This window comes from Liolophura sinensis, chromosome 10 (assembly GCF_032854445.1).
Source record: "Liolophura sinensis isolate JHLJ2023 chromosome 10, CUHK_Ljap_v2, whole genome shotgun sequence".
NCBI lineage: Eukaryota > Metazoa > Mollusca > Polyplacophora > Chitonida > Chitonidae > Liolophura > Liolophura sinensis.
The window spans coordinates 23,146,277-23,434,634 of NC_088304.1; the positions used below are offsets into that span (position 1 = coordinate 23,146,277).

General features: G+C 40.7%; 10 protein-coding genes across 14 annotated transcripts in view; 3 read left to right on the top strand and 7 right to left on the bottom strand.

Moving 5' to 3' along the window:
• Positions 1 to 47,916: 47,916 nt before the first annotated feature.
• LOC135477251 (FACT complex subunit SSRP1-like) lies at positions 47,917 to 62,979 on the bottom strand. Of its 2 annotated transcripts, none has more exons than XM_064757436.1 (17): positions 62,835 to 62,979; positions 62,351 to 62,536; positions 62,033 to 62,138; positions 61,466 to 61,659; positions 61,069 to 61,163; positions 60,669 to 60,804; positions 59,935 to 60,038; positions 58,919 to 59,047; positions 58,325 to 58,546; positions 57,982 to 58,060; positions 57,095 to 57,230; positions 55,932 to 55,977; positions 54,848 to 54,977; positions 53,931 to 54,125; positions 52,492 to 52,595; positions 50,241 to 50,454; positions 47,917 to 49,802 (listed from the first exon to the last, which is right to left on the bottom strand). In XM_064757436.1, exons 1-17 carry the CDS (start codon positions 62,886 to 62,888, stop codon positions 49,737 to 49,739), a joined length of 2,196 nt encoding a protein of 731 aa, XP_064613506.1. In that variant the 5' UTR covers positions 62,889 to 62,979; the 3' UTR covers positions 47,917 to 49,736. The 2 variants fall into 2 exon arrangements, with proteins under 2 accessions (XP_064613506.1, XP_064613505.1); XM_064757435.1 differs by having other exon boundaries at positions 50,241 to 50,457.
• A 535-nt stretch (positions 62,980 to 63,514) lies between these two features.
• LOC135477250 (uncharacterized) lies at positions 63,515 to 101,838 on the top strand. 2 transcript variants are annotated; one of them, XM_064757432.1, is made up of 18 exons: positions 63,515 to 63,550; positions 68,799 to 69,761; positions 79,794 to 79,877; positions 82,819 to 82,923; positions 83,523 to 83,600; positions 84,861 to 85,010; positions 89,041 to 89,184; positions 90,012 to 90,185; positions 90,860 to 90,916; positions 92,309 to 92,453; positions 93,454 to 93,662; positions 95,415 to 95,856; positions 96,160 to 96,541; positions 97,524 to 97,546; positions 98,420 to 98,568; positions 99,120 to 99,216; positions 100,373 to 100,453; positions 101,749 to 101,838. In XM_064757432.1, the coding sequence occupies exons 2-18, from the start codon at positions 69,342 to 69,344 to the stop codon at positions 101,772 to 101,774; spliced, it is 2,766 nt and encodes a 921-aa protein (XP_064613502.1). In that variant the 5' UTR covers positions 63,515 to 63,550; positions 68,799 to 69,341; the 3' UTR covers positions 101,775 to 101,838. The 2 variants fall into 2 exon arrangements, with proteins under 2 accessions (XP_064613502.1, XP_064613503.1); XM_064757433.1 differs by having other exon boundaries at positions 100,376 to 100,453.
• An 8,244-nt stretch (positions 101,839 to 110,082) lies between these two features.
• LOC135476636 (cytochrome P450 2U1-like) lies at positions 110,083 to 125,051 on the bottom strand. 2 transcript variants are annotated; one of them, XM_064756727.1, is made up of 7 exons: positions 124,765 to 125,051; positions 119,404 to 119,614; positions 116,628 to 116,840; positions 115,725 to 115,863; positions 114,148 to 114,413; positions 111,519 to 111,646; positions 110,083 to 110,868 (listed from the first exon to the last, which is right to left on the bottom strand). In XM_064756727.1, the coding sequence occupies exons 1-7, from the start codon at positions 124,794 to 124,796 to the stop codon at positions 110,658 to 110,660; spliced, it is 1,200 nt and encodes a 399-aa protein (XP_064612797.1). In that variant the 5' UTR covers positions 124,797 to 125,051; the 3' UTR covers positions 110,083 to 110,657. The 2 variants fall into 2 exon arrangements, with proteins under 2 accessions (XP_064612797.1, XP_064612796.1); XM_064756726.1 differs by lacking the exon at positions 124,765 to 125,051 and having other exon boundaries at positions 119,404 to 120,138.
• A 2,428-nt stretch (positions 125,052 to 127,479) lies between these two features.
• Positions 127,480 to 135,661, bottom strand: LOC135477209 (uncharacterized). 2 transcript variants are annotated; one of them, XM_064757367.1, is made up of 4 exons: positions 135,272 to 135,661; positions 134,574 to 134,688; positions 132,521 to 132,625; positions 127,480 to 127,666 (listed from the first exon to the last, which is right to left on the bottom strand). In XM_064757367.1, the coding sequence occupies exons 1-4, from the start codon at positions 135,446 to 135,448 to the stop codon at positions 127,488 to 127,490; spliced, it is 576 nt and encodes a 191-aa protein (XP_064613437.1). In that variant the 5' UTR covers positions 135,449 to 135,661; the 3' UTR covers positions 127,480 to 127,487. The 2 variants fall into 2 exon arrangements, with proteins under 2 accessions (XP_064613437.1, XP_064613436.1); XM_064757366.1 differs by having other exon boundaries at positions 135,260 to 135,661.
• Positions 135,662 to 137,560: 1,899 nt separating this feature from the next.
• Positions 137,561 to 168,139, bottom strand: LOC135476221 (piwi-like protein 1). The gene is made up of 19 exons (XM_064756164.1): positions 168,039 to 168,139; positions 165,734 to 165,868; positions 162,839 to 162,864; positions 160,478 to 160,691; positions 159,370 to 159,605; positions 154,581 to 154,705; positions 153,332 to 153,412; positions 152,592 to 152,786; positions 151,038 to 151,149; positions 150,224 to 150,465; positions 147,542 to 147,656; positions 146,553 to 146,740; positions 145,522 to 145,673; positions 144,885 to 145,009; positions 143,438 to 143,612; positions 142,794 to 142,947; positions 141,946 to 142,071; positions 139,950 to 140,097; positions 137,561 to 138,781 (listed from the first exon to the last, which is right to left on the bottom strand). The coding sequence occupies exons 2-19, from the start codon at positions 165,840 to 165,842 to the stop codon at positions 138,665 to 138,667; spliced, it is 2,640 nt and encodes an 879-aa protein (XP_064612234.1). The 5' UTR covers positions 165,843 to 165,868; positions 168,039 to 168,139; the 3' UTR covers positions 137,561 to 138,664.
• On the top strand, positions 163,185 to 164,384 carry LOC135476220 (uncharacterized protein C17orf113-like; the record flags this gene model as incomplete). Its single annotated transcript, XM_064756163.1, has 1 exon — positions 163,185 to 164,384. A coding segment is annotated over one exon (936 nt), but the record flags the coding sequence as incomplete, so codon positions are not given.
• A 9,913-nt stretch (positions 168,140 to 178,052) lies between the features above and the next one.
• On the bottom strand, positions 178,053 to 183,427 carry LOC135476697 (CD2 antigen cytoplasmic tail-binding protein 2 homolog). The gene is made up of 4 exons (XM_064756810.1): positions 183,171 to 183,427; positions 182,199 to 182,320; positions 179,740 to 180,316; positions 178,053 to 178,337 (listed from the first exon to the last, which is right to left on the bottom strand). The coding sequence occupies exons 1-4, from the start codon at positions 183,358 to 183,360 to the stop codon at positions 178,132 to 178,134; spliced, it is 1,095 nt and encodes a 364-aa protein (XP_064612880.1). The 5' UTR covers positions 183,361 to 183,427; the 3' UTR covers positions 178,053 to 178,131.
• Positions 183,428 to 189,505: 6,078 nt separating this feature from the next.
• On the top strand, positions 189,506 to 210,322 carry LOC135476504 (SANT and BTB domain regulator of class switch recombination-like). Its single transcript, XM_064756540.1, has 19 exons — positions 189,506 to 189,533; positions 190,715 to 190,749; positions 191,189 to 191,223; positions 192,356 to 192,396; positions 193,330 to 193,521; positions 194,575 to 194,633; positions 195,906 to 196,000; positions 197,242 to 197,307; positions 199,714 to 199,800; positions 201,679 to 201,744; positions 202,281 to 202,602; positions 202,945 to 203,105; positions 204,668 to 204,806; positions 205,233 to 205,356; positions 206,913 to 206,988; positions 207,803 to 207,873; positions 208,344 to 208,429; positions 209,121 to 209,203; positions 209,795 to 210,322. The coding sequence occupies exons 2-19, from the start codon at positions 190,741 to 190,743 to the stop codon at positions 209,829 to 209,831; spliced, it is 1,749 nt and encodes a 582-aa protein (XP_064612610.1). The 5' UTR covers positions 189,506 to 189,533; positions 190,715 to 190,740; the 3' UTR covers positions 209,832 to 210,322.
• An 8,192-nt stretch (positions 210,323 to 218,514) lies between these two features.
• LOC135477001 (uncharacterized) lies at positions 218,515 to 222,686 on the bottom strand. The gene is made up of 5 exons (XM_064757148.1): positions 222,609 to 222,686; positions 221,976 to 222,086; positions 220,992 to 221,091; positions 219,460 to 219,583; positions 218,515 to 218,923 (listed from the first exon to the last, which is right to left on the bottom strand). The coding sequence occupies exons 1-5, from the start codon at positions 222,684 to 222,686 to the stop codon at positions 218,515 to 218,517; spliced, it is 822 nt and encodes a 273-aa protein (XP_064613218.1).
• Positions 222,687 to 228,598: 5,912 nt separating this feature from the next.
• The window catches only part of LOC135477002 (DNA excision repair protein ERCC-6-like), a 123,698-nt gene continuing 63,938 nt past the window's right edge, over positions 228,599 to 288,358 (bottom strand). Inside the window, exons 14-20 of the mRNA XM_064757150.1 lie at positions 239,948 to 240,096; positions 238,241 to 238,338; positions 236,075 to 236,222; positions 234,089 to 234,219; positions 231,261 to 233,148; positions 229,783 to 229,927; positions 228,599 to 229,425 (exon numbers count right to left, since the gene is read on the bottom strand). Of these exons, the coding sequence (XP_064613220.1) occupies positions 229,302 to 229,425; positions 229,783 to 229,927; positions 231,261 to 233,148; positions 234,089 to 234,219; positions 236,075 to 236,222; positions 238,241 to 238,338; positions 239,948 to 240,096 (2,683 nt within the window). The 3' untranslated portion in view covers positions 228,599 to 229,301. The remainder of the gene's footprint in view (positions 229,426 to 229,782; positions 229,928 to 231,260; positions 233,149 to 234,088; positions 234,220 to 236,074; positions 236,223 to 238,240; positions 238,339 to 239,947; positions 240,097 to 288,358) is intronic.

Consider the following 288,358-nt stretch of genomic DNA (forward strand, 5'->3'; position numbering starts at 1 on the left):
AGATGATCTGTAAGTGATCTCGCATTAAGCGATGTTAGCGATTTTAGCGATGTTATCGATGTGAGGCTTGAGAGTGGACGGTTATAGGCATATTATCACCTTTGTTCTTGATCCAGGATTTTTCCATAGAAAATGTGTAACTGGGATAAAATGACGTCACGGTCGTATGTGTCAATCTAGACGAAATAAAAGGAAAACGCTCTGCTCCAGCAGAATAAATTAAGTTATATATTAATCTGCCTTTTGGCTCGGCCCTGTGTCAGTGATAGACATGCCTGGGCATTGTGACACATTAAAAATTTGCTGCCTAAATATAGATTCTCTATAGTAATAGGTCTAGACACGTCGCGAAGCATCAGACAATGTACAGGTCAGCTTAAGTTCGGGAGAAATGAAGAAACACAATGGACAATATTCTGAGTTGTCATTCTGCAAACAGGTTATCTGTCCTGAAGTTATAGTTATCCTTGAAACACAAAGGTTTTTGTAATGAGTTTTTGACAAAGAACGGTGTAAGGGTGACGAAGGGTAGTCTTTCCTTCATTAAAGATGAATTTATTAATCTGTCACAGAGAGTATGTATAAGATTTATTTATTCATTTAATTGGTGTTTTACGCCGTACCCATAAATATTTATGAGTGCGACCAGCATTATGGTGGGAGGAAACCGGGCAGAGAAACCCGGGAGAAACATGTGCAGTATTGTTAGCTTAGAATATGAAAAATTTGTTAAATAAAACGGGATTTGTAAAAAAAAAAAAAAAAACAGATTTGTAAAAAAACGGGATTGGTAAAAATCCTTGTACATGTGTTATATGGTCCCAATCTTTAGGAGACATGTCATAGAAGTGGACTATGTAGGAGAAACTAATGAGGAACTCCTTCTTCCAGTCTGCATCGAGAGGGCAGAACTAATTTGGTCTTTTCCTTCGTTACGTCACAATTATCGGTGTATGTGCTCATATATGAAACACACACGCACTGCAACATCGCAGAAGAAAACGATGTGTTCGACTGTTATTTGGACAGTCTGTGTAGCTCGTCCTCGAGTCTCCCATTGAACCCTGAACGTGTACTTTAACGACACACTTCAATTAAGCGGGTTAAAATGTAGAGCAAATTCATCAGAGAAGGGACAAATTAAAGATTAATGGGTTGAATCTGGATTGAAAGTAATATAGTTTAAAATTGCTTGTGTATGCAAGGTTTAAAACAATACATGATCAAATTAGCCACAATTCATGTCGGTACTTTCAATGTGCACCAGACACTACTGCGTTAATGCAATACACTTGTTTTAGGCCAACAGAAATGAAAATGTTCACTAGTCTCACATATTTTTTATCCTACAATAAGCAGAGAGATAATTTATGGGTGCTAATTTTATGACAAAATATACAAATGGTAGCTAATTTTAAGATAAAAAAGATTTATTGAAACATTTTCACTTCTGTGAGCCTCGTTCATTGTCCGCATAACATGCGGTTGAAATGTTGGTGTCTAAGACAGCCTGACAGTCTGTCTGTCTGAGTGACTGACTGAGTCACTGTTTTTCTGTCTACTTGTCTGTCTGCATGTGTGCCTGTCTGTCTGGTTGTCTACCTGTTAATCTATCTGCCTGTCAGTCTGCCTGTATGTCGGTCTGCTTGTCTGTCTGTCTGTCTGGTTGTCTGCCTATCTACTTATCTGCCTGTCAGTCTGCCTGTATGTCCGTCTGCCCGTCCCTCCGTTGGTCTGCTTGTCTATCTGTCTAGTAATTATGATCTTTATTATTCCACTATAATAATGTCATATAAACACAAAATTACTTTAAGATCACGGGAAACTTAGAGTTTTAACACTTTGGGGACAACGCAGGTGGCAGGATTGAGTTCCATGTTAATGAATGTAACGATTCATAGCGACTAATGTAGAAGCTAATGTGGACGAACATGATTAACCGATGTCAGAGCTATTGGCAAGTGTGCAAGTAATGTTGCGACAGTGGCAGTGCGTGATTAAAATCATAACGTATATTATATTACGACTGTTTACGGTCATCTTGCTGCCGACTGCGACTGACAAGTATGCTGCCATGTATGTTTTTCGCGGTACTTCTTTTGCCGAGAGTGGCGAAAAGTATATGGCTGAAGTAAAAGCGGGATTTGTAAAAATCCTTGTACATGTGTTATATAGTTCCAAACTTTAGGAGACATGTCATAGAAGTGGACTATGTAGGAGAAACTAATGAGGAACTCGTAAAACTTCTTCCAGTCTGCATCGAGAGGGCAGAACTAATTTGGTCTTTTCCTTCGTTACGTCACAATTATCGGTGTATGTGCTCATATATGATATACACACGCACTGCAACATCGCAGAAGAAAACGATGTGTTTGACTGTTATTTGGACCGTCTGTGTAGCTCGTCCTCGAATCTCCCATTGAACCCTGAACGTGTACTTTAACGACACGCTTCAATTAAGCGGGCTAAAATGTAGAGCAAATTCATCAGAGAAAGTACAAATTAAAGATTAATGGGTTGAATCTGTATTGAAAGTAATATAGTTTAAAATTTACTGTGGTTATTTATAACTACCGTTGTGTAGTGTAAAGTTCAGAAATATCCCGATAAGACAGTATGCATGCAGTGTAACACTGTGCGGGTCGTCATCAACATGGCGAAGTCATGATTTATTTCCTGTTCAGCACAACAACCGTACGGACACCAAGCAAAAGATCGGCAAGCGGTGTGTGTGTGCGTGACATGACTCGACATTCAAAAAAGAAAAATATCATGAAGTACTTGTATGACATAACACAAATTACCCATACAGCATATAACACATGTAGCCGTAGGTTACAAATATATAGTTTGTAATATATGTCACACATTCGTCATATTGTGAATTTAGACTGGAAAGCCTTCGGTGGATTCCCTTTTAATTTCGGCTAGTCATCGCTGTACGCGGACAGCTATATAAGTTACATGTAGGACCGCTTAACTTTTCCGACTCCTGAATGTCGAATGACTTTTTTGTCTTTTTTTTTTGTTTTTTTTTTTTTGTTTTGTGTTTCTTTTTTTGTTTTTTTTTTTTTTTTTCAATCTTCATGCTCTACATAACAGGGGTATAAAAGCTGTACACACGTCGCACAGATCACACAGGTCGCATAGGTCACACAGGTTGCATACGTCATACAGGTCGCATAGGTCACACAGGTAGCATACGTCACACAGGTCGCATAGGTCACACAAGACGTCCCCGCTTACCATGACAGTAGAGGACTTCACTGGTTCAAACTGCCTCAGATCACTAACCCACGCATGAGTCATCCGTTCAGCGGAAGTTCGAATCCAGATTCTGCTGGTAACACTGCGGACTGATAATTCTTTCCATTTTGGGGGGAGCAACGTTGACTTTCAATATTTCAATATTTATTTATTTATTTAAATGGAGTTTTACGCTGCACCCAAGACTACTTCACTTACACGACAGTGTCCAGCATCAACCAGGCACGCTCCCGAGGGGAAACCGACGATCATCGGATGGTTGCTGAAAGACCTTCCTACGTTCCACCGGAAAGGAAGCAGGAGCTGAACTTGAACTCGCAGCGATCGCATTTAACATAATTTAGTTAATTTTTTAAGTTAAGTTCAGCGCGTCTCCTTGTAACATGTCTCTGTCTGTATGCAGACATATGTATAGTTAGTGCTGCATCACTGAAACACGATACCAAAGACTATAGTCTATATGATAACTGATATCGTACCAAAGATAATAGTCTAAATGATAACCGACACCATACCAAAGACTATTGTCTATATGATAACTGACAGCATAGACTATAGTCTAATCAAATAACTGACACAATACCAAAGCCTACGGTCTGTATAATAACTGAGACCATACCAAAGACTATAGTCTATATGATAATTGATACCATATCAAAGACTATAGTCTATATGATACCTGACACCATACCAAAGACTACTGTCTATCTGATAGCTGACACCATACCAAAGACTATAGTCAATTAGATAGCTGACACCAGACCAACCGATGCTCAAGACTTGACCAGCTGTTATGCTCTCCATTTACGCTGACCGACAGACGAATGACTGAGTGCAAAAATTTTCAGTTTTGAGCATAATGTGAGACTATGTATTGATCCTCAACTGTTGAGCGGCCGTACGTGGGAAGGTCTGCCAGCAACTTGCGGATTGTCGTGGGTTTCCCCCTGGCTCTGTCCGGTATCCTCCCACCGTATTGCTGGCCGCCGTCGTTTATGATAAATATTCTTGAGTACGGCGTAAAACAACAATCAAATAAATAAAATAAATCAACTGTTGAATGCCGAAATACTAAATATAGTGAAAAATCATAGTGAAAAGACCAGACATGACACGCCACCCAGCCACTCACAGTATACTGACACCAGACATGACACGCCACCCAGCCACTCACAGTATACTGACCCCAGACATGACACGCTACCCAGCCACTCACAGTATACTGACACCAGACATGACACGCCACCCAGCCACTCACAGTATACTGACACCAGACATGACACGCCACCCAGCCACTCGCAGTATACTGACACCAGACATGACACGCCACCCAGCCACTCACAGTATACTGACACCGGGCATGACACGCCACCCTGCCACTCACAGTATACTGACACCAGGCATGACACGCCACCCCGCCACTCGCAGTATACTGACACCAGGCATGTCATGCCACCCAATCACATGCAGAATGCTGATAACAGATATGGCACGCTCCTATCCACATAATGACACCAGGCATGCCACACTACCCATGCAGCTATGATACAACACCCCACTCAGTCACAGTATACAAACACTAGGCATGACACCCCACCTATCGATTAACTGACACCAGGTATGAAAATCTCACTCAGTTATACAGATCAGTTATTACAATTTGCTATCTCACTTTGCCATCATATCGATTTCTTAACATTCGTATGTACATATACATGTACACGTATTCATACGTGTACATGTTTAACTCTTTTGTTCACACTTGAGCTTATAGTACATGTATTTAGGGAAACTGAGGTAAAGTGGGACGCTTTGCAGCTTTTCTAAAATGCGAATGCCATCTTTGACGAGAGTTTTGTAAAAAATATGGCGGTATTAACACTTGCCAGGTGAACTATTATATCAAACCAAAAACATGGTGTGAATATCAAATACAGTTTTGGATATTAAACCCATTTTTGTTTTTATAAAATCGCCCCAGTTTACCCCATTGTCAAGGTAAAGTGGGACAGCCATTTAGGGCTAACTGGTGTTCAACCATAAGCACCTCATACAGAATATCAAGGGATAATTTCTTCAGAAACAGCATTCGCTTCAACAGCAACTCTGAAAATTAAAAAAAAAAATCAGCAACTGAAAAAATTATCCATAGTTCAAACAGTCAAGATCGGCCCCGATGGCTCAGTGGTCGAATAAACATCTTCTGGCTGGTGGACCAATGTTCCACTGTGAGTTAAGCTACGCAAAAGAATAAGAAAGTGTTCCTTCCTGTTTCTGTGCTTGGAAGTGCTGAAAACAGTAAGACAGCAGATAAATTGAAGAATAAAGAGCAATTAATTAATTCTAAAATTCTAAAACAGTTACGATTTTATACTACACGATAGTATCCGATACAGCATAGTATCAAATAAAACCAAAGCCTTCAAACTACTGTGTCAGCAATAACGGATGGACTCAGAGGTATTAAATTTGTTCGATATCTATCACATCCACATCAGCAATATCTTCATTTATCTGGGAAACAAATATTCAGCAAGTATTGCCTGCAACACGTGCACCCTACACCAGTTTGAGCCGTCGAAGACGTATGTCAGTGTTCAAATAAAAGTACAAAAACGGTCATAATTTGGTTTCAAATAGAGGAGACAGTTCCAGATTTGAACTTGGTATTTGTTTTGTGCGAACTAAATTCAGTACGGCAACAATTTAGTTCGATTCCGAATAACCAAAAGGTAGAAAAAAACAGTTTGTCGAATATGGACAACTAGAAGTTCAACTCGAGTGTGATCTGTAACTTGTAATGGTTATGCTACAAGATGTAGTAAATTTCATTTCAATATAATGAACGAATTCGAAAGAAAAGGGCCTGGAAAACTGATGTTTGAGGAGCAGACAGACCGATGGACTGACAGACGAGGTTATAACATATGGTCCCCTCTGGTACTGGCATATGAGAGAACATGCTGTGATTTGGTCAGTTTTCCTTAGTAAGGAGGCCTACACAAAAATTTGATTTAGATTATATAATGTGTATGCATCCTCTTTGACCCCTTAAACTGTTACACTGCACAACATAAATAAAAAATAAATACTGTCCCACTTTGCCCCGCCCATGGTGTCTCACTTTGCCCCGCCCATGGTGTCCCACATTGCCCCGCCCATGGTGTTCCACTTTGCCCCGCCCATGGTGAGACTTTACATTGTAATTGTACATTTAGGTTGTATTTTCCACAATACACGCTTTACAGAGTTGCCATACACATGCTGTCATAATCCACATCAATCCTACGGCAAGTAAATGTATCCGGGTCCAGTGGGATTTTATCTACATACAGAAGACACAGAAAAAAAAAATACCGCATATGCAAAATTTTCCGCTCACCTCTCCAAAACAGTTTATTTTCTGAATTTCCTTTAAAGTCATACTAGTTATCTGCGTTACACATAACCAACATCGGTCAGAGGCTGGGAATACCCAATGAACAGCATTCTGGATTCCAGCTTAAGTTGTACCCTGGAAACCGTTCGTAGCACTTCGCCCCGTGTCCCACTTTGCTCCAGTTTATTGACACCGAGAGGCATTGCAATGTATGTGTGTAAATCATATACGTTGTGCCTGTTAGCCATTGCCTGACATACACAGAAGTTTTAACCACCTTCAGTACAGCGCCAACATCAATCAACCATGTATGGCTGTCTCCAGAATCCAGGTCAATTTTAAGAACAAATGTAGATCATAGTCGCGCGTCGATAATTGGAGTTTGTACCGTCTGGAGCCTCCTCGCAGATACAGCCGTTGATAAATAAATACACCAGCGCGGACCACATGGGGCCATACGTAAAATCTATTTCCACTCCTTAGGTCGAGGTGTTCGTTCAATTGGGGTGATCAAAGTTTTAACGCCGTGGTCTGACTTTTATATCACACCCACAGATCTTCGACAGGACAGAGACCTGATAGTAACGGGCAGAGGTGATATTTCCCAGTCTCTCCCTCGATCTGTATAGGCCCTCGATTCCAGCTGTCCGGCAGGGCCTCCTTTTTGAACTCGGATGGCCTAGAAAGCCGTATGCCTCTCTCTGACTCGACGAGCTGATGTACGATATACGTGTGTGTTCAACAATCGCTCGCTGACGGAAGCCTGTCCGTTTTGTTCACGGTCGTCATCATCGTCTCTTCGTCCCATCTCCCCCACCGTCCCTCCGGCTACCCGCACCGTCATAGGACGAACGCCATGGTGACTTCTCCCTAGGCAGGGGGACGTACGGGTGTCTGACGTCCGGACAAGCTGTTACATTCATGCACGGTGAGGCCAGCAGTTACAGTTTCTAACACACTCGCCATGTGGTGACTTAAGCTGCCCTCTCAACCACTGACTGAAACCCGTAATTAACGTGTACATTATGAAAGGGCTGAAAACGCTGGAGGGTGTCTGGATTTTAGTCCGAAGTGAAAACGTCGAGGAACTATTGGTGGAATTAGGTAAGCTTTTTTTAACTCATTTCTTATATATTTATTTGATTGATATTTTACACCGTACTAAAGAGTAATTCCCTTATACGACGGCGGTCAGCATTATGGTGGGAGGAAAACGGGCAGAGCCCATGGGGAAACCCACGACCATCCTGAAGTTGCCATTTCTTATTTAGCTCTTACACCTGTTAAAATTCGACCCTTTTGTCTCTATGCGTTTCTTATGGTAGACCCTCTCTAAGCGGACACCACCCCTTGTTAATCAAAGCTATATATCGTTTCACTATCGTTATCACAAGAACTGATCTTTAACATGACACACCCAAGCTGTGTTGTAATTCTTTCTTAAGATGGACTGGTTAACAGGTTTCTGATAACACACACATGTTGTGCATGGCGGTTATATGTACATGTGTCATTAGATACTTGCTATAGATATACATGTACAAATTAAACAACGGTTCTACTTCCTTGTTAACTTGTCACGAATCTCAAAACACTTCCTGTGTTCCTCAGTGTATCAGAAACTGTGTATACGTTACACATATATGTATGTATTATATGTACTTCGTAGACTTACTGCTGTTGCGCACGTGGGAAGGCTTGCAGCAACCTGCGGGCGTTCTTTGGATGCCTGTGCGGGCACTGCCAGATTGCCTCCCCCCACAATGCTTGCCGCCGTCGCGGAAGTGAAATATTCATGAGTAATACACCAATCAACTAAATAAATGAATATATACTGTTGTCGAAGCGCATAGAACATATATGTGTTTTATTGATGATATATACATATATATATACATATAAACTCAGAGAGGCTATTTTTGGCAATAAATCTATGTTCGATAATCAAATCAAAATATTGCATTTCAGTAAATATCAGACTTGTAAATACTTTTACTGTTTATAGCGTTGAAATGGCTGCAGTCGTAAAAGTGAAATATTCTTGAGTATACTGCCTGAAACACCAGTCAAATAAAAAAAATAATAAATATAAGTGTATAAGTAGATTACATGTATCAAATTACGCCTTTTTGAGGTTTAATTAGTCGCGACAGAGACCGGAAATGTTTTTATGAACGACACTGATATGACTAAATTACGCTCCTTCGGATATATTTTGAAGTCTGGCTTCAGTAGACACCGTCACCAGTCATACTGTTATGTAATGATGTATAGTTTCTCATAAATAACACAATCTTTTGTATACAGGGTATACACAGTAGGCTGTGTAGGCTATGGCTATATAATGTATCTTTCCCTCCTTTGCTGACCACACATTGGAGACCACATTCCGGCTTTGCAGCATAGCATATACCGCTGGTGCACTGATAGTTGGAAGAGCTATCCAGCCGTATATATAGGAACACGTGGGCAGTCGGTGGGTTACGTGGTCATATTGTTCCCTGATGTTATCGGTGCGTGGGTTGCATAGAGTCCCTGTGGAAAGGGACAGGCTGGCTCTCTGAGCTAATATCTATTTACATGTATTGTGCACTCTACATACCGTGACAAACAATAACTCCTAGCCAATACAGCGTGTTGTATGCCGTCTTACACGTCCTCTGTATATCGCGTATAGGCCAATATCCAGGCTAGTCCCTGCTGTTTAGTGTTACCTTCTGTAACAAAGAAGTAGGTTAGAGAAGGAAAAAAGTAGTTCGGATTATACCCGAGAAAGATCAGGTGTCGGCTGACCCAATTACTGGGGGTTTTGTGGGCTGTAAGACGAAGGGTGTGTGCGTGCGCCTGTTTGTACATGTATATATGTACATACATATATATGAAATGAAGTGCATATATCCAAGTGCAATGAATCGTCGTGACATGAAGGCATATTAGTATGTCACAATTTATTCTCATGTAACGCTCTTTTTTTGATATAATATCGTCCGAATATGCCTACTGTAAAATGTGAAAAATGCTCCACCAAATACCATCTGTAACAATAACTATATATCAAAGAATCGCCTGTCCCCTACGGACAAGAATTATATGCCTAGTATTTTAATATTTATACACTTAAATCTGGCTCATTATAATCTCATCCCTCAAGCGTGCATCTCCCCAGCCCTATAGTCCCTGAGGTATGAGTCAGTAGAACATATTTCCCCACTTCCTAGTCCCTGACTGTTTGGGGTTATAAGTCAGTAGCACAGATCTCCCCATCCCGCTAGCCCCTGACTGTTTGGGGCTATAAGTCAGTAGGACAGATCTCCCCCTCCCCCTAGCCCCTGCCTGTTTGGGGTTATAAGTGAGTAGGACAGATCTCCCCTTCCCCCTAGTCCCTGACTGTTTGGGGTTATAAGTCAGTAGGACAGATCTCCCCACCTCTAGCCCCTGCCTGTTTGGAGTAATAAGTCAGTAGCACAGATCTCCCCATCCCCCAGCCCCTGACTGTTTGGGGTTATACATCGGTAGGACATATCTTTCCACCCCTAGCCCTTGATCTTCCCACCCCCAGTCCCTGCCTGTTTGAGGTTATAAGTCAGTAGCTCAGATCTCCCCACCCCTACCCCTTGACTGTTTTCGGTTATAAGTCAGTAGGACAGATCTCCCCAAATCTAGCCCCTAACTGTTTGGGGTTATAAGTCAGTAGCACAGATCTCCCCACCCCTAGCCCTTGACTGTTTGGGGTTATAAGTCAGTAGGACAGATCTCCCCATCCCCCTAGCCCTTGACTGTTTGGGGTTATAAGTCAGTAGGACAGATCTCCCCATCCCCCTAGCCCCTGACTGTTTGGGGTTATCAGTCAGTAACGCAGATCTCCCCATCCCCCTTGTCCCTGACTGTTTGGAGTTATAAGTCAGTAGGACAGATCTCCCCTCCCCTAGCCCTTGACTTTTTGGGGTTATGATTCAGTAGCACAGATCTCCCCACCCCTAGCCCCTGACTGTTTGGGGTTATAAGTCAGTAGCACAGATCTCCCCACCCCCTAGCCCCTGACTGTTTGGAGTTGTAAGTCAGTAGCACAGATCTCCCCATCCCTAGCCCTAGACTGTTTAGGGTTATAAGTCAGTAGGACAGATCTCCCCACCCCTAGCCCTCGACTGTTTGGGGTTATAAGTCAGTAGGACAGATCTCCCCACCGCATAGTCCCTGACTATTTAGGGTTATAAGTCAGTAGGACAGATCTCCCCATCCCCCTAGCCCCTGACTGTTTGGGGTTATAAGTCAGTAGGACAGATCTCCCCAACCCTAGCCCCTGACTGTTTGGGGTTATCAGTCAGTAACGCAGATCTCCCCATCCCCCTTGTCCCTGACTGTTTGGAGTTATAAGTCAGTAGGACAGATCTCCCCTCCCCTAGCCCTTGACTTTTTGGGGTTATGATTCAGTAGCACAGATCTCCCCACCCCTAGCCCCTGACTGTTTGGGGTTATAAGTCAGTAGCACAGATCTCCCCACCCCCTAGCCCCTGACTATTTGGAGTTGTAAGTCAGTAGCACAGATCTCCCCACCGCCTAGTCCCTGACTGTTTGGGGTTATAAGTGAGTAGGACAGATCTCCCCATCCCTAGCCCTAGACTGTTTAGGGTTATAAGTCAGTAGGACAGATCTCCCCACCCCTAGCCCTCGACTGTTTGGGGTTATAAGTCAGTTGGACAGATCTCCCCACCGCCTAGTCCCTGACTATTTAGGGTTATAAGTCAGTAGGACAGATCTCCCCACCCCTAGCCCTAGACTGTTTGGGGTTATAAATGAGTAGGAATCGGTAGTGTTTAGTGGCCTCTCGACTGTGAAGGCTTAAATGTAAGCTGATGACATATCAGAATGCTGTTTACCATAGCAGGGTATTTTTGGCTGACCAACTAATACGAATTACGACATACAGCCCCTATAGTGTTAACACTGAAGGGCTTTATAAACATAACGTCGGGTATAGTGAGGCTGTGTAGTATACAGATAAGACTGCATAGTAAAGCTCTGTAGTAGCCCAATTCTTCTAATTTTTGGTACACCTGGTCTGCTCTTTTTTCAGCCAATATGCATGTAACTGTAGGAGGAATATTTACTTTGCTTTTTTCACATGCTTCTGTGCTTTCAGCGCTCCTAATTTCTGTCTTAAAGAAGTAGAAGAATTAGGGTATTAAAATAACACCGCGCAATAAAACTATGTAGTATACAAATTACACTGCATAAGGAAGTGGTGTTTCTATGAGATTTCACAACAAAATTGGAGATGTGGAGGTCGAGTTTCTGTGAGATTTCAGAACAAAATATTAGATGTGGAGGTCAAGTTTATGTGAGACTTCACAACAAAATGGGAAATGTGGAGGCCAAGTTTATGTGAGACTTTACAACAAAATGGGAAATGTGGAGGCCAAGTTTCTGTGAGATTTCACAACATTATAGGAGATGTGGAGGCCAAGTTTCTATGAGATGTCACAACAAAATAGGAGATGTGGAGGTCAAGTTTATGTGAGACTTCACAACAAAATGGGAAATGTGGAGGCCAAGTTTCTGTGAGATTTCACAACAAAATGGGAGATATGGAGGCCAAGTTTCTGTAAGATTTCACAACAAAATAGGAGATGTGGAGGCCAATTTTCTGTAAGATTTCACAACATTATAGGAGATGTGGAGGCCAAGTTTCTGAGAGATTTCACAACAAAATAGGAGATGTGGAGGCCAAATTTCTGAGAGATTTCACAACAAAATAGGAGATATGGAGGCCAAGTTTCTGTGAGATTTCAGAACAAAATAAGAGATGTGGAGGTCAAGTTTTGTGAGATTTCACAACAAGGTAGGAGATGTGGAGGCCAAGTTTCTGAGAGATTTCACAACAAAATAGGAGATGTGGAGGCCAAGTTTCTGTGAGATTTCACAACAAAATAGGAGATGTGGAGGTCAAGTTTTGTGAGATTTCACAACAAGGTAGGAGATGTGGGCGTGAAGTTTCTGAGAGATTTCACAACAAGGTAGGAGATATAGGCATAGAGTGTGCGTGAGAAATAGAGGATAGGGACAAAATTTCGTAGAATTATCTCAGGGAAACAGGAGATACAGAAGGTAGGGTACCAGTAATTCTGAACATCATCTGATAATGCCAGACCTGTGTTATATATATTAGTTATAACCACACAGGGGCTACTCAGATGGTACACGGGATTTGGCGTAATCAGTCAATGTCATTTGTCAGTAATGACATGTAAGTCAACTTACCTACAACTTGTATAATACTTGGCTGTTACTCACTAACGCAGTAAAGAGGTAAATAAAAAATATTGGTATTTTGTCAGTCAAGAACTGCTTTTAGTAACAGAACTATTATGCGGTAGACCAGTCACGTCTAATAAACTACAACTGAAATGAAAGCATTTTTTACCTTATTGTGCCTAAGTCATGGCTCTAGGGGGCGTGTCCATTACTACTTTTTAAGCATATACATGAGCAATTGGAATAAAACCCTAACTGAGTTAAATTGACAAGTGGCTAGATTTCTATGGTAAATATGGATGACCATTTGCAAAACTGTATGTATTACACTGTCGCCAGCGCTCTGGGTTACTCTTTATGCTGTACGTCTATCACACTGTTGCCAGCGCGCTGGTTTTCCTCTCTATGCAGTACGTTTGTCGCATTGTCGCCAGCGCTCTGGTTTTACTCTTTGTGCTATACGTCTATCACACTGTCACCAGCGCGCTGATTTTGCTCTCTATACTGTACGTCTGTCACACTGCCGTCTCTGCTTTGGTTTTACTCTCTATGCTGTACGTCTGTGACACGGTCGCCAGCGCTCTGGTTTAACTCTCCGTGCTGTATGTCTGTCACATTGTCGCCAGTGCTCTGGTTTTACTCTCTATGCTCTACGTCTGTCAAACTCTTGCCCGCGTTCTGGTTTTACTCCCTATGCTGTACGTCTGTCACATTGTCGCCAGCGGTCTGGTTTTACTCTTTATGCTGTACGTCTGTCACACTGTCGCCAACGCTCTGGTTTTACTCTCTATACTGTACGTCCGTCACTCTGTCGCCCGCGCTCTGGCTTTACTCTCTATGCTGTACGTTTGTCACACTGTCGCCACCGCTCTGGTTTCACTCTCTATGCTGTACGTCTGTCGCACTGTCGCACTGTCGCCAGCGCTCTGGTTTTACTCTCTATGCTGTACGTCTATCACACTGTCGACAGCGCGCTGGTTTTGCTCTCTATGCTGTACGTCTGTCACGCTGTCGGCTCTGCTTTGGTTTTACTCTCTATGCTATACGTCTGTTAGACTGTCGCCAGCGCTCTGGTTTAACTCTCTATGCTGTACGTCTGTCACATTGTCGCCAGCGCTCTGGTTTTACTCTCTATGCTATACGTCTATCAAACTGTCGCTAGCGTTCTGGTTTTACTCTCTATGCTGTACGTCTTACACACTGTCGCCAGCGCTCTGGTTTTACTCTCTATGCTGTACATCTGTCACTCTGTCGCCAGCGCTCTGGTTTAACTCTCTATGCTGTACGTCTGTCACACTGTCGCCAGAGCTCTGGTTTTACTCTCTATACTGTACGTCTGTCACACTGTCGCCCGCGCTCTGGTTTTGTTCTCTATAGTGTACGTCTGTCAAACTGTCGCCACCGCTCTGGTTTTGCTCGCCATGGTGTACGTCTGTCGCACTGTCGCCACCGCTTTGGTTTTTCTCTCTACGCTGTACGTCTGTCACGCTGTCGCCACCGCTCTGGTTTTACCCTTTATGTTGCACGTCTGTCACACTGTCGCCAACGCTCTGTTTTTTTTTTTTTTTTTTTTTTTATTCTCTATGCTGTAATTTTTATATTTTTCACAGCTTGCATTGTAGTTGTTTATCGTATCATCCATAACGCTATATGAAGGGTATATCTTTCAAAATTTCAGCCATGTTGTGTTTACTCGATGGGGGTTACATAACGTTTTATGTTTGTTACTCTGAGCAGGAAATTCAATTCTCACCTTGATATCAGTTTGATGCAAAACACTTAGGCCTACATGTATCTCTGAAAGGAGAGATTATTCAACTTTTTAAAGTACATCATTTCACGGCCAACGGGTAAAACGTTCTGTGACGTCTATTTCAATAGGTATTGACCTGCATTTCAAGCATATAAAGTTATGTATGTAATCTATACAGCTCAAAAAAGAATGCGTGGAGCTCTATGCAAATCATCTAAATTTATGCCAATATTTAGATTAGGTTAATCTATAAATATGTATAAGGAGTGCGAACCTACGTGTAAACGTCTGGTTTTATATTTGTATGTTTCAATGAGGAATTGATCCGTAGGATTCAAATATCTATCAATATATCGTATATAATTTGTGTTTAGACACCTATATGTGTCAGTATGCGTCTGTTTCGACAGGTGTTCATCGGTCCAACGGACTGTATTCACTTGCTAGGCATATTTGTTCTCGAATTTGATCAGTTGAGCTGTTTGATTTTAGTGAGTTCTCCGCGACTGTTTTGCCTTAACACGTGATCGCCATATTAAAGTTCTAACTTTGATGGTATCAGGTGGTTAGGAGATTGTGGATCGATCAGTTGACCTTGCGCGTGGCGGTCATGTGCGAGTTATTGCCTGCGTTGGAAAAAAAAAACGAGCAGAAGACTTATTTTGCTTGGTGATGTTAAACTTATATAAGCAGATGACCTGTATATATTTCTAATTATTTCCATTTTATCACAAAGGATCTAAATCATGTCAGTTGTATTCATAGAAAATTAAGTTCATTTTATTCCAGTTGAGATCAAAATTTCAAATATATATTTAGTGAAATCAAAATACTTCCACATCGGTGCCTTGAACATGAAATGAATAACGATTAAGAATGATATGGAAAATGTCAAGTGTAGAGTTTCCAAAACATTATCGGTTATGTACACTGCGAAAAATTTTTGTTCTAGAAAGAAATGTGATTGCCACGCCGAGAAAGTTTTGTTGTGCATGTGTCTGAAAAGTCCAGGTGTACGTGGGAAGGCCTGTAGCAACCTGCGATTGGTCATAGGTTTTCCTCAGGCTCTGCTCGGTTTCCTCCCACCATAATGCTGGCCGTAGTCGTATAAGTGAAATATTCTTGTGTACGGCGTAAAACACCAATCAAATAAATAAATACACAAAAGTCCAGATAACTTATAGCAAATGTATCCACTTATACTAAGACGGCTTATTGAATACTTCAGGTTGACTTAACGATTGATTGGTTCGTATCTTTTAACACTGGTATACTCAGAACCATATTTGCCAACTATAAAGGTGATGGATCAGGGTGAGTTAAGATGTTCTGTCTTCACTATTTATGGCCACATCGCCTGAATTGTCAACCCTTGGTACGCAGCGTTAACGTAAACAGAAATACACGGTCTTGCAAATATTACCTTTAAGAAATCTATTAATTATTACCACATATGCCTTAGATACGCCTGTACAAGGACGGTGTTAATGTAAATAACGCTGTTATGACAGATGTAAATATATCACATAATTCTGACGTTATTGTATGACGTGGCACATGACGTGTTACCCTGTGAAACGCGATCTACGTCCTTGGACGTCGATCTCTAGAATATAAATCTATATGCACTGCTGTATGTTTTTAATTCTCAGATCAGGGTTGATAACAACCATGTTTCTAAAAACCCATGTTTATCATATGTTCGTTGGTTTGGTGCATTGACCGCTCCAGTTATTGTCCGAGTTTGATAACATTTCATGCTTAGGGTCATTTTATGTAAACCTAGATCTAGATGTAGTTCAAAAACGTGGATTCTCCCCAGAAAAGTCTGTTACATTTAAAAGAAAAAGTGGTGCTAGAATGTATTCTGTTATTGCAGCAGATTGCTCTGTTAAGCAATAGCTCACAAATTCAATTCGACACAAAAATTGTATCGCACTAACAGGATATTATGTTGAATGTGACAAAGTGTTATGTTTGAATAACAGAAATACATTCGACATCTAACATCTTTCAGACAACAGACTTTCTCTTAAAATAAAAGGATTATTTTTTGTTCAGTATAAGTTTTACATACATGTAAGGATTTCCATAATCTCGATCTGGTCCTTTGACCTCTCGATCTTGTCAGCAGCCTACAGGAAAGTATTCACAAGCCAGATAGGCGTTGACCCAGGTTTTAACCCGGGTCAACACCAGATTTGATATTCGACTATAGATAACATGTCCGTACACTTCCCTGGTGGTCAAAGTCCAAATCCATACGCTGGCCGACAGTGCTAGGCATTTCCCGGTCCGACAACGGCAGTGTTTTGGGTACACACATATCGATTCACATAATAATTAACCCGGAGTTTCAAAGTTTGATACCAAAATATCGGTCACAGTGATCTTTGATCATAAGGATGTTAGACGTTGTAGACGCCCATATGCCGACCCGCAGGGCTTGGTATTCTCCGGCTTGACAACGATAGTGTATTTTCATGTATCGTGGACACAAATATCGATTTAAATAACGATACTGAGTTTCAAAGTTTGATACCAAAATCGGTGTGGGTCATTGTGAGCTTTGGGCATGTGGATGTTTGCTTGTAACAAATGTCACTGCGCTTAGTACGGGCAAACATTCTGTTTGAATAAATATTTACGTAGCTGAAGTTGAGTTTCATATAGTTATCATAATTTCAAGGAAATTTGTACTTTTTAGGAATCTTACGCCTGTTGAGTGGTTTTGAATTGTGGACTTTGAACTTGCTTCGTGCTTCCTGCCATACACGCTGTTGGATTTCATCCCAGCCTGTTCTATGTCACCCTAGCTTGTTGAATCTCACACCTAGTCTGCTGCATGTCAACATAGCCTGTTGTGTGTCACCCTGGCCTGTGGTATCTCACCCAAGCTTGTTGTATCTCACCCTGGCCTGTGGTATCTCACCCAAGCTTCTTGCATGCAACCCTATAGCCTCTTGCATGTCATCCAAGCCTCTTTGCCTATCAGCCTAGCCTGTTGTATAATTAAAACAATTTAATTCTGGAATTAAAGCATAATAATATACAATACGGTGTTAAATTATCCAGAGCGCTGATTTTTTTTTTCTTTCTTCCTTTATTTTTTGGGGGGGGGGGGGCGCATGGAAACACTCATGTTCGTGTTCCTCCGCCATCTTTGATTTTATACATTTCTTTTCTAAACCCAGTGCTTGTTTGACGTAGACTTCCGCCGGGCGTGTGAACGTGACCCTGTCTAGGCTTTAGCGTGAAACACCAATCAAATAAATAAATAAATGAATAAACACGGCAGTGTTTCGTCATTGCGGGTGGACAAAACGGAAAGCGGAGAATAACGGTAAATATTATGACTAACGTACAGTTTAGGTGCCAGGGAGTTACGACAAACTTATGACATACATGTCCCGAATAACTCTATGTAATATCTCATGTCACAATGACGTGGATATATACAGTATTACATTAAAGTACGAGCGTGTGAATTATAAAACTGGATGAACTCCACGAATTATAAATCCCACGTATCTTGTCATCACTGAGATCCTGGACGATATTTGCTAAACGTTGAAATCAAAATTCAAACACAGCTACAAATAAAATTTGTACGCTGATTTTTTACAGCAATGTACCAACCACTATTTGAGTTTTTTTCCTGTTCTGAGTTTTGCTTTTTACACAAATGCAATTTATGACTTTAGTTTTACAGTAAGTTGCTTAATAAATATGAGCCAAGGGACCGAATCCACAACGCCATTTCTGACTTAAGTCAAAATTTAAAACCTCTTTAGAATGCTTAGTTTTTGATTCTGAAAGTACACCTTTTGACACTTTTGTCTTTAGCTTATACTGATGAGGTTTGCAAAATTTTAATCTCCAAAGCCCGAAAAATATTAAACTTTATCATCGTATTTCAGTTTTTGACTTAAGTCCGAAATGGCTGTGGAATCGGCCTCTGGTGTTCTAATCCAACATGTTGCCAGTATTCACTGTTACTGATACTTCCGCTTCTAATGCCGCTTGTCTTGTACAAATTTCTGCTATGACCCCTTGCTTAAAATCATCCGTCCTATTACGCGTGTAGACAGGTGCAAGTGAGGAAACCGGGCAGAGCCGGTGTGGGGGGGGGGGGGGGGCGCTCGACCATCCGCAGGTTGCTGGAAGACCTTCCCACGTACGTCTATGCAATTACTTGTGTAGACAGGTGCAATATTTCCATGGAATGAAAGTGCTGAGGTTTTCTTAGTAGTATACAGATATACAGTAGAACTAATCCGTGGAACGCATTTATATATAATATCATTATTATGCATGCAAATATTCAACCAAAATGTCCACCGTCCATGTATGATGATAACGCACTGCAAAGGGTAGTTTTTACCTGTCCATTTTTGCTTTTATTTGCATTCAAATTGTAAAAGTACAGACTTGTACAGGTGATAATCTTGTACCATAGACTGTGACCCACAAAACAGTGTAGGCTTATGTTGATGGGGTGCATGCAGGGGGTGAAGTTCACAGGGTGTTGCCAGTAAGCAAAACTGAAAGATATGGTTGCCTTCGAGGTGTCGTCAGTGATTTGAAACATTAGGTCGTAAATCTAATGTAATCTAACCGTCTGTATACCTTTTCTTCTGCCCCAGTTGTCCTTGACCGAGGTGTGGGATTTTTTCTATTAATAAAGAAGAACTCCCAGTCACAAAGGTTTGTATGAGCCTAAAGAGAAAAACAAAACAAGCCTTAGGTGATCAAAACTGGTTTCCGGCGGCGATATGAACTATTTTTGACTTTTGTCTCCTTTTTATGGCTCTAACAACAAAAGTGAAGTGCGGATGACTACATATGTTCAGAGTGTATGGTAAGGGATGGACACAAGTGTGGCAAATGCCTTATAGTGGGTACTTAACAGTCCAGGATGTACCAATAGGAAATGACATAAAAAAAACCTCTGCCGCTCGGTGAAGCGTGCTTCTTTTTTTCACCAACATCAGGTCCGTAGCAGCCGACGTTGTACTGTGAGAATACGTGACGTCACGAGAGCCAATGAGATACTCCTTCGTTTGACGTGGTCCGCTACTCCTGTTGTGTTCGAGGTCTATATAGACCTTTGTAGTGAGGTTAAACTAGTGTAAACTTAGAACGAGGCGATCGTTAACCTACTTAAACCAAGACTTCAGCTGTCCTACACTTAAACAGTACCATGACCTGATATAAAGTGGAAATATATCTTTGTGGAATAGGGAATGATTGGGGTAGTGGAGGAGTGGAAAAGTGTTGGGTGGTGACGCCACTACAAATTTTTGTGACGTTTGACGCCGTCACTCGTTCTAAAAAATCAGTCAGTCAGTCATTAGAATTGTGGTAGGGCAATTAACAGTTGTGAATCAATGTGCTGTTCGCCGTCATAATACCATAGCTCATCAACCCGGATCTAACGATAACGTGCAGAACGTAAAAGAGGTGTTTGAAAAAGGTTTTCTTCCTCTTTCAAAAAGACGTGTGAGGACATTTTCTGTCGGAAATGCGCAAACGGACGTGTAATGGCATTGTATCACATTTTATGTGTTGTGAACGTGAACACAACTTGAATAACACGAGTATTTGCAGCTAATGAGAAAATAACCAGGCGTTAAATACTGTTATGGATACAAAATGTGTGTGTAAGGTGGGAAGGCTGAATCATTTTTGGGAATATTGTCTGTAATTTGAGAATTCTGGATCTGTCTTTTGAAAATATTGTCTGTAATTTGCGAGTACTGGATTGTTGTTTTCAGAATATTGTCTATAATTTGGGAATTCAGGATCTGTGTTTTGAGAATATTGTCTGTAATTTGAGAGTGCTGGATCTGTGTTTTGAGAATATTGTCTGAAATTTAGGAACAATGGATCTGTGTTTTGAGAATATTTGGGAACCGTGGATGTGTATTTAAGAAAAAAAAGTGTAATTTGTGAACGTAACACCAGGATGTTTTGTGATAAGTCTTTTTAACGGTTTGTAAAGGAATTCCAGGTAATGTATTGTACGTCTTATTTCACCTAACCAGGTATATATCAGCACAGTCTACTCGTCGTATTAAATCACAGGTTGAATACGTGCATTAATGTCAGCAGAGATAGTCAAGCCTTCCTAACTGTACTGGGCTTGCAACTCAACTATTGCAAGAACCGGAAAAGAAAAATAGCAGGCTTCTTTGAAAGGCCGTTATAATAGACGTCTTATTTTACTACACCCTACTTTTAGCATTCTCCGTATTCGTGTCTTGGGCTGGCAGGGTGCCAACCGGACACGATCAACTGCCGGTATCATTTCAGCGAATTTTGAAGTAATCTAGACATATGAACGCCCCGAAGCGGATACACATTTCACGTGTTGTTGACATAGTTACCGAACTGTTTATGAGCATAATCTTCCCTTTAACCCAGTCACATAGTGCGCCTAATTTTAAGTCGAGGAAATGACGAGCTGTTTTGATGACCAACAGCATTCCAGGTTATATAGTGTGATGCTTACCACCATGTAAAGTAAAAACAGATGTCCCACGTTCTAGTATATACGCACACATAGAGCGATACACGTTACAACCACTGATCCCTACGCCGTTCAGCTGGGCTGGGAAGAAAACACTCCTGTAGTTGTTTCTTTTTGTTATGACGAACACTAAGCTCAGAGGCGATGTTGTTGTTGGGAATGAGTGTTCATCATAGAAACTAAGAACTTCACACATAACTACGTGTACTACCTTGATCCATAGAGGTAGATTCTACATCGATTTTTGCTCCAACTGGCAGAAACACCCGGTCTACAAGACGTGGTAGGTGATGGATATTAAAAAGTATCCAAGCATCCAATCAAACAGTAGCCTAGTAACAGTGTAACAATGACGCACAGTAAAGGCGAAACAACAGTAGTTATCCATACGTTGTCCACATTCACGACCAATGGTACGTAATTCAACACACGTCATAAACGTGATGTCAAAATACTTCCGGGAGCGTTCGATCGCTCCATCAGGATGATGGGAAATGTATTTTCAGGGTTTTCACTACACCGTGCATTTGATTGGCAGGTATAAAGTTTTCGGTTTGCATAAATGCTTTGCCAACTTGAGCAGGCAAGAATCTAATTGGGCAACGATTACGCTCAACTCAGTTCCGGTAAACTGTTTTCGCGTAGCCGTGGGTACCAGACAGTGAACGGAGTGATATAAAAGCATTTAGGGCTATTCGTAGTTTATAGACTGATTTAATGAATATGTTTGAGATGCTGCTCTTGTTCCTTATAACAGAGTGCATTTTTAAAATGCGCATGATTCGCAACACGTGAACGCTTATCGGTCATCTTGTCCGTATTTACATCAGACAACAAATCTTAAACAACTATAAGTTTTATTTATTTATCTATTTTTCCATATCGTTTTTATAGCTGATCATTGTCGCTCAAGATTTTTTCGCTCATTAGACGGAAGTCAGTGTCTGGTATGCCTGGAGGTAAGTGCAGTGCCTAGAATAAACCACTGCCCTTTTGGCCAGCTTCTGATGAACTTTTCCACCTGTGTGATACAGATAATAGCTAATATTAGCTAACGGTGTTCCACAAACATGAGGACATAATGAACACCTTATGGTGACCTGATCTGGCGCGCCTACTTGTGACTTTAAGATATATAAGGGTACCATGTTATTAATCGTGCAGGACACCTATATAGGGCTTGTGAACTTGAAACGTTTGAGTGAGAAGTGACGCAGATTACAGTGATAACGCCACGCACTGCGGAATACACTTTTGCCTTGAGGGAATAAATATTCACGTGGCTTAAAAACTGCGACTTCAGGGTCTCGCTATTTCCAGAAAATTACTCTGTTTATTAACGTAATGCGTAAGCGCCTTTGTCTTGTTGTTTGCATAATTTATTTTTGTTGTTGTTTTGGTTTCCGTCATGACATACGGTTTCAGATTGATGCACAAACACAACACAACGAATACCTGTGCAGATTTTGTGATTGTAAGAAGAATATGGGGGGACGGGTGATCCTGGTTTGGTTTCGCTTTGACACACAAAAACATAAGACACATGCAGACTGCCCAGGACCACTGTAAATAAGTATGCGTATAAATACAAACGATATGTGCTAGAACACGCAGAGTTCAGAGGTCAGAAAGGAGAGCGCTTGCTCAGCTGTGACCCGTCGTGACAATGAGATCACGTGACAGGTGCTGGTTTCCTGGGTTATGATAGAAAACAAGTTAAGGGGTGCTGCAAAAGTAACCAGAGCAGCTATTTTAAAGCATTGTTTGCCTAAAATATAGACCTGGGTTTTAACTGCAAGTTATTTTAAAATGGTTTATATGACTGGATGCGTTTAACAAGACAGAAGCTGTAGTCGTTCTGGTTAAAACTAGCACTGCGGCTAAGTTGTGGAGTTAAAGTGAGAGTTTGACATCTGCGGTACCATCGCCAGGTGTATAAATATACAGGTGTGTTCAAAAAATACAATATGGGCAAGCCGTTTACCTGGAAGCCATGTGTGTTTTAGAATAAACGGTTGATAAAACGGTTTATAACCATGGTTGTCGTTTTTAAGCGCGATAGTAAAGACATATGCTTCAAAAAAATTTGATGCGTGTGTTCTACAAATGTTCTACAAATGTAACAGCCGAGGAGGAGTAGTCAGAGCCTCTGCCTCGGTCCTTTTGCGTTGTTTTAATGTTCTCGAATGTTAAATGTGATGACAACACAGCATTTTGAGTAAGTCTATACCACTGACGTTAAATAAATTGCAATTAACACCAATGCATTTTTTTTACCTAATTCTGCGTAAGCCGTGGTTTTAGGGGGCATATAATTTGCTACCGTTTAAGCATTTACATGAACAGTTGGAATAAAAACACTTACTGAGGTGAATTGACAAGAGGTCTTATTTCAACGGTTATACGTGTGACCAATTGCCAATTATCACACTGTCGCTGCTCTGGTTTTTCTCTCTATTCTGTACGTATTAATTATACTCTAGACCGTTGTTCAAGCCCGAATCTGGTCAAACGTAAGAACTTCAAATGCTTTGTATTTCGGACAAAAGTACTTTATAGGTGTTGTGTATCCTACAGTCCCTTGACGTGATTATATACCTGATGTCATGAAGGCATTATGTTCCATTCGGCAGAACGAAAAATATTTTTCCGTCGACATTTAGGTTAGCTAGACCCTCATAACAATATCTGTTCCCTGAATCATTACGGATTGGTTTTTCGTCGATATAACTAATTAATCTGACCCAAATAAATATGTTATCACTGATATTATGACTGTATCATAATGGTTTTTAAATCAATACTACTTCGAAAATGGTTTCTGTTCGTCGTGTTCCAAAGTGTTCCAGTTTGTAATTATCAAATGCATATTGTGTTATCTCTGATTACCAAATGCCTCTTTTGTTGCCCCTAATTGCCCAAATTCCTCTTTTGAAGGCTTATAATTACCGAATGTCGATTTTGTTGCCTCTATTTACTGAATGCTTCTTCTATTGCTTCTAATTACCGAATGCCTCTTTTGTTGCCTATAATAACCGAACGACTCTTTTTCTTGCCTGTAAGGTTGCCAATGTTTCTTGTGTTGATTCAAATTACTCAATGCCCTTTGTGTTGCCTCTAATTACCCAATGTGTCTTTCGTTGGGTCTAATTATCCAGTGACTCTTTTGTTGCCTCTGGTTACCCAATGCCCCCTTTTTGTTGCCAGGCATATCCTTTATCCTCCGACAGCTGGTCAACTGTTTCCAAATGTTGCCAAGACATCACGGTGCGAGGCAACGAAGTTGACATAATATACGATGTGGGATTCTGCGTCAACAAAATGACCATTAAGATTGGCGAAACAGTGGAGATAAATCGCCTCAACGTTAAACACAAGGTAATTTAACTGCAGGGTGGAATTTTTCTCACAAATGTTACAACAGCTATACATTATTCCCGGGCTATTGATTCTCATGAAACAAAACAGTCTGTTCCAACAAAAGGTGTACTTTTTTTTTTCTTGTACGTGAAGCAGTATTTTCTGGTCCCTTTTCGCTTTGTTTTTCTTTTTTTTTAATGGAATTTGTTCGTCTCTAATTGAAATTTGTCATTAGAATTCCTTCATTACAACCATGTTCAGGTTTTCTCACCCATTATGTATACATGTACATGAAATTATTTGAAGGTTCTGCCAGTAACATGCGGATGGTCGTGGGTTTCCCCAGGGCTCTGCCCGGTTTCCTCCCACCATAATGCTGGCCGCCGTGGCATAAGTGAAATATTCTTGAGTACGGCGTAGATCACCAATCAAATAAATAAGTAAATAAATGAAAGTACTTGATGCGCACATAGTCGCTGAACGAAATTGCCTCTGCATACACACAGTGCACTAAAAATTAACGGCATATTTTTTGGTTCGTTCATTTACATATTAACAAAAAACACGCTGTGCTTATTGTCATTAATCCCTCTGAAAGTCAGTTTACTGTTTGTCACACATAGTCACGCAGCTGGCTTCTTGACTGTCTGCTCCAATATTTCTACACTGAAGAATGTTTCTTATCCCGTCTTGTAGTGTTACGCAAAGTTTGAGGACGGAAAGTTAATCGTGACTCAGACCCCGGTGAACTCTGAGGTCAAAGAGCAGGTCATCCACCGAGAGGTCATTGACGACCAGCTGGTCATGGTGAGTTCCGGTTCCGGTCCCGTTTCGATGGATCACACTCGTGCTTTGTACTTTGTATTGAAAATAATTTAACACGAAGTAAATCCAGCAGCAAGAGAGAATCTCCATGTGTTAGATGCGTGACGTGAACGTTGTTTTGTGAAAGTTTTTTTTCTAGCGATAAATCTTAATAACTAATGTGTAGCCCTTCCGGTATAGGTGCTTACATAGTTTCAAAACTCCTGAATGCTGCGCTCTGGTACTGGTAAGATATTGGCAAGAGCTTTGATGAGAAACTCAGCTCCTGTTATTTTGTCGTGGTGTTCTCAGTTGAAAGTTGTCAATGATTTTTTGCTTTTTGCTTTCTTTTGGAGGGCAGTATTCTTGGCCAAACACAACACTCATGTGGAATTAACTATATTGATTTGATTGGCGTTAATCCTTAAATAAAATACTAAGAGTAATTAGGTATTAGGTTAAGTCTGAAGCCACGTTCACATAAAAGGTTTTGTCATTTCGACACGTTGTTCGGTACGATGCGTCGAAATCTATCAATCGTATGATGTAGCGATTGACCAAATTTTATTTCACGAGTCAATGCGAAAATGACATGTGGCTTTTAACAATTCAGTGGATTCTTGTGCCTAACTTACTTTTGTCTGTAATAACTTAAAGCAATGTCTTTCTCTCTCTCTGTCTTTTTCACAGACCGTCTACGTAGGCAGTGTAGTGTGTAAGAGGATTTTCAGAAGAAAAACCGAAAGTGACGAACTTCCAATTTATAAGAAGTCAATTAACTGTGATACATTGTACAACTTGTTATCAAGTGATAAAAACTGAGATCTCCGACCGGATCTGTAAACTTTGTGATACAAGGCTAGCAATTTTTAAACCATGATCTCCCGGTTGATTCCACCCTACTCCAGGCCAAATCTTCACCCGATCTTCATCCTTTAGATTAACACTCGCACTGTGCCGAAATTGACGAAAATTTCCGATCGGCCTTCGTAATGCCATAGGACATGCTGCACGAAAGGTTACGAAGATTCGCGATCGGATTTCGATTACTCTGCACGGAAGCTGACTGTCGATTACCGTCGATTTTGTCGTCCTGCATGGAAGTTAACGAAGATGTCCGATTGCTATCAGTTTTGCTACACGGAAGTTAACGAAGATGTCCGATTGCTATCAGTTTGGCTACACGGAAGGTGACGAAGATGTCCGATTGCTATCAGTTTGGCTACACGGAAGGTGACGAAGATGTTCAAACGCTGGCAGTTAAGCCATAAGTTTGGCTTCTATCAGCAGGACTCCGTGTGATTTGAAGGACTCTCAGCTGCAGTCCTTGTCAGTCAGCGAAACTGCAGGTAAACAACGATGTCCGACTAAAGTCCGGATGTTGGGAACCTAGGTCTAATGCTGTTAGATGAAAATCTTCATGCAGTTGTCCGTTTTGTTGTTGGAGATCACAGCTTTTACTGACAAGAATTTTGGAGTGTTCTGATATTGGTATTATTGCTGCGCGCTTAGGTAACGATAGCACAAGATGAAGTATCCTTCTTCCCGCAGTTATAACCCTGATTCACAATGTGATCCTCCACTGGATTCGCATAAGTATCGATATCCCAAGTTACACTAAAAAAAATTAATCTGTTAATGTTATCTTAGTGATGCTGGAATGTTTTCTTTTATTGCAGAAGATTATTCTGTTAAATATAACACACATATACTATTAATTTAACATAAAGACTATTAGACTAACGGGGTGTTATGTTGTGATATCACCGAATATGATGTTAAAATAACAGAATGCATTCCAGCATCACTCAAACAACAGACTTTCTGTTAAAATTAACAGATTGAATTTTGGAGTAGACAAATGATGAAAAGTTGAAAGGTTACAATTGCATTGCTGTCATATCAAGCTGATGATTGTAGGGTTTTACTGCGAAAAATTTTCAATTTTCAGTGAAATATTATATATGGTTGATGAGGGTTCTTCTTTGATTGGTACTACTCGCAAATCAGTATATTCTCACGTGGCTGAACATGCATTAACTCTGGTGCCGCACTTACCTGGATGCGTACTCTTGCACCATGGTGTGCCACATTCAGTCGAATATGCACTCACTGTGGTGCTACACCTACCTGAATGTACCATGGTGCCACATTCAGTTGAATATGCACTCAAAGTGATACCACACTTGACAAAATATGGACTTCCGTAGTCTGTTTCTTTTAGAAAGTTCGCCTATTTTCAGCTGTCTGTAAAATCAGTCATACTCTTTTCCAAAATTGCCTTTAGTCAGTTACAGGTAACAACACATGCCGTACACATTTTTATGGTTGAAGTTCACATTATTGTAAGGAAAATGAGGTTGAGCACTTTTCCTAATTCATGATGTTGAAGTCCATAAGCTTGGTTTCACCGACAAAAACCTGTTGCCTCGAGTGACGTCATAATTATTAAAAAACCAATGGCATGCTGGATATTGGGTGGTGTTCAACATGTTTTGACGGAGGGCGACACCAGTTACCTAAACTGCTATCGATTTTACTGTAAGCCTTGTTTCCGACACTCCCATATTTGAAATTGTTTACACGTTTTAGTGTAATATAACCTCAATAAACGAATTTAATTTTATCTGTTGTAGTATATGATCTCACGGCAGTGTGGTTTTAAAACTGGATATTAGGAAATTTTGTTATAAAAAAAAACAAAGTAGTCTATGTGTTACTACGTGGAGGGTGTTCCCAATGCATGTTAGTGCACCTGTTGTAAAACAAATTACTCTCCACGCCCATTCCCCAGCATGCCACTTGTTTTTGAATAATTATGACGTCACACGAGGCAGTGAGTTCTTGGCGTCGAAACTGAGCTTATGTAGTTTAACATTATGAATTAGAGGAAGTGTTCTAACTTGATTTTCTTTGGAAGAATATGGACTTCCAGCATATCCATGTGTAGAGCTTGTGTTGTTATTTATCACTGACTAAAAGCAATTTTGGTGGCGAGTATGACTGATTTTACAGACAACTGGATATAGGCGACTTTCTAAAAGAAATAGGTTGTAGTACAGTGCTGAATTCAGCTGAAAATGCACTCGCTGTGGTACCACATTCAGTTACATATGCATCGATACCGGTTTTTTGTTTCCCTTAAGCAGCTTCAATTTAATATAGAAAAGGATAAAAAAAAAATCACGTTTATTTCATGTATGAAAGGACATATTTTCGTATTTATTAAGTACATTTACTGTAAATATTCAATAAGCTGGATTTGTCGTCATTTACCCGACTCATTGGGCATATTGGCAGGATTAGGCATGGAAGGGTACACAGAGAGATCTTCGGCTTGTTAAGTTTGATCTTGCCAAGCATCTAAGGGGCTATTTATTATTATTATGCAATTCCAGAAAGTTGTCGCAAGGATTTGAAATAAACTTTTGAGAAATACTGACAATTTTAGAGAATATAGTTATTATGATTCATTCATTTATTTATTTATTTGATTGGTGTTTCACGTCGTTTTCAAGAGTAATTCACTTATACGACAGCGGGGAGCATTATGGTGGGAGGAAACCCACGACCATTACTGTGTGGGGAAACACACGACCATCCGCACGCTGCTAGCAGATCTTCCCACGCATTGCCTGAAAGGAAGCCCGCATGAGCTGGACTTTGGCTCACAGAGGCCGCATAGGCGAGAGGCTCCTGGGTCATTGCGCCGCGCTGGCACGCTAACCACTCGGCCACTAAGGCTTCTGTATTTACTATAAGGAATTGGTTTAAACTTGGAGCTGCCTGTGGCTGAGTTATTAAGGTGCTCGCCATTCAATTGCTGTATGTCAGCTCGGACTTGGGTTCTATCCCATCTTCTGCCAGATGGTCGTGGGTTTCCCCCGGGCTGTACCGGGTTTCCTCCCACAATAATGCTGGCCGCCGTCGTATAAGTGAAATATTCTTGAGTACGGCGTAAAACACCAACTAAAGAAATAAACAAATAAATCTTTCCCATCTTTAGACAGGGTTTTGTTTTTCAACATCCCCTCGGCTGTACCATTGTTCTCGTTGCCTCGCTGACATTAAGCAGTCGATGTCTATGTCTTGTGTAATCGTATAGTCCGTTATAGGTCATTCACTCTTCACCAATATTGTGTATGTCACACATGAGAACGTTCGTCAGAGACATTTGTGCCTGACATTCCTGTACTTCAACCCATAAAACTGGCCGCTTACACCGAGTATGTCAACTAGCGCAAGTTTGGAATTGCTGCAATATCCGGGGAAAAACTCACTTCTCAAGAGAATGGCCCGTGTGGACCGATAAGATATTAATAATTTGACCGACTAACTAATTGACCGACCAACCGAGAGACAGGCAGAGAGACCAGCCAACAGACAGACAGACAGAGAGACGAGCCGATCGACCGACAGGCAGCAAGACCAGCCGACCGACAGACAGGCAGAGAGACCAGCTGATCGACGGGCAGAAGATCAGCTGACCGACAGACAGGCAGAGAGACCAGTCGACAGACAAACAGACAGAGAGACCAGCCGACAGACAGACAGTCAAAGAGACCAGCCGATCGACAGACAGGCAGAGAGACCAGTCGACAGACAGAGAGACCAGCCGACAGACAGACAGGTAGAGAGGTAGAGAGGTATGAAATAAATAGATGAATACATAAACTGAAGAGAATACTTGCTGACTGTGTAATCGTATGGATTCTCCAGAACGATTATTGCTCCATAACCGATGAGATCGCGTGTTCAAATCCCACACCCGCGTTCTGGGCTGCGGCGTTATGTCAGGAAATTTGCGAGGTACCTGGCGAGGAGAGCTGATTTTCTCTGAACGTAAGCTCGGTCTATGTGAGTGAAATAATCATAAGTAACACCAAGTTTGCGCATGCAATATAAAGTACGTGAAAATGGTGTGCAGTATGTACGTTACGTGCGGGAAAGTTTGTCAGTGGCGTTATGCCATAATTATTCATTCATTCATTCGTCAGTTAGTGGTTTTCTCCTTCCACAAAATTGACCTTCAGTTTTTTTTCAGTCTTGTTATAAGCAACAATGAGATGAATAAATGGCACTGAGTTCGCATCCAACTCGGGTTACTCGGATTTCCTCCACCGATTAAACTGACAGCCATCGTGCAGGTGAACAATTCTTTGAGTATGGCATTAAGCAACAATCGAATAAATAAATAAACAAATAAATAAATAAATATCATTGACTAAGGGTCTTTCACCAATGAGTTCTCATCTTTGCATCCACTCATAATCCCGACCGCCACCATAAAGTGACAAAATTATGGATACCAATTAAGTAAATGAATAAAATTAAATAAATAAATAAACTGAGTTGCGGTAATATTCGAGTAAATAAACAGGATTTCCATAGTGACAATTTGAACCGCTCGTGTTTGAAAATGTGTGTAGTATAAATTAGTAATAGCGATGAAATGATTGCATTTGCCTGTTCCTAGGCCGGGTGTTTGATAAGTAATCATGTAAGCCTCGACGAATGATCAAACCAATCATCCTCTTTGAGAAAGCATCACCAGTAAACACTGATTCTATCACTACGTGACTCCGGAGGACGGAATCTATGTAATATTGTTAAAATGACTCACCGCGTCCTAGATTAGCTCGTGCCATAAGAGCATATCGAGTGCGTAACTCACTGATTTGTCATATTGAAGTAGAGCAACTTTTCCGTGGTGAGTAAAACCTCGTCTCTGCATCACTGCATGAATGTTAAGGGTATATTTGAGATTAAATTTTGTTCAAACGAAGTACATGCATTTGCTTTTAATAAGGTATCCTGCGTGGTAAACGAGCCAGCAAACTGGATTTGATCCACACCAGCTGGCATAGTTCACACACAAAGCGATAGATTTGATAATCTAAGATAATCAAATTTTATAACAGAGAATCTGTTGTCTCAGTAATGTGATAAAATATATTCTGTTGTTATTACATATGTTGTGTTAGTCTAATACCATTTTTGTGTTGATTTAGCAGAATATTTATGCTATATTTAACAGAATAATCGGATGCAATAACAGAATACATCTAGCATCACTGAGATAACTGTTGGACAATATGCCAAAACGTTTTCTTCCTTTACCTCAGGGGGCCTCAGTGACTCAGTCGGTTAGCGCGCTAGCGCAGCGTAATGACCCAGGATCCTCTCACCAATGCGGTCGCTGTGATTTCAAGTCCAGCTCAGGCTGGCTTCCTCTCCGGCCGCAAGTGGGAAGGTCTGTCAGCAACCTGCGGATGGTCGTGGGTTTCCCCCGGGCTCTGCCCGTTTTCCACCCACCATAATGCTGGTCGCCGTATAAGTGAAATATTCTTGAGTACGGCGTAAAACACCAATCAAAAGAAAAGAAAAAAGAAAAGAATCCTTTACCTCAAGCCTGACAATGCAACTTTTGCCATTAATTTGGTAACTGTCCACACAAATGTAAAGACTGACACCCATACAGACTCTGTCCACATTGTTTGATTGACCGGTTTGATCCTCCCACTAAAACTGTCTCCACAATCTGACATCCCTCCGAATATAAACATAATGCGCCGTCTGCACTTTCTGACGTTGTGCAACCGTGATTGACCGCGCAGACTCTTCCAAATAAAAAACCACTTGATCATTGTTGCGGACAGTCCTAAGCATGTCTTACAATCGCGCGGCATCGACAAAAAAGGCTATTCCTTAACGTTTTCCACACTCTAACTGCGCATACGTTGCTCTCAACTCTTCACTTTACATAACTTCCATCTATAGAAGATTTTGTACAGAAATCTTGAACAGAGCCGAGATCACTGATCATGGTGATGATGCAGGAAGTAATGTTAGAAGACACAAACAAGCCGTCTCAGCCTTTGTGTCTTTATAATACTTTATACACATGCAGTCTCTTTATTTAGCGTATGTACAACATGATTCTAACCAACACCTAAAACAATTTTATTGATGAATGCTGATTAAATAGTTCCGCGTGAGGAGACAAGTGATGATGATAAGCCTAAACGTATGTTTCACAAGTTCCAAAGGTCAAACTTGTCTATTGGTGGCAGGGATGTAAAGCGGAAGATAGAGAGCGACGCATGCGATGTGAGGAGTGTGAACCTTTTCGCTGGATTCAGTCATTCTCGACTTTCAGAACTTCTCAGCAAGGTCAAGGTAGATCGTCATCCGTAGTTTCGTCTCTTCTTTGCCTTGCCATTCTCACTCTCATGGGTTCATTGACCAGCTCTATGTTTTAGGCCAATGAACTCATTAAATTCACCACATTCCACCCAGCGCCTCATAGCGGACAACAGGTACGTTTTGAATTGTCATGGATGGGTTTAGGAAAGTCGTCAGGTAAGAAGGGATGGCTATCCCGTTTAAGCCAACATAAGGATTACTATGCAGCTCTGAGCAGACTGTAAGTCTAACGAATAGGTTAAGGAACAGAACTGCCAAACCTTTTTCAGGATTTCGTGCTACTAAAATACACGTGAAGGATTCTTCGTCAATCTCGCCAGCATTACACCATCTGCAAGGCTCCCAGACTCAACATGCATAAGAAGGGAGTTGATAAATCCAACACACCCAGATTAGACCCACGTGCAAATCTTCATGGACCCCCATCTGGGCATCTCAGATGAACCCCATATCAATGTTCATGTGGGAACCATACGGGCCACATGTTGGATTGCTGTCATGGAAGACTTGCTGGTCCCGGAAGATGGCGATCCATATACAAGCCACAGGCCTATGAATTGTGGCTTGTCCGACTGCAGCTGTAAATCAGGCGGGGGACAAGCCACAATTCATAGGCCACATTGGCTGTGGCCTATAATGGGTCACCATCTTCCGGGACCAGGAAGTCTTCCATGACAGCAATCCAACATGGGGCCCATATGGTTCCCATATGAACACTGATATGGGGTTCATCTGAGATGCTTAGATGGGGTCCATAAAGATTTGCACTTGGGTCCAATCTGGGTGTATTGGATTGATAAACTCCGATGCCTTGAGGTTGTCAGGCATCTGACGAAGTGAAGTGTTTCGTCTCGAATACCTCTAGCCATAAACTAGCTCGCCTTTGTGTAGATTGACAATGCTTGTGTTTAATTTTAAACTAAAAACAATACTGACCTTTGTGGATTAAGGTATCAAGATGACGTCCTTGGATACCGAATTTCCAAGTTCCCCGGCTTTCACTCTTTGTGTGGTCTTTGATGATAATTGGTTGGTCGACGACGTGCGTGTGTAAGTGACCGTTGGCGCAGTCTAACACTTGTCTTCCAGTGATATAGTGTGCATATCTGTTGACGTCACCAGTAGGAAAGCTCTTTGGTAACTTGCCAAAGGTCAGCTGTTTACCCATGGCCATCAGGTTGTCTCCACTTATGCTCATATAAGCTAAAACATTGCACAAGTGAAACAGCCTTGCGTAAGGCGGTAATAACAAAGTATAAATAAGTGATAAAGAACAAGACATGCATTGTACAGTGTCTACAAAAAGTGTATATATATATATATATATATATATATATATATATATATATATATATATATATATATATATATATATATCATTGTAGACTGTCCACAACAAATGAAGCATACAGCCTAACATTGACGCATAGTGGAGGTAAATTCCATCATTTAAGTGCTTTAAAAATAAATCACTCATCCATGCTGTGGATGACAACGGATGCGTGTACATGTACGTGTCATCTCCATACACTAGAACAGTCCGCTGGACTCGACAGCGCTTGATACGTCGTCGGAAGACTCGAGTTCGACCTCCATCCGGGTTATGCACATGTTTCTGCCACACTTCTCAGGAAGCACACGGTATATAAGTCGCTTATACTGTGACTGAGTGTCATCGGTATGACGCTCCAGTGAGGCAACAACCTTAAAACAAAGAGACATTTCGTTACATGAGATGGTTATAACTATGCTGAGAAATTAAGAAACCACCGGCAATCGTTTGTGACGTTTTGCTTGCACATGTGTTTCTTTGTCTTTATAAACACCATCAAGAGCTGAATCATAAGAGACTTCTTCTCTTAGCTCTCTGTATCCGCGGGATAAATATCTAAATATCAAAATTTGCAATATTATATATTTTCTAAATAAATTTCTTGTTTGCGGCGGGCGTCATAACTCGTCCATTTTGCTCTTATCGGCGAGTCATTTGCTCGAGATTGTATAAAAACATAAGCCTGTGTCACAAGTCGAAGAAGTTACGCCTGCCAGAGAAATTTAAGACGTGCCTAGAGAAACCGGCGCAGTGAAGTAAAGTTAGCCCATCACAAATACACTACGCCGTCGTAAAGATAAGACATTTTTAAGAAACAGAACCCAGGTTTAGATCTAATTACTATCCTAAGGCCACTTGTATATATATAATTAACGTTTGTTTTAATAACAACCCATGCGTATTGCAGGATATGAGCCAAGAAGGAGAAAGAAAGAAGAAAAAATAAAAGTAAAAAACTTACCCTTCGTAAACATCATATTCTAGGTTTATCTCAGACCATCTTTAAATATATGTTTTCCTCAGCTTTCCTACCCTACTTTTGCTTCATTTTGACTCCCCACCCAGTCACAGTATACTGATACCCCACCCAGTCACTGATTACTGACACCCCACCCAGTGATATCTACAGTATACTGCCACTCCACCCAGTAACATTATACTGGCATCTCGTCCAGTCACATTATACTGACACCCCCGCCCCAACCACAGTGTACTGGCACTAAACCGAGTAACATTATACTGACGCCACACCCAGCCACATTATACTGAAACTCCAACCAGTCACATTATACTGAAACTACACCCAGTCACATTATACTGACACCCCACCCATGAACAGTACACTGCCACACCACCCAGCCACATTATAATGAAACCACCCAGTCACATTATACTGACACCCCACCCATGAACAGTACACTACCACTCCACCTAGCAACATTATACTGAAACCTCAAAAGTCAGAGTCCACTGACACCCCACCCAGTCATATTATACTGACATCCCAACCGGTCACATTATACTCACACCCCACCCAGCCGCATTATACACACATCCCATCCAGCCACATTGTACTAACACCCTATTCAGTCACACTTAACTGACACCCCAGTCGGTCACATTATACTCACACCCAAGCCAGCCGCATTATGCTCACACCCCACCCAGCCGCATTATACCGAAACCACATCCAACCACATTATACTGAAAGTCCACCCAGTTACATTATACTGACACCCCACCCATGAACAGTACATTGCCACCCCACCCAGCCACATTATACTGAAACCTCACCAAGTCACATTATACTCACACCCCACCCAGTCACATTATACTCACACCCCACCCAGCCGCATTATACTCACACCCCACCCAGCCGCATTATACTCACACCCCACCCAGCCGCATTATACTCACACCCCACCCAGCCGCATTATACTCAAACCCAACCCAGTCATATTATACTGACACCCCACCCAGTCACATTGTACTGATACCCTATTCAGTCAAATTTTACTGACACCGCAACTGGTCACGTTATACTCACACCCAAACCAGCTGCATTATACTCACACCCCACCCAGCTGCATTATACTCACACCCCACCCAGTCACATTATACTGACACTGCAACCAGCCACATTACACTGAAACCTCACCAAGTCAAAGTATACTGACACCCCACCCAGCCATATTATACTAACATCCCAACCGGTCACATTATACTCACACTCCGCCCAGCCGCATTATACTCACACCACATCCAGCCACATTATACCGACACCCCTTCAGCCACATTGTACTGGCACCCTATTCAGCCACATTTTACTGACACCCCAGCCGGTCACATTATGCTCACACCTCACCCAGCCGTATTATGCTCACACCCCACCCAGTCATATTATACTGACATTACAACCGGTCACATTATACTCACATCCCACTCAGCCGCATTATACTCACATCCCATCCAGCCACATTGTACTAACACCCTATTCAGTCACACTTAACTGACACCCCAGTCGGTCACATTATAGTCACACCCCACCCAGCTGCATTATGCTCACACCCCACCCAGCCGCATTATACTGACGCCACATCCAGCCACATTATACTGAAAGTCCACCCACTCACATTATACTGACACCCCACCCATGAACAGTACACTGCCACTCCACCCAGTCACATTATACTGAAACCTCACCAAGTCAAAGTGCACTGACACCCTACCCAGTCACATTATACTCACACCCCACCCAGCCGCATTATACTCACACCCCACCCAGCCGCATTATACTCACACCCCACCCAGCCGCATTATACTCTCACCCCACCCAGCCGCATTATACTCTCACCCAACCCAGTCATATTATACTGACAGCACACCCAGTCACATTATACTGACATCCCACCCAGTCACATTATAGTGACACCCCATCCCGTCTCATTGTACTGACACCCTATTCAGTCAAATTTTACTGACTCCACAACCGGTCACATTATACTCACACCCCATCCAGCTGCATTATACTCACACCCCACCCAGCCACATTATACTTACGCCACATCCAGCCGCATTATACTGAAAGTCCACCCAGCCACATTATACTGACACCCCACCCATGAACAGTACACTGCCACTCCACCCGGCCACATTATACTGACACCTCACAAAGTCAAAGTACACTGACAACCCAACCAGTCACATTATACTGACACCACATCCCGTCCCATTGCACTGACACCCTTTTCAGTCAAATTTTACTGACACCACAACTGGTCACATTATACTCACACCCCATCCAGCTGCATTATACTCACACCCCACCCAGCCGCATTATACTCACACCCCACACAGCCGCATTATACTCACACCCCACCCAGTCACATTATACTCACACCCCAACCGGTCACATTACACTTAAACCTCACCAAGTCAAAGTACACTGACACCACCCCCAGTCACATTTTACTGACATCCAAACCAGTCACATTATACTCACACCCCACCCAGCCACATTATACTCACACCCCACCCAGCCGCATTATACTCACGCCCAACTCAGTCACATTATACTGACATACCACCCAGCCGCATTATACTCACACCCCACTCAGCCGTATTATAATTACACCCCACTCAGTCACATTACACTGACATCCCACCCAGTCACATTGTACTGACAATGTACTTGTGAGTATAATTCAGTCAAATTTTACTGACACCACAACCGGTCACATTATACTCACACCCGACCCAGTCACGTTATACTGACAGCCCACCCAGTCACATTATACTGACCCCCCACCCAGTCACATTGTAACAGGTTATGTAACTCGTGTCAAGAAACACGTCCGATGTTTCTGAACAGCTGATGTGGTTATAAGTGAATATGGTTATTACACGTACGACACTTCACGGTTTTTCAATGGGAAAAAGCTTTCTACGTTTAAGGGTTGTTTTTCTGGTTCAAGAATCTAGCGCCATCTAAAGGTATTCAAACCGTTCCGCACTTTGCGGTAATTATTCACTCCCACTGTTAAGGAAGGCGGGAAAAAATTTTGGGGGGTAATCGAAAGACCCGTGTGCTGAGAGTTGAAAAAAAAAATACATAGATATTTAATGCAGATTGGTAATTTTTTTATGCATAACTTTGACAACGGCGTGGAATTTCATGACGTAGCCAGCTTGTTTTGGATTAGAAGGGGGTTCCCCTCCTTGTTACCTGGTAAACAAACATCGTCTTCTGACATCCCGTGTTTTTAATGCTCGTGAATTTTAAAGTTTATGAATCTGGAGTTTTAGTAATTTTGAAAATAAAACCTAAATTAGGACTGCTTGTTTTTGGACTCGTCCATCTTTAAATAATCTCTTGGTTAGCAAAGCGGTAAATGTGAAAAGAAACACAGTCTCTCCTGACTGTAAAGGAACTCCGCTCTCCGGAGAAAACTAGAAAACTAGTCTAGTTTTCATTCCCAGCTTTGTCATGACGTTTCGTAGACAAACTGGTAACGTAATTCATATGCCTGTGTAACAGAACAATCAATTCTGCTTGGACTTGAATCGCCATTGAGCGGGATAAAGTAACCCATTGTTTGCACAGATATGTGTCGCTTCCCTATAGAAATGTGATCTGCGAGGACCCTGGCCCATTACTTTACACACAATGGGGCATATCGTATCCCCATCCCCTATATATAACAAATTACAGTCAGTAACAAGCGATGCAGTGTCACGAAATAGAGGCATGTGCTTTTTTTCGGCTCTTAGCCGTTGCACTTTGGGGTCAGCATGTGTACAGTTTTCCTTTGTGCTTTGTTAGTGAGAGAAAACCAAACCGCTCGTTTCAGTGTGACGAGAGACTTAGACACTGTAAACAATTTAACTGATATACAGAGACCTGCGCATTAAGGTTCAAAGTTCTGCAGGCTGCCGTTCATTTCTACCTGTGTGATGACGTTTTGTTGGCAAACTGGAAATGTATTACTCATGCAGCGCAAGAGAACAATGGATTGCTCAGCTTGGACCCGAATCGCCATTGAACAGAAAAAGGCAGCCCATTGACTGCAGTGCCATGTCGGTTGAATAGGCAGACACATCATGCAAAGTACCTATTTAACTTGTCATGAGTATATTTGGACGAACACCACAATCAAGACTTAAATTCCAGCCGAGTACACAGAGACCTCAATTAAGATGCCTATCCATTCGAGTGATTGAACACCCCAGTCAAGACATTTACTTCACCTGAGTAGATAGGTATATGAATAAAGACTTCGTCTGTCCCATCTGAGAAGACGGACACCTCAAGGCAAGACGTCTATTTCACCTGAGTAGACGGACACCCCAAGCAAGACGTCTATTTCACCTGAGTAGACGAACACATTTATGAAGACGTCTATTCCGCCTGAGTAGACGGACACATCCAGCAACATGTCTATTTAACCTGAGTAGACGGACACCTCAATCAACATGTCTATTTCACCTGAGTAGACGGACCCCTCAAGCAAGACGTCTGTTTTACCTGGGCTCTTTCACGTGGGGTCAATCAGCCAGCACGACCAGCTGGTTTCAAAACGACAGCTTTCCGACTGACAAGACATTTGAATGAAATACCACATACTGAAAGTTTGAGGTGTCGGAAGATAGGTTGGTCGGTCCATTACATGGACGGCTTAATAATTGATTGATTCATTGATTGTTGTATTAGTTGACTATATTGTTGACTGGTTGGTATACTAGTTGACAGGTTCACTACATTGTTGACTGGTTGGTATACTAGTTGACAGGTTCACTACATTGTTGACTGGTTAGTATATTAGTTGACTGCTTCACTACATTGTTGACTGGTTGGTATACTAGTTGACCGGTTCACTGCATTGTTGACTGGTTGGTATACTAGTTGACTGCTTCACTACATTGTTGACTGGTTGGTATACTAGTTGACTGCTTCACTACATTGTTGACTGGCTGGTATATTAGTTGACTGCTTCACTACATTGTTGACTGGTTGGTATACTAGTTGACTGATTCACTACATTGTTGACTGGTTGGTATACTAGTTGACTGCTTCACTACATTGTTGACTGCTTGGTATATTAGTTGACTGGTTCACTACATTGTTGACTGGTTGGTATATTAGTTGACTGGTTCACTACATTGTTGACTGCTTAGTATACTAGTTGACTGGTTCACTACATTGTTGACTGCTTGGTATACTAGTTGACTGGTTTACTACATTGTTGATTGGTTAGTTGAATTAATTGCTGCATATTGATGACTGGTATCACAATCCGCTATCGAAGAAACTTTCTTTACATTTTTTTTTAAACACAGATTAGTTTTATCTGTAGGCCAACATAACCGAGTGATGATATATACAGCTAGAATAATTTGTGCTCCAGTTTTTCACCTCCTAGACGTGCCACACGTACACAAAAATTCCTTCCGTGTTTAAATGACCTTTTTTTAGACACTTGTATTGATTTATGTTTGATATATACTATATACTGACATCAGTGACCACAGTAATGGGGTGGTTATACTTACTTTTCATTCCATGAATCATCCGTCTATGTTGATTATTCAGTGTGGGTTACACTGGCATGTTTGCTTACTGATGCAAAAATATATAATCAGCAGTAAACATTAAGAACAACTGACATTTGACGTGCGTTCACGTCATACTTATTTTCCACCCGAGGTCAAATGGAGGTCAGTAGACCGGAGGCAACAGACCAACAACAACGCGGCATGTGGACGAGTCGGAAAGCACGCGTCTAGTGTGATATACGGCGATATACTGATTTATAATACACCGGTATATAAAACAGCATAAAGAGTAAAACCAAGGCAGCGACAACAGTGTGATAATTGGCTAATGGTCACAACTTTTACCGATGAAATCAGGACAGTTTATATCTCTGTCAGGGTGAAAACTGAAAGTAGCAACTTATCCAGACACACCCTTAGAAAGTTGCAACCTATACATACACACCCTTAGAAAGTAGCGACCTACACATACACACCTTAGAAAGTAGCAACTTACACATACACGCCCTTAGAAAGTAGCAACTTACACATACAAGCCCTTAGAAAGTAGCAACTTACAAATACACACCCTTAGAAAGTAGCAACTTACACATACACACCTTTAGAAAGTAACAACCTACACATACACACCTTATAAAGTAGCAACTTACAAATACACACCCTTAGAAAGTAGCAACTTACACATACACACCTTTAGAAAGTAGCAACCTACACATACAAACCTTTATAAAGTAGCAACTTACACAGACACACCCTTAGAAAGTAGCAACTTACACATACACACCCTTAGAAAGTAGCAACTTACATATACAAACCTTTTGAAAGTAGCAACCTACACATACACACCTTAGAAAGTAGCAACTTACACATACACGCCCTTAGAAAGTAGCAACTTACACATACACACCCTTAGAAAGTAGCAACCCACACATACACACCTTATAAAGTAGCAACTTACACACACACACGCCCTTAGAAAGTAGCAACTTACACATACACACCCATAGAAAGTAGCAACTTACACATACACACCCTTAGAAAGTAGCAACCCACACATACACACCTTATAAAGTAGCAGCTTACACACACACGCCCTTAGAAAGTAGCAACTTACACATACACACCCATAGAAAGTAGCAACTTACACATAAACACTCTTAAAAAGTAGTAACTTACACATACACACCCTTGGAAAATAGCAACTTACACATACACACCCTACAAACGCTAATCTTTTCAACCATAACTTTATTTTATAACCAGAATCTCTTTTCATCTCACACACAAGGAAGCTTACTTTGTAAATATTAATAGCCTCAACAGAATTGTGAATCATGCATTTTTGGCGGCAATTTTATTGATGTTGTAATCCGGAAAGATGATAGAACAATTAAACGTACGGTATAAGATAGGGCGTATAATATCCTCATTTATAATGAACAGCTAATCTTTCATCCGCGACTTGATTTTCACGGCCTACTTAAGAATATTTCACTTATGCGACGCGGATCAGCATTATGGTGGGAGGAAACCGGGAAGCTAATATGTGGAACTACCCTATTTTATCATTTAAAGGAGAAGAAAACTTAAATTACAAACAAATACCACTGAAAAGAGTATGCATTTCCTCGCAGGTGCATACCATAAAAACATTCTAATATGTACCTCAAGATGATAAATTATGAATAAAGTCAACGCCAAAATCCGCTGTGGGCGACTCCATTTTGCCTAAGAACTAGTCCTGAAGTGTTCTGTGTAAGGAGGAGAATTTTTTAAGGAGTAGAACTCTTCTTCCCAGAAGGTAGCGAATTGTACAGTTAGTTTTCCGCTTGACGATCGGGAAACAGGAATGTTGGACGTAGGTTCCGAGTTTACACGAACAAGCTGGCAGTTTTAACGACTCTCATTGGCTGAACGGCATTACACGACCAGCACAAACTACAGGGTGTTAAAGATAGAGGACGAGATGGACTTAGCGATTTATTTCAGCTTTGTCGTTTTCAGACTTTACGTGTATGGCGAGGAAAAATGGCAAAATTATGCAGCAGGCACTACCAGATAGAAAAATAATGTGCTCTTTATAGCACATAGTGTCATGTTTTTAAGTTTTCTTCTCCTTTAACTCTTTGGAATACGTCTTGATTTATAGTAATACGATAATAATAAGGTTAGTAGTGGTGGGGCAATAAAAAAAACGGAACAATGGCGCCAATCACTAAGCCCAACAAATCTTGTTAATTTTGATGAACCATTTCGACGGTCAAGAGAAAAACTTACGTCTTATGTAAGCTTAGTTCTATGTACGTCAGTCAATCAAATTTGTGAAATATATCGTAAACAAATCCTAGATAGATTATCCTACAGTCAAAACACGTGAAACTCGTGCATAATTTTATTCGTCCTGTAGAAATGCATTAAAAGCTGTCAGCAGAGCCTGTCATGCAGGTACATGTAAATGTATACCTATAACGCAAACAAAGCGAGTAACAAAATGATGCGGTTTATTTCGCGGATGAATAAGTGTGTTCGCACTATTGAGACACTTTACCATACACGACCTCACTGATGAAAATGAGTACACATGAACTAGAATAAAACAATATGAAAGGGTATTGGCAACAGCTCAGAGGTTTGACCCGTTTCGTACCCGGTTTCTTGTAAAATTTGGGACACCTGGTCTGCTCTTTTTAGCAAATATCTCGGGTGGGTGGGCCGTACATTGCTCCATTATCCTTTGTCCAAAACCAGTTTTCACGGTCATAGCTTCAGTAGGCTGTACACAGGGTTAAAATGAAAACATAGCCTCAAAAACGCATGTTTCAGTGACCCACATTACATCACCTGTCAGGTGTCATTAGAGCGCGCGCTGCGCCTGTGTGACACGCGTCAATCAAGTGTCGTCTGGAAAAGTTGTCTGGCTCTAGTGTCAGAGAAACCCTTCTACCAGATAGGCACAAGTTTTGCTGAATCAAGACTGTTTTCTCTGCGGCGAAAAAAGGAATTGATCACCTTTTTAAGTAAAACAAGGCAGAACATCATTTTGAAATGTTCGGAACACGCGTTTTTTACTCTATTTTGATTCTGGTCCCATGAACAGAAATCTTAAAGCATGGAATTGAAATATGGTGTGTATACTTAGGACATAATGGCTTGTGAGTGTGTAAATTTTTTGAAGGTCACGTAAGAGGGTTTCGGAGATATTGAGTGTCAAAGTACGCCCCATTTTTTATACCCACCCGATATATGTAATTCAAGCAGGAATATCGAATTTCTTTTTGTTTTTCTTTTCTCGCATGGTCAGACCATCTAATGAAGAACATACTCATATCTTACTTTTCCAAAAGGCTGGTAAAGAAATGTAGTATTTTACTCTCTAAACAGTTAATATCTGTGCCTAATTATAGAAGAATTATACGGGCCTCTGTGGTTCAGTTGGTTAACGCGGTAGCGCAGCGTAATGACCCAGGACCCTCACCAATGCGGTCGCTGTGAGTTCAAGTCCAGCTCAAGCTGGCTTCCTCTCCGGCCGTACGTTGAAAGGTCATCCAGCAATCTGCGGATGGTCGTGGGTTTCCCCCGGGCTCTGCCCGGTTTCCCCCTCCCACCATAATGTTGGCTGCCGTCGTATAAGTGAAATATTCTTGAGTAAAACACCAATCAAATAAATAAATAAATTCATGCGGGAAGGACTGACCCAAATATGTCCAGACGAAAAAACGCCGTACTCAAGAATATTTCACTTATACGACGGCGGCTAAATAAATAGAAGAGTTAGGATAACAAGCACAAATTGGATATAACTGACATTCGACAAATAGTTCGTTTTGTCTCGTCTTAAGTTATGTGAATTTCCAGAGTAAGAAGATAGGGGGTTTGAAATTTCACGGATCGACGGACAGGCAGACTGAAAGACTAATACAGCCACCACAGTCGCAGATAAAACACACCTGTTCGGCGTTGGTGGGCTTATTTCTTTACGTATTTGTTTATTTAGTGATTTTTTTGATTGATGTTTCACGCCACACTCAAGAATACTTCACATATACAACGACGGCCAGCATATTGGTGGGAGAAAACCAGACAGAGCCACGAGTGAATCAAATTAGACAGCCCGGCCAACAAGCAAACTAGTATAATTGCTCGTCGCTACAATACATCTATAAGGTGTTTGTGCACATTTAGTTATTGGTGTTTTACGGCGTAGTCCATAACATTTCACTTACATGACAGAAACTATCATTAAGGTGGGTGGAACGAAAGCACCTGAAAGCACAATTAACTGAGTGTGATCAGAAAAGAAGCATCCATAAATGAGCGTGAACAGAACGGAAACACCCATTCACGAGTGTGCCCAGAACGGAAGCATCAATAGATGAGTGTGTCCAGAATGGAAGCATCCCATATAGATAAGTGTGAACAGAATGCACTCATCCATACATGAGTGTGAACAGAATGTAAGCATCCGTAGATGGGTGTGAACAAAACGGAAGCATTCATAGATGAATGTGACCTGAACGAAAACACCCATAAATGAATGTGAACATGACCAAAACACCCATAAATGAGTGTGGTCAGAATGGAAGCATCCTTAGATAAGTGCAACCTGAACGAATACAGCCATAGATGAATGTGAACAGAACGAAAACACCCATGAATTAGTGTGATCAGACTGGAAGCATCCTTACATTAAGTGCAACCTGAACGAAAACAGCCATAGATGAGTGTGAACAGAACGGAAACACCCATACATGAGTGTGTCCAGAGCGCAAGGATCCCATAGATGAGTGTGAACAGAACGGAAACACCCATGCATGAGTGTGCCCAGAGCGCAAGGATCCCATAGATGAGTGTGAACAGAACGGAAACACCCATACATGAGTGTGTCCAGAGCGCAAGGATCCCATAGATGAGTGTGAACAGAACGGAAACACCCATGCATGAGTGTGCCCAGAGCGCAAGGATCCCATAGATGAGTGTGAACAGAACGGAAACACCCATACATGAGTGTGTCCAGAGCGCAAGGATCCCATAGATGAGTGTGAACAGACAAAACGGAAACACCTATTGATGAGGGTGTACACAACGTAAGCAAGATTAACACCGAACTTACAACAGTTGGAAGAAGCCATGCAGGCTCTCTGTTCCACAAGAATAATTCTCTAGGTATACCTGTACTACGTAGTTAAAACAACATAAAACAGATCAGCTTTCTGTTAAAAGTGTCTGTAGAACATCCCAAACCCTAGTTATGTATGAATCTAGAGCAGGCAGACAACGTGCGTGGTATCAAGCACGTGTATGTGCCAAATACGTGCTTACTCAATCTTATCAGTTCCGCTTGTCTTCCGTTTTTGTTTGCGCAACAAGAGTACTTCATTTTGTAACTCTAGCACATGTACATTCGATTCAGGAAGTCGTAAACAATCAAATTTAAAGAGAAGCAGCTAGTTTCGAACGTCATTAGAATAATAGCTCACACAAGTAAACAGCATACTACTGACACAAAGAGTAGACCAAAACTGGACAGTCAAGAATTGTCAAGTTTGTTACAGAAAACCGAACATAATCGAGTGGCATCTTTAGTTTGTTACAGAAAACCGAACATAATCGAGTGGCATTTATAGTTTGTTACAGAAAACCGAACATACTCGAGTGGCATCTAAAGTCTGTTACAGAAAACCGAACATACTCCAGTGACATCTATAGTTCGTTACAATAACCAAAGCATTCTCGTATGGCTAAAGTGGGCACGGCAACATTCTGTGATGATTATTATTTACATTCTGTTGGGAACCTTTCTCCCCACGACCCGATAGCTGAAATTGCTCGTAAAAATGTACCTCATTCCCAATACCCTTGGTTTTCTTCACTGAAAAACCCTCCATGCTCAGACTAATTAATCCGTATACGAGGTCATGAATACAAATTCATCCAATAGGGTACAGCACATACGTGGCACAAATTTCTTTCTTGTCAAACAGATTATTCAATCGCTTCCGTTTCCCATAGTGTAAATGTACCAGTGCGCCACTCATAACGGCATGCAACCGAGCTTCGGATTCAGTTGCTGTCACGCCGTCAGTATTTTAGCGACTGACGGCATTCGTCAGCCAGCTGACAAGCCCACTGTCTTCCACTAGCGCGTTCTTTACTCACCTCATGCAGAGGCCCAAACTCTGCTGAAAGAGCTCTGATACAAACGCCCTAATTAACATAATCCAAAATAACCAATAGGAACGATGGTAACATCGTAAGCCGTAACTCTTGCTGTTGTGAAGTCACTGTCGACGAACGGAGCGGGAGAGTGAATTCGTTAAGATGGCCTGGAAGTCAGAAATCACCTGATCGCCCAGAGTGGCGAAAATAAAACGGCCAACCCGTGTTGAAACATAAGGAAAAAGGGCTATGTTTGCCACTCCTTCAACGACCAGTACGGCCTGGTTATACAAAAAGAAAAGAAAAATAAAGCTCTATAGAAGCACTCAGATTATCTGGAAAGCTGAAAATAACAAAAATCCCATGAATACACTATCGCTGACAGCTACTTAAAAATAGGCATTTTCCCATGCTATTAGGTTGAGAGGACATTTTTTTTTCACCTACGACGTCTGTTACAAAGTAGATCACGTGATTCTCTAGCTTCCAGGCCACCTTACAGACTACTGGCCAAATTTTACGAAATTTGTTGACAGAGGTCAGATTTTCAGCATAGTGGCCCACTTGTGGGCGATCGGCGACACCAGGTACTGCTGAAGTACATGTAGATTTGTTGGAAACCTGTCTCTGTGTGATTTATATCAATATGAACACAGACATCTCCACAACACCTAATGAAAATTACCACTCGTTTACCACTTGTGGGATTTTTCTCGTACGGAGTGTTTTCATTGGCTAACACAGATTACGTCACGTCGTTACGGATTCACTCGTTTAAAAAAAATCATGTTTCTTTGGACTGGTCATCGGGTCGACAGATTCAAATGGTCTGTCATGGAAAGAGTCGGCCCTATACGTCCTTGAGCACGCCTAAAATTGACCGCCAGCGTAAATACGGAAAAGTTTAAAATATGTGAAAATATGTAAAAATATAGCGTTCAATTACAACGCAATAAATATACAGAAACATCACACTGTACCGATGTAAGTACGATTTAATATATTTATTCGATGGTTAATAATGCCTTAGAACTAAGAAGATTGCAAGATATTTACAATGAATATGAACATAATGCGCAGGTAAAGTAACAATGAGAGAGGAATTCCTTCAAAAAGAGGACAAATCTCATGCCTGGTGTGTGTAGAGCATATTTAGAAGTCCAAGATCATTTATTTATGCTTCTGAAATTTGCCTTTTTCCATGTGGATATCATTTTACCTTCCAAACACACCTCAAAACACCCTTCTATGATCAATAAAACTCTCAGACTCCGGTAAGGCCCAGCAACTTTGTCACAGACGAACATTTTTACTTTCTTTTTTCAATATTTCTATATTTCAAGCACCAATCTACACGAGCTCAGCATTCATAAAGGTTTAATAACTGAAGATATTTCAATCACAAATTCAAGCTGTTGTGAAATGGTCAGAAATTCTATTCCACAAAATCCGAAATATACTGAATACTGCATCAACGGGGAACTCGTTAAAGTCCTTCACGTCTTTATCAAGACAGTTGAAAGCTGTGACCTCATCTGTTCTTTCCTCTATTGGGTCACAATTACACTGTACGTTTGCTCATAAAACATATATGAAGTACACATGCACTGCAACGTCACAAAAGAAAAAGTCTACTGTCATCTGGTCCTTCTTTGTAACTGGTCCTCGAGTCTCCCATTAGTGCAGGATGGGTAATTCCCTATTCATACATTTATTTATTTATTTGATTGGTATTTTATGCCGTACTCAAGAATATTTCACTTATACGACGGCGGACAGCACTATGGTGGGTGGAAACTGGAGAGAGCTCGGGGGAAACCCACGACCATCTGCAGGTTCCTGCCAGACCTTCCCACGTACGGCCAGAGAGGAAGACAGCAGGAGCTGGACTTGAACTCAAAGGGACTGCATTGATGAGAGACTCCTGGGGTCATTACGCTGCGCTAGCGCGCTAACCAACTGAGCCAGGGAGGCCCCCACTATTCATAGAAAACAGGGTAATTATTAATTTTGTCAATTCCAAGACAAAACTCTGTAACCAGTCTCAAAATGCCATTAGTACACTACGTATATGTATTTATGAAGTTTCTAAAGTACGTCTTTATACAATCAGTCTGTTCCCTGTTCCATTTCCGTATTCGTTAGTTCAGTGATACTAAATTCCTCAATTACACCATACTCCTTACAGACCATGTATTACTCTGTATGTTCACTTTATACCACAGCCTCTACTTGCAAATTTTGTACCGAAATCTTAAGCGCCGAAGTCACTATGATGAATCTATGCGTCGAAACAGACATTCCCATACCCTCCCTCAACCCAATAAGGAGACGAGAAGTGATGTCAGAAAACAATGTCTCCGTCCTTGGTTTCTAATCATTCTTTAAAGTCATGCATTCTCTTTTAAAGTATGCATGCTACGATTTTAACCAACACATGAAACAAATTTATTGACGAATGCTGATTAAATAGTTTCACAGGAGGACACCGCCAGTGAGGCTAAGCCTAAACAAGCTTACAAGTGTCAGACGGGCACCAAAGGTCAAGCTTATGGTAGCAGAGATGCAAAGCAAAGCGTAAAGAGCAGCACGCACGCTGTGAGGAGTATGACACTACACAACTCCATTCCTCTGTGGCAGGATGCCGCTGCCTTACTGTGGGACAATATGAACTATAACAGAATGTATTCCTGGGTATACTAAAATTATTCACTTAAATGGTTCTGTTGATGTAAGTTAATACTTCACAACACTGAAAGCTTAGACCCACAAATGAATGTTCTTGCAATTTCACAACAAATTAGGCGTTTGTTTATTCTAAACACAGCAATAGCCAAAATTTGTTTGAATATTTAGCTTGCTAACTAGTATCACAGCTGATGATCAAGAATTTCTTGAATAATTGAGTCAGCAAATACTGGTGATTCATTGTGTCATAATTCGGGTTTTATCGTAGGCCTATATTCTGGGATACAGACATGTCTTTTGAAATAAGTGCTCGCTTCATGGGAAGGGGACAACAGATTTGAAAGAGTTAGCTCCCATTTATTACATGAGTTGAGAGTGACCTCCCTTCCATGACAATGTCCATCAGAGTGACCTCCCTTTAAAATGGCTGCTGCATAAAGGGAGTCCAGGTGAATCATTCGTCAGATCCTGATTCTGAGGACGCTGGTGGAGAACTAAGAATTTCTTCCTCATCAGGTAACTGCGAACAGAAAGGCAAAACAAATATTGTCAAGGTAAACAATCATAAGGTAAAGAACAAAAACCAATAAAATCTGGCATGGTCTTCTCCATAAAGTCCATTCTTTCAGTAATATTTGGAACTGATGTCATGCCATGTTCAATAATGTTAAGGATACTTGTACAAAACTTGATATCATACATTCATAAATCCCACTCCAACAAAGTTTGATGCATATCACCTCTCAAATTTCACGAGAGGCCACTCTCCCAAGCAGAACTTTTGTTAACTGCTTGTGATTCTGAACGTAACCTCTATCACTCTTTTGTGTACAGACCCAACAATTCTCACTGGCAGAGCCGTCACTAGAACACAAACAAAAATGAAGGATCTGATCCCAAATTTTAAAGGTGACATCAGGACAGAGCCTAAATCTGTAAAACTCTCCACCCATCTCACCTCTCCGACTTCGCTCTCTTCTCCACTTTCTTCCTCCTTCTTGGCACTCTTCTTCTCGGATTTCTCGTCTTTCTTGGTCTTTTTCTTGAGTGGTTTGTCCTCAGAGGAACTAGAGTCAGAACTGATGAATTCTTTACTCTTGTAATCCTGGCCAGACCCTGCCTTACTCTCCTTCTTGGGGCTGCCCGCCTTCTTTTTAGGACTCTTCTTCCCACTGCTGAAAACAGCAACAAATTTTTTATTTAGTCTGGTTGAAACAATTTAAAATTCCTGGTACAGACATACAGACACAAATTTTAACATATACTGGCAGCAAGCAGACAATGCTGGATTTTTACACTGAAATGGACCTCTAGAAGTTTAGCTAGCCGTCAATTTGCCATTTACTAAAGGCTCCATGAAGTTCACAAGTGACCTCTGTTCCTGATTGGAACTTTATGCAAGATGCCATGCCTGTTAAAACTGGTTACTACTGTCCATCAGTTGCCTGGTTTCTTAAAGAAACATCCTCAGCCTGGCCTCCCTCAGTCCCATTTGCTGGTCTCTCTCAGCCCCATTTCCTGGGGTTCCTCAGCCCCATTCCCTGGGGCTCTCAGCCTCGTTCCCTTGCCTCCCTTAGCTCCGTTCCCTGGCCTCCCTCCGCCCCATTCCCTAGCCCTGTTGTCTGGCCTTCCTCAGCCCCCTTCCCAGCCTCTCTTTGTCCCATTCTCTGGTCTCTCTCAGCTCCGTTCCGTGGCCTCCCTTAGCTCCGTTCCCTGGCCTCCCTTAGCTCCGTTCCATGGCCTCCCTCAGCCCTGTTGTCTGGCCCCCCTCACTCCCATTCCTGGCCTCCCTCAGCCCTGTTCCCTAGCCCTGTTGTCTGGCCCCCCTCAGTCCCATTCCTGACCTCCCTCAGCCTCATTACCTGGCCTCCCTCAGCCTCATTACCTGGCCTCCCTCAGCCTCATTACCTGGTCTAACTCAGCCCCATTCCCCGGACTCCCTCGGCCCCGTTCCCTAGCCCTGCGGTCTGGCCTCCCTCAGCCCCATTCCTGGCCTCCTTCAGCCTCATTACCTGGTCTCCCTCAGCCTCATTACCTGGTCTAACTCAACCCCATTCCCCGGACTCCCTCAACCGTATGCTCTGGCCTCCCTCAGCCCCATTCTCTGGCCTCCCTCAGCCCTATTCCCCGGCCTCTCTCAGCCCCATTCTCTGGCCTCCCTCAGCCCTATTCCCCGGCCTCCCTCAGCCCCATTCTCTGGCCTCTCTCAGCCCTATTCCCCAGCCTCCCTCAGCCCCATTCCCTGGCCATCAGAACAATTCCCCGGCCTCTCTCAGCCCCATTCTCTGGCCTCCCTCAGCCCAATTCCCCGGCGTCTCTCAGCCCCATTCTCTGGCCTCCCTCAGCCCTATTCCCCGGCCTCCCTCAGCCCTATTCCCCGGCCTCCCTCAACCCCATTCTCTGGCCTCTCTCAGCCCTATTCCCCGGCCTCCCTCAGCCCCATTCCCCGGCCATCAGAACAATTCCCCGGCCTCTCTCAGCCCCATTCTCTGGCCTCCCTCAGCCCTGTTCCCCGGCCTCTCCCAGCCCCATTCCCCGGCCTCTCTCAGCCCAATTCCCCGGCCCTCCCTCAGCCCCATTCCCCGACCTCTCTCAGCCCCATTCTCTGGCCTCCCTCAGCCCCATTCCCCGGCCCTCCCTCAGCCCCATTCCCCGGCCTCTCTCAGCCCCATTCTCTGGCCTCCCTCAGCCCCATTCTCTGGCCTCCCTCAGCCCTATTCCCCGGCCTCCCTCAGCCCCATTCCCCGGCCTCTCTCAGCCCAATTCCCCGGCCTCCCTCAGCCCAATTCCTCAGCCTCCCTCAGCCCCATTCCCCGGCCATCAGAACAATTCCCCGGCCATCAGAACAATTCCCCGGCCTCTCTCAGCCCAATTCCTCAGCCTCCCTCAGCCCCATTCCCCGGCCATCAGAACAATTCCCCGGCCTCCCTCAGCCCAATTCCTCAGCCTCCCTCAGCCCCATTCCCCGGCCATCAGAACAATTCCCCGGCCTCTCTCAGCCCAATTCCTCAGCCTCCCTCAGCCTAATTTCCCGGCCTCTCTCAGCCCAATTCCTCAGCCTCCCTCAGCCCAATTCCCCGGCCTCCCTCAGCCCAATTCCCTGGGCTCCCTCAGCCCAATTCCCCGGCCTCCCTCAGCCCAAGTCCTCAGCCTCTCTCAGCCCTATTCCCCGGCCTCCCTCAGCCCAATTCCCCGCCATTCTATCTTACCTGGCTTCCTCTGCATCGCTGCCCTCCTCAGCTTTCCTCTGATTGTACTCCTCCATGGCCACCTTATACTCTTCCTTTGCCACCTCAGCCAACTTCTCCCATTTCTAAAACAGAGACAAATCTAACGTTGTAAATTCAAAATCAATTAAACAACCAACCACTTGAGATTGTTAACTCCTCCTTCAAAGAGGACGCCACTCCTGCTGGCTTATTCATATAAAGTCAAGCTTTTTTGGCACTTTCCTGAATCCAGACGGGATCAGTTCAGCAAAGCCTGGAGGTTTCTTCTGTTATTTATTTATTTATTTGACTGGTGTTTTACGCTGTACTCAAGAATATTTCACTTATACGACGACAGCCAGCATTACGGTGGGTCGAAACCGAGCAGAGCCCGGGGGAAAGCCACAGCCATCTGCAGGTTACTGGCAGACCTTCCCACATATGGCTGGAGAGGAAGCCAGCATGAGCTGGACTTGAGCTCACAGCAACCGCATTGGTGACAGGCTTCTGGGTCATTACGCTGTGCTAGCATGCTAACCAACTGAGCCAGACGCCCCGCTCCTTCTGCTAAAGGCTGTTGCTTTTTGAATGAGACAAATGAATATGTTTACTTATTTATCTGATTGGTGTTTTACGCCGTACTCAAGAATATTTCACTTCTACAGCTGCGGTGAGCATTATGGTGGGAGGAAACCGGGCAGAAACTGGTGGAAACACACGACAATCGGCAGGTTGTTGTCACATCTTCTCACATACCAGAGATGCTGGCCAGAGAGGAAGCCAGCATCAGGTGGACATGAACTCACCGCATCAGCACTGGTGAGAGGTTCCTAGTCACTGCGCCGTGCTGACATGCTAACCCCCTTGGCCACCGAGACCACATGTTGGTACGGAAATCAGTTGCACGTTTATTTACATGTAAGTAGTCGGAGGGCACGGCTGTTTTATAAGTTACAAAATTTGCCTCCTTTTGTATAAGGCTGGAGAACCCCATTCTGGAGTTTTCCAAAAATTTCAACCAGATGGAACGGAATGATGGAATACATGGAACAGAATGATGGAATACATGGAACAGAATGATGGAAAGCATGGAACAGAATGATGATGAAATACATGGAACAGAATGATAGAAAGCATGGAATAGAATGATGGAAAGCATGGAACAGAATGAGGGAAAGCATGGAACAGAATGAGGGAAAGCATGGAACAGAATGATGGAAAGCATGAAACAGAATGATGGAAAGCATGGAACAGTATGATGGAATACATGGAACAGAATGATGGAAAGCATGGAACAGAATGAGGGAAAGCATGGAACAGAATGATGGAAAGCATGGAACAGAATGATGGAAAGCATGGAACAGAATGATGGAATACATGGAACAGAATGATGGAAAGCATGGACTACACAACCTGCTGTTTTGTTTATTAATACTTACAGTTTTATCAGTAATTTCTTTCCACATTTCCCCTGCTTTCTTGGAGATCTCTGTGATGGTAATGCCGGGGTTTTCTTTCTTGATTTTCTCTCGGTTTTCATTCAGCCAAAGGAAGTATGCAGACTGCGGCCTCTTGGGACGATTCGGATCCTTGTCACCTTTGTTCTTCTTAGCTCTTTTCTTCCTGCCTTCAGGCTGTAACAGAAGGCAACAATATTTAGTTACATGACAGTTGCTTAGATGCTATAAAAGTCTGTCCTTTGGTTACAAGAAAAAAAAGAGTGCCCAGAACAAACCATCAACCTTTGTTAAGTTTCTGATAAACTTTTCACAGATGTCAGATACAAACTTTTGTGTTAAAAAAGTGGAAGAGAGCTAGTCTTTAAGAAATATCAGACAGTGGAAAGTACCCTCAAGGCACTTGTATATCTCACGACCAAAGTTGTCCGCCACTGAGTCACATCCCTAGATGCGAGCCAGACCTCAATACAGAAGCTTCCCAAGGGACTTTTTGTCCCAAAGTTTGCTTGTTTGACCATGTTTAACATCCCAACTGTGTCACATATTAGCAGACCAGTCCCAACTCAATCATGTCCATGGAGCTGCCTCATTGCAACACCATGCAAAAGACAGCAGCGTATCCTAAGACACGTTACCAGAAGAGGGAGCGTCCAGATTCACAAACTCGGACTAACACAGCCTCAGGGCTGAACCCGGCATATCTCGTCTAGAAAGACAGAGAGTAAGACTATAACACAGAGCACTCTGGGAAGAAAACAACATTCATGTTGCGCAAAACTGTTAGATTTAGAATGTTTCCTCCCAATTCTACATCCCAACCCCCTTATAAGTCAGTACACTTCAAAACAACACTTTAAACCCAGCATGGATTATCCACTCCCTGGAATGTTACTCACCACTGTTTTGGCACTTCTAGATTTCTTCTTTTCTTTCTTTTCCTTCTTCTCTTTTTTCTTTTCTCCTTCTTCCGATCCTTCGTCGCTTTCATCGTCCGATTCACTGGTTGTGGATGGATTACTGTCGTACCTGAATGACACCACAAAAGCTGTCAGCATCCTTGTACGCATTGGACTAGCTCATCTTATTACTGTAATTCTTCAACCTTTCGCATGTTTGCAAGGTATTTATTCAAGCTTATCTTGAAGGTATTATTCTGCGTAGACTGATGAAATTAATTTATGAAGCCCTAAAAATGGTCAATATAACCATTGTAGTTTCGTCTCCAAAATCAAATTATAGAATGTATAAACTGCTCTGGAAGTTGCTCTTTCATATGCGAAAAGGTTGAGGAATTAGGGTTTTAAAAATACTTCGATCAGATCATGACTGAGGTAATTTGGCTAATTAAACAGTTATAAAAATTGTGTTACCATTATCTTCTACAGTAGACAGTTCTCCGCTTCTAAAGTGCCATGGATATATTCATTTACTGGCTATTGTTTTACGCTGTACTCAAGAGTATCTCACTTATATGATGACAGCTTGCATTGTGGTGAGAGGAAACCAGTCAGGACCTAGGGGAAACCAGCGACCATCAGCAGGTTGCTGCGAGACCTTCCCATGTATGAGACCGGGGGAAACACACACAACTATACGCTGGTCCTGGTTATCTGTACACTTTAAACAAAATTATGATAGGGGCTGTGCTTTGTCATCCAGGCCAGGGGGCACTTTCGCAGAACTTGCATAATTCAAATAAATTTCTAGCAATGTCTTTTTTTTTTCTTCTTGCATATGATATGGTTTGCCTCACAGCCTCAGAGTTACCAAAAAATAAAACAAAAACATCTGCATGTACAATGCTTTGTGAATGTAGGCCACAATCTCAGCTACGATGATGTGATACGCTACAACGTACAAAATTCCAGCACAGACTCCATGTCACAGCCACACATATCACTTAAAGCTGGCTCCAGGCTTGCAAAGGCTATTATGCACACACAGAACAACAACAACAACACAGAAAACAACAGGACTTACTCTTCTGGAACTTCACTGCCACTCTCTCCTGGGTTGAAGGATTCATCTGAGAAAGACAGAAGACAAATCAGTTCATCCCGATATATTATTATCAAAAGACTACAAACTGCCAAGGTGTATGAAACACCATGAAGAAAAATACATTAATAACCAACTTTGTGTCTCCGCTTAGTTTATTTCTTTTTTAATGTCAATGATGTTTTATGCCGAATATTTTATTTAATTGACAGTGGCCAGCATTATGGTGGGAGGAAACTAGACCCAGCCCAAGGAAAACCCACGACCATCCGCAGGTTGCTGGCAGACAGATGTATAGCAAATGAAAAAAGTAAACAAGAAGATACTGCTGACAGAAGAAACAAAACCAAAATTATAAATACCTGGTGTATTATTGCCTCCCCCTCCCAGTTCCTTGATCTTCTTTTGTGAGAATACATCAGAATTATAGTAACAGGTTTAATGTAATCAATATACTAAAACCACAAGCGGTTTCCAATGAAATTTAAGACTCCTCAAGGGGACCCACACGGGTCATCTACTGCTTACTGTCACGAACACTGCTGTCCTCACTTACCTGAGCTATCACTGTCTTCATCATCATCTCCACCATCGTCTTCCCTCTCCCTTCCCTCTCTCTTCATCCTCTCCAGATAAACACTGCTGTCCTCACTCACCTGAGCTATCACTGTCTTCATCATCATTTAGACCATCGTCTTCCCTCTCTCTTCATCCTCTCCAGATAAACACTGCTGTCCTCACTCACCTGAGCTATCACTGTCTTCATCATCATCTCCACCATCGTCTTCCCTCTCCCTTCCCTCTCCCTTCATCCTCTCCAGATAAATACTGCTGTCCTCACTCACCTGAGCTATCACTGTCTTCATCATCATCTCCGCCATCGTCTTCCCTCTCCCTTCCCTCTCTCTTCATCCTCTCCAGATAAATACTGCTGTCCTCACTCACCTGAGCTATCACTGTCTTCATCATCATCTCCACCATCATCTTCCCTCTCCCTTCCCTCTCTCTTCATCCTCTCCAGATAAACACTGCTGTCCTCACTCACCTGAGCTATCACTGTCTTCATCATCATCTCCACCATCGTCTTCCCTCTCCCTTCCCTCTCTCTTCATCCTCTCCAGATAAACACTGCTGTCCTCACTCACCTGAGCTATCACTGTCTTCATCATCATCTCCACCATCGTCTTCCCTCTCCCTTCCCTCTCTCTTCATCCTCTCCAGATAAGCATCATGTTCATCTTCCACATCACTGCCCTGCATGTCATCATCATCAACCTGCTTCTGCTCAAGGCAATACAAAACAGACCGATGAAACGAAAAGAAAACAATACAATACACCTATACACTTCGCTTAAAATTTCCCAAGAAAGTGCATTTTTTGCAGGGCAGTTGCAGGGATAGTCTGTACAGCGCATGTGCCACTCTCTACTTCAAGGTCCCCCAATGGCACGACACTAAGGTCACAGTGATGAGACAGGAAGTGATGTCAGAAAACACAAAAACTGTCTATTATACTTATACACATGCATTCTCTTTATCCAAAGTATGAAAAACATGATCCTAGCGAACCTGAAACAATTTTACTGACACCTGCTGATTATAGGTCCGTGGAAGGACATCAGGCATGAGGCTAACCCTAAACAAGCTCACAGGCGTTACACAGGTCCTGTGGTTGAGCTTGTCTAGAGGTATCAATGAGGTAAAAAGCGTACACGCTAATAAAGGTTATTAAATATTACTTTTGGTCTTGAAACTTATATTTTCCAGTACAATATTATCAAACCTTCCGAAACGCCTTTATGGGTTAAATAGAACTCTTATAAGCCGGCAACATGAGTACATTAATCATAGAAATATTTTTCGTATTACATAATAGTTAAAATAGTTTTGTGCTTTGCAGTGCCAAATAAACAGGTAAATCCAATGGGCAATGACCCGCATGCTCAAAAACATGAAACAGCCAACTTTAACGAATGACTGAAACTGGAAGTAAGTTTCAAGGTCTGGGGGTTTCACAACATTAATGACTTACCTTTGAACTCATACCTCCGATATTCTTGACCCGAAGCTTCTTCTGGGATACGAAGTCATACAGTTTACCGTACTCATCTCTGAAAACCAACACATTTACCACTGAGTATGGTCAGAAATCTAGTTTGTCACAAACATTTACAAAGATAATTTCATATCACACTTGATTTTAAGCCATGGTAGAATTTCCTGTAAGGAAGAAACCAATTCTGATCACTGTAATACCAACATGAGAATTTCGAGTTACACCATTAGGACATTATGTCCCTTTGTCATGTGACGTCGTTGATTTAACACACAGTGGGTCAAAGCTCTGTATCACAATGAATAATCCAAATACTTACTTTTCAATTCCCACAAAGGTGTACACTGTCCCTGATTTGGTTTCCACGTCGAAATCAAATGATCTTGTGCTGCCTGCACTTCTGGCAAAGTTGACAGCAGCTATCTCGTCAAATCGGATGTGCATGGGTGGCTTGTGTACAAAAATAAACCCTCTCTCCAGAGGGTACAGCAGACCTGTGGCTGCTTTGTAGGAACAGTTGATACACTGGTGACCTTGATGGCTGGGAACAAAGGTCAAGGTCAACTAGAGGTCAAAATCAATTAGAGATGAACTCCAAGTAGAGGTCAAGGTTAATTGTACACTTACCTAAACATCACACATAAATATCTAACCAGTGAAATGAAACATTGGTCTAAATATTTTTTTTAAAATTACAAATATATATCATGTCAATATACTAAATATTTAAACTTCACCTTTTTCTGTGATCTCCTTTGCAAAAACTTATCAAACAGGGAGGATAAGATAATGCGAAGATTAGAGCAGCACACTAGTATTTCAGCCGAAACTGATAATCTGCTGTGTCTGGTTTTTGTTTTTTTTTTTAGTTACTTATTAAATGTACCTAGAGAACTAATGTTTAACTACTCACCTGGTAAAGCCACCTGGTACGGTAATTTTGCGATTAACGACTGCTTTGAACACGCGACTAATGACTTCATACTCCAGACCAGACATCTCCTGTGTCAATTTACCATCATACTTTTCCTTCAACTCCTCCCTGCAATTTGAAGAGTAAATCCTCACAAAAATTACAAATTCTCACAATATAAAATCAGTGTTTCATATTAATCAGACTGTAGTTATGCTGAAATACAGTTGTATTTTCCCATTGTTTTATCCGCTAAATTCCAATTTCATATGCGAGTCACATATATATATATATATATATATATATAGCAAAAATTTTTTCTGAGAAATTGCAGAAGTTTTTTTCTCCTACTCTTGCTAAAACAAATATTAAGTTTTTGTTTACAGGCAAAATGAAACATTTTTCAATGTCGTCATAGGGTATAAAAACAAAAATCAAAACAGAAAAATTCTTGAATCTGAGGGAACATGGACTGTCCCAGCTACTGATCTTCTTGAAGACATATTTATGTGATCAAAAATAAAATAAGACAAAATAAAATAAGACAAAATAAAACGGCGAATTTTCAATTTTTATGATCTTTTTAGATTTTTTAGCGCCCTGTCCCCTGCAAAGCACAAAATAAAATTGGTATCACCTGGGTAATTAAAAATTTTTTGGAACTTTTTGAGTACAAACAACTGCTACAAGGAGCAAAATTGTTCATGGTTTACACAGAGAGATCCACACAGCAGTTCCACAGACACCTTGTGGTGTAATTGTCAAGAGTCTGGAACTATGACACACTTTGCTCTATGCCTGAAAACATAATATATTCTAGCCTAGGACAGCTTTCTAACTGATGCCATATGATCGAATTTGGTGTGAACCCAAACCCACAAAGGCACATAGTAATAACAAAAAAATATCAGGCGCTGAAGACACAATTAAACCCTAACCATCAGATGGGTGTAAAAACAAAAATTAGGTAGGCAAAAAAAAAAAAAGAAACATCAGGTGATCAAAAAAACACTCACTCTGACAATCCCAGTTCTATCGTCATCTCATCCTCTTTATTGAACAAACTAATCAAGAAATGATAACGCGTCTGGCCCTGTTTGATTGGTGGATCTAAACTCATCTGAAAACCAATCAAAATGGTGTGATCAACAGTTTAAACCTGAACAGATTTTAATGTACCACATACAGATGATTATGGATTGGTCTGTATCTTAATTAATTTATTTTATAGTTGTTCAATATCATACTCAATAACTGAAAACTTTTTTACTTATACAATGGCAGTCAGTTTTATGGGTGTGGGAATTTCAAGTGGCCTGCAACTGTTTTAAACCTGCGCACGATGTATCCTAGCCAGTGATATATAACCACCTTCATCTACTAGACCACAGACTGGACTTTAATGACAATTTTAAATAGGAAGACATCATAAATACATTATATATACCACCTTTTAAAAAGCATAATATTATACTTTTAGAACTTTATCGATCTGTGGACTACTAAAGTGGTTTTTAAAATTCCGAAATGATAATAAATAAACAGTTATTAATCAAAATAATTTAAAATATCTTAAACATTTTAAAACTGTTAACATTAATGTCTATCTGGCTTTCAGCTTCTAAAATGGACAAATCCTTCAATTCCAATAAGTCACAATAAATTTAAGCAAGTCTCATTAATTGTTAGTAACACTGATAAATGAACACAAGCAGAATAATAACACAACAGACTGAGGGAGACAACTCACCACAAAAAACATCTGCCGGCCATCTTTATGTGGCAAAAGGAAGAGACGCAGCACTGTCGTATATGGGATTTTGTAGTCAAAGGTTTTGCCATGAAGCTGTAGGAATGTTGGATATATCTTGATATCGTAACGGCCTCTGCAAAACACAGACAAAACAGTGAATGATGGTTTGAGTAATCTGAATCTCGGATTATTTATTTCATTGGTGAGTGCTAGTGAGTGCTTGGGGTTTAATGTTGTACTTGTAATTGGTCACCATTGTTTTGGGTTAGAGTTAAGTTCAATTGAAATAAAACTTGCTCTGCAAACTGAAAAATTTTCTTTCTGTCTTTTAACCTTTTTATCACAGATCTATCGAATCCGTCTGATCGTGGGGTGTTACCCAAAAAGCAGCACAAACCTTGGAGTGAGACACTGGACTTCACTGAAGGCAGCAATGGACTCTCCCGTGGCCTGGATGATGTCTGCTTTAGCTATCACATTGTTGTAAAATTCCTGTTAACACACCATGCAGGTCCATTTACAAAAAATCCTCAAAAATGAGTCATATAGCGTTATTGCTTCTTTTAATTTCTATATAAATTTCTTTTTTAAGAAGATGTTCTCCTAGGCTTTAAACGTATATGTACAGGTATAAGAATAAAACAAAGAAGATGATGACACAGATTTTTCAAATCATTATAGTTTGTTTTTCTTCAGGCTTTTAGTTGATTTCAAAATTATTTCGATCATACTGCGTGGCAACACTTGACTGACCAAAGACAAGCATCACCACAGAGACAGGTCAACTTTCTCACCTGCACTGTGTCTTTGTCAGGTTGGGTGCTGTCTGTAGGGATAAAGAAGCGCATCTCCATCAGGGACACGGCAGCATCATCGTTCTGATGGAACTCCAGGGTCACCTCGTTCTTGGCTGTCGTACTGTGAGAGACGTTGCCAAGAGGAACCTCGAAAGCAGTCTTCTTGTCAACATTGAACGACAGGGAGTTTCCTAAAATATGGTAGAAAAACAAAACTTTATAACTGATACACTAATGAAAATTTATTATCTTCAAACGGCAAAGTAATTCATATTTTAACAGAAATTAGGAATGATTTGCAAATCCTTTACAACAGCCTAAAAATTCTGCCCAAAGTTTTGCCATCAAGTTTCATCAGAAAACTTTCACAACCAGAAAAACCAAACTTTAATCCGGAATTTTGTTATAGAATTTAAACCATTTTTTGACTTGGAGCCATCAGGATTTTGAATTTTTCACTGCTATTTTTACAAGTGAGCACCATATATTTCTTAAAGAAAACTACAGCAGCTTAATGCAATAGCAGTGTTGCATTGTTCTCCCTGAAAGACAGAAACTACCTACCCTTAAAATCTGCCACGCCCCAATTCCATCCCTTGACTGAGAGGTCTTTTTTTTCTAGTGTTGTGTTGTAGTATTTAGACACAAATTGTGACAGCTTTTCATATTCCTGCAACAGAAGACAGAAATCAAACATGTGCACAATTATGACAATTGTGACAATTATCAAACCAGAGTAATATATAAATATGTAATCATTAACCGGCCATCTGAAATGCAAAAGTGGCATACTGGGCGCTCATGGATCTTTGATCATAAAATATCAGGTTATCTGGCTTACTGTCTACATCTATGTGTATGTACTTAAAGTCAAGGCCTTACCCCTTCTTTGAGACCATCGTAACGATGAATTGTGCCATTCTCTAACATCACTTTGAGGCAATAACCCCGAGCCCTCTTCATCCATGTCACGGACTCAATGTCATTGGGATTATATTGATCAACTTTCCCCGTTTTGATGTTCTTAAATATCACTAGATTGCTCTGCAATTTCAGCCTTCCTGGATTCTGTGAAGAAAAAAACATCATCTCTGTACTCCACAAATAGATGATATATCGTTTTATTTACATAACCAAACTTTCCACAATGTTTTCAAAATCGATCAGTCTCGAAAAGGTAAAACATCTGGTGCAGCTTGCCCCACACGTTCTGTCTACTTTCCTGTAGTGTAGGGTGTGATACAACCACATGTTGTTGTTGTAATTTTCATTCATTTATCACACAGGCATAAAATTAGAGGGACATTGGCCGACACAGTCGTTTGTTGTCACAAACTTTGCCTATGTTTCAGATGAATGGGCTTACCAACGCTCCCCTGATTTCCTGGACTAGATCTGAATATTCCAGGAAGTCGCCCATCGCTGTAACCCACCAAGATCTCCTCTTCAAAATGTTCTATCCTCGTTGTAGTTGTAGTACACTTTTCCGAGTCCTGCGTCTTCCGCTCCTTTCGAGCGCCGCAAAGTCACCTGTCTAATATCAATTTCCTACACGATGAATTGGCATACAGAAAAGATGTTCCCATTTCAAGATTGTTTCCCTCTTGAAATAGCATCTATACCATAAGTAATTATTGGAAATCAAGATTTGTGATAATATATTACATCATATAATCCGACATACGTTCACACACTATCGTCAGCTTTCAATGAGTCCTGACGGTTCTCATGTGGCGGTAAACAAAAATATGGCGGGAAATCCCACATGTTCTGATCCACGTTTTTACGCTTTCGTTTCCCAAGTTTGCATGAGAACTGGGAAGGCCAACCCATCGATAATTCACCACAACACAACATATAACCACGTAGAAATCGCCAGTCTTTCGCACTAATCAAATTAAATGAAATTTTATTCGCAGTCTGTCTTTTTTTTGTGCGTGTGTTACCTGGCAAGGTATGAGCTCCCGTCTGTCTGACCTTGACCCCGGCGTGTTGACATGACGTCATCGCTGTAACCCACCTGCCGAGCTCCATTTGCGGTTGTCACTCATCGAGGGGAGGCATTTTGACAGTACCTGTAAGGTAAGGATCAAAGACAGCGCATTTTCTTTCGACTTTTAAGTCCACTGACAGACTTAATAACCCCTCCACGCGTAGTTGATTGTTTTTCTGTGACGGTCTAAATAAACGATTGGCTCGGGACGATTGGGAAGTTCTTCCAGTCTACGTGCACTATATACAGTATGGATTCCGGTCACGCTTGAGTCACATTTTTATCTAGGGCTAAGGTTACAATAATATTTATACAAATTTTACATATAACAGTGAATAACTGCCCGTTCCATGAGATAGTTATGAAAACAGTTACATTCCTTTTAATTTGGTTTATTTTTTAGTGCCATATAGACCAACTCACTACCAGGTATTTATCCAGTCTAGATGAATAATGAAGTCTGTCAGTGTCATATACATACACTTCTTAGAAGAGAAGCAAGCCATGTCAAGTGTTGCAATAAACCTGGTTTGTCTTAGGTTGCGTACGTGTTAAGTCGCACGTGCTTGTGCATACTTTCGTTTGAATATTTAATTATCTGATATTAATGACCGCCATGACTTAATGAACCACACCTATACCCAGTTGTGTCACAAACTTACTGATATAAAACTAAATCTGTTCATATACAGAGCCTGTCAAAACTCTGAACCTCATGATTTGACAAGGAGATGTCATTGAAGAAGGGTTTATGTAGCTGAAATATTTAAGTGTTAGTTAAGACAGGGTAAAATTACAGTGTTCAGTAATCAATATAGACTACGTCAGGTATGTGGGTAGATTCCACTTCCTATGCTAATTAATGAGCAAGCAAGCAAGAGGACTTGATATATTTTTTTATTGATTTGATTGGTGTTTTACGCCGTAGTCAAGAATATTTGACCTATACGACGTCAATCAGCACGATGGTGGGAAGAAACCAGGCAGTGCATGGGGGAGATATATTTTCATGTCAAACTAAACTTCAAGCCTTTGTAGCTAGGACTGGTGTAAAATACTGTTAATTTCATTCATCTTAAAACAAAACGGAATAATCTTTTGAGGTCAGTATGCTAGAAGTGTGATAGACTTCATTTTTAGCTTGCCTGTATATAGTATGTCTGAGTGTCGGCATGCAATAGTGGAGAAAGTGATGTTAAACAAAATGTTAGAGGTGGTATCTTAAAAATTACTTCAGGTATTGAGCTCAGGGTTTAATGCACACATGTAGAGCTGAAAAGCAAGAGGTGGATATCCCATTGTTGATTGGATGTGTGCATATTAAGTACTGTAAATTACTGAATTGTTGACTTAGTGTATTGTGTGTAAGAATCCATGTTAAACAAAGTGTTAGGGGTGGTATCTCCAAAAAATTATGCATGTATTGAGCTCAGGGCTTGCACACATGTGGAGCACAAGGGTGATACTCCATCGTTGATTGAGTGTGTGCATATTAAATACCATAAGGTACTGAATTCCTGACTTAGTAAATTGTGTGTAAGAATCATTGTTAAACAAAATCTTAGGGTTGGTGTCTTGAAAAGTATTGTATGTGTTGACCTGAAGTTTTACATGGTGGTAAAGCATGATGACGCAAAGGGGATGTCCCATTGCTGATGCTCTGTGAGCGTGATATTAGTTACCCTAAATTACCAAATTTAACGATTTCTGTTCTTTATGCATTGAGCTGAAGTTTTCCTGTTTTCATGCATTCATGTGTCTCATGCAGGCAAGCTCTTTGGTAGCCTTGCTACCAATTCTAAATTAAATGAATGTGATATGCCTGCTTCTGTAACATTATCAAAAATGATATGGAGTATAAAAAGAAGTTTGAAAAGAAAGAATACCAAGGGGCAAACAATTTCATATGTTGCGTAAATAAGTTATTAGGATTGTTTGAATGAATGAATACTCTCTTATCTTTTCTAACATACACTGCACTGAGAATTAATATTTTTTAATCAGGCTGAGTTATTATTTGACATCCATTGAAAGTGATAACTGTTATTATGCCTGACCTTTCAGTGTAACTTTGTGACTATGTTTCTAACCAATATCCATGACTAGAGCATAATCGGTGTGCACAATTGATTCTTGATCAGTTCACTTACCTGGAGTGATCAAACATACAGCTTCTGGTGCACATCCAATTAAATGGCTCAGTGATCACGAAAGACGCTTGATAATTAATCTAATTTCAGTTTTTGTTCTATTAATTTCTTTTTATGTCTTCACACAATAAATGAAGCGTGTCCAATCCCTGAGGTATTTAATTGCCCTCAGTGATGCATGCATAATGATAATACAATAAAAAGGAAGGTAATGCTACATGGTTGATTTTAACCCAATGCACAGCTCAACACCTACACATAGTCGGTGAGTATTTTATTAAACAATCATTGTTATGAATTTGCACATTCTGAAAGCAATAAATTTTATTGTCACTTGTATTCTTTGTTTCTAGTTACATTGCAGTAGATGTGTTTATAGTATGGCCACACCTGTTAAAATCGACAGCAAACTCTCAATAACTGCACCATATTGCTAAAAGTTGATGTCGTCTTGCACTCAGGACCCATGTTAAGTGGATGGTAATATATCAGATAATTGGCAAGACTGACCCATGTTTAATGAAAGATAGGATGTCAAAAATGTTCATAATTTCAGAAAAATAAATGATTTTGCTGTATTTGTTGTGTTTTATCTACTTCCATGTTGTTTTGCAATCATATAAATGAAATCTGATACATTTAACGTCTTTAAGCCATATTTGAAGACTTGTGTTTTTTACAAGCAGATAAATTCACTCTGTAATAATGTCAGGCCAGTCAAGGTCAAATACAATGGCATTTTGATATCTCTTAGAGGCTCTCGAATTATAGCGTATTCTAAAAAAAAAGCCAAAACTATGGGGAATCCTGGATGATAATTTTAGTTTTTTAAAAGCTCTGAACAATTCCTTATTTTTATGTTAACTGAATGTACAAAAAGTCATAAGTAATATGGACAATAATATATTATATAAATTATAAGATATTAAGCTAAGGCTTCTTTATGTCTAAAAATACATGTATTTTAGCCCAAATTAAAGTACTAAATGGATGCCCAAGTTGAAAAACTCTGTTTGATGTATGCATACGGGTGAACATGTACTTAGAAACTGACCTGGAGACTTCATTACACAGTGGTTGATCACACATGTAGGCACATGAATGATGGCTACATAGGTAGAACTTCATCGGTTACGCTCCGCTGGTCATTTCTGTATCTAGTTACACATTCACGTATTAAATGCATCAAGTACTAATAAGTGATTTCATGTTTTATGGAATTTGTATCAAATTAGGTTTTTTACACTTATAGCTGGATCAGCCTTGTGGTATTTCATACATAGCCACAAGTTAATCTCTATAATTTGATTGCAGTGGTCTGAATTCTGAGCTGGCTGCATCTCTCAATTGGGAGACAAGAGTTCTATCCCCTGTCCGGGTGTGGTAAAGAATTCAAAATTGGCCACCTTGGCCAATAGTCTGTCAGTGTTTAAGATATGTGCCGTAATTGGGACCGGGTGGAGTGCTGTTGGGTGTTGAGTGTATGAAATGCACAATTATAGTAAATGTATGATCAGTTTTATATATCAATGTTTATGTACTGTAATTCTTTAACCTTTTTGCATGTTGGCAAGGTGTTTATTTAAGCATATTCTGAAGGCATTATTCTGTGTTGACTCTGAAACTGGAGAATCCAAGCAATGTTGTTTTGTCTCTAAAATAAAATTAAAAATGTGCACAAACTGCACTGAAAGTTGCTCTTTTATTTGTGAAAAAGTTGAGAAATAAGGTATTTCCAATACAAATGCATCTTTTTGTGTTGAAAGTGGCTTAAATTAATCAAACCAGAAATTTTCAAATCTAGCACCTATAGTTGTATATATATATATATATATATATATATATTGGAAAGACAAAAACACCAGTCAAAAGATAATTTATAACAAAGATTGATACTTTGAAGACATTTCTTTTCATTTCATTTGTGCACTCTTATTACACTCCACAGTTATTATTCCTGTGGTTGGTTAATCTGACATATGTATGTAAATGACCTTAAAATTTCACCATCAAAATTGCCTTTGTAGATGAAAATAAATGTCATTATATTTTGTTTTTGGTGCTGAAACTTCAGTTTTTCCAGTGTGGTATCATTTTACCTTCCAAGCAAATATAAAAAAAATTTCTTTCTAACATCACTGGAACTCTCTGTCTCAGAATCAGGCAAAATGTTAAACTTCTGTAGTCCTGTACTAAATTTTAGGCCATTTGCCATAGTACTGACGGCTGGCTCCTCTTATTCAGGTGTGTAGATGTTTGTCCCCATTAACCTTCCACACCTGTCATTCCTAGCTTACCCTATTAGTATACACTATTAGTAACCATGACAATGGATTTTGTTGTCATTCTGCTGGTGTCACTCAATTGAGTAGATCATTTTCATTTTTGATATGATTTGTTATTAGTCTTCTTTGTCTTATAATTGTGTGGCAAATATTTTATTGAAAAGCATTTAGAAAATTCTGTGATATATAATTAATTATAATATATATTATGATATTATTATATTCAGTACGTAATTGTATGGATTTCTTGAACAAAGTCACATCCATTCCTTTGCTATACATGTACGGTGCCTAATCCCTTGACCTTTTTGCATGTGAAGACCCGCTAAATTTCAGTGCAATTTATGCACATTTTTAATTTGATTTAAGAGACAGTACTAGATTGGCTGGATTGGCCACTTTAAGGGTTTCACAAAAAGTGTAATTTTATCAGTCAACACAGAATAATGCCTTCAGAATACGCTTGAATAGACGTCTTGCCAGCATGCAAAAAGGTTGAAGAATTACATTAGGCATTAAGCTGAACTTACATAGGTTTATCACCAGAATTAAATTATTAAGATGTGCAAAATTCCTTCCGAGTTTCCCTTTTACATGGAAAAGTAAAGTGAGGAATTAGTAGGGTGTACCTAAGCCGTCTTTAACTTGACAGGTCCATGATAGGGACTAAATATGGGGGGGGGGGGGGGAGGTGGGGGAGACAAGGGAGAGAAAAAAGGTACACAAAATGGCCATGGTAGTAAAACCTGGGTATTAATAGGTCAGTGACTATACCCTGTATATTTGCACATGTCCTGCTAGGGGAGGTGTTTTCGCCCAGCTTTTATGTGATAACATTGTTTTCTTTGTGTGATTGAGGAAAACTGTGTCATTCTGTGCTCTCTCTCTATATATATTGACAGCGGGTACTGCCTAGACAGAGAGGACAGAGTTGGCAGAAGAGAGAGAGAAGGATGATGTTTTCTTGAAGCTGTCCCCAGGCTTGACTTTACTCCTGTCCTACTTGACTTCCCTGGCCAGCTTTGTTGTGTGGAGGATACAAGCAAGCGCTGACAGCCAGCCAGCCCTGGGGAACAGCTTTTGTACCCACGGCCCATCTGTCCCCACTCAAGAGACTAGTCTTAGGAGCTGATCAAGTCCCAAGTCCCCAGGCAATAAGCAGTGTAGCTGTCTTTGTGTGTTTGTTTGTTTGAGATTTTCATTCTGGTTTTTTTTTTTTTGGATTTTTTTTAACAATCAGTGCCTACTCAATGGTGCCTTATTAATGTTGTGATGCAGACGGATTAACCACAAAGTGACTTAATTTCATCATTTATGTGTGAATCGTCTCAACCGAGAGTTTGCTGTGTGTTAAGCCAACATTAACCTACCTCACAGTTAGAAGTTAATCCTGCAGCAAACTCTGCATTGAGTTGCAGAGCCTTTTCTAGCGGGCTTATTTAACCATGGATTCGGGCTCGGATAACCTGTTTGCGCGAAGTAGCTCTACAAATGGAACCAATACTCAAAATACAACGACCAATGCTCAGAAAACAAACTGGTTCTCAGGAGATTCGTTCGGGGAGACCGACACTGATGACCTGTTCGCCTCTCTGGCCAGTAGACACTCTATCACCACCACAGCTGACCAGCATGCCATGGAGTTCGACCCTTTCGCAGACAGCTCCACCAGCTCTAAGGGGGATAAACTGGATCCATTTAACACTAGCCCTTTTACAACAACGACGACAATGGCTGTTAACGATTCTAAGGGAACAGATTCGTTCGAAAGAAATAGCAGCAATGATTTTGATGACCTGTTGAATTTTGATCCCCTATGTGCACCCACAACGGCTGACGCAAAAAAATCTGAGGCTGACCAGAAGGTAAGATTGTCCACAAATTAAATTTTAAATTTCTTTGCGGCTTCCTTGGCTTGAAAAGCTTGTCTGTGGTATGTACTATCTCCAAGCAAAAGTAAAAACCTGTGCACCGCACTTGGTGCAATGCAAACCTCTCCAGGGCCATATCTAGAAAAAATTTGAAGGTTCTGACCCCAAACTTTAAAGGTGTCATATTGTGACAGCGTGCGTGAAGAAACTTTCTGAAACAAAAAGGCGCTTTCTGAGAGCTTCTGAATCTGTAAATGAAAGAAATTTGTATGTAAACTTAACTTTTTATCGGTAAAACCATCATATTTACCTGTACCTGTTATTTTTAATGCAGCTTGATTACATGTAGTTTGGGCGCCCAACAGTTTGGGAGAGTCCTCCAGAGCTAAAATGGCTTTTTTTTTTGTTTTATGGACAGAACCTCAGATCATGTTTGAAACCCATTCTGACCCATCCATATGATTTTCATATATACATTTTCTGAATTGGCTTGTTTGATATCATTGGATGGAGGTTGTAATATTTCACTTAAGTTGCAGGTTGCACTGCTACTAACTTTAATAACCATGTTGAAACAAGCAAATCTTTGGCATGTTATTTTCTGTCTGTAATAACTGCATTGTTGTCAATGTACGTTACTCTTAAAATGTAAATAAGTTCCTTATTTTTTTTTCTACTAAATGTTTTAGTTTCACTGGTTCAGGGTGAAATATATGTATTATATCTTACATATACATGTAACGAGATCATTGAATTCAGTAAGGGAGGGGCCTCCATGGCTCAGTTGGTTAGTGTGCTAGCGCAGCATAATGACCCAGGGGACTCTCCCCAGTGCGGTCGTTGTGAGTTGAAGTCCAGCGCAGGCTGGCTTCCTCTCCGGCCGCATGTGGGAAGGTCTCCCAACAACCTGCAGATGGTCATGGGTTTCCCCTGGGCTCTGCCCAATTTCCTCCCACAATAATGCTGGCCGCCGTCATATAAGCGAAATATTCTTGAGTATGGTGTAAAACACCAATCAAATAAATAAATAAATTCAGTAAGGTAAGAGATTCAACACTGGGTTATTTCTGTACAAATTGATACATGCACTTATAGTATGTGTACAGTAACCTACCAAGCACTAATGTTCCAGACTTTTTTTTTTCTTTTCTTTTGTCTACGGAATAAATAAATACAATATTGCGAGCTTTAGTTAGCTTGTAAATGGCTCATGTAGGCCAGCTTTGGCTGTATACATACATGTGCACTGTGGGGTGCTCAGTGGTACAGTGCAGCAACAGGTGTTTTCATAAAGCAGGGCGTAGGTCGACATGCAATCGTAAGTAACTGGGTATAACTCAACACAGTCGTAGGGCTTATGTCGAAAAGTTTGACAAAACATTATGATCATGAGCATCTGTCGGTGTCTGATCAGATTCAGTTTTGGTCGACTACGACTGGCAGCAACTGTGAGCAGATACTTAGCAACAGGGCTGTCATGTGACCTGTTCATGATGGCTGGGGGCCTTGTACACGATGTGTGGATGTAATTGATGTAATGTCTAATATACCATTTCTTTTGAAATTTAAGGTTTCATGGAAAATTTTCTCGTCCTTTAGGATTAGTAATAAATTAATAAATTTAATTATTAAATATAGGACAGACAAATTTAATAATTTGTTCTAATTATAAACCTCTCCCTCTTTACACTCCCTGCCTGTGCCTAGCAAGAGGCGTTATACAAGCATGGGCTAAGCCTCCCCATGTCGATGAGCTATTTTCCTCTTCATTGGTCCAATCTGTGTTCGCCATTTTCATGTAACTCATCGCGTGATGCATCACTGGGAGCAACTGTGACCAACTAGACACCTAGATTGACAGATCTGGGTACAACTGGATATTTCCAGTCGCAGAAAAATAGAACGTGTACAACTCCAAGCGACTGCTATGCTTAGATCAACTAAAACGGGTGTCTGATCATATGCTGACAATTACTACCAGGTGTTCCTAGTAGCTTAGAGTCACCAAAAACCCAGATGCTCTCAATCGCAAGGTTGATCTACGCCCGGCTTAACAATAATGAATATCAAATATATTCTGAGCTCACTGATGAGAGAGCCGGATGATGGATTACACAAGTACTCTAAATCATCTAAATTTTCGACCAAAAAATTACATTTTTCCAATCAAGCCAGTAGGATGTCATCCTACCAACCAAACAAACCTTGAAACACTTTTCTAACATCAGTAGAATTCACGGAATTCCAATCCAAATAAACAACTCTGCCAGGAATTAAATTTTAAGGACATTTAAGGTAGTTAGGGAGGCAGTGTTTTATATCAGTGTACCTATTACTGGTTTCTCACTAGGCAGCAGAGGGGCTTCTGTGGCTCAGTTGGTTAGCACGCTAGTGCAGCGTAGTGACCCAGGAACCAATGCGGTCGGTGTGAGTTCAAGACCAACCTATGCTGGCTTCCTCTCCGGCCGTACGTGGGAAGGTCTGCCAGCAACCTGCGGATGGTCGTGGGTTTCCCCCGGGTTCTGCCCTGTTTCCACCCACCATAATGCTGACCGCCGTCATATAAGTGAAATATTCTTGAGTACGGCATAAAACAACAATCAAAAAAATAAACAAAAAAAAAACTAGGCAGCAGAAGGCAGGAATGATAGTGGTACAAGCAGTGGGTGCACCTGCATGCAGACTGGAAATAAGCACATACTGGTGGACACTTGGTCATGGTATAGACCAGTATACCATTGCATGCTGGCTTCCTCTCCGGCCGAAGTGGGAAGGTCTACCAGCAACCTGAGGATGGTCGTGGGTTTCCCCCGGGCTCTGCCCGGTTTCCTCCCACCATAATGCTGGCCGCCGTCATATAAGTGAAATATTCTTGAGTACGGCGTAAAACACCAATCAAATAAATAAATAAATAAATATACCATTCAGAGGATATACTGGAATCACCCTGTTTGTCTCTAGACACGATTTTGTACATGCATTTCCTCGCAAATTACAGCACCGATTTTGATGAAACTTCCCATAAGTCTTGCCTACTGTTAAGTTTAATGGCAATCAGGTAATTATTTTCCTACTGGAGCTTACTTCACACCTCCTCTGTCTCCATTGCTATCAGAGCTTTGGTGGCCATAACATTCAGTAGCAAACAGTGGCACTTTTTATGTCATCTTACATGATGCTTGATCACTAGCCTTACACCAGTATGAGATAGCTCTACATAATCTGTGTGTCATGAGAACACCTGTAGTTCCTCTGCTCTTGCATGCAAAAGGCTGGCAGGAACCTCTATGGCTGATGTGTTCATGTGCTAGCCCACAATGACCCAGGAGCCTCTCATCCGTGTGGGTCTGCCAGCAATCTGCTGATAGTTGTGGGTTTCCCTTGAGCTCTGCATGTTTTCCTACCACCCTATTTGCTGGCTGCTATTGTTTAAGTGAAATATTTTTGAGTACTGTGTTAAACCGCAATAAAATAAATAAATAAAAGGCTGATGGTTTACTCAGGGCATTCCTGTTTCCTTCATGTATAAAAATGACCACCATCATGTCACAGGTAATTCTTCCTGTAATGCAGGTATTCTTGAATACAATGTTGAACCCCAGTCCAAGAAAAAAAAAATAATAAAAAACTTGGTAGTTCATATGTATATGTCATATATGTGCTACTGCGCTAGTCAAACATATAATAAAAGCTTTTATACGCATTTATACATGCACCTGGAATAGACCCAGATATAGATTTATTCTCCCAGTATCCATGCAGGTATGAAGAACATACCTGTATATACCCGAGTGTATAGATTTCTTCATTGATTGGTGCAGCTTTCTGTGATACTCAGGTGAAGTTGGACGTTTATGATAGGTCATTTGGAGTATGGTGCATAGCATGTAGTGGTAAACAACAGTCCATGTCAGACACATTCGTTTTAAATGAATCTTCTATTTACTATATATCATCAAAGTTTGTAGCATGATCATCATTTACCTCTCTGGTCGTACATGTACTTGCATGTGGGAAGGTCTCTCAGCATCAAGATGATCATCGGTTTCCTGGAGCTCTGCCTGGTTTCCTTCCACCATTTACCTCTCTGGTCGTACATGTACTTGTGTGTGGGAAGGTCTCTCAGCATCCGGATGATCATTGGTTTCCTGGAGCTCTGCATGGTTTCCTTCCAACAATTACCTCTCTAGTCGTACATGTACTTGTGTGTGGGAAGGTCTCTCAGCATCCGGATGATCGTTGGTTTCCTGGAGCTCTGCCTGGTTTCCTTCCACCATAATGCTTGCTGCCATTGTATACATGGAAGTGAAATATTCTTGAGTAAGGTGTAAAACTCCAGTGAAAGAAATGAATAAGTAAATTTGCATGTCTGTATACATGTACATAAAGGATTGAGAATTTGGGGTATATAAATTTACCTGCATGATAAAGTCATTGCTGTTTAAGCTCTCAACATTTTTTTTTTGTTCAACATTGCAACAGTTGATGTGTTGTACATCTGTAGCTCTTGATCCACTTCATAAAACAAAACATCAGTCAATCTGATAAACTGTTAATTATCAGTTGTTCGAAAGTATATTAGAAGTTAAGCCCAGCAAGCAACCTTAGTCATGTTTGAATAAATTTATTAATTTATTTATTTGATTGGTGTTTTACGCCGTACTCAAGAATTTTTCACTTATACGACGGCGACCAGCATTATGGTGGGCGGAAACCGGGCAGAGCCCGGTTGAAACCCACGACCATCCGCAGGTTGCTGACAGACTTTCCTACTTACGGTCAGAGAGGAAGCCAGCATGAGGTGGACTTGAATTCACAGCGACTGCATTGGTGAGAGGCACTTGGGCCATTGCGCAGCGCTAATGTCCTAACCCCTTTTGGCTTGGAGGCTCCCAAATAAGACTTTAATCAACGTGTACACATGCTTGTATGTAGGCATGGCGCTATAAACGTTCAGTATATGGTCGTAATTGAAATTATTGCACATACCCGAGCTATAAATTCTTATAAGAACAACATAATTACATAAAGTAACATGAACGTCTGTTTCTTGTACATGTATGCTTATGCCAGTGTCTACATGTATTACAGTTTTAATAAAACTGTGCACCTGTTTTAAATGCTTATACAGGTAATAATTAAATAATTGATAATAAATGCTGAATGTTACATTGTAATACTGACATTCCAGCACATACATTGTATAGTGGCAAAGCTTTGAGAGTTTGGTTTCTCAGCATGATAGCTTTAGTATGTGTATGTCTGCATCAAATATATACCTGTACCTGATAACTACAAGGACAATTTGCCCCGGATCAGAGTTGAACACCTTGCCTGCTGACAACAGGCGCCTGCTTGACATGTTTAACCCTGGCACATGAGCGTGAACAGTGGCTTGTGTGTTAAGCAGGCTCGTACATGCGTGTCCCCTTCGTTTGACACAATCGTAAACTCGTTAGGTTTCACGGGGGTAATTATTAGCCATTCACATCAAATAATTGATTTTTTTTTAATCAGTAAATCTATTTGATTTCACACCTGTGTCAATAAGACTCTACAATGTTAGGATCAATGGTGCCTGCTTAAATATTATTTTATTTCACCTGAATGCGTTCCAAGTCAAACTGCTGCCAAAGTTTTGTCACTCACAGGTGTGCACGCCAAGTTTACACATTTAACATGTCTTTTAGACCTAGTTTCTACCACACATTATAGACATACCTGCCAATATATTCACCAGCTCCTTCAAGAATCATGGAATAATGTAAGTCTTTCAGTTTTAAGTTACCATGGTTACAGTGTGATCAGGTGTGAGCTCTAATGTATAATTATAACTCAAATTTATATTTTCATATTTTGAAAACTTGAAAAATTGAATGAACTACATGTGCTCAGACATTGTACATACACTACTCGAACTCACAGTACGTGGCAGAACAGGTATAAGTTGTCTTCTTTGTATATTAAGGATGTATAAATTTATAGTAGTTATTATGGTGTTTTGGCAAGGCAGTAAAATTCAGTATGTTCTTGTTTTTTGGGGGGTTTTGTGGGTTTTTTTTTTTTTTTTTTTAATTTTAGCTTTTTATCAACCACTGTTGAAGCTTTTTATGTTTTTGTATTCACATATGACTGCGAGTATCTAAATTCATCATACGTAAATGTGAAAATAATAGTTAATAACTTTAATAGCTATATCAGACATGCCTGGTGGCAGTTAAACCACTCAGTTACCTCCACTGATGACATATTTAAACTTCTCCCTTCATTTCTGGTGAAGATACTCGACATTCATGTATAATGATGCATATGCATCTGAGAAAATTAAAAACTGCAAATTTGTTTCTATGTGTAAATCATTATTTTTATTGTCTGGCTACAGTACATTGCTCATACACAATAGAATAAATTATGTAGTTTTGGTATCAAGAAATTTATCTGGGATATCGCGTAGCTCAGGAATGTCAAGGTTGTTTCTCATGTCCGCTTTAATTTTCTTATCTGATAGTCTAAATGGGGCCCTCAGTGGCTCAGCTGGTTAGCGTGCTAGTGCAGCCTAATGACTGAGGAGCTTTCAACAATGTGGTCGCTGTGAGTTCAAGCCCAGCTCATGCTGGTTTCCTCTCTGGCCGTACGTGGGAAGGTCTGCCGTCAATCTGTGGCTGGTTGTGGGTTTCCACCGGGCTCGGCCCGGTTTCCTCCCACCATAATGCTGGCTGTCGTCGTATCAGTGAAATTTTCTTCAGTGCAGCGTAAAACACCAATCAAATAAATAAATAAATAAATCACAGTCTAATTTGTGTAAAAGGATACAAAATTGACACTGATCAGCTGAATAGCAGAGCTAGATTTCAGCAGTATTTTTGTGATTATAAGATAACAGCAAAGCGCAAAACAGTTGCGTGAGCGTACATGTGCATATGTCCATTTATCTATTTATTTGGTGTTTTATGCCGTAGTCAAGAATATTTAACTTTAATGACGGCAACCAGGATTATGGTGAAAGGAAAAGAGGCAGAGCCTGGGGGAAACCCACGACCATCCGCAGGTTGCAGGCAGACCTGCCCAAATACTGCCAGCATGATCTGGACTTGAACTAACAGCGACCACGTTGGTGAGAGGCTCGTGGGTCATTACGCCACGCTAGCGCGCTAACCAACTGAGCCACAGAGGCCCCCTTTTTCTATATACATACATGTACTAGTTCATTGTGAGTAACTGTACTGTGTCTCACCTTAAGTTTGGATTTAAAAAATGCACTTTCAGAAACACATCTAGGCCTTGAAATGATATTTTTGATGCCAACACTTGGGTTTTTCTGATAAGAAATCAATCAAACAATCAAAAAAAACTTGTATATGTCCCTGTAAAGTAGATGGATCAATCAGAGTGAAACAAAATGTTTCACTTGAAAAATGCATTACTTTAGGTGAAATGCAGTACTTTGATTTCAGTGTACATGTTTTATCTGCTTTTTTCATAGTTAACACTAACAGCAACCCCTGCCACCAAGTAAGCTCATTTAATTTATTCACAATGTAGCTCAGTTTCCTCCCCCCCTCAAAATTGCAACAAACAGAAAAGCAGCCTACTCACATGTACATACTCTGTGTACAAGTATTTAGTGGAGGTAACATATTTAGCCGATTTTGAGGAGTTTCCAAACAAACTTGTGTATTGTGTACATGTACACAATACATAAACATGTTGTACACAGTGCATAATCATGTTGTATGTGTACACTGTATATAAACGTACATGTACACAATACATAAACATGTTGTACATGTACACAATACATAAACATGCTGTACATGTACACAATACATAAACATGTTGTATGTGTACACTATATATAAACATGTACATGTACACAATACATGAACATGTTGTACGTGCACACAATACATGAACATGCTGTATATGTACACAATACATGAACATGTTTAGGGTTTTTCCATATCAGTACCTCAATTCAACTCATTTTCCAGCACTTCAGGCACATAGACATCTGTATGATGTCCAGAATTGAATGGAGAAGTAAATCCATGGATCTGTTCACATGTACTCTGTACAAATAGCCACGCATGTTTAACATTGACCTATATACACTGTACATGTAGTGTGTACAAATAGACCTACATCTCCTGTACATTGATTTCACCTCAATTTGTTTTCAAATGCAGTCATGACATGGTGTTTGTTGTACTCTCCACCGTAGGCTGTAGAGCATTTAAAGTGGAAGATGTGGAAACTGGTTTCGTGACATGTTTAAATTGTCACATCTCTTCAGTGCGTTTATTTGTTTATTTACTTGATCGGTGATTTACACCATTCTCAAGAATATTTCATATATACGAATGTAGACGAGCATTATGGTGGGAGACTAAGCCTGTTTACAAACAACCAGACATATGTTCCCATTTAGTTGCTAGGTCAGATACACTTCTTCGTAATGTGAGACAAATGTGAACAATACATGATATTGTTCTGTAGAAAAAATTCGCAGATAAGAATATTACATGCATGTGTTCATCGGTGTAAAATCTCATTGTGTTGCTCGCGAGTTTTTATAATCAGACATTTAATTTCATTTCTGCTGTTTGATAATTTTTATTGTACAAACTCCAGCATCTGCTAGTGCAATCTGTATACGGGAATGTATTATTGTTGTCAGATAGAGCGTGTGAATATGTATATTCTTGCATTTCACCTGAAGTTTAGTATACGTAAAAATGAACTTTGCACTTAAATGTCTGTAATAATATGATTCTTTGTATTCCATCACTTAAGTGTTACATCACTTAAGTGTTCCATCACTTAAGTGTTTCCACCAACAAAAAGTTGATCAAAAAAACTCTCGAAGATCTTTCTCAGTTGGAAGAATTAATCAGTATCAAGCAAAATGCGTAACTTGAAAGAAGGTTAAAGGTGGAGAAAAACTAAAAATGACAAAGTTCAGATGAAAGAGTGCTAAAAGTTGTTCTTAAATGTGATCTTCAATATTTTTTCAGATTTTTGCTAAAGTAGAAAAAGACACTTGATAATAATTTTTGTATGGTGGGTATTGGGCACCACCTTTTGGTGTTTATTGTCTTTGTTTAATAATGTCAAAAGTGAGGATGTAACACAGGTTTAATAAATATTTTTGCTCTAGAATTTGTTTTGTTTAGCTAACAAATGTATTAAACCTCAATTTGGATCATATTTATTTATATGAATAAATGCTTGTCTAATACATTTATTAGACAAGCATCACATCCTTATTTGGAACATCGCTATGCAACAACGCTAAATACCAAAATTTGGTCCCAAATACCCATCATACCAAAATATTTTTACTCTTTTCTCATGAAAAAAAAAAATCCCAAAAAATATTAAAGATCATATTGCAAATATGTTTTGACGCTCTTTCATCTGATTTTGGCATCATTATTATGTTTTCTTTTCCTTTAACTTCAAGGGAAATACAGTACATGTACATGCCACTGTTATCACATTTGACTTCTACATTGTAGTGAAAGCTGTTGGCTAGAGGTTAGTTTATGTTTGTACCCTTACAAGGAGTGAGTGAGTGAGTGATTGGGACCCTTACCAGGAGTGCTTGCATGCACATGTACATGTGTTATGTAGAATACAGTCAGTTAAACTATTAAGGAAATTTGAAAATTTATACAGTGCATTTGATTACATTACATGTAGATGATGTAGATATGATTTTCAATATATACACTGATAAATCGTAGATATGATTTTCAACATACACACTGATAAATCGTAGATATGATTTTCTAGATAAATCCTGATAAATCCATACCAGCAAAAATCACATTCAACCCGTCTTGTGCATGCATTCCCTCGCCTTGCAGCATGTTTTTTTGTGTTTGTTTTTTTTTTTTTGAGAAAATTATATATTTATGCTTTATAATTAAAACATGGCACTGCCTGACAGATGTGAGCTGTTTGACACTGCCTGGTATTCCAAGCATGATACTAACATCTTGTTATGCCCCTCTGTTTGGACAGAGCTCAGGAACCTCCGGTGACAGTTTGTTTGCGGACCTGGATCCATTGTTTTCCACAACAACTTCTGTCACATTGACTCATCAGGTAAATATTGGTTTTTTATTTTTTTTTTTTTTTAATTTTATTGGATATATTGGGATTTATGGGTGTTCAAGTACATAATGTTTGCCTTAATTATCCCCCTTTTTGTATATCATATGTCCAAAATGTATGTATAAAATGTACATATAAACTGTACAGAATTGTGTTTTTAACAAAGGTGTAAAGTTGAGAAAAAATGTTTGTTGACATCTGGCAGATTAATTATTAATGGTGCCAATTTGAAAATGTATTTCAATTTGCTTTGTCGTTGAAAGGTGCATGTACATGTACACATGTGAATTTGTATTTATTTATGTATTTGATTGGTGTTTTACGTGGTGTGAATTTATAGAGTAGTACCAGTATGTCTGATATGGAAAACATGCATCTTGTATTGGAGATCATGGACAGCTGGACACTGGCCATGCCTGCTCATACATGTGCCTATAGACCTTTACCTGGACAGAGAGTGTAAAAAATATGTTAGCGTGGAACTTAACACATAACTTAACACAGTAGTTCTGTTCTGTGTATCTTGGGGTTGAAGCGTTGATCCGTGTCAATAGGCCTGCTCTGAATTACCTCCCTTGTTGCACAACAGTGACTGTGACTTAACGCGAGATAAGTTTTTGAGGCGTGAAACTGCGAGAAGCAGGACCTCGCCTATGAAAGCATGCTCGATGTAGGTTGTGTCACGACAAGCACAGATATTTTCCGGACAACAAAATGTGAAAAAAAAAAAAGCATGATATGTCTTTGAGAGTTGTCTTAATGTAGAGAGATCTCAAATGAAGTTTGTATTTTTCAGCTTAAAGGAAGAATATATAACATTTTGCTAAAGCTGTCTGTTGTATTTTATTAGGGTCAGGATTTTTGGATTATCTCCGTATGGATTAAAAAAAAGGCATAATGTTTATCCTGGAGTTCCAAACATGTTTACAGAATTGAAAGCTGTCTTATAGCAAGGTCTTCAGCTGGCTTATGCCGCTTTAACTTCGATACTAACCACTGACCATTTTCAGAGGTTCCATCTAACCACAGCTTACTTGTACGCAAACACCTCGTAAATTGGAGAGATACCTCAAGGGAGGTAATTGGGTGCTGCACTATTCCAATACCATGTTAACATGTGCATGGAAATAAAAATTTGCATGTACCCTAAATTACTTAAAATTTCACCGACAAAGGTGCATTTTTAGAGGCAAATAAATGTCACAAAATATTATTTTTGGTGATGAAACGTTCAATTTTCTATTAAAATATCCATCGATGTCCCAAGCAAACCCCAAAACACCTTTCTAAAAACCTTTTCTAGAACTCTCAGAATTGTGGGAAAATGGGCAGTTTAGTCATGAACGAAATTTGTGGTCATTTAGGGTGTATGTACTTGAGTGTAAAATCTGGGTTATTGGTAAATCAAATCTTGCGTGTACTTTATGTACATGTACATGAATTTATTAATCTGAGTGATAACTTGTACATACATGTGTAGTAACTAATGTTACCTGTTAGTTTCTGTGAGTCATCTACTGACTGCAATGTTGATCTAATTCTTTAACCTTTTTGCATGTTTGCAAGGTGTTTATTCAAGCATATTCTACAGGCATTATTCTGTTTGACTGATAAAATCATATATTTCTTGGGAAGTCCTGAAATTGGCCAATCCAACTAATGTTGTATTGTCTCCAAAATCAAATTAAGAATGTGCATAAATTGCACTGAAAGTTGATCTTTCATGTGCGAAGAGGTTGAGAAGTAGGGCTCTTCTAGCTGCCTGTATGATACTTTTTAGCGTTAATTCGTTGACTGTGTGCTTGCTTATATACACATATACACATGCCCTGGCTAATCATGTACACATCTGTGTTTGTGTAAAGTCAGCTTAGTACTGTTGTGTGGTTCATGCTACTGCATGTACTCACTGCAGCATACAGTATGTATATAAATATCTAGATATACATGTACATGTAATGTCTGCATGTATCTGACCTAATTCTGTCAGGAAGTTTTAGAGCCACTTCCATTTCCGTGAGGAACAATATGACCCTGTCCTTTTTACTGTGTGTCCAGACATGACATTATTACAGTTATGTCCTTGAGAAGTTTTATTCCACAAAGTTCTTGCTGTTCATGCTGTCACTGATGGTTAGCTGGATACATTGTACTGGTGCATCTACCTGGATAAAAGCAATTGAATAGAATTTACTCCCAGATTATCTGATATGCTAGTGGAAATTTCATGAGCACAGCATTTAATACCAATCAAATGAATATATAAATAAACTGAGTAATCAGTCTAGCAACAGTCAAATTACATGTAAATGTGATAAATAATCTGCCCAATAATTAAATAATATAATTTAACCCAGAGTGTTAGGGCATATATTAATGGTATATTATCTCATCTTGCATACATGGAATTTAAAGGTCCCAGAATTAAATAAAGTTAAATTCAATTTTTAAAACTACCTTTATAATCAATATTTTGAAACATTCTGAGAGATTGTTGTCATGGCAGCAAACATACATCTCTATTTACATGTACAATATATGTAAAGGAATACCAAAAAAAAATCCGACCTCAAAAGAGCATTTTTGGAGGAAAATAAATGTCATGAGATATTACTTCTGGTGATAAAATTTACATTTTTCCAGTAGGATGTCATCCTACCTTCCAAACACCTCTCAAATCACCTTTCTAAAATCAAGAGAGCTCTCAGAATCTGGAAAAATGAGCAACTTAGTCATGGGCAAAATTTTATGTTATTCAGGGTATTTTGCAGGTTATTCCGAAACAACAAGTATATTCACTTTTACAACCAGGTACATGTACACTTCATATCATCACCTTGATAGATTCTGACTGTTGTAGGTTTGTAAAATTTGTGGTATTAATCTGATTGAAGTGAAAATAAGGCTTTACTGTATCTTGTATTTTCTGCAGACAAAGACAGTCCCAGAGGTGTTCAAGAGTAAGAAGGTTGAATCTGAACGGTCTGAAACTGAGGATCTGTTTGCTGTCAGCCCTCCCAAAGATAACTCTCTAAAGGTAGGAACACAAATCTTTTTTCACCAAGTTTTGTGAGCTGGCTCACAAGTATTTTCTGCTGTCTGCAGTTTTCCTCACAAATACACATGCACAACATTTTACTTATTTTTCTTCATTTTTACTACATATTTTACTTATTTATTTGATTGGAGTTTTACTCCGTACTCGCTGTCTGAAGAATATTTCACTTTAATATGCAATGGCAGACAGCATGATGGTGAGAAGAAACCAGGCAGAACCTGGGAAATCCACAATCATCCGCAGGTTGCTGGAAGACCTTCCCAGGTATAGCTGGAAAGGAAGCCAACATTGGCTGGGCTTCGACTCACAGTGTCACAATGGTGAGAAACCCTTGGGTCATTTTACCAGCACGCTAACCACTAAGCCACAGAGGCCTCTACAACATATCAAATATTTTAGAAAGTTTATATTAGTGCAGCTATGTGTATTACTTTCAATATTCCATGAAAAGATGGGATTTTTATATGTTCATATTTCCTTCTTTAATTAGAAGTGATAGTATAATTCATGTTCTGTGTTTTTCCATGATTTGTTTAAAAGTCTGAGCAGTGTTACACCTGTATTAACACCTGTTTCAGGCTACACTTTGTGAGGCTGAGGACGATCCATTTGAAGTCAGTCTACCCGCTGCCGTCAGTGATCAGAAAACTGTACAGGTGAGCCATTAATCCGTTATAATCTCTCAGTAATAGTTGCAACATTTTTATCATGGTTCAACTCTATTAGGGTTTGAATTTTTTACTTTCAGGAATGTATTTATTTTATTTATATTACATGATTGGTGTTTTATGTTATACTAAAGAGTATTTCACTTATTTGACATCCGCCAGCATTGTGAGGGAAGAAACCAAGTCCATGGGAAACCCACAACCATACGCAGGTTGTTGGCAGACCTTCCCACATACATGTACAACCAGAGAGGAAGTCAGCACGAGCTGGACTTGAACTCATAGTCACCGCATTGTTGAGAGGCTCCAGGGTTATTGTGCTGCCCTAGCACACTAGCCCCTTGGCCGTGGAAGCACCTTCTTGAATGTAGAATGTGCCTCTGCCAATAGACAAAATTTTGCAAGGTTGTTCCAGCTGTGATCACTAGTATCTAACTTTTTTGTCAGACTGCCTTTACTAGCATTTGTGGAGCTACATGGAGAAGAAGACTGTTGATTTCCTTTGCATGACTACATATAGTGTCAGCTGATATGGGTTTTAAGTATCATGCTGTGAAAACTTTTGACTCTGCGTGGCCCTTCAGTATGTCAGCAGTGAGAACTTTTTGTCTTGGATGGTTATTCAACATATCAACAATGAGAATGTATTTATCAATAAGCTAGAATACCTTATCTTGACTTTTTAACACCTTAGTTTGAAGTTGAGTAGGCCTTTGGTCGGGTGTATTTGGCATGATGCCACAAGAAAACTGTGTATGTACATACACCTAATGACTCCTTGTCGCTGTAAAAGAATTTTAATCGTTAAAACTCAGGCATACATACATAAATGCAGTTATGAGTCATGTATTTGTAGGTACGTCTCAATACATGTTTTTCCAGGCAGAGCCTTAATATATTATCAAGGCCCTCACCAGCTTAGATTGCTTAAGGTGCTGCGGTAACTGCAGCCATCCGTCTGTAGATTTGTCAGGTAACTTGTGGAGGACGGTGGTTTTACTCCGGGAGTTGCGGTTTCCTCCGACAATAAACTTGACTGCAATCATTTATGTGTAAAATGTATGAAATATGAATAATTTGTTACTTTATATTTATTAATTTAAATGTTTGAACCAAAAAGTATACTAAGAGAACATTAGTAGTTTCTGAATGTGAAATCCCTGATAAATGTACATGAACGTGCAATACATCAAAACTAAGGGAAGTTCTGTAAGTCCCGAAATAAAGGAATGTAATCATTGTTTTCAGGAGGATATTTTCGAGTCCATGAAGGCAGACAGTTCAGACCCCTTCTCCACAGACCCTTTCTCCTCAGACCCTTTCATAACAACAACAACAACATCCGCATCTGTGACCAATCCTCCATCAGACGCACATTCCAGTGTAGAGAAGAAATCGGCAAGTTCACATAACCTGAACATTAAGATCTTTGAGCTACACAATATTCACTGGATGTGAATTGTTGCAGTTGTGAAAAGACAAAGAAATAATGAAATTGTCAGTACATTATTACTGTGAAGTACTTAATTTTCACCTGGAACTAATTATCGCGGATTTCGGGGTCAATAATATACCGTGAAAAATTATTCCGGCGAAAAATATCCAATATTGAATCAAAATAAAATAAAGTGGGAGTTCATTTGTCTTTAGTTTGGTTAGTGTTCACTATGCCGGTAAGTGAAAGAAAAGTAGATACCAGCACGTGCTGGCTTCTAATGAATGTTGCTCTGATACACGCTCTCCCATTGGCTGTCTCTCTCCTGTGGTCCAGTGAGTGAGCTTCTAACAAACTGTGATCTTGTATCTACTTTTCTTTCACTTTCCTGGCATACCAAAGAATGATCAAACTAAATACAAATGGACTCCCACTTTGTTTTATACCAACTAAGCCTTATCGCCATAGTTTAAATATATTTATTTATTTCATTGGTGTATTACGCCGTACTCAAGAATATTTCACTGATACAACGGTGGGCAGCATTATGGTGGGAGGAAACCCACTTACTGCCGAATACGAAGCCAGCATGAGCTGCACTTGAACTCACAGCAACCACATTGGTGTGAATGTATTCAAACCTTAATTTTATTCAAATACACACATGTCCACTCCGGCTTGTCAAACATGCAGCAGTTGTCGAGTGAAGTCTACAGCTCATCGCTACACGTATATTTTCAAAAGCAATTCAGTTTTTATTCAAAAATTCGAGTATTTGTACCAGAAAAACACACAATTGAGGGGTTTTTTTATTTTCAGTTTTTAACGGAACTTTACCACCGAATACCGGGGACTAAAATCGATGTGTATGAATCCCTGGACTTAAATACCATGAACTGCATCACTTCATACGTCCAGCTAGTTATTAATATAGTAAAAATAGGAGTAAATCTCAGATGATAACAGTCAAGGGCACTTTGACCTTACATATCACTCACTGCTATTGATTTTTTCATATTGATTTAAGACTGCAGATTGCTTCAACACCTGTTACCAAAATCAAGCACGCGTTTCACTTTGAATGACCTTACCCTTAAAATGTCTGCTTCATACAGGACTTATCCCAATAGTATACATGTTTTTCTGTCTAGATGAATACCTTACATGGGAAGGTCTGTCAGCAACCTGCAGATGATAGTGGGTTTCCCCTGGGATCTGCCCGGTTTCCTCCCACCATAATGCTGGCCGTTGTCGTATAACTGAAATATTCTTGAGTATGGCGTAAAACACCAGTCAAATAAATCAAATAAATAAATCTAGATGAATACAAATGTAACACCCAAAAATGTTGAAGTTGGAATATTAAAGTAAAGGTTTGATTTACCTTCAGGTGGACACTTTTTTTTCCTGATATTAGATGTGTTTATCACTTCATGATAAATGTACTTTTCAAACATCATCACAAACATCATTTCTGTCCTATCACAAAACCACAGTCGTGTATATCATTGATGTGATGACAAATTCGATTTAATATTCAAATTCCGTGTGTTGAATTCTTGCAAGCTCGTTGAAACTGCGGCCGCACACTAAAACTGAATCCACATCAGCCCGTATTCATTCAATAGCCTATTTATTATGAATTAAGCAATCAAGTCAATTCAACTATCGTCGTCATATGACTGAAAAATTGTTGAGTACGACGTTAAACCCCAAGCACTCACTCACTCACTCACTCAATTCAACTAGGGAGCTAAATTTTAGTCACTGTAAATGAAAATTTGACACGATGTAGAATAGTAGCCAGCCATTAATCTGTCTGGTTTACCTGAGCAATCGGGAATGATTATCAAAGACAGAAATGGTGTTGGAATTGGCTGGTCAGCAAATTCTCCAAACACATGTGTTAGCTGTATGCCCTAAGGAATGCGACAAGCTTGATAAAGGTGCACTAGTGAGTTGATGGTATTGTAAAAGCTTGTTAAAGGTGTGCTAGTGGTGAGGTAGTGGAATGCTTAAAGCTTGCTAAAGATGTGCTCTATTTAATATTCAGATTCCATGTGCCGAATTTTTGCAAGCTCGTTGACGCTGCGGCCACACACAGAAAACAGAACGGGTCCACATTTAGAATAGTAGCCAGGCATTAGCCTGCCTGTGGTGTCCCTGTTGAACAGTGTTGAATTATTATCATACGCAGAAATAATGTTGGAATTGGTTGATTGGCATATCCTCCGACCACAGCTGTTGTAGTAGTATACTCCCTAAGTAGATGAAGCTACTTGTCATTAAATTTTACATGTAGTGGAATGTTAAAAGCTAGCAAGTGGTGAGCTAGTGGTTTTGCTAAAATATTGATAAAGGAGTGCTAATGGTGAGCTGATGGAATCGTAAAAGCATGTTAAAGGTGTGCTAGTGGTGAGGTAGTGGAATGCTAAAAGCTTGTTAAAGGTGTGCTAGTGGTGAACTGATGGAATGGTAAAAACTTGTTATAAAGGTGTGCTTAGTGGTGAGCTTGTGACTTGCCAGAGAGAACATTTCATCCTCTAGGTGATATACAGGTACACGTAGTCTACAAATTCCGCACCAGCCTTGCATTGCCCAGTAACCCAACAATACATAGGTACATGTAGGTGATGAATTCAAGGTCTAGACAAAAGAAAACAAAAGTGAGGCCCTAAAACCAGAACCATGAAAGTTTTTACCTGTGTGCTCCTTTGCATTCTTCAGACTCACTTCAGTCAGACCAGTACTCAAAATAACACTTTATCTCACCTGTACATCTTTACACCTGTCTTTATCTTGTTAGCATCAGCTAGCAGGCATGTCCTTCACTGCTCTGTTGTCTGCTGGGTTGTTGAGCGCTTGTACACTTAGATCTGTGTCTTTGCCAGGTTTTATTATCGGTGTAGCTATTTTATCTCAGTATACATCGACTACCAGTTTGCTCATAGTTTGACATGTGATATGCATCCACATGTAGAAGGACATTGATGACATCAGTGTCTGTACAGACAATATGTACTTGTAGAGATGCAGATCTAGACAGCCTTTGTTATTTGGGATGGCCTAAAATTGTCACTTTTTGCTGCAGAACTTCCATGCATTTACAAGCCATGCTCATAAGTAACAATGCCATTCTGCTGTGATAGCGAAAAGCTGCATTGTTAGGGAACAAGAAAACTGCTAGCTTTTCAGTTTGAAAAGAAAAAAAATCACTCACAGTATATATATATATATATATATATATATATATATATATATATATATATATATACACACATGAATTGAATGTAGATATTTCAATACAAAAGAATAAAAAAATGAAAGAAAAATATCATTTCTTATCAAGGGGATAAACTTTTTTTGTATGATTGTTTTTTTTTTCTCTTACAGTTTAAACATGTGACAAAGTCACAATTAATTTTCCCTTTCCCTGACATGCACAATTTGTGTGTTTGACGTTATTAAATTTCTTAATAGTTTTATATTCTGACTGTGCTTGAATTCTAAAGCAGCTATCTGTAGCCATAGAATTATAATAAAGTACATTTCCTTATTAATGAAAGACTGAAACACAAACATATTTAAGATGTAAAATATAAACAGCAAGCTAAATCATCCACTGCAAACAGAAATCATTTAAGTAAGACCAAATTACATCTCAAGAGATTCTGATAAAAAGATTGCCAAGGAAAAGGTTGCCTCAGTATGTATAAATGTTTCCATAAATAATGTGTTCTAGTTTGTTCCAAGTGTGCAGTACTGTGGTTTTTCTATTCTGAATCAAAGGTTTCATATCTTATCACAGTGAATTGTCTTTAAACCACTCATGTCATCAAGTTTTATTGGTAAAATTGTGTGCGATGAATGGTTTGCATCAAACAAATTCACATTATGGCTAATTTTGTGATATCAATGTCAAACAACATCAGTATTGTCAAGTGAAGAATCCATATTTTCTGACTTCCCTATGGTTTGATTATCTAATTACAGGATGGAGCAGCCTGGCTTGAAACAGTGACTGTGACACTTACCAAGGATGAGTCAGAGGCTGATAGGTCAGAGGTCGTAGGGGAAGGGTCAGAGTTCACAATGGAGGAGGAATCCCCTGTGGTTATGAGAAGACCCAAACAAAAGGTACTCCACTGGTGAAAGTTAAACTCTGTAAATCCTGTTGTTAAGATGCATGTTTTAGGATCAAAGCAGAGCGTGGCTGCACAATGATGGGTTCTGTCTGGCTAAAGCTGTGTTAGTTTCTCTCTGGCTAAACCCCTATTGGGTTCTCTCTGGCTAAACCCCTTACACATGTCGGTTCTCTCTGGCTGCACTTTTAAATGGGTTCTCTGTGGCTAAACCCCTTGCATAAGTAGGTTTTCTCTGTCTGCACCTTTTGATTGATCCTCTCCAGCTAAACACCTAATTTGTTCTCTCGTGCTAATGGATTCTGTCTTGCTTAACCCATCATTTGGTTCTCATTCTGGTTTCTGTCTGACTGGTTACAACCCTCGTGGGTTTTCAATAGATAGGGTCTCAAGAGCTACAACACGTTCTGTTTGGCCAAACCATTCATGGGTAAAAACCTGGTTTCACTGACTGCATCACACAGAGGCTCTCTTTGGCTAAACCCCTGATTTTGGGTTCTTTCTGATAAAACCTCTGAGCTCTATCTTGCTGGCTTAACCATGATATGTATCAGTATTCCACTTATGGGTTCTCTCTGGCTTAACCCCCAATGGGTTCTCTCTGGCTTAACCCCTTATGGGTTCTCTCTGACTATCCCTTAATGAGTTCTTTCTGTCCTATCCCCTAAAGAGTTCTCTCTGACCTGTCTGCTAATGGGCTCTTTCTGGTTTATCCCCTGATAAATTTTCTCTGGCTTATCCTATTATGGGTACTCTCTGGCTTACAACTTACTGATTTAAATTGGCTAAAAGTCTTATGGGCTCTCGTTGGGTCATTTACAGGATGAAACTGCCTGGCTGGAAACAGTGACCATAACTGTTACAAAGGATGAGTCGGAGACTGATAGGTCGGAGGTTGATAGGTCAGAGGACGATAGGTCAGAGGGCATAGGAGAAGGATCAGAATTCAAGGTGGATGAGGAATCCCCTGTGGTCATGAGAAGACCCAAACAAAAGGTACTCTAGCTCTAAACCCACTCATGAAAGTTTAACTTCGTAATTGAATTGCTAAGAATTGCAGTACAAAATTAGATTTCAACCTAATTGATGTATTCTCTCTTACTGGCCTCCTGATGGGTCCTCAATAGCTGAAGCTCTTATAGTTTCTCAGTAGATGAAACCCTGATGAGTTCTATATGACTGCACACCAGAGGGGTTCTTAATGGCTGAAGCGCTGATGAATTCAATATCGCTGCATACCTGAGGGGTACTTAATGGCTGAAGCTCTGATGAGTTCTATATGGCTGCATACCTGAGGGGTTCTTAATGGCTGAAGCCCTGATGAGTTCTATATGGCTGCATACCTGAGGGGTTCTTAATGGTGAGCCCTGATGAGTTCTATATGGTTGTATACCTGAGGAGTTCTTAATGGCTGAAGCCCTGATGGGCTGTTGTAGGCTTCCTATGGATGTGCTCTCCCTGGCTGGATTGCAGATAGGTTCTTCCTGTCTGCTTTCCAAATAGGTTCTTTTTGCTACACCATACTTAAAACATAAAAAACATAATAATTAAAAAGCTAATATAATAATTAAGAAACAAAATTCATGCATGAATTCTTAATTTGGGATTAGATTACAAAAGGCTTACCTTCACAGACAACTATACATAGAAGGTGTTTTGTTGTGTTGTAGGAAGACCCTGTGGATGGAGAGGAACCAAATGAGAGTCTGGACCTGTCAGCCATACAGGTAGGTAGTCGTGTCAGAGGTGCAGACAAACCCGCCGGATCTGTCAGCCATACAGGTAGGTAGTCGTGTCAGAGGTGCAGACATTCCCGCCAGACCTGTCAGCCATACAGGTAGGTAGTCACGTCAGAGGTGCAGACATTCCCGCCGGACCTGTCAGCCATACAGGTAGGTAGTCGTGTCAGAGGTGCAGACATTCCCGCCGGACCTGTCATCCATACAGGTAGGTAGTCGTGTCAGAGGTGCAGACATTCCCGCCGGACCTGTCAGCCATACAGGTAGGTAGTCGCGTCAGAGGTGCAGACATTCCCGCCGGACCTGTCAGCCATACAGGTAGGTAGTCGCGTCAGAGGTGCAGACATTCCCGCCGGACCTGTAAGCCATACAGGTAGGTAGTCGCGTCAGAGGTGCAGACATTCCCGCCGGACCTGTCAGCCATACAGGTAGGTAGTCGTGTCAGAGGTGCAGACATTCCCGCCGGACCTGTCAGCCATACAGGTAGGTAGTCGTGTAAGAGGTGCAGACATTCCCGCCGGACCTGTCAGCCATACAGGTAGGTAGTCGTGTCAGAGGTGCAGACATACCCGCCGGACCTGTCAGCCATACAGGTAGGTAGTCGTGTCAGAGGTGCAGACATTCCCGCTGGGCCTGTCAGCCATACAGGTAGGTAGTCGTGTCAGAGGTGCACAGTTACATGTATTTGCAGGATGCTCGTTTACTCAAGTGGTTTTTCGAGATCAAATTTCTGGTTGAGAGTCACTGTTCGTGTTACTTGGAGATAATAAATGGTCAACGACACCCATGTGGCCATTTTGTACAGACTGTTGTGTCTGGTGTCTGGTGAAGATGATGTTTTTACAGTCAATATGATGGGCATATCTGTACATCACTTGTGGGAAAGTTGATCAGTAATATGCCAGTGTTTTGTGGTTTATGACAGGCTCTCTCGGTTTCCTCCACCTTTGCTCTGACTGCCGTCATACAAGCGGACAATTCTTGAGCATGGCAAATAAATAAATAAATTCTGATGTAAATATTTTTGTACTTGATTTAGTGGTGTTTTATGCCATACTCAAGAATATTCCACTTATACAAGTGTGGCCAGCAGTGTGGTGGGAGGAAACTGGGCAGAGCCCCGAGAGAAACCCATGAACTTCCGCAGGTTGATGGAAGGCCTTCCCACGTACGGCTGGAGAGGAAGCCAGCATGAGCTGGAATTGAACTCACAGCAACCGCATTGGTGAGAGGTTCCTGGGTCATTGGGCCACTCTGAAGTGCTAACCACTTCAGCCACGGAGGCCCTTCATATTTCCTTATAAGTTTCAGCTGATATAATTGGTTTTTGTGTCTGTTGATACGTCTTCACTTGGTACATTACTGTATTTATGACTCTAGGGAACGGAGCATCTCGACATCGATGCATTGAAGCAGAAGAGCTCACTTAGGAAGAAAGGTTCCTTAGCTCTGCGACGAAAACCATCACGGAAAAGTGTCCGCAGTTCATTGCTATCAGTTGTGGACAAATACCAGGATTCCACAGGTGAGACCTTGTATGCACTAAAATCCATCACAGACCTTTACAATGCAGCTTATCTTTCAATCCTGGCATATATTTATTGATTTGCTTGGTGTACACCGTACTCAAGAAAATTTCACTTATACAACGGCGGCCAGCATTATGGTTGGGGGAAACTTGACAGGGCCCAGGGGAAACCCACGTTCCCTTCTGTCAGACCTTCCCACTTACAGCCAGAGAGTAAGCCAGCATGAGCTGGACTGGAACCCACAGCGACCACGTTGGTGAGAGGCTCCTGGGTCATTACGCTGCTTTAGTGCGCTAACTGAGCCACAGAGGCCCCCTCAATCCTCTGAGGTGGTGCTAGTGTGTAGAAGGGCCTTGCACCAATTTTAGGTCAAGTGTTTATCGTAGTGCAATGATACATTGTATTAGTTTCTACTGGAACATAATTGTCTTCAATGTGATGTCAAAATGATAAGCTGCTAAAGGCGGTTTAACTATAAAACCTTAAAACTATAAAATCTGTAAAATGACGTCAGTGGAACGTGCAGATGGTGGTGGGTTTCCCTGGGCCCCATTTCCTCCCACGATAATGCCGCCTGCCGTCATATGAGTGAAATATTCCAGAGTGCAGCGTAAAACACCAATCAAATTATTAAATACATAGCATCAGCATCCTGCTGGCAGGTGTTTGACAGGTCCTCATTGGCTTGCAACGAGTTGAAACTTTCTGACATACATGGACACAACATTCGTCATGGGTGGGACCCATGCTGGACTATCAGCACATACATAGTAAAAATTATTTATGTGGTGATTAAACGTCGTCATTAAGTGGTCTATTGTACAAAACTTCAGTGAACTTTGTCTGGAGTCTAATGCACAGTAGGAGATTAATACTCCAAGTACCAGTTCTGTTTATGTGTTTGAGTGGACGGTAGCACATGATCTTAAACCCCAAGAAATCGAAACAAACCCCAATAGTAATAATAACCCGTTTTCACTCCTCCTCATTTCTCAGAACCAAAGGAGAGCTCTCCTGCTGACAGAGACGGTTCAAAGGAGGTGTCCTCGGGAGTTCAGGAAAAGCACGATGAGGAAAAACCGGAGAATGTGAACAAGCTCAAACCTTCCCAGGACCGTCCCAGTATCCTGCCGAGGGGTGCCTCTAGAGCTCCGATGGGGGGACAAATGATCATACCAGGGCTGGGGGACATCACCAAAGTGAAGGTACATGTATTAAATGTCTGGAAACATAGAGTTCCATTATTATACCCTTTCTTTTCTTTCTTATTATGCTGTACCCACCTCAAAAATAGGAGACCCAGACTGAAACTGTATTTAGGTATTGTCCAACACTACAAAATTGACAAGTCTAAAAACTTGGGAACAAATGTGGATCAGGTCATACCTAAAAAAAAATGGGACTGGTTGCTGCCTTGCTTGGCAATCTACACTGAGAGGTTAAAGGAAGGGAATAGGTCTGGTTGGCCCTGTGTCTGTATAATGTGACTGAGCGGGGTGTCATGTCTGCTGTCTTTGGCACGATAATCCAGTGCGGGCAGCTCTTTGGCGGTGTGGGCTCACCCTTTCATTAGAAGACACAGTATATACACACACACCAAATGGCTCCTCTTTGTCATGTGACGGAACAATTGTTAGGAAGGACATAAAAACACAAGCATGCATACATAGTCACGTGCATAAGTGTACGTACTAGATAGACTATTATGGTATTTCCCTGGCTGCACGGTCATGATAAATCGATAGGCTAAGCACTAGTCAGACTTGTCAGTCATTAATGTGACAGGTCATCTTTATCAGGTGTCTTCATTTGGACATTATGTAAAGGCAGCATCATAAATATGTTGGCATTAAGACTTACCCACAGCACTATTCCCTCCCCACAACACTATTCCTTCCCCAACCTCCCCACTATATAAAACTACTGATCTTTCATTTTTTGGTCCAACAATGTGGAACACCCTGCCATGCAACAACACAAAACCATCTGTTTCAAATTTCAAAAGACAGACCAAAAAAATACATCCGGCACAGATAGAAGAAAACAGCAATTCTATTTAAATATATTTTTGTGTGGTCTCCATTTTTCCCTTTTACAGTAGGACACATGACCCAAGAGGATTTTTTTTTTTTTTATTCTTGGCATCAAAGAGTTCAGTCCTAAAACTCCCCTATTTTAAGGCTTTGTGTTGCTAATACAGGTACAGGGATTTCATTTAGAATTATCAAAGAAGGTCAAATTTCAAAAGTAGGCAGCTAAATTGAATGTATTTATGCCACAATTACTACTGATTTAAATGGTAAGAATATTTAAAGTAGGGGGCTACAGTGACGGCAGTAAACAGCTGTCTGCAGCCTGCTACAGGGACGGCAGTAGACAGCTGTCTGCAGCCTGCTACAGGGACGGCAGTAGACAGCCGTCTGCAGCCTGCTACAGGAACGGCAGTAGACAGCCATCTGCAGCCTGCTACAGGGCCGGCAGTAGACAGCCATCTGCAGCCTGCTACAGGGACGGCAGTAGACAGCTTTCTGCAGCCTGCTACAGGGCCGGCAGTAGACAGCCGTCTGCAGCCTGTTACAGGGCCGGCAGTAGACAGCCGTCTGCAGCCTGCTACGGGGCCGACAGTAGACAGCCGTCTGCAGCCTGCTACGGGGATGGCAGCAGGCAGCTGTCTGCAGCCTGCTACGGGGCCGGCAGCAGGCAGCTGTCTGCAGCCTGCTACGGGGCCGGCAGTAGACAGCTGTCTGCAGCCTGCTATGGGGCCGGCAGTAGACAGCTGTCTGCAGCCTGCTACGGGGCCGGCAGTAGACAGCTGTCTGCAGCCTGCTACTTGCCTTTTTTTTTGAACTCCTTACACATTTAACAGTTAATGACCATTTCTTACAGTAACAGCATAAAGTACTGATTGCCATGAAAGTTAAATGTGACTATAAGGATCATTGTCTTCACCTATTTAGCTGCGAACCAGCCCCGTGAAGCCAGTCAGTGGAGGCCTGTCCTCAGGAGAGGGCAAAGCCCACTCCACAGGGCTCACCCAGCCAGTCGCTGTACCCAGGGTGCAGCTTCGGAGTTCCTCGAGGTCCTCGCTCATCCTGCCTAGACCAGAGAAAAGTGCTACCACGACACCAAACAGGGCCAGCTACAACCCATTTCCCTCCAAACCTCTGATACAGACGAAACCAAGGTTGAAGACAGATGATGCTGCGGCGCCAGCAGCAGGACGGCGCGAGGTAAAGCCATGGCAGGCATCATGGTTACGTGAGGCGAAACAGCCAAAGCTGACAGCAGGTGGAGAGGAGCAGGGAGAGAAACACCTGCATGACCAGGAGCCAGAGAAACCCGCCTGGATGAAGGCGTCCATTGAGAAGAGACAGAAGGAGGAAGAGGCCAGCGAGAAAGGTAAGCAGACAATGTGAGAAGCAGTTTGTGCAGTTGCATCTTAGTGACATGAGCTGTTTGATTGCCCTATCTATGCTGAAGGGTAGTATACATGTAGATTGAATCCTCATCAGTTCATCTATCCATCAATCAGTCATAAATCCGTTTTCTTTTCAGAACGGTTAATAGCATTGAACTGAAGATTGGTACATGGTTTTACCATGACAACTTCCAGATAAATTTTCGGCCATTTTTGAAAGTGAAAATTTGTGTTTTCAGTTCACAAAAATGCGTTATCAGCATTGTCTTTGAATACATTTGCAGAATCGACAAGCCTTAGGAACAAAGAAAATAACCTACTATCAACCTCACCCAGGCTCTCCTACTCCAGCGACCAAGAGATGGATCTCAGGAGTGAGCAAAGCAGCACAGACGAAAACAATCCTGAGAGCAGACTGAATGAGCTTAACTACCTTCACAACCAGAAGAGTTCTCCAGCCAGCACTCAACCCAGTCCAGTTTCAGGCCAGGGAGAACTGTTCATTGAGAGCTCCCTGACAAAGACAGCACGCAGCCGACTTAGCGTCTCAGACCTGTCCCTGAATAAGAGCAGAGAGCTGGAGACTCTCAGTAAGAATGGTCACACGAATGATAGCTTCACAAGCAGCACTACATCCATTCAGCTTCAAGACCCTGTTATTATGAGGTAAACAAGTAATCTCTCACTATGCCTTTTTCCCTTATCCTTGTATACTCCTTGGACTTTTTTCTTGGGACGAGGGGGGAGGAATCTATTGGGGCATGAAGGAGGATGTACTGTCGGGTACTTAATTTTCACGTATAACTAATTTTCGCAGATTTCGCGATCAATAATTTACTGCGAAAAATAATTCCGGTGAAAAAAATATCCAATATTGAATCATATACTACAGGTTGTAGTAATAATGAAGTGAAATCTTTGCCAGGGTGACGGGAGTTGCATTAAGAAATTTTTTAACAGGAGGGAAGGGAAATCATGGTTTAGATATATACAAACTCTGGTGCTAAGGCTTGGTGGGTATAAAACAAAGTAGGAGTTTATTCGTCTTTAGTTTGATCAATCTTCGCTATGCCTGTAAAGTAAAAGAAAAAGTAGATACCAGTATGTGCTAACTTCTAATGAATGTCGCTCTGATACACGCTCTCCTGTTGGCTGTGTCTCTCCAGTGGTCCAGTGAGTGAGCTAACAAACTGTGAAGTGTTGGAAAATTTTAAGATTTTAAGATTTGTTTTTCATTATTCTCTTAAATACATGAAAATTAATTCCCGCGAACACATTGTTGGAGTAAATCCGCAAAAATAAATTCCAGTGAATAATAAGTACTTTACAGTGTTGGGATGAGCGTAAAACACCAGTCAAGTAAATAAATAAATAGACAGTTCATGAGATAGAACAGGATGTGACTATGACACAACTACACTGATGCCTGACAATTGTACGGCAGGATAAGTTACATTTCCTTGTTCTAATTACAAGATAATTATTAATTATTAATTGGTTTACTACAGATACATGCTCACAGCCTAAAACTTTGTAAGCATATTAACTGAAAAAATATTAGACTTGAATGAAAGACTTATACAATATAAATATTAACACATTCTGCATGCTTTAACACTTAAACAATTCTATTATTTCTATGTTCCAGACCAAAAATACTTTCTAAGCAAGGTACGTATGATTGACTGAAGGATACATTTTATATACGGTAATAGTGCATGTTACAATGCTGTAATATTTCTGTATTAAAGATTTCTAATATGTATGATAGGCGATGATCCCATATCTGATATTAATATTTTGAGTTGCAGATAAACTGACAAGAATAAAACCTCAAAGGGCTGGTTGTTTTCCGGTTTCATGTGAAATTTCGAACAATATGATTGACTAAAACTTATGAGGTTTAGGTAAAATGCGATAAATTTACATGCCTTCTCCATGACAAGTTACTGGTCAAATCCGAGTTTTGTACCATTGTGTCCATTTTCAACACCAGTTTGAAATGGCCAATTTTGCCCTGTTTGGAATTGACAATTTTACAGGTTATTTTCAAAACTTTTATTTTGAACATGGCACATGGCCAACAAGAATCAGTACAGTGTAATAGACCTAGATCAAGTTTTGTGTCTTTGTATATATGTTCAACAAAATTATGGCCCTTTTGTGACCGTTTTGGACTTTGACATAGCTTGCAGCGACAAAGATCACATTGGTTCTCACAGTCACGTTGTTTCAATGTACAACAAAATTATGGCCCTTTTTTAACCGTTTTGGACTTTGACATAGCTTGCAGCGACAAAGATCACATTGGTTCTCACAGTCACGTTGTTTCTATGTACAACAAAATTATGGCCCTTTTTTAACCGTTTTGGACTTTGACATAACTTGCAGCGACAAAGATCACATTGGTTCTCACAGTCACGTTGTTTCAATGTACAACAAAATTATGACCCTTTTTTAACCGTTTTGGACTTTGACATAACTTGCAGCGACAAAGATCACAGTGGTTCTCACAGTCACGTTGTTGTGCTACTTTGTTATCAGATTATCAGCCGAGCTGGTCCCGAGACAGCAGCAATCGTGTTCTGCCAGGGAGCAAGGATGAGGCTAACAACCAGTCCAGCACGGACCTGCCCAAGTGGAAGAGAGACTTGCTGGAAAAACGGCGATCAAAACCTGCTGGATCAACCGTGGTAAGTTGATTGTGTCCAGTGAGGACAATAATTATAGTAGTACATGCGTGAAGAGGATCATACAGTCAACACTTCAATTTGTCTGGATTTAATGATGATCCGAAATCATTTATTTGGTTGATCGGTGTTCTGCACCATACTGATGAATATTTCATTTATGCAGCGTCAGCCAGCATTGTGGTGGCAGGAAACATATGACCATCCACAAGTTGCCTGCAGGCAGGATGGAAGAGGAAGCCAGCATGAGCTGGACTTTACCTCGCGGCCACTGCACTACTGCTTTAGCACTCGATCACCTCGATCACCTTGATCACTATGCTGAGTTTGATATAAGTGAGTTCAAGGTCAAAGAAGGTGGACCTCATTTTCTTTAAAATGCTTGATCGAGTTGAAATTCGGAAGCTGTTTCAAACATGTTCCTTATAAATGTGTTAACGTACTGTACCAGTATGTATAGAAAATCACATGACATGGGAGTGTGCAGTGTGAAAACATTTAGAGTGACTTTTAAAAGCAGTGTTCATCCACAATTTTTTGCTCTCTTTTTACAGATACCAGCTCCTAAAGAAGCTCCATCTTCTGACAGCAACAACCCTCCATGGCAGAAAGAGTTGCAGAATAAACGGCGGTCTTCATTAAAACTCAGAGGTAAGCACTAAGTCAGTGGTTCAGTTCTGAGGGGTAGTACTGTGCAATAGTGAGAGAGCACTAAGTCAGTGCTTCACTTCTCAGGGGTAGTACTTTGTTATAGTGAGGGAGCACTAAGTCAGTGGTTCAGTTCTGAGGGGGTAGTACTGTGTTATAGTGAGGGAGCACTAAGTCAGTGCTTCACTTCTCAGGTGTAGTACTGTGTTATAGTGAGGGGGCACTAAGTCAGTAGTTTAGTTCTCAGGGGTAGTACTGTGTTATAGTGAGGGAGCACTAAGTCAGTGCTTCACTTCTCAGGTGTAGTACTGTGTTATAGTGAGGGAGCACTAAGTTAGTGGTTCACTTCTCAGGGGTAGTACTGTGTTATAGTGAGGGAGCACTAAGTCGGTGCTTCACTTCTCAGGGGTAGTACTGTGTTATAGTGAGGGAGCACTAAGTCAGTGGTTCACTTCTCAGGGGTAGTACTGTGTTATAGTGAGGGAGCACTAAGTCAGTGGTTCACTTCTCAGGGGTAGTACTGTGTTATAGTGAGAGAGCACTAAGTCAGGGGTTCACTTCTCAGGGGTAGTACTGTGTTATAGTGAGGGAGCACTAAGTCAGTGCTTCACTTCTCAGGGGTGGTACTGTGTTATAGTGAGGGAGCACTAAGTGGTTCACTTCTCAGGGGTGGTACTGTGTTATAGTGAGGGAGCACTAAGTCGGTGCTTCACTTCTCAGGGGTAGTACTGTGTTATAGTGAGGGAGCACTAAGTCGGTGCTTCACTTCTCAGGGGTAGTACTGTGTTATGATGAGGGAAACAACTTTTGGTGTCTTTTTTACTGGAAACATTTTGTCCCGGTTTCTAGAAAATAATGGTTTGCTTATATGCAAAAACATATTAACAGTGTTCTGTTTCACATGAAGTGTTTGCACTGCTTGCTATCTCACAAATACAACAATTTGAGATTCAGTTAATGAATAATTTTAGAATGTTTCTAGAATTGAGAAGAGTTAACTTTTTATACTTTGTTACCTCATTGACTTTATTTTTTTTTTTTAAGAAGGTTAATTTTGAACACTATATCATATTGATGACTTATCAAGTTTTAGTACTACAGTGTTTCATTTTGTACACTTGGTCACATCATTGGTGTTATTTTCTGTATGCATGTGTAGCAGATCCAGTAACAGAGCCCAAACAGCCGGCTGAACCGGAGTGGATGAGAAAAGCAGAGGAAAGACGATCACGCCTCGCCAGTAAGTGAGGAGGGAGAGAGGGAGATAACTCTGTTGGATGGCTATGGCTGAGTAGTCTTAGCTTGGTACAGGACTATTTGTCTCGGTATCAGTATAATGTGACTGGGCAGGGCGTCATGTCTGGTGTCTTCAGCATGCTACTTTATTGGCAGCAACACTGTGGCAGCATGGACTTAGCGTGCCACACAAAAAGGCACGGTATATCATGGCTCCTCATATCTTAGGATGTGATTGATAAATTGTCATATATGATACACGTCCTCAGCTTTTGGATAAAGTGCAAAAACTGCTGTCCATGATCAGTGTTTTGTGATTGAGTGGGTGTCTTGCCTGGCATCCCCAGCACTTAACAGTGTAGATTTAATTGGCCATTAAGCCTGATTCATTCAAAATAAGTTGTGGTAAAAAAAACAGACAAAAGTTTTGAAAGAAAAACAGACAGAAGTTTTCAATGAAAAGCAGACAGGAGTTTTGAAACAAAAGCAGACAAAAGTTTTCAAAGAAAAACAGACAGAAGTTTTGAAACAAAAGTAGACAAAAGTTTTCAAAGAAAAGCAGACAGAAGATTTCAAAGAAAAGGAGGCAGAAGTTTTCAAAGAAAAGCAGACAGAAGTTTTCAGAGAAAAGCAGACAGAAGGACAAAGAGGATACAGAGTCAAGGCTGACATCTGACAGTGGAGATAATATTTCCATCATTAAAGCCTGCAATCTGTCATATTTGAATAAATGTGCCATTAAAAACTTCAGCTGAGCCAAGGGTTTACCTGGGATTTACCTAGTATTTACCTGGGATTTACCTGATATTTACCTGGGATTTACCTGGGATTTGTTACAGTAGATCAGAGAGGATTCTGTATTCTGTTAATAAAGCAGTCATGAGTTCAGCTCAAAACATCAGTTCCTCCGAACCATTGTTAATGTATTACAATCTTCACATCCTTCTTCATAACCCACTGATACATGCGTTCATTCTTTTGAACTCTCTTAAATGATCTGTTCCTCTCCAGCCGTAAGTGGGAAGGTCTTCCAGCAACCTGTGAATGGTTGTACGTTTCCCTGGGCTCTGCCCGGTCTCCTCCCACCATAATGCTGGGCACCGTCGTGTAAGTGAAATATTTTTGAGTACGGCATAAAACACCAATCCAATAAATAAAATAAATAAATATTCTTTAGAACGTCATAATCATAATCAAATCAAATAAATCGAATAAATAAATGATCTGTTAACATTTCATCCACACCTTCTTAGCTTTCATATCATAATCATGATCTTGTTTTTGCCCTCTTACCTTCAGAGTCTGGATTGATAGAGAAGAAGTAAATAGAGGAGGGAAGTGGTCTATCTGCTGGGGAGGAAACCATAGGGAGTCTCATGACAGTAGCTTGACAATGACAATGCCAGTTATTTTTGTCAGGGGGAGGAAACAAAAGGAAACCACTAGGACTCTCACAAGGGTAATTTTCCTCATGGGGAGGAAACCACAAGGACTCTCACAAGGGCAATTTTCCTCATGGAAAGGAAACACGAGGAAACCACAAGGACTCTCACAAGGGTAATTTTCCTCATGGAAAGGAAACCACAGGGGCTCTCAGAACAGTGATTTTCAACATGGGGAGGAAACATAGGAAACCACAAGGCCTCTTGCAACAGTAGCTCATTGACAGTGGGTTTTCCATGTTTGGAAGGTAGCATGAAACATAGGATTTTTAATACTTACGCTCCACATCCATGGCAAATCATATCAATCTCAGCGACCAGCAACTGATCTCTACCCAGCAACAACATACCATCCACACATCTAAAGACCAATGTCTCAGAAGTCATGGATTTGTTAAAGGTTAAAAACAGAGTTTTGGATGAAATCAAGAGGCTTGTGTTGGCACTTTTTTACCAAACATTTGGCCCATGTCAAAATACTGTTTGGTGCCGAACATTGGCTTTGTCTTGCTATTGACTTCCAGGCCTACATCCTTGACCATTTCTTGTGTTTATATTATCTAGTTAATATTATCTAATCTGCATGTCCAGCAATTCTTCTGCTAGGTCAGTATCCATGTTAAAGCTCTGTCAAAGGGAAACTTTCATGCATTTTATACTTGTTTTTAAAACTGCAACTCAAGGATAGTTTTAAGTCAAAAAATATATCTAGAACTGCGCTAAATTCTGGGTTGTCCCCGAAGTCCTCTACATTGTACCGTCAGCATAGATGGTTAACTGGTTTTGTGTGTCCCCTGTATGACCTGTTCTGCTCTTGCTCACTGATGCACCACTCAAAACAGCTACAAAGGCCCTGTCTTTACAAAGCTGTCACATTGCTACATTTACGTCAAGAATATTTTAATACCGTGGTGATGTTTCTCTTCACTCTTTGCTGCCATAACAGCAGGTGCATGTTACCACAGCTTCATAAGAAACATGAAGCAATTTTGTATTGTTTTCTCTCAGTATTAAATAACTTAACAATTAAGGTAAGTATTCATTATCAATTGTGGCTTCTATTTCCACCAGATTGTCACATTTTAGGGCAATAAACCAGGAGCAAACAGTTCACGCTCTGAGTGATGGACACACTCAGTACTGTGAGCTGTGAACTGTGATTGCTGTTAACACATGATTTAATACTGGGAGAAAACAGTGTAAAATTACTTCGTGGTGTATATTTTTGTTGAGTATACGCCCGTTGATTATAAATTTCCCAAGTATCTAGCTCACTTTTACCAGTGCCATATGAAATTAATATAATACTGTGACTTACATGTTCACATCTGTGATGTTTTGAAATGAGATTCCAGAAGTATGTTTTCTCCCTGTAGTAGTATTATGAGATTTTCATATTTGTGCTGGGACCAGATAATGTTACACATCATATATTTGATGCATTCATTTATTTTCTTTTTTCTTTTTTGGCATGGTTGGTATTTTGTCAACAAAGATCACAAAGATGTATTATCTCTGTTGCATGTATCTATCTATGGCTATATTGTATATTTATCATCACAATTCACATCTCTGGGTATTTGTAATTTAATTTTTGATTTTAATTACTCTTTGATTAGGGCAACTAATCTGCAAAAGTCTCAATATGTATGTTTTCACTTCAAAGTATGCACACATGTGTGAAGTATTTTATTAATCTCTGGCATATGTATAGACAGGGATTACACTGGAGCCTGTATAGACAAAGGGTTTATACTTGTAGGTTATGTAAAGACAATGGTAAGTCTTGTGTATAGACATTGGTTAGGTTATGTTTAGTCTTGAGTCTTATGGTAAGATACTGGTTAGGTTATGTAAAGATAGTGGTTAACTAATGCACAAAAAAAGTTGGCTTACATATACACAATCTTAAGGCTAAGTAAAGACAATGATATGTCTTATGTATAGATGATGGTTTGTATCTGTAAAGACGCTGGTTAATTTGTGTACAAAAGTGGTTAGCTCACATATACATAATGCGTTGGCCATGTAATGACAATGGTATATGCAAACAGAGGTTGGCTTATGTATAGACAGTGTTTTATATGTCTCTACATGCAGCATTGATCCACTAACCCTTGCTACAAGCCTTTTTGGGGCAGTTATAGAGGTGATTTTGCAGTTGATAATCTCTGACTAGATGAAAAATCAGGCAATGTGAGATTAACACTTGACAAATACCTCACAGATATACGATTGTAAGCCTGTATATACTTTTAAAAGCTGCTGTAGTAAGTCCAGAGTTCTGTCGACTGAGGCTGTTTCTTTGATCTTTCTCTGGTCCTCTGTGACTCTGCAACTCGCCTGCTGTGATCAAGCTCACTGCCAATCGGTGGGTCACATGACCATTAAGGTGTTTCGTTCGGCCGAAGATCATCATAGAATATGGCCCATGCATTCTGATACACAAATGGAAAGCTTTGATCACGAGAACTTTGAGTGCTGCCCACAGGGTTGATGCAGGGGGAGATAACCAAGAACTGTACAGTTAAGCCCAGTTCAGTGAAATGAGGGTAGGTTATCAGCTGTTAGGATTTCTGAGAACATCTCAGCTGTAACATAAAGAAACGTCAAATTACATGTCGGAAAAGCCCGTAAGACATGCAGTTTGATTACTGTTAGGTGGGTGTAACTGTGCATTAATGTGAAAGTACTCATAGGCCTAGCTTTCCGGTGTGCCTTGTAGAGAACAACAATTATTCATGTATATTTGCAGAGAGGTGACATTTTTACATTTATCATTCCAGTAGAGATATTTTGGTATATACTTGTATTGAATATACAAGAGAAAGATTTCGGTGGTTTTACCATCATAATTCTCGTTTTCAACCCGATTTTTTTTTTTCTTTTTTCACGCAGAAAATGTACACGTTATATGAGTATCGAAGAAGTCCATCCATGTTCCTTAGAACTGACAAGGAAATTTGCATAATTTTTTCCAAAAGTGCTTTAATTGTGAGAAATTTACAACTGATTATACAATTTGATGTAAATGTTATTTTTGATGCACAGTTTTTCCTCTTACCAAGGTACTTTTTACAGGCATGGAATGGCCTTTATAAATGATACTGTCTCGGAAATATTGACATGTACTCAATTAAAGGATAAAATTTACCATTGTCTCAGATTCTTTGTAGAAATACTCATCACAGAGGCTCACTCACCTGAAGCACAAACTTGAGTCTTAAGGAGACTTATACTTTGAAGGCATTATTGACTCGGAAAACAATATTTAGGACTTTGATGTTATGTTTTGTGCTATAGTAGTGGAAATTCAAATTATGAAGGATTAGTCTTTAGGTAGCTACACTTAGATATTAATTATTATCCCAAGTTTGAAAATTATGCATGTAAATAAAATTTCAAAGTTTGAAGTAATTTAAACCTGCCATAAAGACCTAAGATAGAGTCTTAGCAGTGCTCGGGAGTTTGGTTTATATGTCTTTTTCATGAAACAGTTGCCTAATATGCTTGAAGTAGCTATAATGCAAGTGGCAGTTTCATAGCTGTGTTGTTCGCATAACAACTACAAAGCATCGTTAAACTTTAAGTTACCTTTATAAAAGTTTAAACAAAATATATTAAACTAGTGAGAAAGTCTGAATTATAAAAAAGTTTTGAGTTAAAACTGGCATTAAAATCTAAAATACACCTTGGGTAAATAGACAATAATGAACCAGAGTCCAAACATCGTGGGGCAGGGTGTTAGCACAAAATTTTAAGTATTTGTAAAGTATGAAAAATAATGTCAACACCAGTCTGCCTTCATTTATACATGTGTATCTATCTGCACTATATTTGTGAATCGTATGCATATATTTGTAGTGTTAGCGTAAATATGGTGTATGCCAGGTATTTTTACCTGTAATTGGCCAGGTTCATTTATTCATCTGCGTCTCGTGAGTCAGTTGGGTTGAATTACAGAGGCCTTCTGTGCTCTTTATACATGTATATTCTGATCAATTTTAATAGAGCAAAAATTATGATTATTTTTTTTAATCTTATTTGTTGGTTTGTTTGTTTGTTTGTTTGATTTTCAACATAAATCTGGAGATCTTAACATGTACTTTATGATATAGGACCAATCATTCTTGGAGTCATTCCTGTGTTTCTGAAGCGAATATTTAATGATTATGTTAATTATTTTGTTTATGAAATCTGAATGATATTGATGTGTGTATGTTTATTATAGCAACAAAATGGGACCAGTTCAATCCAGTTTGCTGTATAAATCTAGTGTTATAATTTTTTTGTAATTATACCTTGTGGGCTGAATTTTTCCTGTAAAATGTAATACGAGATTTAGTATGCACAATGTTTATGATGATTTATGATGTTTATTTATGATACACTGAAGCTATTTTCTTTAATATATTGAAAAATCAGACTGCTATTTACTGTCGGCAACAATGCTGTGCTTATCTCCCTTTGTGCAATTTGGCTGTAGTACTCAACCCTACTGAGGGGGATATGGTTAGATATGTATATCCATGTATATATATATATATATATATATATATATATATATATATATATATATATATATATAGGCCTATACGCTGAATGACCTAAAATTTCACGGTTAACTAAGCTGCATATTTTACCTGATTCTGAGAGTTCTGTGGGTCTTATTAGAAAGATGTTTTAAGGTTTATTACGCAGGTAAGGTGATTCACTACAGGTGTTGGAAAAATGTAAGTTTCCGCACAAGTAATATTGTATGGTATTTATTTGTGGGGGGCAAAATTTTAGGCCATTTACGGTAGGTCAGTAGTAATTTTAGTTTGACTAAATAAATAGGATGGTAAAAAATGGGTGATTCTTTATTTTGCCCAACGTGTAAGGATTGCCATACACGAATGTCAGCCATTGTTTAAGGTCCTAGAATCGTTATGACAGCTTAACTAAAATAAAAATAGAACCCTTATGTTACTATTAATTTTGAAATTCTACATGTCAGAAATGCTCAAGATACTTTCCAGTATAGTTCAATAGTATTTCTGTTTCTAAGAGATTTGTTTCTTTTTTTGCGTACATGTTACGTGTTTCCCTTATAGATGTTCATTTGTAAGAAATGAATAAAGCTTGTACAAATCTGGAAGACAGCATTCTGAGCATTTTCTTTGATTATGTTCAAATAGGGTAAATCCATATCTATTCCCAGGTTATATGGGAATGTTCCCACGTGTTTTTGTTACTTTTTGATTCTTTAAGAGAAATGGAAACTATGGCTTAGTGCAATCCCTCATTCTCGCTGCTTTTTGGGCCTTGGCCACAATAAGCGGTTATTTATTTGATTGGTGTTTTACGCCGTACTCAAGAATATTTCACTTATACGACGGCGGCCAGCATTATGGTGGGAGGAAACCGGGCACAGCCCGGGGGAAACCTACGACTACAATAAGCGGTGGACTCTGCTCGTGTGGTTCTTTCCGCAGACTAAGGTTCGGTGAAGACCACTTGTCATCCACCAATATGGTATGCATATCTGGCATGTGGAAAAGTTCGTCAGTAACATTCCAAAGGTCGGTGGTTTATGCGTGGCACTCCAGTTTCCTGCGGTTTCCTGCACATATAAAAATGACTTATGATGTGAGTGAAAAACTCGTGGATAACAATCGCTTACATGCACAAATATTATACACACTTTCTGGACGCCTTATGACGTTAAACTCCACGCATTAATTCATTCATTCATACACACTTTCTGGCCGTCTTATGACGTTATACTCCACACATTCATTCATTTATTCATACACACTTTCTGGCCGTCTTATGACGTGAAACTCCGCGCATTCATTCGTACACACTTTCTCGCCGTCTTATGACGTGAAACTCCGCGCATTCATTCGTACACACTTTCTCGCCGTCTTATGGCGTGAAACTCCACGCATTCATTCGTACACACTTGCTCGCCGTCTTATGACGTTAAACTCCACGCATTCATTCGTACACACTTGCTCGCCGTCTTATGACGTTAAACTCCACGCATTCATTCATTCATTCATACACACTTTCTGGGAAGCCACCTGGAGTACCCAACAGATGTAAAGTACATTTGTGCCGGCAGAAATTATTGCCCTAAAATAGAATTACAACGTTTGGAAAGGTCAACTAATGCCCTTTGACTCCTTATTTTTTTTTCACCAGGAAATAATGACATTGTCGATTACTTGCTGACATTCTGAGAAATGCTGATGTCTGCGGTAAACCTTGTCAAGATACTTCGGGAAATGCTCATCTTTGTTGGCACACTATTGATAATGGTGAGGGGAAATGCCGAAACTTTGTCCACGCTCTTTTTAAGATGCGCTTATTAGCGACAAACTTTGTCAATATCCTTTGATCAATTGATGTTGCTCATCTCCCTGAACACAAAATTCAGTGAGTGAGTGCTTGGGGTTAAGGTCGCACTTAAAAATTTTCAGTTATATGACAATGAAGGAGTCCGTATAATGCATGTAATGTGCCTCCTTGCCGCAGGACGGATTTCCATCGCTCTTTTATCTAGTGCTGCTTCACTAAAACAACTTACCGAAGGCAATTAAGCTGCCCCACCCGATGCATTATACTGATACGGGTCAACCAGTCCTTGCACTATCCCCTTAATGCTGGAAACGCCAAGCAACGATTGTAGAACGTGTAATCGCAATATGCTATGAATGCCGACGGCTGAAGACAACTTCAAGACAAACCAACTAAGCTGCGCTAGCGCGCTAATCAACTGAGCCACGGAGCCCCCCCACCCCCACCTCCCAGCCCAGACTTAAGTCATAAATTACAAGTGCTTCCGTATTTATCGAAAAACTCAAAATTTAAGTCATAAATTACAAGTGCTTCCGTATTTATCGAAAAACTCAAGACTTAAATCATAAATTATAAGTGCTTGCGTATTTATCAAGAAACTCAAGACTTTAGTCATAAATTACAAGTGTTTGCATATTTACCACGAAACTCAAAACTTTAAATTACAAGTGATTCCGTATTTATTAAGAAACCCAAGATTTAAGTCATGAATTAATAGTGCTTAAAAAGGCTGAACCTGAAAAAAAATCCAATTGTGGTTAACACACTCTCTATGGTGAGGAATCAGAGAGTGAATTTTAAACTTCCTGGAGCAAAATATTGTATTGTATTGTAGCTGTTTTTGAATTTTGACTTAGGTCTTAAGTAGATTCTTTACTGCAAAACATTGTACCAGCCACAGTTTGACTTCTTTGCTGTTCTGAGTTTGGCTTTTAAGCACTTGCAATTTTTTTACTTAACTGCTAAGATGCTTGAACACCCACCCACCCAACCCCACCCCAACCCCCCTATCCAACCCCCCGATCCCAGCTTTGACTACAGGAGAGGAGGCATTCCAGGAAAATCAAACCAAGCTACCCTGCACAGAAAAGGTAACTGGTAATTGCAAAGAGGGCTGCAGGCGAGTTAATTCATGGTAAACGGTCAATAACTGCCCAGTGGTATGGCCAGAGCATGAGACAGGCACTCCACAAGACGAGGGTTCGAGTACCATCCCACCTTTCTCGGACGAACAGAGGTTTACCTTCCGGAATGGGAGAGCGAGGTTTTATAGGAAAACTCGTCGCATCAGGACACACATGCTACAGTCTTTAAAGCATACGTGAAACACTTGATTTTTTCTTCTTAATATGGAGGATAGAATGTGGCCCTACATATTCATGTACAACAAAGGCTCTCAGCTTTCTTATTTGGGGATAAATCACAGTTTTCCTTAGGCCAAAGGCGTTCAGTGCACAAATTTTTAGCCACTGGTGATGACGTAAACGGTGTCAAAACAACTTTGTTGGCGGGAAAGCTCTAATTACGCTAATCTGGTCCCGTGTTCCCAGTATGTTCATCGATGACGTCATTTCCGAATATTCCCGACCACTGGAGGAAAATATGCATAAACAGAGCGGTTATTAGGGAATAAGAACATAGGCTTCAAAAACGATTTTTTCCCCTCTTATTTTAGGCGTATCTTTTTTCCTCTTCCATTAAAACCATACTCTTCGATTTATTGTACCTTTTCACGTATCCTTTAAAAATACTCTGGTATGAACAGCTACCATCGGCACGAATACCTATGTATAAGGACTGGCATTTGGCCTCCACATGGGCTAACAGCAAAATCGAGTCAATGAGATTTTGTTTGTTTGAGAAAGCACATGTATATGTACTTAGTACCGTTCACATTAAAGTACACCAGTGGATCAAATACAAGACGTGTAGACATTTGATAGCATGAAACATTGAAAATACAAGCTTAAGTACGGTATACTGTATACTGTATACCAATAAAAAATGAAGAATTCCAAAATGAAAAAGATCAGAAATGAAAAGTTTCCACGGCTGGGGAGCATAGTGATCTCAAGAAAATAGTTAATAAAACCAACACCAAAAAAGTAATCATTTACTACGACCACTCTTACGGTACAGCCAGGAATGCGGGCCTACTGATGGCAATAAGTGCGTCAGCATACTACCATTACTCTGATTAACACTAGTTATAATAATAGTTGTACTCCGAACAATAATAATACTGATGGTGTAGAACTAGAGTTCCTTTACTGTCCTGATATACCGACTGTCAGCTCAAGGGCATCAAAAAACCATTTTACACATTTCTTTATCCCCAAAATAACGGTGGACAAAGTTAGTTCCTACATTTGGTTTAATTTATTGCCTTATTTATGGGCTATTAAATTTATCCCTGGTTGTCTAGACACGTGGCTCTATCCGCACGTAATAGTCATCGGGCCACATTACGGCGGAGAATCGGAACGTTCTGGGGTCACATGGCGGCAGAGGTCTCTCGGGATCTCGAGAGAAGTTGAATCTCTGAAGTAAGGTGACAATGAAAACAAACATCCGAGATCTTGCGAACGTTTCTCCGACACAGAACCTACGGCCAATTCCAAACGGGATTAAGCTGAAACACAACAAAAGAGAATTATGATTTAAGAAATACGGGAATAGTAATAAAATACTTACACTGTAAATAAATACAATTTTATTCAGAGGTGGCCCTGTAACTACAGCTGGTCGTACAACCACAGCTGGTCGTTTAAACACATCTGCTCACGTAACCATAATTTGCCTTGTAACAAAATCTGGCCTTGTAATAACAGCTGGCCTAATAACCAGTGTTGGCCGTGTAATTACAGTTGATCTTGTAATCATAGCTTCTCGTACAACCATAGCTGGCCCTGTAATTGCAGATGGCCTAATAAGCAGTGCTGGCCGCGTAACCAAAACTGATCTTGTAACCAATGTTGACCTTGTAACAATAGCTGATTTTGTGATCACAGCTGGCCGCTTATCACAACTGGTCTTGTAACCACAGTTGGTAGTGTAACCACAACTCGTCGCGGTACGTGCAGATGTAAAATCGTCATTAACACCTTGCAGAAACTCTTTCAAAATTTAATCATTAAAAAGTCTCAAAAAAATAGTCAACAGTCATTATATAACTGGGTACAGAGTTAAATTGGGAAAAAATAAAGTTCATCGACGTAAACAGCCAAAACGATAAAGTTTTTACCGGCAAGAAAAAATTCTTGGAATACATCTATCACTTACTTTTTCCTGTTTGGGTGGTCAGTAGGCAGAAGCTTCATGTTTTCGTCCAGAAACCGCTCAGGTTTGTATTCCCAGGGATCCGGCCAGACCTTCTCGTCGTGATGACAGCCCCACAAGTTTGGCAACACCTAGTAAATGATCACAGTGAGACTATTTTTTTAAGTCTTCTTCTCTTCGAGGAACGCAAGATCTAACAAAGCGTTGTATGGAAAATACAATTGTTTTATAAATTTTCTTCTCTTCGAAGGGAAAACATATCGAAAATAGTTTTACAAGTTTACTTATCTTCGGTAAAAACGGTCACACCTAACAATCGATCAAAGCGGAAGTAGTGTTACAAGTTTTTATCTCGTCGAAGAAAGGGCAATACCCAACAGACCCTCATATCAAAAGTAGTTTTACTGTTGTTCTTTTCTTCGAAAAAAAGGCAACACTTCACCAACCGTCAGAACAAAAGTAATTTTTCAAATGTTCTTCTGTTCTAAAATAATAGCAACACTTAACCAACCGTCTTAGCAAAAGCAGTTTTACAAATTTTCTTCTCTTCGAAAGAAAAAGGAAACACTTAACCAACGGTCATAGCAAAGGGAGTTTGACAATTGTTCTTCTGTTCAAAAATAATGTCAACAATTAACCAATCATCACAGTCATCTTCGAAGAATCCACAAACGAACTTACTTAATGTTTCCCCGGTTCTTCGCAAGAAACACAGGAAAACGTACTAGCTACTATTGGCACATTTCGCACAACATTTCGACATATTTATTGGACTGGGCTTTAACGCCGTATGAATTCAAGACACAATTTTTTACTTCAACGGCCGAGGTAATTTTCCTGGAGGGAGTGGACATAGGGCAATACCCAGAATAAACCTCCCACCTCTGAAAAGTATACATATACATCATTTCCATGTCTAACACAGGGCCAGCTTTGTGTACGGCGTATTGGGGGCAGGCAAGTCAGCTCTAACATAGTTGTTGTTATACCACATAAGCGGCACAGTTCTTGTTATACCACATAAGCGGCGCAGTTCTTGTTATACTACATAAGCCTCGCAGTTCTTGTTATACCACATAAGCAGCACAATAGTGTGGACATTGGTCGGCATTGGAGTCTGGGACCGAACCAACACATCATGTGCCTGGGACCGAACCAACACATCACGAGTCTGGGACTGAGCCAAGATATCATGAGTCTGGGACTGAACCACAACACCATGAGTCTGGGACTGAACCAACATATTACCTGCCTTAGCCACCTCGGAAATCCCCTTCCCGAGGAAACAACACATCATGTGCCTTAGCCATCTCGGAAATCCCGTTCCCGAGAAACCAACACATCATGTGCATGTGCCTAAGCCTCCTCGGAAATCCCTTCCGAGAAACCAACATATCATGTGCCTTAGCCACCTCGGAATCCCCTTCCCGAGGAACCAACACACCATGTGTCTTAGCCACCTCGGAAATCCCCTTCCCGAGAAACCAACACATCTTGTGTCAGTCAACTCGGAAATCCCCTTCCCGAGAAACCAACACGTCATGTGTCTTATCCACCTCGGAATCCCCTTCCCGAGGAAACAACACACCATGTGCCTAAGCCTCCTCGGAATTCCCCTTCCCGAGGAAACAACACATCATGTGTCAGTCACCTCGGAAATCCCCTCCCTGAGAAACCAACACATCATGTGTCTTAGCAACCTCGGAATTCCCCTTCCCGAGGAACCAACACATCATGTGTCTTATCCACCTCGGAAATCCCCTTCCCGAGGAAACAACACATCATGTGCCTAAGCCTCCTCGGAAATCCCTTCCCGAGGAAACAACACATCATGTGTCTTAGCCACCTCGGAAGTCCCCTTTCCGAGAAACCAACATATCATGTGCCTAAGCCTCCTCGGAAATCCCCTTTCCGAGGAAACAACACATCATGTGTCTCAGCCACCTTGGAAATCCCCTTCCCGAGAAACCAACACATCATGTGCCTAAGCCTCCTCGGAAATCCCCTTCCCGAGAAACCAACACATCATGTGTCTCAGCCACCTCGGAAATCCCCTTCCCGAGAAACCAACATATCATGTGCCTTGGTCATCTCGGAAATCCCCTTCCCGAGGAAACAACACATCATTTGCCTAAGCCTCCTCGGAAATCCCTTCCCGAGAAACCAACACATCATGTGCCTTAGCCACCTCGGAAATCTCCATTCCAAGAAACCAACACATCATGTGCCTTAGCCATCTCGGAAATCCCCTTTCCGAGAAACCAACATATCATGTGCCTTAGCCACCTCGGAATCCCCTTTCCGACGAACCATAACATCATGTGTCAGCCATCTCGGAAATCCCCTTCCCGAGAAACCAACACATCATGTGCCTTACCCATCTTGGAAATCCTCTTCCCGACAAAACAACACATCGTGTGTCTCAGCCACCTCGGAAATCCCCTTCCCGCGGAACCAACACGTCACGTGCCTAACCCTCCTCGGAAATCCCCTTCCAGACGAAACAAACGTTACAAAATGTCTTAGAAATTAAAAATAATTGCAAAAAAAAATAGAATACCCCAACTGCGGGGAACCTACACCGATCAGTATCTTGTGCAAAAAAGTAAAGCATATGGCATTATAAACTCACCGGTGTTCTCTTTGGAATGGAGTACCCTTTGAATGTGACGTCTTCAGTGGTCACGTGCGGAACCGCAAGCGGCACGTGAGAAGTGTACCTCAGCAATTCAAAGATGGTGGCCACAGTGTAAGGCATGTTTGCTCGGTCATCAATCTTCACCAGTCGGCCTGGACCAATTACTTCGTCGATCTCCTCTTGGATGCGTTTGGCAACTTCCGGTTTGTAAACCATGATGAGAAAAAATTCGTACAGTGCTCCCCTCGTAGTTGATGAACCTACATAATGAAACGTGTTGATCACAAATGTTATACTTTTTATACAATATTTATAATTTCATAGAACTGAAAGTGCTATTATGCATTTACTTTTGCTAAAACAAATTCATGTTGAGTGTATCACGGTATGCGTTACTGATGTAGAGTAACTCCAAATGCTGTGATTTGTTTATTTTTCTTTTCTTTTTCTTTTACTTACTTTTTATTTATTTGATTGGTATTTACCGCCGTACATAAGTATTTCACTTATGCGACGGCGGCCAGCACTATGGTGGGAGAAAACTTGGAGTTCAAGTCTAGCCCCTGCTGGCTTCCTCTCCGGTCGCACGTGGGAAGGTCAGCCAGCAACCTGCGGACGGTCGTGGGTTTCCCCCGGGGTTCTGCCCGGTTTTCTCCCACCATAATGCTGACCGCAGTCGTATAAGTGAAATATTCTTGAGGACGGCGTAAAACACCAATTAAATAAATAAATGAATAAATTTTTTTATTTATTTGATTGGTGCTTAACGACGTACCCAAGAATATTTCACTAAATGACCTCGGCCAGCATTATGGTGGGAGAAAACCGGTAGACTAAATGCTGTGATTTGTTTATTTATTTATTTATTTGATTGGTGTTTAATGAGGAGTCAACAACAATATACGACGGCGGCCAGCATTAAGGTGGAAAGAAAAAAACTTAAATAAATACATGCGTATTTACTATTATTCATTAGGGTAGACTTAATATAGAAAAAAGTCCACCGTTGTAATGATGAACTCTTTGAATTTGGATTAACGTGCCAGATTGGTTTTTCTCGGCCAGACAGACCACGTGACTCGAAAATTCCCGTTTACAGCAATGCACTTATATTACAAATCTCGCGTGATAATGCGTGAAAAACAGAGAGTTCTTCCTTTTCCATTAAAAGGTTTACCCAAAATATCCTAGAAGTTTATCCAAAATTGCTTTGTGAGGATTTCCGAAAAACTGTTCTTCTGATTAAAATATAGCAGCAAATTGCACTGCTCATTAATATGAGAACAATTCTTCCACTCTCACTTTTTATGAGACCTTGATAACAATATCGTAAGTAGATGACGGCCATCAAAGTTCCTTTAACATAGTTCCTTGAATACAACTTGTTTCGACCAATATGGCGCAGGTACATATTATTGTTCGCCATCAACCTGCAAAAAGTCGGTGATTTACGCCCAGAACTCCGGCGTGCCGTGCCTATAAAACTGACGGCCGTCGTACAAGTGAAATATGGCCTAAAACAAGAACCAATTATAGTACCAGAAGATACGTAAAAAGTTGTGCTCTGTTACCCGCATCGACCATTTCTAGGACAATGGCCTTGACATCTTCGTCGCTCAGCCACGACTCCCCATTTTGAGCACGCTCCTCCTCCTGTTGGCGCAGCAAGTAGTCAATCATCCCACGGGTCACCTCGGGGTCATAGGTCGCCTTACAGTACACAAGATTGTGAATAAACATTGGCGTATTCTGTTACAAATATGAGCATCAATAGCGCATTCGATCATAAATTTGAGAAAAAAACTCAAACATGAGGTACAGCATATGTCGGCTGAAAGACTATTAAACACGTTTAAGGAAAGTAGGTCCAAACACTTTTGTAAAAATCTTTTTGAACCTAGTGTCAATACCATTTGAATCAGGCGTCACATCAGGTTTTTGCCATTTAACACACATACAGACTGCTAGAATTCATCATTCAAAATGTATACAAGCTGCATAGCGAACTATAACTGTATTTGCCCAGTCGGCCATGAGTGCATAGAGAAATGTAACTGTATCTGACCAGTCGACCATGAGAACATAGAGAACTATGACTGTATTTGCCCAGTCGACCATGAGAGCATAGAGAAATGTAACTGTATCTGACCAGTCGACCGTGAGAACATAGAGAACTATGACTGTATTTGCCCAGTCGACCATGAGAACATAGAGAACTATAACTGTATTTGCCCAGTTGACCATGGGAACATAGAGAACTATAACTGTGTTTGCCCAATTGACCATGAAGCGAACTGTTTCAAGCCAAAAATATGGACGTAAGGTCACTGATACCCTGTGGAAATCAACAGGCCATGGTAGAGTCGGAAATTTGGAAACTATTTCAGGGTATATAAATTGTATATTGTCCAGCGATAAGTACAAAATAAATAAAGAAATAACCAAGATTCAGCGGTTTAAAACATTTAGCCTACCTTAGTTTCTTCATAGACGTCTTTCAGGAACTGCTCGGCGGCTTGACAGGTTTTCATGGTGTATTTTCCGGGTCCTATGGGTATGTACCGGAGAAAAGGAAATTTTGATAGTAGAAGGTTGTTGACAGGGGAGAAGGAGAGATTCCCTGCGTCTACGAACACACGGATATTTGCCAAGACTTTTGAATCGTAGTCGTACCGTTTACCTACGAGCTGAAAAAAATAGAATAAGAATGCCTAGGAACGCACGAATAGTGGTCAGGAATTTTTAATTGTTGTCAAATCATTTACCTTTTGGCTGGAAAGGAATAAAAATGTATGTCAACGCATGAATATAATTGACACGACCTAATTATGAATATTCTCACCTTTGACCTTTTGGCTGAGAAGAAATCGACGTGAAACAATAAAAATTCAATAATAATGTATATTCGCCAAGACCTATGACCAAAATCCGAGGCCGTAACTTACAGCAGAAATCAAACCGGAGTAACCAAAAATGGGCATTGGATGAGAAGAAAAACCGGTTCTTTGGATGTATGGCTTTTTAAAAAACATCATATTTCAGAATGTGTTTTCACCAGATTTATTTTACGCTATTGCGATTTGAGGACCATCTTTTAATAACTTTTGTTTATATTTATTAGTCTGTTTTGTGTTTTGTTAACTTTATCCGTGTTAATTTCGCGATCGATGAAACAGCAGCTACAGCCCAAGAGTAACACAGCTTTGGGCCTTCGTTGAAGCAGAGTGGAAATCGTCATGGTGCGTATGATGAGAGTGCTGGCGTCAACACAAAGTACTTCTCTCGAGCGCCACGTTTTTGGTGAATGTGTATGTATGCTTGGAGTTTTACGTAAAACTTTTGTTGACCTCACAATTTTATGACCGGCCCGGATAGCACAGTTGGTAGAGCGTCCGCTTCGGGACCGGTAGATCCAGGATCAATCCTTGATCGAGTCACACCTAAGACTTTAAAAGAGGAAGTTGTAACTTCCTCGCTTGGCGTTCAGCATGAAGGGGATAGTGCAACGACTGGTTGACCCGTATCAGTATAATGGCTCGGGCGGGGCGCCTTACTTGCCTTCGGTAAGTCGTCTCAGTGAAGCAGCACTAAATAAAAGAGCAGTGGAAATCCGTCCTGCAACAAGGAGGCACATTACACGTACATGCACCCTAATGATTCCTTCGTCGTCATATGACTGAAAAATTGTTGAGTACGACGTTAAACCCCAAGCACTCACTCACTCACTCACAATTTTATGACGACCACGAGTCATTCTAGGTGTACATATACTGTGTCTTCTTGGGGCGGGGCGAAAGTGTTGCCGCAACTAAAGTATCCAGCCGAATACTACAGAGATGACACCCCACTCAGTCATATTATACTGACAACGGACCAACCAGCCCTGTTTCAGAGCTGTGCGCCAAGCAAGTCAGCAATAAGGACACCCCACTCAGTCACATTATACTGACAACGGGCCAACCAGCCTTGTTTCAGAGCTGTGCGCCAAGCAAGTCAGCAATGAGTACTCAAAAATTGTATCTGTTAATTTTAACCGAAAGTGTGTTGTCTGAGCGATGCAAGAATGTATTCTGTTATTTTAACACAATATTCTGTGATATTCAACATAACATTCTGTTAGTCTTATAGAACCTTCCTGCTAAATTAATAGAATATGTGTGTTATATTTAACAGCATAATCTGGTGCAATAATAGAATACATTCTAGAATCACTCAAACAACAGAATTTCTGTTAAAATTAACTCATTTTTTTAGTGTACCAATTTTGTTTTGTATGACCCAACTCGGGTTTGATCCCGGGTTTCTCCCCACTTGTTTTTTTGACCTATAATTCTGTCATGATGTTGTGAGGCGTGTACAATTTACCTGTTTTTTACCCGTGCCCTGCAATCACCAATGACGTCTAATAAATTGTAGTTAACTTCACTTCGTCTTTCTCTGCCTAATTCTGCCATGATGTTATGGGGTGTGTACAATTTACACATTTACATGAACAGTTAGAATGAAACGCTAAATTAACCCTCGCGCACACGGTAGTTTACATCGTCTAACAAAGTGTGTTTAACATCACCGCTTTTGCCTTGTCTAATTCTGATAAGGACATCGTTCTGGGTGGGAGTGGGGGGGGGGGGAGGCATCTAAGTTACTACTTTCTAATTCTTAACAGTTAGAACAAAACCGTAACTAAGGTAAACTGCTTACATCACACTCTGGTCGCTGCCCTGGTTTTACTCTCCAAGCTGGAATCTCGAATGTTGCTAAATTATTTCCTTATGTGAGTATACCCGAGTGAGCTGCCAGGCTTCTGCAGGACGTCTGGATATGTTTGCACATTCCAATCCAACTCCCCCTGTTGAGACAGCTTTTGTCAGGTAACTGACGGGGTGGGGTGGTTTTTGACCTTTTGTATCCACCAATAAATCTAACCCCCACATAAATATAAGTGAGGTACATGCAGACCAAATTTACGCGTTCAAACAGATATTTCTACATAGGTCAACAACCATAATTGATCTTACCTAATCGCAATACCAATTTTCAAAACAACAATGCAACCTCCGGATGGTCGTGGGTTTCCTCCGGGCTCTTCTCAGCTTCCTATTGCCATAATGCTGGCCGACGTCGTATGAGTGAAACATTCGTGAGTTTGGTATAAAGATCCAATCAAATAAATAAATAATAAATGAAACAAGGTTCAAGGCATAAGCATCAACCAAATAAATTGAATATAGTTATAAGAGGCTTGCTCACCAGCATGGCGAGAATGTTGGAGAGTGAGGGATAAATCACGTGGTCCAGATTCACTAACCCCTTATGACTCTCTAACCACTGTACCACATGGGACAATTCATCATGAATCACACTCTCCATCTCATGAACCCCCTCCCCGTACATGTTCAGGATCTTGTGGATCAGCTTCCTCTTTTTGGACCAGACCGGAGTCGGTTCAGCGAACATGGTACTGTGATCATAGTTAGAACTGATAGAGAGCGCCTGCTGCCTGCCGGAGAAAATTAACCCTGTGGCTTGAGAAGCGAATGCCTCCCTCATCGCTTCGGCAGAGTTCAGGCCGATGTTTCGATCCCCAAGCATGTTGATAGACACGACATCCCCGAACTTACGCGACAACTCCGACAGTAAAACGTGCGTGTCTCTGAAGAGGAGCCACGGGCTTCCGATGACTGGAAGACCCCAGGGTCCTGGTGGAAAGTTCGGAGGCGTCTTCGAGGATCTGATCTTGCCCCAAAGATACAAACAAGAGATAAAGAGAACGCCTAAGAGCAGCCAAGACATGAGCTCCATGGTTGTATCCTCAGTCGCCTTCCTTCTTCACTGGAGAGACGAAGTGATCTATATATTGCGTTTCAAAGCCAACACCGAATTCACTATGTACTACCTCTCTCTCCCTAGCCCTGAATATTCAGTCCTGCTACATGTATACGCGTATCTTAATGTATGTCACTGCCCAGTTATTACGCATAATATCAACCCTCAGATTCGCTATAGACATCAAGCTGTGACCTAGATATAGCTGTACTGAGAGAGACGAAAAAGCTGTTGTAGTTTCCGCCAATTTAGTATATAATTTTTTTCCTCTTGACCATGCCTGACCATGCGCAGATCTGTTCGCCGGTATAGTGACATTTTACAATTGCAATGTCGTGTTATCAAATAGAACAAACACTACAGAACGACGATATTCTACATACAAATATGGCGGTGCTCCCAACTTTAATGTCATAAGAAGAAATTTGTAGATATCAGACATCAGGAGATATTTAAGACGTTGTTTCCACAACAGGGCTCGGTTTCACGAAGCACTCTTAACTTTATGTTCACTTAACTACCACGGCAACCAGTACGTTAGGCAGTACGTCGTCTTAGCAGTTGCTAACTAGTAACGCGAAGAGAACTTCGTGAAACGGGGCCGTGATCTGGTTAAAACAAGGCGTGAACTCAGCAGATGTTTGATAAGATTCATCGAACGGATGATATGGATAAACACTAAGTTATACTGTTATGCGACGATTACGACCATGTGATGTCTGGTTGCAGGCGGGGGACATAGGTATTGTAAGCTTTATTTGAAGAAGGTGATATCTGTACAGAACATTTTCTCTTTATTTGTTCTGTTTATTTAATTCATGTTTTGTAAATTACTGAAGAATATTTCACTTATACGACGGCGGCCATGCAGCATTATGGTGGAAGGAAACTGGACACAACCCCGAGGAGGGCTACCACCACCTCATCTGGTTGCTGGCAGGTCTTATCACGTACGACCGGAAAGGAAGCAAGCATGAGCTGGACTTGAACTGACAGCGATCGAATTTGTGAGAGCATACTAACCACTAGGCTACTCTTAAAAGAGGTCTACTCAAATCGAGGGATTTACCTCGAATGGGAAGGTAGTTTTGAAAGCTACTGGAAATTCGCTTCAAATGGTGGAAATTTAGGTGGCTGAACATGTGAGCGTAGAGTATAAGTGCATGAGTTGCATTCTAGAAAGTTATCAGTGGAAAATATGACACTTTTGTCATTTGGAAGTAGGATTAAGTGAATAGAATTTGATTGGTGTTTTACGCCGTACTCAAGAATATTTCACTTATACGATGGCGTCCATCATTGTGGTGGGAGGAAACCGGGCACAGCCCGGGGGAAACCCACTGCCATCCGCAGGTTGCTAGTTACCATTCCACGTACGGCTGGAGTGAGTGCGTGCTTGGGGTTTAACGTCGTACTTAACAATTTTTCAGTCATATGACGGCGAAGGAATCCTTAGAGTGCATTTAATGTACCTCCTTGTTGAGGACGGATTTCCACCGCTCTTTTAACTAGTGCTGCTTCACGGAGATGCATTACCGAAGGCAAGTAAGCTGCATCGCCCGAGCCATTATACTGATACGGGTCAACCAGTCGTTGCACTATCCCCTTCATGCTGAACGCCAAACAAGGAAGTTACAACTTCCTCTTTTAAAGTCTCAGGTGTGACTCGACCCGGAGCTGACCCTGGATCTACTGCTCCCACAGCGGACGCTGTCCCAACTGTGCTATCGGGGCCAGTCGGCCGGAGAGCAAGGCAGCATGAACTGGACTTGAACTCAGCGACCGTCTGAGCGTCTCAGATACATTTTTAGATATAGACACTTTATATACTAGCATGGTACACGCTTCTCATACTGCTTTCACTCATTCGCCTAGAACATTCCTTTCAATGAGTATTTCCAACTTCATTTGAGTTCTTAGTTCTTTAGTACCAATGGTTGTGTTAAACGTCGTTTTGCGAATTGACCTTTCGATCACTGACCTTGAAGATCTAAAATACTTTCATATATCTTTTCAGATTTTTTAACCTGTGTTGAAAGGCATCCAAATATTTGAATACTGTGGTTGGCTTTATGAGCCATACTGTCGTATTATAGGAAATCTGACATCACCTTTTTCCCTGATGTTGACCAGAAGGAAGGAATTTTTGGGAAGTTGAGTGTTGAATAACCTTTCTGTGACGTCAGAGTTCCTAAAATCTGATTATATGGTCCACCTTAGAAAAATCCTTCACAAAAATCTCTAAAAAATTAGTGAAAGTATATGCATGCATAAGTTGTCTATTTAGTGATGCTTACTATTTCCTTTAACATCAATGAGCAACGTACTGATTTTTGCAAACCATTATTTGTCTGCCATTTGACCCACTACCAGTAATTAAAGGACTGCATCACACACCGCTTATGAATTGGCCAGAGAGTAGCCACTCTTTATTTTCTTCTGGCGACAGCTCATCCTGGCTTCCTCTCCGATCGTATATGGGAAGGCCTGCTAACAACCTGCGGATGGTCGTGGGTTTCCCCTCAGGCTCCTCCGATTTTTAATGCTGGCCACAGTCGTATAACTGAAATCCTCTTAAGTACGACGTAAAACACCAATACAAAAAATAATAAATTTTTTTTCTGGCGACCGCTATCCGTGTATATCCTGCTATAATAGTCCAAATGCCTGACCAGATTGACACGGTATGTTGTCAGGACAGGGGTGGTAACAAGGGTCGAGAGACTAGACTACTTCTATACGAACTAGACCGGCCTCGATGGCTCAGCTGGTAGAGCGTCCGCTTCGGGAGCGGTAGATTCAGGGTCAATCCTGGGTCGGGTCATATCTACTTACGACCCTTAAAGGGGACGACGCAACGACTTGTTGTCCTGTGTCAGTATGATGGCTCGGGTGGGCAGCTTACATTTGTCTTAGGGAAGTCGTCTCTGTGAAGCAGCACGAGATAAAAGGGCGGTGAAAATCCGTTCTGCAACAAGGAGGCATCATTACACGTAATTGCACTCTAAGAACTCGTCGTCATATGACTGGAAAATTGGTAAGTACGACGTTAACCTCACTCAATCACTCTATACTTAAGAAATAATGTTCGCGTCAGGGTAGTCTAACGGTAGTTTTACATCAAATCGATGGGGAAGAGCTTATATTTTAGGTCGAAGGCGGTGGTGGTGTCTAAACTTCATCCACATTCAGCGCGTTTAGATCTTAACGATTACAGGTGTTCGTACAGGCTGCCTTGGCTAACGACCTTGCATGTTTGTACAGGATACATAATTACTCTGTACAATTGTCTGTATTTACTCAGGTAGGCATAAAGGGGGTCATATGACTCAAGACATTACAGGCTAGTTGTAAATCCTGCTTCCTGCAGCTCCTGCGTTCGGGCAAGCGCGAAGCACTATATGCCACTTATTACCACATGTAGCCCCGCACTGGATAAATAGTTTTGACGGGGCAGCCCCCGCTCTGACCTTAAGCTATATTTCGCCCACAGCTCTAGTCTGGGACGGCTTAACCTAGACATTTTGAATAGCATGGCAGCTGCGACATATATTAAGACCTGAGTTAAACGGAATATCCAGGGTCTAGTCAGCCAGCAAGAGCAGCTACACTCGTACGCGTTTGTTTTAAAACAGAAAATCTAGACCTCCTCGCGCCTGGGGCTTCCGTAGCTCAGTTGGTTAGCGCGCTAGCGCAGCGTAATCACTCAGGAGCCTCTCACCAATGTGGTCGCTGTGAGTTAAAGTGCTGGCTTCCTCTCCGGCCAGTAAGTCGGAAGGTTTTCCCGCAACCTGCAGATGGTCGTGGGTTTCCCCCGGGCTCTACCCGGTTTCCTCCCACCACCACGCTAGCCGCCATCGTATAAGTGAAATTTTCTTGAGTACGGCGTAAAACATCAATCAAAAAAATAAATCTCCTCGTAACTTCAGCAAAGAAGGGAGGCGGCTGAAGATACAAGCATGGAGCTGATGTCACGGGTGCTTTTAGGCCTTCTCTTCCTCTCATTGGGACAAGATCAGGTCCTCGGAGACGCCTCCGAACTTTCCACCAAGACCTTGGGGTCTTCCCCTTATCGGAAGCCCGTGGCTTCTCTTCAGAGACACGCACGTCCCGCTGGCAGAGTTGTCGCGTAAGTTCGGGGATGGCGTGTCTGTCAATATGCTTGGGGATTGAACCATCGGCCTGAACTCTGCCAAAGTGATCAGGAAGGCATTCGCTTCCAAGGCCACAGGGTTAATGCTCACTCGTAGAATTCTCCGTGTATCAGATACGCCATTATCTTTGCTTTCACAAAAACCCACATGCTCTTTATTCTCCCTCATACCAGTATGACCGTGGGAAACGAGAAGTAAGCCAAATGTATGACTTCGCAAAATAAAGAGTTCTTCACCTTGGCATCAAGATATTTGTTATCACCATGCTTGGTTTTGCGTGGTGGAAATTGAAATTTTGACGCAATTGTCTTAAGACAGCATTGATAAGGTGGTCACAATTTTAATTTGCAGGGTTCAAAATTAAGCTCTAAAACCATATTTCAAAGATTGACCGACGTCAGAACTGGCTCTGTGGAATCGACCCAAGGACTGCTTAATTGTCTAGCTCTTATTCCTAGTCTGGTGTTTAATATACTGGAATACCTTATTTTCTTCAGCTAAAACGTCTTCTAAGGTCTTGACCAATATTCGTGTGTTCGTATACATTTTCCTTCCACCTTCTTTCACCTAAAAGGTCATCGTTACGACTACAACTCTTGTTCTTATTCTTGTGTTTAATATATACATTCACCTTCCTGCTTTCACGTAAAAGGCCATGGCCATACAAAGGTCTTGGCCACTATTCACAGATTCTGGTAACAAGTCGTCCTTCACAGTCAACAACCTTCTGCTGCCCAAGTTTCCTTTCCTGCAGTATGTCTCCACAAAACCCAGAATACATGAATCACAAATGCCAAGCTGTTAATCAGTTTATGAAAGACTTCTTTGAAGAATCAAAAGTAAATCTAGTGGCACACTTGAATATACAATGTATATATCCATCGATAATGTATCCCATAGGAAGTTTAAAAAGTTTTTTTTTTTTGGGACCATATTTGAAGTCAATATTTTGATTTTGAAGTCAACTTGTCACCAAAAGAGTCACGTCCTGGGCCCGGTTGTTCAAAACTGGTTCAAAAAACTTAATACCAGATATAACTTTAAGCCAAATCTTCAAGTTTGAACAGTCTGAACAAAATTGTGCACCAGTATAGTAAATGATGTACTTTGACTTTGGCTGATGAGTTTGGCTAAAATTTTACATAAAATATGACTGAATTCCAGTATTAGCTAATACACATTAAAACAACTGAGCCCTTTAGCATCAAGAAAGCTGACAGTGCAAGTCTACAAACCAGCCTGAACTCAATTTTTGCTCCACTTTTATCAGATACGCCATTGCCTTTGCTTTCACAAAAGCCCATATGCTGTTTATTCTCCAACATACCAGTATGATCGTGGGAAACGCCAAGTAAGCCAAATGTATGTAAATGGCTCAAAAATCAGCTCTAAAATCATATTTCAATTTTGACCGACGTCAGAACGGGCTCTGTGGAAACCAAGCAGTGCTCCATTGTTTTGTCGTGTTCAATTTATTATGCTGCGTTTTTCAGAAGCCCTTTGGGTAAGATCATGTTGCAATCTCTGTAATTAGGCGAAGTACCTAAATCAGGACACAAATCGTTAAAGACCATTGTTTCTTTTATGAATTTTATAAACATGCTTGGTTTCTTTTTAACTACTGTATATTAAGAGTTAGAACAAGAAAACACGCTGGTACTGTAATGTTGAACTTGTACTTACAAAGTTGTGTACTGTCAGGGGACCTATAATCACCATCATCTGTTGGTTGCTATCAGATCTTCCCAGGTACGACCGGAGAGGAAGCTGCATGAGCTGGACATGGAGATGAACTTTCCCAGGTATAACGAAAAGCGTTACGAGCCACTTTAGTGGATGAAAAGTGTTCTTCAGTGATCATGAGACTACCTTACCTGTACGCCGCATGTTGTCACCAAGGCTAAACGTACAAATGGAGAGAGCATATCTACAATACCCTTGCCCAAGGCTGGATTTGAACCCGCACCTTGTTGTGGTTAGGAGTCGTTCACAGTACCACGTAGTCACGTCTTGTTCGCCTGGCTTATTACAGACAGTGCTGTATCCACTCTGTAGCCAGTGGTCAGGTGTTGGCATATTGTCTCGTTTTAACAAAAGAGCAAGATACGTAGGCCTCATATCAACAAACAGTTTTAAATTCTAGAAAAAAACCCCTTGGCTTGTGTTTGAGCCAATTTCTTATCGTTGTAAACGTACTTCATGAGTTTGTAGTAAAAATTTTCATGAAATGGCTGCGGTGAAACTTTGAAAATGGAAGAGAGAATTCCGGTGGAATAAAAACTGTCATTGTTTTCACATAAATATATTGTAAGTATGAGTGTAATTGGCAGTCATCACACCTGATTATTAAATGCGTACGACAGGTGTTTTTGACCTATATGTACTTATGGAGGACATTGTGAAAAACCTCTTTTTAACCTTAGATCTTCCTTCGCAATGTCTTCTTTAACCGCCCGGGGACCGTCTGTTGTCTCACTGCAAACAAACTGACGCTTTACCTGCAATGATTTTGACGTTAAACTCCGCTAGCTTGACTGTGTCTTTACATCTAGATATTTCTCAGGTACATATACTTGGTGAGGTGCGTTGAGGTGCAATGTTTCCTCCCCCAACCCTCACTCCACAACCCCAGGCACTTTTCGGTTTCCTGCGCCAGCAAACCGATCAACGCCAAATACTTTTGTTTCTTTAATTGTTGATTGATGTAAGTAACTCAGGATTTTTTTTTATTTGAAGCCAGTCATTTTTATGGGTGGAAGGAAACCCGTGTGCTTGAGATAAACCACCAACCTTTGGCAAGTTACTGACAAACTTTCTGTATCACGTCGGATATAATCGCTATCTACCTCCCGGCTGGACGGAATTTTCCTTTGTCCTAGTGGTAGAATCTTGGACTTAAGACAGTTGATTCCAGTCTCAAGCTGGTTGGCCAGGTCACATTTGCCAAGTATGACAACAGAACTTCCACGCCATATTGGTGAAAGGCATGCAAGTCTTCAAAGAATGTAAATCTGCGCCGTCAGCGTTTACAGTGAAGAACTAAAGCCCGGGGATCAAGCGGTTGTCAGAATACCCATCTAAAGCGTTACCTAATTCTGCTTAAGTCATGGTTCTAGAGGCGTGTAATTTGCTACAATTTATGCATTTACAAGAACAATTAGAATAATACGTCAACTGAGGTAACTGAGGTAACAAGAGGCCGTATTTCACCAGATACGTGTGACCGTTTGCCCACTATTGCACTGTCATCGCTATTTAGGTTTCCTACTCTATGGTACAAGTCTTTCATTATATTATACAATTAAAATACAATACACAAAAATATGTCTAAAAAAGTTTTCCCTGAAATTCACATCAAGATGGCTTTTCTCTCCTCAGCCGTTCAGAGAGAAGGCGTCCCCAGACCGCGCTGAATGGGTGGGCATAAATAGTCGGTTGGTTGTTATAGTCCACCATAGGTCGTCCCTCATTGGCCCACTTGAACAGGCTGCCCTCTAAGTTATATACCTCTACTGCTGGCTTGTCAACATTCCCTGTGAACAGAAAACACCACAAATTGGCAGATTTTACTCGAATTACACAGCTCCTGCTTATCTACTGCTAGCCTGTCACCTCTCCTTGTATACAGAAAACACCACAGAATGGCAGATTTTGTTCTAATTACACCACTCATGCTTCTCTACTGCTAGCCTGTCACCACTCCTTGTGTACATATAGCACCACACAATGGCAGACTTTGCTCCAATTACACCACACATGCTTCTCTGCTGCTAGCCTGTCACCACTCCTGGTCTACAGATAACACCACAGATTGGCAGTTTGCTCTAATTACACCACGCATGCTTCTCTGCTGCTAGCCTGTCACCACTCCTGGTGTACAGAAAACACCACAGACTTGCAGATTTTGCTCTAATTACACCACTCATGCTTCTCTACTGCTAGCCTGCCACCAGTCATCGTGTACAGAAAACACCACAGAATGGCAGATTTTGCTCTAATTACACCACACACGCTTCTCTACTGCTAGCCTGTCACCACTCCTTGTGTACAGATAACACCACAGACTTGCAGATTTTGCTCTAATTACACCGCACACACTTCTCTATTGCTAGCCTGTCACCACTCCTGGTGTACAGAAAACACCACAGAATGGCAGATTTTGCTCTAATTACACCACTCATGCTTCTCTACTGCTAGCCTGCCACCAGTCATCGTGTACAGATAACACCACAGAATGGCAGATTTTGCTCTAATTACACCACACACGCTTCTCTACTGCTAGCCTGTCACCACTCCTTGTGTACAGATAACACCACAGAATAGCAGATTTTCTTCTAATTACACCGCACACACTCCTCTACTGCTAGCCTGTCACCACTCCTCGTGTACAGAAAACACCACAGATTGACAGATTTTGCTCTAATTACACCGCACACACTTCTCTGCTGCTAGCCTGTCACCAGTCCTTGTGTACAGAAAACACCACAGAATGGCACATTTTGCCCTAATTACACCACCCAAGCTTCTCTACTGCTAGCCTGTCACCACTCCTTGTGTACAGAAAACACCACAGAATGGCGCATTTTGCCCTAATTACACCACCCAAGCTTCTCTACTGCTAGCCTGTCACCACTCCTTGTGTACAGAAAACACCACAGAATGGCGCATTTTGCCCTAATTACACCACCCAAGCTTCTCTACTGCTAGCCTGTCACCACTCCTTGTGTACAGAAAACACCACAGAATGGCAAATTTTGCCCTAATTACACCACGCATGCTTCTCTACTGCTAGCCTGTCACCATTCCTTGTGTACAGAAAACACCACAGAATGGCAGATTTTGCCCTAATTACACCACGCATGCTTCTCTACTGCTAGCCTGTCACCACTCCGTGTATACAGATAACACCACAGAATGGCAGATTTTGCCCTAATTACACCACCCAAGCTTCTCTACTGCTAGCCTGTCACCACTCCTGGTGTACAGATAACACCACAGAATGGCGCATTTTGCTCCAATTACACCACCCAAGCTTCTCTACTGCTAGCCTGTCACCACTCCTGGTGTACAGAAAACACCACACAATGGCAAATTTTGCCCTAATTACACCACGCATGCTTCTCTACTGCTAGCCTGTCACCATTCCTTGTGTACAGAAAACACCACAGAATGGCAGATTTTGCCCTAATTACACCACGCATGCTTCTCTACTGCTAGCCTGTCACCACTCCTTGTGTACAGATAACACCACAGAATGGCAGATTTTGCCCTAATTACACCACCCAAGCTTCTCTACTGCTAGCCTGTCACCACTCCTGGTGTACAGATAACACCACAGAATGGCGCATTTTGCTCCAATTACACCACCCAAGCTTCTCTACTGCTAGCCTGTCACCACTCCTGGTGTACAGATAACACCACAGAATGGCGCACTTTGCTCCAATTACACCACCCAAGCTTCTCTACTGCTAGCCTGTCACCACTCCTGGTGTACAGAAAACACCACAGAATGGCAGATTTTGCTCTAATTACACTGCACACACTTCTCTACTGCTAGCCTGTCACCACTCCTGGTGTACAGAAAACACCACAGACTGGCAGATTTTGCCGTAATTACACCGCACACACATCTCTACTGCTAGCCTGTCACCACTGCTGGTGTACAGATAACACCACAGACTGGCAGATTTTGCCGTAATTACACCGCACACACATCTCTACTGCTAGCCTGTCACCACTGCTGGTGTACAGATAACACCACAGACTGGCAGATTTTGCCGTAATTACACCGCACACACTTCTCTGCTGCTAGCCTGTCACCACTCCTTGTGTACAGATAACACCACAGACTGGCAGATTTTGCCGTAATTACACCGCACACGCTTCTGTGCTGCTAGCCTGTCACCACTGCTGGTGTACAGATAACACCACAGACTTGCAGATTTTGCTGTAATTACACCGCACACGCTTCTCTGCTGCTAGCCTGTCACCACTGCTGGTGTACAGATAACACCACAGAATGGCAGATTTTGCTCTAATTACACCGCACACACTTCTCTACTGCTAGCCTGTCACCACTCCTTGTGTACAGATAACACCACAGAATGGCGCATTTTGCCCTAATTACACCACCCAAGCTTCTCTACTGCTAGCCTGTCACCACTCCTGGTGTACAGAAAACACCACAGACTGGCAGATTTTGCTCTAATTACACCGCACACGCTTCTCTACTGCTAGCCTGTCACCAATCCTTGTGTACAGATAACACCACAGAATGGCAGATTTTGCCCTAATTACACCACCCAAGCTTCTCTACTGCTAGCCTGTCACCACTCCTTGTGTACAGAAAACACCACAAAATGGCGCATTTTGCTCCAATTACACCACCCAAGCTTCTCTACTGCTAGCCTGTCACCACTCCTGGTGTACAGATAACACCACAGAATGGCGCATTTTGCCCTAATTACACCACACATGCTTCTCTGCTGCTAGCCTGTCACCACTCCTGGTGTACAGAAAACACCACAGAATGGCAGATTTTGCCCTAATTACACCACCCAAGCTTCTCTACTGCTAGCCTGTCACCACTCCTGGTGTACAGAAAACACCACAGACTGGCAGATTTTGCTCTAATTACACCACACACACTCCTCTACTGCTAGCCTGTCACCACTCCTGGTGTACAGAAAACACCACAGACTGGCAGATTTTGCTCTAATTACACCACACACACTCCTCTACTGCTAGCCTGTCACCACTCCTGGTGTACAGATAACACCACAGACTGACAGATTTTGCCGTAATTACACCGCACACACATCTCTACTGCTAGCCTGTCACCACTCCTGGTGTACAGAAAACACCACAGACTGGCAGATTTTGCCGTAATTACACCGCACACACATCTCTACTGCTAGCCTGTCACCACTCCTTGTGTACAGAAAACACCACAGAATGGCAGATTTTGCTCTAATTACACTGCACACACTTCTCTATTGCTAGCCTGTCACCACTCCTGGTGTACAAAAAACACCACAGACTGGCAGATTTTGCCGTAATTACACCGCACACACATCTCTACTGCTAGCCTGTCACCACTCCTGGTGTACAGAAAACACCACAGACTGGCAGATTTTGCTCTAATTACACCACACACACTCCTCTACTGCTAGCCTGTCACCACTCCTGGTGTACAGAAAACACCACAGACTGGCAGATTTTGCTCTAATTACACCACACACACTACTCTACTGCTAGCCTGTCACCACTCCTGGTGTACAGAAAACACCACAGACTGACAGATTTTGCCGTAATTACACCGCACACACATCTCTACTGCTAGCCTGTCACCACTGCTGGTGTACAGAAAACACCACAGAATGTCAGTCAGTTTTTCAGTTACCCCACATATGCTTAGTAATTTGCTTGTAATTCATTTGCTGAGCACAAGGTACATGTATTTAGCAACAAATAAAGCAATAAGCAACATGAAACAATATTAATATATACAATATACTACAATGAAATTGTCACCGTATCATAGATGAAAATACAGTATGAATGCGTGTTCAGCTCAGCAGCCAGTCGTGGATGAGATAATCCTAGATGTTAGAACATGTATAAAAAAAAAAATAATAAAATGAAAAAAAAAAATGGTGAAGAAATTGTCTATTACTTGCAATTTTGTGTGTAATTTTGAACCTGATCAAATTGATCTGCAATCTTTTCAACCACCAAAGCAATTTTATCAGAGGAATTTGTGCATAGAACTATTACGAAAATGATGCTAAAAATAATTTGTTTTTATCAATACAGATGCAAGCTTAATAAAACTGTGCAAACTATTTCTCTACACCCGATAGTCCTCTCAGAATGTTTCAAAACACTGGTTGCAGATGCGCCTGAAAAGGTCAAAGAATCAGTGTATGTTTCAGAAGATTTCAGCAACTTGAAGCTCAGCACTCCCCTGTTTGGGTATATGTGGTTATTTATGCCACTTAAATGCAGACTTCTATACGTATGTATTTATGTATGCTTGGGGTTTAACGTTGTACTTAACAATTTTTCAGTCATATGACGACATGGAGTCATTATTTGCCTGTACCATATATTGTGTCTGCCACCAATGATACCAGACAGGACACCCCACCCAGTGACATTATACAGACACTAATCTGTCATGTTTCCTAGCTCTAACCTCTCACTGCAGAGCGCCACGCCAGGCAGCAGCAGCAGCAAGTACCATTTTCAAAGTCTTTGGTATGACCCGACCAGGCTTTGATCCCGGGCTCTTTCGACTCTGATGTTGGCACTCTAATGATCAGGCAGACTTCTGTAATGGAGTCTCATGATTTATTGAGTGAGGTTCACACGAAACAATGGTTTACCTGAGTTAGTGGCCAGGTAGTCTTGTAGTCTCTCCACCATCCTGGATGACCTGTAGCCCAGTGAGCAATAACATACTACGGTTATCCTTCGAGCATTGTCCGAATCTGACAAAAGAATCAGAGATCACCCTTGAAAAGACTAGACTCAACTGCCAACTTCTTGATTCATTCATTTATTTTATGCTATACTGGTATTCAATAATATTTCTCTTGCACAGCGGCAACCAGCATTATGATAGGAGGAAACCGAACAGAGCCCAGGGGAAACCCTCCAACCATCAGCAGGTTGCTGACAGACCTTACCAAGTACAAACAATAAAGGAAGCAAGCATGAGCTGGACTTGAACTCACAACAACTGCACTGGTGACAGTGTTCCCGCATAGAAGCAGTTCCAGTACAGTGTCAAGTTACATACTCAAAAAATTCAAATTCATATCTAACCATCCTGCATTTGATTGGTCAGATTCCAGTGACAATGATGGCTTAGACAATAAAATGAAATCTCTGATTTTTTTTCTTTTATCGCTGATTTTGTCTCTTTGTGCAGCATAAAAACTGAAGTGTTTATGAATTTCATGCCCACAAATTAAGAGATACACTAACTATACAGGTTTACAGGTAAGAGCAATCAAAAAGATGTGAATAATGGTCACCAAAATGGCCACCAAAACAGGACAAGAAAAGCTATAACCAGTCATGTAAGTCACATGTCCTTCACATCCTGGTCAACTCTCTCTCTACCTCAACTTATCTGTGTCACGGTGTGACCAGGTGTGTGACAGAATGGACATGTCCTTCAGATCCGGGGTCAACTCTCTCTACCTCAGCTTACCTGTGTCACAACGTGACTCAGCTTACCTGTCTCACATGGTGACAGGTGTGTGATAGACTGGACATGACCTTCACATCCTGGTCAACTCTCTCTCTACCTCAGCTTACCTGTGTCACAACGTGACTCAGCTTACCTGTGTCACATGGTGACACGTGTGTGACAGACTGGACATGTCCTTCACATCTGGGTCAACTCTCTCTACCTCAGATTACGTATGTCACAGTGTGGCCAGGTGTGTGACAGACTGGACATGTCCTTCACATCCTGGTCAACTCTCTCTGTACCTCAACTTACCTGTGTCACGGTGTGGCCAGGTGTGTGACAGACAGGACATGTCCTTCATATCCGGGGTCAACTCTCTCTACCTCAGCTTACCTGTGTCACGACGTGACTCAGTTTACCTGTGTCACATGGTGACAGGTGTGTGATAGACTGGACATGACCTTCACATCCTGGTCAACTCTCTGTACTTCAGCTTACCTGTGTCACATGATGACCAGGTGTGTGACAGACAGGACATGTCCTTCATATCCAGGTCAACTCTCTCTATCTCAGCTTACCTGTGTCAAGAAGTGACTCAGCTTACCTGTGTCACATGGTGACAAGTGTGTGATAGACTGGACATGACCTTCACATCCTGGTCAACTCTCTCTACCTCAGCCTACCTGTGTCACATGATGACCAGGTGTGTGACAGACAGGACATGTCCTTCATATCCGGGTCAACTCTCTCTACCTCAGCCTACCTGTGTCACATGATGACCAGGCATGTGACAGACAGGACATGCCCTTCATATCCAGGTCAACTCTCTCTACCTCAGCTTACCTGTGTCACGACGTGACTCAGCTTACCTGTGTCACGACGTGACTCAGCTTACCTGTGTCACATGGTGACAGGTGTGTGATAGACAGGACATGTCATTCATATCCAGGTCAACTCTCTCTATCTCAGCTTACCTGTGTCACATGGTGACAGGTGTGTGATAGACTGGACATGACCTTCACATCCTGGTCAACTCTCTCTCTACCTCAGCCTACCTGTGTCACATGATGACCAGGTGTGTGACAGACAGGACATGTCCTTCATATCCGGGTCAACTCTCTCTACCTCAGCTTATCTGTGTCACGACGTGACTGCTTACCTGTGTCACATGGTGACAGGTGTGTGATAGACTGGACATGTCGTTCACATCCTGGTCAACTCTCTCTACCTCAGCTTACCTGTGTCACGGTGTGACCAGGTGTGTGACACACTGGAGATGTCCTTAACATCTGGGTCAATTCTCACAGCTTCAGGTAAATGGCTGACCTCATACTCTTCCACTGGCCGTGTGTCCTGTTTGAATACCAAACCATTAAGATTTCTAAAACAGCTGTTTAAAAGTTAGGTCATATACAAACTGAAATTACAAACTGGGCACGGAAATAAGATATTAAGATGGATTAAGAATGACTGGTGTTTTACGCCCTACTCAAACATATTTCACTCATGCCACTGCGACCAGCATTTTGGAGAGGAAGCCAGGATGAGCCGGACTTGAACTCACAACCGCAGTGGTGAAAAGCTCTGGAGTCATTGTGCTGCGCAGGTACGCGAACCACCTCAATTATCGAAGCCTCAGTTACAAATATGTATGTCCATTAATTGTGCATACATTATGCTATGATGACTTTACTGACTGTAGTTTTTAATTTCTGACAAAACTGTAAAAACTTGTGTTAAAATATTGCTGTTAATATATTGCTAATAAAATGATTGTTATTCCAATTTACGACCATGCGTGTAAATTGTCTTCAGTTCCTAGGAAAGAACCATTTTTTCTGTTTTGTGACCCTTACTTGTTTTGGGGTTACACACACTAAGACGCTCTCACAACCACTCCACTTTCTGACCAATACCCTCGTACCAGTAAAACAACCTCTCTCTTCTCTGCTGACGATCTCTCTCCGGCGTTCTCTCCCCTTGGTTCCTTCATCCACTGGGCTAACTTGTCGGTGGAGAGCTGACGGACATTTCTAAACCTGTGACGCACAGTTGACAACACCATCTTCATACTCAAACTAGGCTCACTATGTCCTGGTTGACCTTCAGCCATGGTCCATTTGGTCGTAGAATTTATTAGCTGGTGTAAACACAAATGGAAGTTTTCGTGTTTGTACCGGAACGTGAAAATTTATCACCTGTCCAGGACACCAGAAGAAATGTACATAAAACCTCCATAAGTGTCGATTTTTATTAAACAAATGCTAGATAATGAGGAAATCGATGACGAGGTACCTGTGTCGTATCGGTACATCGGTCGAATGAAAAAAAGAATCGAACTGATCAAATAACCCTTCCTGGCTTCCCCCTTACGCCCACGCCAGTGCTAACTTGTTGTGGCGAGCATTGTCTTTGTAGTGTCGCGAGCAAGGGGGAATAATTCATGTAATATAGCCTTTTCAGAGAAGTCTTCTGAAAGTCATTATTATTCAGCGCGGGAACACACTGGAAAAACATATATAATCGTATATCACGTCCGTCATGTTGGGGCCCATTCCTGGCTAAACAAAATTTTGCCGAATCCAACGTCTGAGCAGTCTATGACTAGATTTTAGGGCCTTGATACCATTTAAAAAGCCCTAGGAGCCTAGTTGTGGAAAATATCCACTCATAATACGCGGTAACTCTTTCCTGCAAATATGGTCGATTGTTTCAATCACATTTAACGCCATACTCGTGTTCTGCACTTACACCTGTACAATGGCTGTCAGTTTCGTGCATTTAGGAAACCAGGAGTAAAACACCCACCATTGACAAGCTACTGACAAACCTTCCAACATGTGAGATAGGCCTACAGGTATCCATACTTTAACAAGCGTTACACTGCTCAAACGGCCATCCAGTCATCTTCAACCTCTTCTTATTATCAACGCCCCACATACAGTGAGTGCGGAAGTACCAACAACCCTGGGGAAAACCACCGCCCTTTGGCAAGTTACTGACAGACTTTCCCACATCTGACTTAAGCCTACAGATATGCATACTACAACAAATATTAAGCTGCGTACACAGCCATCTTGGAATTACGCGTGAATTCCCTGCAGAAGGCTGGGATGAACCCTCGCCTTGTGCGTTCTAGTAATTTATAATATGATTGAGAGTTTAAAGCCGTAGTCAAGAATACTTCACTTGTACAACTGCAGCTGGTTGGTCTAACGCCCATACTCAGCCTAGCATTTGGCATACATACAATCCGTAAAAACATGAAAACCAAGTGATGTGAATGATCCAAGTCGAAACAGAATCGCAATGTGAAAAAGCTTTTTGTCGCATTACCACGATTTCTCAGGCACAAATGGGACAGACCCAAGGCCGACGTATTCAGTGTAGCTTTGCAGTAAAATCACACCAAAGACATCAGGCAGGACTCCCAACCATGTCATATACGGACACCACACTGGAAAGCCTACAGTGGAATCCCAGCCACCAGGATTGACCTTTGCTGTCTATTACTGTAATTCTTCAACCTTTTTTCATGTTTGAAAGGTGTTTATTCAAGCATATTCTGAAGGCATCATTCAGCATTTACTGATAAAACTATACTTTTTATGTAGCCCTGACACTGGGCAATCCAACAAATGTAATTTTCTTTTCCAAACAAAAAAAAAACACCCCAAAAATGGGCATAAATTGCACCGAAAGTTGCTCTTTCATATGCGAGAAGCTTGAAACATTAGGGTAATACATTTACAGCGGTGCCATGCAACCAGTCTGCCCACAAATCATCACCACCAAGGAAGAAAGGCAGAATTTACTACACAACTTTGGACTGTACTTTAGCCCAGAAAGAATTCCCACTGAAAGACTAACATAGTAACTGCTCACTTCTTACCAGCTTCTCTACAGAGCAAGCCAATAACAAACAATGATTTATTTGTTTATATATTTGTGTTTTACGCTGTACTTATGAATATTTCTCTTATGCGACAGCAGCCAGCATTATGGTGGGAGACCCACACCCATCTGTAGGTTGCTGGCAGACCTTCCCACATACGGCCGGAAAGGAAGCCAACATGAGCTGAACTTGAACTCACAGCAACCACACTAGTGAGAAGTTGTTTCACTGAGCCATTGAGCCATGCTCGCATGCTAACCCTTTTGGCCTCGGAGGCCCCCAACAAATCATGACATTAAAAACCAAAGAAAAAAGTCAAAATGAAATCATTTTTCATTTTTTTTTTTTTGAAGTTTCATAATATGAATATGAACAGTTTGCATGAATGACATGACTCCCAGTTGAGCAACGCCCCTTAACTTGCCATAAAGGATTTTCAACTGGTTCGATCTTTAACACAGCACCAAAACTATGATCAAATCTGGATCAATATGATGAAATGAAGATCATGAGATGTGTGAAACTTCCAAGAAAACTATCTTGGGAGACAAGTTAGCCTTGTTAACCTTAGCTAGGTTTGAGCAACTTAGAGGTCAGATTATTTCATACAATATTTGCATCTCGCAAAGTTGGCTTCCATCAATGTTAAGTCGCATAAAAAAAAGAAATAAAAGACGCATTTAGCATCAAATACATCAAGGTAATAAAATGTTTTAACTAATGTAGGACATGACTGTCCAACCAGGAATGCCAGCTTGTGTGCATACTGACATGGGGCAGGAACACAGACGGTGCCCTGAAAACACACAAGACAAAGTAAAGAAAATAAGTAACAATCAAGGATTGAATCAATGTTCATTCCCTCTAATCCTGTTTTTGATAATCATGCAAGACATCCTGCATGCATATCCAAAGTATGCTTCCACCAATGTTAACTGTCACATAAAAAAAAAAAAAAAAAAAATCGCATTTAGCATCAAATACATCAATGATTAAGGTATAAAAAAGTTCCAAACAATATTGGATATGACTTCTTTTTAAAAACAGACTTATTTTTTTAAGAATGAACAGTAAAAGTTATTTCCTTAACATGGAGTCTCTTCCTTCCTATAAAAACCATAAAACTAAAGACTTCAATCTAAAACAATTTTCAAACTGCAATAAATTTAACAAATGGATCAATTCGATTTATGCATATGCATAATCAACAATATAAGTCAAAGATGCTTCATGATCTTTTTTTGGGTGGGGGGGTGGGGGGCAAACTGAAAAATAATACCCCTGCTGACCTAAAGCAGCTCATATTCCTGCTCACTCCACCGTCAATGCAGAAATAATGACCAGAATGCAATGAGTAAAAAACATAAATTTAATATTGTTCGGGATGGCGCAGAAGCTGTGACGAGTTTTGCTCTTTCCTCTGTTGTTACCGTCTCAGAGGAAGAACAATCTGTCAGACAGGGACAGGTCCGGCTCTCTGTGGATGCTCTGTCCAACCAGAAATGCCAGCTTATGTGCATACTGACATGGGGCAGGAACACGAATGGTGCCCTGAAAACACACAAGACAAAGAAAAGAATGAAATAAAAAATAATAATAAAAAAAAAAGAACCTGCATGCAATCTTCTATCAAAATCAAACATGATGCAGTTCTTGTTGAACTCCAATCAGAATTAAAGAAATAACTGAAAATGCAAAACTTATGCATGGATCCTCATCTAAACTTACATAAAATAAAAAAGCATACACAATTTTATAAAAATTTCACAATATTTGAAGCAAATATTACAAAAACATCCACCACAAATGACTAACTTCTGAAAAAGTTTTCCAACTTGATTTGAACTCTCACACTCACTTACATCCCCGTCTTTTCAAGTGGAGGTTATGATAAAATGTTATTAAAGGACATACTTCCAAAAGATGACTTTTTTTTTAAAAACAATTCAGTTAAATACAAAACGACTAACGTCTGTATTTGACGCCTAACAGCTTACTGAGCCTATATTGCGCCCCATGCCCCCAAAACACAAAAATCTCAAGAGTATTACAAATGGAAATTTGTCACTAGTCTGTCGGCTAAACAAAATAATACGCAAATGAGGCAATACAGATTCCTTGCTTGAGGAGGATGATGCACACATGTAAACAATAAAGACTGTCACACACTGGGCATCAAAAAGCAGAAAATGGGGTTGACAGCATCCAGGAATTTGGGTCATGTTGCACTTTCTTGTCATTAGTACCGGTATGCTCATTTATGCATATTTTCCAGCAGTACTTGGAAATGGCTCAACGCCATGTCAAGTTTGAATCAACCGGCTTACACCCCCTCCACTGTTCTCCCCTTGATTTATTTATTTATTTATTTGATTGGTGTTTTACGCCGTACTCAAGAATATTTCACTTATACGACGGAGGCCAGCACTCACAGCGACCGCATTGTTGAGAGGCTTTCACCTAGCATTCACCTAATAAACTTGGTCGCTGGTTTAGCTCATTAACCCTTCATCTGACCGAGAAAAGAGCTGCCACAACAATTTTGGCACTTCAGAAGGGCTAAGTTTGCTACAGCAAAAACCATGAACTAAATGAAGGTGACAAGAGGCCTTACATTTCATAAATCCTTCACTAAAGGTTAGTTAGATCATCAAATCTGATCAAATGCAAAAGCCAGAATTTTAACATTATCTTCCTAAAAAATGTTGTCTGTGCTTACCGGCCAGTTGTAGTAGAGATGACACATCTTGTACGTGAGCCGCTGCATGTGGTCAGGCTTCAGACCGGATTTGTCCCAGATCACGTTATAATTGCACGGAGTTACCGTCCCTTGACGAACGGACTGTGACACCAGGAAGAAGTCATAGCTGCAGAAACACACATTTTTATAGTTAAGTTTTTTTTTTTTTTAAGATAATACAAATACATTGTGATATACAAATAGTTCAGATCACCAATTCTTCTGGGCCATTGATGTCTTCCCACTGCATGTAAAAGGGACTAAACACAAACACAGGCTAGTGGAATGCCTTTTTATAAAGCAATTACATGTACATACTTTGTGTTGTAAATTTTATTTTAAAGATTTCATCAATGTATCAGCCATTTCACCTCAGAAAGAAATTCTTCGGAACTTTCTGAGAGCAAAGTTATATCTGGCACATACAGCGTAGCCTCGCTATAACGCACTGCTTTGGGGACAGGTTCCCGAGTGTGTTATAGGCAACCTCGCACTACAATGAAATGACCTTTGGATCCAGTATACAGGGCTACAGTCTCTCTTACAGGTCATGATTTTGACACTGAACGAAGTTTTATCGAAGCAAAATGTGTTTTGTCAAATGTTTTCTTATTGTTAGTTTACTATAAGCGCAGGACATTTTTTGCTACCTAAGAATTCAAGCATTCCAGCACCGTCCTACGACAAAGCTAGCTTCGTACTGAGTAATCACAATCCTGTGCTGATCTACAGATCTACTAATCTCCTGTGCATGTTAAACATTTCCACAAGCTGAATCCAAGTAACTTTGAATAAAAAAAATGTTACATCTCATTTGGTATCAAATTTGTCCATGTCTGATCGTATCAGGAGTACCTCCTGGAACTTAAACGCCTCAGATTCAAAATGGCTGACTGCAGACGACTGTCAACCCAATCACGCGACCGCGTTATAGCTACTGAACAAAAAATAATAATAATAATAATGTTCACAGTTTAAATGTATATCATGCTAAAACAATGTATTAAATGTTGGAAAGAGTAAAAAAAAAGGAATTAACACATATCAGTAAGCCACGTCTCACTCCCTGCAATTTCCCGCCTGGATTTATAGCCATCCAATAGTCTGATTAAAGTTATCAGTATTTACTGAAAGTGTACAAACATTAATCCCTTCATGAGATATGCATGTCACGGTGAGCAAAATGTGTCCTCCATTACTGACGAAGCCACACATACACAGAAGTAATGCTGCCACAACAACCACGGCATTTGGAATCAACTCACTTGCAAATAAAATACAACCAGCTACAACCTCTTCCATTATTCATAGAAAAATTCATTTCTTTTTGCTTATACTCGCATAGTATTCAAAAGTTTAAGCCTAAAATATCAAATAACACTGAGGAAATGAAGCAAATGATGAATTATTTACACATATTTCTTGCTAAAAAAATCTTGATCCGTTTGCAGTTTTGGCTGTTCTCACATGGCAGTACACCAAAATTTAAAGTTTCGGCGGTCAAGATTTGGGCTTGTGATATCCGATTGCACGCTATATTGAGGCATCTTAAAACGAGGCTACACTGTATACCTGTTTATCTCAACATTATTTTTTTTTAATTTTACACCATACTTAAGAATATTTCACTTGTACGATGGTGGGCAGTATTATGGTGTGAGGAAACCGTGTAGAGCCCATGGGAAACCCACGACCATTCTCAGGTTGCTGGCAGACTTTCACACGTAGGGCAGGAGAGGAAGCCAGCATGAACTGGACTTGAACTCACAGTGACCGCATTGGTAGGATGCTCCTGACTCATTGCGCCGTTCTGTTTTTGAACATTAAATACTGTGTCTGGGGATACAGTTTTAAGTGGTCTTTGAACTGATGCTTAGCTCACATTTTGTTTCCTTTTCTCACGACCTTTGACTACACCACTTCCCCCCCCCCCCCCTCCTTCCTCTTATTTGTTAAAAATGTTGCTGAATCTTACGCCCTGGGGTTGGTGACTTCCGTGTCAACAACTGTGCCAGGTGGAGGGTTAGACAGTCCTTGATTCCCCAGAGCAAACAGACGTGTGTTGATTCTCTTCTTCACAACGATAACTGCCACCTTAGGTCTGAAATTAGAAGAAACATGCTAATGTATATCCCACATTAAGTAGGCAAAAACTTGGTTTTCAAACTCGATTCCAACACCACAGCAAAAAATCTAAAACTTTTATCAAGACCAGACGACACACAAAGTTGCAGATAGACCCAAAGTAACATCCCTTTCACTGGAAGGTGGGATGAAAATGTGTCCTTCGGAATGTAGAGCAACCAGCAACAACATCTGAAGTTGTCACAGGTCATTTGACTCGGCTTACAGGCTAAAATAGGGAATGTATTGGATTCCAAACTGGAATGAAAAGTAAAAAAAAATCTTACGGTTGAAACCGGAAGCAGTACCTATATTTTCAACATTCCTGGTCACAAAAGCAGTTTTGCTGTCAAAAAAACGTGGATCAAATCCAAGGTAGCCCACATCGTGCCTCTAAACTGGTGTACCACTGTCAAGTCCTGTATATTTGGCACACTAGCGCCATTCAAGGGCCAACAAGCAATGTTGAGTTTTTTTTTCTCAGAATTTTTGGTGTTAATTACATTTTTAATTTCTACAAGTAAAACAACTCACCAAATGCATTTTTTTTCCCATATTTTTTCCCCCTCATATCACAGGTATAACATTCAGGTAGGTAAAGTGAGAATTAACCTAAGACAGTTCACCTTTAAGAAACATTCAAAGCGCCCCAAATCTGTTTGGAATGACCCCGGGCATGAGGACAACTATTCCACTTACCGATAGTCTTGCCCCAAGGTCTGGAAGCACTTCTCTATCTGAGGTACTTCATGTTCCAGTACTGCAGGCACCTGTCCATCACCCACACCATCACGGTAGATCACAATCCTATCCGGCAGGGAGCCATTAATCTCATTGTATTTCTTAAGCGAAGCTGCCAGTGAAGAAATGAACCAAGTCTAGGGCATATATATAGGCACTGAATATTTCATAAGGAACGACTTTCTTACAGCTTTTATCCTAATTCCGCAACATTTTCGCATATAAAAGAGCAACTTTCAGTGCAATTTATGCACATTTTTGATCTGATTTTGGAGATAGAACTACATAGGTTGGATTGGCCAGTTTCAGGGCTTCACAAGCTTGCTGGGAGTTATTCATGGATCACACGTTTTTTTTTTTTTTTTTTTTCCTTTTCAGTAGTTTGTGCATAAGTGAACTCGGCAAAAAAACTCCTTCAAAGAACTAAACACTGAAATATGTATCTTCAAGTATGTCTTACAATATGTCATTTTTCACTTCTAAGCCAAATCCAAAACTGTTTTTTTACTTTCACTTATAGAGTTCAATTTTTCATGAAAATGCCTCCTAATAGTGTGCACTTGAAGCTGCAGCTGTAATTCCTGCTTATTGCCAATACCCACCTGTGACACACACTTTCAGCCCATCGATCAGCTCCTGCATCTGGTGCTGAAATGTGCAGCGTGAGTAGAAGCGTGTCAGCGTCTGGTTTGTGCTGGCAATTACCCCGGCCACTGAGCGACCTTTGGAGGCAGAGTCATGGTAACAGTCAATGCCCATGACCATTAACCCTTTCAACTGTAAAAAGATCCCAGATAACAGTGTCATACAATGCATACAAGACTCCGGACTTCGATTCAATGAACCAAGGCTACAGCCTTAGGTAATGTTTCATGTTTGTTTATTAGGGGTCCACACCCGTATCCTTGCAGGACACCTCTGGAAATCATTTGGATTATTATTATTATTATTCTTAGGCAACTTGCAAAATTGCAATATCTCGAAAACTAGTAAAGGTCACAAAACCCAACTCTGGATTCTTAATGAAGAACATATGAAGCAACTTTTGACGGTCTGTGTTGTTTTACCAGTCACATGATTTAGCTGTCATTCTGAATTTTACTGGTAAGCTAAAAGAATCTTCTCAAAAACTGCTAAACCTCTAACTTTTTGCTTACAGTTTTCAGGTGGATTGCCCTATGCATATTGTAAAAAGACAATTAGTTTGGTATGCAAATAAGGCCAAAACTGACCAATGAGCTCAAAAGTAGGTCAATTTTTAAAGCTGCATAAAATCATTAAAAGAATTATTTTTGCACTTCGTATTGTTATGTTATGACCAAACACCAACAAAAAATTTGACAAAACCGTCCTATATGTATAATACTGGAGCTTCATGCTACACTGCACGAAACCCTTCAGTGCAGTTTACTGTGGGAACGAGCATCAGCTCTGCAACAATGTCCTTGGCTATCAGCAGAAGACCAAAGCCGCTTAATCTCTACACCAGTCTTCAATACTTGGCCAACTGTAAGTGAAGCCTAGCAGTCTAGGGTTCAAATCCAGTACATTCCTTCCCCCCCCCCCCCCCCCATTATCATGAACTATATAGACACTAGAATACCAGAAGTGGTAAAAGACTAGAGGTGTGGATCCCGGCAAAGGTGTTGAATAACAGATTCTATTGATTAGATCGGCATCTTATGCTATACTCAAGAATATTTAACTTATACGACAGCAGCCAGAATAAAGGTGGGAGGAAACCTGACAGAGACCGGGGGAATGTAATGTTTCACTTGTGAAAAGGGTCTTCGCTGGCTCATTTATCCAGTGTCTCACTCCAGCCAATAGGACTGCTCTGAATTACCTCCCTTGTTACATGACAGTGACTGACACAACACAAGGTAACTTTTCAACCACAAGAAGCGGGATCTCGCCCAATTACCCCCACTGGATGCTTTAACGTTTTATTTTCATTTTTATTCTCTCCAACGACATTAGAAAAAGATTCATTTTCCCCCTAAAAACAACAATTTAAATTTGTGTGTCTATTTAATGCAAGTTATATACCGGAATTTCACAGGCCCAGGCCTCTCCTCCCAGCTTACAGTTGAGCTGAATAGCAATCTTAGTGGAGACGCTCATCAACATCTGCTTCTTTGAAATGGTCCTGGCTACCACAACCTGGCTGGGCACTTTCAGAAGTAAGAACAAGCATGTCTTTTCAACAATAATTCTAACCAATCGACATGCAGGTGATCATAAATATGACACGCATCTCATCCACATGAAAAGATTCTTTATTACACACGATACCTGAAAAAGCCTCTAATAAGTGACTTTTCTACGGAATTGTGGCTTAAAATGAGATATAAATGTTATCAAGGTTAACTTGTCCATTCAAGCCTGTCTGCAATTTTAATTCCTGCAAGCAACATGCTGAAATAGTCTTTTAATACTAGAAATTTTGCTGAATTAAACACCTTGAAACAAGAGAAAGTTTCAAAACATGAAAGGAGGTTTTAAAATCAGTTATATTGAGCGTTCAGAAACAGTTGTGTTACGGATCTGTATTTTTGTGGGATTTCTGTGTCTAATCTAAGGATTTTCAGCGCTCTTCTAACTTGGGCGTCATGTATGAAAAATTGAATGATGAAATATTCTGCTGTTGTATTTACACACTAATGTAATGCAGTATAGTAAGTACCTGGAACTTCACAACAGCACAGTTTCTTGATGGCATCGTATCTGTCCTTCCTGTTGGTGGGCAGTACACAGAGAGCTAGTTGTGTAGTGGGCGTCACTTGTTCCCGTAGACATCGCGTGTACGTCTCATTGCGATCATCAGGAAGCTGCAATCTAAAAATCAAACACATTTTGAATTATTTGTTTATTTGGTAATTTTAACTTATACAAGGGCAGTCTGAACATAAGCGAGGAAACGGGAGAATCATGGACCTTGGGCAAGTTACTGGCAAACTTCACCCCTTGCGATGTACAGATATACACAGCATATTGGTGGAGGGCAAGTTGTGTTGCTTCAACAGTCACACAAGTGTTGGATAGTATCAACCATTTCATGTCACCAAGGCCTCATAATAAGTGACAATGGAGGAATCTACACATACATGATAATATTGAATACACACCTTATATGTCCCCGTGGATGAAAGGCAAGCACTTTTAACCACAAGACCAAAACCCACCTGTTTGGTCACACCTCAAACATAGTTTTTTGTATTTATATTAGTTTTCAGGGAAAAACATGATAACTGTTGGCATGGTGGATGAGTTATCTTAAAGGTGCAAGAATATTGGTATTGGTCTAGAGGGAAGGGGCTTTCTTATGCTATGGGGACATCTTAAATTTGTTACTGGTCATCTATGTGTCTGACAACTGCGCTAATCAGCTCTGCTTCTGTACCCGTCAAATTAGACTGCAGAGTAGTACAGGAGCTAAAGAGATCTGCTGCCATTGTAGTTTGGTTTAATATTATTCCCGTGACAGGCGTTTAACAAAGTCAGAGCTCAAATAGGTTTATGGGAAGAGAAAACTCAAATGCAGATTTTGATTTGGTACCCCGACCTCCTTCCTGACTTAAAAGTCAGCAGGAGATCATTTAGAGTATGCTGCCTCACTGGTGCAGGGCCTGATAGTCACAGCAAGTCAGCACGTAATTATAAAATCAACTCCACCTATGATCACTCTTGTGGCTTGGCTGTTATCACAAAACTTACTTTATTGGTGTCTTCACATTAACCCCCATTGGTCCAGACACCCTCTGCAATGTGCTTATGAAGTCGTTGACGATTCCCTCGTCCCGTCGGGTGCATAAGACAATCCAGTTGTCGAGGTGGACCACTGACTGCAGTTTTAGGCCCCGCATGCCACGGGACCAGTCAGCCTCAACAGCCTTGTAAGGTATCTGAAACAATGACCGGGGGGTGACCAAAAGGATTTATTTGAATGGAGTTTCACTCCTTACTAAAGGTAGAGAAAACCTAGAAATGTCAAAGTTCAGATGAAAGAGTGTGAAAAGTTATTCCTAAATGTGGTCTTATAATAATATTTTTTCCGATTTTTCCTTAAGGAGAAAAGAGAAAATTTATTAGACAAGCATCCCATCCTTTAATATTTAGAACATTATTATGCAATGATAAATATCAAAAGTTGGTCCCAAATACCCACCTTACAAAAATATTTTCAAATACCCTTTTCTCTTGGAAAAAAATATTAAACCCAAAACAATATTACAGATCATATTTGCAAACAAGTTTTGACGCTCTTTCATCTGATTTTGGCATGTTTTCTTCTCCTTTAAGAATACTTCAGTTATATGACGGCAACCAGCCCTATGGTGGGAGGCATTTGGTGGATCAGGCCGAGACTGCATAGACAGTATATCAAATAGAATGGACACTCCAGTTTTTTCCCCCATTGTTGCAGATTTCTCTCAAAATAATGCCTTGACCATCACATTACACTGCCACTGGACCAACCAGCACCTGTTCTATACCTTATAAGGTGAGTGCCAAAGGAGGTTGTGCCAAAGGAGGTGGTGCCAAAGGAGGTTTCGCCAAACGAGGTGGTGCCAAAGGAGGTTGTGCCAAACGAGGTGGTGCCAGGAATACCAATGTTTAATTCGTTTAGGAAGGTATGACGCGATCTGAGTTTGACCCTCAGATCTACCGGTAACGACCCAGACACCACCACAGCCCGTACTTACATCCTTTTCTCTCTGATGAATCTTCTCCGCAGGCAACACTCGTCCGGTGAGCTTGAGTAAATCGCTGCTGAACTCCAGGTTCCAGCCCCGCATTTCTTTCTGCACCTCGGGGTTACTGAAAGAAAACACAATCACAATCCAAATTAGGCTTCGTACACTTTTCCCTTCCCTTTCCAAGGGCTTGAGCAGATATTTTACCTGAATTTTCAAGGACTTTTTAACTTCAAGGCCTCAGTAGTAACTTCCCCAATACAACCAGCTAAAACGATAAGACTTATTCCTGGGTCATCTACATCTCCCTGGTTAGGAAGTTGGATAATACTTTCCACTAAATATGTATTCCATATTTCTAAAACACAAAACTGAAAAATTTCTTTAAATGAGAAATTAATTTTAATGATGAAAAGCAGATTTCCAATGAGCTGAAAATATGAAAAAAAATTATACTGCAGATTCTACCATAGTACTACAAGTACAAGGAAGCAATATTAGGGAAATATGCTGTCAGAATTCTTGCTTTTTTTTTTTTTACGTAATTTTCAAGGACCTGGCTAATTTTTCAAAATTTTCCAGGACCAGGAAGTTTTATTTTTACTGAAAGCATTTAGAAATCCTCTCTCAAAAACAGACACACTCTAAAAACATCCCGTTGCATAAAAATTTCTCCAATATAGATATGGCATTAATATTTGACAAAAGTATTTCACGGGCATTTTAAAGGAAGTCCACAGAGTATGTCAAGAATTTACTTATTTGACGCCATTGCCAAAAAGTTTTAATTATGGTAACCTTTTATTTATGTCACTAAAACAAAGGAATTCCCAAAAAAGAGGGAAACAAGAGACACGTTTAGTGTGTTAGTTTGGGTCATTGACAGTATGTTTATTATGCTGTGAAGAAGAAAAAATTGCAGATTTTTCAACAAATATCACATATATTCACAAACAAATATCACACATCACAATATTCGTGACACAAGCAATCTTGAACTGATTGAGTACGACAGCTGTTCCAGGGGACCTATACTCATCATATGATGATGTGGATTTTCCAGTTGTGATGCCATAATTCTGTGAATTACGGGATGATTGTTCAAAAATTTCTCACTGTAAATGAATTTGTGCTTTTATGTTCGCTTTCTTTGTGCACATTACAGCCAGGCATTTAATCGTCAGGCATTTTGCTGGAAAAAGCGTGCTCAACAACAAGGGTTGACATAATAAACGGGTCACCATTTGGAAACCCTTTACGCGCTACATTTAAGGTATATTAATCGCAAGTTAAGGGTTTCCTACAAAATCCTCGCTGTGAAGGCCAACCTAGTGGATCTGATACTAAAAACAGACTTTTATTATAAAAATAAAAAGTGAATCAGACTTTTGAATCTTTTCTCTTTCGTGTTTGGCGCCTAAGCGTATTTTATACTTCTTTGGTGTACGGTAGTATTTTCAACATGTTTGGCGTACAGCATATGACAAAATCATACAAGTAGGCAGGTTTGCTTATACCACGACTGTCAGCATTATGACAGAGCCCTAGCTAGCATTTTATCGAGTGGCGCTCCGCTATGCCTCTCGGAAACCGCAGTACCAAGCGCTATGCTTAAATATGGCCTTTGTGCAGTATTTTTAATTTTCTGTCGAATAAAACAACGCTATGCACTATAATTCCATCGGCATATGATCTCGTACATACGTGTAGTTAATTTTCGCCTCCAATTCCCACAAGTTACTTTCAAATCGAAAACCTGTTAGTTAAGACATCTTGAGTGCCTGAGGCATGGTTGCCGAAGTTCCGGAGTCTGCTGGCAGCGCAAATGTCTGCGCATACACTCAAATTTTGTGACCTTGCCAAGCCAGTGCTTATTAACTCATTCGCTACCACATACAGCCCTTGCTACTGCAACCGTGATCACCGCTTGGTCCCCAGCAGGCAACAGCAGAAATACAATTTTGCACTAAAAAATGAAAAAGTTTTTGTTTTATGATTTTTGGATAATTCCACCATCAGATGGCATTTCGGTATTTCTGCTCGGTGAAGCGTGTAAACATAAAATTAATCACTGTTAGATGTAAATTTACCCTTTCGACACGACGAAAGCATTTCCGGCAATGTAAGTTTTCCAGCAGACGGGGGCCACAGGGCCCCGAACGCCCGGCTCATTTGGCTGGGAGGCCCTTCCCCCATGCCTTCACCAAATCCTAGCTAGGGGTCTGTATGATGAGTGAAAACCGGGCACTGCGCAGGGGAACCCACAACGATCCACGGGTTGCTGACAGAGTCTACCACATACGACTGAAGAGGAAGCTGGCACGTGCTGGTTCCTGGGTCATTGCGCTGCATTACCATCAGGGGGTAAGCCAGAAAGGTGAAAAAGGGTGTCCAAACATCCCTTTTTGGAGCCATATTGTTATAGCAAGGTGTCCAGATTTAATTTTCTATTATCTCTCCAATGTGCACCAAAAGTGCACCAATTTTCTATTTCACCTGTCCAAGTGGCTAACCCTATGGCTGGTATGCTAACCACCTTGGCCAGGTGTTCAAAATGAAGTTGTTTATCTACACAATAAATTTCTATTGAACGCCATTCGATAAGAACAGTTGCTGGAGGATAACTTTTACGTCACTGAACATCCTGTACAACCTGCCAGCTTTGTTTAACGATCCATGATCCACACTCACTTGTTAATAGTATTGATGAATCCCTGCAGAGTCCTCTGTCGGCCCTCAGGTGGGATGCGCGTGTGAACAGCAACATCTCGCATCACTGAGAAATCTGCCCTCACATCATCGGAGAGCCCAGTCAGCGTGCAGAGCTCGGGCAGAAGATAGAGAACTTCTGTCCGACCCACCTTGATGTCACGCTTGCTTGGACGGCTAACTAGAAGAGGCTGATCCATATCCTGGACTTTTATCTCGTGGGCCTGTTATCCAATCAGAATATCTCATTCAGGCTTTAATTTATACGTTTAATATACAGCAATGTGATAGAGGTATTTACTTTGTACAATCTGATCTCACTTGGGGCTACTTAAGTGATAAGTTTACTGATATGATGAACCTTATTTAAAACATGTTAATTCTCAGCGTCAAAGCACAGAAGTATGAGTCTCATAACCTCTTTAACATTGCTTTATGTTATTGATACTCGTTTTATTATTTCTTATTGACACTTTGCTTCGCTGTTGCATTTTACTACACCTCTGGCATTATACATGCACAAGGTACACAGACAATCAACCTACATTATCCTTCTCTAGGATTCTGACTAAATTATTCATATGAAAAAGTAAACACTTTAAATCTAATTTAAAAGACTGATTATCAAAGAAAATGTGGATAAGTCATCAATAGTTCAGTTACTGCTAGGTGTAAATAAATGGCTGAACGCAAACACCATGATGGAAGGAATTCCTTGATTCTTTTTTTTTTTTTTTAAGCTTTCTACAATTCACTCTCAATTTGAGATTTAGTAGTTCATTTTTTTTTTATATACCTTTTGGTAGTAGTCCACGTAGGTAATATCGGTTCCATCTCTCATCTTGAAGGTGTCCGTGGGGTGCTTTTCCCACTCTATGTCGTCCACACGGTACGTCTTATTGTTGTACCTACACAAGAACATACATTATCAAGAAAGTTCCAATGACATAAAAACTGTTGCCATACAACATGTACCAAAAATGTTCTCTAAAGACTTTTCTCTTAATTTGCACAATTCAAATTTCATACCCAACCTCGCTTTAGGATTAAATCACCTTTTTATAGGGTAATGACTGTGAGCTACAGCTGTATGCAAGACAACAGTCCAGACCATTACACTGAGCAGAATCGTTGCCAAAACAATTTCACAGGGAAACAATGTTCAATCCTGTAGCTCTTATTCCAGTAAACATACAGATAGAACAGTCTCTAATGTCTTCACCCAACGACCCAGCTTAACTATAAAACGTCAATGGTCCATAGCACCACTTTCCTTCCAGATCTAAGGGCCCTTCAGCTGAACAACGGGAAACGTGATCAAATTGTTCTATTTATTTATTTATCTATTTATTTATTTATTTATTTGATTGGTGTTTTACGCCATACTCAAGAATATTTCACTTATACGACGGCGGCCAGCATTATGGTGGGTGAAAACAGAGCAGAGCCCCACAACCATCTGCAGGTGGCTGACAGACCTTCCCACTTTTGGCCGGAGAGGAAGCCAGCATGAGCTGGACTTGAACACAGCGACTGCATTGGCGAGAGACTCCTGGGTCATTACGCTGCGCTAGCGCGCTAACCACTTGAGCCACAAAGGCCCCTCAAATTGTTCTAAGATTTACTTTCATCAAAATGTGTAGCATTTAGCAGAAGGCATATTTCTAGAGGATTTTATGTGTAAGTATAAACATAGGCGTGGTCAATGCTAACTTTTCTCTCTATTCACACGTCTTAGCTTGGGGAGTGTCACATGATCTGACAAAATTAAGATGGGAGAGAAAAAGGAAAATAGGAGAAAAATTGGAAATGATTGATTTGATTGTGTTTTACGCCATACTCAAGAATATTTCACTTATACAACAGTGGCCGCATTGGTGAGAGGCTCCTGTGTCATTACGCTGCGCTAGCAATGAGACATCAAATTCTTCCTAAATCTATGATCAGGCCCCAGTGCATGTTTAAGTCACCTTGCCAAGCAAAAGTTACACTGGCCTCAAAACATACCTGTGCAAATGTCAGGGTTGTGACAGAAAATGTTTTACAGCAACTTAAAAGGGCCTAATTTCCTACATTTTCCAGCATATCCAAGTACCATTCAGTTTAGGTACTTTCATGTCTATACCAATGAATACTATTTCCATAGCTTATTTATCAATCAGTTTCAAACATTAATGCAACATTGATATTCAACACTGAAAAATCAAATACATGTACATTTATGCATTTATCCAAAAATAAACAGGTCTTTTAAGGTCTTGAAATCTTTTGATCAAAATTCTAGAGCTTTCAAGAATTTTAAGAACCAGTGGGTAACCGATCATTTGGAGCTGCGCTACTTCGCACAAACCTTGTGAGTATGATCTCTCCAATGAACTTCTTTGCGCAGACGTTTTCGAAGTCGCGCTGCTGCCGGTTCCAAATCTCATACATCATGTCCAGCACAGTGTCACTTCTTAGGATCTTGTGAGCAATGTCTGCACACAGCATCACTCGTGACTCGTACTGCAAGATGGAGGTGATGAACCCAGGCATCACCTGTAATCTGCGGACAAATGCAAACCATCACAGCCATGCTGATTCTTTGACCGTCTATCACCTGTCCGTCTGTATATCTGTCTGCCTGTCTATAAGTCCATACAGTGATGTTAGTTTGCTTTGTTTTAGGTTTAACATTGCTTTCAACATCATACAATGCTGTTGTGTCCTTGTAACATGCTGGACACAATGCAGACATATTTATGGTGCTACCTTACATAAATGCCATGCTAAAAACACTAGACATGCCATCCCACCAAGTGACATCACGATGACACCAGGTAAAGGATGAAGGTGAGTGTTATAATGTTGAAAAGTGGAGCAAGGATTACAAAAATAACTTATAAATCAAACTTTAATTCCACTATATAATTTACAGGAATGCTTATAAGCACTTTATCATACAAACTTTTGAGATACACCTGAAGATGACATTCATTAAACATTGCTGTTTTAAGTGGGATGTTTTTAAATTAAATTGGAACCAAATCAGGCAGCATACAAGCGCACATCATCTAAAAAATTTGTTGCAATAATTACAAATGTACTTACTTGTGCTGAGGAATGGCAACACTCCTCTCGATGTTGTAATAGTGGCGTCCAATCTGCTTCATGTTGATGGCATTCAGAATCCTGGAATCAATGAGTGAGTGAGCAAGTGAGCGCTTGGAGTGTAATGTCATACTTTACAATTTTTCAGTCGTAGGACTACAAAGGAATCCTTAAGAGTGTGTGTAATGTGCCTCCTTGTTGCAGGACAGATTTCCACCCCTCTCTTATCTAGTGCTGCTTCATTGAGACGACTTACCAGAGGCAAAAAGCCGCCCCGCCCGAGCCATTATACTCATACGGGTCAATCAGTTGTTGCAGTATATCCTCCATGTAGAACACCAAGTGAGGAAATTACAACTACCTCTTTTAAGATCTTAGGCATGACCTGATCCAGGATTGACCCTTGATCTATCGCTCCCGGAGCGGACGCCCTACTAATGGAGCTATTGGGGCTGGTCAATCCATGCTTGAATCATAGGACAAATCTTCACTTCACGATCTTAATTTTACACAGGATTAAAATGAAAAAACAGCTTCATTTATATGATTGTTGTTAAACGCCATACACAAGAATTTTTGACTTATAAAACGGCAGTCTGTATTAAGGATGGAGGAAACTAAAGTGCCTGGCATAAACCACTATCCTTTGGTAAGTTATTGACAAAGTTTCCCATGGGTGACATACAGATATGCACACCATACTGGTGGAATAGATGTGGTCTTCCACAAACATTAGACTGTGCAAACAACCACTTATTGTCACGAAGGCCCTGGAAATAGTGAGAGCCGGGAAATGCATAAGTTCCCATTTTCAAGGTCAAGGATGAACCTGTACCTCCTATGTCCCTGTGAATGACAGACATGCACCTTTAACCCCTCAGCCACAACCCACTCCCCTCCTGAAAATCTGATCTAACACTCCCTAGCAGAATCAGGTTCAGATAATTATTGGGTCTACATGCAGGTGCGCATAGTCTTCAGAGAGGAGGTGTGATATCTCCACAACTGCCCAAAAACCGACATATGAAAAAAACAAAACAAAGCATATCCAGTCTGTTCTCACCAACCTTCAGAATATAAAAGCTTTTAATAATCTCTTGGCTTCAATTTCCTAGTTCCAAATGCTTCACTTCACTACAAGCAACGTTTTGATGACCACCTTGGTAATGGGCAAATCTTGAATTTTCTAACATATAAAAAGATCGCACTATCAGTTTACAAAAGGAGATTTGACAGAACAGTGACAAACCTATGGAAGATGATGTTGAAGACGTGTATGCACTGTGGAGACTTTGGTGGCAGTTCATTTGTCAGGGTAACAGTGATCCGAACCTTAACACCATCAGACTTCCGCTCACTGTACAGTTCCGTCACCTAAAACAAAGGTATAAAGACAGGAGTGATAGTCTAGTGTTAAATGTATTCAAATAACATTACACTTAATGAACACGGTCTTGGTTGGTGGAAACCAGAGAGCCCAGAGACACCGCCTGTCCTTCAATGTACATGTGATGATTGCAAAATTGTTCTCCAACACATTTCATGTACGGCCAACTAAACGCACCTGCAAGTTACCTCGATTACCTTCATGCCATCACGAAGGCCCTAAGAAAAAGTAGATTATTTATATTTTATTCCTTTGATTGAAATTTTACGTCATATTTCGCTACCTCAGTGCAGAAAGGTTGTAACTTACATTTCCCAGAAATTGATTTCTATCAACATTCGGATACCTTGAATGACAACAAATAAACTGGAAAAAGGTTGTAAGTGAATACAGTATTTTATGTCGTTAATGCACATAATAAAATAGTTGTAAGTGGAAAAGTTCTGGTACGCTGAGTGTAGAATGATTGTAAGTGTAGCACTGTCAGGAGTGAAAGGTTGTAACTGGAAACTCTTCAAGAAAGGAGGCGTGAAAAGGTGCCACGGATTTCCAGATTTCTGGAACCATTAGACATCATGGCTAATGCTAGACCAAAACGAGATAGAAAGCAGGTCTATAACCTGTCTGATGTGCTGTCACAGTTGGACGAAGATTCATCTGGCAGCGAATATAAGGCTGACGAGGGTGAATCGGATACAGAAAGCGTCAGTGAAGGTGGGTTATGAACTCTTCTTCTGTTGGTGACGGAAACTATGCACTCAGTAATCCAGTGTTGCATGCAGATTTACATCCAATTGTTCACTTTCCACTTTATGACACAGAAAAAGTTAAGTTTGGGGAGAAATTGACGCGTCCGTGTATGCGGGGGTAGGAGAGGCGGGATTTTTGCCAAGAATATCATGTTTTAAATAAATGTAACATAATGGTTTTGACTTTTCTTACAATAAACTATCGGGCTCAGGCAGGAGATAATGAAGGGGAAGTGTGCTATGACAGGATGATTTTCTGTTACTGATACACACCCTATTTTACTTTATAAGCAGATGAGGAGAGCTTGATTGGCGAAGTGAATAACCTGGAGGGTGACACAGAGACTCAGAGTGTACATCTTTCCGATGGAAAAACACAAGGGATGACGTCAGAGACCTCTGCTCAACCAAATCCACTTGATTCTGAGAAGGCTGGTATGGAAATAAATAACAAAGGCAAATGACTTGTTTCCAGAATCAAAACTTTAATAAAGACGAAAAACTTCTAGAGAAACCTTAAAACAGAGGCCTAGATAGGCTAGACAGATAACCTAAAGTAAAGATATTCTAGAGAGTTGTATACAAAATGTGTATTTTGTTTTTGTTCTTCCATAGCCTGGAACCAGATGTTAATTTGAGTATTGTTCTTCATATACTTTCAGAACAAGAAATCACAGCAAGCAGCAGCAACATTTCTCAACTTGATCCACATTTCTTGACTAATCCATTGTCCTCGAGCAGCCCTTCGCGGCACGACATTTCAGAAGGCCTATTAGACTCTGACCTTCCGGCAAATGATGATCCACAAACAGCGACGGAAAACCAACAACCTAGAGACCATGGTAAGAGTGAAACAGTTGAACTGTCAATTTCCTAATTATATAGTCAGAAAATATGAAAGTTATTAGGGGTCATCTTAGTAAAGAAAAGATTCAGTAGGCCTGGTACAGCAAAATAGTACTGTGTTTATAGTAGAACCATACTACATGTACTTTTTTTCTGTTTAGAAAAAGCAAAACCCAGCAAACAGAATAACATATAACGTTCAGTGTTTAACAAATAAAATAGAAAATATACTAACTGAAGACCATATACGGTGCGTAAAATCAATGGAAAACAAAACCTTTTTCTGTGTAGAGGGCAGAGTGTTATGAACTAAAAAAAATAAATCAGCCCCCCCCTTCCTTCCCATCCTTCCTTTAAAATCTCCTTTCTACTTCTACAGACAAACTAAAATACTGACCTGAAGTTTGAATGTTTACTATACTTAACAAGTTATTAATGTTTTTTTTACCTTTAAGAGGAAGGTCATACTGACATAACTAGGGGAAGAAAACGGAAGAGAGAGACGGATGCTTGGAGTCGAAATAAAAGAAAGGATGCAAGGAACAGAGGGCGTGAATATATCAATGAAAAGGGACGTGTTATACATGCAAGACATCCACAACCTTTCCAGTGCAAATGTCACTACAAATGTACAGACAACATCCCAGAGGACGCGCGTAAGAAGGTTTGTGAAGCATACTGGGCCAGTGGTGATTATACTCGTCAAAGAGACTATATTGTTAGAAATGTGAAAAAAACAGAGCGAAGCAGGTCAACAACCGCTGGCGAGTCCAGAAGACAAAGGACCTACCAGTATCACTTGACCATGAATGGTCAATGCATTCAGGTGTGCAAAACATTCTTTTTGGCAACACTTGATATACGCCAAAGAACAGTTTATTACGCTCTCGATGCCAAAACCAACATAAACGCTGCAAATACTGAGGGTTTTGTATCTCCTGATCGTAGAGGCAAGAACACACCAAAAAACAAGACCAGTGATTCGGACAAGGCTTTTTTAAAAGCTCACATTGAATCGTTCCCTGCCGTCGAGTCACATTACTGCAGACAGAGGACACGGCGCAGGTACCTGGACAGTAGTCTTAATGTGAAGAAAATGCATGAACTGTACGAGGAACATTGCAGAAAGGAAAACCGCACACCGGCAAAGGTTCATGTATACAGAGAGATTTTCAACAGTGAATATAATTTGGGGTTCCATAAACCAAAAAAGGATGAATGCAGTCTTTGTGATCGATTTAAGAAGGCTACCCTAACAGAGAAGGAAGCTATGAATACAGAATATCAGGCACACCAAGCTAGAAAAGTTCAGGCCAGAGAACACAAGGAAACCGATAAGAAGAGGGCAATTGAAAATCCAGAAACTGTGAGATCAATAAATTTCGACCTTCAAAAGGTTCTACAGACACCTCAGATGAAGGTGTCAAACCTTTACTATAGCCGTAAATTGTCTACATACAACTTTTCTGTGTACGACCAAGCATCCAGGGCGGCACACTGTTACATGTGGCATGAAGGTCAAGCAAAACGTGGATCAAATGAGATTGCTTCGTGTGTTTATGGGTACATGAAAAACTTGCCACCAACAGTTAAAGAGATTAACTTTTTCAGTGATACCTGCAGTGGTCAGCAGCGTAACTGCAACTTCTCCACAATGTGCTTGTTTGCTGTTCAGAGATTACCTTTGAATATCATCAACCATAAATACTTCGAAAGTGGACATTCCCAAATGGAAGGTGATTCTGTCCATTCCACCATTGAGAGAGCTACCAAAGATTCTGATATATACAGTCCGACAGAGTGGTATGGGGCGGTGCGAATGGCAAAACGCACTCAGCCAAGATATGAAGTTGTCGAAGTGGATACCCCTGATATCTTTGATTTCAAGTCAATGGCAGATGAGTGCTTCATTAATCGCAAGATGGCAGATGATGGGACCAACTTAATGTGGTTAAAAGTGAAATGGTGGCAATACCGGTCAGACAAACCATCACAAATATATTTTAAGTACCAGATGGACGATTCAAATTTCAGATGCATCACCGTGAATCGAGCAACACGCCGTGGACGGGTGAAGGAAATCAAAAATGCACAACTCCAGTGTGCATACAACGAACGTCCCATGATCGCAGAAGCAAAACACCGAGACCTTATGAAATTGTGCAGAGAAGGTCACATTCCGTCGGTCCATCACGAGTTCTACGAGAACCTACAGCATGGGGCCAGTGTCAGGGATAGGCTCCCTGAATCGGACGTCGAGGAAGATGACATTTGGGAAGATGACAGCGCTGAAAGTTAAAAACAGTTAGATTTTGAAAGGACTGAATTAATTTGTCTCCATCCTTGATATGAAAGTGCCAAAGAAGTGGCCAGACTGACATTCTTGACTTTATTAACAGTTCTGTTTTTTTGTGTGTTACATTCCGCTGTAGACGAAAATGTTTGTCTAATAACGTTATGCATCCCCAGAAAGTGGCCAAAAGAAAACTGTGAAGGTGAAGTGACATAACTAATGATAGGTGTGTTGGTTTGTGAGTTGATGTGTCTTGCAGACAGCGGACTGAAAGCTCAGTTACAACCATTCACATTTTGCCATGTAGAAATGTGATAAGTGGTGAAAAGGTGTATCTGCCATATCACGTGACCGGCACAGCAAAATTAACAGGTAACAATAGGAGTGAAAAAGTGTTTGCATCCCAAGTGTATGTACGCCTAACTAGTTTTTGGTTTAAATGATTTATATTTCTTTTGTGAGTTTGAACATTAAAAGTTGAATATATCAATTCCTTTGTTTTTCACTTACAACCTTTCTGCACCGAGGTAGCGATTTGTTGATAGCCATCCGCAGGTTGCTGACAGACCTTCCCAAGTATGGCTGGAGCCAGTAGAGGGGGACTCCCTTTGAGGAGAGACTCCTGGGTCATTATGCTGTGCTAGCACACTAACCATCACGCCTCAGAGGAAAAATAGGTGTGATTCATTTCTAAATATGTTTCAATAGAGCCCTTTCTTTTTGACAGGTTGTGGGGTAGGGTGTAGCGGAGAGAATATCTTACCTCTTGTTGGAGCTTAAAGGGCAGAAAAAGGATCATTCCATCAAAAGCCCTGGTTCTCCCGAGTATTTCTTCATGAGGAAACAGGAGGCCACACCTGAGTCTCTTGCTGTCAATCTCCGGGTTGTAGGCCACATGATATTGGTACAGGTGCCAATCCACTGGAGCACCTTTCCCAGTCCCACTGGGGTCAATTGTGAAGAAGTTGGACACCAAGCGAATAGGCGCTCCAGCAGTGCCTGGACAAAAAATGGGATAGTACACAACATTTTTTGTAATACATCAAATAACCGACTGGCGTAAATCAGGGCAGCACACCAAGCAGTTTCACTTTCACAATACCGTACACATTATAAATGAACTCGTCATAACTTTTCTCTTATATAATACGCTTCATATTGATAAGTTTGATTATACACAGTTTTGTTAAAGTGGACCAAGATATCTGAATCCAAAATTTTTCAGACACAGTTCAATGGGTTTTGTTATGGATTGACTATCATTTCTAAACCTCTTGAAATTATGAAAATTCTGCACTTGGGCCATTTACATCAACTAGCCAGCACAGGCCTGAAAAATTTCTCAAGCATCTCCTCAAAAATTCTAGACTGTGGCATTACAGGCTTTCTCTGCAAGAAACATTTACTTTGGAGCTTTTTATTCTTCCAAGAAATCTACAATACTCTTACCACTGCTAAAAACTGATAGTTCTGAAGAGTTATAGTTCACTAGTGAAGCTGATATTTTTGATATGGTTGTATTTGGCATTTCATAGGGCCTAATCCAGCCCTTCTCAGCGTCCGATTACCAGACGATGCCGTTCCCTCGAAGTGCCCCTTGCATTAAAAAAACAAAAAAAGAAAAAAAAAAACTATTTACTTAGGCTCAGATTATATACTTAGTTGTTAGGCTTCAGCTAGCCATTCACCACATTAGTTTTGGCGAATATAATTTCTGTGTGGCGAAAGTTAATGTTGAATCTAGCAGGGCCTTTCTGAGACCAGATTAGGCTTCATAAAGTTGATTTGCAAATTTCTGGCTCATTTTCTTCTCCTTAGCATCCAACTTTAGGTGTCCTCCAACATTTACATGCAGTACAATATCGACGTACCTCGCTTGTCCTCGATATGTGCTGGTCGTGTGTTTGGGTCCTGGTATTGGTAATCACGCTGCCTTCGACCCACATCCTTGCCTTCCCTTGTTCCTACTTGCAACTGAGCTAGTTCCTCAACGGGAGGTTTCACAGGCTCCCCAGCTCCTGGACGGGGCTCTCTGACCCCTCCCCTGTATGACGCCCGCCCACTCAGAGCAGCTGCAGGTTCACCCTACACAAAGACAGTTTTTCTTCAGTACTAACTCATTATGACGACAGATGATTTTTTTTTAATTATTTGCTTGCTGACTTGTTGGTTAATGCCAGCTCTATCATTGCATCCAGTTCCATGATGGATCAAGGAAACAAGAGTGCCTATGGGACATACGTGCCCACAGGGCATTCACCTGTGTAAAAAGCCAGTGTTACACACCATACAACCCGAGCTTCCTTTTGGGAGAAGATTGCTTGCATCTGAGGTTTGTTTAAAACCCTATCATTTTTTATAAGCCAGATTGAAACGACAACTTTTCCCGCATGACCCACCCTATTTTTTTAAAGGGTATATCAGTAGTATTACTCCCAATAAACACTATTAAGGATGGTCTGAAATGCATCAGATTCCATATTATATCATTCTAAAACGAAGTGAAAGTGGAAGAATAAAAGTCAGTCATTTGTTTGTGAAATTATGAACATCTGCATCATACAAAGTCATCTTTATACTGACCTGGGAAATCTTTTTATTTATTTTTTTTTTAATTTTTCTGTCATGATGAGACAGACACTTGGATGAAAAAGATGAAACTATACATCACACTCATAATTTTGTAGTTTTTAAAATTTCTGAATTTAATTCTGAACATTTTTCTGATGTATTTTTTGTATAAATATGACAAATTCCTCCAAAAGGAGGACAAATCTCATGTCTGGAATGAACGAACATTTTGACCCCTGTGTTGAGCCATGATTACATTATTCAACTGGAATCACTAAAACCAGTGCTCTGAATGTGCTCCATTTAGCAGTTGTATAAATTAAAATCAACAACTAACATTTGCAAACCTTGCCAGGGGGCCTCCATGGCTCAGTAGGTTAGCGCACTAGCACAGCGTAATGACCCAGGACCCTCTCACCAATGTGGTCGCTGTGAGTTCTAGTCCAGCTCATGCTGGCTTCCTCTCCGGCCGTATGTGGGAAGGTCTGCCAGCAACCTGCAGATGGTTGTGGGCAGGGATTTACCGGACGCAAAAAACACGCGTCTCTGACGCGTGTTTTTTGACTTGGACGCAAAAAATGCATCGGCAGGGGTCCCATGGGACGCAACAAAAAAAACCCCCAAAATTTACAACCACATCCAAGTGCCCATGGAAGCTGATTTAGTCACTAAAATAATTCATGTATCCAGTTATTTTCATAAACCAGAATCCACGTGTTCTACGGTAGCAACATCCAACGCTAAAAATAGCACGCGTGGCCTACAATTGTGACGTATGCTATTAGAGGGGGATCAATGAATTGACGCACTGCTTCAATGCACACAGCACGCGCTGTAAAGTGTAAGCGGTCCGCTGAGCAAATGTGCTATCATTCAAAGCAAATCATGAGCAAACAGTCCAAGTTGTCAAAGTTTTTCGGCGGTGGATCCAAGTCTAGCCACACTGTTATCATGCGTGATTCTGAATCACCTGAGCCGGCTGAAGCTGAAAAAACTTCACACACTGACACAGACGTCGTATCGGCACCTAAACGGGCTCGCACTCGATCGTTTCAAACCGAATGGCAAATGAAATTTCCATGGTTGAGTAGGGCCAACTCCGAATCCCAGGCCTCGGGTATGATATGTAACACTTGTAAAAGTGCAAATTTTGACAATTCCTTCACAACAAACCAGGGCTGTTGTAACTTTCAACTCAGCGCATTGTCCCGCCATCAAGATTCTAAACAACACATCGAGGCTGTAAAGAGTTTACATATGCGCTCTCACACAGATGTGGCCATGAAAAAAGTTCGCGAAGTCAGCCAAAATATGTACGACGAAAAAATGAACAGCGAAATGATTCAGCTAAGAACTGTTTTTGTGATGGCCAAAAATAACATTGCCGCTGATAATTTTCGAGACCTAATGGACTTGCAAGTTTTGAATGGTGTAAAAGTGAAGCAGTACTAAAAACGGCCGCAAATTGTCTCCAAAATGGAGGAGTGTATAGAACAAGTCGCGGAGGAAAGCATTCTTGACAAATTACAGGCAAGTGACTTCATTGGCATAATGTTGGACGAGACTTGTGATGTATGAGTGGAAAAAAAAATTGCCATTTATGTTAGATACATTGACAATGGAGAAGTGCACGTGTCGTTTATAGGCAATGAACGTATAACAGACGGTACCGCTGCTGGTATTGAAACTGCCATTATCTCAGTTTTGGAGAGGAAAAACATTTGCCAGGAACTGACGGAGCGGCTGTAATGACTGATCGTCACAATGGACTCGGCGCAAAACTGGGCCGTCGAAATAAGAATATTGTCCATATCCACTGCGTGGCTCACCGTTTGAATTTAGCTGTGTCCTAGGCAGGAAAGTCGATTGAGTATTGCAAGAACTATCACGCCATGATCCACTTACTCTATCAGTTTTACAGGGATTCTTCTGTCAGATACGATAAGCTAAGACAACTACAATACAAACTGTTCTTAACAAATCGTGGAACTCATATCTGTTCGTTGGCTTTCTATTGAGTCTGCTGTGAAAAGGATTCTAGACAGTTATTGTGCCATTATGCTCTCCCTTGATGCGGAAAAATCACCGAAAGCAGTAGGACTATCGAAATTTATTGGCAATTCATTGTTCCTGTTGTTCACAGCCCTCCTCATTGACATTTTAACAGCCATTGGAATTCTAAGTCTTACGTTCCAGAAAGATGCCGTCAACCTTTCTCCTATCAAACACAGTGTTACTTCTGCCAAGAACACATTGACTGACATGAGAAAAGGGTCCAGCAAGGTTACGAAAGTCCTCAATGCTTTGGGTGAGATGCCAACAACAGGAGAGGCAGCCAAGTACCATGATGTGAATGTTACAGATAATAACATTCTCAGGCAAAGGTTTAATGATATCAGAAATACCTACCTGGATAAGCTCAGCAGTAACCTTGATGACAGGTTTCCCAGTGACATGTTAGACAAGCTTGAATGTTTTGATGTCCTGTTCAACCCAGGGCGATACCCTAGTGACCTTAACCTCTTAGATTATGGCGTGCAACAGTTTGGTGTGTTAGTAGTGTTTTACCAAGAGCTTGTTAGCAAAGAGAGAATGGAAGCTAGCTTTCTACAGTTCAAACACCTAGCTAAGTCATACCAAGTGCTTTCATTTGAAGTGTTGATCAGAGATTTTAATGAAGAATTTCCTGACTTTCTGTTACTTGGCAAAATTGCATTGGTGCTTCCAGTTTCCTCTGCCCCATGTGAGAGGGGATTTTCCATCCAAAATGCAATCAAGAACAAATCCAGGAACCGGATAACCCCAGAACGTCTAAACAGGCTGATGTTTATCAAACTGAATGGTGGCAGTGTGGAGTACTTTGACTTTGCCAGAGCAGCCAAAATTTTCACTGACATGCAAGTTAGTCAGACTGTCACTCAAGGCCACTCAGTGACTATATAAGTGATAATCATAACATAAATTGAGAGTTTGACTTTAATGATAGAGAAAAAAAAGTCTTTGTAACATTGAAAAAAATAAACAGAGCACAAAGGTCATTAATATATATATGTGCTTTTATAGGTCATTTATATATTAAAAATTCATTGGACCCCCATTATGGTATGTGGGACCCCACTTTTTTTTTGAATGGGGTCCATTGGACCCCACAAAAATTACAGCCAGGTAAAACCCTGGTCATGGGTTTCCCCCGGGCTCAGTCCGGTTTCCACCCACCATAATGCTGGCCATCGTCGTATAAGTGAAATATGAGTACGGCGTAAAACACCAATCAAATACAGTCAAACCTGTACCTACGGCCACCTGTAATCAGCGTCCATCTGCTGTAAGCGGCCACTCTGCCGCGACCAAACAATTTTCCATGTTAAACGACCTGTAATGTACGGGCACCTGTCCAACGCATCCAGTGGCCAATATATTTTGCCACCATATTATCTATCAGCCTGTCCTGAGCGGCCGAGACTTTCAACAGTAATGATGATTGCCGCATCGGACATTCAAGACTTTCAAAATAGCGACCACCCGACTTCAATAGTTTTTGTAGTGATTACAAGTTACAACCTGCCACTTTGTGATAACAAGTGAAGTGTGAACATTATTGGTCAATAGCACTGAAGTCTATTGTTCTTTAATCAGGCCTAGCTGGTTATTGTCCGGACACCCCTGCACTGTGGCAGTGGATTAGCTCCATGCTGAGGTCCCCGCTATGAATGCCATAAACAGCGGGCAAACTCCAATATAATCAGATATAATCTGACCTCCCGTGGTTCCTCCCATGAATAGTTTCTTTGACAAATTATCTGGCTTGTTTGGCCATTATCTTTGCACACAAATGGTGTTGTGTTTTCATTTCGCGTGGACGAAATATTGCCTGTACAGGACACATGGAGAAACTGATCTTCCTTCACTTGTACATGTTGTTGTTGTTGTCTCACCAGTAATGGCAAATATCATTAAACATCTCAGCAGTCTGCCATTTACAGTCCAAAACTTTGTTAGAATAGTCATTTATGCCTACGTAGGCCAAACTAGCACATGGCTTTCTAGGGCTTGACAATGACAGGAAGAAAGTTCTCCTGTCATGTGTGCCCTCACCTGAAACTCTTTCTGTAATCGCCTGTTAAATGCGTGAAGTCCATAGGTCTACCCCACAAAACTTGAAATTATTAAGTTATTATTTTACTACAATTGTTACATTTCTATGAAATTTATGTAGCAGAACAGATTAATGCTGTAACAATTATGTATAACATTATTATGTAGGCCGACATGTGTACATTTCCTGAAACTTAATTCAGTTGTGATTTGGCTTGGTCTTTACAACCTGTCTTATGTGGCCAACTGTCATATGCAGCCACTTTTTACGTGTCCCGTTCACTGGCCGCATACAACAGGTTTGACCGTAAATAAATAAACAAACCTTGCCCCTTTCTTAACACTTTCCACATATTCATTGCCCGTTATACACAAATACAAATACTTGTTCAATGATTCATGAGCATCCCTTAACTGACTTGCTTGGTAGGCTCATGCGCTTTAAAACTTGACTGACTTACCTGAGGCAGCTTGTTGCTGCCCTCGCCTGGCCCTGCGTGCCACAGGAGCAGCCTGCTGTGCCTCTCCTCTCGCCCGGCCTCTTGCCCGACCTCGTGCTCTTCCTGTCATTTGAGGTCACTTCACTTAATTATGTCCTGTATAATGATACACATTTGATTTATTTATTTGATTGGTGTTTTATGCTGTACTCAAGAATATTTCACTTATATGACAGCGGCCAGCATTATGGTGGGAAAAAACGGGCCTTAGTGGAAGCCAGCATGAGTTGGGCTTAAACTCAAAGCGACCATATTGGTGGAAGGCTCCTGGGTCATTGCTCTGGGCTGGCATGCTAACCCTCTTCGTCGTGGAGGGCCCCCCCGATAAACATCTGTATGTCATGGTCAAAGAACTTATGTACCCCAATCACTTGTGGTAAAATGGAATATGATTTCGAAACTTTCAGTTTTAAACACACTTTCTCTGATTTTTTTTCCTCTTCTCTTTTCCATCAAGCCACAGCCCAAATAGATGTTAACAGGAATGTCTGAATGGTGAATGGCTAAATGCGTTTACCAAGGATTTTATACATTTCACAGGAACTGTATGTTCTGAATGTACCATGTTGGGTAGGGTTGATTGCTACGGGAGTGATTTGCATAACAGAAACCATTTTATACAAAGCTCTACTGTCTCTCCATTAACCAACGCAGTCACTAACCTTCAACGAACTGGTGTCAAATGTCACTCAGATCAATTTTTGAGATTCCTTTTTATGTTAACTGATTATTCGTCATTTTCCAGTCTCGATGTGTGCACATTTCACTGTCCTAACTTACTAAATTTCCTTCTGTCTATCACTGGACAGGTATGACAAGACTGACATAAAAGGCCCTTGCTAGGTCTCGTCAGATTTGTGACACGCTCTGGCACACAGATCACTCTTGAAACTCAAAGGAATTGTTTGTCTGGCGACTTATAGCAGTGTACAGACAAGGGACGTACTGGAGTAAATGCATCTTAAAAAATTAGACAACACGCTTCTAAAATTAAAGAGAGCCTACCAAATACACCTGAAAATTTGTTTGTACACTTTAGTTCCCGAAAGCTTGTGTAGATGCCAGATTTTATACAGCCAGTCCTTTCAAATTCAAAAGTAAATCTCCATGCGCTCAACGTTCTCGACCATGTGTTGGTTTCCAGACACTGTAGGCTGTAGCAAAAACTCCTGTGCCCCCATCCGCAGCAATGGAGAATACCTACCTTGATGTTTGTCTTTGTGACATTCTCAAGCGTTGGCCATGAAGAAGATGTAGCAAAGGGTTAAAAATGGTCTTTTAAGTCACTATACTGCAATTTCTGCTTCTGAATTGCACAAAAGTATCCTTATATCTCTCCAAAGTTTCAATTCCTTATAGATTGTCAGCAAAGTTTGTAATGTTAAAGTATCATAGACGTTTCTCACATATATATATATATATATGTACCTTTGATTTCATGTGAAGAGAAAACTTACTGCAATGGAATAAAAATATGAGGACAGCTAGCAACATATGCACTTCAGATATATATACTATATTCTGCCAATAATTAAAGCACATCAAAATGAATTCTTGTCTTCTAATGCACATTTGGATTTAGCCTGTATCAACAACTGCTTTATCAGTTTTGACCCCAGGACCACAGTTGTTTGCACGTTTAGCCAAGAAATGTTTAGACATAGCGGTTTGAGTTGAAATTTATCCAGTTTCCACTACAGTTTCCTACTTGTGTGGATTTAATAGTGATGGCACATGGGAGCACCTGCCTGGAATTGATAGCTGAGACGACTGGGGACTACAGACAAATTATTTGGTGCCCTACAGTAGTATACTGAAGCCAGCAAGGGAAGTACAGAGGTGTTCAAGGTAAGCTAATAGAACAAGACAGGGCTGTGATTGTATACGTCATCACAGCCGTACAGAGCTAGGTGATGTGCTTCTAGTGCTAACCTCGTGGCCTAACTCTCTTGACTATCGCAACTTGTAATATTTTGAAAGCAATCTAAAATAAAGGACGATTTAAAATAAATTCGCTGCACGACTCTTGCACAACTGATAATATCTAAGCGTACATTTCAGTGGCTGTCACAGCCACGTTTTCAGCTTCTTAAAATAACTTGCTCCTAGTTGTTGGAAGATGGCGGCCGACATTCGACAGGGGAAAAGTATGTTGTTGTCACGCAGCCTACAACCTCGCCACTGCCCTTTGTCTTACACATTGTTGTCTCGTTCGCACGCCACACCCTTAAAGTAGCGCCCTCATCGAAAAGTATCCAACAATTACCTGTGAAAACCACATAAACCCGCTGTACTACACCAACTGCTTTCAACCCCACGATCGCCATGCATACTGGTAGCACACTCGCCTCTACCCACGAGCTACAGTCACGTGACTGTAAAAGGCGCGGAAACCATTTCAACTGGCCACAGACCCCCATAAATTTTCCATAAGCGACAAACATTCCGTGGCCAGTAAGCTTTGGTGCATACATGCCCAGCCTGTGAGATAGAAGCCATTAAAATCTTGACATAGGTTGACCGTCAAAATCTTGACCTTTCTATGCCGGCAGCTGGGAGGGGTGACTAGCAACGCCAAGGGGACTCGCAGCCTCATCACCACCTATCTCCTGGTGTCCTCTCGTCCAGAATTTCAAACTTTCATCACGTATACTAAGAAATACAAAAAAAAAAAAACGTTTCACGCATCATTTAAATCTTGGCTGGGGCTCGCTGTGAGTTCAAGTTCAGCTTCCTCTCCGGCCATAAGTGGGAAGTTCCTCCAGCAACCTACAGATTATCGTGGGTTTCCTCCGGGCTCTGCGCGGTTTCCTCTCACCATAATGCTGGCCGCCGTCGTATAAGTGAAATATTCTTGAGTACGGCGTAAAATACAAGTTAAAGAAATTAATCTTGGCTCATGTCTCAAATAATCGTGTCACTCAGTCTCGTTTGAAACACTCAGCAGTCTGTTGTGAAACAAATTTCAGCTAAAATAACGGGAAGGACCATATGGCAAGATTAACGACTGACATTTTGATTTTAAGTCGAAGATCGCTTCGTTTTCCCGGGGCCAAGGGGTTAAAATACAGATAAATCTACAACTATAGGGCCTTAAAATTAATTGGTACATTACCTGAAACACCTCTAAATGGGGTGATGGCATTTTGTAGGCTTGTACACTCGATCTACCGTCAGAACATCTGTGCTGTGGCTAGGGCAATATGCATTCCGCGAGAGCCTTTCAAACTAAACCTGTGCAACATTGGCTTATGTCAGTGAAAACGGAAGTTGTAAATGTGGCACACTGCGAATGAGATCATTCTATAAATAGGCCTACACTGGAATGCACCGTAGTTTCTGTTTCGTTTCATAGATCGTTGAATTCTTCGGCCAAGACAGGACCGCTGTATTGTATGATACTTTTATAGTCACCGATATACAGAAAACCAGCAGTCATTGTCCGCCACGGGCTGTGCCACCACACATAAATGCTGACCCCGCTCACAATACAATTGTAAAACTTACCTCGGATGTGCTACACAATACTTGATGCAAAATACAAAAGTTTTGTTGTATTGCATAAATTACCTCATTTTGGTTTAACACAAGTTTGTATTTTATTATTTCGTAACACAAACATGAGTACTTCGCATTTATTCAACACAGTTTTGTGTTGAATGAGAACAACATAAGTTGCTTGTGTTAGTTTTCAACACAAGTTTTTTTTTTGTGTATGTGCACAGAGGTGAAATGTACTTGAGTAGGGCGTAAAACATGAATAAGATCAATCTTTCATTTCCTTTGTTAGCCATGCATACATTTAGCACACATACAACATGGATATTACAGTATTAGGAAGTAACATTTTGTTTTCCAAAATGTTATTTTCTATCTGACAAAAACAGACGCCCCATGCAGAGGGCTTATAATCCGTTAGTACTTTCTCCCTAGAAGAGCTGGTCAATGTAAATACTTAGCTTACCAGTAATGTATACACTATACCTGGGACTAATGTAACAGTTATATCGTAAGGTATACCGCTTCCTATTTGACATTCACGCACTTATCCAGAAACCTGTTATACATAACATTTATTAGGCATTGATTGACTGATTGATTTAGTTAGTTATAGTTGATTGGCTATTTGCGCCGTACTCAAGAAGATTTCACTTATTCGACGACGGCCAGCACTATAGTGAGAGGAAACCACGCAGAACTCGGAGGAAACACGCGCCCACACGTAGGTTGCTGGCAGGCCTTTCAACAATGGCATACATTATCAATGGCATGCATGTGTATATATGTGTGTGAAACGCTGCTATCAAAATGCTACATACAGATTATATTAAGTATACTAAACATTTGGGTCTAAAACTCTACATTGACTGCTATCTCAGGAAACTCCATGCCAGTCGTTTCAAATAACAGCTAGCCCTATTTCGACCACATGGCGACGGTCCAGGAAGTACATGTATATACATGACACATCGTAAATCGTACATTGTATCTGTATATAAGGACAATTGTTATCGGAGTGTGTCCATGTGTATACCAATTATGTATTATATATTTATATTAATGTAAAGAATTATTGTATGATTTTACGTCCATATGCACATACTAAATAAGTGTGCATGCACATATCGGTATCGGTTAGGTATTACATAAATATATTGATGTAAAGAAGTGGTGTATGATTCTATGCTCACAGGAACATGTGAATAAATTGTGGTATCAGTTAGGCATTACATTTATATATTAAAGTAAAGAATTATTGTATGTTCATATGCGTATCAAGTCGGTATACACATAGGAATTAATTGTGTATTTTTTTGAATTGAATTGAATGTTTATTCACCATACGCAAATATATGTATAATTACATATCTCGTAAATGGCGGGAATAAAGTCCGAGGGACTTGTTCTATCCCTGACTCATTATTATCAAATAATAATGAAACATAATTGGTGAGGAGCGATAATTAGTGAACAACTGTATTGACAAAATCCAGTTTACTTGGGAAAACAGTGACAGAGAAATATAACACTACAAAAACCTGAGTTAACTATACAATAGTGTGAATAATATTTTGTGTGACACCTTCTGTCTCGTAGATTGTATGACTAATGTGGATCAAATATTGTTAATTAAAAAATCTTTTAACCTGGATTTGAATAAAGACGTAACATTGATTACTTTGAGGTTTGGAGGAAGCCTATTCCACTCCCTTGGGGCTGGTGATCTGATGAAATATGTAGATAGATTTGAAGTTAGAAAAGGTACACGGGGATTGAAAGAATAGGATCTGGTTGGGTAATTGTAAACGTCAGATTGTCTTGTGAACAGCTGTTGAAATTTGTGAGGAAGAGAAGGTGATTGGTGAGTAAATTTATGTGCGAGTAGCAAGAATGAGTATCTGTATATTTGTGCAAGTGCGAGGATTTTGAGGTTCTTTAATATTGGAGCCGCATGATCCAGTCTTTGTGAGAAAGCGATGAGGCGGATGATGCGTTTCTGAAGAATTACTAAGGGATGGAGATGACTGATGTATGTGGTACCCCACATAACATTTGCATAGGAAAGATAAGGGAATATCAGAGAGTAGTACAAAATAATCAGTGTTTTTTTGTTGACATTTGCTCGAATGTGTTTGATGATGCCAATATCTCTGGATACCTTCTTACTAATAAAGTTAATGTGAGATGTCCAAGACAGCCTTGAATTAAAATGAACTCCCAAGAACTTGTGTTCTTGAGGCTGGCTATTTCAACGCCATGCAAATATAACAATGGCGGAAGTGCCTTATTTTTGGATACATTTATGTGCATGCATTTTGTTTTACTAACATAAAGGGACAAGCGGTTAGCTGTCAGCCAATCGGAAATTTTATGCAACTCTACAGACATAGTGGATACAGCCTCAGCGCTTGTAGGCGCGTAAGTGCAGACACTTGCATCATCAGCAAATAATGTAAAATCCAGAACATCTGATGATGTGTGATGTCATTAATGTACAATAAAAATAATACCGAATAAGACCGAGAATAGAGCCCTGGGGGAAACCACAATTTACCTTACGGTCTTTTGACATATTTCCCTAAAAGTGAACTGATTGGGATCGCCCAGATAGAAAGCTCTCGAACCATTGTGCGCTGTGAGCTCGAATCCGATTCGATTTTTTTAGAGGGATTTCGTGGTTGACAGTGTCAAAAGCTTTTGACAGGTCAAGGAAAGACTAGGTAATACTAGGGCTAGGTAATACCGAGATGGGACGGTAGGTTCTGATGTTATTGGCGTCACCACATTTAAGACGGGGGTAATTTTTGCAGATTTCAACGAAGACTGTATACAAGCGCTTGTCCCTCAATAATAAGGGACAGATTAACTATATGTGCAAGGGGAGTTGAAATATCTTTTGCAACAAGTTTGAGATCAGACATGCAAATGTCATCTAAGCCTGGAGCTGATGACTTTAGACTGTGTATAGTGGTTTCAACAAGACCAGGCGAGACAGGAGAAAATTGAAAGTTTTCCTCTGCATGCTCACCTAGAAAATCTGAAAAATGTTTAGGGCTTGGTGGTATGTTAGCATCAAGACTGGAAGCAATAGTCGAAAAAAAAGATCATTAAATCTATTGGAAATGACACTTTTATCTGAAACAGATAACCCAACAATATTAAAACATTTAGGCATGTTCTTGCATTTACCACGTCCCATCGGATCATTTAATACTTTTCAAGAACCTTTTACATTGTGATTTTGGTCGTTTATTTATTTTTTTTCTCCAAGTAATTCTTTCGCGAAAAACGGATCAAGTTGTTCAGTTTGTTCCCCTACGTCCTATATTTGACACGAGTCGGTATATCAGTGGATTTCAAATACTTGCGATAAAGTTTGTTCTTCTCGAATACAGACCGTAAAATACCTCAATTCACCCAAGGTTTGCGAGTATGTTTTGATGGGCTGTTTATGGTCACAACAGGAAAGCATGTGTCGTATGTTATGGATAATTTCCCAGTAAAACAGGATAAAGCCTCATTAACACTATCCGATGATAGAACGTCATGTGAGTCTATATTTTGAACATTTTCTTTAAACAGATTGACTTGTTCTGGAGTCTTTTTTCGAAAAGAGTAAGTTGATGTTTCTTTCGAGAAGATATTGAATGTAAGGAAATGGTCAGATATATCTGTTAAAAATATACCCGGGAAATTGCGTTGAGCATGTAAGTTTGTGAAGATGTTATCTATAAGGGTAACAGATCCAGAACATACTGGAGTACGTTTTGTAATGGAAGGAAAAAGGTAATGACACTTCATTAGTTCAAAAAAATCTTTTGATGGTAAATGGCTATCACACTTGAATAAGTCTATATTGAAGTCACCCAAGATAATACATTTTTTGTTTGCGGGTATATTACGAAGGACTGTGCTTAGTTTTTCATTAAAAAGACACACGTTTTTGCCTGGAGGGCGATAAATAATTCCATCAACATAGACATTTGACGGAGCAGCGATCTCCACAAAAAAGACTCATGTCCATAATCTTCACTGAAAAAAGAAAGATCATCGTGTATCTTGCAAGACTCAAAAGAGCTATTAACGTAGAGTGCAAGACCTCCTCCCTTCCGTTTATCTCGGGAGTCAGAATATAAAGTATAGCCTGGCATAGAATATAAGCATTCGGTTAACGGGCTGAGCCATCTTTCCGAAAATCCAAGGACTGAAAAAGTTAAGATTGAGAGTATGGATAAAGCATGTAATTTCGTCAAATTTTTTTGCTAAGCTACGAGCATTTAAATGAAAGGTTGAAAACTAATTTTGATTATCATAATCTAGGGTTTCTAGGTGTTGAGTAAAACTTTGAAGGCTATAGTAGTTGGACAGGTAAGGGTCTAAATTACCCCAATAGGCAATTTCATGTTCGTTGTCATCAATATGTGTATTAGATGCATCATAGTCATTCAGTTCAGGTGGATTGAAGCACATCTGGTCAATAATATCACGATTCTATGTTGGGATGGTAGACGAGGCAGTTGATGATGAAGTAGGTGTTATGTAGGGAACATCATGGAATGGCAGGTGGGAGAATGAATTGTGAGGTGGAACAGGCATAAAAGAGTCTGTGTCATTATCCATATTTAGTTCAGTAATATGCGAATGATTCTGTAAAATTTTTCCACATCAAAAAGCCGGGATGAGTGTTAATTATAGGTGTAAGGTAAACAAAGAGACGTAATACATTAAAAAAAAAACTAATGAATACAAATAAAGGGAAAAGCCGATTTGTAAAAGAGACACAATATATATACACAAAAACAAATATTAACCATACGGTTGTGTAAGATTTTCTACAAGTCACATGACAAGGTAAGTGGATGTAATTAACATGAGGTGTTAACATAGATTCGAAGGCACATAGTCCGTGCAGTGTGGGTGGATATAATGATGCACTCATTGTGGCTACGACACGGGAGTCACGAGCAGTGTCATGGCACAATTCATAAAGGGTTAGACCGGTTCTCACTGTACGAAGTCTTTCAGTAAGAATTTGTGCAAGGAGCAACGAAAGCAAACTAGTTTTGTGGTGTGCCATATTGAGGGAACTACCGACAGCTACCCTATACCACCAAGTAATGCAACAGGCGTTCACGGGTACCCATAGACTTGCTTACATCAGGGTAGTTCTGCATGTATATACCTCTATTACATGAACATAAATATATACAGTTAAGATGAAATATACAGAGAAAATATACTGTTCAAAACAAGTGTTAAAATTAGAACATGGTATGTACATGTAAGATGCAACTGCGCATTATCCAATATATGCTGATTAACATGCAGCTGCACATTGTCTTGAGTTACTAATTGGGAAACGAAGGGAGGGGGCATATGTTTGGGTACTCAGTGAGCGAATCGCTAAGTTTTGGGGATAGACACTTCCTTATTGTCAACAAACAGTTTCCCTCGCGCAAAACGCACCCTTTTCCCTTCCATGTAGTATCTGTTCATGAGATCCCTGGCATTGTTCTTTCGACGCCTGTCTCCGGGGGCCAGATCTTCAGTTACAAATAAAGATGAATCTTTCAGAAGTTCCTTGGCTTTAAATAAAACTTCTCTTCGTTGGGGACGCGTAATTTAGCCAAAATATGGCGATTTTGACCCTCTCTTTTGTTTTCCCACACAGTGTGCGTTTTCAATATTGATGTCCGTCAGATCTAGCTTGTCTTCAATAACAGACTTTACAATCTGGAAAGCATTTTCATCAGACTTTTCATCAATTCCTCCGAAATGTAAATTATATCCCCGACTATACCGTTCCTGGTCAATGATTTTTTCCTGAAGGTCACGGTTTACCACAGAAAGTGCTTGCATATTGGATTTAAGTTTTTTCATTTCCTCAGCGTGACTCTTCTGCACTTTGTCTATGATTTGAATGATAGAGTCTGTATGCTGTAGGCTAGAAATGAGAGACTGTTGAGTTCTTTCAAGTTGAGAGAGGCGCTCCAGTGAACTTTGCTGGGTTGCATGTACCTTGTATAGAGTTTGCTGAATGTCACTCACCGAATTCATCATAAAATCACGGAACTTTTTGTCTTCCTCGGGTTGTTCTCATCTATCACCTCTCCCTCGTCGCCAGGATCACTGCAGTTTAGACCTTTGGATTGGCTTCTTGTTGTAGATCTAAGACTTTTGTTGGGGTTGTCCGCTTTCTGAGGCTTTGGTGGCATGGTGGTGGTTCTTGTTGTAGTTCTAAGACTTGTTGGGGTTGTCCGATTTCTGAGGCTTTGGGGGCATGGTAGTGGTTCTTGTTGTAGTTCTAAGACTTTTATCAAAGTTGTCCGATTTCCGAGGCTTTGGTGGCACGGTGGTATAAAGCAGGTCCCAGTATGTATGGATAGGGTAACTTTTGTTCACTGAACATTGCTGGGCCCCGCCGAGCACTGCCGGAGCTCAACAAAAAGCACGTCCTCACCCAAGCATTTATAAATATCAATATGGTCTTATTTTTAACAATTAAGATGTGGGAACAAGTTTGTATTATTTTGTCATGCTAAATGTGTAAGACTTATTAATGTTGATTTATTAGGTACATTGTTAAAATCAGTGCAAGCCTGCAGGCCTCGCTTTAATTTGGGTTTGTTTGATAATCAGTAGTCCTTTGGTTACCATGTCTAATCAGACGGTGATTAGAGATTGGGCCACCACAGAGAACACATCACAAGCGTAACCTGAAGGGAGACGTCGTGGTTGACAACTGTTGTATATGTCTTCACAAGGACAGCCAGCAGTGAACACTTTACTCACAAACTGGTCTGCCCAGTAAAGATGAGAACTTATAGTCAACACGGTGTTTTCCCTTAAGCTAAGTTTGTAGCCCAGCACGAAAATGATAACTATAATTATGCCTCTGTGGTATTAGATCTGTTGACATAGACTTCGAGGGTGCATGTATTTGTAATTGAACTATATTATATATTTGATTCTGTACATATTGTATGTAATATATTCTGATCATGTACTTGTAACGACTCACAACCTGGACTGCCCTATAAAGAGAAGAACTAAAGGTCAACACGGGGTTTTCCCTTCAGATTATTATACGGAACACAACACAGTCCTCGACTTATCTACAGGGCGAGGAGTTGACGGATTGGGGTTGGAGGGGTGGGGGGGGGGGGGGGCGGGGAGCGTGCGAGTGGATTTGTCATTTAGTGTCTGGAGACACATAAAAGTTATCTTAAGGAAAGTAGCCATGCATGCTGCTGGCGGGGCTGTAATAAAAAAACCCACACGATACCGATAACGTTGTGCAAATCAACTCACGGGGTAGCCGTGTTAAAATGTTTTAAAAATTTGTATTGACACTATTTTGCGCATCTGTTATTTCGCTATTCTTGATTTTTTCTACTGTCAACCATGCAGTAACGTCAGTATACGTGGGTGTCTTTTCACCTGTCGCATTAAAAGTAGGCGTGTACTCCAAGAGCTGATCTGTCACAAGCATCGAATTAAAGACGAGCTGGTTGTATTGTTTGACCGCAGAACGCTGTGCTATAAGTGTGTCATAGCAATGCAGCACTCTGCGTCAGTCCTATACCCGTTGTAGCGTTATCTGTGGCAGGATAACCTAGGCAGTGATGATGGGATAATTTATGCCTTGTTTTAGTCCAGGCTTCCACGGCTACGTAAGCTAGCCATTGATGGCCGGATAACCTGGGCAAAGGTAGAAGGATAACGTAGGCTTTGACGGCAGGATAACCTGGGCAAAGACAGCAGGATAACCTACACATTGACGGCAGGATAACCTAGGCCTTGACGGCAGGATAACCTTGGCATTGATGGCGTGATGACCTAGGCATTGATGTTATGACAATCTAGACATTGACGGAATTATAAACCAGTCATTGGTAGCTGGATAAGCATTATAAGTTCAATCTGAAATACCGCTACATATATATACATTTATGTGACTGGTGTTTTACACCCTGCCCAAGAATATTTCACTTTTTATATATATTTAGGAAATATTAGTGAAAGAAAGATATTCATATGACTACAAGAAAATGTATTGAGCAGATTAACATTCAGGCTTTATACACTGGGCAGGTATGTACTATGATAATATGAATTCAAAATGGCCACTGAATGAAGTAAAACTTGACATCTTAATACAATGAAACGGTGGGTCAATTTTCTGTCGATTTTTTACCATATCTAACACAGTAAAATTATTGTTCTGTGGTATTGTTCGCTCAGTAAAAATATGAAATGGCAGACCACAACTTGAAGGGATCTATGGGTTAGCGACTGTAAAGTCTAAAAACGCTTTAAACGGGATACTATGAAATGACTATCAGGTTTTAATCATCATTCAGTGTCACAGATTGTGTCATAGATGGCAAAGATGGCAAAACTTTAAGACTACCTGTTATTTTTTCTTTGTATGAACTGTTAAGACAGTTATTCAGCAAATACACATCAAGATGTCCACAGGCGAGCAGAAAAATGCATGCAAAAAAACCAAAAAAAAAAAGAAAATCAGTATGTATGTTCAGATGAAATGTAATTCTTCAAACAGTGAGCTACCAACAGTGCCTATGTACACCTTGGAATTCCACTGTCCTTTGTATTAGCTTCTGGGCTCACCCTAAGTGCTGAACCACAGCATATAGCATAATCTTCACCCCCAAATCTCCACATTATAGAAAGGCGACACAATGCTGACAGGGTGACATAATGATTGGGCTTCAGTCTTCACTGAAAGATGGTGTGAAGTTCACTGGTGCACCTGTTTAGTTGTGACATAACAACAGAGGACAAAGTTAACATAAATGTCTGCCTCTGAATAATGCATCAACACGCAGTCTCATTCAAGTGTAGAGATCAAAGTCAATTCTCTTGGAGCTGTAAAATTGTCCGTCTGAGCCGACCTTCTTGCACAATACGCCCTTGCCAAAGTAGCCCTCGTCAGCCCAGTGGAGCATCTGTGAGCTGGAGAATGGTCCATGAAGCTCACAATCTTCTCTCTCCTCCCACTTGTACATCCACATTACCTCAGATGATTCCTCGGGTTTGTCTGAAAATACGAAAATCCATGTGTATTCTAACGACCTGCTCTCTCCATGACAGATCATTCAAATCTATCCACCTAATGCTCTGTTGAGAAACACCTGCTTTTCTAATACAAGCGAAAAGTGACGTCATCCATGTTAGCCAAAGAAGGCTGCGAACACGAAAAATAACGTGACAATCATTTCCAAAGAAACAAAGAAAAACTTTACCAATATCTGATTTAACCGATTGCCCACATAGTGAATCATAAATAGTCCCCGTACCACGTGATGAAATTTGGCCTGTGTTCACCGTCCTGCTTTGTTCATTCACAGTAACTTTACAACAACAACATGCCTATTACAACAAAGGATGTTAATGTCGTTTCCATTAGTCAATCTGGATTATCAATATGTTAAATTAGCCATCTGTATCTGACTGTGAGTTCTTCCAGCAAAGGTACTCTTATAAAATTTGGGACAGATATTAGTAATGTTTAAAGTAGAATATTACATTTCTTTACTAACCTTTTGGACAAGTAAAGATACAGTGTATGAGTACATTGTTCATTAGATGATCTAACCATGTGAGAAAAAGAAACTCAATATCCCTGAGTTTCCTGAGGTCGCTGGCGTCATGGTGATGATGCAGAAAGTTATATCAGAAAACGCAAACAATCCATCTCAGTCTTTGTCTCTAACAATACTTTCCATACATGTATAATCTTTATCTAGAATGTGTACAACATGATTCTAACCAAAGTCTAAAACAATTTTATTGATGAATGCCGATTAAATAGGTCCATGAGAGGACCTATGTGTGTCTCTCAGGCTCCAAAGGTCAAGCTTGGTAGGTGGTGGCAGTGAGGTAAAGCACAAGGTACAGAGTGACACATGTGGTGTATTAAGGAGTCTGGGAGTAGACAACAACAAAATGGCCACTGTTGCCATAGATCTTAACTCCACACAGTGTGCATAATCTTCTTTAGTATCTTAACATTGATAGTTCTGCAGTCTACATACAGCTGCCTGTGTTTTTATTTATATGACAAATTTTAAATCTTTCCAGCCAGGAGAGTTTCTGACCGACCAATGAACAATCAGATAACAATCAACTGCTTGTGCTAAATGCAGACATGTCCAGCTTTTACACTGAATAGATTCAGATTAGGAATTGTACTACAACGCCCACTTAGGGCAGAATATAAAAGGGGAATGTACAAAGGCAGTTTATTTGACTGAAGGATTTACCTGTCTGTCTTAAACACACACAGGACCTATTTGTAATGCATTTTTACCCCTTGGTTTGACCAGCACGGTCACCAGTTTCTACTGAGACATAGGGATTCATATTAATTGAAGAAAGCAATTTTTTTTATGTTTTTATTCATTATTTTTTTTTCATTTACAGCCACATAATGTACTTACCATTTGAAGATTTTTCAGTGTCAGCTTTATCAGCTGCATTACTTTCTCCTTTGCTGTCTTTAGAATCTTTGTTATCAAAGTTGTCTGCAAACATATCTAAGGCATCATCATCATTCGCACCTTCAGGTAATCTGGTTTCCTTCTTTTCTCCCTTTAAAGACTTCAGCGTAAAAACGAGTTTCTCATACGTGGCCTCATAAATGTCCATTACACCAGCTGACACCAGGTCATCAGCCAATCCTGTCAGTTTCAGGAACATGGCTTTGTCTTCTGGGTTATCTCCCTTAGAATCTCCGGCAGCCATTTTCTGTTTTTTGGCTTTCCATCTTTGACTTGCTGTCATGGATTTTGTTCCACCTCCCAGACGCCTCAGGGCCTTGGCAATGGTTTCTCCAGGCTTTACCACCTCTATCATTTTCTCGTAAATCTGTGCCTTGTTTTCGTCTTTGATATCCCAGTAATCACTATCATTATCGTCGTCGTTGTCCATGTCTCCAGTTCCACTTGTCTCCCCTTTGGATCTCTCCTTTACTCTCACCCAGTCTATGTTGTCCATCCAGTGATCCTTGATGTTATCCTGTAATTCCAAAGAAAACAGTTACGGTGACTCCAATTTTATTTTTTGATTTATGGGCTAGCCAACAATAAACACATCCTAAAAATAAAATAAACGCAAAATCCAAAATTCACCTTTTTAATTTTTTTCCCAATCTTAATGCTTATTTTACAGCATTCCCATTTTTTAAAAGGCTTTCCAATCACACAAATATGTCCTTAGCGGGAAAAATTGCTGGGACTGTTCACATTTCCCACAAATCAGATGATTTTTCAATTTCATTTTTATTCCCTCCACCCAAACTGAAAAACGATTAATACAACAATGTGAACTTGCTTGGGCTAATGTCATCTCAGAATATGCAAATAAATGCTGTCATAACTGTTTTTGGAGATTGTTCTTATCTACAAATCACTGTCAGACTGCAACAACTATACAACTTGGACAATAGGAAGTGGGACTCAATAATATATATATATATATATATATATATATATATATATATATATATATATATATATAATTATAATGATTTATCTCTAACATGAAATTGATGCAAATTTTACACCTTCAAACGTTTGAACTTCAAAACACTGCACTGAAAGGCCTTGGTTCAGAAATCACAAAAAGCAGGTCCAAAATTATGTATAAATGACTTTTTTCTTTGTATGAAGGTTACTGCTAACATATTCCTTGCAGTGCATGTGCCGTTTTCTAACATTTGCTTTACATCACTGCCACCACTTGAAAATTTTGTACAGAGATCTTGAACAACATCAAGGTCACTGGGGTCATGGTGATAAGGCAAGAAGTGATGTCAGAAAATATTAAAAAAAAACTTCTGTCTTAACTTTTCCATTTGATAATACATTATACACAATCTGATATACCCAACACCTGAAACACATTTATTGATAAATGCTGATTAAATAAATCGCACCAAAAACCAATAATGAGGCTAAGCCTAAACAAGCCGACATGCATCATAGTCTCCAGAGGTGAGGCTTGTCTAATGGTGAGGGTGTTGTAAAGTGAACGCTGGGGAGTGGCACACGAACAGAGAATGACACATGCACAAATAACCTGAATTACTACAAATATGAGAGCCATATTAATTATTTATACTTTTTATTTGTTTCCAAACACATTTCATAATCCTCATGTACATGTACAATGCCAGTGTGAAACATTTTTCAACCTTGATTTTCTCCACACATTAGTACTTGCTATGCATTACCTCCGTTGATCATTATATGTACAGTAAGTATGTATGCTTGGGGTTTTACGTCTTACATGCATAATTCTTCAGTCATATGACGATGGGGCGTCATCATGTGTGTGTATATGAGGATACTGTATCTTCTTGTAGCAGGGCGATTCCATGCCACCAAAACACTGCTGCCACTGAAGTATCATGACAAAGACACGTGCAATGACACCCCACCCAGTCACATTATACTGACACTGGCCACCCAGTCCTGTTTCTTGTCTGTAGCCTCTCAATAGTGAGCACCAAGCGAGGCAGCAGCAAGTATCATTTTTGTTAAAGTCTCTGGTATGACTCAAACCAAGCTTGATCCCAGGTCTCAAGACTTCAAGGCGGATATACTCTGACCATTAGGTGGTCCTTGATCATTATAAGGCACTGGGATTAAAATCTGTGAGCATCTATGCCATTACTCCTTAGTGGAAGTCCTGTTGACGTATATCAGGAATTCAATCCTTATAATTCTATCTCTGTTTCTAACATTAATTGGCTCTTAGCTCAACATTACAAGTAATAATTTCCATTTTTAATAGTTAGCTACCCAAAGTGGTTGATGCGTAATATTTTTTGGTGTTATTGGTGCCTGAAGACAAGAGACCCAGGTGCCTGCAAAGCTAATTTATTCTTCCAATGTACCTTGGTTTTCTCAAAGATATACATCCCATGCTTGTCGAAATGCCCTTCTTCCATCTCCTCTATCATGTTAAATGGTGTAATCTTCACTCCTTCATCATAGTCTATTGTTGCATCTTCCTGACCTGTAAATACACAAATAACAATTGAATAAAGTGAACAGGAATTCTACATGCAGTCAACACTAGTTACAATGACATTGATTTCAATGAAAATATTTGACTTTAAAAAAAAAACCCAAGGAAACAAATCACCATATATGCTGAGGTCACACCCTTAAATACTCTGTAACCTGTTCATCTTGAACAATCATGGATTAAATTAGCCCCAAAGAACTCCAACTCTATTTTTTACATTTGCCTAGCGTCATTGGAGTCTCAATGCTAACAGTATTAATTTTGCACTCAACAAAGGTCCAGGTCAATTCCCCTCCCCCCCACCTTTGTTATTGAACAAGTCTCATGCAAATAAAAGACACCAACCTAAAGTCCTGCTTTCCACACCCACTATAATAGATTTATTATAGCCGTGAAGGCTTCCAAGAACTCACGGCTTCCCTACTGCTTCACTATGAAGCAGGACATGCGTGTGGGCCTACATGTAGTTGCTCAACATGGTAGCCACGGCCGAGGAGCATGTTCAATGGAAACCTTCATGGCTGTAACAAATCTATTCTAAAGCGAGTAGGGACATATGGTGGAGGTGCGGTGGGTGTGGAAAGCAGGACATTAGGTTGGTGTCTTTCATTTGCACAAGACTGTTCGATAACGAAGAGAATCGGCCGATACCTTCGTTGAGTACGAAATTAATACTGTCAGCGTCGAGACTCCAACGACACTAGGCCAACATGAGAAAAGGAGTTGGAATCTTTCGGGGCTATTTTAATCCATGATTGCTCACGGCGAACAGATCACAGCGTATTTGAGGGTGTAACCTCAGCATATATCGTGATCTGTTTACTGATTGTCACTAAACCTTCAATATCATCTTCAGCCAGAACATTGTACTGATCTTCCTTCACGTCTGCATCTTCCTCATCACTGTCCAGCGAATGTTTTCCTTTGAAACGCGGGGCATGATCAGCGCCTTCCGCTCCCAGCTCGGACTCGAAATCAAACTCCTCCTTCTCCTCATCGTCAGCAAACTGAACTTTCCTCTTAGACATCCCTGTTACCGATGGGGGTCTTGGCAGCAACAAACGAGGGCTGAGTCGAAAGACAAAGTTGTGCAAGTGTATGTAGTAAACAACAACAACACGCACTTGTTTTGAACAGCGGGAAGTGTAACGTGATTACGCGTGAAAGCACGAGAGGTCATGTTAGGCGGCAGATTGTTCCTGGCAACCTGACGCTGTTTTGCTGGGGAAAATGAAAGTCTGGCGCCAAACTTTGTGGCGTTTTTGTTTTGATCCAGTGTACGTGGTTGGTGATAATGGGTCGCAATATTTCCACAGATAAAGAGCTTGCCAAACTCATGGAAGTTTAATTTTGGCAGACGAAGGCCTGCTATTCCAGTACATGTATGTGGAGAATTAGCAGTGGCGTTATTTGGGGTGGAGTTTTCGTTTGTAGTTTTGACACTTCGTTTCAGTCAGTTTTTGAGGGCCTCCGTGGCCAAGTGGTTGTCGTATTTGTTTGGCACAAAATTTCAGGGGCCTCTCACCAGGCCGTATCCAGAGTCTCTGTCTCGTTTTCTCCAAGGTAAAACGCCAGTCAAAATAAATAAAATACCGGTATTCATTTTCCGCAAAGCATAATGTAGAAAAAGAAAAAAAAGTGTCGTTGTTTGTTTAGGGGGTCATTTAACAAGCATGCTTCTTAAAGTTTTATCTGTATTGTAGCCTTGATTTGTGTTTTGTAGTTCCCAGAAAAGCATCACCCTCCCTTTGCACCCTCCCATGCTGGCTTCCTCTGCGGTCGTACGTGGGAAGGTCTGGCAGCAACCTGCGGATGGTCGTGGGTTTCCCCCCGGGCTCTGCCCTGTTTCCACCCACTATCATGCTGGCCTCTGTCGTATAAGTGAAATATTCTTGAGTACGGCGTAAAACACCAGTCAAATAAATAAATAAATCTTAAATTGATTTCATTCACAGAACATTCAGAACTTTATGTGAGAAAGTATTTGTTGAGGGATGTTAATATAATAACCAGAGTGGATTCTTTTGGTACTAGGCTATTTTATATCATGAAAGTACTGCGTGTTTGTACAACTACAACTACATGTATGTTTTTTTTATTTTTTTGTTTTAACAGGTCTATCATAATGCAAGAACACCATAGGTAAAATGATCAGAAGATGAAACTGGGTTATGTGTTACATTGTTATTGACGAGCTCATACATACTTCATGACCAGGATGCCATTCTACCGAAGTGATGTAGCTAATGCAGGTTTGACCCTGGACCTTATCCTTCAGTCTCTCATCAACACAGAGGAATTCCATCATCTTGGGGTGAAAAACTGGGAGGCCATCTCTCGGTTTATCCCAGGCACTACCTCTGGACAGGTACTCACTATTACTTCATGTTTATACATATGCCACACTAATTCTCTCACAGTAATTCTGTCTGAGGTTAAAATTTATTTGTTTATTTATCTCATTGGTGTTTTTCACCCTACTGAGGAATATTCCACTCATATGACAGCAGCTAGCATTATGGTGGGAGGAAACCTGGCTGGGGTAACACATGAGCATCTGCAATATCTGCAACATGGGAACACAACACAACATGGATCTTTACATGTAAGACCGAAGGGGAAACGGCTATGAGCTGAACTTGAACTCAAAGCATCCAAATTGGCGAGAGGCTCCTTGGTCATAAATTGTGCTGCACCAGTATGCTAACCACTAGGCTATAGAGGCCACCTGTCTGAGGTTAAAGGGGAAAAAACTGTAAAACTGAAATACATTTATTTTATTTACTTGATTGGCGTTTTACGCTGTTCTCAAGAATACTTCACTTATGGTGGCCAGCATTATGGTGGGAGGAAAAGTGAAATACATGGTAAGCATCAGCGGAAAGACCATTGATAATTGCTTCTGAAATTACCATGACATATTTGTTTAGAATTGTTTCCATCAAGTTCAATGCATTAATGGACTGTTTTCATTGTGTGATGGGCTTTATATACAGTTCCAGTTGTGGACAATTCATGAAATAGAGGATCTGAGATCTGAGATCTGATGATCATAGATACTTATTGGTTAGCCTGTAAAGGTTATTGATTTACATTCACAGACTTGGAACAGTGCTTTTCCAGTGTAATAGTTTACATTCACAGATTTTGTACAGTGGTTTTCCAGTTTATTGATTTACATTCATAGATTTGGTAGAGCACTTTCCAGTGTAATGATTTACATTCACAGATTTGGTAGAGTGGTTTTCCAGTGTAATGATTTACATGCACAGATTTGGTAGAGTGGTTTTCCAGTGTAATGATTTACATGCACAGATTTGGTAGAGTGGTTTTCCAGTGTAATGATTTGCATTCATAGTTTTGGTAGAGTGGTTTTTCAGTGTAATGATTTGCATTCACAGATTTGGTAGAGTGGTTTTCCAGTGTAATGATTTACATTCACAGATTTAGTATGGTGGTTTTCCAGTGTAATGATTTACATTCACTGATTTTGTACAGTGTTTTTCCATTGTAATGATTTACATTCACAGATTTGGTATGGTGGTTTTTCAGTGTAATGATTTGCATTCACAGTTTTGGTAGAGCGCTTTCCAGTGTAATGATTTACATTCACAGATTTGGTAGAGTGGTTTTCCAGTGTAATGATTTACATGCACAGATTTGGTACGGTGGTTTTCCAGTGTAATGATTTACATGCACAGATTTGGTAGAGTGGTTTTCCAGTGTAATGATTTGCATTCACAGTTTTGGTAGAGTGGTTTTTCAGTGTAATGATTTACATTCGCAGATTTGGTACAGTGGTTTTCCAGTGTAATGATTTGCATTCACAGTTTTGGTACAGTGGTTTTTCAGTGTAATGATTTGCATTCACAGATTTGGTAGAGTGGTTTTCCAGTGTAATGATTTACATTCACAGATTTGGTATGGTGGTTTTCCAGTGTAATGATTTACATTCACAGTTTTGGTAGAGTGGTTTTTCAGTGTAATGATTTGCATTCACAGATTTGGTAGAGTGGTTTTCCAGTGTAATGATTTACATTCACAGATTTAGTATGGTGGTTTTCCAGTGTAATGATTTACATTCACTGATTTTGTACAGTGTTTTTCCATTGTAATGATTTACATTCACAGATTTGGTACAATGGATTTCCAGTGTAATGATTTACATTCACAGATTTGGTAGAGTGGTTTTCCAGTTTATTGATTTACATTCATAGATTTGGTAGAGTGGTTTTCCAGTGTAATGATTTACATTCACAGATTTGGTAGAGTGTTTTTCCAGTGTAATGATTTACATTCACAGATTTGGTATGGTGGTTTTCCAGTGTAATGATTTGCATTCACAGTTTTAGTAGAGTGCTCCTCCAGAGTAATGATATATATTCACAGATTTGGTATGCTATTTTTCCAGTGTAATGATTTACATTCACAGATTTGGTAGAGTGTTTTTCCAGTGTAATGATTTACATTCACAGATTTGGTAGAGTGGTTTTTCAGTGTAATGATTTGCATTCACAGTTTTGGTAGAGTGCTCTTCCAGAGTAATGATTTATATTCACAGATTTGGTATGGTGGTTTTCCAGTGTAATGATTTACATTCACAGATTGGGTACAGTGTTTTTCCAGTGTAATGATTTACATTCACAGATTTGGTAGAGTGTTTTTCCAGTGTAATGATTTACATTCACAGTTTTGGTAGAGTGCTCTTCCAGAGTAATGATTTATATTCACAGATTTAGTATGGTGGTTTTCCAGTGTAATGATTTACATTCACAGATGTGGTACGGTGTTTTTCCAGTGTAATGATTTGCATTCACAGATTTGGTAGAGTGGTTTTTCAGTGTAATGATTTGCATTCACAGTTTTGGTAGAGTGCTCTTCCAGAGTAATGATTTACATTCACAGATTTGGTACGGTGTTTTTCCAGTGTAATGATTTACATTCACAGATTTGGTAGAGTGGTTTTCCAGTGTAATGATTTACATTCACAGATTTGGTAGAGTGGTTTTCCATTGTAATGATTTACATTCACAGATTTGGTAGAGTGGTTTTCCAGTGTAATGATTTACATTCACAGATTTGGTAGAGTGTTTTTCCAGTGTAATGATTTACATTCACAGATTTAGTATGGTGGTTTTCCAGTGTAATGATTTACATTCATAGATTTAGTATGGTGGTTTTCCAGTGTAATGATTTACATTTATAGATTTGGTAGAGTGCTTTTCCAGTGTAATGATTTAAATTCACAGATTTGGTAGAGTGCTTTTCCAGTGTAATGGTTTACATTCACAGATTTGGTAGAGTGCTTTTCCAGTGTAATGATTTACATTCACAGATTTGGTAGAGTGGTTTTCCAGTGTAATGATTTACATTCACAGATTTGCTAGAGTGGTTTTCCAGTGTAATGATTTACATCCACAGATTTGGTAGAGTGGTTTTCCAGTGTAATGATTTACTTTCACAGATTTGGTACAGTGGTTTTCCAGTGTAATGATTTACATCCACAGATTTGGTAGAGTGGTTTTCCAGTGTAATGATTTACTTTCACAGATTTGGTAGAGTGGTTTTCCAGTGTAATGATTTACATTCACAGATCTGGTAGAGTGGTTTTCCAGTGTAATGATTTACATTCACAGATTTGGTAGAGTGTTTTTCCAGTGTAATGATTTACATTCACAGATTTAGTATGGTGGTTTTCCAGTGTAATGATTTACATTCACAGATTTGGTAGAGTGCTTTTACAGTGTAATGATTTACATTCACAGATTTAGTATGGTGGTTTTCCAGTGTAATGATTTACATTCGCAGATTTGGTAGAGTGCTTTTACAGTGTAATGATTTAAATTCACAGATTTGCTAGAGTGGTTTTCCAGTGTAATGATTTACATTCACAGATGTGGTACGGTGTTTTTCCAGTGTAATGTTTTACATTCACAGATTTAGTAGAGTGCTTTTCCAGAGTATCATAAATCAGGAGGCATCAAATGACAAGCAGTTAGGCAATTCATTTCCATTTGTATAGACTTGTCCAAAATCATTACAACACAACCATAGATTATTATATATTATTAACAAGAAAAGGGCAGAACAGATTTATGTCTTCAGCCCTTCTTTTTTTCTTAAATTTTTAAAAATTTTTGCAAGTTAGAATTGGTTGGAATAGAAAAAAACCAGTTTGACATGAGTACTCGGGGCCTGCAACCCCTAGTTCTCAAACATTGGACAACGCAAACATGAGGCGTAATCTGGGAGGTTTGGACATGGCAAACTATGTTATATTTCTTAGTTTACCCCATGATATAGTGATCAGTTAAAACTTGTGTACACATGACCTCCATCAAATGGAGATGTACATCTAATATTTTCATAGTTGCTACATTAATTTTTGCACAGTAATGGCCCTTTTCAGTTTAAATCTCGAAGTACTGGTATGTGGTTCCTTTATGTAGTTCTTATAGCCAGCATATCCTAGTCACACTTTTCTCAGGATTTTGTTGAATTTTTGTACCCAAGTTCTACCACTTGAAGATAATTTTTGCAGAGTTATGATCCTTCCAAGTTAAAATCAACTGGGTATTGCCTTTAGTTTAGATATTTCTTCCTGTTATTGATGTTTTACAGGTTTCTCGTCGTTTTGATGAACTGATGTCAAACTCGGGAAGCTTCATGACCTCGCCTGCCCTCAAAAATAGCTCTGTTGTATCCTCCAGTACCAGATCGGTAACCGAGGATGAAGTCACAGCCTCAAAATCTGCTTCTAACTTCTCCAAATCTAAAGGTTTGCTGTGTAAATTTTTACCAAGAGTAGTTTTCTTGTATCCTCCAGTACCAGATCGGTAACCGAGGAGCCGTCACAGTCTCAAAATCTGCTTCTAACTTCTCCAAATCTAAAGGTTTGCTGTGTAAATTTTTTCCAAGTGTAGGAGCCGTCACAGCCTCAAAATCTGCTTCTAACTTCTCCAAATCTAAAGGTTTGCTGTGTAAATTTTTACCAAGAGTAGTTTTCTTGTATCCTCCAGTACCAGATCGGTAACCGAGGAGCCGTCACAGTCTCAAAATCTGCTTCTAACTTCTCCAAATCTAAAGGTTTGCTGTGTAAATTTTTACCAAGAGTAGTTTTCTTGTATCCTCCAGTACCAGATCGGTAACCGAGGAGCCGTCACAGTCTCAAAATCTGCTTCTAACTTCTCCAAATCTAAAGGTTTGCTGTGTAAATTTTTACCAAGAGTAGTTTTCTTGTATCCTCCAGTACCGGATCGGTAACCGAGGAGCCGTCACAGCCTCAAAATCTGCTGCTGACTTCTCCAAGTGTAGAGGTTTGCGATGTATAAAATCTTACTAATGAAAAAGACGTACAGCATAGAGAGTAAAACCAGACCATCGGTAAAAGTGTCATAATTGGCAAATGGTCACACGTAACCAGTGAAGTACGACCTCTTGTCAGTTTACTTCATTTAGGGTTTTATTCTAACTAATTCTAATTCTTACATAGTGACATGTATGTTTTTGTATGTTTGCAAGGTGTTTATTCAAGCATATTTTGAAAGCATTATTCTATGTTGACTGATAAAATTATTCTTTTTGTAAAGCTCCGACGCTGGCCAATCCAACCAATGTAGTTTTGTCTCTAAAATCAAATGTGCAAAAATCCACTCAAAGGTGCTTTTTCATATGTGAAAAGGTTGAGGAATTAGGGTAGTTAAAATAAATGTTATGGTGTTAATTAATCAACCACAGGCTATGACTTTGACTCTTTGTCGTTGTTTTTTTCTATCTCTCAACTATCTTTAAGCCGCAGGATTTAATTTTTGTCATTATCAGTGAAATATTTCACTGATCCACTAGTGAATGCTGTTTGGTAGTATTTTACAGAGGTACTCCCATTTCTCTAAGCGGGTACAATAAGAGCATTGTTTATACTATGTCTTATGCCACACCATTACCACCACAGTCTCACCAAAACTGACCTTTGACCTATTTTCTGACTGAAACAGAAAGTGTTTAAACACTGATACAAGTTAAAACTTTCTTCACAAAACACTCCTTCACCAATCGCCCTATGGCATAGTAAAATTTTTTTACATGTCTTTAAGCAAAGATTCTCTGCAGGCATTACAAAAAATAGGATAAGTAAATACAGGAAGTAAATCATTTCTGTCAAGCTGGTATCTGTGTCATGTTCAGCCGTTGCCCACTGTTACTAAGGTTTCAGTGAATTACACAAAATGTATTTGCTCCTTAAAAATGACAAGCAACAAATGCAAGTAGTTTTTAACTAAACACTGTGAGGTTGTATTCTATTTTTAAAAAATGTATGATTAGGTTGTATAAGCATTTGAATAAACATAACTGTGTTGATGTAGAGTGTTATTTTATTTACAGCTGGTGGAAAAGGAGAGGCCGGTGACATGGGAAAGGTGAGGACGTATAATCTACGTGTCACTAAGAGGATAATGGATGTGGTGCTCGATTTCTTATTTCATGTTTGTGGGAGAGGATAGGATTGTGGGTGGATCCATGAAGGAATTGATTCTTAGCCTGTTCCGTGATTTTGTGGTATATCTTAATATGGAATCATTATTCTTGCAGTAAGAAGCAGCAAATACATATATTTACATGTCTGAAGACAATTTAGAACATAGCATGAATATGTTTCATCTGCAAAAGCATAAAAAAGTACTATTTTATACACTATAGTTTTTTCACCAGATTTATTTTAAGTTTTGGAAGTTAATTAAATGTTAATATAAATCTTGCTGAGCAGTCAGAAAGTAGGAAGCTTGTTTAGAATACTCGGGTCACTAGTCTGGATTGTGTAACGGAGTTAATGTTTTCTCTGTATTCTCTCGACTTCAGGTGACATCATTGAAGACTTCCATCAGAGACCATGGGTAAGTCATTATGTTTTTGACTACATTATTCAAAGGGACCTTCACTGGCTCAGTTACCTAAAGTGTCAGATTTACTGTGTTGGTTCTAAACTATTGCTGCATGTTTGACAAAAGTGTCAACTTTACGGCGTAGTGTATTTATGAAGGACTGGTATTAAGGCATAACTTATATCACCTATTAGTGACCTAGTTTTAGACAAAAACTAGAACTTCAGTGAGAAAAGGCAATAAAATGTAGAAGCACTGATGTAGAGAGAAGAACATAAGCACTGGCGAATGGTGGTTATGCATGCAAAACCTTCTCTTGTTCATTTTCTGTAGCAAGCTAGTGAAAGTCCTGTGGCCGGGCGGCAGTGTTCTTTAATGACACTGAGTTCTGTTTACAACATGTCTGCCTACACTGGTTGCCATGTTGCTTGCCAGCCACTTTTCGGCATACAATGATATATGTATTGGCAGTCACTCATGTGTCATAATCGGCCATAAACACTACAAAGTTCATAAAGTTTTGCCTGACTTTTATTGTGGTGCCTGGGGACCACATTTGTCATTATATTTGCAGGTTTTCATTGTAACGAATGAATTTATACCACCTAGATAAGTAGGCGCCAAATTTCCCCCCTGGCGATGATTTAGGTCTGCTTTGAGAAATGGTGACAAATGGTGGTAAATCTTAGCGACTTAAGATGGCCCTAACCTTAAGACCGTCATATGTTCCCATCAAGAAACAGCCTTGGTCTGTCAGAATCAGCAAGTCGCTTGCAGAGGGCAATTGTTTCTTCAAAGCTTTGAGATGTGTTCTCCAGCCATATAGAAATATGACCCATGTGTCATTCTTGACATGCTTGAGTGTAGCATTAAGCTCCAGTTACTCAGTCCATGCATATTAGTACTAAACCTGTTACCCAAGAGATCACACGCAGGAATTGTCTATCACCTTAGTATGGGAAGTGTGTACAGGTTCTGAGTGAGATATCATGGTTTGCCCCTGGGACTGAGGGGTTTCCTCTGTCCGTAATAAACATCACCATTATCATAAATTTAATTATGCGTATGAATTTTTATCTCTTGTTTTTTTTTCTGGGCTTGTTTGGAAGTGAAAGCTTGCATATTGTACTTTCTGTTCATACAGGCCTGTCATGGTTATCCATGTGTGTGATGAAGCTAAAAACTGTAAGTACTATGTTTGACACAAAATTTCACTCAATTTGCATTTTTATTGGCAAAGAAAGATCATAAAGTATTACAATTTTGGGAGGGGCCTCTGTGGCTCAGTCGGTTAGCGCGCTAGCGCAGCGTAATGACCCAGGAGCCTCTCACCAATGCGGTCGCTGTGAGTTCAAGTCCAGCTCATGCTGGCTTTCTCTCCGGCTGTAAGTGTGAAGGTCTGCCAGCAACCTGCGGATGGTCGTGGGTTTCCACCCACCATAATGCCGGCCGCCGTCGTATAAGTGAAATATTCTTGAGTATGGCGTAAAGCACCAATCAAATAAATAAATAAATAAATACAATTTTGGGCTTATGCTTACATTTTTCCAGTAGCATATGATCCCATTTTACCAATATCCTATTTATAGAAAAGAATATTAGGGGTCTGTGACCCACCCTAATTTTTCAACCTTTTCACTCACCTCTGCAACCAATGTTTTGTAACATTCTGAGAGAACTATTGGGTGTAAAGAAATAATTTGCACAGTTTTAAGAAGCTTGCATCTCTAATGACACAAAGAAATCATTTTTAGCGTCATTTTCATAATAATTCAATGCATAAATTCCATTGAAGAAAGTTCTTTAGTGGTTGAAAAGGTTGAAGATTTCCTGAGCTGTTTGGCTAATATAAATGTTTCCAACAAATGACGTGTGGGAACGATGGTTGTCGTGGCGATAAAAGAAGGAGAATTTATCCGCCTTGTTGAGACATTTCAGTATAATGGTCCATTGCATGAGTATATATATACAAGAGCAAAATGGTATGAAAAACTGGAAAGAGTAAAACTAAGTGCATAAAAGAATAAGGTGCATATTTTATGAGAATATACAAATAGATATAAATGAATACCAAATAATTGTTATGTATGGTATTTTCTCCCGTTTGTACGTTGACAGTGAAGCAGGATTTCCAGTGCTCGCGGGACCTGTTAGTGAAGGAAATGCAGTATTTTGCCGAGTACCTGTCCACAGATGCCCAGCGCTGGGAGGAAGTGGACATCTCCGTGCACTGTGATGTGCAGATATTTGATTGGCTGATGAAATATGTGAAACGCGGCACAAAGGAAGTGAAGGACCCACCCAAATTAGGTACATTACCATACGGTCTGTTGGGTTTGTATAATATTATAACACCTTTGTGCATGTTTACAAGATGTGGTTTCAAGCATATTCTGACGGTATTATTCTGTGCAGAATGACAAGATTATACTCTTTTTTTGAATCGCTGACGTCCAAATCCAGTCAATGCAGGTTCGTTTCCAAAATATAATTATAAGTGTGTGTGAAGATTGGTCTTTCGTATGCGAAACGGTTGAGGTATAATACCTTAAAATGGAAAACATATGAATGCAGTTTACCTGTTTGTTTTTTTTAAGGCTTCCAAGGTGAAATCTGGAAGACTATTTTCTTCCTTGGAATATTAAAACTGCGATGTACTCTCGTGTATTTCGAGCTGGTGATTGCGGTTTCAGTTACCTGTAAATCTAATACTATGAGAGCCAGACATTTGTAATTTGCGCCAATCTTTAGCACTATTAGTGTTATTCAGTTAACATATGTTTTTTGGCTAGAAGTTTTTTAATGACACCACGCTATTTCAAAAATAGAACTTTAGCCCATTTATGTAACCTAACTGTCCATGATTTTTACAAATTGGACCATGAATCTTAATATACCGATGTCGTTGTGTTGCTCATCTGTTGCAAACTGCTCTGTACTGAAGTAGAAGTTGAGAAACATTTGAAGCCATGGCAGTAAAGGCAGTTCTTGTGTCTGCTCTTTGGACACCGTACATGGTGTGACGTGTAGCGTAGACCTTTCATAAATGAAAGTTTATTGTGGGTTTGACAGACTGGTAATGGGAGATAAATGTATATATATCAGAGTAAGTGGTCTTAACATGCACCCTTGCTGTACAATTAAAGATCCAGCTATATGTCTGTAATCTACCCAGTTTCCTCCCACCATAATGTTAGCTGCTATCGTATAAATGAAATATTCTTGAGTACGGCGTAAAACACCTATTAAAGAAATAAATACATATCATTGTAGGTTCTTATGAAGCACCCTTCACAAGAATATATGGCGAACTACACTCTGTCTTTCTGAACATCACTACATGTATTTGTGTTTGTATTCCAGAGGCCAGCAATGTGGTGTCGATTCTCATTTCCTCAGATTTCCTCAAGATGGATGCGCTGGTACGTGTGATGTCTTGTTAACTGTAGTACTTAATCCCCAAGATATGGGTGAAATAATGTCAGTGTTATCATGTGAATGTTTGGCCGATTTATTACTCATCAAGACAAGTTGCCCAAAACTAAAGAGATTGGGTTCAAATCCAGCTCTGTGCGGTTTTGCTGCTAATTCAAGTTACGAGGTTTGCGATGGGTTTTTGATCCCATCCACCCGAGAAATGTACCAGTGAAATATCTTTAAAGACACCAAAAAACAACAACCAAATCAAATAAATAAAAAGTATGGGCCTGCTTTGATTATTTAAGAAGTACGCAGAGTTTGACAAGACATCTGATTGTACTTATATGTCTTAGTACTAGTTTCTACATTAACTTTTTTTGGGTTCATGCACTTGTTCATTAATTATTAAATAGGTTATCTGAAGCATTACTTAGCATGAAGGGACTCCTCCAGCCTTGCTGCAGGCTATTGGCAGCCATCGGCCAATAAAGTTGTAGGTTCTAAGGACGTTTCATAGGTTCAGCTTTTGCTCTGCATAATGCCAGGAGGGTTTTTAGGTACCTTGTGAAAGGCAGTGGTTTACACTAGGCAAGCCAGCTTCCTTCACCAAAAATCTAATTCCCTATGTAGACAACAATCAAAAAAAAAGAAACAGAGTGTAGATAAATATGATCAGACACATTTCAGCCAAAATCAGAAAATCTGATCAGTTATTTTTTGGATCATAAATACCCTAAATGGCCATCTTGCCTATTTTTCCTGATTCTGAGAGTTGATTTTAGAAAGGTGATTTCAGGTTTGTTCAGATCACTGGATGATATTCTGCAGGAAAATTGTAAGTTTCAGCACCAAAATAATATTTTGTGATGTTTATTTGGCTCTAAAAATGTGCTTTTGTGGGCAAAATTTTTGGTCATATAGGGTTTTTGTTTTGTCTAACATGTCATGTTTGTGATGTACGCTGGTTAGCGGTTTTATACCAGGCAAGCTGAGGCGTCTCCAGGATACATCAGTCACTGTCATGACGTGGAACTGTCTGATCTTATATAGGCTCCATAGGAAGAGGTTTTAAGTTAAGAATTAATCAGTGAAACATTATTCTTGTTTGATGTCTTTGTTATAGCCAGGTCTCTGTAGTCTGTATTGTGACTTTGTACTGTAGGAAGTTGTATAGAGTGTGAAAATGTGGTGTTAAACAGTAATTCCTCTATTGCCTGTACATGGATGTTTGACAGGTATTTTCATTCATTCATTCATGTTTGTTTGATTGACAGGTGTCAGAGTGTGTAGAGTTCTGCCACCGCCATATGTCAGCCATCGTAGCCACACCTTGTAACATGAACTGTATCAACGACAAGCTTGTGTCCAGGTATGCAACTGTTCATAATATACCGAAATTGTGCTGTGACTCCTGGTAGTTATACCACTTGTACATATAGGATGAATACCAAGATTAGCATTAACACAAACTGTGACTTGCCTCTTTGTGGATTTATGTTGAAGATGAACCACAATGATAGCAAGATTTGTAATAACAGAAATTGCGACTTGCACACATACAGTGAACAAAATCTGACATATTTGCACACATACAGTGAACAAAATCTGACATATTTTGTGTCTCTGTTTTTTTTTTTTGCATTAAAGGCAAAGAACACATGCACTAGCATGAAGTACATGTCAGATGAAAGACCATTAAATATTGTTTAGGAAAATAGTTTGATTTATTTTTTAGAATATTTTTTGACCTAGTGGAATTCATTTAAAACTTTGGATTCTACTGTGGTCTTTTCTTACCATATTGGCACAACTTCAACGCAACTTCAGCTTTGAGCCTCTTGACACACATAGATTGCTATATTTCGTCATTCAAAGTGCATCACCATTTACAGCTATGAATGCGTTCAACAAATGGACCTTAAAACAAACTATTTCAAGTCAAAAATACTGCTGTGACATCACTGATACCCTCCTGGTCCCAACAGACCACCATAGAATCCTGTGTTTTAATTGCATTTTAAGTTGGTTAAAAAATAAATCAAACTATTTTCCTAGACAGTGTTTAATGGTCAGTCATCTGACCATACTTCATTTTTCAGCATTTTTAAGCCTTTTTTTCGTTTTATAATCAGATTAGAGCTTTCACCACACAACAAGAAGGAGAGTCAAGTTTTGTCTTGCCTTATACTTAAAATTTGTCAATCTTGGTAATTCCTTCTTGGTACTCGGCAAAAGAAAACTGACCAAGTGCTTGGTGTTTTGTTCTCTGAGTGTACTAGCCATGTAATTTAGTGAGGCATCATGTCTGATGTCTTATTCCAACGCAACAGCACAATGGAAATGTTGGCACATTTTCAAACCAGTGTGAAACAAAGCACTGTAAAGTTGTTGCCAGAAAATAATCATTAGAAAACAATGTGAATGCTGTAGCTATAGCTAAGCACTCTTCTTTTCATGAATTCCCAAGATAGTGTTAGGTGAGGAAGTAGATATTCAGTATAGATGGAGGAATTATAAATATAACAGCTGCATTGAAACATGCAGATTTATCGCTGTGAGGATACAGTTATGTATGTTTATATATATAGAGAATGTTGTTCACGTTCTCAGGATTGCCGAATTATTTACTCACAGTGAGGCAGATGAGGTCAAGGACAGGAAGGACAAGTTCAAAAGGTCAGAGACTGAGTTTTATGGGGTCGGATTATGGTAAAATGTGCGTTTTGGGCTGGGTTTATAAAATATGTGATCTGGGGTGGGTTAATAGAATGAGTGTTCAGAGGTCGGTAAATAGAATATGTTTTCTGTGGTCATTTTTGAGACAATGATTTTGGGTTGGTTTATTGAATGGGTTTTTTTGTGGGTGGGTTTAGAACTTATGTTCTGGGGCTCGTTTATAGAAGGGTGTTGTTCCTAATCTGGTTTATAGACTGGGTGTTCTGGTGTTGGTTTGTAGATTGGGTGTTGTGGTGTTGGTTTGTAGACTGGGTGTTTTGGGGTTGGTTTGTAGACTGGGTTTTCTGGGGTTGGTTTAAAGACTGAGTGTTGTGGGGTTGGTTTGTAGACTGAGTGTTCTGGGGTTGGTTTGTAGGCTGGGTGTTGTGGGGTTGGGTTGTAGGCTGGGTGTTCTGGGGTTGGTTTGTAGGTTGTGTGTTCTGGGGCTGGTTTGTAGACTGGGTTTTCTGGGGTTGGTTTAAAGACTGAGTGTTGTGGGGTTGGTTTGTAGACTGGGTGTTGTGGGGTTGGTTTGTAGACTGGGTGTTGTGGGGTTGGTTTTTAGGCTGGGTGTTCTGGGGTTGGTTTGTAGGTTGTGTGTTCTGGGGCTGGTTTGTAGACTGGGTGTTGTGGGGTTGGTTAGGAGGATGGGTGTTATGCTGTTGGTTTGTAGACTGGGTGTTCTGGGGTTGGTTTTTAGACTGGGTGTTGTGGGGTTGGTTTGTAGGCTGGGTGTTCTGGGGTTGGTTTGTAGGTTGTGTGTTCTGGGGCTGGTTTGTAGACTGGATGTTGTGGTGCTGGTTTGTAGACTAGGTTTTTTGGGGTTGGTTTGTAGACTGAGTGTTGTGAGGTTTGTTTGTAGACTGGGTGTTGTGGGGTTAGTTTGTAGGATGGGTGTTCTGGGGTTGGATTGTAGACTGGATGTTGTGGTGTTGGTTTGTAGACTAGGTGTTGTGGTGTTGGTTTGTAGACTGGGTGTTTTGGGGTTGGTTTGTAGACTGGGTTTTCTGGGGTTGGTTTGTAGACTGGGTGTTGTGGTGTTGGTTTGTAGACTGAGTGTTATGGTGTTGGTTTGTAGACTGGATGTTGTGGTGTTGGTTTGTAGACTGGGTGTTGTGGGGTTGGTTTGTAGACTAGGTGTTTTGGGGTTGGTTTGTAGACTGGGTGTTGTGAGGTTTGTTTGTAGACTGGGTGTTGTGGGGTTAGTTTGTAGGATGGGTGTTCTGGGGTTGGATTGTAGACTGGATGTTGTGGGGTTGGTTTGTAGACTGAGTGTTCTGGTGTTGGTTTGTAGACTGAGTGTTGTGGTGTTGGTTTGTAGACTGGGTGTTGTGGGGTTGGTTTGTAGACTGGGTTTTCTGGGGTTGGTTTAAAGACTGAATGTTGTGGGGTTGGTTTAAAGACTGAGTGTTGTGGGGTTGGTTTGTAGATTGGGTGTTGTGGGGTTGGTTTGCAGGCTGGGTGTTCTGGGGCTGGTTTGTAGGTTGTGTGTTCTGGGGCTGGTGTGTAGACTGGGTTTTCTGGTGTCGGTTTGTAGACTGGGTGTTCTGGTGTTGATTTGTAGACTGGCTTTTTTGGGGGTTGGTTTACAGACTGGGTGTTGTGGGTGTTGGTTTGTAGACTGGGTTTTCTAGGGTTGGTTTAAAGACTGAGTGTTGTGGGGCTGGTTTGTAGACTGGGTGTTCTGGGGTTGGTTTGTAGACTGGGTGTTCTGATGTTGGTTTGTAGACTGAGTGTTATGGTGTTGGTTTGTAGACTGGATGTTGTGGTGTTGGTTTGTAGACTGGGTGTTGTGGGGTTGGTTTGTAGACTGGATGGTCTGGGGTTGGTTTGTAGGCTGGGTGTTCTGGTGTTGGTTTGTAGACTGGGTGTTGTGGGGTTGCTTAGTAGACTGGGTGTTGTGGGGTTGGTTTGTAGACTGGGTTTTCTGGGGTTGGTTTGTAGACTGGGTGTTGTGGGGTTGGTTTGTAGACTGAGTGTTCTGGGGTTGGTTTGTAGACTGAGTGTTCTGGGGTTAGTTTGTAGGATGGGTGTTCTGGGGTTGGATTGTAGACTGGATGTTGTGGGGTTGGTTTGTAGACTAGGTGTTCTGGGGCTGGTTTGTAGACTGGGTGTTCTGTGATTGGTTTGTGGAATGAGTGCTCTGGTTTGTTTATAGAATAATTGTTCAAGGTTTGGTTTATAGAATGAATATTCAAGGTTGGTTTATAAACGGGTGCTCTTTTTTATAGAATGGGTGTTCTTTTGGTTTATGCAACAACTGTTCTTGGGTTGTTTACACAATGAGTGTTCTTGGGTTGAAATGTTGATGACAATGTAAAAATCCAAGCATTTGTACAATAAACATACCTTTGCTTTCCCCAACAGTAAGCTGTTTGCAAAGAAAATTGAAAAGTTGTTTGAGCCAGATTACTTATCAACCTGTTCTCCTGAGAATGCCACAACTCTGTACAGGTGAGTATGTACCTGTTGTTTGAGCCAGATTACCTATCGCCTGTTCTCCTGAGAATGCCACAACTCTGTACAGGTGAGTATGTACCTGTTGTTTGGGCCAGATTACTTAATGACATGTTCTCCTGAGAATGCCACAACTCTGCACAGGTGAGTATGGACCTGTTGTTTGGGACAGATTACTTAACAACATGTTGTCCTTAGAATGCCACAACTCTGCACAGATGAGTTATTTGGGCCAGATTATTTATCGACATGTTCTCCTGAGAATGCCACAACTCTGTATAGATGAGTTTGTACCTGTTGTTTGGGACAGATTACTTATCGACATGTTCTCCTGAGAATGCCACAACTCTGTACAGGTGAGTTTGTACCTGTTGTTTGGGACAGATTACTTATCGACATGTTGTCCTTAGAATGCCACAACTCTGTATAGATGAGTATGTACCTGTTGTTTGGGACAGATTACTTATCGACATGTTCTCCTGAGAATGCCACAACTCTGTATAGATGAGTTTGTACCTGTTGTTTGGGACAGATTACTTATCGACATGTTGTCCTTAGAATGCCACAACTCTGTATAGATGAGTATGTACCTGTTGTTTGGGACAGATTACTTATCGACATGTTCTCCTGAACATGCCACAACTCTGTAAAGATGAGTTTGTACCTGTTATTTGGGCCAGATTACTTATCGACATGTTCTCCTGAGAATGCCACAACTCTGTACAGGTGAGTATGTACCACTTGTTGTGTGAGCCAGTGCTTACCAACCTGTCCTTAGAATGCCATAACTGTGTACAGTTGAATGTGTATTTGTTGTTTGAATGGCTTTGATTACTTACATGGATAATCTGTTCTTCTGTCATGCCACAACTTAAACCATATCTACATGTAATACCTAAGCATGTTCCTGTGATGTTTTACACATATGTGACATACACATGTTAATATAACTCTCTCCCAGAAAATGCATCGTAAAATCCAACTGCATTCTCAAGCAAGGGCAGAGTTCTTAAATTACTTTTACTACCTGTACATGTATGTGAAAAAGATTGTGTGTCAAGCATGTGGTAAGGTGGGACACTTGTGCCAGGCATGTGGTAAGGTGGGACACTTGTGTCAAGCATGTGGTAAGGTGGGACACTTGTGTCAAGCATGTGGTAAGGTGGGACACTTGTGTCAAGCATGTGGTAAGGTGGGACACTTGTGCCAGGCATGTGGTAAGGTGGGACACTTGTGTCAAGCATGTGGTAAGGTGGGACACTTGTGTCAAGCATGTGGTAAGGTGGGACACTTGTGTCAAGCATGTGGTAAGGTGGGACACTTGTGTCAAGCATGTGGTAAGGTGGGACACTTGTGTCAAGTATGTGGTAAGTTGGGACACTTGTGTCAAGTATGTGGTAAGGTGGGACACTTGTGTCAAGTATGTGGTAAGGTGGGACACTTGTGTCAAGCATGTGGTAAGGTGGGACACTTGTGTCAAGCATGTGGTAAGGTGGGACACTTGTGTCAAGCATGTGGTAAGGTGGGACACTTGTGTCAAGTATGTGGTAAGGTGGGACACTTGTGTAAAGCACCTGGCAAGGTGGAACACTTGTGTGAAGCACCTGGTATGGTGGGACACTTGTGTGAAGCACCTGGCATATTGGGACACTTGTGGGGCCTTGGTGACAAGGAACAATTGATGATTCTAATATTACCATTTGCTCTTGCATGTGGAAAAGTTCATCAGTAATTTACCAAAGGTTGATGGTTTGCCCCAGGTGCTTGGTTTCCTCCACCCATAAAACTGACTGCCATCATATAAATGCAAACCATTGAGTATGTCTTTAAGCAAACAATCAGGTATATGAGGAAATATTCTGTGATTTTGTTCAGATGTTCCGTCTGCAAGAAACTCCTGACTAAGACAACAGAGAAGAAAATAAAGTGCATGCCTAGCAGGTAAATTAAATAACACTTTTGTTTATTAATTTCTGAATCTCTGTTTATATTAAAAATGTCTCCTCACCACATGAACACAGAATAACTGTTGCCTTTGTGTCGGTTCAGTTATACAACATAAAGATATGAGTATGTTATTCATAAGGTGGTCTGTGTGAGAAAAAAGAAACCCAGTATTCTGGCTACAATTACATAGTTATTGGCTAAAATGAGCAGACCAGGTGGCTTAGAAGAGAGAAATTAGAAGAAAGTAGGATAGTCTTTTGCTCTGATAGTATAATGATTTATAAGTAATTTTGATACTGTAATTTGGTATATATGACATTAAAGTTAGGTTTCTTAATACCTGAAATTATATTAGGATGCTAAGAGGTGCCCAAATTAAAAATTTGTATTTGACCTTGACATGAGTTTAAGTAAATACATATTTAAGTAAATTTTTACATGTCTGTATGTTGATATAAGGTGTCTGAAAAAGTTGGCTCCAACTTTACCATCAGTTAGAGATGGTCAGCAAATCTGTTTCTTTCCTCCAGGATGACTGTAGACATGAGAGGGAAGCTGACATATGGTCACGTGCGAGACACCACCTTTGACATCAACGAATATCTGCTTCAGCAGAAAGCTCAGCTCAAGTCCTGGCGTGATGTGTACTGGCGCCTATGGGGCACAATCAACTTCCTGTCATGTGACAGGTGTGGGGAGACGTTTGCCTGTTCTGAACTGGGACACTGTCGTTATCACCCGGAGCCCCTGCGCTACGAGAATGACCCTGAGAGTATCCCATCATGCATCATTGGCACCTATCCTTGCTGTCACCAGAAAAATCTACGCTTTGACCCAACGCAGCAAAATAAGGTGAGTGTGTGATATCTTGATGTATTTTTCACAATAGTTTCAATAAAATATTCCTTCCAGTGAATAGTTGCGTTACACTCACATTGTTTTGATGTTGTGTGGGGACCTTCGTCATGTCCGGGGCTTCCGGGGCTTCCATGGCCTAGTGGTTAGCACATTAGTGAAGCACAATGAGCCAGGAACCTCTCACCTACATGTATGTGATACCTGTGAGTTCAAGTCCAGCTTATGCCAGCTTCCTCTCCGGTTGTACATGAGAAAATCTTTTCAGTTTTCTCCCACCACAATCATGATAATGCTGCCCTCTGTTGTATAAATAAATAAATGTTGTGTATTTGCCAGGGTTGTCGAGTGAGGGACCACATTGTGATGCTCCCAGGGACAGAGAACCTAGCCTCCAGCGGGGACGCAGCAGGGACCTCTCCACACAGTCCAGTCTACGACGACCTCTTGTCACACAGAGATATTATTTGTGTCCCTTACCAAAGACTAATGGATGCCAGGTAACAGTCACACATATCAGAGTCTGTCTCTCTCTAGGTCCTTCCTGGTAACCTCTCCAGGAAGGTCTTCACATTATAGGTAACAGTGTTGGAACCAGGCTATGTATGGTTAACATAGGAAATATCAGTCTGTTTATATAAAGATACCTCAGCCTTGCTGATTGGCAGATCTACATCTACTTTCACTTTGTAAGCAAAGCCCTATTGTTACCAGCCGTAGTCTAAAAGGACAGAGTTTTCTATTTCTTAGCAGTCCAGGCATTCTGAACCAACTTGACTAGCTTAATATTTTGAATATTATGAAAATCACCTTTAGAACTACTGTGAAGATTATGAATATCACCTTTAGAACTACTGTGAAGGTTATGAATATCACCTTTAGAACTACTGTGAAGGTTATGAATATCACCTTTAGAACTACTGTGAAGGTTATGAATATCACCTTTAGAACTACTGTGAAGATTATGAATATCACCTTTAGAACTACTGTGAAGATTATGAATATCACCTTGAGAACTACTGTGAAGATTATGAATATCACCTTTAGAACTACTGTGAAGATTATGAATATCACCTTGAGAACTGCTGTGAAGATTATGAATATCACCTTCAGAACTGCTGTGAAGATTACATGTACAGATGTGAATATCATCTTTAGAACTACTGTGAAGATTATGAATATCACCTTCAGAACTGCTGTGAAGATTACATGTACATGTGTGGATATCACCTTTAGAACTACTGTGAAGATTATGAATGTCACCTTCAGAACTGCTTTGAAGGTTACGTGTACTTGTGTGATTATCACCTTTAGGACTACTGTGAAGATTATGAATATCACCTTCAGAACTGCTGTGAAGGTTACATGCACATGTGTGATTATCACCTTTAGAACTTCTGTGAAGGTTACGTGTACTTGTGTGATTATCACCTTTAGAACTACTGTGAAGATTATGAATATCACCTTTCAAGCTACTATCAGACTATGACTAACAAGTATTCCTATAAGTATGTGAAATCAGTGTGATGGGGCCTTCTACATGCGGGGCACGTCTGTCTATTTCACCAGATCCAAATTCAATAGGGCACCTTTATATTTTCCCAATTATTTATTTCCTCTGCTCTGTTAGACCAGATGTAATTATGAAGCTGTATTTTCAGTGAGTAGTCACCCAGTGTGTTTACCCTAATTCCTCAACCTTTTTGCATATGAAACAGCAACTTTCAGTGCAATTAATGCCTATTTTTGATTTTGGAGACAAAACTACATGTAGGCCTACATTGGTTGGATTTGAGGTCTTCACAAAATTATAATTTTATCAGTCTACACAAAATAATGCCCTCGGAATTTACTTGTGTAAACGCCTTGCAAAGATGTGAAAAGGTTGAAGAGTTACACTAAGAACAGTGAGATCTCTATGGTCTTACTGCTGTGTTAGATCACATGTGTTCATGAAGCTGTATTTTCAGCGAGCAGTCTGTGAGCATATTTAAGAACGAGGAGGTGTCTTTGGTGTTACTGTACTGTTAACTCAGATGAACTCATGAAGCTGTATTTTCAGCGAGCAGTCACTCAGCGTGTTTAAGAACGAGGAGATTGTGAGTAACCTGAGGAATGAGGAGATGACCATACCTCTGCTGGCCTCCATGTTTGATACAGAGACCCCTAGTGGACAGGGTAACAAGGTCAAGAAAACTGAGGTAAATTTGTGTGCTATGAATACAAAACTCAAAGGTTTCGTCTTAAAAGACTCTCTGATATTCTTGATATTTTCATTTGTGGTGCTCATGACACAATGACAAATGCTTGACTTGCCTGATGTCTTCAGCATGGAATTCCAGTGAGGTAGCACTGCAAGTTCAGCCACAAGGTGACTGTGACTGAAATAATGTTTACTTGGAATTGATAAACCCAAGACAACAAGCAGGGAGACCTAAGGCTTATGCAGATTTTGGATTGGGTTTGTATCTTTTTTGGAACTCATTTGGGAATTGAAAGAAGAAATACTTGCAAGTATCAGATTGAACAGGCTTGAGTGATTTGACATGAATGAAAAGCTCTTGAGAATGCTTAAAACATGAATCAAATATATAATAAACATTACTTCTTAAATATTTTATTTCCAGCAGACCCCTCGACCTAGGCCTCGTCTTCAGGCTCTGACAGTTCAGCAGGAAGTGACCTATGACCTGGAGGAGTATGGGATAGGAGAGAGTGATGATGAGGTGGGAGATGAAGAGCAGCCTAAAGGTAAACATAAAATATGACTTTCTGTTTTTACTGTGACATCTTTATCTTTACTTCCATGCCCATTTAATCGTTGTGAGGTTTTTATTTTTTTCCGGTAGGAAGCCAATTGAAAGTGAACATTGTCAGGCAATATTTCACCATCTATTCTGTCAAGTCAAATTCATTTCAACTTCATGCATGAATTCATTGGTGGGCTTCCCAAAATAAATATGGCCGGCACAAATGACCTTTGACCTACTTTTTTAGGTTTGTTAGGTACATTTGAATGGCAGTGGACAGGTTTACTTCGGACACCTATAAACCTGACAGCTTACATAAGTGAAGAATTCTTAAGCTGGGCATTAAGAACAATTAGTCAATCATTCTGGACAGCATGGCTGACCTTTTGACCTAATTTCTCATAATGTAAGTTCATATTTGAGTGAGTGCTTGGGGTTTAACGTCGTAACGAACAATGTTTCAGTTATATGACGACGAAGGAATTCATAGAGAGCATGTAATGTGCCTCCTTGTTGCAGGACGTATTTCTACCGCTCTTATCTAGTCCTGCTGCACTGAAACGACTTACTGAAGGCAAGTAAGCTGCCTTGGCGAAGCCATTATACTGCTACGGGTCAACCAGTTGTTGCACTTTCCCCTTCATGCTGAACGTGAAGTGAGGAAGTTACAACTTCCTCTCGTAAGGTCTTAGGTGTGACTTGACCCAGGATTGACTCTGGATCTTCCGCTCACGAAGCGGACGAAGCGCTCACGAAGCGGACACTCTCCCAACGTTGCTATCAGGGCCAGTAGTTTGTATTTGACTCCTGGGCTGTTGTGAACAGAACATTTCCTAAATGTTTCCAATACTTGTGTTATGGCACACTATTGTGTAGAAGAGCTGCAGAAACATGTTTTTTATTAGCACAGTTTCATGTAATGTGCATGTATAATGTTGTTGCTGTAGAAGCGAAAATCTTGATTTGAACCAGTGGTTCACTCCAGGCACTACGGTTTCCTTCATTCGAATCGGAATTTCCTTGACTGATGTGTTAACCCCAGTGAGCTGCTCGGTCATGAACAACAAACATAGGACCCACAGTGCGTCAGGGATTTTGGCAGCGACGTTATCATGCTATACCATGTATTATGCTCATCTGAATCCCTCTCCAGTAATTCATAACACCATGTCGGGCATGATCACTTTATTAAAATTACCTTGAAGTAATAAAATTACAGTTACTAAAAGCAAGCAATGTGCAATACAAAGAGGCCACAAAGCAAAGTTCGAAAGCAGCTGAGAAGCATTTACACAGTAAGCAGAGGCGGCATTTCAGGAGTTAAGTTTGTGGATGTTTGGAGGAGACAGAGTGGGGGCTATCGCATACTCAAGTGGCTGGCACTCCCCTCTTATGTCAGATGTATATTCACTGTAGCAAGTATACCGTAAAATCTGGGACTCGAGGGTCAGGCCACTTGGGTGGCACAATTTCTGATGATGGAAGGGCTTCATCCAACATGCCATGTCATTGTGCTCTACATGTATGTAAACTTGTGTACGCCTTGTGTTTGTACAGTGAAGAAGCCTCGCCCTAAGAAGTCCAGAGTGACCATCGACCCTCAAGCTATACTCCTTGATGCACCAGCCTTTGAGTAAGTCACCCAGTTAACCAGGGGCCTATTAGATCAAGAGTGATTTTACTAGAATAAATGATTCATGGTGAAATGTTGAGATTGCAAAAGTTCAGATTGTGATGGGTTTTTTTTTGAGCATCTTTACAAGTTCAACAAATGTCCAATAACAAATGTTCACAAGTATTGATTTCTTAGTAACTATTGGTCACTTACTATGCGCATAATATTTTAATTTACCCTGATTCTTCAACCTTTGCCACCAGTATTTTGAAACATTCTGAGAGAACTATGAGGTGTAGAGAAATACCTTGCACAGTTTTATGAAGCATGTATCTTTTATGACACCATGAAGTCATTTTTAGCGTCATTTTCCTAATAAGTGTATGCATAACTTCCACTGAAAAGAATTGCTCTGGTCGTTGAAAACGTTGAAGATTTAAAGTTAGTTCCCTTACATTACAAGTAACATACATGGTTTTCACCACGTCAGACTACATGTACATGTAAGTAAAAAAAAACGCCTGTTTGCTTTCACTTTCTTTTTGTACCAGTGCATGTATTGGGTTTGCAGTGACATTACAAGTTTTAGATGTTTACCAGTAGACATAAAAAATGTAGAGGTGTGTTAGATAGTATTATGTGATATAGGGCTGCAGTTTCTACTATAAATTCTTATTTTTTTATTTGATGATAATGGCAAAAAGCAAGTATGCATTTTAATTATTTGATGAGGGCATCTGAAGTGTTTGAATATTTGTGTATAAAATGAGTTTGTTGACTGGGATCTGTGCACTTCAAATGTTTTTGGAATAGCTGAGATTATATTTTTCAGTCAGACTAAGAAATCTATCTGGGACAACCAAAGGTCGATGAGGTGGAACCAAGATGCTCAAAGACAGGAAGGTAATGCTTGCTTTGGTCAAATGCACAGATACATGTAATTTTGTCTCTGGTAAAACTAACTTGCCCTTTGAAAATAATTCATATCTCCTATGCGCTTTCTGGTCTTTTCTGTCCTAAAATAACAGTAAACGTTTGGAGATTGGCTTCAATGTTCAGAGGCTACCAAATTAGTATTCTTGGTATGTGATAGTTGGCTGGACAGTATGCTGGCTGTGTAAACCTTAAAATGTTGTTCCTTTTTTCGTGCAGTGGCTGTGAGTTCAAGTCCAGCTCATGCTGGCTTCCTCTCCGGCTGTACGTGGGAAGGTCTTCCAGCAACCTGCGGATGGTTGTGGGTTTCCCCCCGGGCTCTGCCCGGTTTCCTCCCACCATAATGCTGGTTGTCGTCATATAAGTGAAATATTCTTGAGTACGGCGTAAAACACCAATCAAATAAATAAATAAATAAATAAATAAATTTCTTTTTTCAGACCAAAGACGGATGAAGCAGATCTGTAAATACCTGACCAAGCTACGCCTTAATCAAGAGAAAATTGATAAACAGAAACCGAAAGAGGTACATATTCATGCTACTGTTCACTGTTCATGCTACTGTTCACGCTACTGTTCACGCTACTGTTCACTGTACCATTGATTAAGAGAAACCATATCCGTTATTCAACACAGCTGTTGACTTGCTGTAAAGCCTGGAGAAAACTGATAAACAGACACCAAAAAGTCAGAGGTATTCACTGTGGACTGGTTGAAACACCAGGAGACAACTGATAAACGGAAACCAAAAAGTCAGAGGTATTCTATGCTACTGTTGACTAGTGGAAAAGCCAGGAGAAAGCTGATAAACAGAAACAAAAACTTATAGATATTCTATGCTACTGGTGAGTGTTAAAATGCCAGGAGAAAGCTAATAATAGAAACCAAAAGTCAGGTATTCTATCCTACTGCTGACTGGTTGAAAAGCCAGGAGAAAGCTGACAAACAGAAACCAAAAGTCAGAGCTATTCTATGTTACCGTTCACTGGTTGTAATGCCTGGAGAAAGCTGACAAACAGAAACCAAAATTTACAGATATTCTATGCTACTGCTGACTGGTTGCATAACTAGCACAGATTTATAACAGAATAAAAAAAAGCAATATTCTATGCTGTTGTTGAACCTTTTACTTTAAAGCAGATACAGAACTTTCTTCTTAGGGAATAGCTTGATAAATACACGTCACTTTATCATCTTGTTTGCTTGTGGGTTTTCAGTATGCTGGGGGGATTTTCAGTAAGCTGGACGCCCAGTGGAGAGCTGCCTATGTATCCAAAGGGCCAGCCCAGCCCCAGTTCAGGTTAGTACCAGTATAATCATATGTATACATCTGGGAAAGTTTGTATCTTGCCCTGAAACATTGGGCAAAAAAGTACTTACAACAATCAAACACAGAAGTCCATTCAAAGAAAGCTCTCTCTTTTGCTGAGCTGTGATGTTACGCTATGAATGTTTGTCAGGTGACTCAGGCACGTTGGCAGGTGAGTTGGTTTGCTCCATTTACTCTCCTCCTATGTTTGACCACTAGTATGTACCAGAACTACTACCTGACCACAGCCTAAAACCCAATCAAGATGAATGCAAGATAGAGTGAGGAGGTATTGATTTCCATTGGCGTTTTCCGTCCTTATTGGACGATGGACGCTCAAGATGGACGCTCAAGATGGACGATGGACGCAAAACTACATTGGTTGGATTGGCCAATTTCAGGGCTTCACAAAAGTATAAATTTATCAGTCTACGCAGAATAATGCCTTCAGAATATGCTTGAATAAACATGCTGTAATATGTGAGAAGGTTGAAGAATTACAATAGTACCAGACAATTGTGTTTCCACGAGTGCTTTGGTTTCGCGAAATGGCAGATAGATGTAGGAAGAAATATTTTCTAGTTTCAGATCAAGACCACGCTTTCAGATTACCAAGTGAATGAGTCATTGATCAGCTGACCAAGTGTATGATGAGATGACCAAGTGAATGATGAGATAACCAAGTGAACGATGAGAAAACAGAAGACAGTTACCCTGACAGTGCCTTGTTTCTCATAACAGACGATTTGATTCTATCGATTCTATCAGTATGTTCTGCCTGAAGAGACCTGGTTTTCTGAAGAGCGATACGTAACGTAGTCAGTGTTAACAAATGAATGCTCCGAACAAATGAGTACAAATTATCATGGGTCAAAGTTGAGGTGCATGTTCTTTAATATTCATATAACTCGTATATACAGAGGCAAGGTAGACTACCAGATTGTTAAAAAAAAAAACCTTCTGCATTTCCTACCACCACCTGTCGTTTTCTCTTCTTCATCCCAGTGTCCATCACCTCACTGTAGATAAGCCCACCTAATAGAGCATTTCGTTAATAACTCAGCAACAGCATTGTATCATGCAAAAGCTGCCCTCTATCAGTATTCACTCACCCACTTGTCACGTGATCTTTATTTTGGCATACCTAAAAATCTGCTTGATGCCCATCCTATAATATGTATGTAAATATCGTGATATTATCCATAAAGAACAAAACATTTGTAAAACGTTATCTTCTAATGAAGTGACTACTGAACATAAATGTTGTGTGTTAAAAGAATGGGAGAATACCGTAGCTTAACATTTAGCTGCTATTTGTTCAAGTAGTCTCCACGCACTGTAGTCACCGTACCGTAACTACACCTTATTACACCCATCACTTTTGTCTGATGTGTGATAAAGTCGCTAATGTACAGAGATAATATAGAAGATGATTTGCCTTAGACTGTACAGTGGGAAGGTCTGCCAGCTACCTGCGGATGGTCGTGGGTTTCACCGGGCTCTGCCTGGTTACCTCTCACCATAATGCTGGTCGCCGTCGTGTAAGTGAAATATTCTTGAGTATGGCGTAAAAACCAATCTGATAAATAAATAAATAGACTATACATCATGGGCACCTACAAATACAAATCTGGTTAGGTCGGAACCTGTTCCCACGCACCTTGACATAGTCAACGGCTCTTTGGCTTCGCTGCAGTTACAAGTTAGTCATATTGTTTCACCGGTTACGTGTGGCCATGTGCAAGCTCTCACGCTGTCGTCGCTGTTCTGGTTTTAGTCTCTATGCTCTGCGTCTAAAATTATATTGTATTCCTGCATAAATCTGGATTTTCATAGAGTCGTAAGCATCACGAGGCAGATATTTTCAGTCACATGCTCTTGAATTCGATACTGTGTGATTATGTTCACCTCAAGTCTGTAGTGCATACTTTATTAAGACGGATACTCTGAATGGACATGGAGGCACTTTCGCTCTACTACTTCATTGGTCGAAACCTGTTACATGCATGCATTTGAAATGTACTTGAATTACTCATCAGGGATGCAGGAGTCAACCCTGTTGAGAAGGTGGGATGAACTCAGGCGTAGCCTGGATGGCTTGCACGAAGCTCTCTTAAGTAGACATTACTACATGAAAGTGTACCATGGCAATCAGCAGCGTAGTCATTACATATCATGGGGCCGGTTTCTTGAAGCGCACTTAGTTAACTACCATGACAGCCTACGTTGTAGAAATATAAAGTGCACTTAGGTAAGGGCTACAAAACACTAAGTACGCTTCATGAAACTGGTTCATGACAGTTACGTGCTTGTGACTTAAGGAGGGCTTCGGGCAAGTGGAGCCCGGCCCGTCTTCCACAAAGAAATTGCAAGCTAATTGGATTTTTGTAATTACCCTGTATCTGTGATATTATGGCTGTATGATTCCTAATTCTGGTTATTTATTTATAATGAATGGATCACGGCAAAGCCAAGTTCCCAGAACTTGAATTGTAGTGCTCCATTTTAACGTTTTGCTCTCAACGGAAACGGGCCTCCGTGGCCGAGGTGGTTAGCCTGCCAGCGCGACAGCTCTTTGGATGTTCATTGACAGTCGACGTCGCTAAGCAGTTGTGTCACCTGACATGTCAATAAATGTCATCTTCACATTCCAAGCCTTGTTAACGTGGGATATTTCTCGGCGGAACTTAATTTTTATACCTGTATCCACACTGGTGTATACGATTCTATATGATTTCCTCTGTAGTCCGGATGAGAATACATTATGGCGTGTATGAAAAGAACTGTTTCTGGGTGGTAATATGCAAATTTATTAATCCGTCCTATATATTAACCAGTCTGTATAATAGCATTAGAGTGTTGTGAAAGGAAAGATGTCAATGTTTGGATGACACGGCCACCATTGGTGTGTAATTATGGATGGTGGAATTTTATGAAATAAATATTGCTCGTGTTTAGAAGCTGGAAGGAATTGTTTTTCTTTCCTGTATATTTGATTAGACCATGCACTGCTGAGTTACATGTCGTTCTGTTGTGGCACAAAACCATTTTGAATGTATACCTTTCCCTTGTCAATAGTTTTTGTTGAAAAGGACGAAGTATTTGCTGATAGACTTCAAACTGAAAATGCAAGAAGCCCCAAAAACTATTTTGCCATTAAGGTTGTGGTTAATATTTGTCCTGCTTATATTTAAGATATGAACAAAACCCCACAAGTATGATTTGTATACCAAGAGCCCCGAGTTAGTTCAATTCTACGTTTGATTGAAATTGTCACTCAAAATAAGGCGTTTGGTTGCCATTGGCAATGGGAATGACTTGTCAGGGTTTTTAAATTTCTTTCCAAACAGTGTAACTGGTCGAACGAATTAAATCTCTACTTATAGGTAACGTTCTGTTGCTAATGTCCAACGGAATGTTTGCGTTCCTTAACTTGTCCAATAAGCAAGACATCATCTCTTTGTCATCTGCCTGTCGGCTGCCTGAACGTGTCCCCGATCAGTCGAACCAAAGTCCTTCAACAAGAATGTGGCCAGACCATGGCGCCGATGTGCTGGATTAACGTATTGGGCCGATAGCTCTGTAATGGTACTGGGCGCAGTACCTGACCACTGTCCCTTAATTGTTCGTCCAAGAGACAGTTGCTGAAGTACTGGATCATATGATGAAGTTCCGGCTTTTGGAGGGGTTTGTCGTGTGATGCCTGTTGGTTGTGAGCGTTTCTGTATGTTCAGGATGGAGTCTTCCCAGCCTGAGTCCCCCTGGGACTCTCTAGAATCGAGAACAAAGGATTTCATAAACACACAAGCAGACTTGAATCGAAGTTTTCGTTCACAATATACCTTTACGGATTGGCTAGTAGCTGCTCGCAATTCGTGAGTGCATCATGCCGATGGTACGGCCATATGGGCATTTCCTTATCTCAGTGAAGTCAGATATATGGGGTCAGCTCCCTTTTTATACCGACTTCACGCTAACATATCGCTGAGTACGGCGTCAAACACCAATTAATGAAATAAATAAATAAATAAATAATCTCGATGTAGAGACAAAATGGCTGAGAAATCACTCCAAAAATAGTCTGTTTATTGCAACAGAAAATCTATGGTCTGAGTGATGCTAGAATGAATTATTTGATGATAACATAACACCGCGTCATATTCAATATAATATATAGTTATATTATTGTAACGTTGGATTAATAGAATGTGTATGTTATATTCCGCACAAAAACGACTTCAAGCTGAACATTTAAAGAGCTACTTCAGTGTGAAGACCTGTATGTCTAAAAAGCAGGGAAAATGATAAGGGTCGAGATAATCTTAATTGCTTTCAAAAATTATAAAAAAATTGAATTGTATGAAAACGCTGTTGTTAGTTTCGAAGGATTATACAGAAACAAAAGTTTTCTGTCGTTTCCAGTTTACTTGGTATGACGTAAGGACTTCACATCGTACTTTCAAATGCGCATGACGTCATTCCAGCATAAATGCCTTGACGTTTCATCTTCCCGATTCATCGTCACATAAGGAATATTAGCACGTCACATCAGGAAAATTTTACGGAAACTGCTGAAGATTTTGTTTCTGAGGACTCTTCACTAATTGGGGTTTAATAGTGTGATTCATCGTAATAAATTTGAACCGTGCTGTGTTCCTTACGGTGTCCCTCATATAACTTTAAAGTAGCACTTTAATGAAATTAGGGGCGACAAAACACAATTAATATTGCTTTTGGAGGCAAACGTTGTCCAGTAGGCCTATTTTTGTGTCGCAAAGAGGGACTATTGACAACACAACTCAATGTATTAACTGCGCGATGGACTATTATACCATTACGCTATATTTACAATGTATGTAAACTGTGTGTTGACTTCAACGTTTATAGGACCGGCCCGGATAGCACAGTTGTTAGAGCGTCCGCTTCGGGACCGGTAGATCCAGGATCAATCCTTGATCGAGTCACACCTAAGACTTTAAAAGAGGAAGTTGTAACTTCCTCGCTTGGCGTTCAGCATGAAGGAGATAGTGCAACGACTGGTTGACCCGTATCAGTATAATGGCTCGGGCGGGGCGGCTTGCTTGCCTTCGGTAAGTCGTCTCAGTGAGGCAGCACTAAATAAAAGAGCGGTGGAAATCCGTCCTGCAACAAGGAGGCACATTACACGTACATGCACCCTAATGATTCCTTCGTCGTCATATGACTGAAAAATTGTTGAGAACGACGTTAAACCCCAAGCACTCACTCACTCACCCAAACTTTTATACGACGGCGGCCAGCATTATGGTGACAGGAAATCAGACAGAGCCCGAGGGGAAACCCATGACCATCCGCAAATTGTTGGTAGATTTATCACGTAGGCCTACGGCCGAAGAGGAGCCAACATGGGCTGGATCATTACGCCGAGCTGGCACGCTAATTATCTCGGCCCCGGTTACACTAAATGGTCCCACAGTAACTGCCAGCCCTCAATATCGAACAACCGCTTTGTCAGTTCACGTTAATATCTGGTATATACCAGTTAAACAACACAGCCATGTAAAGATTTTCATTACGTGCAAAAATAGAAAGTTATTAAAGCTGAAGTGTTGAGACAGATGACGGCGTGATATATTTAAAGTTTTTTTCTTGATTTTCTTGCAAAATGATTGATGTTGTTCGATCCTTTGTAAGACAAAGCGCTACATTTTTCCGCTCTGATAAGTAAAATCTCTTGAGCATTGTGTTAAACACTATCAAATCCCCGACTAGTCCAAAATATTCTGGCGGTAGCTTTCCGCAGATGTAGGCCTAGTGGGAAGCCTATATCTGCCATATATAACCAATCAGACTCGACTTCATTTCTTATATCTAATGTCCAGATCCAAATGACTTGTGTATGACTGAGCTATATCTGTGATTTCGCACTACAGACACGTATTTTTTTTCTTGCAACAAAACAGAACAAAAAAGTAAATCGTGTCTGACAGTGAGCAACATGACAACGGCATGATTTGTAAATCAAAGCTGCAAGACACGAAAGGCTATGGCGAACATACAAAGATGAATTGAAAAGAAATGTAAGAAATAATCGAATTAAAATGGGTTAGCTAGCAGATATCAGTCAAAAATGAAACGGCACCACGAGTAGGCTGTTAATGTTTACAGTTTGCCGAAACGTTCGAAAAGTGTGAAGACGACTTACCTTTTTCAAACCTGGCTAGACGCACGTGTGCTACCGAAGATAGTGTACCGATCTACTACAGTTATTTATTCATTTGACTGGTGTTTTACGCCGTACTGAAGAATATTTCACTTAGGCCTATACAACGGCGACCAGCATTATGGTGGGAGGAAACGGTCAGAACCCGGTGGAAACCCACGACCATCCTCAGGTTGTTGACAGATGCATGGGATTCTCGAATTCTCGAGACACTGGTCACGACAGAACTGCGGAATACGATGCACAATGCGTTGTGGTTGTTGACAAAGAAGACTGGAGCAAAGGAGTTTGCGATAAGAAACAACTATGCGAAGATTGGGAAACAACTATGAAGGACATGTCGTTAACTTATCTTTTTAGACAGTGTTTTATGTATATATCATGTCTCTGAGGGTTATTTATTTACCTCATTGGTGTTTTATGCCGTACTCAAGAATATTTCACTCATACAACGGCTGCCAGCATTATGGTGGGAGGAAACAGGGCAGAGTCCGGAAGAAACCCACGACCATCCGCAGGTTGATGACAGACCCAAGTCTCTTAGAAGTACAAAAAGAACGCAACTCGAATCTTCAAAAACGACGGACGTGAACAACGGTAAGTTACCGCACAGCAAATGACTTCAGGCTCGACTGCCTCTTTGCACAATGTGCAAGATTACGAAAATTAATGTGTTCAATTCCACGTAATGTTATAAGTGGTGCTAAAATTGACCATGTTACTGGAACATAATATCAAATGCAATATTCCGTTACGCCAACAAAAGTATTCAGTTTGGAGCCAGAAGCAGGACTGGTATGTATGCATGTATGTATGTATGCTTGAATTTTAACGTGGTGCTTAACACTTTGACGAGGAGGAGCCATTAGGTGTGTGTAGATATACACTTGTCTTCTTGTGGCAGGGCGAGTCCATGGCGTCGAAGTGCTGCCGCCAATGAAGTATCATGTGCCGAGGACATCACACCCCACCCGCTCACATTATACTGACACCAGGCCATCCAATCCTGTGTCCTTGTTCACAAGCTTCAAGGGTGGATATGCTGGACGTCAATATTTTTGCACAGAAAATGAAGTTAGAACATATTTCTAATTCATAATGTTAGACTGCATAAGCTCGGTTTCGACGGAAAGATCTCATTGCCTCAGATGATGTCCTATGTATTCAAAAACCAGTGGCATGCTGGATATTGGGCGACACCAGTTACCTAAATTGCTATCGGCTTAAATCTAAGCCCTGTTTCTGACACTGCCACATTTTACATTGTTCGCACTTTTTAGTATATTACAATCGTCATAAAATGAATTCATCAATTGCACAGAAACTGTGGACGACAAAGCCACAAAAGAGCTAAGAAGGTACATAAAGTATAAATATTAGGACGGAATTATGCTAAGACAAACAGTCAACAGTCATCAAAATACGTATCTTAGCTGAGTTTGATCGCAACTTTTCATGTACCCAACGATCTTTTCCAGAGTGACATTCAGTTCAGTTGATGTCTACTTTTAGCAACATGGTGTTTGCTGATCAATAAACACGTTCAACACGTTCATATGTAACTGAAGAAATTCGGCCCTTTTTAAATTTACCTCTGTCAGTTAGATATTTTCTTCATGTAAATGCTCAGAGAGTAGCACTTTGTATGTTCTCTGCCACTATGGCTTGGTCCAGGAGAATTAGGTAAACAAAACGCAATGTTGTTAATAGCATTTCATTTGATGTCAATGCTCAAATGCATTTCTCAACTGCTGTGTAGTCATGAAATTTAATGACCAATAACATAAAAACAAAGAAACAGGACCTGGTATCTGTGATGCTCGAAGAATCCCGATTTAGGCAGGCATAAAATATAAAAGACAACAACCTAAAAAATAAAACGAGGCAGCGAGGAGAAGATGATAGTCAAGTTTTTCACCCAGGAAAAACTATGTCAAGGCGTTTTATACTGAAGGATGCGAACCATACTGTCAGTGCTGTAAATTTATGGATGGTTAAGTTCTATGGAATAAATAGTACATGTAGTGAATTATTTGTGTTATCTGTATATTTCATGAGACAGTGATCAACTCCGTTTTGAGTTAATTGATCAGTTGGTCGAAACAGACATTCATATATCAGCCGTCAATATATGTCAATAGTCGCAAGGTCAATTCCCCAAAACGACGTTTAACACAAACCACCAAAGAACTAAGAAAGTATATACAGTGAGAAATTAGGATGGAATCATGCAAAGAGAAACCGTGAAAGGTTTGCATTGATGTTGAAAAGGCACGAGGTATGTTCGAGGGGAATGGATGAAATCAGTAACCAAATCGTGTACCAGTCTAGTATATGAGTTGTCGATAATAAAATACGTACCTCAGTCACACCTAAGATCCTAAAAGAGGAAGTTGTAACTTCCTCGCCTGGCGTTAACCATGAAGGGATAGTGCAACGACTGGTTGATCCGTATCAGTATAATGATATAACAAAAGGCCTGCGTGCAAGGCGACACGAAATCATGTTCGGGGATATTGCAGCCATGGCGAATCCCCGCTTGATAAGGATGTGTTGCATGAACGCTCAGATGAAAATGCAAACATTTCATAAAACGATAAGGTAATTAACTTTCCTGTGGATCCCGTCCGCTCTGCCCAGTTTCCTCTCACTATAAAACTGGTCGCCGTCGTATAAGTGAAATATTCTGAAGTACGGCGTAAAACACCAAAATAAATTTTCCGTTTATCGATGCTATCGCTAAGTATTTAGGATACTTGCAAATGTTAACGAACGTATAGTTTATGTACTAAAAACACCTAGTTAGTTGAAGTTTACGTTCAGTTGCTAATATCAATCTGACTAAAGCGCCTAGCTTCTTTACCTTGGTCTCGAGTAATGAAACAAAGTGGCTTGTCAAACCTTTGAAATCTCTGCTATAAGAGACCAGGTTACGTTCCCTTACCAATGTCTGTCTGAATGAAGCATCTGCTTTTTTTTTTCAACTTGCTCTCCAAACAGCAAAACAAAGTGGCTTTTCAAGCCTTTGAAATCTCTGCAATAAGAGACCAGGTTACGTTCCCTTACCAATGTCTGCCTGAATGAAGCATCTGCGTTTTTTTTAACTTGCTTTCCAAACAGCAAAACAAAGTGGCTTTTCAAACATTTGAAATCCAAGCTTGGATACTAGATCCATGGAGGCAGTATTGTACGATTCGACCAATAGATAAGGCTGTCTACCCGTGTCCGCGATCTGTCGGATCATGTCCTTCAACATGATTGTGGCCAGACCACGGCGCCGATATGCAGGCTCCACGTGGAGGAAGCCGATGGCTCCGTAGTGGTACTGGGCGCAGTATCCGACCATTGTTCCGTGTTCATCCAAAAGACAGCTGCTGTGGAAGTTCTGAATCAAACAGATGATGAAGTTTCGGGTTTTGGCGGGGTTGGTGGCGTGACGCCAGTTGGCTGTGACCGTCGCGGCATGTTCAGGGCGGAGCCTTCCCAGACGCAGTCCCTCTGGAAGCTCTCTGAAATCCAGGACAACGGATTTAAATAGCTTTAATCGACTAATTCCTGCGACCATCGCGTACCGGTACGACGACACTTATATGAATGGAGAGATCAAACCTCAGCCCCATTCGTCATATGATAAATATTGTTAAGTACGACGTAAATCCCCATACAAACATACAAACATAAGAATACGCATACAGTTTAATTTGTCCCTAATCGAGCTTGGGAGATGCCAGTAACTCTCTATTAATTGGAATGTTGTGATGAGTAACGTTTTTTCCTCCAGCACATTTTCGGATGTATAATGTACTACACAGCGATTACTCTGCTAGGGCTGGCTTCCTCTGCTGTCGTATTTGGGATAATCGGCCTTCAGCCTGCGGATGGTCATATGTTTCCCCCCGTGCTCTTCCCGGTTTCCTCCCATCATAATATGTCCGTTACTGTATAAGTGAAATATTTTTGAGTACGGGGTAAAACACAAGCCAAATAAATAAATAAATAAATACACTGTACATAACTGCATCCAAACTACCATTCTCTCACTCACACATTATCTGGTGGTTGTCGGCCGGCCGGCCACAAGAAGACGGTCTGATCATCCGCGCTGAAGGTTATCTTGTCAGGCTGAGGAACGCAGGATAACAGGGTTCGTTTGAACTTTAACTGTATTCCTGGGGGAAAAGCAGAGAAACTTGCATTAAAAACAGCACTGACATGTGTGTTTCATATACTTCACAAATAAATAAAAGTCGTCTCATGACTGCATTCCTGACAACGGTGTAGTGTGTTGTGGGGCTAGAGCAGAGAAATAAAATAATCTTTGTGTATAGTAAAGGACCTGTCGATTACAACTGAGAAGGCCAGATAAGGGTAAGATGGTAGTTTCTACCGTTTGGTTGGATCAAACTCCCACTTTCCGACTACTCTCCCGCATGGTAGACTTTTAAGTCACACCAGGCCACAGTCCGGTGACCTAATGTTTGGAGTGGTTCATTTCAGGAGACTTTTATGCTGACAGTCGTCATATTTCCTCGTTCAGGGTTCACAATAAATGGAATCTGGTGTTACTATACGGTGACTTGGTTCGACGTCATGTTTGGTGTCTTCGGCATGGAGTTGCAGTGAAGCAGCACTATACTAATGAATATGTCGGCATTTAAAACAGATAAGGTACAAGGAATAACGATGGAGAAATCATTGCAGTGGTAATAACGGTATAGCAGGACACGTTACACCCTGAATCAAATCATATATTGCAAATTAATACCTGACAAAGGCCCGTGGATTCACCATCATACCCTCTCCAAGTTGCCGTGTGCGTTGAGGTAAGTGATATTTCGATTTTTACATATTTTAGGGTTTAGTATAATAAAAGACTTAGAAGGTAAACAGGGACGACAGTGTAATAGCTGGCAAATGGTCACATGTAACCGGTAAAAATACGGCCTCTTGTCAATTTACCTCAGTTAAGGTTTTATTCTAACTGTTCATGTAAATGCTTAAATAGTAGAACATTACACACTCCCTAGCACCACACCGTATACAGACAAAATAATTATATTTATTTATATATTTATATATTTGATTTATTGTTTTACGTCGCGCTCAAGAATATTTCACTTAGACGACGCCGGCCAGCATTATGAACACACAACCATTCCCAGGTTGCTGACAGATGTTTCCACGTACGGCCGGAGAGAGAGCCAGCATGAGCGGGACTTGAACTCACAGCCACCGCATTGGTGCGAGGCTCCTGGGTTATTGTGCCGTGCTGACCTGCTAATCCCCTCTGCCACGGAGGCCCCCTAGCTGAAAGGTTGGGTAATATCCCACTTGAAAAATGGAAAAAGACTTCAGCACCAAAAGTAATATTTTATGACAATTGCATGTGTATTTGCTTCTAAAGAAGCACTCTTTTTGAGGACAAATTCTGTGCTAAAGCACTCGGCCACGGAGGCCCTCCTAATTATATGCTCTTCATCTGTACACTGTACAACCATCTTGCACACTAGCTCTGCACATTCCAATGAATGTAGCTTTCATATCTTGAATGTACTAGCTACATAAACGTAGCCATACCTATGACAAACACATCTTGTGTCCAGTCGATGACATGCTCGAGTAGCCATTTGAGGCAGTCGGAGTCTAGAGCCCAGACCTCCACCCGATTTCGAGCGAACTGAAACTGAACAATATCGTATCTTACACATGCGTGTGAACTGAAACTGTGCAAGACAGTACCTTTCACATGGGTGCACTGCGATGTTCGTGCGAACTAAAGCTACACAAAATCGTACGGTACAGATGAGCGCAATGCGATATGTGTTCAAACTAAAAACAGCGTGATTAACAGAATTCTACAGCTAGCCTGCTCTCTACGCTTTAAAGTGGTAATTTGTTGACATCCTTATGCCTTTACTCTAAGAAAACGTTGAATTCTATCCCTCTGGACAAATGTTTCAATTGTTTTATGTATTTATTTGATTGGTGTTTTATGCCGTACTCAAGAATATTTCACTTATACGACGGCGGCCAGCATTATGGTGGGAGGAAACCGGATAGAGCCCGGGGGAAACCCACGACCATACGCAGGTTGCTGGCAGATCTTCCCACGTACGAATGTTTCAATTGTACATCAACAACTTACCGTGGCGGGTCGCGACCAGGTGTATGACAATTCGGTTTTGAACAACAGCTAACATTTCGTGGGGAGGGATGGAATTCCACGATTTCCGGATGTAGATATAACGATGTCAAAACGAGGGTAAACATGTCAAAGTTCTGAGGTTTATCTTCGAGTGTCTTTCTCACGATATAGGCACGAGAAAACAATACACTATAAGAACAGATGTACACGGGCATTCAAAGCATAACTTTTTAACATACTGGCTTCACTGCTCAGGGTTTTCTCTGTATGTTGCACGTATAAAGGTGCAAGGGTATGGTGGTCTGTTCTATTTTATACACTGCAAACGATTTGACAAGAAAAGTCACATTGTGACAGGTAATATTCAGTGTAAAAGCGTTTCAATCCTCTACCCACATCGCATACAGACACATTACCTTTCCGGGTACGATAGTAACAAGGATGGCCCGAGGGTGCGGCCACTGATCCACCCAGAACTGCTGACTGTCACACCGGCCTTCTACCAGGTTCTGGGCAATGTTCAGCACCTACATTCAGAAACATGAACATCAAGATTAACTGACACAACAGAGTGGCTCAACACAATAATCAAGCAAACAGGTAAATAAATCCGTTACCTGGTATTCAAGCCATGCCTGTCATAGCATTATACCACATGCAGTGCGACAGGTAGAAACCAATATGTATGTATGTATACATGGAAGTTGTATAGCAGGGTTTATAACTGAATGCATTTAATAAGGAAATATCCCCAGGACAGAAGCTCAGAACTGTGAAGATTTCACTAAATTACCCTGCCATAACTCATAACGCTCAATACGAGACAGCGGCTTTCTCATTTCACGCTAAAATCCGGTTTCTGTCGGTTACAGATAATATTTTCATCATGGAGGTTATACGGAGGTTAAATCTGAGGTGGCGAGGTGTACATGATAGTTTGAGATATTAAAGTTTTTTCTCTCTCCTAATTATGAAACACATTTCCACAATCAAGAAAAGTAAAATAAGCATATGTGGTGAATATACACCGCATATTTTGTATGGCTCACCCTGATAGAACCTGGGAGATGTGTGGATAGGTACTCCAGCAGGGACACGAGCTCTTCCTGGCGGACCGGCCGGGCCATCTTGTCAGGTGAAACAAATTCAACCCAGTAACCTATATTTGAGGGGCTAGCATTGACATGAGTATAAATCTACCTGTGTAAGTGGTGAAAATACCCCGACAGGTAAAAATGTCGATCAGTTTGTTCTCAGGTAATCAATAGGTATCACAAATAGGTCTACACTCATGTGTTAAATCTAATCTGTTTAATTTCACATCATAATATGTATGATGCTAAAACAGTGAGTGAGTGAGTGAGTGAGTGATAGCTTGGGGTTTAACGTCGTACTTAACAATTTTTCAGTCATATGATGAGGAAGGAATCCTTAGAGTGCATGTAATGTGCCTCCTTATTGCAGGACGGATTTCCACCCCTCTTTAATCTAGTGCTGCTTCACTGAGACGACCTACCGAAGGCAAGTAAGCCCCGAGCCATTTACTCATACGGGTCAACCAGTTAAGTTGCACTATCCCCTTCATGCTGAACGCAAAGCAAGGAAGTTACAACTTTCTCTTTAAAAGCCTTAGGTGTGACTCGACTCAGGATTGACTCTGGATCTACCGCTCCTGGATGCTAAAACTGAGTATCGGTGTATTACTGAAAGATAGTATATACCACAATACAATACCCCTTTAGACCAAAGTGAAGCATTCTGTTGAAAAAAAGGAACAAGTATTTCAATACATAACATAGACTGTGTATAGCAATAACGTTATCTATAATATCATCATTCAAAAGTCACTCTGCCAAGTTTACATACTTTACTCTACATATAAATAATGATGTGATGCTTCTCTAATAAATGTATCTGAATGTAAATTTGCTGTTTAATTCTACACATATACACTTAATCAGAATTATGATAATATTTATGAATATATTAGAAATATAAATATGATCAAAATCCAGGTTTTGCGCAATTGTTAGCTGAAAAGTGCAAAAAAATTTATTATACGTGTTAGATCCTCCTTTATAACATTATCACACAAAGGCTTTATATACCAAAAAAGTGGTCTATTGTTTTGACTTTTTTATTTGATTGAGGTTTTACGCCGTGTCGATTGTGTTGAGGCAAACAAATCTTTCGTGTAGTAAATTCCTTCACGATTATATCTGAGCTGAAGTGAGAGAGGTACGTGTAAGTAAGAGGATGGTTGTTACTACAGCGATATCGCTGCCCTTCCTTCCCTCTCACATCCTGCAGCCCAACTATAATATCTCCGCTATATGTTGTTCAGGCGTGCTCTTGTAGAGGCCAGGCCACAATGCCGTGGCCGAGTGGTTAGAGCGACAGCCTCATAAGAGACAGATCCGGGTTTAATCCTAAGTGAGGTCGTGCATGTCGGGAGACTTTTTATGCTGGAAGTCTTTGTTATTTTCTTGTTTGGTGCTCGTCCCAATGGGAAAGATCAAGTACTGGTCTGTCCATTGTCAGTGTACACGTACTGTGATTAGATGCGTCGCATTCTTTGTTCTTTTTGGCATTACTGTAGTATTCTACTAATAGATATGTACGCATTTCAACGCCATATGATATGTGTGCGAAATGAAAACAACTGAACAAGGGCGCGCTTTGTACATGAGCGCAGTATGAAATGCAGGACAATTGAAAACGACTGAACTAGGGTGCGCTTTGCACAAGAGCGCAGTACGATATGCGTGCGAAATGATTTATTTATTTTATTTGATTGGTATTTTACGCCGTACTCAAGAATATTTCACTTATACGACGGCGGCCAGCATTATGGTGGGTGGAAGGTTGCTGACAGACCTTCCCACGTACGGCCGGAGAGGAAGCCAGCATGAGCTGGGCTTGAACTCACAGCGACCGCATTGGTGAGAGGCTCCTGGGTCATTATGCTGCCCTAGCGCGCTAACCAACTGAGCCACGGAGGCCCCTCATACGAAATGAAAATGAATGAACAAGGGTGCGCATTGTACATGAGCGCAGTATGATATGCGTGCCAAATGAAAACGGCTGAACAAGGGCACGCTTTGTACATGAGCGCATTATGATATGCGTTCGAAATGAAAACGGCTGAACAAGGGCGTGCTTTGCACATGAGCACAGTACGATATGCGTGCCAAATGAAAATGAATGAACAAAGGCACGCTTTGTACATGAGCGCATTATGATATACGTGCCAAATGAAAACGACTGAACAAGGGCACGCTTTGTACATGAGCGCATTATAATATGCGTGCGAAATGAGAACGGCTGAACAAGGGCGTGCTTTGCACATGAGTACAGTACGATATGCGTGCGAAATGAAAATGACTGAACAATGGTGCGCAATGTACATGAGCGCAGTATGACATGCATGCGAAATGAAAATGACTGACGACGGGTGCACATTGTACATGAGCGCAGTATGACATGTTGGACAATTGAAAACGACTGAACAAGGGCATACATGTACTTTATAAATGAGCGCACTGTGATTTGCTTGCGAAGTAAAACTACACAAAACGGGTCTTAACACGAGCAAAATGTGTTATGCGTGTGGATTTTGTCAGAACTAAGACTCTAAAGCAGACAATCTTTAAGCCCAAAGGCTTGCCTGGCCCGCAGAGAGGGTCAGGCGATGTAATTTATTTGATTTATTTATTGGATTGGTGTCTGTACGCCGTACTCAAGAATATTTCACTAGTACGGCGTACTAAGCATTATGGTGCTAGGAAACCCGGCAGAGCTCGGGGGAAACCCACGACCATCCGCAGAGGAAGCCAGCATGAGCTGAAACTGAACTCAATACGACCGCATTGGTGGGAGGCTCCTGGGTCAGGCGAAGTGATGGTCGGGTGATCTCGATGCAAGTTGGAACACCGAGGATTGATTTCATTCACTCGATTGATGCTTACTGGCGGACTCAAGAAGTTTTCGCTGAAATAAAGTATATCAGGTATATGGGGGAGGAAATACGGGGTGTTGGGGGGGGGGGGGGGGGTAAACCACCGCCTTTTGACGTGCACCTGACAAACATCTTTATTTCAAGCAATGAGCGCTGGATACAAAGAAGAAAACTCAACGATCAAGAGCCGGACAGAAGCAGGGAGCTAATGGCAAATAAAACACTAAAATGATTGTGAATGGCGAAATCTATCAGTCAATCTATACGAGCTGGCTTCCTTCCCGCCATTGCGTGAGAAGGTCTTGTCAGCAACCTGCGGATGGTTGTGGGTTTCCTCCCACCATAATGTTGGCCGCCATCGTATACCAATGAAATAAATAAATAAATCGTACGCTTGTAAACACAACATAAGTACTAATAATACATCTTGGATAGATAAGCACTTCATTTAATTCAATACTTCAATTTAGGGTATTAAAACCACTTGCATATAAATACAGCTATGGTAATCTTGCATATGCCGGCTGTTTAATTTTTTAGTGACGAAAATAACTTATCCTTGGCACATCCTTACATATAGCTTCGTTATCGCTCTTATCGACAACGCCATCGAATCGCACATCCACTTCGTCATTTCACGTCAAAGTCATATGATGGAGTGAAAAATTTAAAAAGTTGACTCTCTCAATGAAGCGTACGTAGATTAATTAATTAATTAATTTGATTTGCTGCCTTACACCGTGCTCAAGAATATTCACCTATTCGATGGCGGCCAGTATTGTGGTGGGAGGAAACCAGCATTACATACATGTAGATGAAAGATCTAACAGGCAACTGAAAAAGTAATATGCACGTATCGTACATACATCACATATAGGCCTGTTTTGTATTCGACTCACCCTAACTGAACCTGGAAGTGTAACCAATAGCCTACCTGAGCGTTTTACCGACAGTTAAAAATGTCGATATGTTTTATATAGTATAACACGCTGAATGAATGTAGCTCCTAACTTAGATCATAGGCCTACAATGTACATACAACGTTGAACACAACCTAGTATTTTTTTTTATTTACTTGATTTGTATAATAAATAAACGCATGATTGTCGTACTCAAGAATATTTCACTTATACCACGGCGGCCAGCATTATGGTGGGAGCAAACCGAGCAGAGCCCGGAAAACCCCACACCCATCCGCAGGTTAAAGGGCTGCGGCCACTGAAGTATCATACCGATGACTTCCGAGATGACACCCACCCAGTCATATTATATACGGACACCGGGCCAACCAGCAATGTTTGCTTGCTGTACTCTAGCAGTGCTGAGCCCCAAGCGCAGCAATAACGAGGACCATTTTTAATGTCTTTGGTAAGACACGAACTGGGTTTACTCCCAGGTTTCCCAATTTCGAAGCGGACGCTCTAACCACTAGGCCACTGGTTTCCAAAGGCACTTTTCCGCAGCAGTTTTATTCCGAGGGCCTTTGAATCTAAGCGTCGAAACCCAAATGAACATTTGGTATCAATGATGACAAGATCTGTACAAGGCGACTGGATTATAAAGTGTGGAATCCAGCTCCATTGATCTTCACTTCTAGACTTAACATTTCATTGGCTTATCACACTGTAGCCCTTTACTAAGCAGATGTTGCAAGTTGTTTATTAAATTATTGTCAATGTGAAATCGATTACATGTCTAATTAGATCGTTGTTACACACAAAAATGTGTCCGAGGCAGAAGTTATCCATAAAATTGTTCTTTTTTTGCATGCACTGGAAAATTCGTCAAACATAAGTTAAAAATGCTATACTGGGGATTTTTTGCCCCCCCAAAAATCCATATTCACTAATGAGTTCAGATTTTACCTGTTTACCAAGAATAGCTTAACTCATTACCTTTCAGTAAATACCAGAGTTGTGCTATTTATAATGTTGAAACTATTCTAAATTTTTCCCAGTTGTAATGTTAATTCATTTCCTTCAGTGTTAAACACCGTACTAAACAATTTTTTACACACGTATATTGGACGGAGGTTAGCCTTAAGGGTGGAAAAAACTGGAGTGCCGAAAGAAAACCACTGATTCTTGGCAGGTAACTGACGAACTTTATGTCTGTCGTATAGGTTGGATGCAGTTCAATCTCCAACGGACCTGCTGCGCTCATCCCTTTATATAATTGGTGTTTTTACCCTGTATTTTACTCATACGACGGCAGTGAGCAAAATAGGGGTGGACCGGGCAGGGCCCTGGGGAAACCCACGACCATCCACAGGTTGCTGGAAGACCTTTTCACCTGCGGCAGGAGAGGAAGCCAGCAGGAGCTGAAGTTGAACTCATAGCGAAATCATTGGCAACTGGCTCCTGGGTCATTGCGCCGCGCTGTCACGCTAACCTGACAACCCTCTTTGCAAAGGTTTCCAAACACATCGGGACATGACAATCTTATTCACCAAGGTTTCCAGGCACATCGGGACATGACAATCTTCTTGACCAAGATTTCCAGACACATCGTGACATGACAATCTTCTTGACAAAGTTTTCAGACTAGCCACAAGACCTCACAATCTTTTCGACAACGATTTTAACGTTAGCAAGCAGAGACTGGATTTAAACCAACAGCCCTTGACGGTAGCGTGTGGATTCATGTTGAAGACATCGACTTCGTCTGGTCTGAGTGTAGAGCCATTTTCTACCAGCAAACTGTTTAGTTTGCTACAAACATGACAAACGAAGAGAAAGAAAAGAAAAACAACAACAACAAAAACAAAGAGTACAAGGTGCGGTGCAGTTGTTGGGAGGTAAGTTTTGATTATATTTTGTAACGCTGACAACTTTTATATGTAAAAATATGGATACCAGATGTACTACCAACATGCTATTTTTAGAAAGTTTTCATGATGTTTTAAATTTAATAAAAAAATCTGATACATGATTTTTTTTCCAGAGATGCAAAACCTGTCCAAATGATAAAGTTCAACTTTATCTGGTTAAAATCAGATGTCATAATATATAACCAATACAAATGCAAATCATGGAACTAATTATATTCTTAGCATAAAATATTTAAATATTTGAAGTTCCTGATGTCCCACCTTGCAATGAGCAATATGTCATCTTTGACAAGAATGAGTATGAATATATTTTGGACCGCAACTGCAGAGCATTATTTCGCTTCAGAAGAGGCTGACAAGTTACACGAATCCAAAATCCTAACACTTTATAAACATGCCAGCAAAAGGAAGTCTAATGCATTATGGGAAGAAATTGAACACTTCACAGGAACATTTTACATTTTATAGCACTATTAGATGAAAAGCTTCGACAAATTAAATGATGTTTGCTATGAAAGCAGTGATGAACAGCTCGATGTCAGTTTTTGACATCTCCGTCTACAACTTCATCTCCTTGTGTATTTTCAGCGCTATGTTCTGGCTGTCAATCCCTGGCGTCTGTATCTACGACTTCACCTTCTTGTGTATTTTCAGCTCTATGTTCTGGCTGTCAGTCTCTGGCGTCTGTATCTACGACTTCACCTTCTTGTGTATTTTCAGCTCTATGTCCTGGCTGTCAATCCCTGGCGTCTGTATCTACGACTTCATCTTCTTGTGTATTTTCAGCTCTATATTCTGGCTGTCAATCTCTGGCGTCTGTATCTACGACTTCACCTTCGTGTACATTTTCATCCCCATGTTCTGGTTGTCTATCTCTGTTGTCTGTATCTACGACTTCACCTTCGTGTATATTTTCATCCCTATGTTCTGGTTGTCAATATCTGGCGTCTGTATCTACGACTTCACCTTCTTGTGTATTTTCAGCGCCATGGCCTGTAGTTCGGGGTCAGGGTATATCTGTATTGCCTTCAGGAGTGGCACCAAAGCCTCTTCATATTTACGGGACTTGTACAGCTTTCTGCAATAACAAAACATGCACGTAGCATAAAAATAGAATCTGATTCGATAATATCGTGGTAGAATGACTTAACAAACCAATGAAAGATTGGCTATTTCAATGTTAAATACAATAAATAGGTTAGATAAACTCTTAAGCTGTAAAACGTTAACTTCATTTAAAATCAATCGTTTTTAAAATTCTGTTGCCTAGAAAATATTAGTCACTGTCTTGACATAACCTACATATTCCATGCTTAATTCTCGTTTAACTCTAGTTTCGCGCCACTAAAAATCATCTCGAATTACACACAGTGTAACTAATATGCGACAGCACTTATTGTCACACTATATGCTCCCTAAATTACTCCTTATTTACCTAGCCTTAGTGTACAGTTTAAAAAACTCATCCCTCTTCTCCTCTGGTACAGGGTCCTCTTCTTCATCAAAATCATCGTCTTCACTGTCATAATCGTCTTCACTTCCAAACTCTTCACCTTCTGAAGACCCAGCCTCTGTAGAACCTAGGAACCCCCCAGAAATCAGACATGGTATCACTGACCACTTACGTCAAAACTATATGGCTCTGTTTCTTTAATACTTTAATTCAGACTTAACAGTGGCTTCATCAACCTTATTTATGACAATATACTGCAGAATATATATTTAATTTATATTTGCTATCATTTCCACTAAACATACGCCTGACATATATGCATTAATGCATAGACTCAAATTGATGTCATAATTTCACATTTACCAAAAGGACATCATCCTACCTTGCAAACAAAGCTTAAAAACTCTATGTAAAATGACTAGAACACTCCGTATCACGCAAAATCAGGTCAAAGTTTTAGGTCAGATTATTTATTAATTGGATTTATTTGATTTTCAAGAACTTAAAATACAAAATACAAATTCAAGTGCCTCAAACGACAATCACAATCTCCGCTTTTCGCGTACAAACGACAACAGGTGCAGCTTGAATACTTTTTTAGGTCATTTCGTAAGCGTTGTACAGCCATGCCGTGGCATTCGACCGGTACGCAGCCTTGTGTGGGTGCCATAACCTTCACTCGGTGCAGACATCACTGATAATCAGACAACCCATCATTGATTCTTATAAATATTCCACTGTCCGTCAGAATAAAAAGCGCACAACACAAGTGTGTGTTAACAGCGCCACTGTCAGACACGAGTAGTCCAGGGCGGACTTGCTCATACTGGAGACATCGACACTTTGGAGACACAATCGGCAGTATGCCCGATGGGCACTGCTGGCGTCGCGCACATGCCAGTCCTTGAAATCTGGGAACTGCAGCCATTCATCGTTAAAACGACAGTTGCCTGGCATCTCTAATGCGTTTTTTTTTCACGCACCATATCACTCTCAATGACTACAGCGTAAGTTCTTACCGCCAACCCCAAAAATGGCGATCTTAGCGCCCTCTGTTGGAGAAAAGGAAGTCTGTAGTGGCGCAAAACTATAACCGCATACATACCACTGGCGGCCGCTTTAGGTGCAAGCACGTTGCCAGATGATTCACAGATTGCCACTGCATACCACTTTCTCCACGTGACACAAACAAAGTCAAGTACCTTCAACGGCCTCCACATAAAAAATGGTCAAATTCAAACATTTTCCAATCCTTGAATTAAGAAAATAAAATTCAAGTCATTTGAAGGTTTTCAAGGACCCGTGCAAGCCCTGTAAAACATGTCACTTACACGCTAGTGGCTTGCACTATGGTGGGAGGAAACCGTGCAGGCCCCGCGGAAAACTCACGACCGTCCACAGGATAGGTCACGTACATGAACAGTATGTATACATGTGGTTATGTCAACATTTCAGCTTACCTTCTGATGAGGAGGACTCGCTGACTTCATCCTCATCATCAATAAAAGAGTCCTCATCTGTTTTTATATCCTCTCCTTCCTCATCCTCAGTGCCCTCTGCATCCTCACTGTCCCCGACAAATTCTGAGGAACTCTCCACCCTCTGAGCACCTTTGCTCTTTTTCGTCTTCTCAGTGGAATTCTTTTTCGTCATCATTTCGTCAGCCTCCTCTTCATCCTCTGAAGATGTCACAACCCTTCGCCGTCCCCTAGAGGCCTTCTTCTGCATGACTGGACCATCACTGTCCTCTTCGCTCTGCTCTATGGAGTCACTGCCTTCTGCCATGTCATCACTTTCCATTGCATCTTTCTTACTCTTCTTTCCTGGTAAGGATTTCCTACCAGACTGCCTTTGCTTGTCTACAGGCTCTCTGGCTTTAGTTTCTGTAGATCTTCTGTTTCCTGCTCCTGAAGATTGTCTTTTTCCACCTCCAAGAGACTGTCTTTTCCCAGCTCCTGAAGATTGTCTTTTTCCACCTCCAAGAGACTGTCTGTTTCCAGTTCCTAAAGACTGTCTTCTTCCAGGTCCTAGAGACTGTCTTTTTCCAGGTCCTAGAGACTGTCTTTTTCCAGCTCCAACAGATCTTTCATTTCCAGATTCTGTAGATTTCCTAGCTCCACCTGTTAGGGAGTTTCTCTTTGTATTTTCTGTTGTTTTTTTGCTGCTATTTTCTCCTGACTTTCTGCCCTGTCCTTTCGTGGCTGCAGGTAAACTCGTCCTCTTGGGCCTGGTTTTGGAGGAAGGGTCTGGACTGCTAGAGCTATGTTGGGGACCATGTTCTACCTCATCTTCCTCCTCATTCGACGTATCACCGATCACATCTGTAGCCATTGTGGCAGAAACACTCAAACTGCTCTCTTCCACTTCCTCAGAACCAGAATCCCCGATCACCTCCTCGTCACTTTCTGTCACCATGGTAACCACATTTGGGGATTCTTGGCCAGACTCTCCATCAATGGCGGGCGAGTTTTCCACCGAGTCCAAAACGGTTGTGAAGGCTCTCGGGTGACCGACAGAGAGACGAGACTGTCTCCTCCCGTTACTTCGCCTACGAATCTGCAGATCGCTGGTGTCGGGTGAGTCCTCCACGATTGTTGTGTACAAGGCTGGGTTCCTGAGTGGAGAGTCGTTGACCTCAGGCAGCTCATCTGGCTGAAGGTCAAGAACACAGGTTATTGGGTCAGAGCTGTTGTGACGGAATCGCCGCGGGGGGCATGGCGGCTGTCTTTCCTCTGGTGAAGATGGCTCAATCTTGATGATTGGACGTGAGGCGTCAGGAGAAATAATGATCTCTTCTTTGATGAGCCTCTGGAAGTTGGGTGTTCGATTTGCAGACCTGGGTGTCTGTCCTACTGTTCCTGGAGTTTGATTTACAGACCTAGGCGTTTGTCCATGTGTTCGAGGTGTACACTTTGGTGTAGCACTCACAGACACTGGAGTCCGGTGCAGAGCCCTCGGTGACCTCTTGTCTTGCTGTGGCATGTTGCTTGGTGAAGCCATCAACATGTTTGTGGTATCACTCAGAACATTCATACCAGGCGTACGACTCTCCTGTCTTGGTGATGTCCCACAGTTAACTGCTGGCAGGGGTTTCTGCTCACTCTCAAGAGCATTCATTCCGAATTCTGAGCTCAACAAATCGGGGATTATCCGAACATTCTCCTTGTTATCGAACTCTTCGTCTGCCATGTCTGCATCTCTGTAGTAACCATGGCTACCAGCAGATCCCATGTATTCGTCATGCTCCTCAGTCTCTTCTTTGATTGGCTCCTGTTTGATTAGGACTTGCTGGTTGATGCCAGATTCACCACTGTGAAGGGATCCAACACTTGATGAGCTCACGTTCACCTGGAAACATCAATGCGCCATACTTGTTACCATTTTTTAGTTATTTACTTATTTCACTGGTGATTACGCTGTACTCATGAATATTTCCTTTATATGACGGCAGCCAGAGTTATGGTGGGATGAAACTGGGCAGTGCTAGGGGGAAGACCATGACCATCCCACAACCACACATGATCTGATCTTTGTAGCCAGCATACAAGTAATGGTAACATGAACAAAACAGTTACCTCTTTTACCTCATGGTTAGTCCATCTAATAAACAACGTATACATACGTCTTTACTTTTCTGACAAAAAAAAAGATAAAAAAAAACAGAGAGCAACGTAATTTTTTTGCTTTCAGCACTACAAATGATTGTCCTAAAATAACGTTTACTTCCCAAAGTGTTACAGGTTAGTATGCCATTTTGGTGAACAACACTCCTCAAACTGCCGTGCAAATGCTGTACACCACACATTGTACACCAAGGCTGAGGAAAACTGCAACAGCTGAGGAATGTGTAAATTACCTTTTCTAAGCCTGGAGCCTAGTCGCACACCTTCCTCACTGAACTACAACCATTTCTTTAATCAAATCAGATTAATGACTGAATCTGAGTGTTCTGACTGTGAGGCAAACCCTCTAACATCCAAAACACCACAGCATAGAGAGTAAAACCAGGGCAGAGAGGACACTAGTGTGATAGTTAGCAAATTTTCACATGTAACTGGTGAAATATGACCTCTTGTCAATTTACCTCAGATAGGGTTTAATTCTAACTGTTCAATGTACATGTCTAAATAGTACCAAACTACATGCCTCCTAGCACAATATTTTTTAAGCAGAATTAGGTACAAAAGAAAAAAATATGCCGTGATGTTAATTGCAATATATTACACCTCATTTCGAGTCTAGAATTACTCGAAATGCTGCATTGTCATCTCATCTAAAAACGCATCACCTGTTCATCATCAGACAGGTTCTGGTACATTGCAGACTGATGGTCTGCGGCTGGCTTAGGTGATCTGCTGCGTCTTTTGCCCTCTTTAGAGGGACTGTCCAGTATAATCACCTCTCCAAACGGCGTCATTTCTGCAACATATGGACTTACAATGTATGGACGTCTTTCAATAGGGGTTTAACACTGATCTCAATTATACCTCATTTGTTTATTTATTTATTTATTTGCATTGTGTTTTATGCAATACTCAAGAACACTTCACTTTTATGAGGGAGAGCTATCATTATGATGGGAGGAAACCAGGCAGAACCCTGGGTTGCCGGGAGACCTTCCCTGGTATGGCCAGAGAGGAAGCCAGCATGAGCTGGACATGAACTCACAACGACTACATTTGGTGAGAGGCTCCTGGGTCACTGCGCCACTCTGACGTGCTAACCACCTCGGCCACCATACACCTCATTTATATGACTGTGGTCAGGTTTTTGTGCCAAGGAAACATAAACAGAGTCCAATGAAATAACTGTCTTTATCCAGGCACCTGCTAACTTGATCACAGAAAACCTAACTGAGCAACACTGATCAAGGGCCACTCTGCTGAAGAACATTGATCAAGGCCCACTCTGCTGAAGAACACTGATCAAGGGCTACTCTGCTGAAGAACACTGATCAAGGGCTACTCTGCTGAAGAACACTGAGCAAGGGCCTCTCTGCTGAAGAACACTGATCAAGGGCCACTCTGCTGAAGAACATTGATCAAGGGCCACTCTGCTGAAGAACACTGATCAAGGGCCACCCTGCTGAAGAACACTGATCAAGGGCTACTCTGCTGAAGAACACTGATCAAGGGCCACCCTGCTGAAGAACACTGATCAAGGGCCACTCTGCTGAAGAACACTGATCAAGGGCCACCCTGCTGAAGAACACTGATCAAGGGCCACTCTGCTGAAGAACACTGATCAAGGGCCACCCTGCTGAAGAACATTGATCAAGGGCCACTCTGCTGAAAAACACTGATAAAGGGCCCCTCTGCTGAATAACTTGCTCATGGGCCACTCTGCTGAATAAATTGCTCAACGGCCCCTTGCTGAAGCAGGAGCAAAGAGTCAGCCAAATGCAGAAAGGCTTCAGTGGTCTGTGGCTACTTTCTTTTTACCAGTTGTTTTCCAAACTTAGTGATTCATTCAACACTAAGTTGCTTTACATTTCATGCACTTAAAGATAATGATAGCGAAATCAATTCAGCTGGGAAATCAATTAATAGGGCCCAGTTGTTTCAAAAGTGTATTCATAGTTAAGCCTGGTATTAACTTTAGTCTGGACTAGTACCATTAGTTTGGTTTTAGGACAAGATTAGTTTTAAGGTTTAAGCCTGGCTTAACTTTTAACACACTTTTGAACAACAAGCAATAAGGGGAAACTATTGCATTAAAGGCTGGAGCAATTGGTAATATAGAGAGGAAACCAGAAAATGCAAGGTGGAAAATGGGTAAATACAGAAGGAAAAATGGTAATATAGGGAGAAAACGTGGCACTGTAATTCTTCAATGCAGAAAAGTAATGGCGGAAGCAAACCAGGTACAGGTGAAGGGAAACATGGTAACAGAAGAGGGAAAACAGGTAACAGAGGAAGGAAACCAGATAACGGGGGAAGGAGACAAAGAAATGGGAAGGAAACCAGGTAACAGAGGAAGGAAACCAGGTAATAGAGGAAGGAAACCAGGTAATGGAGGAAATAAACCAAGTAATGGAGGACAGAAACCAAGTAATGGAAGATAGAAAAGAGGTAATGGAGGAAGGAAACAAGGTAACAGAAAGACAGAAAAAAGGTGATGGAGGAGGGAAACCAGTGAAAGGAGGAAGGAAAACAAGTAACGGGGGATGCAGAACAGGTAGAGAAAGAAGGAAACCAGACAATACTGGGAGAATACAAGCTACAAACAGAAATGCATAAAGACATAACTTATCATTAGCTTCATTCCTACTCACGTGGGGCTTTCGGGGGCCGGGGTCGTGGCGGCTGGTTGGTCTTGAGCGAGGGGTCCACATCCATAGCCCGTGGATTCTTCTCCATCTGTGCCCTGATATCACTACTCAGGTTAGATTCCATGTGTAACAACTGCTGAGCTTTCAGTACCTGTAACATTGTAAAAACTGCTGAGCTTTCTGTACCTGTAACATTGTAAGAACTGCTGAGCTTCCTGCACCTGTAACACTGTAACAACTGCTGAGCTTTCTGCACCTGTAACATTGAAACAATTGCTGAGCTTTCTGCGCCTGTAACATTGTAACAACTGCTGAGCTTTCTGTACCTGTAACATTGTAAGAACTGCTGAGCTTTCTGTACCTGTAACATTGTAAGAACTGCTGAGCTTCCTGCACCTGTAACATTGTTACAACTGCTGAGCTTCCTGCACCTGTAACATTGTAACAACTGCTGAGCTGTCTGCACCTGTAACATTGTAACAACTGCTGAGCTTCCTGGACCTGTAACATTGTAACAACTGCTGAGCTTTCTGTACCTGTAACATTGAAACAATTGCTGAGCTTTCTGCGCCTGTAACATTGTAACAACTGCTGAGCTTTCTGCACCTGTAACATTGAAACAATTGCTGAGCTTTCTGTACCTGTAACATTGTAACAACTGCTGAGCATTCTGCACCTGTAACATTGTAACAACTGCTGAGCTTTCTGCACCTGTAACATTGTAACATTGCCGAGCTTTCTGCACCTGTAACGGACAAATCACCTATCCTCATGCTCAATGAATTTATTTATTTATTTGATCGGTGTTTTACGCAGTACCCAAGAATATTTCACTTATACAACAGCGGCCAACATTATAGTGGGAGGAAACCGGGCAGAGCCCAAGGGAAACCCACGACCATCTGCAGGTTGCTGACCCACCTTGCCATGTACGGCCGCATGCTCAATGAAGAGTTCCAAGCTGGGTAGTTTATCTCATGGGTTCAGATTCTCTATGTAAACCCCGGTCAGAGCCCTGAGGTTAATGCTTCGTCCCAATGTAATCCAATTTCCAGCAGTGTTGTCTGAGTTACCACACACATACTGTAAATCTTCAACCTTTTCAACCTCTGGATCAGCTTTCTCAGTGGAATTTATGCTTACAATAGTATTATGAAAATGACACTAATATGATTTGCTTGCGTCACTAATGCTTCCTAAAACTGTGCAAGTTATCTGTGTAGAACCCATAGTTCTCTCAGAATGTTTCAAAGTTTCCGAGTAATTCCACTTAGTTAATTATTCAATGCATCACTAAAGACCATATAATAGCAGTCAGTTTCACAAGTTGAGGAAATCAAAATACCTGATAATTAAACCACCAAACTTTTCCAAAATACCAGACAATTAAACCACCAAACTTTTCCAAGTTACTGATCATACTGTTGAGAGGCAAATTAAGTTATCTCCACTAAACTTCATGTAAGATGACACGAGGGAGCTACCAAGGCCACGAGAACAAGGGAAGCAGGGTAATTACCGTAAATGACCTAAAACTTTGTGCATGATTTAGCTGCACATCTTTCCTGACTCTGAGAGGCCTTTATGGGAAGGTGTTTTGAAGTACATGTACTGTATTTCACCTAAAGTTTACCATTTTTTTTTTTCTTCGGGTGACACTTTTTGCTTCCTTCTGATTGATTCAATCACCTCATACAGCTAATTAAGAGGGGTTTTTTGGGAGAAATTTCATTGTGTTGGAATCCAAAAAATCATTTAAGTGCCTTTAAGTGCCCATGAAAGTGCATTTTTCAGGCAAAACTTCAGGTGAAATACACATACTCATTTATCTGATTGCTGTCTGACCTTCCCACATACAACATACAGTCATATAAAATACGAGAGGAAAACTGCATGAGCAGGACTTTATCTCACCAGCTGCATGGGTGAGAGGCCCCCCCAGGTGAAATACAGTATGTTTGGAAGGTAGGATAATATCCCACTGGAAAAGTGGGAAAAGGTTTCACCGACAAAAGTAATATTTTATGACAATTATTAACCTCTTAAGATGCACTCTTTTGGGGCCAAATGTAATTTACAGTGCTCCAAAATAATGTAATTTACAGTGCTCCAAAATAATGTAATTTACAGTGCTCCAAAATAATGTAATCCTGTTACTGTAAGACATACCCTGCTCTGAATGTAATCATTCTCTCCCTCTACACAAGTAGCCTCCTCCTCTGGGTCCACATTAAACATCAGGTCATGGTCGCTAATGCCGAAGATGTCTGCAAAATGTACTTCACAATTTTTCAGTCATATCACAACAGAGGAGTCCTTAGAGTGTATGTAATGTGCCTCTTTGCTGGACCGTACGTGAGAAGGTCTGCCAGCAACCTGCGGATGGTCGTGGGTTTCCCTCGGGCTCTGCCCGGTTTCCACCCACCATAATGCTGGCCGCCGTCGTATAAGTGAAATATTCTTGAGTACGGCGTAAAACACCAATCAAAAAAAAAAAAAAAAAAAAAAAAAAAAAAATCTTTGCTGGACAGATTTCCACAGCTCTTTTATCTACTGCTGAGCTTCAATGAGATGAAGACAAGAAAGCTGCCTTCCCATTATACATTTACTGATACAGGTCAACCAGTCGTTGCATGAGGAAGTTACAACTTCCTCCTAAGGTCTTAGGTGTGACCCGGCCTAGGATTGACCCTGGATCTACTGCCCCCGAAGCTGACGCTCTACCAACTTAGCTATTGGGGCCAATCTGAACGTTTGTTTGATGGAGCTTTTAGTTTTTAGTTCACACGAACAAAATCTTCCCTATCTTTCCTTCTATAGACATTTCCCCCATGGACAGTTTCCCTATGGATATTCCCCCCAATGGATTACCCCCTCCCTCCAAAGGAAATTTCCCCCAGGACAATTCCCCCATGAACATTTCCCTCTATGGACTGTTCCCCTTATGGACAGTTCCCCTTTGGACATTTCTCCCTATGAATATAACCAAGTTATTTGATAAAGTATAAAGTGTATTTTAGATGTACATTTAATGTTGTTGTACTATATAATACATTAAATTGTATATTAATTCACAATATTATTGAGTTTTGCAGCACATTTTGTCGCTTTGTTTACCATGTAATCTTGGGATTATGATCCCAAGGAAAATGATCTTACATTGTAGGACACCAGGATCGGGATCACAGAGCCATCTTAGAATTAGGTCAATTAGAATTAGGTCAATTAGAATTAGGTCAAAATTTCATTCAAAACATTATGGTATGTTCCTTGGCGTTTCCTTGTGTTTCAACCTTGTCTCGTCATAAATATGTATTTTAATGTGATTTGAAATTTTGACTTAAGTCTAAGATCATTTCATGCTCCTGGGGCCAGAGCAAGAGACTACCTATCTCTATGATTCGATCACTCACAACCATTTTGCGATGAATTGTGGCAGATTCACCTTGACTTAAACATCAAAAAGTGAGAAAGTCACACCATTTTGCACAACTTCTATTTATCCACGTGATCAAATGAAATAACAGTTACAAAAGAGTGCAAATATTCATACAGATTATGTGCCAAGCTTGTACAGATCACTTCACAGGACGTGTTTGGACGACAGAGGAAAAGTTTAAGAGTTAATGTGCGATAACCAACAAAAAACAACAGCGAGCACTGAATGCTTCACGATTGCTGGCAAATTTCCAGATCGCCCAAATCCCTCATCATTATCACAGATATAGGACATTACCTGTAATTTATTCTAATTGTAATTTTCATGCAATTGCCCAGGCCGCCTTAACTGGTTATCAGTGTAAGTGTGATTGCAATTGCAACTGTGACCATTTTCTAAACATCACATCCAGGAAGGTTTGAGGCTAACAGTTTTACCTAGTGAATGCAGGTAGGCAATGTGAGCGTCCAGCTCACAGTCTGAGGAGCGATGGGCTCCGTGCATCTCCTCCAATTGTTTCTGGGTTGTGGAGAAATGTGCATTATCCAGTGAGAATAACTCCCTCAGTTCCTGTTTCGTGAAGTACCTGAAAGGAAAAGAACACAGAGAAGGTCAGTCATTGGCTCATCAAACACTGTGTCACCTGAAAAAAGACAAAGACAGACCAAAACCCCTGATTCGCTATCGGCACATACCATGATACCTGAAAAGAGATAAGAACAGATAAGGCCAGTGATTGGCTGATCACATATACCATGATACCTGAAAAGAGACAAGAACAGATAAGGCCAGTGATTGGCTGATCACATATACCATGATACCTGAAAAGAGACAAAATCAGACAAGGCCAGTGATTGGCTGATCACATATACCATGATACCTGAAAAGAGACAAAATCAGACAAGGCCAGTGATTGGCTGATCACATATATCATGCTGTCACACTAAAATGTTTGCTGTGCCAAACCACGAAAAAGTCCAACAGAGAAGTTAGGCCATTCATCAGCTTGTCGTATACTATATTATTTTCACAAGCATAGGATAAATGTCCGCTCTACATATAACACGGTATGTCAATAGCGGAAGAGCTACAGTGCAATTAAAAGCCATGTGAAGGTTTCTTTGGATCAAGACAATTGCCCTTGGCTATTGAGGCCCTTGAGGCCGATGAGTTTTCCAAATTTCCTACAGTTTTAAGGTTTGCCAGGTGCTGTATCTATTAATGTAGTGGTTTCTAAGGGTAATTAGGATTTCTACGGTTATGTAAGGGAAGAGTTAATTCCCTTGGATACATTTGTGCAATTTGTGAGGGTTTCTCATCTGGAAAACTTGTTGGACATATTTTGCTGATGATCATGTTCGTTCAGAAAACCCACCGTATTAAGGTAATTCAAACCGTTTAGATAGTAACAACTTTTGCAGTAGTTTATTTTACGAGATTTATGAAACCCTCAGTCTTAGACAGTGATTCTGAGAAAGGGGTGGAAAGCAAATGTAGACATTTAAAATACCATAGTCTTGGCTTCCACCTGATGAACCAACACATAAGGTATGATGCATGCCTAGATGATCTAAGAGAGGGGGTTAACCCTAACCTCCCCACACCCTCCCCAGGACAGATGGGAAGCCAAGTAGTTGTTCTTTCAGGTTTTGACCACAGTAATGTTATGTATCATGATTTTCATTTTGTTTATTAAAGTTATCATTAAGTTTCACAACCCCTAGTGTCTGAGTTGCACTCTGTTCGGCAGGCTCGCGTTGGTACGAGCTTTATTTCAAGCCATTTGGAATCCTAACCTATGAACCTGGGTAGGCCGAGGCAGGCACCTTACATTTTTTGGTAACAGTTGAAGGATTTCACTATGTGGATCACACAAGGATTCAAACTCAGGTCTCAGCAGCCGAAGTCCAGCGCTCTACCAACTGAGCTGAAGGGAACTTCCCATTACCTTACTGCTAGTATAAGTACAGGAAAGCTACTCCTGTTACAGTTATATTACCATAGCAATGGTGTTCACCTGAACTAAACTAAGTTCTGACACACAAAGAGGCACAAACTAAAAACCCAATGTTTCTGTGGTTCATCAGTCACAAAACAGATACATATTTATCTGATTGGTGTTTTACACCATATTCAAGAATATTTCACTAATATGACGGCAGCCAACCTTATGCACAGATAGATATACATGTACACGTACTATAAAGGCACTCATACAGGGGCTGCCCCTGTTCACAATTAACAGTGTGCTAAGAAGCCAAATTCATGACCTCTGGCCTGAGAGATTAGGTTAAGGTCAGCTATGCCAATCTCATCCTATCCACTCTAGCTGAAGTGGATAGCTTGATTGCAAAAGAAGTTTAGCAGGAAAAGATTAAGGGCTACAAAGTCCTTTAGGCTTAGATATATATATATATATATATATATATATATATATATATATATATATATATATATATATGTATATATATATATACCCTAATTCCTCAACCATTTTGCATATGAAAAAGCAATTTTCAGGACAATTTATCCACATTTTAAAATTGATTTTGGAGACAAAACTACACTGGTTGGATTAGCCAATTTCAGGGCTTCACAATTATTGCCATCAGAATATGCGTACACAAACATCTTGCAAGCATGCAAAAATGTTGATGCCATACAGTACTCTAACCAGAGAGCACACCAAAGTTCATTGAGCAGGCTACAATCCACTGAGGTTTCATAAAGACACCAACTGGTGAATCTAGGTTTCAAGTTTCACTGAAAATGGCTCAGAAGATTTCAACATAATTTTCTCCTGAGCTATTCAGAAATTGCGCATGTTTTATGGTGAATCAAGCCATAAAAAGCCAATAAATTATGCTATGAATGTGTCAGCAGGTGTAAATTAAACGTTTGGTGTAAAAAGAAAAAAAAACGGTGTAAAAAGAAACCCTTGTTTTTTTTTTTTTTGTGTATATGATGAGGCATAATATAAAAAACTGCTCAGCCATGTTCCCAGGGCATAATAATGCCTTTATTTATTTATTTATTTGATTGGTGTTTTAAGCCGTACTCAAGAATATTTCACTTATATGACAGCAGCCAGCATTATGGTGGGAAGAAACTGGGCACAGCCCAGGGGATGCCCACGACATTCCGCAGGTTGCTGGCAGACCTTTCCATGTTTAATGACACAATGTTCATCGTCCTTTCTGAATATTTCCATCCATTGATGAAAATATGCACAAAACAGAGTGGTTTCATCTATTACAAAATATAAAATATGAAAATGAAAAATTATTTCTCATTTTTTGGCACACATTCTCCATTTGCCTTAAAAGTATAACCCCTATTTTATAGGACGTACCTTTCCATGTGTCCTTCAATATTCCCTTCCATAGAGCACACATGTAGGAATTGACAGATTGATTGAATCTTGGGCAAATGCCCTTCACTCTAAAATTATTTTAAAAAATCAAAACGTTGGCTTCAATATAATAAAAGTTGCATGATCTGATTAATCAGAAGTTTTATTTTGAAATCTGGTCTGAATAATCAACCCATAACATATGTAAAGGATTTCACAATGTGACCCAAAAAAATTTTGTTTGTAAAAATTAAAGACATATTTACTGGTCAGTTGCAACATAATTCTTACCGCTTTATGGTACTCTTTTATACAGAGAATGTTTGAATACTAACCGTGAGCTTATACTTTAAATATACTAAGACCACTTATTTCTTCAGTGGTTATATAAACAGCATGCGAGTTAAGAAATTAAATTAAACTGAAATACACTCAAGTTTATTACTCGCTATGTGTATAAATGCCATTTTGAACGGGAAAGCTTACATAGTGAGAAATAGGTGTGAACTCTGACCACGTGTGTCACACATATGCCACTCACCACGCACACCTGGTCCAGCTTACATCATACACAATGTGTGTGGAGGAATTCTCAACTTGTATCCACATACAAGAAGCATTTTCACATTAAGGCAGATGTGTGCTGAATGTGCTGTTTTAGATATCACCATACAGAAATCACAAAGTCATGTATGTATGTTGATTTTGGAGCAACACAAAGCCAAAAATAAAGGAAAATACCCTTATACAGATGAGATGTGGAAAAAACATCTGTCACTCCATCAACTTTTTGATATCTTAACATTCAACATAATCTACAGCTATACACAAATCCCAGCTATCTGATGTGTACCGGCACGCAGGGTGTTTACAGCCTGATTTTAGCAGTGATATATTACACAACGCATACATTACACAACGCACACATTAGTAGCAGATGATCTTCCCTGAGGCCCGCTCACTCACACAGTCACACTTTCAACTTGTAGTTGTAAGATTTATAGTCAAGTATGTATATATGCATATATACAGTGTATATAATAATACTAAAAAAATTAATAAAATTATTAAATAGTTTTGTGTCTATATAAAAGCATTTTATATGAACAGTCTTAAGTACATATATGTGGCATGATCAATTATAAACATTGCATTCAAACTGTACATTGACAGAGAATAAAATCACTGTTAACTATTCTAAAAAAAATAAAAAAAAACAAAACAAAACATACATGTTCTTATAGATACATGTTAAATAAGCCTTTATTAAATAGAGGAGAAGAATATGTTGCTTTTGAATTTTTAAGGCATATACACTTTTTTTTAATCATTTGGCTGTTGTTTAATGCAATATTTAAGAATTTCTCATTAAATATCAGGGGTCGATTTCAAAGAGCCATCTCTGACTTAAGTCAAAATTTGTCATATGATCTCACAGCTTATTTTAGGTTTTAGAAATCAAAATTTTGTTTCCTTCATCAATGTTATCTTCAGACAAATGTGTCCAAATTTCAACTTCCAGTACCAAAACCTACAGACTGAACAGAGTTTTAAAATTTTGACTTAAGCCAGAAAGGGCTCTGTGGAATCAACTCCCGATGGAGAGGAGTTTGTGTTTGGATCACTGGTGTACCACAAACTTGCATGGATACAGCCTAATATTTATTTATTTATTTGATTGGTGTTTTACGCCGTACTCAAGAATAGTTCACTTACACGATGGCAGCCAGCATTATGGTGTGTGGAAACCGGTCAGAGCCCGGGGGAAATCCACGACCATCCGCAGGTTACTGGCAGACCTTCCCACGTACGACCGTAGATAAAGCCAGCATGAGCTGGACTTGACTCACAGCGACCACATTGGTGATACAGCCTAATATGTGTGAAATGATTACAGCTTTGCGTACATAAGGGTATTTTGCTCTTGAGTTTATACTGTGTATACTGCAAACAACTGTTTCTATAAATTCAAAATTGCAGCACAAGACAAAGTTAATTGTCAGTAAAAGCTTGTACACACATACCAGTGAGTTTGTACTGTCATCTTATGAGGGATGTCTTAAGATCAATGACTGCAGGTACAGACACAATTCTTTACACTTCACACATGTATGCAATACATCTGCAGACCAATATGTTCTGTTAACATTACAACCAGACAAACTTCTGTGTGGGAAGGGGTGGGAGGGGGAGGGGCTTTGGTACTGTCAAATTGATCAAACTGATGTCAGAAAGAGATTTAAAGCCCAGTCAATAACACTGAAATTTTACACACAAATCTAGTATTAGTGCAAAACATAATTAACTCATAATCATAATACTGAAATCCCAGAGAAGAACTTTGGAAATTGAAGTATAAGCCCAAATATATATAGGAACCAGTCTTAAGGCCTTGGCAGCTCTATGCTGAAGTATTTTACTATTATGAAGGCAGTCCTTTTATGGGCATAACAAAGTGTTGTACATAGCCAGTAAGCTGACATACCTTATTATACTCGAGTACATGTAGGTCCAAATTTGAGCAAAAATTTGCCAGTATTTCTCTTAAAGCTTCCATGTAACAATACCATTACTACACAACCCGATGTATGTTCTTCTAAACTATACTAAACTAAAACTTATTTCAATGGTTGTGTGCTGATTATCAATATGTATTTATTTGATTGGTGTTTTACGCCGTATTCAAGAATATTTGATTATCAATATTATTACACAGATACATGCCAACATATATACTGCACACTATACATCAATTTCCAGTGTCATAAAATGATGAGCAATATGCCTGACCTAAAAGGAGTACCAAAATTATTTATTGTAAAATGCTTAAATTTTATTACTTCTTGCAATGCATCTATATTTCGTCATGAGGAGTCACACATTCAGGCAAGATTGGAGTACCAATATTTGATATAGAAAATTTTGACTTATCACTGCCTTCCATGAATTTGTATTTTCCTTATGAAGTACAGGTATATTGCAGGTGTACAAAACATGTGTAATCTTTGTATTTTCAAGTTCAGCAAACAATTTTGAATATATAAAGCATTCTTTATTAATTTCATATATTTTATAAAGTATCTTTTTCCCCGTTTAATGAAAAGGTCCCCTGAGCACAGTCATCATGGCTTACCTGTAGGATCACAGGATGCTCATTTACAGGTGTTAATTACCTAATTAACTTAAGAGCCTTTGATTTTTGTGGACAGTAGATCACAGAACAAGGGGAAGTTTAAGCCACACAGCTGGAGTTGGGAGAGGACGACACTGGCTTGATCCCAAGCCCTTTAATCACCAGATTACCCTTGGATTAGCACCCATTCAGACCTCACCATGGATTATCTGGATTTGTAATGAATCTGTCAACACAGGATATGGACCTGGGGTTAATGCTTCTACAACCTTCTCTGCATCTATATCTTAATATAATCTTGCGATTTGTTTTGTTTAATTGGGTTAAGAGAAACATTTATTGTGCACAACTGGGCAAGAAACTTGTTAAGATGTCAACCAATTTGACAGTAAACATCTTTTTTAATAGTTGCCCATACAAAGATGACAGTTGTGTAATGTCGGCACATTTAAAGTGACAACAAAAATACACGTAGCTGACCTCAGTGTATTGAAAAAAATCATACAACTCTAATAATTCAAAAATGGTTTTTCTAATAAAAACAACATATCACATAATGGAAGTTATTACAGCTGTCTGCCAAATAATGAAAGCAACTTTACAACACGTTTTCAACAAAACATGAATCCCTGGTTTTACAAACTTCCTCTTACATTCCACACTTTGAAATTATTTTTGAAATAATTTTCAAAATAGAATTATTGTTATGTTGAACTTTGATTACACTGGCATAACACTGGTAATTACTTTCACATATGTTAAATATGGATACACAAAATCAACTGTTAAAATTGTGACAATCTGATAATTTATGGTCATTTTCACTTTGGGAACATAAACTGGTGTATACAATTGGGAAGGCCAGGTAAATAACATTTTCACTTTGGGAACGTAAACTGGTGTATACAATTGGGAAGGCCAGGAAATAACAAAAATAACCTTCCCTATTTCCTTTTCGTATGCTGGGAAGGACATTTTAAGGCATATATTACTCGAAGGCACTAAGGAATTTCTGTTTGGAGAGGAGGGGCGGGGGGGGGGTATATTCTTTCTCTCCCTGGTGGCTGGGGATGAGCAGTAACCTGTGAATTAAGCTGAGGTACAATATACTTGAACCTTTAGGTGCCCCAGGGGTGGAAGGGCTTGTGCCATACAGATAATCCCCACCCTTTCTGGCATCACCACTTACCAAATATTTGTTCTATTAACTTTACCCTATCCATACCAATTCTCGTGTAAGAAGTTCAAACCAAACCTTCAAATTCTTACAGCCTTGTATACAAACTTGTTGCAATTTCACTGTGGGGAATGTAAAGTAACTTTTCTAAATTCAGACAAGACAAGTATACTGGTGTATAATTACTTACATAGTAAGTTGACACAATTGCAAGCCAGGAATTGCCAATTTGTTTTTTTTTTTGGCGCTCCAGACTAAAATTATATGCTATACATATAGATATCTCTGTTATTAGTGCAGTGGCTTTGTGACATTTTACATAGTGCCCCTCAGAGGAAAAGTCTTATCACTGAGCAGAAAATGCATATAGTTGTATAACATTGCCATGATATGACACTTAAGATTTACATACAAAGTGGTTTATATATTTCCTTTCCACATAGAATAAAAAGCCTTTAAGAAAAATGATACATGTAGAAAAAAGGCATTCCAAGATATATATTTCATTTCTTTAAACAGCATATGGACTGACATCACACATATTTTCTTAATATTTTTTGATGGAATTGCTGGGGGTCCATGATCTTTGGCTCCCTGTGAAGCTGAGGTACTGGGCACAGAAGGAGGTGGAAGGGCTTGTGACTTACAGGTAAGCCCCACCCTACCACACATCATCACACACCCAGGGAGGCATCAAAGCCTGAGTAAACCCACAAATCACAGGGCGTCTGTTTAAAGGTTTGAGTTAACAGCCAATGATAACACAGGATATGGGTGTAAATTGACAAAACATCACCTAATGATTACCAATACAGATACATCCCAGCAGGACTACAAGTATAAGGAGTACAGAGAGTATATAAGCAGTCAGGTGTGTGTCCCAAAGCAGTCAGGTGGAAGACCAGCCTTGAGGACTGAGGGTGTTACAAGATCAACTGCTGTAAGGTAAGAACCCATGATTCATTATCAGAAAGTGGCAAGACATGCCACACTAGCAAATAACTGGAAAATCGACCAGTAATGTGCTCATCAGTCAGAATTAATCAATGAAAAATGTTGTTCACAACAGGATCATGTTCAGAAAATTAAATGCTAAAACCAGACATGCTTTCTTAACATTTCTTGGCATGAATAAGCCATTTTAACAGAAAATGCAATTGCTGAAGGGAAGATTCCACTAATCTTTCTTGATATCAGTTAAATAAGGGACTCATTGCTGACAAGAGAAGAAGAAGATAAAGTGTGGAAATAAGGAGTAGGACCAGGGCAATTTCCTGCCCCAATCAGTAATTTGACAACAGTCCAACTGTTTGGTGCAGCACAAATCTACCATCTACATGTAAATAACAATTTTAAATGATTTAAATAGCTGGAAAAGTTGCCATCCTGCACCAAAATAACTTTATTTGCAGGCTATAAAGTAAATAAAACCAGAAATTCTACATTATTGGTATGACATGTTTCTGGAAAAATATTGACAGTGTATAAAAATAAATATACAAAGTGGCCTGTATTCATTTACCATATGCAATAAAAGGTTTTAAGAAAAATGGTATATATTTCATTCCTTTGTTGGTAAGGAATTACTGAGGGTCATGATCTTTGGCTTCGTCTGAAGCTGAGGTATTGGCACAGAAGGGGTGGAAGGGCTTGTGACTTACAGGTAAGTCCCACAATACCAGGTATCATCACACACCTAGGGAGGCATCAGAGCTTGCCAGTGAGTAAACCCATCAATCACATGGGCTCACAGCTTATGGGTGTACACTGGCAAAACATCACCTAATAACAGAGATGCATCCCCTCAAGCCTACAAGTCTGGAGGAGGGTCTGGAGCAGTGAGGCATATGTCCCAAAACAGTCAGATGTAATACCAGCGTTGATGACAAGGACTGTACAATCACGACAGCTGTAAGGCAGGGTAATTATAAAAAGTTGGCAAGAAGTCAAACAGGAAAAACTTCGTGAAACTTTTGTATTTTTGAAATTTTTGTACAAGCAAGATCTTTGGCATTTTATCATCTAAATGAAGTGCCGTTTATGATTTTCACAAGAATGACAGTTAGGGCCATGTTTTTATGATCATAACAGTATTAAAATATTCACAGTTAATACTGTAAACATGCCTTAACTTCCCTGGCATAAATTAGTATTCCAACAGCTAGAAAATGAAATGCAGGGGAAAGAAGATCTACATCAGCAGTTACTTATGCTGGGGGAGAGGACAAGGGCACAACATCTAGGGAACAGTTCTCAATAACCTCAATCTTTCCTGGTTTAAGTAATGTGCTGATGGTCAAGCAGAATTAGCACTTACTTTTGCTGGGGAAGAGGACAGGTACATAACATCTAGAAAACAATTCTCCCATTAACCTCATTATTTAATGGTTTCAGTAATGTGCTGGTGCTCAAACAGAATTAGCACTTACTTATGCTGGGGAAGAGGACAGGTGCATAACATCTAGAAAACAATTCTCCCATTAACCTCATTATTTAATGGTTTCAGTAATGTGCTGGTGCTCAAACAGAATTAGCACTTACTTATGCTGGGGGAGAGGACAGGTACATGACATCAAGAAAACAGTTCTCCCATCAACCTAAATCCTTCCTGGAATCAGTAATGTGCCGGTGGTCAAATAGAATTAGCACTTAATTATGCTTGGGAAAAAAGACAGGTACATAACATCTAGAAAACAATTGTCCCCTTAACCTCAGACTTTCCCGGTTCAAGTAATGTACTGGTGGTCAAACAGAATTAGCACTTACCTATGCTGGGGGAGACGACAGTTACATAACATCTAGAAAACAATTCTCCCCTTAACCTCAATCTTTCCTGGCATCAGTAATGTGCTGGTGGTCAAATACAATTAGCACTTACCTATGCTGGGGGAGAGGACAGGTACATGACATCTAGAAAACAATTCTCCCCTTAACATCAATCTTTCCTCGCATCAGTAATGTGCTGGTGGTCAAAAAGAATTAGCACTTACCTATACAGGTACATGACATCTAGAAAACAATTCTCCCCTTAACATCAATCTTTCCTCGCATCAGTAATGTGCTGGTGGTCAAACAGAATAAGCACTTACTTATACGGAGTGAGAGGACAGGTGCATAACAACTAGAAAGCAATCTTCACATTAAACCTCAATCTTTCCTGTTATAAGTAATGTGCTGGTGGTTAAAAAGAATTACGACTTACTTCTGCTGGCGTAGAGAACAGGTACATAACATCTTGAAAAGAGTTCTCCCCTTAACCTCAATCTTTCCCGGTTTAAGATGTGCTGGTGGTCAAGCAGAATTAGCACTTATTTATGCTGGGGGAGAGGACAGCTACATAACATCTGGAAAACAGTTCTCCGATCAATCTAATGCTTCCTGCCATTAGTAATGTGCTGGTGGTCAAACTATGATGGTGAAGAGGCAGGTCCATAACATCTTAAAAAGAGTTTTCCCATTAACCTCAGTCTTTCCTGCACCAGTAATGTGCTGGTGGTCAAACAGAATTAGCACTTATGCTGGTGGAGAGGACAGGTGCATAACACTTGAAAAGAGTTGTCCCATTAACCTCAATCTTTTCTGGTATGGGTAATGTGCTGGTGGTCAAACAGAATTAGCACTTACTTATGCTGGGAGAGAGGACAGCTACACAACATCTAGAAAACAATTCTCCCCTTAACCTCAATCTTTCCTGCCATCAGTAATGTGCTGGTGGTTAAACAGAATTAGCACTTACTTATGCTGGGGGAGAGGACAGGTACATAACATCTTGAAAACAATTCTCCCCTTAACCTCAATCTTTCCTGTTATAAGTACAGTGCTGGTGGTTAAACAGTATTAGCACTTAATATGCTGGGGGAGAGGACACCTACATAACATCTGGAAAACAATTCTCTCCTTATACTGATTCTTTCCCGGTTTAAGTATGTGCTGATGGTCATGCAGAATTAGCAATTATTTATGTTGGGGATAGGACAGGTACATAACATCTGAAAAACAGTTCTACCAATCTTTCCTGCCATCAGTAATGTGCTTGTGGTTAAACAGAATTAGCACTTACTTATGATAGGGGAAAGGACAGGTACATAACATCTAGAAAACAATTCTCCCCTTAACCTCAATCTTTCCTGGCATCAGTAATGTGCTGGTGTTCAAGCAGAATTAGCACTTACTTATGCTGGGGGAGAGGACAGGTACATAACATCTAGAAAACAATTGTCCCCTAAACCTCAATCTTTCCTGCCATCAGTAATGTGCTGGTCGTCAAATAGAATTAGCACTTACTTATGCTGGGGGAGAGGAAAGGTACATAACATCTAGAAATCAAATCTCCCCTTAACCTCAATCTTCCCTGGCATGAGTGATGTGCTGGTCGTCAAATAGAATTAGCACTTACTTATGCTGGGGGAGAGGACAGGTGCATAACATCTTGAAAAGAGTTTTCCCTTAATCTCAATCTTTCCCGGTTTAGGTAATGTGCTGGTGGTCAAAAAGAATTAGCACTTACTTATGCTGGGGGGGAGGACAGGTACATAACATCTTCAAAAGAGTTCTCCCCTTAACCTCAACCTTTCCTGGCATCAGTAATGTGAGGCTGTTCAAGCAGAATTAGCACTTACTTATGCTGGGGGAGAGGACAGGTACATAACATCTTGAAAACAATTCTCCCCTTAACTTCAATCTTTCCTGTTATAAGTACTGTGCTGGTGGTCAAAAAGAATTAGTATTTACTTATGCTGCTGAAAAGGGCAGGTGGATAACATCTTGAAAAGAGTTTTCCCCTTAACCTCAATCTTTCCCGGTTTAAGTAATGTGCTGGTGGTCAAGCAGAATTAGCACTTACTTTTGCTGGGGAAGAGGACAGGTGCATAACATCTTGAAAAGAGTTCTCCCTTAACCTCAATCTTTCCCGGTTTAAGTAATGTGCTGGTGGTCAAGCAGAATTAGCACCTACTTATGCTGGGCGAGGACAGCTGCAAAAAATCTAGAAAACAATTCTCCCCTTAACCTCAATCTTTCCCGTTATAAGTACTGTGCTGGTGGTCAAACAGAATTAGCACTTACTTATGGTGTGGGAGAGGACAGCTGCATAACATCGTGAAAAGAGTTTTCCCCTTAACCTCAATCTTACCTGGTTTAAGTAATGTGCTGGTGGTCAAGCAGAATTAGCACTTACTTATGCTGGGGGAGAGGACAGGTACAAAACATCTTGAAAAGAGTTCTCCCCTTAACCTCAATCTTTCCCAGTTTAAGTAATGTGCTGGTGGTCAAGCAGAATTAGCACTTACTTATGCTGGGGGAGAGGACAGGTACATAACATCTAGAAAACAATTCTCAACTTAACCTCAATCTTTCCTGGCATCAGTAATGTGCTGGTGGTCAAACAGAATTAGCACTTACTTATGCTGGGGGAGAGGACAGGTACATAACATCTTGAAAAGAGTTCTCCCTTAACCTCAATCTTTACCGGTTTAAGTTATGTGCTGGTGATCAAAAAGAATTAGCACTTACTTATGCTGGGGGGAGGACAGGTACATAACATCTTGAAAAGAGTTCTCCCCTTAACCTCAATCTTTCCTGGCATCAGTAATGTGAGGCTGTTCAAGCAGAATTAGCACTTACTTATGCTGGGGGAGAGGACAGGTACATAACATCTAGAAAACAATTCTTCCCTTAACTTCAATCTTTCCTGTTATAAGTACTGTGCTGGTGGTCAAACAGAATTAGCACTTACTTATGCTGGGGGAGAGGACAGGTGCATAACATCTAGAAAACAGTTTTCCCCTTAACCTCAATCTTTCCCGGTTTAAGTAATGTGCTGGTGGTCAAGCAGAATTAGCACTTACTTATGCTGGGGGGGAAGACAGGTACATAACATCTAGAAAACAATTCTCCCCTTAACCTCAATCTTTCCTGGCATCAGTAATGTGCTGGTGGTCAAATAGAATTAGCACTTACTTATGCTGGGGGAGAGGACAGGTACATAACATCTTGAAAAGAGTTCTCCCCTTAACCTCAATCTTTCCTGGCATCAGTAATGTGAGGCTGTTCAAGCAGAATTAGCACTTACTTATGCTGGGGGAGAGGACAGGTACATAACATCTAGAAAACAATTCTTCCCTTAACTTCAATCTTTCCTGTTATAAGTACTGTGCTGGTGGTCAAACAGAATTAGCACTTACTTATGCTGGGGGAGAGGACAGCTACAAAACATCTTGAAAACAATTCTCCCCTTAACCTCAATCTTTCCTGCCATCAGTAATGTGCTGGTGGTCAAACAGAATTAGCACTTACTTATGCTGGGGGAGAGGACAGGTGCATAACATCTAGAAAACAGTTTTCCCCCTTAACCTCAATCTTTCCCGGTTTAAGTAATGTGCTGGTGGTCAAATAGAATTAGCACTTACTTATGCTGGGAAAGAGGACAGGTACATAACATCTAGAAAACAATTCTCACCTTAACCTCAATCTTTCCTGTTATAAGTAATGTGCTGGTGGTCGAATAGAATTAGCACTTACTTATGCTGGTGAAGAGGGCAGGTGCATAGCATCTTGAAAATAGTTTTCCCCTTAACCTCAATCTTTCCCGGTTTCAGTAATGTGCTGGTGGTCAAGCAGAATTAGCACTTACTTATGCTGGGGGAGAGGACAGGTGCATAACATCTAAAAAGACTTCTCTCCTTAACCTCAATCTTTCACGGTTTAAGTAATGTGCTGGTGGTCGAAAAGAATTAGCACTTACTTATGCTGGGGGAGAGGACAGGTGCATAACATCTTAAAAAGACTTCTCTCCTTAACCTCAATCTTTCACGGTTTAAGTAATGTGCTGGTGGTCAAACAGAATTAGCACTTACTTATGCTGGGGGAGAGACCAGGTACATAACATCTAGAAAACAATACTCCCCTTAACCTCAATCTTTCCTTTTATAAGTACTGTGCTGGTGGTCAAGCAGAATTAGCACTTACTTATGCTGGGGGAGAGGACAGGTACATAACATCTAGAAAACAATTCTCAACTTAACCTCAATCATTCCTGTTATAAGTAATGTGCTGGTGGTCAAAAAGAATTAGCACTTATTTATGCTGGTGAAAAGGACAGGTGCATAACATCTTGAAAAGAGTTTTCCCCTTAACCTCAATCTTTCCCGGTTTAAGTAATGTGCTGGTGGTCAGCAGAATTAGCACTTACTTATGCTGGGGAAGAGGACAGGTACATAACATCTTGAAAAGAGTTCTCCCTTAACCTCAATTTTAACTGGTTTAAGGTACGTGCTGGTGGTCAAAAAGAATTAGCACTTACTTATGCTGGGGGGGGGGGGGAGGACAGGTACATAACATCTTCAAAAGAGTTCTTCCCTTAACCTCAATCTTTCCTGGCATCAGTAATTTGAGGTTGTTCAAGCAGAATTAGCACTTACTTATGCTGGGGGAGAGGACAGGTGCAATAACATCTAGAAAAACAATACTCCCCTTAACCTCAAACTTCCTGGCAACAGTAATGGGCTGGTGGTCAAGCAGAATTAGCACTTACTTATGCTGGGTGAGAGGACAGTTACATAACATCTAGAAAACAATACTCCCCTTAACCTCAATCTTTCCTGTTATAAGTAATGTGCTTGTGGTCAAGCAGAATTAGCACTTACTTATGCTGGAAAGAGACAGGTACATAAACACCTAGAAAACAATTCTCACCTTAACCTCAATCTTTTCCGGTTTCAGTAATGTGCTGGTGGTCAAGCAGAATTAGCACTTACTTATGCTGGGGGAGAGGACAGGTACATAACATCTTAAAAAGAGTTCTCCCCTTAACCTCAATCTGTCCTGGTTTAAGTAATGTGCTGGTGTTCAAGCAGAATTAGCCACTTACTTATGCTGGGGGAGAGTCCAGGTACATAACATCTAGAAAACAATACTCCCCTTAACCTCAATCTTTCCTAGAATCAATAATGTGCTGGGGGTCAAACAGAATTAGTACTTACTTATGCTGGAAAAGAGGACAGCTACACAACATCTAGAAAACAATACTCCCCCTTAACCTCAATCTTTCCTGGCATCAGTAATGTGCTGGTGGTCAAATAGAATTAGCACTTACTTATGCTGGAAAGAGGACAGGTACATAACATCTAGAAAACAATTCTCACCTTAACCTCAATCTTTCCTGTTATAAGTAATGTGCTGGTGGTCAAAATAGAATTAGCACTTACTTATGCTGGTGAAGAGGGCAGGTGCATTGCATCTTGAAAATAGTTTTCCCCTTAACCTCAATCTTTCCCGGTTTCAGCTATGTGCTGGTGGTCAAGCAGAATTAGCATTTACTTATGCTGGGGGAGAGGACAGGTGCATAACATCTGAAAAGATTCTGCCCTTAACCTCAATCTTTCCCGGTTTAAGTAATGTGCTGGTGGTCAAACAGAATTAGCACTTACTTATGCTGGTAAAGAGGACAGCTACACAACATCTAGAAAACAATTCTCCCCTTAACCTCAACCTTTCCTGGCATCAGTAATGTGCTGGTGGTCAAACAGAATTAGCACTTACCTATGCTGGTAAAGAGGACAGCTACACAACATCTAGAAAACAATTCTCCCCTTAACCTCAACCTTTCCTGGCATCAGTAATGTGCTGGTGATCAGACAGAATTAGCACTTACCTATGCTGGGGGAGAGTCCAGGTACATAATATCTAGAAAACAATACTCCCCTTAACCTCAATCTTTCCTGTTATAAGTAATGTGCTGGTGGTCAAGCAGAATTAGCACTTACTTATGCTGGGGGGGAAGACAGGTACATAACATCTAGAAAACAATACTCCCCTTAACCTCAATCTTTCCTGGCATCAGTAATGTGCTGGTGGTCAAATAGAATTAGCACTTACTTATGCTGGGAGAGAGGACAGGTACATAACACCTAGAAAACAATTCTCACCTTAACCTCAATCTTTCCCGGTTTCAGTAATGTGCTGGTGGTCAAGCAGAATTAGCACTTACTTATGCTGGGGGAGAGGACAGGTACATAACATCTTAAAAAGAGTTCTCCCCTTAACCTCAATCTTTCCCGGTTTAAGTAATGTGCTGGTGGTCAAGCAGAATTAGCACTTACTTATGCTGGGGGAGAGGACAGGTACATAATATCTAGAAAACAATTCTCCCCTTAACCTCAATCTTTCCCGGTTTAAGTAATGTGCTGGTGGTCAAACAGAATTAGCACTTACTTATGCTGGGGGAGAGGACAGGTACATAACATCTAGAAAACAATACTCCCCTTAACCTCAATCTTTCCTGTTATAAGTAATGTGCTGGTGGTCAAGCAGAATTAGCACTTACTTATGCTGGGGGAGAGGACAGCTACACAACATCTAGAAAACAATTCTCCCCTTAACCTCAATCTTTCCTGGCATCAGTAATGTGCTGGTGGTCAAACAGAATTAGCACTTACTTATTCTGGGGGAGAGGACAGGTACATAACATCTAGAAAACAATACTCCCCTTAACCTCAATCTTTCCCGGTTGAAGAAATGTGCTGGTGGTCAAGCAGAATTAGCACTTACTTATGCTACAAAACATCTTGAAAACAATTCTCCCCTTAACCTCAATCTTTCCTGCCATCAGTAATGTGCTGGTGGTCAAACAGAATTAGCACTTACTTATGCTGGGGGAGAGGACAGGTGCATAACATCTAGAAAACAGTTTTCCCCTTAACCTCAATCTTTCCCGGTTTAAGTAATGTGCTGGCGGTCAAGCAGAATTAGCACTTACTTATGCTGAGGGGGAAGACAGGTACATAACATCTAGAAAACAAATCTCTTTTTAACCTCAATCTCCCGGCATCAGTAATGTGCTGGTGGTCAAATAGAATTAGCACTTACTTATGCTGGGAAAGAGGACAGGTACATAACATCTAGAAAACAATTCTCACCTTAACCTCAATCTTTCCTGTTATAAGTAATGTGCTGGTGGTCGAATAGAATTAGCACTTACTTATGCTGGTGAAGAGGGTAGGTGCCTAGCATCTTGAAAAAAGTTTTCCCCTTAACCTCAATCTTTCCCGGTTTCAGTAATGTGCTGGTGGTCAAGCAGAATTAGCACTTACTTATGCTGGGGGAGAGGACAGGTGCATAACATCTTGAAAAGACTTCTCCCCTTCACCTCAATCTTTCCTGTTATAAGTAATGTGCTGGTGGTCAAGCAGAATTAGCACTTACTTATGCTGGGGTAGAGGACAGGTACAAAACATCTTGAAAAGAGTTCTCCCCGTAACCTCAATCTTTCCCGGTTTAAGTAATGTGCTGGTGGTGAAGCAGAATTAGCACTTACTTATGCTGGGAGAATGGACAGCTACACAACATCTAGAAAACAATTCTCCCCTTAACCTCAATCTTTCCTGGCATCAGTAATGTGCTGGTGGTCAAACAGAATTAGCACTTACCTATGCTGGGGGAAAGGACAGGTACATAACATCTAGAAAACAATACTTCCTTTCACCTCAATTCCTGTTATAAGTAATGTGCTGGTGGTCAAGCAGAATTAGCACTTACTTATGCTGGGGGAGAAGACAGGAACAAAACATCTTGAAAAGAGTTCTCCAATTAACCTCAATCTTTCCCGTTTAAGTTATGTGCTGGTGGTCAAGCAGAATTAGCACTTACTTATGCTGGGAGAGAGGACAGCTACACAACATCTAGAAAACAATTCTCCCCTTAACCTCAATCTTTCCTGGCATCAGTAATGTGCTGGTGATCAGACAGAATTAGCACTTACTTATGCTGGGGGAGAGGACAGGTACATAACATCTAGAAACAATACTCCCCTTAACCTCAATCTTTCCTGTTATAAGTAATGTGCTGGTGGTCAAAAAGAATTAGCACTTACTTATGCTGGGGGAGAGGACAGGTACATAACATCTTGAAAAGAGTTCTCCCCTTAACCTCAATCTTTCCCGGTTTAAGTAATGTGCTGGTGGTCAAGCAGAATTAGCACTTACTTTATGCTGGGGGAGAGGACAGGTACATAACATCTAGAAAAACAATTCTCCCCTTAACCTCAATCTTTCCCGGTTTAAGTAATGTGCTGGTGGTCAAACAGAATTAGCACTTACTTATGCTGGGGGAGAGGACAGGTACATAACTTCTTGAAAAGAGTTCTCCCCTTAACCTCAATCTTTCCTAGAATCAATAATGTGCTGGGGGTCAAACAGAATTAGTACTTACTTATGCTAGAAAAGAGGACAGCTACACAACATCTAGAAAACAATACTCCCCTTAACCTCAATCTTTCTGGCATCAGTAATGTGCTGATGGTCAAGCAGAATTAGCACTTACTTATGCTGGGGGAGGACGGCTTCACAACATCTTGAAAACAATACTCCCCTTAACTTCAATCTTTCCTGGCATCAGTAATGTGCTGGTGGTCAAACAGAATTAGCACTTACCTTAGCTGGGGGAAAGGACAGGTACATAACATCTAGAAAACAATACTCCCCTTCACCTCAATCTTTCCTGTTATAAGTAATGTGCTGGTGGTCAAGCAGAATTAGCACTTACTTATGCTAGGGGAGAGGACAGGTACAAAACATCTTGAAAAGAGTTCTCCCCTTAACCTCAATCTTTCCCGTTTAAGTAATATGCTGGTGGTCAAGCAGAATTAGCACTTACTTATGCTGGGAGAGAGGACAGCTACATAACATCTAGAAAACAATTCTCCCCTTAACCTCAATCTTTCCTGTTATAAGTAATGGTGCTGGTGATCAGACAGAATTAGCACTTACTTATGCTGGGGGAGAGGACAGGTACATAACATCTAGAAAACAATACTCCCCTTAACCTCAATCTTTCCTGTTATAAGTACTGTGCTGGTGGTCAAACAGAATTAGCACTTACTTATGCTGTGGGAGAAGACAGGTACATAACATCTTGAAAAGAGTTCTCCCCTTAACCTCAATCTTTCCCGGTTTAAGTAATGTGCTGGTGGTCAAGCAGAATTAGCACTTACTTATGCTGGGGGAGAGGACAGCTACACAACATCTTGAAACAATACTCCCCTTAACCTCAATCTTTCCTGGCAACAGTAATGTGCTGGTGGTCAAGCAGAATTAGCACTTACTTATGCTGGGAGAGAGGACAGCTACATAACATCTAGAAAACAATACTCCCCTTAACCTCAATCTTTCCTGGCATCAGTAATGTGCTGGTGGTCAAATAGAATTAGCACTTACTTATGCTGGGGGAGAGGACAGCTACATAACATCTAGAAAACAATTCTCCCCTTAACCTCAATCTTTCCTGGCATCAGTAATGTGCTGGTGATCAGACAGAATTAGCACTTACTTATGCTGGGGGAGAGGGACAGGTACATAACATCTAGAAAACAATACTCCCCTTAACCTCAATCTTTCTGTTATAAGTAATGTGCTGGTGGTCAAACAGAATTAGCGCTTACTTATGCTGTGGAGAGGACAGGTACATAACATCTTGAAAAGAGTTCTCCCCTTAACCTCAATCTTTCCCGGTTTAAGTAATGTGCTGGTGGTCAAGCAGAATTAGCACTTACTTATGCTGGGGAAGAGGACAGGTACATAACATCTAGAAAACAGTTCTCCCCTTAACCTCAATCTTATCTGGTTTAAGGTAGGTGCTGGTGGTCAAAAAGAATTAGCACTTACTTATGCTGGGGGGGGGGGGGGGGTGGAGGACAGGTACATAACATCTTCAAAAGAGTTCTCCCCTTAACCTCAATCTTTCCTGGCATCAGTAATTTGAGGCTGTTCAAGCAGAATTAGCACTTACTTATGCTGGGGAGAGGATAGCTACATAACATCTAGAAAACAATTCTCCCCTTAACCTCAATCTTTACTGTTTTAAGTAATGTGCTGGTGGTCAAAAAGAATTAGCACTTACTTATGCTGGTGAAAAGGGCAGGTGGATAACATCTTAAGAAGAGTTTTCCCCTCAACCTCAATCCTTACCGGTTTAAGTAAAGTGCTGGTGGTAAAGCAGAGTTAGCACTTACCTATGCTGGGGGAGAGGGCAGGTACATAACATCTTGAAAAGAGTTCTCCCCTTAACCTCAATCCTTCCTGATTTAAGTAATGTGCTGGTGGTCAAGCAGAATTAGCACTTACTTATGCTGGGGGAGAGGAAAGGTGCAATAAAATCTAGAAAACAATACTACCCTTAACCTCAATCTTTCCTGGTTTAAGTAATGTGCTGGTAACCAAACAGAATTAGCACTTACTTATGCTGGGGGAGAGGACAGGTACATAACATCTTGAAAAGAGGTTCTCCTCTTAACCTCAATCTTACCCAGTTTAATTAATGTGCTGGGGGTCAAGCAGAATTAGTAGTTACTTATGCTGGGGGAGAGGAAAGGTGCAATAACATCTAGAAAACAAATCTCCCCTTAACCTCAATCTTTCCTGGCATCAGTAATGTGCTGGTGGTCAAATAGAATTAGCACTTACTTATGCTGGGGGAGAGGACAGGTACATAACATCTAGAAAACAATACTCCCCTTAACCTCAATCTTTCCTGTTATAAGTAATATGCTGGTGGTCAAACAGAATTAGCACTTACTTATGCTGGGGGAGAGGACAGGTACATAACATCTTGAAAAGAGTTCTCCCCTTAACCTCAATCTTTCCAGTTTAAATAATGTGCTGGTGGTCAAGCAGAATTAGCACTTACTTATGCTGGGAGAGAGGACAGCTACACAACATCTAGAAAAATCAATTCTCCCCTTAACCTCAATCTTTCCCTGGCATCAGTAATGTGCTGGTGATCAGACAGAATTAGCACTTATCTATGCTGGGGGAGAGGGCAGGTACATAACATCTAGAAAACAATACTCCCCTTAACCTCAATCTTTCCTGTTATAAGTAATGTGCTGGTGGTCAAACAGAATTAGCACTTACTTATGCTGGGGGAGAGGACAGGTACATAACATCTTGAAAAGAGTTCTCCCCTTAACCTCAATCTTTCCCGGTTTAAGTAATGTGCTGGTGGTCAAGCAGAATTAGCACTTACTTATGCTGGGGGAGAGGACAGGTACATAACATCTAGAAAACAATTCTCCCCTTAACCTCAATCTTTCCCGGTTTAAGTAATGTGCTGGTGGTCAAACAGAATTAGCACTTACTTATGCTGGGGAGAGGACAGGTACATAACTTCTTGAAAAGAGTTCTTCTCCCTTAACCTCAATCTTTCCCGGTTTAAGTAATGTGCTGATGGTCAAGCAGAATTAGCACTTACTTATGCTGGGGGAGAGGACGGCTTCACAACATATTGAAAACAATACTCCCCTTAACCTCAATCTTTCCTGGCAACAGTAATGTGCTGGTGGTCAAGCAGAATTACCACTTACTTATGCTGGGGGAGAGGACAGCTACAAAACATCTAGAAAACAATTCTCCCCTTAAACCTCAATCTTTCCTGGCATCAGTAATGTGCTGGTGGTCAAACAGAATTAGCACTTACCTATGCTGGGGGAAAGGACAGGTACATAACATCTAGAAAACAATACTCCCCTTCACCTCAATCTTTCCTGTTATAAGTAATGTGCTGGTGGTCAAGCAGAATTAGCACTTACTTATGCTAGGGGAGAGGACAGGTACAAAACATCTTGAAAAGAGTTCTTCTCCCCTTAACCTCAATCTTTCCCGGTTTAAGTAATGTGCTGGTGGTCAAGCAGAATTAGCACTTACTTATGCTGGAGAGAGGACAGCTACACAACATCTAGAAAATCAATTCTCCCCTTAACCTCAATCTTTCCTGTTTAAGTAATGTGCTGGAGATCAGACAGAATTAGCACTTACTTATGCTGGGGGAGAGGACAGGTACATAACATCTAGAAAACAATACTCCCCTTAACCTCAATCTTTCCTGTTATAAGTACTGTGCTGGTGGTCAAACAGAATTAGCACTTACTTATGCTGTGGGAGAAGACAGGTACATAACATCTTGAAAAGAGTTCTCCCCTTAACCTCAATCTTTCCCGGTTTAAGTAATGTGCTGGTGGTCAAGCAGAAGTAGCACTTACTTATGCTGGGGGAGAGGACAGCTACACAACATCTTGAAAACAATACTCCCCTTAACCTCAATCTTTCCTGGCAACAGTAATGTGCTGGTGGTCAAGCAGAATTAGCACTTACTTATGCTGGGAGAGAGGACAGCTACATAACATCTAGAAAACAATACTCCCCTTAACCTCAATCTTTCCTGGCATCAGTAATGTGCTGGTGGTCAAATAGAATTAGCACTTACTTATGCTGGGGGAGAGGACGGCTACATAACATCTAGAAAACAATTCTCCCCTTAACCTCAATCTTTCCTGGCATCAGTAATGTGCTGGTGATCAGACAGAATTAGCACTTACTTATGCTGGGGGAGAGGACAGGTACATAACATCTAGAAAACAATACTCCCCTTAACCTCAATCTTTCCTGTTATAAGTAATGTGCTGGTGGTCAAACAGAATTAGCACTTACTTATGCTGGGGGAGAGGACAGGTACATAACATCTTGAAAAGAGTTCTCCCCTTAACCTCAATCTTTCCCAGTTTAAATAATGTGCTGGTGGTCAAGCAGAATTAGCACTTACTTATGCTGGGAGAGAGGACAGCTACACAACATCTAGAAAACAATTCTCCCCTTAACCTCAATCTTTCCTGGCATCAGTAATGTGCTGGTGATCAGACAGAATTAGCACTTATCTATGCTGGGGGAGAGGGCAGGTACATAACATCTAGAAAACAATACTCCCCTTAACCTCAATCTTTCCTGTTATAAGTAATGTGCTGGTGGTCAAACAGAATTAGCACTTACTTATGCTGGGGGAGAGGACAGGTACATAACATCTTGAAAAGAGTTCTCCCCTTAACCTCAATCTTTCCCGGTTTAAGTAATGTGCTGGTGGTCAAGCAGAATTAGCACTTACTTATGCTGGGGGAGAGGACAGGTACATAACATCTAGAAAACAATTCTCCCCTTAACCTCAATCCTTACCGGTTTAAGTAAAGTGCTGGTGGTAAAGCAGAGTTAGCACTTACTTATGCTGGGGGAGAGGGCAGGTACATAACATCTTGAAAAGAGTTCTCCCCTTAACCTCAATCCTTCCTGGTTTAAGTAATGTGCTGGTGGTCAAGCAGAATTAGCACTTACTTATGCTGGGGGAGAGGAAAGGTGCAATAAAATCTAGAAAACAATACTACCCTTAACCTCAATCTTTCCTGGTTTAAGTAATGTGCTGGTAACCAAACAGAATTAGCACTTACTTATGCTGGGGGAGAGGACAGGTACATAACATCTTGAAAAGAGTTCTCCTCTTAACCTCAATCTTACCCAGTTTAATTAATGTGCTGGGGGTCAAGCAGAATTAGTAGTTACTTATGCTGGGGGAGAGGAAAGGTGCAATAACATCTAGAAAACAAATCTCCCCTTAACCTCAATCTTTCCTGGCATCAGTAATGTGCTGGTGGTCAAATAGAATTAGCACTTACTTATGCTGGGGGAGAGGACAGGTACATAACATCTAGAAAACAATACTCCCCTTAACCTCAATCTTTCCTGTTATAAGTAATATGCTGGTGGTCAAACAGAATTAGCACTTACTTATGCTGGGGGAGAGGACAGCTACATAACATCTTGAAAAGAGTTCTCCCCTTAACCTCAATCTTTCCCAGTTTAAATAATGTGCTGGTGGTCAAGCAGAATTAGCACTTACTTATGCTGGGAGAGAGGACAGCTACACAACATCTAGAAAACAATTCTCCCCTTAACCTCAATCTTTCCTGGCATCAGTAATGTGCTGGTGATCAGACAGAATTAGCACTTATCTATGCTGGGGGAGAGGGCAGGTACATAACATCTAGAAAACAATACTCCCCTTAACCTCAATCTTTCCTGTTATAAGTAATGTGCTGGTGGTCAAACAGAATTAGCACTTACTTATGCTGGGGGAGAGGACAGGTACATAACATCTTGAAAAGAGTTCTCCCCTTAACCTCAATCTTTCCCGGTTTAAGTAATGTGCTGGTGGTCAAGCAGAATTAGCACTTACTTATGCTGGGGGAGAGGACAGGTACATAACATCTAGAAAACAATTCTCCCCTTAACCTCAATCTTTCCCGGTTTAAGTAATGTGCTGGTGGTCAAACAGAATTACCACTTACTTATGCTGGGGGAGAGGGCAGGTGCATAACATCTTGAAAAGAGTTCTCCCCTTAACCTCAATCTTTCCCGGTTTAAGTAATGTGCTGATGGTCAAGCAGAATTAGCACTTACTTATGCCGGGAGAGAGGACAGCTACACAACATCTAGAAAACAATTCTCCCCTTAACCTCAATCTTTCCTGTTATAAGTAATGTGCTGGTGATCAGACAGAATTAGCACTTACTTATGCTGGGGGAGAGGACAGGTACATAACATCTAGAAAACAATACTCCCCTTAACCTCAATCTTTCCTGTTATAAGTACTGTGCTGGTGGTCAAACAGAATTAGCACTTACTTATGCTGTGGGAGAAGACAGGTACATAACATCTTGAAAAGAGTTCTCCCCTTAACCTCAATCTATCCCGGTTTAAGTAATGTGCTGGTGGTCAAGCAGAATTAGCACTTACTTATGCTAGGGGAGAGGACAGCTACACAACATTTTGAAAACAATACTCCCCTTAACCTCAATCTTTCCTGGCAACAGTAATGTGCTGGTGGTCAAGCAGAATTAGCACTTACTTATGCTGGGAGAGAGGACAGCTACATAACATCTAGAAAACAATACTCCCCTTAACCTCAATCTTTCCTGGCATCAGTAATGTGCTGGTGGTCAAATAGAATTAGCACTTACTTATGCTGGGGGAGAGGACAGCTACATAACATCTAGAAAACAATTCTCCCCTTAACCTCAATCTTTCCTGGCATCAGTAATGTGCTGGTGATCAGACAGAATTAGCACTTACTTATGCTGGGGGAGAGGACAGGTACATAACATCTAGAAAACAATACTCCCCTTAACCTCAATCTTTCCTGTTATAAGTAATGTGCTGGTGGTCAAAAAGAATTACCACTTACTTATGCTGGGGGAGAGGACAGGTACATAACATCTTGAAAAGAGTTCTCCCCTTAACCTCAATCTTTCCCGGTTTAAGTAATGTGCTGGTGGTCAAGCAGAATTAGCACTTACTTATGCTGGGGGAGAGGACAGGTACATAACATCTAGAAAACAATACTCCCCTTCACCTCAATCTTTCCTGTTATAAGTAATGTGCTGGTGGTCAAGCAGAATTAGCACTTACTTATGCTAGGGGAGAGGACAGGTACAAAACATCTTGAAAAGAGTTCTCCCCTTAACCTCAATCTTTCCCGGTTTAAGTAATGTGCTGGTGGTCAAGCAGAATTAGCACTTACTTATGCTGGGAGAGAGGACAGCTACACAACATCTAGAAAACAATTCTCCCCTTAACCTCAATCTTTCCTGTTATAAGTAATGTGCTGGAGATCAGACAGAATTAGCACTTACTTATGCTGGGGGAGAGGACAGGTACATAACATCTAGAAAACAATACTCCCCTTAACCTCAATCTTTCCTGTTATAAGTACTGTGCTGGTGGTCAAACAGAATTAGCACTTACTTATGCTGTGGGAGAAGACAGGTACATAACATCTTGAAAAGAGTTCTCCCCTTAACCTCAATCTTTCCCGGTTTAAGTAATGTGCTGGTGGTCAAGCAGAAGTAGCACTTACTTATGCTGGGGGAGAGGACAGCTACACAACATCTTGAAAACAATACTCCCTTAACCTCAATCTTTCATGGCAACAGTAATGTGCTGGTGGTCAAGCAGAATTAGCACTTACTTATGCTGGGAGAGAGGACAGCTACATAACATCTAGAAAACAATACTCCCCTTAACCTCAATCTTTCCTGCATCAGTAATGTGCTGGTGGTCAAATAGAATTAGCACTTACTTATGCTGGGGGAGAGGACGGCTACATAACATCTAGTAAACAATTCTCCCCTTAACCTCAATCTTTCCTGCATCAGTAATGTGCTGGTGATCAGACAGAATTAGCACTTACTTATGCTGGGGGAGAGGACAGGTACATAACATCTAGAAAACAATACTCCCCTTAACCCTCAATCTTTCCTGTTATAAGTAATGTGCTGGTGGTCAAACAGAATTAGCACTTACTTATGCTGGGGGAGAGGACAGGTACATAACATCTTGAAAAGAGTTCTCCCCTTAACCTCAATCTTTCCCAGTTTAAATAATGCGCTGGTGGTCAAGCAGAATTAGCACTTACTTATGCTGGGAGAGAGGACAGCTACACAACATCTAGAAAACAATTCTCCCCTTAACCTCAATCTTTCCTGGCATCAGTAATGTGCTGGTGATCAGACAGAATTAGCACTTATCTATGCTGGGGGAGAGGGCAGGTACATAACATCTAGAAAACAATACTCCCCTTAACCTCAATCTTTCCTGTTATAAGTAATGTGCTGGTGGTCAAACAGAATTAGCACTTACTTATGCTGGGGGAGAGGACAGGTACATAACATCTTGAAAAGAGTTCTCCCCTTAACCTCAATCTTTCCCGGTTTAAGTAATGTGCTGGTGGTCAAGCAGAATTAGCACTTACTTATGCTGGGGGAGAGGGACAGGTACATAACATCTAGAAAACAATTCTCCCCTTAACCTCAATCCTTACCGGTTTAAGTAAAGTGCTGGTGGTAAAGCAGAGTTAGCACTTACTTATGCTGGGGGAGAGGGCAGGTACATAACATCTTGAAAAGAGTTCTCCCCTTAACCTCAATCCTTCCTGGTTTAAGTAATGTGCTGGTGGTCAAGCAGAATTAGCACTTACTTATGCTGGGGGAGAGGAAAGGTGCAATAAAATCTAGAAAACAATACTACCCTTAACCTCAATCTTTCCTGGTTTAAGTAATGTGCTGGTAACCAAACAGAATTAGCACTTACTTATGCTGGGGGAGAGGACAGGTACATAACATCTTGAAAAGAGTTCTCCTCTTAACCTCAATCTTACCCAGTTTAATTAATGTGCTGGGGGTCAAGCAGATTAGTAGTTACTTATGCTGGGGGAGAGGAAGGTGCAATAACATCTAGAAAACAAATCTCCCCTTAACCTCAATCTTTCCATGGCATCAGTAATGTGCTGGTGGTCAAATAGAATTAGCACTTACTTATGCTGGGGGAGAGGGACAGGTACATAACATCTAGAAAACAATACTCCCCTTAACCTCAATCTTCCTGTTATAAGTAATATGCTGGTGGTCAAACAGAATTAGCACTTACTTATGCTGGGGGAGAGGACAGCTACATAACATCTTGAAAAGAGTTCTCCCCTTAACCTCAATCTTTCCCAGTTTAAATAATGTGCTGGTGGTCAAGCAGAATTAGCACTTACTTATGCTGGGAGAGAGGACAGCTACACAACATCTAGAAAACAATTCTCCCCCTTAACCTCAATCTTTCCTGGCATCAGTAATGTGCTGGTGATCAGACAGAATTAGCACTTATCTATGCTGGGGGAGAGGGCAGGTACATAACATCTAGAAAACAATACTCCCCTTAACCTCAATCTTTCCTGTTATAAGTAATGTGCTGGTGGTCAAACAGAATTAGCACTTACTTATGCTGGGGAGAGGACAGGTACATAACATCTTGAAAAGAGTTCTCCCTTAACCTCAATCTTTCCCGGTTTAAGTAATGTGCTGGTGGTCAAGCAGAATTAGCACTTACTTATGCTGGGGGAGAGGACAGGTACATAACATCTAGAAAACAATTCTCCCCTTAACCTCAATCTTTCCCGGTTTAAGTAATGTGCTGGTGGTCAAACAGAATTACCACTTACTTATGCTGGGGGAGAGGGCAGGTGCATAACATCTTGAAAAGAGTTCTCCCCTTAACCTCAATCTTTCCCGGTTTAAGTAATGTGCTGATGGTCAAGCAGAATTAGCACTTACTTATGCCGGGAGAGAGGACAGCTACACAACATCTAGAAAACAATTCTCCCCTTAACCTCAATCTTTCCTGTTATAAGTAATGTGCTGGTGATCAGACAGAATTAGCACTTACTTATGCTGGGGGAGAGGACAGGTACATAACATCTAGAAAACAATACTCCCCTTAACCTCAATCTTTCCTGTTATAAGTACTGTGCTGGTGGTCAAACAGAATTAGCACTTACTTATGCTGTGGGAGAAGACAGGTACATAACATCTTGAAAAGAGTTCTCCCCTTAACCTCAATCTATCCCGGTTTAAGTAATGTGCTGGTGGTCAAGCAGAATTAGCACTTACTTATGCTAGGGGAGAGGACAGCTACACAACATTTTGAAAACAATACTCCCCTTAACCTCAATCTTTCCTGGCAACAGTAATGTGCTGGTGGTCAAGCAGAATTAGCACTTACTTATGCTGGGAGAGAGGACAGCTACATAACATCTAGAAAACAATACTCCCCTTAACCTCAATCTTTCCTGGCATCAGTAATGTGCTGGTGGTCAAATAGAATTAGCACTTACTTATGCTGGGGGAGAGGACAGCTACATAACATCTAGAAAACAATTCTCCCCTTAACCTCAATCTTTCCTGGCATCAGTAATGTGCTGGTGATCAGACAGAATTAGCACTTACTTATGCTGGGGGAGAGGACAGGTACATAACATCTAGAAAACAATACTCCCCTTAACCTCAATCTTTCCTGTTATAAGTAATGTGCTGGTGGTCAAAAAGAATTAGCACTTACTTATGCTGGGGGAGAGGACAGGTACATAACATCTTGAAAAGAGTTCTCCCCTTAACCTCAATCTTTCCTGTTATAAGTAATGTGCTGGTGGTCAAAAAGAATTAGCACTTACTTATGCTGGGGGAGAGGACAGGTACATAACATCTAGAAAACAATTCTCCCCTTAACCTCAATCTTTCCCGGTTTAAGTAATGTGCTGGTGGTCAAGCAGAATTAGCACTTACTTATGCTGGGGGAGAGGACAGGTACATAACTTCTTGAAAAGAGTTCTCCCCTTAACCTCAATCTTTCCCGGTTTAAGTAATGTGCTGATGGTCAAGCAGAATTAGCACTTACTTATGCTGGGGGAGAGGACGGCTTCACAACATCTTGAAAACAATACTCCCCTTAACCTCAATCTTTCCTGGCATCAGTAATGTGCTGGTGGTCAAGCAGAATTACCACTTACTTATGCTGGGGGAGAGGACAGCTACAAAACATCTAGAAAACAATTCTCCCCTTAACCTCAATCTTTCCTGGCATCAGTAATGTGCTGGTGGTCAAACAGAATTACCACTTACCTATGCTGGGGGAAAGGACAGGTACATAACATCTAGAAAACAATACTCCCTTTCACCTCAATCTTTCCTGTTATAAGTAATGTGCTGGTGGTCAAGCAGAATTAGCACTTACTTATGCTAGGGGAGAGGACAGGTACAAAACATCTTGAAAAGAGTTCTCCCCTTAACCTCAATCTTTCCCGGTTTAAGTAATGTGCTGGTGGTAAAGCAGAATTAGCACTTACTTATGCTGGGAGAGAGGACAGCTACACAACATCTAGAAAACAATTCTCCCCTTAACCTTAATCTTTCCTGTTATAAGTAATGTGCTGGTGATCAGACAGAATTAGCACTTACTTATGCTGGGGGAGAGGACAGCTACATAACATCTAAAAAACAATACTCCCCTTAACCTCAATCTTTCCTGTTATAAGTAATGTGCTGGTGGTCAAACAGAATTAGCACTTACTTATGCTGGGGGAGAGGACAGGTACATAACATCTTGAAAAGAGTTCTCCCCTTAACCTCAATCTTTCCCGGTTTAAGTAATGTGCTGGTGGTCAAGCAGAATTAGCACTTACTTATGCTGGGGGAGAGGACAGGTACATAACATCTAGAAAACAATTCTCCCCTTAACCTCAATCTTTCCCGGTTTAAGTAATGTGCTGGTGGTCAAACAGAATTAGCACTTACTTATGCTGGGGGAGAGGACAGGTACATAACTTCTTGAAAAGAGTTCTCCCCTTAACCTCAATCTTTCCCGGTTTAAGTAATGTGCTGATGGTCAAGCAGAATTAGCACTTACTTATGCTGGGGGAGAGGACGGCTTCACAACATATTGAAAACAATACTCCCCTTAACCTCAATCTTTCCTGGCAACAGTAATGTGCTGGTGGTCAAGCAGAATTACCACTTACTTATGCTGGGGGAGAGGACAGCTACAAAACATCTAGAAAACAATTCTCCCCTTAACCTCAATCTTTCCTGGCATCAGTAATGTGCTGGTGGTCAAACAGAATTAGCACTTACCTATGCTGGGGGAAAGGACAGGTACATAACATCTAGAAAACAATACTCCCCTTCACCTCAATCTTTCCTGTTATAAGTAATGTGCTGGTGGTCAAGCAGAATTAGCACTTACTTATGCTAGGGGAGAGGACAGGTACAAAACATCTTGAAAAGAGTTCTCCCCTTAACCTCAATCTTTCCCGGTTTAAGTAATGTGCTGGTGGTCAAGCAGAATTAGCACTTACTTATGCTGGGAGAGAGGACAGCTACACAACATCTAGAAAACAATTCTCCCCTTAACCTCAATCTTTCCTGTTATAAGTAATGTGCTGGTGGTCAAATAGAATTAGCACTTACTTATGCTGGTGAAGAGGGCAGGTGCATTGCATCTTGAAAATAGTTTTCCCCTTAACCTCAATCTTTCCCGGTTTCAGCTATGTGCTGGTGGTCAAGCAGAATTAGCATTTACTTATGCTGGGGGAGAGGACAGGTGCATAACATCTTGAAAAGATTCTGCCCTTAACCTCAATCTTTCCCGGTTTAAGTAATGTGCTGGTGGTCAAACAGAATTAGCACTTACTTATGCTGGTAAAGAGGACAGCTACACAACATCTAGAAAACAATTCTCCCCTTAACCTCAACCTTTCCTGGCATCAGTAATGTGCTGGTGGTCAAACAGAATTAGCACTTACCTATGCTGGTAAAGAGGACAGCTACACAACATCTAGAAAACAATTCTCCCCTTAACCTCAACCTTTCCTGGCATCAGTAATGTGCTGGTGATCAGACAGAATTAGCACTTACCTATGCTGGGGGAGAGTCCAGGTACATAATATCTAGAAAACAATACTCCCCTTAACCTCAATCTTTCCTGTTATAAGTAATGTGCTGGTGGTCAAGCAGAATTAGCACTTACTTATGCTGGGGGGGAAGACAGGTACATAACATCTAGAAAACAATACTCCCCTTAACCTCAATCTTTCCTGGCATCAGTAATGTGCTGGTGGTCAAATAGAATTAGCACTTACTTATGCTGGGAGAGAGGACAGGTACATAACACCTAGAAAACAATTCTCACCTTAACCTCAATCTTTCCCGGTTTCAGTAATGTGCTGGTGGTCAAGCAGAATTAGCACTTACTTATGCTGGGGGAGAGGACAGGTACATAACATCTTAAAAAGAGTTCTCCCCTTAACCTCAATCTTTCCCGGTTTAAGTAATGTGCTGGTGGTCAAGCAGAATTAGCACTTACTTATGCTAGAAAACATCTTGAAAACAATTCTCCCCTTAACCTCAATCTTTCCTGCCATCAGTAATGTGCTGGTGGTCAAACAGAATTAGCACTTACTTATGCTGGGGGAGAGGACAGGTGCATAACATCTAGAAAACAGTTTTCCCCTTAACCTCAATCTTTCCCGGTTTAAGTAATGTGCTGGTGGTCAAGCAGAATTAGCACTTACTTATGCTGGGGAAGAGGACAGGTACATAACATCTAGAAAACAGTTCTCCCCTTAACCTCAATCTTATCTGGTTTAAGGTAGGTGCTGGTGGTCAAAAAGAATTAGCACTTACTTATGCTGGGGGGGGGGGGGGGCGGAGGACAGGTACATAACATCTTCAAAAGAGTTCTCCCCTTAACCTCAATCTTTCCTGGCATCAGTAATTTGAGGCTGTTCAAGCAGAATTAGCACTTACTTATGCTGGGGGAGAGGACAGGTACATAACATCTTGAAAAGAGTTCTCCTCTTAACCTCAATCTTACCCAGTTTAATTAATGTGCTGGGGGTCAAGCAGAATTAGTAGTTACTTATGCTGGGGGAGAGGAAAGGTGCAATAACATCTAGAAAACAAATCTCCCCTTAACCTCAATCTTTCCTGGCATCAGTAATGTGCTGGTGGTCAAATAGAATTAGCACTTACTTATGCTGGGGGAGAGGACAGGTACATAACATCTAGAAAACAATACTCCCCTTAACCTCAATCTTTCCTGTTATAAGTAATATGCTGGTGGTCAAACAGAATTAGCACTTACTTATGCTGGGGGAGAGGACAGGTACATAACATCTTGAAAAGAGTTCTCCCCTTAACCTCAATCTTTCCCAGTTTAAATAATGTGCTGGTGGTCAAGCAGAATTAGCACTTACTTATGCTGGGAGAGAGGACAGCTACACAACATCTAGAAAACAATTCTCCCCTTAACCTCAATTTTTCCTGGCATCAGTAATGTGCTGGTGATCAGACAGAATTAGCACTTACTTATGCTGGGGGAGAGGACAGGTACATAACATCTTGAAAAGAGTTCTCCCCTTAACCTCAATCTTTCCCGGTTTAAGTAATGTGCTGGTGGTCAAGCAGAATTAGCACTTACTTATGCTGGGGGAGAGGACAGGTACATAACATCTAGAAAACAATTCTCCCCTTAACCTCAATCTTTCCCGGTTTAAGTAATGTGCTGGTGGTCAAACAGAATTAGCACTTACTTATGCTGGGGGAGAGGACAGGTACATAACTTCTTGAAAAGAGTTCTCCCCTTAACCTCAATCTTTCCCGGTTTAAGTAATGTGCTGATGGTCAAGCAGAATTAGCACTTACTTATGCTGGGGGAGAGGACGGCTTCACAACATATTGAAAACAATACTCCCCTTAACCTCAATCTTTCCTGGCAACAGTAATGTGCTGGTGGTCAAGCAGAATTACCACTTACTTATGCTGGGGGAGAGGACAGCTACAAAACATCTAGAAAACAATTCTCCCCTTAACCTCAATCTTTCCTGGCATCAGTAATGTGCTGGTGGTCAAACAGAATTAGCACTTACCTATGCTGGGGGAAAGGACAGGTACATAACATCTAGAAAACAATACTCCCCTTCACCTCAATCTTTCCTGTTATAAGTAATGTGCTGGTGGTCAAGCAGAATTAGCACTTACTTATGCTAGGGGAGAGGAAAGGTACAAAACATCTTGAAAAGAGTTCTCCCCTTAACTTCAATCTTTCCCGGTTTAAGTAATGTGCTGATGGTCAAGCAGAATTAGCACTTACTTATGCTGGGGGAGAGGACAGGTACATAACATCTTGAAAAGAGTTCTCCCCTTAACTTCAATCTTTCCCGGTTTAAGTAATGTGCTGATGGTCAAGCAGAATTAGCACTTACTTATGCTGGGGGAGAGGACAGGTACATAACATCTAGAAAACAATTCTCCCCTTAACCTCAATCTTTCCTGGCAACAGTAATGTGCTGGTGGTCAAGCAGAATTACCACTTACTTATGCTGGGGGAGAGGACAGCTACAAAACATCTAGAAAACAATTCTCCCCTTAACCTCAATTTTTCCTGGCATCAGTAATGTGCTGGTGATCAGACAGAATTAGCACTTATCTATGCTGGGGGAGAGGGCAGGTACATAACATCTTGAAAAGAGTTCTCCCCTTAACCTCAATCTTTCCCGGTTTAAGTAATGTGCTGGTGGTCAAGCAGAATTAGCACTTACTTATGCTGGGGAAGAGGACAGGTACATAACATCTAGAAAACAGTTCTCCCCTTAACCTCAATCTTATCTGGTTTAAGGTAGGTGCTGGTGGTCAAGCAGAATTAGCACTTACTTATGCTGGGGGGGGGGGGGGGGAAGGACAGGTACATAACATCTTCAAAAGAGTTCTCCCCTTAACCTCAATCTTTCCTGGCATCAGTAATTTGAGGCTGTTCAAGCAGAATTAGCACTTACTTATGCTGGGGGAGAGGATACCTACATAACATCTAGAAAACAATTCTCCCCTTAACCTCAATCTTTACTGTTTTAAGTAATGTGCTGGTGGCCAAAAAGAATTAGCACTTACTTATGCTGGTGAAAAGGGCAGGTGGATAACATCTTAAGAAGAGTTTTCCCCTTAACCTCAATCCTTACCGGTTTAAGTAAAGTGCTGGTGGTAAAGCAGAGTTAGCACTTACTTATGCTGGGGGAGAGGGCAGGTACATAACATCTTGAAAAGAGTTCTCCCCTTAACCTCAATCCTTCCTGGTTTAAGTAATGTGCTGGTGGTCAAGCAGAATTAGCACTTACTTATGCTGGGGGAGAGGAAAGGTGCAATAAAATCTAGAAAACAATACTACCCTTAACCTCAATCTTTCCTGGTTTAAGTAATGTGCTGGTAACCAAACAGAATTAGCACTTACTTATGCTGGGGGAGAGGACAGGTACATAACATCTTGAAAAGAGTTCTCGTCTTAACCTCAATCTTACCCAGTTTAATTAATGTGCTGGGGGTCAAGCAGAATTAGTAGTTACTTATGCTGGGGGAGAGGAAAGGTGCAATAACATCTAGAAAACAAATCTCCCCTTAACCTCAATCTTTCCTGGCATCAGTAATGTGCTGGTGGTCAAATAGAATTAGCACTTACTTATGCTGGGGGAGAGGACAGCTACATAACATCTAGAAAACAATTCTCCCCTTAACCTCAATCTTTCCTGTTATAAGTAATGTGCTGGAGATCAGACAGAATTAGCACTTACTTATGCTGGGGGAGAGGACAGGTACATAACATCTAGAAAACAATACTCCCCTTAACCTCAATCTTTCCTGTTATAAGTACTGTGCTGGTGGTCAAACAGAATTAGCACTTACTTATGCTGTGGGAGAAGACAGGTACATAACATCTTGAAAAGAGTTCTCCCCTTAACCTCAATCTTTCCCGGTTTAAGTAATGTGCTGGTGGTCAAGCAGAAGTAGCACTTACTTATGCTGGGGGAGAGGACAGCTACACAACATCTTGAAAACAATACTCCCCTTAACCTCAATCTTTCCTGGCAACAGTAATGTGCTGGTGGTCAAGCAGAATTAGCACTTACTTATGCTGGGAGAGAGGACAGCTACATAACATCTAGAAAACAATACTACCCTTAACCTCAATCTTTCCTGGTTTAAGTAATGTGCTGGTAACCAAACAGAATTAGCACTTACTTATGCTGGGGGAGAGGACAGGTACATAACATCTTGAAAAGAGTTCTCCTCTCAACCTCAATCTTACCCAGTTTAATTAATGTGCTGGGGGTCAAGCAGAAATAGTAGTTACTTATGCTGGGGGAGAGGACAGGTACATAACATCTAGAAAACAATACTCCCCTTAACCTCAATCTTTCCTGTTATAAGTAATATGCTGGTGGTCAAACAGAATTAGCACTTACTTATGCTGGGGGAGAGGACAGGTACATAACATCTTGAAAAGAGTTCTCCCCTTAACCTCAATCTTTCCCAGTTTAAATAATGTGCTGGTGGTCAAGCAGAATTAGCACTTACTTATGCTGGGAGAGAGGACAGCTACACAACATCTAGAAAACAATTCTCCCCTTAACCTCAATCTTTCCTGGCATCAGTAATGTGCTGGTGATCAGACAGAATTAGCACTTATCTATGCTGGGGGAGAGGGCAGGTACATAACATCTAGAAAACAATACTCCCCTTAACCTCAATCTTTCCTGTTATAAGTAATGTGCTGGTGGTCAAACAGAATTAGCACTTACTTATGCTGGGGGAGAGGACAGGTACATAACATCTTGAAAAGAGTTCTCCCCTTAACCTCAATCTTTCCCGGTTTAAGTAATGTGTTAAGGGTCAAGCAGAATTAGCACTTACTTATGCTGGGGGAGAGGACAGGTACATAACATCTAGAAAACAATTCTCCCTTTAACCTCAATCTTTCCCGGTTTAAGTAATGTGCTGGTGGTCAAACAGAATTACCACTTACTTATGCTGGGGGAGAGGGCAGGTGCATAACATCTTAAAAAGAGTTCTTCCCTTAACCTCAATCATTCCCGGTTTAAGTAATGTGCTGATGGTCAAGCAGAATTAGCACTTACTTATGCTGGGAGAGAGGACAGCTACACAACATCTAGAAAACAATTCTCCCCTTAACCTCAATCTTTCCTGTTATAAGTAATGTGCTGGTGATCAGACAGAATTAGCACTTACTTATGCTGGGGGAGAGGACAGGTACATAACATCTAGAAAACAATACTCCCCTTAACCTCAATCTTTCCTGTTATAAGTACTGTGCTGGTGGTCAAACAGAATTAGCACTTACTTATGCTGTGGGAGAAGACAGGTACATAACATCTTGAAAAGAGTTCTCCCCTTAACCTCAATCTATCCCGGTTTAAGTAATGTGCTGGTGGTCAAGCAGAATTAGCACTTACTTATGCTGGGGGAGAGGACAGCTACACAACATCTTGAAAACAATACTCCCCTTAACCTCAATCTTTCCTGGCAACAGTAATGTGCTGGTGGTCAAGCAGAATTAGCACTTCCTTATGCTGGGAGAGAGGACAGCTACATAACATCTAGAAAACAATACTCCCCTTAACCTCAATCTTTCCTGGCATCAGTAATGTGCTGGTGGTCAAATAGAATTAGCACTTACTTATGCTGGGGGTGGGGGGGTGGGGGGCGGAGGACAGGTACATAACATCTTCAAAAGAGTTCTCCCCTTAACCTCAATCTTTCCTGGCATCAGTAAGTTGAGGCTGTTCAAGCAGAATTAGCACTTACTTATGCTGGGGGAGAGGATAGCTACATAACATCTAGAAAACAATTCTCCCCTTAACCTCAATCTTTACTGTTTTAAGTAATGTGCTGGTGGTCAAAAAGAATTAGCACTTACTTATGCTGGTGAAAAGGGCAGGTGGATAACATCTTAAGAAGAGTTTTCCCCTTAACCTCAATCCTTACCGGTTTAAGTAAAGTGCTGGTGGTAAAGCAGAGTTAGCACTTACTTATGCTGGGGGAGAGGGCAGGTACATAACATCTTGAAAAGAGTTCTCCCCTTAACCTCAATCCTTCCTGGTTTAAGTAATGTGCTGGTGGTCAAGCAGAATTAGCACTTACTTATGCTGGGGGAGAGGAAAGGTGCAATAAAATCTAGAAAACAATACTACCCTTAACCTCAATCTTTCCTGGTTTAAGTAATGTGCTGGTAAACAAACAGAATTAGCACTTACTTATGCTGGGGGAGAGGACAGGTACATAACATCTTGAAAAGAGTTCTCCTCTTAACCTCAATCTTACCCAGTTTAATTAATGTGCTGGGGGTCAAGCAGAATTAGTAGTTACTTATGCTGGGGGAGAGGAAAGGTGCAATAACATCTAGAAAACAAATCTCCCCTTAACCTCAATCTTTCCTGGCATCAGTAATGTGCTGGTGGTCAAATAGAATTAGCACTTACTTATGCTGGGGGAGAGGACAGGTACATAACATCTAGAAAACAATACTCCCCTTAACCTCAATCTTTCCTGTTATAAGTAATATGCTGGTGGTCAAACAGAATTAGCACTTACTTATGCTGGGGGAGAGGACAGGTACATAACATCTTGAAAAGAGTTCTCCCCTGAACCTCAATCTTTCCCAGTTTAAATAATGTCCTGGTGGTCAAGCAGAATTAGCACTTACTTATGCTGGGAGAGAGGACAGCTACACAACATCTAGAAAACAATTCTCCCCTTAACCTCAATCTTTCCTGGCTTCAGTAATGTGCTGGTGATCAGACAGAATTAGCACTTATCTATGCTGGGGGAGAGGGCAGGTACATAACATCTAGAAAACAATACTCCCCTTAACCTCAATCTTTCCTGTTATAAGTAATATGCTGGTGGTCAAACAGAATTAGCACTTACTTATGCTGGGGGAGAGGACAGGTACATAACATCTTGAAAAGAGTTCTCCCCTTAACCTCAATCTTTCCCGGTTTAAGTAATGTGCTGGTGGTCAAGCAGAATTAGCACTTACTTATGCTGGGGGAGAGGACAGCTACACAACATCTTGAAAACAATACTCCCCTTAACCTCAATCTTTCCTGGCAACAGTAATGTGCTGGTGGTCAAGCAGAATTAGCACTTACTTATGCTGGGAGAGAGGACAGCTACATAACATCTAGAAAACAATACTCCCCTTAACCTCAATCTTTCCTGGCATCAGTAATGTGCTGGTGGTCAAATAGAATTAGCACTTACTTATGCTGGGGGAGAGGACAGCTACATAACATCTAGAAAACAATTCTCCCCTTAACCTCAATCTTTCCTGGCATCAGTAATGTGCTGGTGATCAGACAGAATTAGCACTTACTTATGCTGGGGGAGAGGACAGGTACATAACATCTAGAAAACAATACTCCCCTTAACCTCAATCTTTCCTGTTATAAGTAATGTGCTGGTGGTCAAACAGAATTAGCACTTACTTATGCTGTGGGAGAGGACAGGTACATAACATCTTGAAAAGAGTTCTCCCCTTAACCTCAATCTTTCCCGGTTTAAGTAATGTGCTGGTGGTCAAGCAGAATTAGCACTTACTTATGCTGGGGAAGAGGACAGGTACATAACATCTAGAAAACAGTTCTCCCCTTAACCTCAATCTTATCTGGTTTAAGGTAGGTGCTGGTGGTCAAAAAGAATTAGCACTTACTTATGCTGGGGGGGGGGGGGGGCGGAGGACAGGTACATAACATCTTCAAAAGAGTTCTCCCCTTAACCTCAATCTTTCCTGGCATCAGTAATTTGAGGCTGTTCAAGCAGAATTAGCACTTACTTATGCTGGGGGAGAGGACAGGTACATAACATCTAGAAAACAATTCTCCCCTTAACCTCAATCTTTACTGTTTTAAGTAATGTGCTGGTGGTCAAAAAGAATTAGCACTTACTTATGCTGGTGAAAAGGGCAGGTGGATAACATCTTAAGAAGAGTTTTCCCCTTAACATCAATCCTTACCGGTTTAAGTAAAGTGCTGGTGGTAAAGCAGAGTTAGCACTTACTTATGCTGGGGGAGAGGGCAGGTACATAACATCTTGAAAAGAGTTCTCCCCTTAACCTCAATCCTTCCTGGTTTAAGTAATGTGCTGGTGGTCAAGCAGAATTAGCACTTACTTATGCTGGGGGAGAGGAAAGGTGCAATAAAATCTAGAAAACAATACTACCCTTAACCTCAATCTTTCCTGGTTTAAGTAATGTGCTGGTAACCAAACAGAATTAGCACTTACTTATGCTGGGGGAGAGGACAGGTACATAACATCTTGAAAAGAGTTCTTGTCTTAACCTCAATCTTACCCAGTTTAATTAATGTGCTGGGGGTCAAGCAGAATTAGTAGTTACTTATGCTGGGGGAGAGGAAAGGTGCAATAACATCTAGAAAACAAATCTCCCCTTAACCTCAATCTTTCCTGGCATCAGTAATGTGCTGGTGGTCAAATAGAATTAGCACTTACTTATGCTGGGGGAGAGGACAGCTACATAACATCTAGAAAACAATTCTCCCCTTAACCTCAATCTTTCCTGTTATAAGTAATGTGCTGGAGATCAGACAGAATTAGCACTTACTTATGCTGGGGGAGAGGACAGGTACATAACATCTAGAAAACAATACTCCCCTTAACCTCAATCTTTCCTGTTATAAGTACTGTGCTGGTGGTCAAACAGAATTAGCACTTACTTATGCTGTGGGAGAAGACAGGTACATAACATCTTGAAAAGAGTTCTCCCCTTAACCTCAATCTTTCCCGGTTTAAGTAATGTGCTGGTGGTTCAAGCAGAAGTAGCACTTACTTATGCTGGGGGAGAGGACAGCTACACAACATCTTGAAAACAATACTCCCCTTAACCTCAATCTTTCCTGGCAACAGTAATGTGCTGGTGGTCAAGCAGAATTAGCACTTACTTATGCTGGGAGAGAGGACAGCTACATAACATCTAGAAAACAATACTACCCTTAACCTCAATCTTTCCTGGTTTAAGTAATGTGCTGGTAACCAAACAGAATTAGCACTTACTTATGCTGGGGGAGAGGACAGGTACATAACATCTTGAAAAGAGTTCTCCTCCTAACCTCAATCTTACCCAGTTTATTAATGTGCTGGGGGTCAAGCAGAAATAGTAGTTACTTATGCTGGGGGAGAGGACAGGTACATAACATCTAGAAAACAATACTCCCCTTAACCTCAATCTTTCCTGTTATAAGTAATATGCTGGTGGTCAAACAGAATTAGCACTTACTTATGCTGGGGGAGAGGACAGGTACATAACATCTTGAAAAGAGTTCTCCCCTTAACCTCAATCTTTCCCAGTTTTAAATAATGTGCTGGTGGTCAAGCAGAATTAGCACTTACTTATGCTGGAGAGAGGACAGCTACACAACATCTAGAAAACAATTCTCCCCTTAACCTCAATCTTTCCTGGCATCAGTAATGTGCTGGTGATCAGACAGAATTAGCACTTATCTATGCTGGGGGAGAGGGCAGGTACATAACATCTAGAAAACAATACTCCCCTTAACCTCAATCTTTCCTGTTATAAGTAATGTGCTGGTGGTCAAACAGAATTAGCACTTACTTATGCTGGGGGAAGAGGACAGGTACATAACATCTTGAAAAGAGTTCTCCCCTTAACCTCAATCTTTCCCGGTTTAAGGTAATGTGCTGGTGGTCAAGCAGAATTAGCACTTACTTATGCTGGGGGAGAGGACAGGTACATAACATCTAGAAAACAATTCTCCCCTTAACCTCAATCTTTCCCGGTTTAAGTAATGTGCTGGTGGTCAAACAGAATTACCACTTACTTATGCTGGGGGAGAGGGCAGGTGCATAACATCTTGAAAGAGTTCTTCCCTTAACCTCAATCTTTCCCGGTTTAAGTAATGTGCTGATGGTCAAGCAGAATTAGCACTTACTTATGCTGGGAGAGAGGACAGCTACACAACATCTAGAAAACAATTCTCCCCTTAACCTCAATCTTTCCTGTTATAAGTAATGTGCCTGGTGATCAGACAGAATTAGCACTTACTTATGCTGGGGGAGAGGACAGGTACATAACATCTAGAAAACAATACTCCCCTTAACCTCAATCTTTCCTGTTATAAGTACTGTGCTGGTGGTCAAACAGAATTAGCACTTACTTATGCTGTGGGAGAAGACAGGTACATAACATCTTGAAAAGAGTTCTCCCCTTAACCTCAATCTATCCCGGTTTAAGTAATGTGCTGGTGGTCAAGCAGAATTAGCACTTACTTATGCTGGGGGAGAGGACAGCTACACAACATCTTGAAAACAATACTCCCCTTAACCTCAATCTTTCCTGGCAACAGTAATGTGCTGGTGGTCAAGCAGAATTAGCACTTACTTATGCTGGGAGAGAGGACAGCTACATAACATCTAGAAAACAATACTCCCCTTAACCTCAATCTTTCCTGGCATCAGTAATGTGCTGGTGGTCAAATAGAATTAGCACTTACTTATGCTGAGGGAGAGGACAGCTACATAACATCTAGAAAACAATTCTCCCCTTAACCTCAATCTTTCCTGGCATCAGTAATGTGCTGGTGATCAGACAGAATTAGCACTTACTTATGCTGGGGGAGAGGACAGGTACATAACATCTAGAAAACAATACTCCCCTTAACCTCAATCTTTCCTGTTATAAGTAATGTGCTGGTGGTCAAACAGAATTAGCACTTACTTATGCTGTGGGAGAGGACAGGTACATAACATCTTGAAAAGAGTTCTCCCCTTAACCTCAATCTTTCCCGGTTTAAGTAATGTGCTGGTGGTCAAGCAGAATTAGCACTTACTTATGCTGGGGAAGAGGACAGGTATATAACATCTAGAAAACAGTTCTCCCCTTAACCTCAATCTTATCTGGTTTAAGGTAGGTGCTGGTGGTCAAAAAGAATTAGCACTTACTTATGCTGGGGGGGGGGGGCGGAGGACAGGTACATAACATCTTCAAAAGAGTTCTCCCCTTAACCTCAATCTTTCCTGGCATCAGTAATTTGAGGCTATTCAAGCAGAATTAGCACTTACTTATGCTGGGGGAGAGGATAGCTACATAACATCTAGAAAACAATTCTCCCCTTAACCTCAATCTTTACTGTTTTAAGTAATGTGCTGGTGGTCAAAAAGAATTAGCACTTACTTATGCTGGTGAAAAGGGCAGGTGGATAACATCTTAAGAAGAGTTTTCCCCTTAACCTCAATCCTTACCGGTTTAAGTAAAGTGCTGGTGGTAAAGCAGAGTTAGCACTTACTTATGCTGGGGGAGAGGGCAGGTACATAACATCTTGAAAAGAGTTCTCCCCTTAACCTCAATCCTTCCTGGTTTAAGTAATGTGCTGGTGGTCAAGCAGAATTAGCACTTACTTATGCTGGGGGAGAGGAAAGGTGCAATAAAATCTAGAAAACAATACTACCCTTAACCTCAATCTTTCCTGGTTTAAGTAATGTGCTGGTAACCAAACAGAATTAGCACTTACTAATGCTGGGAGAGAGGACAGGTACATAACATCTTGAAAAGAGTTCTCCTCTTATCCTCAATCTTACCCAGTTTAATTAATGTGCTGGGGGTCAAGCAGAATTAGTAGTTACTTATGCTGGGGGAGAGGAAAGGTGCAATAACATCTAGAAAACAAATCTCCCCTTAACCTCAATCTTTCCCGGTTTCAGTAATGTGCTGGTGGTCAAACAGAATTAGCACTTACTTATGCTGGGGGAGAGGACAGGTGCATAACATCTTGAAAAGAGTTCTCCCCTTAACCTCAATCTTTCCCGGTTTAAGTAATGTGCTGGTGGTCAAGCAGAATTAGCACTTACTTATGCTGGGGGATAGGACAGGTACATAACATCTAGAAAACAATACTCCCCTTAACCTCAATCTTTCCCGGTTTAAGTAATGTGCTGGTGGTCAAGCAGAATCAGCACTTACTTATGCTGGTAGAGAGGACAGCTACACAACATCTAGAAAACAATTCTCCCCTTAACCTCAATCTTTCCTGGCATCAGTAATGTGCTGGTGGTCAAACAGAATTAGCACTTACTTATGCTGGGGGAGAGGACAGGTACATAACATCTAGAAAACAATACTCCCCTTAACCTCAATCTTTCCTGTTATAAGTAATGTGCTGGTGGTCAAACAGAATTAGCACTTACTTATGCTGGGGGAGAGGACAGCTACAAAACATCTTGAAAACAATTCTCCCCTTAACCTCAATCTTTCCTGGCATCAGTAATGTGCTGGTGGTCAAACACAATTAGCACTTACTTATGCTGGGGGAGAGGACAGGTGCATAACATCTAGAAAACAGTTTTCCCCTTAACCTCAATCTTTCCTGTTATAAGTAATGTGCTGGTGGTCAAGCAGAATTAGCACTTACTTATGCTGGGGGAGAGGACAGCTACACAACATCTAGAAAACAATTCTCCCCTTAACCTCAATCTTTCCTGGCATCAGTAATGTGCTGGTGGTCAAACAGAATTAGCACTTATTTATGCTGGGGGAGAGGACAGGTACATAACATCTAGAAAACAATACTCCCCTTAACCTCAATCTTTCCCAGTTTAAGTAATGTGCTGGTGGTCAAGCAGAATTAGCACTTACTTATGCTGGAAGAGAGGACAGCTACACAACATCTAGAAAACAATTCTCCCCTTAACCTCAATTTTTCCTGGCATCAGTAATGTGCTGGTGGTCAAACAGAATTAGCACTTACCTATGCTGCGGGAGAGGACAGGTACATAACATCTTGAAAACAATACTCCCCTTAACCTCAATCTTTCCTGTTATAAGTAATGTGCTGGTGGTCAAGCAGAATTAGCACTTACTTATGCTGGGGGAGAGGACAGCTACAAAACATCTTGAAAACAATTCTCCCCTTAACCTCAATCTTTCCTGCCATCAGTAATGTGCTGGTGATCAAACAGAATTAGCACTTACTTATGCTGGGGGAGAGGACAGGTGCATAACATCTAGAAAACAGTTTTCCCCTTAACCTCAATCTTTCCCGGTATAAGTAATGTGCTGGTGGTCAAGCAGAATTAGCACTTACTTATGCTGAGGGGGAAGACAAGTACATAACATCTAGAAAACAAATCTCCCCTTAACCTCAATCTCCCGGCATCAGTTATGTGCTGGTGGTCAAATAGAATTAGCACTTACTTATGCTGGGAAAGACGACAGGTACATAACATCTAGAAAATAATTCTCACCTTAACCTCAATCTTTCCTGTTATAAGTAATGTGCTGGTGGCCGAATAGAATTAGCACTTACTTATGCTGGTGAAGAGGGCAGGTGCATAGCATCTTAAAAATAGTTTTCCCCTTAACCTCAATCTTTCCCGGTTTCAGTAATGTGCTGGTGGTCAAGCAGAATCAGCATTTACTTATGCTGGGGGAGAGGACAGGTGCATAACATCTTGAAAAGACTTCTCCCCTTAACCTCAATCTTTCCCGGTTTAAGTAATGTGCTGGTGGTCGAAAAGAATTAGCACTTACTTATGCTGGTGAAGAGGACAGCTACACAACATCTAGAAAACAATTCTCCCCTTAACCTCAATCTTTCCTGGCATCAGTAATGTGCTGGTGGTCAAACAGAATTAGCACTTACTTATGCTATGGGAAAGTCCAGGTAAATAATATCTAGAAAACAATACTCCCCTTAACCTCAATCTTTCCTGTTATAAGTAATGTGCTGGTGGTCAAGCAGAATTAGCACGTACTTATGCTGGGAGAGAGGACAGGTACATAACATCTAGAAAACAATACTCCCCTTAACCTCAATCTTTCCTGCCATCAGTAATGTGCTGGTGGTCAAAACAGAATTAGCACTTACTCATGCTGGGGAAGAGGGCAGGTGCATAGCATCTTGAAAATAGTTTTCCCCTTAACCTCAATCTTTCCCGGTTTCAGTAATGTGCTGGTGGTCAAGCAGAATTAGCACTTACTTATGCTGGGGGGGAAGACAGGTACATAACATCTAGAAAACAATTCTCCCCTTAACCTCAATCTTTCCTGGCATCAGTAATGTGCTGGTGGTCAAATAGAATTAGCACTTACTTATGCTGGGAAAGAGGACAGGTACATAACACCTAGAAAACAATTCTCACCTTAACCTCAATCTTTCCTGTTATAAGTAATGTGCTGGTGGTCGAATAGAATTAGCACTTACTCATGCTGGTGAAGAGGGCAGGTGCATAGCATCTTGAAAATAGTTTTCCCCTTAACCTCAATCTTTCCCGGTTTCAGTAATGTGCTGGTGGTCAAGCAGAATTAACACTTACTTATGCTGGGGGAGAGGACAGGTGCATAACATCTTGAAAAGACTTCTCCCCTTAACTTCAATCTTTCCCGGTTTAAGTAATGTGCTGGTGGTCGAAAAGAATTAGCACTTACTTATGCTGGTGAAGAGGACAGCTACACAACATCTAGAAAACAATTCTCCCCTTAACCTCAATCTTTCCTGGCATCAGTAATGTGCTGGTGGTCAATCAGAATTAGCACTTACTTATGCTGGGGGAGAGGACAGGTACATAACATCTAGAAAACAATACTCCCCTTAACCTCAATCTTTCCTGTTATAAGTAATGTGCTGGTGGTCAAGCAGAATTAGCACTTAGTTATGCTGGGGGAGAGGACAGCTACACAACATCTAGAAAACAATTCTCCCCTTAACCTCAATTTTTCCTGGCATCAGTAATGTGCTGATGGTCAAACAGAATTAGCACTTACTTATGCTGGGGGAGAGGACAGGTACATAACATCTTGAAAACAATACTCCCCTTAACCTCAATCTTTCCTGTTATAAGTAATGTGCTGGTGGTCAAGCAGAATTAGCACTTACTTATGCTGGGGGAGAGGACAGCTACAAAACATCTTGAAAACAATTCTCCCCTTAACCTCAATCTTTCCTGCCATCAGTAATGTGCTGGTGGTCAAACAGAATTAGCACTTACTTATGCTGGGGGAGAGGACAGGTGCATAACATCTAGAAAACAGTTTTCCCCTTAACCTCAATCTTTCCCGGTTTAAGTAATGTGCTGGTGGTCAAGCAGAATTAGCACTTACTTATGCTGAGGGGGAAGACAGGTACATAACATCTAGAAAACAAATCTCCCCTTAACCTCAATCTCCCGGCATCAGTAATGTGCTGGTGGTCAAATAGAATTAGCACTTACTTATGCTGGGAAAGAGGACAGGTACATAACATCTAGAAAACAATTCTCACCTTAACCTCAATCTTTCCTGTTATAAGTAATGTGCTGGTGGTCGAATAGAATTAGCACTTACTTATGCTGGTAAAGAGGGCAGGTGCCTAGTATCTTGAAAATAGTTTTCCCCTTAACCTCAATCTTTCCCGGTTTCAGTAATGTGCTGGTGGTCAAGCAGAATTAGCACTTACTTATGCTGGGGGAGAGGACAGGTGCATAACATCTTGAAAAGACTTCTCCCCTTAACCTCAATCTTTCCCGGTTTAAGTAATGTGCTGGTGGTCAAAAAGAATTGCACTTACTTATGCTGGTGAAAAGGGCAGGTGCATAACATCTTGAAAAGAGTTTTCCCCTTAACCTCAATCTTTCCCGGTTAAAGTAATGTGCTGGTGGTCAAGCAGAATTAGCACTTACTTATGCTGGGGAAGAGGACAGGTACATAACATCTAGAAAACAGTTCTCCCTTAACCTCAATCTTATCTGGTTTAAGGTAGGTGCTGGTGGTCAAAAAGAATTAGCACTTACTTATGCTGTTGGGGGGGGGGGGGGGGAGGACAGGTACATAACATCTAGAAAACAATTCTCCCCTTAACCTCAATCTTTACTGTTTTAAGTAATGTGCTGGTGGTCAAAAAGAATTAGCACTTACTTATGCTGGTGAAAAGGGCAGGTGGATAACATCTTAAGAAGAGTTTTCCCCTTAACCTCAATCCTTACCGGTTTAAGTAAAGTGCTGGTGGTAAAGGAGAGTTAGCACTTACTTATGCTGGGGGAGAGGGCAGGTACATAACATCTTGAAAAGAGTTCTCCCCTTAACCTCAATCCTTCCTGGTTTAAGTAATGTGCTGGTGGTCAAGCAGAATTAGCACTTACTTATGCTGGGGGAGAGGAAAGGTGCAATAAAATCTAGAAAACAATACTACCCTTAACCTCAATCTTTCCTGGCATCAGTAATGTGCTGGTAATCAAACAGAATTAGCACTTACTTATGCTGGGGGAGAGGACAGGAACATAACATCTTGAAAAGAGTTCTCCTCTTAACCTCAATCTTACCCAGTTTAATTAATGTGCTGGGGGTCAAGCAGAATTAGTACTTACTTATGCTGGGGGAGAGGAAAGGTGCAATAACATCTAGAAAACAATTCTCCCCTTAACCTCAATCTTTCCTGGCATCAGTAATGTCCTGGTGGTCAAACAGAATTAGCACTTACTTATGCTGGGGGAGAGGACAGCTACAAAACATCTAGAAAACAATTCTCCACTTAACCTCAATCTTTCCTGGCATCAGTAATGTGCTGGTGGTCAAACAGAATTAGCACTTACCTATGCTGGGGGAAAGGACAGGTACATAACATGTAGAAAACAATACTCCCTTTCACCTCAATCTTTCCTGTTATAAGTAATGTGCTGGTGGTCAAGCAGAATTAGCACTTACTTATGCTGGGGAGAAGACAGGTACAAAACATCTTGAAAAGAGTTCTCCCCTTAACCTCAATCTTTCCCGGTAATGTGCTGGTGGTCAAGCAGAATTAGCACTTACTTATGCTGGGAGAGAGGACAGCTACACAACATCTAGAAAACAATTCTCCCCTTAACCTCAATCTTTCCTGGCATCAGTAATGTGCTGGTGATCAGACAGAATTAGCACTTATCTATGCTGGGGGAGAGGGCAGGTACATAACATCTAGAAAACAATACTCCCCTTAACCTCAATCTTTCCTGTTATAAGTAATGTGCTGGTGGTCAAACAGAATTAGCACTTACTTATGCTGGGGGAGAGGACAGGTACATAACATCTTGAAAAGAGTTCTCCCCTTAACCTCAATCTTTCCCGGTTTAAGTAATGTGCTGGTGGTCAAGCAGAATTAGCACTTACTTATGCTGG

Bases quoted from the DNA above. Each gene is read 5' to 3' on its own strand.
- LOC135476504 (XM_064756540.1), top strand. The intron at 192,397-193,329 runs GTAAGTACTATG...GTACGTTGACAG, and splicing joins GTGTGATGAAGCTAAAAACT to TGAAGCAGGATTTCCAGTGC. The intron at 204,807-205,232 runs GTAAATTTGTGT...TTTTATTTCCAG, and splicing joins ACAAGGTCAAGAAAACTGAG to CAGACCCCTCGACCTAGGCC.
- LOC135476697 (XM_064756810.1), bottom strand. From the start codon at position 183,360: ATGTCTAAGAGGAAAGTTCAGTTTGCTGACGATGAGGAGAAGGAGGAG. The intron at 182,321-183,170 runs GTTTAGTGACAA...GTGTATTTACAG, and splicing joins GGCTGAAGATGATATTGAAG to GTCAGGAAGATGCAACAATA. The intron at 178,338-179,739 runs GTAAGTACATTA...TCGTATTTTCAG, and splicing joins CACTGAAAAATCTTCAAATG to ACAAACCCGAGGAATCATCT.
- LOC135477250 (XM_064757432.1), top strand. From the start codon at position 69,342: ATGGATTCGGGCTCGGATAACCTGTTTGCGCGAAGTAGCTCTACAAAT. The intron at 69,762-79,793 runs GTAAGATTGTCC...CTGTTTGGACAG, and splicing joins AATCTGAGGCTGACCAGAAG to AGCTCAGGAACCTCCGGTGA. The intron at 100,454-101,748 runs GTAAGTGAGGAG...TCTTACCTTCAG, and splicing joins AAGACGATCACGCCTCGCCA to AGTCTGGATTGATAGAGAAG.
- LOC135476221 (XM_064756164.1), bottom strand. From the start codon at position 165,842: ATGACAGGAAGAGCACGAGGTCGGGCAAGAGGCCGGGCGAGAGGAGAG. The intron at 162,865-165,733 runs GTAAGTCAGTCA...AGATAATGGCAG, and splicing joins GCAGCAACAAGCTGCCTCAG to TTTCAATACCAGCAGCGGTA. The intron at 152,787-153,331 runs GTAAGTACATTT...ATTTGTCCGCAG, and splicing joins GTTGCCATTCCTCAGCACAA to ATTACAGGTGATGCCTGGGT.
- LOC135477209 (XM_064757366.1), bottom strand. From the start codon at position 135,448: ATGGCTGAAGGTCAACCAGGACATAGTGAGCCTAGTTTGAGTATGAAG. The intron at 132,626-134,573 runs GTAAGCTGAGGT...TTCTTTTGTCAG, and splicing joins CTGGTCACACCGTGACACAG to ATTCGGACAATGCTCGAAGG. The intron at 127,667-132,520 runs GTAAACCATTGT...TTCTGTTCACAG, and splicing joins CTACCTGGCCACTAACTCAG to GGAATGTTGACAAGCCAGCA.
- LOC135477001 (XM_064757148.1), bottom strand. From the start codon at position 222,686: ATGGCCCGGCCGGTCCGCCAGGAAGAGCTCGTGTCCCTGCTGGAGTAC. The intron at 222,087-222,608 runs GTGAGCCATACA...TTCTGAATGTAG, and splicing joins ATCTCCCAGGTTCTATCAGG to GTGCTGAACATTGCCCAGAA. The intron at 219,584-220,991 runs GTATGGCTACGT...CTTTTCCCCCAG, and splicing joins ACAAGATGTGTTTGTCATAG to GAATACAGTTAAAGTTCAAA.
- LOC135476636 (XM_064756726.1), bottom strand. From the start codon at position 119,955: ATGGAGCTCATGTCTTGGCTGCTCTTAGGCGTTCTCTTTATCTCTTGT. The intron at 116,841-119,403 runs GTGAGCAAGCCT...TATTTTTTTCAG, and splicing joins CCAACATTCTCGCCATGCTG to CTCGTAGGTAAACGGTACGA. The intron at 114,414-115,724 runs GTAACAGAGCAC...TTCATTATGTAG, and splicing joins CCTAGAAATGGTCGATGCGG to GTTCATCAACTACGAGGGGA.
- LOC135477251 (XM_064757435.1), bottom strand. From the start codon at position 62,888: ATGGGCGACTTCCTGGAATATTCAGATCTAGTCCAGGAAATCAGGGGA. The intron at 58,547-58,918 runs GTGAGTAGTTAA...CTTTGTTCCCAG, and splicing joins GTACCAGGTGGCTTTACCAG to CCATCAAGGTCACCAGTGTA. The intron at 55,978-57,094 runs GTGAGTGAGGAC...TGTCTTTCTCAG, and splicing joins TGAAGACAGTGATAGCTCAG to ATGAATCCTTCAACCCAGGA.